At 50.9% G+C, this 261,959-nt stretch overlaps 10 protein-coding genes, 1 long non-coding RNA gene, 1 other non-coding gene and 1 pseudogene across 51 annotated transcripts in view; 4 read left to right on the top strand and 9 right to left on the bottom strand.

The window, feature by feature from the left end:
- Positions 1 to 316, top strand: part of CD300LG (CD300 molecule like family member g) — a 17,029-nt gene extending 16,713 nt beyond the window's left edge. For all 10 annotated transcript variants that reach the window (XM_063629130.1, XM_055256771.2, XM_063629127.1 and 7 more), the window contains one exon: positions 1 to 316. This exon is cut by the window's left edge and continues 1,521 nt beyond it. The gene's annotated coding sequence lies outside the window, so the exon portion shown is untranslated.
- Positions 317 to 12,169: 11,853 nt separating this feature from the next.
- Positions 12,170 to 46,616, bottom strand: MPP2 (MAGUK p55 scaffold protein 2). Of its 6 annotated transcripts, XM_055256761.2 has the most exons (14): positions 44,038 to 44,054; positions 41,314 to 41,377; positions 35,134 to 35,252; positions 20,916 to 20,987; positions 20,033 to 20,185; positions 19,734 to 19,883; positions 19,116 to 19,343; positions 18,287 to 18,418; positions 18,073 to 18,178; positions 17,919 to 17,987; positions 17,520 to 17,681; positions 16,610 to 16,812; positions 16,103 to 16,231; positions 12,170 to 14,803 (listed from the first exon to the last, which is right to left on the bottom strand). In XM_055256761.2, exons 2-14 carry the CDS (start codon positions 41,342 to 41,344, stop codon positions 14,627 to 14,629), a joined length of 1,731 nt encoding a protein of 576 aa, XP_055112736.1. In that variant the 5' UTR covers positions 41,345 to 41,377; positions 44,038 to 44,054; the 3' UTR covers positions 12,170 to 14,626. The 6 variants fall into 6 exon arrangements, with proteins under 6 accessions (XP_055112736.1, XP_055112735.1, XP_055112739.1 ...); XM_055256760.2 differs by lacking the exons at positions 20,916 to 20,987; positions 44,038 to 44,054 and adding an exon at positions 46,447 to 46,616; XM_055256764.2 differs by lacking the exons at positions 20,916 to 20,987; positions 41,314 to 41,377; positions 44,038 to 44,054 and adding an exon at positions 44,377 to 44,555.
- Positions 46,617 to 54,526: 7,910 nt separating this feature from the next.
- On the top strand, positions 54,527 to 55,308 carry LOC129469443 (uncharacterized protein FAM215A-like). The gene has a single exon (XM_055256039.1). It carries the CDS (start codon positions 54,630 to 54,632, stop codon positions 54,981 to 54,983), a length of 354 nt encoding a protein of 117 aa, XP_055112014.1. The 5' UTR covers positions 54,527 to 54,629; the 3' UTR covers positions 54,984 to 55,308.
- Positions 55,309 to 61,161: 5,853 nt separating this feature from the next.
- PPY (pancreatic polypeptide) lies at positions 61,162 to 62,828 on the bottom strand. Of its 2 annotated transcripts, none has more exons than XM_055258214.1 (4): positions 62,773 to 62,828; positions 61,816 to 62,006; positions 61,501 to 61,572; positions 61,162 to 61,310 (listed from the first exon to the last, which is right to left on the bottom strand). In XM_055258214.1, the coding sequence occupies exons 2-4, from the start codon at positions 62,004 to 62,006 to the stop codon at positions 61,286 to 61,288; spliced, it is 288 nt and encodes a 95-aa protein (XP_055114189.1). In that variant the 5' UTR covers positions 62,773 to 62,828; the 3' UTR covers positions 61,162 to 61,285. The 2 variants fall into 2 exon arrangements, with proteins under 2 accessions (XP_055114189.1, XP_055114188.1); XM_055258213.1 differs by lacking the exon at positions 62,773 to 62,828 and adding an exon at positions 62,539 to 62,626.
- An 8,539-nt stretch (positions 62,829 to 71,367) lies between these two features.
- On the bottom strand, positions 71,368 to 122,041 carry PYY (peptide YY). Of its 3 annotated transcripts, none has more exons than XM_063629152.1 (8): positions 121,892 to 122,041; positions 114,644 to 114,748; positions 85,062 to 85,306; positions 76,649 to 76,803; positions 72,525 to 72,650; positions 71,928 to 72,115; positions 71,746 to 71,820; positions 71,368 to 71,609 (listed from the first exon to the last, which is right to left on the bottom strand). In XM_063629152.1, the coding sequence occupies exons 6-8, from the start codon at positions 72,113 to 72,115 to the stop codon at positions 71,585 to 71,587; spliced, it is 288 nt and encodes a 95-aa protein (XP_063485222.1). In that variant the 5' UTR covers positions 72,525 to 72,650; positions 76,649 to 76,803; positions 85,062 to 85,306; positions 114,644 to 114,748; positions 121,892 to 122,041; the 3' UTR covers positions 71,368 to 71,584. The 3 variants fall into 3 exon arrangements, with proteins under 3 accessions (XP_063485222.1, XP_055113821.1, XP_063485221.1); XM_055257846.2 differs by having other exon boundaries at positions 71,740 to 71,820; XM_063629151.1 differs by having other exon boundaries at positions 71,740 to 71,820; positions 72,525 to 76,803.
- Positions 122,042 to 122,095: 54 nt separating this feature from the next.
- NAGS (N-acetylglutamate synthase) lies at positions 122,096 to 127,183 on the top strand. Its single transcript, XM_055258012.2, has 7 exons — positions 122,096 to 122,590; positions 123,138 to 123,412; positions 123,525 to 123,738; positions 124,027 to 124,207; positions 124,811 to 124,982; positions 125,079 to 125,261; positions 125,936 to 127,183. Exons 1-7 carry the CDS (start codon positions 122,165 to 122,167, stop codon positions 126,087 to 126,089), a joined length of 1,605 nt encoding a protein of 534 aa, XP_055113987.1. The 5' UTR covers positions 122,096 to 122,164; the 3' UTR covers positions 126,090 to 127,183.
- A 1,542-nt stretch (positions 127,184 to 128,725) lies between these two features.
- Positions 128,726 to 132,558, bottom strand: TMEM101 (transmembrane protein 101). Its single transcript, XM_055257173.2, has 4 exons — positions 132,339 to 132,558; positions 131,880 to 132,060; positions 130,546 to 130,692; positions 128,726 to 129,772 (listed from the first exon to the last, which is right to left on the bottom strand). Exons 1-4 carry the CDS (start codon positions 132,473 to 132,475, stop codon positions 129,464 to 129,466), a joined length of 774 nt encoding a protein of 257 aa, XP_055113148.2. The 5' UTR covers positions 132,476 to 132,558; the 3' UTR covers positions 128,726 to 129,463.
- A 4,400-nt stretch (positions 132,559 to 136,958) lies between these two features.
- Positions 136,959 to 141,397, bottom strand: LOC129469940 (uncharacterized). 2 transcript variants are annotated; one of them, XR_010118208.1, is made up of 3 exons: positions 141,314 to 141,397; positions 140,820 to 140,996; positions 136,959 to 139,214 (listed from the first exon to the last, which is right to left on the bottom strand). It is a non-coding gene; the product is annotated as an uncharacterized lncRNA (long non-coding RNA). The 2 variants fall into 2 exon arrangements; XR_008653126.2 differs by having other exon boundaries at positions 140,820 to 141,397.
- A 1,688-nt stretch (positions 141,398 to 143,085) lies between these two features.
- On the bottom strand, positions 143,086 to 143,289 carry LOC129470780 (uncharacterized; annotated as a pseudogene).
- A 9,609-nt stretch (positions 143,290 to 152,898) lies between these two features.
- LSM12 (LSM12 homolog) lies at positions 152,899 to 184,819 on the bottom strand. 4 transcript variants are annotated; one of them, XM_055257003.2, is made up of 6 exons: positions 184,549 to 184,751; positions 181,908 to 182,041; positions 158,102 to 158,211; positions 156,367 to 156,459; positions 155,686 to 155,815; positions 152,899 to 154,564 (listed from the first exon to the last, which is right to left on the bottom strand). In XM_055257003.2, exons 1-6 carry the CDS (start codon positions 184,670 to 184,672, stop codon positions 154,472 to 154,474), a joined length of 684 nt encoding a protein of 227 aa, XP_055112978.1. In that variant the 5' UTR covers positions 184,673 to 184,751; the 3' UTR covers positions 152,899 to 154,471. The 4 variants fall into 4 exon arrangements, with proteins under 4 accessions (XP_055112978.1, XP_055112979.1, XP_055112980.1 ...); XM_055257004.2 differs by lacking the exon at positions 156,367 to 156,459 and having other exon boundaries at positions 155,686 to 155,812; positions 184,549 to 184,819; XM_055257002.2 differs by lacking the exons at positions 152,899 to 154,564; positions 156,367 to 156,459 and adding an exon at positions 155,144 to 155,367 and having other exon boundaries at positions 155,686 to 155,812; positions 184,549 to 184,757.
- A 3,964-nt stretch (positions 184,820 to 188,783) lies between these two features.
- On the top strand, positions 188,784 to 194,410 carry G6PC3 (glucose-6-phosphatase catalytic subunit 3). 3 transcript variants are annotated; one of them, XM_055256296.1, is made up of 6 exons: positions 188,784 to 189,253; positions 192,226 to 192,332; positions 192,748 to 192,838; positions 193,037 to 193,155; positions 193,378 to 193,519; positions 193,749 to 194,410. In XM_055256296.1, the coding sequence occupies exons 1-6, from the start codon at positions 189,036 to 189,038 to the stop codon at positions 194,110 to 194,112; spliced, it is 1,041 nt and encodes a 346-aa protein (XP_055112271.1). In that variant the 5' UTR covers positions 188,784 to 189,035; the 3' UTR covers positions 194,113 to 194,410. The 3 variants fall into 3 exon arrangements, with proteins under 3 accessions (XP_055112271.1, XP_055112272.1, XP_063485205.1); XM_063629135.1 differs by having other exon boundaries at positions 188,935 to 189,312; XM_055256297.1 differs by lacking the exon at positions 193,037 to 193,155 and having other exon boundaries at positions 188,924 to 189,253.
- A 1,941-nt stretch (positions 194,411 to 196,351) lies between these two features.
- Positions 196,352 to 241,991, bottom strand: HDAC5 (histone deacetylase 5). 17 transcript variants are annotated; one of them, XM_055256225.2, is made up of 28 exons: positions 241,833 to 241,991; positions 235,851 to 236,057; positions 229,109 to 229,183; positions 221,455 to 221,504; positions 211,698 to 211,957; positions 211,439 to 211,610; positions 211,217 to 211,331; positions 210,802 to 210,932; positions 210,522 to 210,653; positions 210,298 to 210,410; positions 209,826 to 209,957; positions 209,397 to 209,619; positions 206,538 to 206,749; positions 205,548 to 205,832; positions 204,633 to 204,798; positions 203,075 to 203,208; positions 202,604 to 202,724; positions 201,854 to 201,903; positions 201,588 to 201,695; positions 200,807 to 200,862; positions 200,627 to 200,714; positions 198,818 to 198,937; positions 198,456 to 198,553; positions 198,162 to 198,280; positions 197,210 to 197,343; positions 196,856 to 196,940; positions 196,561 to 196,726; positions 196,352 to 196,476 (listed from the first exon to the last, which is right to left on the bottom strand). In XM_055256225.2, exons 2-28 carry the CDS (start codon positions 236,006 to 236,008, stop codon positions 196,437 to 196,439), a joined length of 3,543 nt encoding a protein of 1,180 aa, XP_055112200.1. In that variant the 5' UTR covers positions 236,009 to 236,057; positions 241,833 to 241,991; the 3' UTR covers positions 196,352 to 196,436. The 17 variants fall into 17 exon arrangements, with proteins under 17 accessions (XP_055112200.1, XP_055112199.1, XP_055112203.1 ...); XM_055256224.2 differs by having other exon boundaries at positions 210,507 to 210,653; positions 229,109 to 229,180; positions 241,833 to 241,990; XM_055256228.2 differs by having other exon boundaries at positions 210,507 to 210,653; positions 211,439 to 211,583; positions 241,833 to 241,990.
- Positions 241,992 to 256,199: 14,208 nt separating this feature from the next.
- On the bottom strand, positions 256,200 to 256,306 carry LOC129470803 (U6 spliceosomal RNA). The gene has a single exon (XR_008653331.1). It is a non-coding gene; the product is annotated as a U6 spliceosomal RNA (small nuclear RNA).
- Between the last annotated feature and the right edge of the window lie 5,653 nt (positions 256,307 to 261,959).

Consider the following 261,959-nt stretch of genomic DNA (forward strand, 5'->3'; position numbering starts at 1 on the left):
CCTATTTCCTTTAAAAAGTGAAATTAAGAGTTGTTCAGTATGCAAAACTTGGAAAGATGGAGGGGAAAAAGAAAAGGAGGAAAAAATGTCACCCATAGTCTCACCAGAGACTATCATTATTTCGTTTTGTTGTACTTCCTTCCACTCTTTTCTTCTCCACATAATTTGCCGGTGTTCTTTTTACAGAGCAATTATCTTGTATATACAACTTTGTATCCTGCCTTTTCCACTTTATCGTTCCATCACTTTATTCCAGCACTTCTCTGTGTTTTACAGAACTTTTTATAAATAAAATGTTCATCAGCTGCATATTCCATCCTATCAGTGTGTCTCAATTTATTTAACCAATTGTCTATCACTCGATATTTAATTTGCTTCCATTTTTGCTATTGTAGATAAGTGTGGGTGAATCTTTGCCTGGGGGTTTATCTGCATTGGGAGATTTCTTTTCCTTTCTCTCTTTTTTTTTTTTTTTCTTGGAGACAGAGTCTTGCTCTGTCGCCCAGGTTGGAGTTGAGTGACACAATCTCAACTCACTGCAACCTCCACCTCCCTGACTCAAGCCATTCTCCTGCCTCAACCTCCCAAGTAGCTGAGACCACAGGCATCTGCCGCCAAGCCCCGCTAATTTTCGAATTTTTAGTAGAGCCAGGATTTCACCATGTTGGCCAGGTCTTGAACTCCTGACCTCAAGTGATCCACCTGCCTCAGCCTCCCAAAGTGCTGGGATTACAGGCATGAGCCACTGCACCTGGCCGGGAGATTTCTTAAAGAAGGATTTGCATGCATAGAAGTGCCAGGTCATAGGGAGTGAACATTTTTGAAATTACTGATGCCTCTTGCTAAACAGCTTTCTGGAGTGGCAGCACCAATTTCACTCCCGCCAGACCCTTGCAATCAATGTTTCTTGAAGTCCTCTGCACCTGTCCCTGCTGGAAAGGCAGGAGAAACAGTTCAATAATGGCCCTGTGGTCAGAACCTCGAGGGCCTGGGGGACTGGGTGGAGGCGGAACTGGTCTGATGAAGCTAGAGCAGCTCACCAGAAGGTGCCAGCCTGTGCCCAAGGCCCCTGGGCTGGGGTTGCACCAAGTACCTTCTCCAGGTGGAGCGTGAGCTCCCAGGCCTGAGCTCTGTGTGCTGCATCCAGGCTCCAGGCACTGTGTGTGCCAAGGTGTTTGGGACACAGGGAGCAGCAAGTTTCAGATGGTCCCAAATCTTCTGCTGGGACCTGGGCACACACACTGTCAGAATGCACCCTAGAAGTGCATCAAAAGCAGGCTTCCCCCCTGAAAAATCCCTTGGCTGGGGTTTCCCTGGAAGGAAAGAACCCTCCTGTGCTCTGAATCTCTCCTCACCTACTGGAGCCGGGGCTTCCTGGGAACCAGGAGGCGGTCAGCTCGGCCATCCCACTCCCATCCCTTGCCCATTCACAGACTAGGCTAAATAAGTTGGCATATTTTGAGAGGCAGAGCTCTCTCCCAGGCAACCTAGGATTGGCTTCCATGGAATTCCAAGTTTCAGTGCATTTATGAGACATACAGATATTACGCAGAGACACTCTCTTATTCCCACAATACCACCAAAAGGGCCCAGCTCCCTCCTGACAGGTAGGGGAGAAAGACCACTCCTTTACCAGTTGCCACTTTGCAATCCCCCATTTTGATACACCTTGGTTTTTTGTTTGTACTTGAATACTCAGATCTGTAGTCTTTGGTATTTACGTGAGATTTTATTCAATCCCCTTAAACAAAAAGAAGCAACAAGTCACTGCTCACCTATCCTGAGAATGAGGGACTTTTGCTGGGAGGTAAAACTTCAGAAACAATTGAAGGAACATCGAAGAATTGCAAACATTTAGTTTTGCCAAATTAGGACAGTAAATATAACAAAAATAACAAACTGTCACTTACCAGTCCAGCTATTTCCTTAAAAGAAACTTTTTTTTTTTTTTTTTGAGATGGAGTTTTTGCTCTGTCGCCCAGGCTAGGGTACAATGGCACAATCTCGCTCACTGCAACCTCCGCCTCCCGGGTTCAAGCGATTCTCTTGCCTCCCAAGTAGCTGGGACTACAGGTGCACACCACTACGCCCGGCTAATTTTTGTATTTTTAGTAGAGACGAGGTTTCACCATGTTGACCAGGCTGGTCTCAAACTCTTGACATCAGATGATCCACCCCCTACGGCCTCCCAGAGTGCTGGGATTACAGGTGTGAGCCACCATGCGGGCAGCCAAAAAGAAACATTTTAACCTCAAAATGGATTATTTAAGGCCTCTCTTCCCCACCTTACTCTTGACAAAGAATTGGAGATTATGATTCTAATCCATTGAGGTCTATTGATGAGAAATTTGTAAATTCATCCAGGAAGTGGGTAAGGGAGGGGCATATAGGGGGAAAGAAAACAGAAACAGAGAAGGTGGAAAGTGCCTAAGACATGCAAGAGGCTGTGATGTGCTTTGGGGGAGTCTTCCCAGGAGCAGGGAAGAGCTCTCCACCAGTATCACTTCAAGGTGTGGCAAGCAAGCACCGGGGGCTGACAGCTGGGATGGCACCATGGGGCTGGATGTGAGTGCCGAGGCCCTGAGTCTGATGCAAAGCAGCAGATCTGCCCATCTGCAATCACACATGGGCTGGGACAGAAGGGACAAAACCAGTGGCCCTTTCCTTGTTGTCTTTCTTGCCTTTTTTTGGATTGACTAAGTTCTATTTTTGTTTTCTTATGCCATTCTTTTTCCTTCTACAGTATGGAGGTTATATCCTCCATTTTGAATCTTGAACTTTGTATTACACATAGATTTTCAACAAAGACTACAGTTAATATCCTCACAATCCTTAATTTTTCCTTGAATAACATAGGATCCCCAAACCCTTTAACTCCCATCACTCGCTCCTATCTTGCAGACCATTTTCTTCCAGTTTTTAATTCTGTCCTTTCTCTCTTTTTTTTTTTTTCCAACAAACTGGACATCATTGTTAATTACTATTTTTGTATTTTTAGTAGAGACGGGGTTTCACTGTGGTCTCGATCTCCTGACCTCGTGATCCGCCCGCCTCGGCCTCCCAAAGTGCTGGGATTACAAGCGTGAGCCACCGCGCCCGGCCTTTAATTACTATTTTTAACAGCTTTATTAAGGTATAACTGGGGACGGGCACATTGGGTCATGCCTGTAATCCCAGCACTTTGGGAGGCTGAGGCTGGCGGATCACCTGAGGTCAGGAGTTTGAGACCAGCCTGACCAGTATGGTGAAACCCCGTCTCCACTAAAAATACAAAATTAGCCGGGCATGGTGGCGCGTGCCTGTAATCCCAGTACTCAGGAGGCTGAGGCAGGAGAATTGCTTGAAACCGGGAGGTGGAGGTTGCAGTGAGCCAAGCTCGCACCATTGCACTCCAGCCTGGGCAACAAGAGTGAAACTCTGTCTCAAAAAAAAAAAAAAAAAGTATAGTTGGCATTCAATAAATTGCACGTGTTTAGAGTATACTATTGGATAAGTTTTGTATTATGTATATACCTGTGAAACAGTCACCACAATCAAGATAATGAATATATCCATCACCCCCAAAAGTTTTCTTCTGCCCCTTTGTAATCCTGCCTCACTCCCATCCTCATTCACCAGTCGATGGGTATTTGGGTTCTTTCCAGTCTGGGGCTATTACAGATTGAGCTGCTATGAAGATTCATGTACAAGTCTTTGCGTGCTATCACTTCTCTTGGGTAAATACCTCGGAGTGGAACATCTGGGCCATATGGTAGGTATATGCTCATGTTTTCCAAAGTGGTCATAACATTTTGCATTCCCACCAGCCATGTAGGAGAATTCCAGTTCCTCCACTGACACTTGCTGCTATCAGCCTTTTTCATTTTAACCATTCTAATAATTGTATAAACTGCACCAAAATTGTAGCTTTAATTTGTATCTCCCTGATAACTAATGACTTTGAGCATCTTTTTGTGTGCTAATTTGCCATCCATTTATCTTCTTTGGTGAAATTTCTGTTCAAATATTTCATCTATTTTTATTGAGTTTAGAGAGCTCTTCATATATTCTAGAAATAAATCCTTCATCAAATATGTGATTTACAGTTATCTTCTCCCAGTGTGTGACTTGTCTTTTCATTCTCTTAAAAAGGTCTTCTTAGCTTGCTGCACTGAAAAAGGGAAAAAAAGAAGTCTTTCACAGAGCAGAAGTTTGACATTTTGATGAAGTTCAGTGTGTCAATTTTTTCTTTTATGGACCGTGCTTTTTGGTGTTGTATCTAAAAAATCTTTGCCTAACCCAGGGTCACAAGGATTTTCTCCTATGTTTTCTTCCAGAAGTGTTATGGTTTTAGGGTTTACATTTAGACTTATGATTGAACTTGAGTTAATTTTCATATATGTGTGAGTAAGAGTTAAACAACTTCTTCTTCCTCTTCCTCTTCCTCTTCTTCTTCCTCTTCCTCTTCCTCCTCTTCCTCTTCTTCTTCTTCTTCTTCTTCTCTCCTCCTCCTCCTCCTTTCTTCCTTCATCTTCTTCCTTTTTTTGTGTATGGATATATCCAACTATTCCAGCACCATTTGTTGAAAAGGCTACCTTGTCCTTTCTCTACTGAATTGACATTGCACTATGTTGAAATCAGTTAAATATATTTGTGTGGGTCTGTTTCTGGCCTTTTCTGTTCTATTGACCTATTTATCTATCTTTATGCCAATACCACACTGTCTTGATTGCTGTAGCTTTATAGTATGTCTCAAAATCAAGTAGTATAAATTCTCCAACTTTGTTCTTTATCAAAGTTGTTTTTGCTCTTTTAGATTTCTAGTATTTGCATGTGGATTTTAGCAGCAGCTTATCAATTTATACCAAAAAAAGCTTGCTGGGATTTTGATTGGGATTACATTGATTACATAGATCAGTTTGGGGAGAATTGACCTCTGAACAACATTGATTCCAACCCATGAGTATAGTATAATTCTATTTATTTAGGTCTTTATCTTAATTTGGGCTGCTATAACAAAGTGTCATAGTGTTGGTGGCTTCTCAACAACAGAAATCGATTTCTCACAGTTCTGTAGGTTAGAGGTCCAAGATCAGGGTGCCAGCATGATCAGGTTTTGGTGAAAGCCCTCTTTTGGTGTAGTGAATTCTTATAATTTTATGTTGCCTTGGCATCCATTTTACATATAAGCTGGACTTTCTCATATCAGAAGCAGGGCTTACTCACCCTTCCAGCCACAGTTTCCAGTTCTCTGCCCTCTCGCAGTTCCTCAATATGGTCAATCCCATTTCCTGCTTCATACAACCACTTCTTGGTGACCACCTCTCTATGAGACAGCTAGATACGACCTGACTTCCCCTACTGACCCTCTTACACAGGGACTGCGCAAATATGCCACAGTGACTACCTCACAGTCACAGCATGACTCCATGGAACTCGTGCCTGCTTGCTCTAAACCCATCAATTAGAACTCTCTATGGGAAACTCGCTTGGGTAAACCCTTGGACTCTGATAAAGGCTTTGGCCCAAGGTCCGTCACCCTCTCTCTCCTGCTCCCACCCACTGGTTGAGCTCCTTTCCACCTCCAGACTTCCCATTGGCAACCGGTAGATGCCCCTAATGTCTCTGGGACCTGTAAGTAATACATTTCTTCTGTTTCATGCATTTGGGTTTCACTTTCTCATTGGGTCTCACCTGACCTACACACTGTAACTTAACTTTCCCCTGATTGGGGCTTTCCCAGAAAATTGCTATCTCAGACGGGGCACAGTAGCTCACACCTGTAATGCCAGCACTCTGGGAGGCTGAATCCAGTGGATCACTTGAGGCCAGGAATTTGAGACTAGCCTGGCCAATATGGTGAAACCCCGTCTCTACTAAAAATATAAAATTAGCCGGCCCATGGTGGTACATGCCTGTAATCCCAGCTACTCAGGAGGCTGAGGCAGGAGAATCACTTGAACCCAGGAGGTGGAGGCTGCAGTGAGTCGAAATCACGCCACTGCACTCTAGCCTGGGTGACAGAGCAAGACTCGGTCTCAAAAAAAAAAAAAAAAAAAAAAAGATAAGAAAAGGAAGAAAGAAAATTGCTGTCTCCGCTTATGGCCACTGTCAAGAGAGACCTCAAGACCAAATTAAAAGAAACCATGGGCCAGGCATGATGGCTGATGCCTGTAATCCCAGAGCTTTGGGAGGCCAAGGCGGGAGAACTGTTTGAGCTCAAGGTTCGAAACCAGCCTGGGAAGCAAAGAAGACCCCATCTCTGCAAAAAATAAAAAAATTAGCCAGGCGCGGTGGCATGCACCTGTAGTCCCAACTACTCAAGTGGCTGAGGCAGGAGGTTTGCTTGAGTCAGGGAGGTTGAGGCTGCAGTGAGCCATGATTGCACCACTGCACTCCAGCCTGGGTGACAGAGCAAAGACTCTATCTCAAAAAAAAAACAAAAAACTATCTTCCTCTTCAATGACACCTATGGAGTCCACTCATTAAAGATAAAGTGTTGGCTGGGCGCGGTGGCTCACGCTTGCAATCTCAGCACTTTGAGCACTTTGGGAGGCTGAGGCGGGCAGATCACGAGGTCAGGAGTTCGAGACCAGCCTGGCCGGCATGGTGAAACCCCGTCTCTACTAAAAATACAAAAAATTAGCTGGGCATGGTGGTGCACGCCTATAGTCCCAGCTACTCGGGAGGCTGAGGCAGCAGAATTGCTTGAACCCGGCAGGCGGAGGTTGCAATGAGCTAAGATTGTGCCACTGCACTCCAGCCTGGGCAACAGAGTGAGACTCCATCTCAAAAAAAAAAAAAAAAAAAAAGATGAAGTCACAAGATGGAAAGAGGCTAGATCCCTGAATCAATGCTAGTAGCACCACTCAACATACATGAGATGTCATGTGAGCAAGAAATGAGTAACAAAGTTATTAAGTTGCTGAGATGTGGTGGTTGTTACAAGGGTTGGCCCCTCCTGAACTTCTGATCTAATTGATCTGGAGAAAGGCCTGGACAATTGTTTTTTTAACCCCCCAGGTGATCCTAACGGGCAGCCGGAATTGAGAACCACTGGATTGGGACAGAAATACAAGTGCAGAGTTGCTTAGTAGAGAAATACTGAGTTTCCAGGAATGCCCCAGGAAATGGGAAGAAAGTTCTCCAGAAATGAGAGAAAAAAAAGAGCAGACAGAGAGGACCCAGCAACATGGTGGAGGCAAGGGACCAAAAGAGAAGAAGTTTACCAGAAAGACATTCTTTGTGCTAGGAATGGTCAGAGGCTCTTTGGAATACAGATGTTTAATAATCAATGGCAAATTCCCATCAGAACTATGAGGTGATATGAACCCCCATGGATGCTTTGGGGAAATCAAAGGAAGGGTGGTTGCTCATCTGGCCACTGCAGGGAGAAGGGAACCGCCAAAGCTCCTGAGAATCCTCAATGATCCCGAAGGAGTGGCACGCAGCTCCACTGAATAACTCAGGTAGGAAGAAAGATGATCCCTTAACCCTGAAGGATTTGCCAAACATCGCCCTTGGGTGGTCTTTTGATGTCACATATGGCCCCTGTTTTTGAGCATCTGGAAGCAATCCTAGTGTTACCACTGGGAGGGCCCATGACACTTTTACAGAAGATGAACCTGAAGCCCAAAGAGGTAGAGGGACTTGCTGGGGGCTACACAAGTTCCAGGTGGAGCTAAGTGGATTAGCCACAGCATGTCTGAGTCCTCTAGCCCCATGAATGCTCGCAGACACCTGGGTGCAGGCATTTTTTTTTTTTAATTTTAGATTTTTAGGGGGTACACGTGCAGGTTTGTTACATAGGCATATTGTGTGATGCTGAGGTTTGGGTTTCTATTGAACCTGTCACCCAAATAGTGTACAGAGAACCCAATATGTCGTCAATATGTAGTTTTTCTTTTCTTTTCTTTTCTTTTTGAGATGGAGTCTTGCTGTGTCCCCCAGGCTGGAGTGCAATGGCACGATCTTGGCTCACTACAATCTCCACCTTCCAGGTTCAAGTGATTGTCCTGCCTCAGCCTCCCAAGTAGATGGGATTACAGGTGCGTGCCACCACACCTGGCTAATTTTTGTATTTTTAGTAGAGACAGGGTTTCACCATGTTGGCCAGGCTGGTCTTGAACTCCTGACCTCAGGTGATCCGCCTGCCTCTGCCTCCCAAAGTGCTGGGATTATAGGCGTGAGCCACTGTGCCCGGCCAATATGTCATTTTTCAACCCTTGTCTCCCTCCTTCCCTCCCTCCCTCCCTCCTCTCATCGTCCTCAGTGTCTATTGTTGCCATCTTTATGTCCATGTGTACCCAATGTTTAGCTCCCGCTTATAAGTGAGGACATATGGTATTTGATTTTCTGTTTCTATGTTAATTTGCTTAAGATAATGGCCTCCAACCATATTCGTGTTACTGCAAAGGACATGTTTTTTTGTTTTTTTGTTTTTTTTTTTGAGACAGAGTCTCACTCTGCCACCCAGGCTGGAGTGCAGTGGCATGATCTTGGCTCACTGTAACCTCTGCCTCCCAGGTTGCAATACAAGCAATTCTCCTGCCTCAGCCTCCTGAGTAGCTGGGACTACAGGCGTGCACCACCACGCCTGGCTAATTTTTGTATTTTTGGTAGACGCAGGGTTTCACTATGTTGGCCAGCCTGGTCTCCAACTCCTGACCTCAGGTGATCCACCCGCCTTTGCCTCCCAAAGTGCTGGGAGTACAGAAGTGAGCCACCATGCCCAGCCGATTTCATTATTTTTATGGCTGCATTATATCCCGTGGTGTACATGTACCATGTTTTCTTTATCCAATCCACCGCTGATGGACACCTAAGTTGATTCCATATCTTTGCTATGGTGAATAGTGCTACGATAAGCATACAAGTGTGTTGGCGGCCAAAAGAATGAGGGTCGTGACCAACTCAGTATACCACTGGAGGCTATATGATCAAACAGCAAACTGTTCTCATAAATGCAGAATGTTGGCAAACTGACAAACTGCGTCTGCCACCCAGAAGGAATGCTGAAGGCAGTCACGCCCCAGGCACAGTGTTTGTGATTATCTACAGGCACACCTGAAGCCTGTTAGCAATTATGTGAACCTGTGATAAATCAAGCAGCTGACCAATGGTTACCTGCTCTTCCCTACTCTTTCTACCCAATAAATATGGAGGGCTGTGGAAGCTTAGGGCCCTTGCTTACTAGAAGCAAAGAGCCCCCTGACCCCTTCTTTAAAACAGATTCTTTTGTCTTAAGTTTTCATTTCTGCGTTCGTCCTCTTTTGTTCAGTCCCGTAGTAACTGTCACAAGCGGTGCCCAAACAAGGAAGAACAGGGACAGGGACAGAGATAAGCAGGGACTTGCAGGGACTAGTAGAAACTAGCAGAGACAGACAGGGACATGAACGAGGAGGGTCTGCTGGAGCAGAGAAAGTGAAACTGACCAGACGAACGAGAAACCCCGGAACCAGTCTGCTGGCAGTGGATATAAGGTCAGTGCCCTAAAGAAGTACTGGGATATAATGTCAGCGCCCTAAAGAGGTACTGGGAGCGGGAAGTTTCTGAATCAGGGTAACATGGGGCAGAATTTGTCCATTTTTTCTGTTTGGAGTTTGGTCCGTACTGTCCTTTTGTCATTATTTCAAAATTTGAAAGAATTTTTTGCCCCACCCACAGCACCTATCAAGGGTGGTGAATACGAGAGGGAGGGTGAAGATTGGCCTGTACCGTCTTCTTTTGTGGCTGCAGAAATACTAACTTTGACTTTGGCTTGGATTGCAAACGTGCACTGGCACCTCTGAGATGTACAAGAAGCTTACGAAATTTTCTCAGAGCTTGTCAAGATGTGCGAATTCAGCCTCATCGCTCTGCAATGTTGGCTCAAGCAATAGCTAATTTAGTAGTTGATAAACCTAAAAGGAGCCAAGGGTCAAACTCTAAAGTGGGAAAATGTTATAATTGTGGAAAAATTGGACATTTCAAAAAAGAATGCCGTCAGATCTCTGGAAAGAAGGGATCTTATAATACCGTTCCCTCCCCCACAATGGAAAAAACACCAGGACTTTGTCCTCCTTGCAATAAAGGAAATCATTGGGCTAATCAATGCCATTCAAAATTTCAACAAAACAGCACCCCCCTGTGGGGAAATGAGAAGGGGGCCTGGACCCGGGCACCTCAAACAATGACGGCATTCCCAGTTCAGGCCACAACTCATTTCAGTGGTGGGTTTCCGGAGGCACATTGATTCCCTCTCCCCAGGAACACCTGGAAGCACAGGATTGGGTCTCCCAGTCAGCGAATGGGTTACGTTAGTTGGAGGAGACAAATCCACCAAGATTCCCACTGGTATTTGTGGACCTTTGCCAACAGGATACATAGGATTAATTTTAGGCAAAAGCTGTCTTAACTTACAGGGCATTACTGTAGTCCCAGGAGTTGTTGATTCGGATTATGAAGGAGAAATTCAAGTAGTGGTAATGTTACAAGATCTTTGGGTTTTGAACTGGGAGAATATATTGCTCAACTGTTGCTTATCCCCTGCAAATTACACCCTTCTCCACGAAAGAAGAAACAAGGGAATCAAGGATTTGGAAGTACAACTCGGAGGGATATTTATCTATCACAACCAATAGCATCTAGTAGACCCACTTATGCAGTGCAAATTAAAAGTTTTGTGGGCTTATGGATACGGGAGCAAGAGACTGGCCTCTGGCAGTAATGGATCTTGGAGATTTTTTTTACTATACCCTTACACGAGAAGGATAAGCCTCGATTTGTTTTCTGTGCCTTCTGTTGATTGGAGAAAGCCTGTTTCTCATTATCAACGGAAAGTTTTACCCCAAGGCATGCTAAGCAGTCCTACGTTATGTCAGCATTTTGTAGGAAAAGCATTAAGGAACCTCAGAATATGTTTCCCACTGCCTATAGATTTACTAACGTGGGGACAAGGGTATGCTTATGTTTTTATAGGAGATGGACAAACCGTGTGGGTGCCCTCAAGGTGTGTGCAAACATGGGACAGGAGACTGGAGGGACCCATGGATCCCAACCATGGGCCTGGTTCCCCTGGTATGAGCCATGAGCCAGTTGAACCTGAGTGCAAAGACAGAATGAGGACTGACCAGAGTCACACTGACATCAACCCCCATAACATGACAGATTTTGTTCAATTAATGTAAAAACAAAAAGGGGGAGATATTGGAGGCCAAAAGAATGAGGGTCATGATCAACTCAGTATACCACTGGAGGCTATGAGCAAACAGCAAACTGTTCTCATAAATGCAGAATGTTGGCAAACTGACAAACTGCGTCTGCCACCCAGAAGGAATGCTGAGGGCAGTCACACCCCAGGCGCAGTGTTTGTGATTATCTACAGGCACACCTGAAGCCTGTCAGCAATTATGTGAACCTGTGATAAATCAAGCAGCTGACCAAAGGTTACCTGCTCCTCCCTGCTCTTTCTACCCAATAAATATGGAGGGCTGTGGAAGCTCAAGGCCCTTGCTCACTAGAAGCAAAAGCAAGGACCCCTTCTTTAAAGCAGATTCTTTTGTCTTAAGTTTTCATTTCTGAGTTCGTCCTCTTTTGTTCAGTCCCGCAGTAACTGTCACAAGTGGCGTTCGTCCTCCTTCGTTCAGTCCCGTAGTGACAGTCACACAAGTGCAGGTATCTTTTTGGTGGAATGATTTCTTCTCCTTTGGGTAGATGCCCAGTGATGGGATTGCTGGAATGAATGGTAGTTCTATGAGAACTCCCCAAACAGCTTTCCACTGGGGCCGAACTAATGTACGTTCCCACCAATAGTGTATAAGCACTCCCTCTTGTCTGCAACTTCACCAGCATCTCTTATTTTTTGACTTTTTAATAATAGCCATTCTGACTGGTGTAAGATGGTAACTCATGGTGGTTTTGGTTTGCATTTCTCTGATGATTAGTGACATAAAGCACTTTTTCATACATTGTCACTTGTATGTCTTCTGAGAAATGTCCATGTCCTTGGGTACAAGCACTTAGAAGGAGCATCTTCTGGGGATGGGGGATTGTGCAGGGGGGCAAGACAGAGGAAAGGAAGACATCGCAGAAAACAAGATGTGTCACTCTGACTTCCATTCTAGAGTCATCTGTGCTGTGCTCCCCAGCTCTCACTCTCTCCCAAAGCCATCCACCCAACCCCAACCAAAGATAAGCGGAGCCAGAAGCCTTTGCTTTCACATTTAATCCAAGGAAAAAGAAAGAAAAATCAGTGAGAAAACTCAAGAATTGGATGGCTGAGGCAGGCGACAGAGGAAGGGCACTGGGGCTGGGACTGAATATGGACAGTGGATGGTAGGGTCCTCACTCTCTTGAGGTCCCTCAAATACAAGAGTCCACAATGGCAGGGAGGGGGAACACAGTCATTGAGCTAATGTGGTGGGCACACACACCTGTTCCAACCCAGCCCCAGCCCTGTCCCAGGTGAGCCAGGGACTGACAGCCTCTGCTCCCACCTGATAGGTACCTGGGAGAGCTGTGGAGTGAGGCTCAGGCAGGGGAGGTAGGAGGCTGTTCAGAGAGGAAAGACTGAGAAGAAACAGGAGAGAAGGGCCCAGGCCTGCCCCTGGGGCATCACTAGCAGTGAAGGTGTCATGAAGGCCAAGTACCCAACCCTTCTCCATCAGAGATGATGGTCATACGGACCAAACAGACAGAGGCAGCTATAACAACAGATCTTCCTCCGCCTCTACCCTTAAATCCCCCAGGGAAGGTAGGAAATGGCAAGTAACCCCATAGCCTTAGGGCAGCAAGAAAACACCCCATTTCCTTCCCACTCCCTTAGGCTGAGGGTGATGCAAGGGAGAGCTGAATCAGGATGAAAGGACACTGACTAAGGGAAAAGAGGAGCAGGAGGATGAGTGTGTAGTATACGCAGAGCCACACCAACGAGATGGGGGCAGGCCTGGCCTTCCCACCTCATGTGTATACTCTATGCAAATGCAAATGAGATTCCTAGTATAAGAAATATATTCTAACATTTGTAATAAATATTCTGTTTATTCTCCTTCCCCTTCCCTAGGAAATGGGCACACAGTGGTTCAGGGGCCAGCTTTGGCTGACACTGCAGCGAAGACTAGTTAGACACTCGGAAGAACTGGGAGGCACAGGGGTTTGGACTCGGGGTGTCACAGGTTGTCCCCTCTGAGGACAGGCTCACCCCGGAAGGAATGCAGAGAACAACGAAGGATGAGATGCCCAAGTACATCTAGGACAGCATTCTTTCTTAAAGGGAGTCTCCTATTTTACAAAACTGCCCTCCTCAAGTTACGGCTGGGGGGCATTTAGGGTAGGGGAACAATAGGACAAGGGAGGAGACATCAGGAAAGGACCAGGGCTTCGGAGTCTGGGATCAGGGTATTATACGAAATGAGGGCTGATGGGGAACCCCCAGAAAGGGGCCCCAAAGAGTGACCTCCAAAACAAAACAACCCTTTGCTTCCTCCCCAAACTAAACCTGACACACACACACACACACGCGCGCACACGCACACACACATACACCCCGGTGCCAGAGGCATAGACAGGTGCCGAGCATGCACGTGGAACCACAGGCTGTGCAGACTACTGTGTAAATGGCACCTCTGGAGTTGTGTGTGAGGAACCTCCTGGAGGGCAACCGTCCTTCAAGCCCAGGCTCCCAAGGTCCCCTCTGCACTCCTCCTTAGCCCCTCCAACCCGGCAGCCCTGATGCAAGTGGGCTACCTGGACCTGGCTAGAGAGAAAACCAAAATGGACCAAGGTCAAGGACATAGAGCTCAGACCTGTGCCTGCTGTGGGCCATGGAGAGCTCGGGGCTCTTCAGTTGGTAGCAGCAGGTTCTCACAGGGCTCAGCCCTCCATCCCGCCCTTACCTGGGCTGAGCCCATTGGCCCCTGCTAGCCTGGCCTTGTGGGGAGCAGGGCTGACCTGTCAGGAGGCATTGGAGAAATCTGGAGAAACTTGGGCAGTGAGAAGCTGTGGATGAGGGAGGGACCGAGCTGCATCTGCCCTGCGACCCTGTCCCTTTCCGAGGGAGCTGGGAGCTGCAGTGCTCTGCAGCTGTGGCCACTGGCTCTCACTCTGACTCCTCCAGCCTTCAAGATGGCACCAGGATGGTACCACCACCCAGGCCTGCCTGGCTGCCAGCGGGCCACACATTCCCCTGGCCACACGGAAACAGCCCAAGGCCTGCTCCTGTGACACAGGGGTGAGAGGTGGGAGGAGTCCAGGAATGGGGTGGGTGTGACCAGTCCAGAGGAGAACTGGCAACTGGGGAGGGGTGGCAGGGGGCAGTATGCCTACTGACGATGTGGTCCCAAAGCAGCTTTTATCTTCTCTATACTGACCATTATATGGAGGTGACTCTGACACATTCCTGGGCATAGCTTGGCCCTCAGAGATATCTGGTGGCCAATGGGCATTGGGAGTGGGCAGCACCTGGGCACAGGGTACCCCATGAATGCCCACCTCCCTGGCAGTGCACGCCTCTGTGCTGAAGCCAGACTTAGGGACTGCTGGGAGCTGTTACCCAAGGAGAGCCAGATATGGGGGCTAAGGATTGTGGCAGGGGATCACAGGCCAGGAAGGAGATGGATTCAGGTTGTGGGTTTCAACACAGAGTGGGCCAAGGACCAGGTGAACAGGCTCAGTACACCCAGCTGACAGGCACCCACTGGGGCTCTGTCCGTAGCTTCTCCATGGCTGCCTGGAGCTCGCGGAAGGTCCTCTCCAGGTTGCTATTGACCAGGCAGAGGTCAAAGTAGTGCCCGTAGCCCCTCTGGATGCGGCTGCTCTCCTCCACTGTCCGTCTCAGGTCCGCCTCCTGCCCAGGCACAAGGGGACCTCCCTACAGTCAGTGCCCACAACTCACCCCCACTGTCAGAAGGAGCTACAGCTGCCCCCACTCCCCCTCCCCAAAGCCCAACCCTGGTGTGGACTCCCTGGCTAGGGAGGCAGGGGCCCCTCTCTGCGTGCCTCAAAGTGGCTCACCATCAACCACAAACAGATGGTGAGTGAAAGGGAGGAAATAAGCTTTAACAACTGCCAATCACACCCCTAAATGCTTTGCATGCCACATAATCTTCACTACAGCTCTGCAAGGTAGGATTAATTCTTTCCCATTTATAACAGAGAAAATGAAGATACAAAAAGGTCACACAGCCAGTCAGTGGCTAAACAGGGTCTGCCTGACTCTCAAGCCAGTGCTCCCTCAAGTCTGACTAGGCTGCCTTACCTATGCAGCTAGACAGGCTGGTACCAGGGCAATCCACAAGTATCCAGGACAACCCCACCCTCGACCCAGTGGAAGCTGGATGGGCAGGGGTGGGGAAGGGTACTTGACAACTGACTTAAATAAGCGGAAGCTAGCCGCATCCCAACAGCTCCAGTTGGCCACACCTATTGCCAAGGAGGAGGTGCCCAGAATGGGGATCAGGCAAAGGTCCAGAGCTCCTTAAGGGGGTCATTGGCAGAAGGGTGCCAGCCTAGACAGCCCCTCCTGGGCCCCAGGCACGCTCTGACCTGGGGCCTGAGTGCTGCAGCACCAGGCATGGCCAGCAGAGGGACCCCTGCACTCAGAGCTCCGCAAACTCTCCACCTCCTGGGAAGGCGCAGCAAGACATAGAGAGGAAGGAGGATGGGGCTGGAGTCCTGCAATGCGGCCTTGAAGCCTCTCCTCCAGGCGCTGCCTGCTCCCTGACGCTGACTCAGCCCTCCAGCCAGCCTTCCCGCCTCTGGCTTTCTCCTACCCTTCAGCTTTCCCCCAGCTGTAAGCAACCCAAGCTCACCTGGCCCACCTCCTGCCCACCTCTCCCAGTGGCCCTCTGGAACTCTCTCTGGCCAGCACTCTGTCTCTGCAGAGTGGGCTGAGCCGGGGGCCTGGAGTCAGAAGCACGTGTATCCCAGGCTGGGTGTGTGCCTGGCTCACTCTGAGACTTTGGACTTCCTCTCTCAGACCTCCCCCTCCACATCTATGCAGGGGGGACCACGTCCTGCCTCACTGATAACTGAAGCAGGCCCCTGTCCCTCCCCAACACCACCTTCTTCTCTCTGTCAGCTCAGGCCTGTCCCCCACCACCCTAGGCAGCTATCAGACCCCTCCCCCACACCTCAGAGCCCTCACCGTGAGCTGCTTGGTGGATACTCCACTCTCCAGCGCAGCCCTGTTCATGGCCCGCAGGGTCTCGAAGTCCGGGGCCTCAATGAACACCACGTAAGGGACAAACTCAGCCGTTCGTAGCACCTTCACCGCCTGCAGAAGGAGAAGGCAGGGTAGGGAGCATATCCCCATGTCTGTCCTAGGAACCAGAGAAAGGCTGTGAGGGTGACTGGGGTTGGGGTGGGCACTTGGGAGTGGATGAGAAAAGGGGGCCTGGGGGTCTGGGACATGAGTCCTGGGACAAATGACAAACAGCTGGCAGGTGGCTGGGGTGACTGGAGGAGACTAGAGGAGGAGTGGGGGCTCTGGAAGGCTGAGAAAGGTTCCAGGTGGGCTGGGTTTCTAGCAGTAGTTGAGGGCAAAGGGGGTACATGGGCGTGCTCAGGTGACAAGTGTCTGGAACTATATGGGGGAGCACTGAGGCAGCAGAGAGGACACATGGCAGGCTGGGAAGGAGCAGAGTGGTGGTACCTGGGGGTTGACATCCAGCACGCACACCTTCCCAGCAGCGACCACGCCCCGGATGGAGTCAATACGTGTGCCATACAGGTTGCCCTCGTATTCGCCATGTTCCAGGTAGCGCCCAGCACGGATGTCAGCCTCCATCTCCCCACGGGACACAAAGCTGTAACCCTGACCTTCCCGCTCTGAGTCTTTGGGCCGCCGGGAGGTGTCTAGGGGGATGGGGGTAGGTTGGACCGAATGGGCATGGGCAGGTCACAGTGCCTCAGACACATATATGCACCCCTACCCAGGCCCCCGTTTCTCAGCCTTGGGGGTGCAGTCTGCTCCCCATCATGCCAGCACTGCTGCCTTTGCACACACCTGCCCCCCACTCTCCCCAGTGGCGCACACACAGACATGAGGTGGTAATCATGGTCCAACCCAGAGCCCACAGATGAGAGGCTGAGGTCCAGAAAGGGCAATATACAGCCCAAAGCCACACAGCAAGGGCCAAGCAGACCAGGGCAGTGCTCTTAGTCCTGCCTCTGGCAGCCAGGGGTTCCCACCACCCCCGCTGGTTCTGCCACTAAGAAGCCCTGTCTTCCACAAGGCTACACACACGCAACTCATAGCCTGTTTCACCTGGGTGCACGGCTGGGCACTCACTTTCTTCATGGCTTTTAGCAAGTGAAACAAGAGAAGGAAAGGGGACGCCAGCCCAGCCCACTAGGCCACCTGTTGGCTGGACACCTCCCTCACCCTTCCTAAGCCTGAAGTTCCCCTACTCACCCACAGAGGGCGTGCACCCCAACCCGTGTACCCAAAGGTACCACCTGGCCTGGTGCCCATGAAGATGCCCATTCGGTGGGCCCAGCCCTGGCACCAAGGGGAGCCCTGCTCCCTGTCCCCGACTCAGCAGGGCCCAGCTCCCACTCACAGGGCACCGTGGTGCCATAGCGATCTGGATCCCACATGATGAGCTTGTTCTTCAGGCTGCGCCGTCCCACGCCCTGAGCCCCAATCAGTACCAGGGTTTTCCGGCGGAACGGGGGCATGCGGGCCACCTCCTCATAAATGAGCAGCTCATGACGGTCAAACTCTGGACACAGGGAGATGGCGCTGCTCACCAGGCTGCACGGTGAGGGAGGGGCGGAGCTCTCAGGGAGGCTGAGGGCAAGAGGGCTTGGAACAGGGGAGCAGGAGGGAGTCGGGCAGGGCCTAGGGACACGGCTGGCAGCATCTGAGCCAGGCACGCATCTTCACAGGTGATGGGTGGGGACAGGGAAAGGCATGCCATGTTAAAGGAGGGCAAGGGAGGGGGCGCTCTGATACCCACCTGCATTCTTGGTGGTCAAATACATCATTCGCTTCTTTTTCTTTCCTGAAAGGCTGCCGCACAGGGTCCCTGGCCATAGGGAGATGGGTGAGTGAGGCAGACAGGGCCCTGTCGGATCTCAGATTGGAGGTGTGGGGTAGGGGGGACCTCCTACCTGAGTTTGGTGTCAGCTCCAGGTCCCTCTTGACAAATGCTTTCCGCTTCTCCTCCAGCAGCTGGCTGGGGATGAGCCCAGCACTGCCCCCTTCGACATGGCATGCCTGAAACGGACATGAGACCAAGATCTGCCTGAGCAAGAAGACCCCTCCCTGTGCCCTCGCCCTCCCATGCACCATACCTGGAGAGATGCAGGGGTGCCCGCAGCTCACCTGCCACCAGTTGGCATCATCCTGGTTTACGATCTGGAGCAAGTCCCCTGCGTTGAAGTGCAGGCCTGCTTCCTTGCAGGGGATGAGGCTGTCTCGGGCCGGGTCATAGTCAAAGTGACATTTCACAAATACCTGGGCCCAGGAATCAGCAAAGGGTCGGGGGAAGGGTCAGCAGAAGGCTGCAGGTGGAGGTCTACCCCATGCCCCCCCTTTTCACAAAGACGTAAGAGGCAATGGAACTGTCCCCCTGCAGGAGTGATGCCTCCAGGCCTGCCCGTGCACCTCCCTGGTGCCAACCTCTCTTCGCATCTAGTACTACAGGATTCAGATCTCAGGACCAAGGATGTGGGACCACCAAGTAGGGGACAGGACCCTGGCACCTAATCCTGGATCCCTCCATCCACTCACTCTCTCCCCTTGGAGAAGGGCTCTGGTGGAGGGCAAGAGAGCCAATAGGATAGGTAGACAGAGCAGCTAGACCCCCAGAATTGACCAACCAGGAGACAGCTGTCCAGGACATACGACCACCCCACCCTGTGCACGCGCACAAACGTGAAGAACGCTGACCACGATGCAGGCACTCTCTCATACACTCTGGTACCCCAGGCTGTGGCTGCGTGCATAATGCCGGCCAATGTGGGAGCACGTGCAGGTACAGCAGAGGCAGAGGCCTGTCCACGGCTGCGGTCAGCTGCCCCTGGGCTGCAGGTCCCACCCCCATCTTCCCTGGAGGAAACCAGTAGGAGAAGAGGGCCTCAGTGAGACCTGCAACCCTGACAACCAGGAGGCTCAGCCATCCCTTGGGCCTTGTGCTGGGTGAGGGGCCCACCTGGCGGGGCAGATGGGGCTCCTGGTAGCTGGGCAGGATCTTGAGGATGACACTGCCACTGGCGTTGCGCAGGAGCTCCTGCAGTGCACGGGGGTCACTGCCCACTGGCTGCCCGTTCACCTCCTTGATGATGTCACCCACATGCAGCAGGCCTTGCTGAGCCACCATGCCCCCATGCAGAATGCGCGCGATCACCAGCTCGCCGCCCTCCACGCGGAACGTTACACCCTGGAGGTCAGAGGGAGTGTAAGTTGAGGCCACAATTGCTCCAAGTCAGAATCTTCAAATAGTCTCCTAATAGCTCCTCCATTCCTGTCCCTACCCACCCACCCCCGCCCTCACAAAGTCCTCCTCCATCCTTCTGCCTAAATTCTTCACTTACAGCGGGTACTAAAAGTGGGGGGGAAGCGGGCAGACTGGAGAGGTATGGACACAGGTGCGTGTGCAGTGTCTATGGTCTCCTGGGTCTTCCCCGACCCTTTGCCGCATGGCCCTTCCCTGCACAAAGCTGGCCCCATCTTCATCTTCAGACCACGCTTGGCCTTTTTTGTCTGCTCATTGGTTATTCTCAATCCCCCACCCTCACCAGCCCTGCCTCTGGCCCTGCCCAGTCCTCACCAGATGTTCTCCGGCTGTCTTGCGGATGCCCACCATGCGCACGGCATCGGGAGGTACAGGCTGGTTGCTGAATGTAGGGTCCAGGCCAGGGCTGGGGGGTGGTGTCTCATAGGTCTTTGAGGCCACAGAGTCATGCGTCTCCAGGAGGGACTGGGGGGGTGGGAAGAGAAGGGACAATGGGGCAGTGCCCTGGGTCTCTTCCCATTCCAGCTCCAACTTCCTGTTGGGCCCTCCAACAGCAGTATGCCCCCGTCCACCCGCCTCCTGCTCCCTCAACCCCAGCCCCAGCAGCCAGGAACCTGGAAGTGGGGCTCCTGGAGGATGTGGGCCAGCTCGGCGGCTGTGCTGCTCTGCTCAGCCAGCTGCGCCAGGTCCCGCAGGATCTCCTGCACCAGCTCCAGGTTGTTGTCTCTCACGGCCTCCAGCTTCGTCTCCTCCAGCCTCTCATGGGCCTGGGGGTGGAAGCAGAACAGGTGGGGCTAGGAGCTTCCCCAGGAGCCCTGGGACACCAAGCAGGGTCCTCCCTCAGCCCCCAGGCATTTTCCCCACCCCAACCCAGCCCCCAGCTTCAGCTCCTCACTCACTGACACACAATCACACCCACACGTGCGCATGCATTCCTTGCTGTCTCCTTTCTTCCCCAAAATGACAAGGACCTAGTTTAGGGAAGGAAGAAACCAAAGGACAAACCTTCCTTTCCATCCCCTTGCCACAGAGGGTCATTAGAAGTTACCAAATTGTCTCCAGCTCCCAGGACCCTATACACATTGGCATTCAAAGACAGCTTCTTCCACCGGACATTATGGTTGGGTGGGGCCTTGAAGACCGTGAAGCCCAGGATAAGGAAATTAGGGAGGTAGAATAACTTTCCCAGGGTCAATGGGACTTGAACTTGCATCTCCAGGCCCTCAACTCAGTGTTCCCAGTGAATGAGGGGACAGGAAATCAGCACATGGTGCCAGGAGCAGGCCCTGCACCTATTTGTTGCTCTGCTGGCTCTGGGCTCCATACCAAGGTGAGCTGAAAACGGAAAAGGAATCCTTCGCCAGTGACCAGCCCAGTGGGGAGGGTTAGGTTAGATGGGTCAGGAAGAAAGGAATTCCATTTCAAGAATATGTATGAAGACCTTTTTTCCCCTCTGAATCTTTGAAGGATCATTGCAGACAACACAAGCCACTTTACCCCAAAGTATTTCAACATATATTTCATAGGAACAAAGACATTCTGCTGCATAAACCATAATACCATTATCACCTGCAAGAAATTTACATCGATTCATTAATATATTATGTAAGACAGTCCACATTCAAATGTTCACTCTTGTCCCAAAAGTATCCTTTATAATTTTATATTTTTTCTGATTCAGGATCTAATTGATGATCATATGTTGTATTTGGTTGACACATCTTTTTATTCTCTTCTAATCTAGAACAGATCCCAATAACTTTTAGATTTTCAGAACATTTGTTGTTTTGTTTTTTTTGTTTCTGTTTTTGTTTTGTAGGGACAGGGTCTCCCTACGTTGCCTAGGCTAGTCTCAAACTCTTGGCTTCAAGCGATCCTCCCGCTTCAGGCTCCCAAAGCCTGGGATTACAGGCACGAGCCACTGCACCCAGCCTAGACATTTTTAGACTCCAGGCCAGTAGTTTTTAGGATGCTCTACCACTAGATTTAGTTGACTGTTTCCTCATGATTAGACTTACGTTAATCCTTTTGACAAGAGTTCTACATAGCTGATCTTGTGTCTTTGTGTCTTTCCCATACTTTGAGACTATGTGACTATTCTGTTCCCCCAAAATCCTTCACCAACGGATTTAGTGTCAATTTATGACCCTTGCCTAAATGAATTATTATACTGGAGGTTGCAAAACAGTGATTACCTAATTCCCATCATTCCTTCTACATTTATTGGCATTCTACTATAAGAATGAGCTTTTCAGCCAGGCACAGTGGCTCATGCCTGTAATCCCTGCACTTTGGGAGGCCAAGGCAGGTGGATCACCTGAGGTCAGGAGTTTGCAAAACAGCCTGGCCAACATGGTGAAACCCCGTTTCTACTACAAATATAAAAAATTAGCCTGGCCGTGAACCCGGGAGGCGGAGCTTACAGTGAGCCGAGATCGCGCCACTGCACTCCAGCCTGGGTGACAGAGCGAGACTCCGTCTCAAAAAAAAAAAAAAAAAATTAGCCTGGCATAGTGGTGGGCGCCTGTAATCCCAGCTACTCAGGAGGCTGAGGCAGGAGAATCGCTTGAACCTGGGAGGTGGAGGTTGCAATGAGCTGAGATCATGCCATTGCACTCCAGCCTGGGCAACAGGAGCGAAACTCCATCTCAAAAAAAAAAAGAATGAGCTCTTCTTTTCTCCCTACCACTTTACTCCTCTTTCTCTCCTTCTCTCTCTCATGATATCACTATGAATTTTTTTTTATTCCGCGTGTTCTAATCCATTACGATCACTATCTTCGTTGACCCAGTTTATCCCAAATTTGTCCAGTGGGAGCCCCATTCACACCTCTGTCCTGTTGACATTTTCCCATCAGTCCTTGAGCATCTTCTTCCCTTCTGGCACAGGCTCATCTGATGCGTTCCCCACCCCAGGTCTGGAATCAGCAATTTCTCCAAGGAACCCTGATTCCTTTTAGCAGGAGATAGTATTTAGAAACCAAGATGTGGGCACTCAGTACCCATTGTTTCTGGGCATCATTTCTTTGGCAGTCATTAGTAGATACTAATGGCTCCAAATAAACTCTAAAGGATTTTTCTCATCTTCCCCCATTCCATATTTGTGTCTCCCTTCTTCTTCAGTGAGAACTTATTTCCCAATAACATCAATATATTTACTTATTTGTTCTGTCCTTCAATAGTCAAAGCAGTTTCAGAATTGCTATACAACTGCTACTACCTATCACAAATCTATTCAGTAAAAATCAGCGGGAAAGGGTAGTAGGGGCTTAAGGGATAAAAGACTACACACTGGGTACAGTGTACACTGCTTGGGTGATGGGTGCATCAAAATCTCAGAAATCACCACCAAAGGCCAGGTGAGGTGGTTCACGCCCATAATCCCACACTTTGGGAAGCTGAGGCGGGAGGATCACCTGAGGTCAGGAGTTCGAGACCAGCCTGACCAACATGGTGAAACCCCGTCTCTACTAAAAATACAAAATTAGCTGGGCATGGTGGCACATGCCTGTAATCCCAGCTACTCAGGAGGCTGAGACACGAGAATCACTTGGACCCAGGAGGCAGAGTTTGCAGGGAGCTGAGATCGCACCACTGCACTCCAGCCTGGGCAACAGAGAAAGACTCTGTTTCAAAAAAAATGAATTAAATAAATATATTGCCCTTTCTTACATAAAACATAGAACACTGTATATACCCTTTGATACTCTAGGGCTTTTATTTAACTGGTTTGGTTTGTTTTCTGGCTTTTTATTTAAAAATATGTCATAGAAATCACTCTATGAAACTGCATGGAGATCTTCCTTTATTAATTATTATTATTAGTTTGTTTGAGATGGAGTCTTGCTGTGTCACCCAGGATGGAGTGCAGTGGCGTGATCTCGGCTCACTGCAACCTCTGCCTCCCAGGTTGGGATTACAGGCATGAACCACCATGCCCATCCTATTATTTTAATTACTGCATTTGACTCCATTGCAGGACTGGATTCCTGTAATTTATTCAACCACTCTCCATGGGTATTTAGGTTGTTTCTAATACTTTGCTATTGCAAATAATGTTGCAGTAAATGACTCTGGCATAGTATTCTATATCTGTGGAGAAGATCTTCCATGTAAATTCCTAGAAGTCTTGCTGGGTCAAGCAGCAAATACATACATAATTTTCTTATCTTAGATATTGACAAATTCCCCTCCATGGGACTTTGGCCAGTTTGCCCTCCTGCTAGCACTGTATGAGGGATTTTCTTTAAGCTCACCACCAGAGTGTTGATCAAACATTTGCATGTCTGCCAATCACATGGAGGAGAAATGATCTCTCAGTGGGGCTTACTTTGCATTTTGCTTATTATGAGTAACGTCGAACATCTCTCCATATGTTTAAGGGCCATCTGTATATCTTTTTCTGTGAATTGTCTACTCATGTCTTTCCCAATTTTTCTGTCAGCTCTTGGTTTTTATTCTTTTCCCTATTTTAAAAAATGTTTTCTCGCCATTGGGAAAATTAGCCCTTTGTGATATCTCTTGCAAATAATTTCCCCCAGTTTGCCACTTGTCTTTTGACTCTGCTTGTGGTGTTTTTGCATGCAAAAAAAAAAAAATTAGGTCAGGTGCAGTGTGGTTCACACCTGCAATCCCAACACTTTAGGAGGTCGAGGAGGGAAGACTGCTTGAGCCCAGGAGTTCAAGACCAGCCTGGGTAAGACGGCAAGCCCCTGTTGCTACAAAATATTTTTAAGATGCACCTGAGCATTTTTAATGCTCATTTTAATGCATGGTGACATGCACCTGAGGTCCCTGCTACTCTTACTTGGGAGGCTGAGGTGGAAGGATCGCTTGAACCCAGGAGATTGAGGCTGCAGTGAGCACTGTTTGCACCACTGCACTCCAGCCTCAGTGACAGAGCAAGACCCTGGCTCAAAAAACAATTTTTTTTTAATGTGGGTGAATTTAATAATCTTTCATGCATCTGAATTTCGAGGCATAGTTTTTTGTTTTTTTGTTTTTTTTAAGGGAGGGCTTTTCCCATATACAGAGCCTTGTTTTCTTCTAGGACGTGTATGATTTATATTCTCACATAGAGATCTCTGATCTGCTTGGAGTTCATTCTGATATATGATGTGAGGAATAAATATACTTTGATATATTTCAAAATGACTATCCAGATGTTCCAATACCATTTATTAAAAATTCATGGCAGGGCACAATGGCTCACACCTGTAAACCCAGCACTTTGGGAGGCCAAGGCAGGAGGATCACTCAAGCCCAGGAGTTCAAGACAGCAAGACCCCATCTCTATTTTTTAAAATTTTTTTAATTAAAAAAATTCAAAAGAAAACTATTGTTTGATTTTTTTTTTAGGTGTGAGAATAGTAGTGTAACTTTAAAGAATCCTTTTCAGTTGAGCCCAGGAGTTTATATACACAATGAAACACTTGCAGATACATCTATTATGGCTGAGATGTACTCCAAAACAATGAGGAGAGAGGGAAGCGGGTAAAGGTGTGAATGAAACAAGATTATGCATGACTATTGAATGTTGAAGTGGGGTGCTAGGTGATGGAGGTTCAGGATATATTTTTAAATGTTTTCATAATAGAAAATTTGTTTAGCCATGAGATGGTGAGATTTGAGTAATACCTCATAAGACTGCTGTAAGGATTTGGTGAGATGGACACAGTGCCTGGCAGACAGCAGGTGCTCAATAAAGGCTAGATGCTTTCTGCCTTCTCTTTTCCCAAACAGGCCAGGGAACAGCACCCCACGTGGTCCCACAGCCTCCTAAACCATCCTCTGCCAGGTGGGCAGCATTTTAGACTGACACCCACAACCTACTGGGGAAACAGACAGCTGATGGGGCAAAGGAGTAGCATCTGGGGAAACAAACAAGCCCCAGAGGGTTGGTCTTCCACAGAGCCCTATGTGATTTTCAGTCATTTAGCTCGGCCCAGCCTATGGAGCCCCAGAGTGAGGGAGGCGTCCCAGCTCTGGCTCTATTACCCTATGCTTAGGACAATGTTGGGAATCAAAGCCCTAATAATTGAGTGTCAAGAATAAACAGAGGCACTCAGGCAGCAATAATCTCACCATGGCAACTCTTGCATGGCTCTTTTGGGTTAACAGGAGCCAGCTCTGGCACAGGTGTCCTGATGTGAGCATTAGAGAGGTCACTCATTTTGACTTTAGCACTATCTGGTCCACGCATGGAGGACAAGTTTTCCGAGGAGACGTGTTTGACCAAGAGGGAAGCCAGGGTGCCTCCTAAGCTGCTTACCTCCTATCTTTGACTTAATGACATTCCCACCATGGGCTAATCCATTCCTCCTCCTGTGGCCACCCCTGGACGTTTTATACTCACAGATATGAAAGCACAGCTCTCCAAGCTCAACCTCACAGCCCAAAGGAAACTAAACATTTAATCATTCAAATACGAAACCAACAACTCAGTGGGCTGAACTAAACAAATAATTTTTTTTTTTTAGATGGAGTCTCACTCTGTAGCCCAAATTGGAAGGCAGTGGCACAATCTTGGCTCACTGCAACCTCCACTTCCCGGGCTCAAGCAATTCTTGCGCTTCAGGCTCCCGAGTAGCTGGGACTACAGGCATGCGCCACCACCCCTGGCTAATTTTTTATATTTTAGTAGAGACGAGGTTTCACCATGTTGCCCAGGATAGTCACAAACTCCTGAGCTCAGGTGATCTGCCTGCCTCGGCCTCCCAAAGTGCTGGGATTACAGGCATGAGCCACCACACCTGGCCTAAATTAGATTTTTTAAACGATATAACAAGGATCTAAGAGAACCCACCACCCAAACTAAAAAACAAAGCTCTTGTCAATATCCTACATCTAACCACATGCCCCACTCACCCTTCCCACTTGCAGAAATCACCATCTTTTTTTTTTTTTTTTGAGACAGAGTCTCGCTCTATCGCCCAGGCTGGAGTGCAATGGCACAATCTCGGCTCACTGCAACCTACACCTCCCAGGTTCAAGCGATTCTCCTGCCTCAGCCTCTCGAGTAGCTGGGATTACAGCATGCACCAACACACCCAGCTAATTTTGTATTTTTAGTAGAGATGGGGTTTCTCCATGTTGGTCAGGCTGGCCTTGAACTCCCGACCTCAGGTGATCTGCCCGGCTCAGCCTCCCAAAGTGCTAGGATTACAGGCATGAGCCACCATGCCCAGCTGAAAGCACCATCTTGATTTAGTGTGTTTGTCATTCCCTGGCTTCCCAGTTAAAGAGTTTTAATGTGTCTGTATGTATTCTACATACTTCTGAAATGAATATAGTTAATAAAAAGGGAATCGTGTCTGTCCAAATGCATTTATTTATTTATTTATTTATTTTTGAGATGGCGTCTCGCTCTGTTGCCCAGGCTGGAGTGCAGTGGCGCAATCTCGGCTCACTGCAACCTCCGTCTCCCGGGTTCACGCCATTCTCCTGCCTCAGCCTCCCGAGTAGCTGGGACTACAGGCGTGCACCACCACGCCCGGCTAATTGTTTGTATTTTTAGTAGACACAGGGTTTCACCATGTTAGCCAGGATGCTCTTGATCTCCTGACCTGGTGGTCCACCCACCTCGGCATGCCAAAGTGCTGGGATTACAGGTGTGAGCCACCACGCCCGGCCGTATTTTCTATGACATAAAAAAAGGGGGAAATCATGACTTTATCCATCCCTGGGGTCTGATTTTTTTTCACTTAAGTGTACAATTATTTCCCTTACTTTTTTACTCACTATTATTTTGCTAAGACTTATTCTTCTTTTTCATGTTAAGTGACACATGGCCCAGAACTAGAAGAGTGATTTGAATTTCTGTGGTAGCCATTCATTTCATTCTGCTCTGAAAATCATCCTCAGCAAAGCAGGGGGCTCAAGCTCATGGTAAACCAGAAGCTTGGGTGGGAGACACAGCTAGCTCGTAGTGGGGCCAGCCTGCACTCTGTTCTGTTTGCTCCCAATCCAGAGCTGTAGCAGGCTGCAAATGCAAACACTACACAGTCATTTCACTGAAAAGTTTTCCCTCTGCCCTCCATTCCAACCCCCCGATCATGGCAAAAGACAGGGAATTCCTATTTGAAGCCCTGGTTCATAATTAAATAGTGAAATGAAAAGCTGAAAGACGTCCCAGAGAGTAGTGTGTCAGAAAGTAAAGGAACTCTTTAATCTGGGTTTGACAGATGTGACTTGCTTTAGCCAATGGGCCATTATCAAATGTGAGCAGAGGTTTAGAAAGTGCTCATGACTGGGGGCTTGTCCTTCCTTGCTTGTGAGACCACCATGTGAAGGTGGCTGAGGATGAGAGACCATTCCAGAGGATGACAGACCACATGGGAAGGGGTCTGGCCATCCCAGACATTGCAGTTTTCCCAGCTAAGACACCAGATATGTGAGTGAGGCCATCCCGGACCACCCAGCCCCAGCTAAGCAAGAAGAACAACAAGGCCGGAAGAACAACCCAACCAACCCACAAAATCAGGGGAATTAAATCACAGTTGTTTTAAGCCATGACACAGCAGGATGGTTTGTTACACAGCAAAAGTGAACTGATACACTGGCCTCACCACTATACCCTCTGCTTGTCATGTCCCCTTGTCAGAGCCCCCATCCTAGTGACCTCCCTAGACCTTTATTCTTCTAGGGCTCTGTCTTGCTTTCCCAGGTCTTCCACCTAGCCTCCCCACAGAACAAGAGGCCTCCCTGTGAACTCCAGTCTGAAGCTAAGATTATAACAACTCTTTCTGATTCAAAAAGCACTTCTGGCCGGGCGTGGTGGCTCACGCCTGTAATCCCTGCACTTTGGGAGGCCGAGGCGGGTGGATCACCTGAGGTCAGGAGATCGACACCATCCTGGCCAACATGGTGAAACCCTGTCTCTACTAAAAATACACAAATTAGCTGGGGATGGTGGGCCTGTAATCCCAGCTACCCGGGAGGCTGAGGCAGGAGAATCGCTTGAACCTGGGAGGCGGAGGTTGCAGTGAGCCGAGATTGCACCATTGTACTCCAGCCTGGGAAACAGAGCAAGACTCTGTCTCAAAAAAAAAAAAAAAGCACCTCCACTTCCATAACCTCCACCTAGCCCCACCAGGACTCTGAGGGATAGGTATCATTCTCCCCACTTCTCAAAAGAAATAACTGGGCTGGGCATGGTGGCTCACGCCTATAATCCTAGCACTTTAGGAAGCCAAGGTGGGAAGATCACTTGAGCTCAGGAGTTCAAGACCAGCCTGGGCAACATAGTGAGACCTCACCTTTCTTTTAAAATAAATACATAAATATTAATTTTTTAAAAATTCCTCCATAAGAAATAACTGAAGTTCAGAGAGGTTGACAGATACACCAAACTCACAAAGCCGGTCAGTGGAATCTTCTGACTCCAAGCCCTGTGTTCTTTCTTCTTCATCTCATGTGAATTAGTTCACACCAGCCTTCACATGCATCTCAGGCTGTCCCCATTAATAACAATTTTTCTGAATTTCTGAAAGTCCCCTGCCTTGGATTCCTCACCTTGGCCTTGTCTGCAGCTGGAACACCTGCTGCTGGATCCATGTCAGCCCTCCCAGATGCCAGCCACCTGCCGGGGCCGCCACTTGCTGTGTGCAGCCAACCGCCTGGACTTCTGATCTCTCTGCCAGACTTGACTTCCCTTAGGGCCTTTAACCCTCTGGGTTTGTATCCTCAGGCCCTGCCCCTCCCTGGTCCCAGATCTACCCAGCCTGGCCCCTCCCACACTGTCTGCCACATCCCCAGAGAGTGTCAAGCCCAGCTCCACAGCATAAGGGAGGGAGGCCAACAGCTACCACATGTGGCTCCAATCTGATTTCATTCCTGTGGGTTTCTGGGCCACTTCACCAAGTTTTTGCAGCTGGATCTTTGATCACAGTGCTTTGTCTATTAGGTTAGAAATTTGTCTGTGTATACATAATGATTAAAATTGGTGAGAAGGAGGAAGTAGGTCCCATTGTCCAATGCAGGGAGCTCTGAGAGACATATCTTTGATGAGAGGAGTGGCAAATTTACATTGCAAAGGATCACCCATACAAGGACAGAAGAAATGTATGGCTTTTTTTTTTTTTTTTCAATGAGCTCAGGCTCCTTTATGGAGATTCACTTCCTGTTTGTTTCACAACCACAGGGAGAGAGAAGTCACTGGATTGCCTTAGCCCATTAGCCTCGTACTGGGGGTCTCAGAGGGGAAGAAACATCCATACTCTCTTCTATTGTGCTCTATGAATCTGGAACCACACCAGGAATTTCTTGGAAAAAATCCTGACCAGCTTCTCGCCAAAAACGTTTCTAGAGAAGGGAGTTTACTTACAATGTGACACAGCACATTGGTTCATTCTCAATTAGGCTTTACTGTGAGGTCCCAGGACTGGGGCATTGTGGGGTCCAGTGAAAGGAAGACAGACTTGGGCTTCATCAGGAAAACAAACTATCTGGCAGTTCACTGCCATAACCCCAGCACTGTGCCTGCTATGTGGTGAGTGCAAAATAGATATTTGTTGGATGGATGGATGGATGGATGGACGGACGAATGAGTGAATGACATAGCCAGCCAGCCAGCAAACCCATCATTAGAGAGCTGTCAAACAGACTGTCGAGTGGACTGGACCAGAGAGGAATGCTATCAAGGGGGACCCTGCTTTGAAGGGTATTGGCAAGAGGGCTGTCTCACTCTGAGACTCTGCCATCCCAAAGCAGAGTCTCACTGTCTCACTGTGGAGACAATAGCTAAAGTACCCAGAGGTGATATGGGCTCATAAACCCAACTCTGAAATGAATTTTGGAAAGTTACAGATGTTGAGGTTCAAAACTACACATATTCATCAATTTCACTGCCAAGTGTCCATTCTAGAGAAACCCCCACATGCGTGCAGAAGCAGATGGATATGAGGATGTTCACTGCAGCACTGTTTTTAAGAGAGCAAAATCAGCAGTGACATACACCTCTCTCAGGAGGGGAACCAATAAACAAACAGCTCTATTCATATATTAGAACAGGAGTTCCCAACCCCCAGGCCATGGACCAGTACTGGTCCGTGGCCTGTTAGGAAGTAGGTGAACAGCAGGAGGTGAGCAAGCATTACTGCCTGAGCTCCGCCTCCTGTCAGATCAATGGTGGCATTAGATTCTCATAGGGGTGCCAACCCTACAGTGAACTGCACATGCCAGGGATCTAGTTGTGTTCTCCTTATGAGAAGTCTAACGAATGCCTGATGATCTGAGTGGAACAGTTGCATACCAAAACCACCCCCCTCACCCTGATCCATGGAAAAATTGTCTTCCACAAAACTGGTCCCTGGTGCCAAAAAGGTTGGGAACTGCTGTATCAGAACACCACACCACAGTTTAAATGAATCTCCCTAACTCTATCTATATCTATACTTAGGTCGATAGCTGTACTACTTGTATGAAATAGAAATCTCAAGAACAGAAGCACCTTACACTATCATTTCATTTATATAAAATTTAAAAGCACACGTAATGGCCAGGCATGGTGGCTCACGCCTGTAATCCCAGCACTTTGGGAGGCTTGGAGGCAGGCCAATCATGGGGTCAGGAGTTCGAGACCAGCCTGGCCAATATGGGAAACCCTGTCTCTACTAAAAAAATACAAAAATGGCCGGGTGAGGTGGCTCACGCCTATAATCCCAGCACTTTGGGAGGCCGAGGCAGGCGGATCTCTTGACCATCCTGAGATTGAGACCATCCTGGCCAACATGGTAAAACCCCATCTCTAATAAAAATACAAAAATTAGCTGGGCATGGTAGCGCGTGCCTGTAGTCCTAGCTACTTGGGAGGCTAAGGCAGGAGAATCGCTTGAACCCAGGAGGCGGAGGTTGCAGCGAGCTGAGATTGTGCCACTGCACTCCAGCCTGGCGACAAAGTGAGACTCCGTCTCAAAAAAAAAAAAAAAAAAATTACAAAAATTAGCCAGGCATGGTGGTGCGTGCCTGTAGTCCCAGCTACTCAGGAGGCTGAGACAGAAGAATTGCTTCAACTTGGGAGGCGGAGGTTGCAGTGAGCTGAGATTGTGCCACTGCACTCTAGCCTGGGCAACAGAGTGAGACTCCAGAGGAAAAAAAAAAGCACACATAACAAAGGTAGAGCCAGGCATGGTGGCTCATGCCTATAATCCCAGTGCTTTGGGAGGCTGAGAGGATCACTTGAGGCCAGGAGTTTGAGACTAGCCTGGACAACATAGCAAGACCCTGCCTCCACAAAAAAAATTACAAATTAGCCAGGCATGGTAGTACATATTTGTAGTCCCAGTTACTCAGGAGGCTAAGACAGGAGGATCATTTGAGCCCAGGAGTTCCAGGCTGCAGTGAGCTATAATTGTTCCACTGTACTCCAACCTGGGAGACAGAAAAAAAAAAAAAAAATTCCCATAAAGGTATATTGTTTACAGCTAAACACATATGTAGGCAACATAAGCCAACATTCAATGAAATGACATCAATCTCTAGGCAGTGGTTACCTGTGGGAAGGGAATGCAGTGAAAATGAGGAAGGCGAGAGGCATTAACTGTGTCAAACTTTTTATTTATTTATTATTATTTTTTGAGACAGTGTCTCACTCTCACCCAGGCTGGACTGCAGTGGCGTGATCATGGCTCATTGCAGCCTCGACCTACCCAGCTCAAGCAACTCTCCCGCCTCAGCCTCTTGAGTAGTTGGGACTACAGGTGAATGCCACCATGCTTGGCTAATTCTATTTTTTTATAGAGACAGGATTTCACCATGTTGATCAGGCTGGTCTTGAAATCCTGAGCTCAAGTGATCCACCCACCTTGGTCTCCCAAAGTGCTGGGACTAAAGCTGTAAGCCACACCGTGCTGTGTGCCTCATACTTTTTATTTCTTAAGAAGAAATGGCAAGAGTCAAAACAAACATTATTAACATTTTGGAGATGGGTACTCAGGAGTTTGTTATGTTATTTTTTTATACTGTTTTGTATTTATTCATTCAACAAATATTCAGTGAGCACCTACTATGTGTCAGGCATTTTGTAGGCTCTGGGGATACTGCAGTGAATCAAAAAGACAAACATTCCTGCCTTCATGGAACGTCTCTATGTTTGAAATGTGTATAATTCCTTGTGATTATTTATTTACTTATTTATCGAAGACAAGCTCTCACTATGTTACACGAACTGCACTTGAGCTTCTTGGCCTCAAGCAATGCTCTCACCTCAGCCTCCAGAGTAGCTGGGACTACAGGTGTGTGCCCCTACTCCTGGCTTCTTGTCTTTATTTTTAGTAAATGAGTAGGATCTTCTATTGCTGAATGAAAAGCACCCTGCCTTTCTCCAATCTCCTCCATTCTGCTCAGTTTTCTCTTCCCCAGAACTTCCCACTATTAAACCTCTGCAACTTTTCATCTTTCGCTGTTAACAATCTTCCCAAGTCTTCAACCATTCCACAGATAACGTGAACAGGCTACATCCCAAGGACACGGTGTCCCCTGCAGCAGCAATCCCCACTCCAGTGGGACGTGGTCCTCCACATCCCATGCCAGGGCCGGCTATAGCCAGCCTGTGACAGAGTCCCCACTCTATAGAAAACCCACCACCTGGCTATACCTTCTTTCTCCCCACCCTTGATGTCATTGCCGACTTCCTGGTCACCTCCACCACCATGCACTGAAAACCCTGGGGACTGCCTCAGTCTTCTCCCCGTCTTGACGCCTGCCATAGCCCTACATGCCAATGGGTGTGTGTACAAGCCCATCCCACTCCTGAGCCTTCCATTTCTGAGTGTCTTCAACACTGATGACCTACCTGTTCCACTGCAGCCCCATCCTACATTATCATGGCATCCCTAGAACTGTCCTCCTTGGAAAACTTTCACCTCCTACCTCCCTTCCTCTGACCTTGGTCTTTTTCTCTTCCATCTGTATCCCCACCATCACCCCTCAAATACTCTGTGACCTCAGAGAGCCACCGAGCCTTCACCTCCATTTTCTCCCTGTTCTGCCTCTTTCCAGCCTGGGCCTTTTTTCTCTGAGCCTCTCTCACCAGCTCCCTTCACAATTCCCTGCATCCGACTTCCACAGCCCCAGGCCAGTACATGCCCTGGACCAAAGCCCCCGCTCCTTTCTCTTCCTCTCTGGATAGAGTCACCCCCACCCTGGGAAATCAGGCACCTGACATGGACAGTCGAGGTCCCCATCCATTTAATTCCTTCTCCCCTTCAGTGACCAGTCAAACCTTCCCTTCTGAATCTTCCTGCTCCATCTCTGATCCCTAATTCCCAGGAGAGGACTGCTCCACCTTCACCAAGAAATCTGAGCAATTAGGTCTGATTTCCCACAGCTCCTAGCCTTGCCTCCAACGCAGCCATGGGCACCATCACCACCTCCCCTCCTCAGGAGAGGGGGCATCCTTCCACACTCCCTCAGGCAGGATCCCAGGTGCCTTGCTGTCCCCTAGCCCTCACTGCCAAACACCAAGTTCTACCAGTTTACCCTAAGGTCTGGGACCACAGCTCCAGTTCAGGCTCTTAGCGTCTTATACTCAACCCACTAAAGAGCCGCTAACTGGCCTCTCCAACTTCAGATATAACCCCCCAACAGTCCTCCACATGGCTGCCAAAACACCCACATTTGGCCATCATATCCCTGCTTAGATACTGTAAAGCCTGCCAGGCACGGAGGCTCATGCCTGTAATCCCAGCACTTTGGGAGGCTGAGGCAGGCAGATCACCTGAGGTCGGGAATTCGAGACCAGCCTGACCAACATGGAGAAACCCCATCTCTACTAAAACTACAAAATTAGCTGAGCATGGTGGCACATGCCTGTAATCCCAGGTACTCGGGAGGCTGAGGCAGAAGAATCACTTGAACTCAGGAGGTGGAGGTTGCAGTGAGCCAAGATCACGCCATTGTACACCAGCCTGGGCAACAAGAGCAAAACTCCTTCTCAAAACAAAACAAACAAACAAAAAAAACCATAAAGCCTCCCTGATACTCACAGAAGGACGCCCAAGCACCCACACACAGCCCCCAGTGCCCTCCAGACCTGCCAACCTTTGCACAGCTCGCATTGTCTCACACTTGAGGCTCAGCCTCACACCAGCACTTCCAATCCCCTGCACACTCCTGACTCTTTCTTACCTCTGTGCTTCTGCTCAAGCTCTTCTGTGGCCCAGAATGCCCTCCCCCTCTTCCTCATTCTTCCACTCAGCTCAAGTGGTCCTTCCTCCAGGAAGCCCTCCTCGCCCACCCCAGGCTGGGTTAGGCACCTGTCCTTTATGCTCCCAAAATGCCTAGTGTATCTACCTCTATCACTGTCATTACCAAATTGTCCTATAATTTTCTTTTAGTGAATCTCTCCCCAACCTGATACATGGCAGGTGACCTTAGAGAGACATGCACACAAAATGCCCAAAGGCAGAAGGACAGGCAAGATGAATTCTAGAGATTCTCCAACATGTGCATGCTGGGCCACACCAATCACACACTCCACAAGCTGGCAGTCACTAAACATCCACCCACGCACTCACCAGACAGGTGTGGGGGCAGCCCCCTCTACCTGCAGCCACTCAGGTCATCACCTGGGCATGATTTTCTTCTACAGTCCCCTTCAGGGGGGGCCTCTTTTGCCACATGTCCCATTCCCAGGGCCCTCTGTAGCTAATACCCCATTCCCTACTGTGCCTCCCCAAGCACAGTGCCCTTGTGCCCACCTCCCTGGAGCACTGTACCTTGGCCAGGGATCTTACTATGGGACTTTCCATAATGCCTCGAAGGAAGATCAGGTCCAGCTCTGCAGCCCCCGTGGCATTGGGGAGGGATCCCAAGTTGTCCAGGACTTGCTGCATGGCTGGGGGAAGGTATGGGCAGTGAGATACACAGGTACCAGCTGGGTACAGAAGACCAAAACACACCACAATACTTGCAACTTCCCCACCCCCATGTCCCACAGAAGACAGCCCCTCCCTGGCAACATTCCCCTCCCTGCCCAGCACAGGCACCCCAGGCCCTTGAATGCCTGGGACAGGGATCCTGGAGGAAGGGGACAGTTTCCTTGGCCTGTTCTCTCCACCCTAGGTAATGCCAGCCTGAGCAGGTGGGAGGCTCCAGGCAGCTGGAAGAGACTCTGAGGTGGAGAGAAGGGAGAAAGGGAAGCAGGTGTCAGGTTCCAGGTCCTGCCCTGTACCAGAAAACCACAAGCTGTCGGGTGGATCACTTGAGGCCAGGAGTTCGAGACCAGCCTGGGCAACAAGGCAAAACCCCATCTGTACTAAAAATACCAAAATTAGCCAGGCATAGTGGTGTAGGTCTGTAATTCTAGCTACTCAGGAGGCTGAGGCAGGAGAACTGCTTGAACCTGTGAGGCAGAGATTGCAGTGAGCTGAGATCACACCACTGCACTCCAGCCTGGGTAGCAGAGCAAGACTGTCTCTGGCCGGGCGTGGTGGCTCACGCCTGTAATCCCAGCACTTTGGGAGGCCGAGGCGGGTAGATTGCCTGAGGTCAAGAGTTTGAGACCAGCCTAGCCAACATAGGGAAACCCCGTCTCTACTAAAAATACAAAAAGTTAGCTGGGCATAGTGGCAGGCGCCTGTAATCCCAGCTACTCGGGAGGCTGAGGCAGGAAAATCGCTTGAACCCAGGAGGCGGAGGTCGCAGTAAGCTGAGATCCTGCCATTGCACTCCAGCCTGGGCGACAGAGCAAGACTCCGTCTCAAAAAAAAAAAAAAAAGAAAAGAAAAGAAAGCCACAAGCTCCTCACTCAACCTCTAGATGGGCTGAAGCCCAGGGCTCAGCCACCTGTACCTGGCAGGCTCAAGGATGAGACAGACAGTACTTGGAGCAAGTCCCTGAGTACAGGCCCAGAGTCAAGAAGTAGCCACACGGGTGCCAGGGCCTGCAGAGCCTCCAGTCTAAGCACCACTAATTCAGTGTGACATTGTACAAGTCACTGTCCCTCACTGGCCTCAGTCTTTCCTGCCTGTAAAATGGATGGATTGGGCTAGATGATGTCTACAGGCCTTCAGCTCTGAGTGACAATGATCTGTAATCACTGAGAAATTAACATAGATGATAGGAAGTCAAAGCTGAGGCCTGGAATGCTGGCAGGAGCTAGGGAAACAGGCACTGGAGGCCTTGGTGTGACCCAAAGGCCGAGGTCACACCAAGTCATCACAGGGATAAGCAAACTCTCAGCCCGGAATGGAACATAACGGAGGACACGATGACACCTGCAGCTGGGCCGCAACAACGCCCCTGAGACCTGAGGTGGGGGCTGCCTTCACTCACTGGCAGAGGTGGGAGTTCCAGGCTGTGGCAAGTTCCGGGGAAAGGAAGCGAGAAGCAGAATGTGCCCAGCTGGGGGCAGAGATGGGTGAGGGGTATCATTACTCTGCCACCATGCCGCCCACGCCTACATCTGCATAACAGCACCCAAGCCACGGAGGACAGGGGAGGATGCACCCCTGGCGCCTCTCAATGCTCTTGTCAGTGCCCCCTCCTCCAGGAAGGAACAGGAGTGGGGAGGAGGGGGCACTGGAACTGGAGCTGGCAGAGATGGTTCAGGGACTCCTGGACTCCCATCTCCGTCCTCCTCCTGCTCCCTGCCTTCTCCAGAAAAAAAATCCAAGCTTGCCCTTCAGACCCCTCTTGCTCAGGCCAGGGCTGGGCATTGGTCAGAGACCTGCGAGGCCCTCAGTGGGCTCTGAAAGAGGCCAGGGCAGGGACCCTTCCCTTCCTGCCAGGGTATGCCAGATTCCCTCCGTCAGTTATCTGGGGGAGGACTGAGCCAAGGGAGTTGGTGCCCTCTGCCCAGGACAGCTCTCCTGAAGGTGCCCTCAGATGACCTCTCCCAGGCCACCCTCCCCAGATGCCCCAACTCTGCTGGAGGAAGGTAGGCTAAGGGGCCAGCTGCCCCGCCCCTATCTGGCCCGCCCTTCCCTACCTTCCCTCTGGAGCTCCGCTTCCTCAGAAGACTCCAGGGATATACCCTCCAAAGAGACCCCGCTGCCTGGGCTGCCTGCCATGGCGGCCCCCAGACCCTGGGACTCCCCGAGCGTCCTATACGCCGCCGTCTGCCGCCTCCCCAGCCAGAGCCTGGCGGGGCTGGGGAAGGCGGGAGTCGGGGAGCGCCCTCTGAGGAACCAGCCAATGGCAAGGCTCAGCCGCCGTGACCGCCTTGCTGATTGGCTAAAGCCCCGACTGGCGCTGCGCGGTGCAGAGCAGGCGGTAACCCGGTGGGAGAAGGGTGTTAGGCGGGAGCCTTAGTCCCACAGATTGCCCGATCCCCAGCATGTCAGTGTCGGTGGAGATGGGGAAGAGGGGGCTAACAGGAGGTTTTGGGGAGGGGGTAGGCATGCTGCCCCTTCAAGACTGGCGCGGTACCCCGAGACCCTCCCCTCACAGCCAACTTCAGGAGACCCGAGGGAGAAAAGTCTTGGCCCATCTTGTCCCTGTACCCTCTTTTCTAGAAGCCCCTCCTCTAATACACCCCATGCCACCTCCTCCCTATGCCCTCTGACCTCTGCTCTCAGTCCCCTGTCCAGGCCCTGTTTCCTTACAGTGGTCCCTCAGTCGAAGGAAGTCCCCAAGAACGACTCAGCCCTCCACCGAAGGCAGCCTCACTTGGGCATGGGGCAAATACCTCAAGCCTCAGACGCCTCCCCCTACCCGCCCTTGGTCAGCCACTGGGAGGCAGGGTACGTGGGGGAGGTGGCATCGCTGTGGGTAGGGACAGTGCCCCAGCCCTGCTTACCCCTCGCCTCACAGCAGCTTCTTCCCCTCCCCCATCTCTGATGAGCTCTTCCCCTTGATGAAGGGGGTGATGCCCAGGAAGCAAGTCAGGCATCTTGGAACTCAGTTCCCCAGAAAGGAAAAGTGAGGGCACATTTGCACACAGGGAAAAGTGTGGGCAGAAGGGAGGGATTCAGCTCCGCCCCGGTGACCCCATTCCTCTGAGATCCTGTGCCCAAGAGGCCACCATCAGGGTACTGCAGCCTCCACTCAGCCATTCCCTGAGGAGTGGCACCAGGTCGCATAGCACCCCTGGTTGCCATGGCAGTAGAATTACACACCAGGACAGTAACCCAGGGATGGAGGAGAGATTTAAAGGGACAGCTCCACCTGAAAGCAGCAACATATCCCAGCCTTGATCCAAAAAAGGGAGGGAATCTGGTGACAGGGGAAGAGGGAGCAAGGCTGCAGGTCAGGAGATGCCAGGTTCAGGATCTCTAAGTTCTCAGCCCAGTGCCACTGCCCATTTATCTCCCAGCTCTCAGGAAAAGGGCCCCTGACTTTACCCAAAGTAGATATGGGGTCTCCCTGCAAGAGGAATACACCCATACCCTTTCCCTCCCTTCAACCATACCGACCGTTGGGAAAGGGCGGAAAAAGGACCTTGTTAGCTTTGCACTTTGCAGAGTCCAAGGCAGGGATCTGCCAGGGAAGGAGGAGGGAAGGGGAGCCTGAACTCAGAGGCGGGGACACAGCTGTTTCTCTATCCTGTGGGAAGTATAATGACCACCAGATAATAAGGGGCAGAACCCACTATTAGATTTTTGAAGCTGGGAGCTAATGTAGCTCGGGATAGGACAGAGGCTGCCTGAAGGAAGAGAAACACTTTGTACTTCTTCCTTTGAATATGAGAAGCCAGGAGCAGCCCCTCGAACAACATGAAGGGGAGCAGGAGCCCCAGGAGTCCTTTGAGGAAGCAGAACCCACCGCCACATCCCAAGGCTCTACTCCATGTCCCCCATCCTCCCCCACCATGCCCCCATCAAGTGGTCTGCAACAAGGAAGTCAAATTGCTGGGCTTCCTCCTCCTCCTACGCCCCAGTCAGGTACTATTGATGGGTTTACTGGACAGCCCCGGATGGAGAAGCCATTAAGCACAGGCTCAGGAGTGGATTTAATTAATGCCTAAGCAGCTTACAGTGGGGCCTAGGCAGGCTGAAAGAGGCGGGGAGACCCCAGGGAGCCCAGCAGGCTGGACAGGAGATGGGGGACTGAGCCCTCCAATGCTGCAGAAGCTGGGGACATTAGTGCCATCCCTCTACTGCAAGGAGAAGAGGCCTTTCCTGGACAAGTGTACCACAGTTTAGGCCCTGGCTCACTCCCTTCACTTTCTCAGACAGGAGGGACAGAGGAATCATTCTACCCAAAGTGGCAGCCCTGGAACCTCTGGCAGAGGCAGTAGCGGAGCCTAGAGCAAGGGAAGGAGCTGCATAGGAGGGAGGCATCCAGGCAGGGGGAAGTTCAGACAACTCAGAGCAGAACCATAGCAGTTCCCAGCTGCCCGGGCCTCAGAGGGCCTCTAGCACAGGGAACTTAACCTTCTGGGGTCCTGCGTGCACTACAGGAATCCATGAGCCCCTAGAGTGGAATGTACCTTTTGTGCATGGATATATATGTCTACGATGAGGGCTCACTGCTGTCACCAGATTCTAAGTGACTCAGGACCAGTAAAAGTTAAGAACAGGCCAGGTGTGGTGGCTCATGACTGTAATCCTAGCACTTTGGGAGGCCAAGGCGGGTGGATCACCTGAGGTCAGGACAGCCTGGCCAACATGGTGAAACCCAGTCTCTACGAAAATACAAAAATTAGCCGGGCATGATAGCAGGTGCCTGTAATCCCAGCTACTTGGGAGGCTGAGGCAGGAGAATCACTTGAACCTGGGAGGTGAAGGTTGCAGTGAGCCGAGATCCCACCACTGCCCTCCAGCCTGGGCAACAGAGTGAGACTCCATCTCAAAAAAAAAAAAAAAGAAAAGAAAAAAAGAAAAAGAAAAAAGTTAAGAACACTGATCTTGTCCCATCATCTCATCTTAGGGAAATCTGAGGTCTTCAAAGGGAGGTGACTGTTTCAAGGACACAGGGTTAATGCCAAAATAACAACTCAGGCCAGGCACAGTGGCTCACACCTGTAATCCCAGTACTTTGGGAGGTCGAGGCAGGTGGAGCGCTTGAGCTCAGGAGTTTGAGACCAGCATGGGCAACATTTTTGTCTTTACAAAAAATACAAAAATTAGCTGGCCATGGTGATGCACACCTGTAGTCCCAGCTACTCGGGAGGCTGAGGTGGGAGAATGGCTTGCGGCTGGTAGGCAGAGGTTGCAGTAAGCCAAGCTTGCGCCACTGCACTCCAGCCTAGGCTAAAGAGCCAGAACTTGTCTCAAAAACAACAACAACAACTTGGTGGCAGCGGCAGCAACAGCAGCATAATAATTATGACTATTCCTAAAAGTAATGTGCTCTCCCATTATGGCCTTTGCGTCTCACAGCAGCCTCTTTACAGAAGAAATGCGAGCTCCAAGAGGTTAAGCAGTTTGCCACTGAGGCTTTGCTAGTTTGTCTGAGTGGCCCACTCCCTTGTCCCAATGCCTCCTACAGAGCCACGTCTAGGTATCCTGACCTGGTATTCTCGTTCCTTCACTCACAGCTTCCTGACCCCCAGTACCCCCTGTCCACCTCTGGCATATGCTGGCCTAGTGGGCAGCGATTATGGACTTCTCAGCCCCAGGCTGTGCTGCTGTAATCCCTCCACCCCCAAGCCATTCTCCAAGGCCCAGCTCCGGGGCCACCACCTGAAGGCCTGGTCCTATGCCACTGCCCTCCAGCAACAGTACGGGTCACCTCTGGAGCATGTATCCCCTGCCCTCCACGGAGGTGAGTTGTGCTCCAGCCCTACACTGGAGCAGGTATGGATCTTATTCCTTCTCTTCTCCGTTCCAGCACAGGAACCCACACAGAGGAGATGGTCACAGCAGCTGCCAGAAGGAATGGCTGAGTGGTAGGGTGGACAGCAGCGGAGCCAGTTGGTTCTTATCTGGAGCTGTGCAAGTGCCCACCCCTAAGTCCTCCCCTGGCACCCTCTGAACCACTGAAATAAGCTAACATCCTCACCCACTTCTTACCAGACTCAGAGTTGGTGGCGGCAACCGGCATGGTGAAGGAGGCAAGGGCTCTGAAACGTCTCTCCTGGAGAGGGGAGAGAGGAGGATGAGCGGATACAAGGGCAAAGCAATGGGGAAGGGAATAGGAAGAGCCTCCCCTTCAGGACCAGCCAGAAAGGTAGGGGAGAAGGTGCTGCCCAGACAGTGGGGGTTGGAGAACAACAATGATTCCAACAGTCCTGGGAAGCAGGAAGAGCAGGTATTACTTGCCTATTTCTCTGAGGAGGAGGAGACCAGGGAGGATAAGGGAGGTTAACTGATTTGCCCAAGATCACAAAGCTAATAAGGAGAGCTAAAATGAAAATCCAGGTTTTATGATTCAAAAATAAGTATATAAATAAAGTGTTTCTTCCTGCTGTCTTTTTTTTTTTTGTTTTTTTTTTTTTTTTTTTTTGAAGAGGAAACAGGTAGAATTTATAGAGGGTAAGAACACAATTTGGCTGAGCAAGGTAGCTCACACCTATAATCCCAGCACTTTAGGAGGCTGAGGCAGGAGAGTCACCTGAGCCCAGGAGTTTGCGACCCACCTGGGCAACATGGTGAGACCCCCATCTCTACAAAAAATTAAAAATTATCCGGGTGTGGTGGTGCGTGCCTATGATTCCAGCTACTTGTGGGGCTGAGGCAGGGGGATCTCTTGAGCCCAGGAGGTAGAGGCTATGGTGAGCCATGATTGCACCACTGCACTCCAGCCTGGGCAACAGAGCAAGAACCTGTCTTTAAAAAAAAAAAAAAAAAAGTCATTTTAAAAATAATAAAAGAGTCCATAATTTGAGCCAAAGTAGAAAACATGAGTACTCCCAGACTCCCTGAGAGCCAGAATCACATTGATTTTATTTGCTTCTGGAACCTAGGCCTACCAAAGCGTCGATGTTCCACAGACATTTATCTGGGGGGCTGACAGAAGTGATATCTACCTCTCCATGGCCCGTCTGGCTTGCTCTCTCTCCTCTCTCCCTTTCTTAGCTCAGAGCTGGCACAAGGAGACCAAGTGCTCTGGGCAGAACCAAGCATGGAGTCTACAGCCCCAGTTTCCATTCCAGGGCCTCCCCAGGCTAGGAGTGGCTCCCTCATTCTCCCAGGAGAGGGCAGGGGGTTACCCCCCACCCTTCTTCCCTTTGCCTTCCTGGGCATGTGCTGCTGGATAAAACCCAATTCCCAGTTGCCATGACAACAGGAGGCAGTGGCTCACAGCAGGGGTGGGGAGTTGGGGGAAGCATCTGGCAGTGCCCACTTTAGGACTGAATGCCTGCTGAGTCCTGGGGGTGGGGGAACCACAGCAACTCCACCTCCCTCCAAAGAAGATTCTTCCCAGAGGACTAGTACCTGATTTCAATAAAACCCTCTCTGCTCCCATTCCCTTCTCAGGCCTGAGCCGGTCACCTGAGCTCAGGTGACAGAAATTACAAAAGTGAGGGGGATGGTTCCCTTTCCTCCCAGCTCTGCCCCTAAGGACATGGAAGAAAGGTGCTTTCAGGGAGAGGAAGGACACCCCTATTCAGGCTACACCCAGGCTGGAAGAAATGCCCAGGATCCACTGTGCTGGCCTGTGCCCCTGGTGCCAATCTCTACTCCCAGAGAGCAGGGAGGAGGGATCCCTTCCCTCCCGCTCCCAGGCCTTGATGACCTGGAGCCTTCTCCTGGCTGGCGCTGCTCTCCCTCATAGGGTCAGAGAAGAGACTCCAGAAGTCCTCCTTCCCTAGAGCGTGGAGGGTGGGAAAAGGCAGGGAGATTCCTGTATGAAATCCCTGCGCTCAGAAGTCTTGCCCAGCCTGCCTGGGTTTTCTCCCGGGGAGTCGGTTCCCGCGACATCGGCTGGCTTTGCTCCCCCACGCCCGTCCCAGCCTCTGAGAGGGCGGGGCCTGGCTGTGCCCACAGGAGAACGGCAGTGCCAGGCAAGCTAGCCTGGCTCCGTGCCAAGGTCCTGCACCCAGACATCTGGGAACCTGCACCTTGCCTTCCAAAAGCCTGGGCCCAGATGTCCTCTCAGCTTTGCCTCCGAGATATCCACATCACCCAAAGTGTCCGTAGGCGAGCGAACCAACAGCGAAAGGGAGAGGTTTCTTCCAACCTCCCACCCATCCCTCCATCCATACACATACAAAGAGGTGCGGAGAAGAAAGGTCTGACAAAGGCGCTTTGGAGAGCGAGAGGTCGCGGGGAGGTCTGGACAGAACTGAGGGCCAGAGGATGGGGTCGAAAGGCCAGGAGGACGTGCATGCTTGGACAGTCAGATCACCCCTGCCCTAACGGACCCAGCCCTAACACCCTGGACGCTAGGACCTGGGGGAGAGGGGCGTGTTGTGAGCCATCAAAGAAGGCTCTCTGCTTGCGCGCCCGCCGGAGACCAGGGATGAGGTCACTAAATGACTGCCCCGGCCACCAACCCCCACCCCGTCTTTATCCGCAGCCCCCCTCCCCTTAATTGACCTAACTTTCTAACCCTGGCTCTTCGCTTCTGGCACCGGTCCCCTCCCAAGTCTCCAGACCCTAACCCTGGCTCCCGACCCGACCCGCCCCGCTACAGCCTGGGAAGCGGCAGAAGCAGCGCGCCCCTTTCTGCGGACCCCCTCCCAGGGAAAATTGTGGTGTTGGCTGCCTAGGGGGACCAGGGGGCTACCGGGACCCAGCGCAACCTCTGTCTCGCTCCCCAACCCCCGGAAGCGCTAACAGCACGGTTCTTACGTAATGCCGGGCTTCAAAGTCCCCCCAACCCGCACAGCCCCCGGGGAGGCCGCGCGCATACCCGGGCCCCTCACAGCTCACCACCTTGGTGCCTGAAGCCACTTTGGAGCCCCTACCGCAGGGGCGGGGACCAGTGTCAATGGGCGGCGGGGCTTGGTTCTCCCAACCAGCACCCCAGAAAGAGGGCCCAGGGGCGGGTGGAGAGGGAGGGAACGAGCCTGGGTGAAAGGGGCCTGTGGAGTTTAAACCCAGTGAATAGGGTCCTAAGTGCCGTGCCAGGACGAAAAGGAGGCGGAGGTCTTGGGGTGGGTGCTGGCCCGGGGGCCGGGGGACGCCTACCTGCGCCCCGGGGAGCCCCTAGCTCCGGGCGGCTCCAGCGCAGCCGGGCGCTCAGCGTTTATTGCTTGTCAATCGCTAGCCCGGCTCTTAAAGCGGCGAGGCCTCTCCGCGAGGGGGCGGAGGCCCGGAGGAGAGGGGAGGGGAGGAGAACGCGGAGGCCGGCACAACTCGGAGGAAGTAGTCTTTCCCAGCAGCTGGTGGGGGGGGCAGCCAGGTAGTGGTTTGGGAGACACCGCACAGAACACGACGCCCTGCTGGCGTCCCACTGGGAAGGGTTAGGGAGGCAGGACTGGTACCAGTACCTGCTGGTGTCCCTCGGCTCTCAAGGATCCCTTAAAAGGGCGATGGTAAAAGTGCCTAATGAGACCGGCTTGATTACTCCGCCCACCCCTCTTGGCTTAGACCCGCGTTCTAGTTCCAGGCGTGCCTCACTTTTCCTCGTTATCCTGCTTCCATTTTGAGAAAAGGAATAGGAGGACTTTAGAGAGACTCCCAGGAAGCAGGATACCAGCCCCAGAAGGCCTCGGGATCGGGGCAGCTTTTTAAGGACTCGGAGGGTGGATATCTGGATTCCAGACTTTCCAGAAATTTTGCAAAAAAGAGGAAATGTCTTCCTGAAAGGATTCAAGAGCCTATTTTAGGTCTGGGTGAGGGAGGCCTGGTCCATTTCCCTGTCTATGGAATAAAGAAGTAACTGGCTAGCCTTCCTCAGAGTCCCAGCCAAAAAAGTAAATAAAGGGTTAAACCCACTGGCCCGCCTTCGCCCAGCCTCCGGCTCCACCCCAGATCTGCTAGTAAAAGATACTGGGCCTCCAAATACGGGAGGCTCTGTGCAGTGCGACTAGCATTTGGGGCTAGCTACGCTACTTCTCCGACCTCGGCGTTCCGCCACCCAGTCCAGTTGCTCTTAGCAAAATGTGGGAGTCATCCCTCTTCCTTGCTAACTGGATTCCTAAGATCATAAACAGACTCCATCTTTGGCCGAGCGTGGTGGCTCACTCCTGTAATCCCAACACTTTGGGAGTCAGAGGCGGGAGCATCGGTTGAGCCTAGGAGTTCGAGACTAGCCCAAGCAACATAGTGAAACCCCATCGCTACAAAAAATAAAATAAACAAAATTAGCTGGGCGTGGTAGCGCGCGCCTGTAGTCCCAGCTACTTGGGAAGCTGAGGCTGCAGTGAGCCGAGATTGCAACACCGCACCCCAGCCTGGGCAACAGAATGAGACCCTGTCTCAAAAGAAACAAAGAAAAGAAATGGATTACACCCTGGAAACTTGCTTGGAAATCTCAGAAATTGGCATCTATCCCGAAAGCAGGGGACGACTGGTCCCTGGGTCCCAAGACTCAGCTCTCCCCTGAGTTCCAAGGGTATAAGTTTGGATATAGGCAAAAGCCACAGAGGCGGCCAAACTGCTGAAAACCACATTGTTTAGGTGACCCAGGCTTTTACTGAGAGAAGAAAGTCATCGAACCCAGATAGCTTTGACAGGAATTGCAGGCTTTGTTCTCTAAACAAAGAGGGTTCCTGGAGCGCATTGCTTGCAGCTCTCTCCTCCATCCGCAAGAAGGATTTTCTAATCCTTCTTCTTTTTTTTTATTTTGTTATTTTTTGAGACGGAGTTTCACTCTTGTTGCCCAGGCTGGCGTGCAATGGCACGATCTCGGCTCACCACAACATCTGCCTCTCGGGTTCAAGCGATTCTACTGCCTCAGCTTCCCGAGTAGCTGGGATTACAGGCATGTGCCACCACGCCTGGCTAATTTTGTATTTTTAGTAGAAACAGGGTTTCTCCATGTTGGTCAGGCTGGTCTCGAACTCCTGACCTCAGGTGATCTGCCCACCTCAGCCTCCCAAAGTGCTGGGATTGCAGGCATGAGCCACTGCACCTGGCCTAGAAAATCCTTCTAATTGAATTCAGGAAGAGTTCCCCTTTCCATTATAAAGGCTACCCTCCACTCTCACCTGTCCACCTCTGGGCTGGAAATCACTCAGCTATTTGTATTTTGGAAGAGGAAGGCTCTTGAATCTCTACAAGATATTAATTACTTCTCAATCAAGCAATTATTACCTCCATAGCAACCCACATCAAACCTTCCATTCCATTTAGGAACCTCAGGACAGGCTGGGATCTCAGATTCCGGCCCACCTGGGGAGGTGGAGCCCAACTCATTATTCTTAGCAGCTGCCCTGCTGCATTCTTAGGTCAACAAGTATCTCTCTAATAAAGGCCTTGCAGAATGCCAGTCTCTCACATCTGTTCAGGACCTTACAATTGACAAATTGTTTCATTCTCACAACAGCCTTGTGCAATTACAGAATGAGAAGAAACATTTCTTGATGCAGAATAGGATGCTCCTCTTCTGTGCCAGGCAAGGTACCACTTTCTGTGATACTGAGATAGATAAGGGCCCTGACCTCCTAGAGTTCACAGTCTGGGGTTGAAGTTGGGAAGGAGTGTGTTACGTAGATACAAAAAGCGCTTCTTGGTAGCACAGTTAAATGCCATAATAAAGGTGCAGTGTGTCCTAAGCTGTTCCCCAAAGGAATAGAGGTGCTAATGGTTGGCAATGGAGTAGCTGGGAAGGCAAGCAGGTTTGAGGGTCGGCAATGCATCCCCTAGCTGTTAAGGGCTGCCCCTTACCTCAAGAGGGGAATGAGTCCTCCTTCTCTGAGGTCTGTAATTAGCTCTGCCTTCCTCCCTGCCTCAGCCTCAGAGGTCATAATGGCGCAGGTAGTATCTCTCCTTCCCCCAAAATCAAGGTATTCCTATGGTGGTGTTCAGCCCAGAGTTTTGGGAGTCAAGGCACAGAGAAAAATAAAACTCAAGAGTGTTAACAAATTTCCAGCAGATAAGGCTTAGCACTGAGTGATGTTGCACTTCCTATAATGACCAGCAGGGGCCACCAACAGCTATTCCCAGTATATCTACACCCACCCTCTGCGGTGCTTCGCCTCCACACCTATGACTGGCCAGTGCCTAGTTCTGGAAACCTTATTTATGGACTATACGTAAAAAAAAAAAAAAAAAAAAAAAAAAAAACTTGGTGGAGGTGCCATGGCTCACACCTGTAATCCCAACACTTTGGGAGGCCGAGGTGGGCAGATCATGTGAGGTCGGGAGTTCAAGACCAGCCTGGCCAATATGATGAAACCCTGTCTCTACTAAAAATACAAAAATTAGCCGGGTGTGGCGGCGGGCTCCTGTAATCCCAGCTACTTGGGAGGCTGAGGCAGGAGAATCGCTTGAACCCGGGAGGCAGAGGTTGCAGTGAGCCATGACTGCACCACTGCACTCCAGCCTGGGCGACAGAGCGAGACTCCGTATAAAAAAAAAAAAATTTAGAGCTTTCAATGGACTACATAAAATTATATAAATATTTGCCTATAAACTATATTTGTGTTATTCAACTAATTAGTATGCATATTAGAAATCACACACTTAGGGATGAATTTTTATTTTCATTTATTTATAAATAAATAAACATATTTTGAGACAGGGTCTTACTCTGTTGCCCAGGCTGGAATGCAGTAGCATGATCATAGCTCACTGTAGGCTGGACCTCCCAGGCTCAAGCCATCCTCCTGCCTCAGCCTCCAGAGTAGCTGGGACCATAGCTGCACGCCACCACACCTGGATAATTTTTTAAAAATTTTTTGTAGAGCTAGAGTCTTGCCATGTTGCCCAGGCTGGCCTTAAACTCCTGGGCTCAAGTGATCCACTTGCCTCAGCCTCCCAACATGCTGAGATTACAGGTGTGAGTCACTGCACCAGGCCAGGATTAATTTTTTTAACTATAAATAGAAATTCCAATTTTGTCTTCCCACACCCAAAAGGATCATCTTGCACACCCCTAGGTGCACACCCACTTTGGAAACCACTGTTCTAAAGGAAAAGCTATGCCGTCCTCCCTGCCTCAACAGGGCATCCAGACAGGAATGGATCCAGGCAGCTTTGCCTTCCCACCAGGACTAAACCAAGGCCTCCGTGAAGAACCAAGTTTCCTGGCCTCTTGCTTATCACACAACCTCAAGACAGAAATTGAAGCCCCCTCCGCCACTACCACTACCATTACCACCAGCCTGGCCTGCGTTCATGTCAGATTGCCTTTCTAGAGGGCAGAGCCCCAAAACCTCCCTTGGAAGCAGCATCTGTTTCTCCACCTGGCCCAACAATTGCACTTTCCTTTGCCTCCTGATTTTAGTCTGCCCACCTCCCTATTGGGGTGGGAAGTTCTGGAAACAGACAATTTTGTGTTGAAATCCTGGCTCAGCCACTTCGTGTGTGTGTCTTAAGCCAGTTAAATAACCTTGCCAAGCCTCAATTTCCTCATCTGTACAATGGGGATAACAACTTTGGGAGAGGATGAAGGTAGAGTGGCTGCCACGTGCCAGGCACACAGAAGGTGTTCCATAAACGCAGTTCCCTTCTGGGAGTAGGTCTAGGCAGGTTCTAGCTAGGTGCCAGCGGGCCATGGGTGGTTAGTCCTTATCTCTGGCTGTCTGCTGTGTCCTGGCTGACCTCAGGTTCTCCTGCGGAAGGCAAGATCCACCCCAGGGCTTCTGGAGCCCCAGGTATCTGTTACAGATAGCATGTCCTCTTCTCGCTGCCCACACACTCTTTACTGGCACCTTGCCCACATCCATCTGTGCCATCCACTTCTCTTTTCCTCCTCTCCCTCCAGTGCCTCCACTGAAGTGCCAAGGGCTTTGATATGGGCATCATGTGAGGGGCCAGTAACAGGTGGCCCATCGCCAAAGTGGGGAAGAGTTTGCAAAAGTCGGTGCATCAGGGTGTGGGGTACATGCCTGTAGTCCCAGCTACTCAGGAGGCTGAGGCAGGAGGACCCCTTAAGCTCAGGAGTTCAAGACCAGCCTGGGCAACATAGTGATTCCCCAATCTCTCATAATAGTAATAGTAGTAATAATAATAATTTTTAAAAGTCAGTGCAAACCCTGGGAGTAGGGAGAGTCCTGCTAACCACCCCAATGACCCAATGTCTATTGCTGGAGCCCCCTCTACAAGCCAACCATAATTTGAAGTGTCCCTGTAGACCCTGGACAGGGCAGAGATTGATGAGGGAGTGGGTGAGGGAGTGCAGGAAGCTTCTGGACAGTAGGAGTTGAAGAGGGGATCAAAGCAGAAAGCAGACGCAGTTAGACGCCCTGGGGACCACACGAGGCACTTGAGTTGCTCTTTGGAGACAGATCAGAGGAGTGTCCCCGCTTGAACTAGTGACCTGGAGGAGAGCTGTACATACACATACACCATGCATGCGTGCACACACTCACATATACAGACACACACACTCACATACACTCACTCTCACATATATGCACACACTCACCCTACACACAATCACACACACACTCAGATACACTCAAATACACACACATACACCACCGCACACACTCACATATACACACACATACATATCCCTACACACACTCACATACACACAGAGACACAGGCACTCAGACACACTCAAATACACACATACACACACACTCATATACATACACTACACGCATACTAAGGCACACATACATATACACTCACATACACACTCACATAAACACGTACACACATATGCCTACACACTCACATACACAGACACACTCAGACACACACACTCAAATACACACATATATAACACTCATACACTCACATTTACCCATTCATGTACACACACACACAGATACACACACACACACTTATATGTACACACATACATACACGCATACACTGACATACACATACGCATACACTCACAGACACTCTTGGACACGCAGACACTCTTGGACACACACATACACTCACAAACACAGACACACACTCAAATACACACTCATACACACACACTCATAGACACACACACTCTCACACACACATACTCACACATACATTCATGTACGCACACATCCTATGCTGCTTCCCTCCCTGCTTGTCCTGGGCCACCGCAGTGCTTACCAAGTAGATTGGAACCCAGACAGAAGAGGTGGCCGGGGCTGTGGAGAACACTGGGTGGCCTCAGGCAAGCCATTTGTCCTGGGCTTTCCCTGCTGTTAAGTGGGCAGGATAATATCCACCTCGCAGGCTCTGCGACCACTGCATGGCCTGACAAAAATGCGTTGTGAGCCATGACGGGGGAGCCCTGGGCACCCAGGCCGTGCCCTGGTGCCATATCCCTTCCTAGGAATGCAGGACAGCCCATCCCAGAGCTATTCTCTGCCCCTCCCCTGCCTTGACCACCCAGCGACTCTGTCCCCAGCCCTGCTTGGCACCAACTGCCCAGGTCCAGCCTCCCCCAAGCCCCACAGGGATCTTCTTGTTGCCCTCCTCATTGGGGTTTACCCACCCTGGGCTCACCCTGTGCACCTCTCCTCTCTGAGGTGCCTGGGGACAGAGCATGGGACCTCCTGCCTATTCCCTGCCACCCCATAGGGGCTTCAAGCCCTCTGGCACCTCTACTTCCAGCTCGCTTCCCTGAGGTACTGGTGTGGGGAGATGTGGAGCCCTGGGAAGGGGAGAAGCTGCCATCTACCCCTCCCCCAAAATTGCCTTTTTCCAGGTCAGAGCCATTGTGGGGGACTGTCCCCACCCTCAACAGTACAGACTGTAGGAGCACCCGCCATCACCCAAGGCAGACTGGGAATCTGCAGGTTCTTGGCAGCAGACCTCAGATAAAGAAACAAGCAAAGAGGTCAAATAATTTGTCCAAAGGCATCACACGGGTCAGTGTAGAGCTGGGGTTTGACTCCAGGCAGTTGGCCTCAGGCTCCACTGCAGATGCTGCACCTTGCTTTGCAGGTACTATCATTACCTTCATTTCATAGATGAAGAAGCTGAAGGTCAGAAGAGTTCAATGACTTGCCCAGGATCACACAGAAAGCGAGTGGTGGAGGCACGCTTAGCGGGTAAGCTTAGTAAAAAGCTTAGTAAAGAGATTGACTTAGTTTTCCATCAATTATTTTTCAATTGACAAAACTGTGATAACTCACAAAAACAGCTGAACATAAACAACACTTTAATTGACTTAAGACTATACATATAGGCCAGGCGCAGTGGCTCACGCCTGTAATCCCAGCACTTTGGGAGGCCGAGGCGGGCGGATCACGAGGTCAGGAGATCGAGACCATCCTGGCTAACACGGTGAAACCCCATCTCTACAAAAAATACAAAAAATTAGCTGGGCGTGGTGGCGGGCGCCTGTAGTCCCAGCTACTCGGGAGGCTGAGGCAGGAGAATGGCGTGAACCCCGGGGGGCGGAGCCTGCAGTGAGCCGAGATTGCACCACTGCACTCCAGCCTGGGCGACAGCGAGACTCTGTCTCAAAAAAAAAAAAAAAAAAAAAAAAAAAAAAAAAAAAAAGACTATACATATAATCAGTGTTTAAAGAAATAAATTCCTGGAAACAATTTGTAATCTTTCTTACTAATCCTTAGCTGCTCATCATGGCTGAGTCTAATCTCGAAGGCATCTAGACTTGATTAAGATACCTTTACTAATGCACCCTAAATCTGTTATTAGCTTGACATCAGACACAGGACTTGAGGACAGCTTAGCAGCTCTTGACAGCAGCTGGCAGGAATGCTGTAATGTGAGAGTCTTCTGGCTTTCAGAGACCACTTTCCTCCTCTAGGGCAGAAAACTCAGCTGTTTGGCCTTGGTTTTTGCATCTGTAAAATGGGAGGTTGGGGGATAGGAACTAGATTACTAAATTCCCTTTCAAATCCATCCATCTAAAAGAGACAACTTTGCACTCTGCTCATAAAAAAGATAAAAATCTTCTTTCCAACAGGGATTTCCAAGAAGTGGCCTCTTGGTAGATATTTCTTGAAATATTATTCCATTCAATAAATATCTATTCTCACCTGACTGAAGTTCTTCGAGGACAATTATATCTTAGTGATCACTGTAACTCCAGCACCTAGTTCAGTGCTGGCCATCAAGTAGGTGCTCAGTATTTTTTAATTAATTAATTTTGAGATGGGGTCTCAATAGGTTCCCCAGGCTTAATCTTGAACTCCTGGTCTCAGGGGATCCTCCCACCTCAGCTTCCTGAGTAGCTGGGACTACAGGTGTGCATCACCACACCTGGCTCTAGGTGCTCAGTTAATACAAGGTGCAGAATCTCTGGGGGGCAGGGCAACACAACAGTGGTTTGTAACATTCCCCAGGTGATTCCCATGTACGGCCAGGCGAGGCCTGCTCGGCAACTCCATGCAGAGAGGACCCCCGAGGCCTCTTTCCTCAGAAGGTAGCTGTGGTTGTGGAGGGCACTCAGGGTGGCAAGGCCTGCTCCTGAAAAAGCTGTGAAAACCCAGAGGAGATGGAAGAGAAGAGGCCACCAACAAGGGACGGCCCCAACAATGCTTCCCAGTGCCCACCCTGCAAAAGGGGCTTCTGTTTAGTACTAAGGACCTGGAGTTCAGAGAGGCTGATCACTGGCCCCCGACCACACCCAGCCAGCAGCTCCATGGTCTCTGGTCCTCACAGTCCCTGGCATTGCATCTGAGAGTAGGGGCAGAGCCAATGCCATCAGTAGGAGTCACTTTTGTCCCCTAACTTAGGGGAGACTGTCCTGTCCTTACAAAGGAATGTGTAAGCACAGCTGATCAACATCTGCATAAGGAAAGATGTTTCTTTATGCATTTCTGGCTCCACCGAGACTCATGACTCAACCAGTCCTGTGGCTGCCAACCAGAAGCAGACTCAGCACTCAAGGACCATTTTCCATACCCCTATATCTGCATGCCCAACCAATCAGCAGCACCTCTACCCTACCCTAGGCCCTGCCCACCAAACTATCTTTGAAAAACTAATCTTCAAGTTTTGGGGGAGACCAATTTGAGTAATAACTATTTCCTGTGTGGCCGGTCTTGTGTCAATTACTCTTTCTTTACTGCAATGCCATGGTCTCAGTGGATTGGTTTTGTCTGTGCAGCAGGCAGGAAGAACCACAGGAAGAAATCATCAGCATTATATGGAAAGTGCTCTCATGGAGACAACCCATCAGGTGATTACCCCAACTTGCTTTGGGAAGAATCCAGCCAAAAAACTTGAGGCCTGCAGCCTCAGGGTGAGAACAAGACAAAAGGGGGATGGAGGGAGATTGACTCGCTGTGTCTCAGCTCCAGAGCAGCACCCTCAGCCTCCCAAGGGTTTATGCAAATCATCAAAGGGATTCCTTGAGGCAAAAGGTTTGAGTCTGCAGTTCTGAGACCCCCAAGGATGTGAGGAGAGACCCAGGACTATCTCCTTTGGGAGGGGCCCCAAACTTGGGGGAAGGGGTACTGGATGCCATCTGAAACCCAAACATAAAATTCTAAGCTCACCCAACCATCTGAATGGACTCCTCCTCTCCTCTTAGCAAAGGGCATTCCAAAGTTAACCTGAAAACTAGTTCAGGCCATGATGGGAAGGGGAGCCCAGCCATGCCTGATTATACCATCCCTCATTTTGGACTTACTGATAGAACAGACTCTTTAAGTCTGATACGAAACATTTACAGTCTATTCTCTCTGATGCCTGCCACCTGGAGGCTTCACCTGAATGATAAAACCTTGGTCTCCACAATCCCTTATCTTAACCCAAACATTCCTTTCTGTTGATTTTAAGTCTTTAGACAATAATTTAACTCTTTCCACCAATTGCCAATCAGAAAATCTTTGATCTACTTATGACCTAGAAGTCCTCCACTTCCCCAACCCCATTCCAGTTGTCCAGCCTTTCCAGACCAAACCACTGTACATGTCACATATATTATTGATGTCCTATGTCTCCCTGAAACACATAAAACTAAGTTGTGGCCTGATCACCTTGGGCACATGTTCTCAGGATCTCTTGAAGGCTGTCATAGGCCATTGGTCATGCATAGTAGGCTCAAAATAAATCCCTTCAAATATTTTACAGAGTTTGACTCTTTTGGTTGACACACCAACCTCAAGCAGGAAGAACCCGGCTCAAGAACTGTCTCTCTCCTTTCTCTCTGTTAGGCATGGTGGGGGAAGGGAGTGTTGTGTTAGGCATGAGGGGGAAGGGAACAGGGTTGTGTGCAGAGGAAGATGCAACTATTACCTTATCAGGGTCCCTGACCTGATGGCGACCCGTGGCGGAGTCTTCACAGCGACAGATACCACTGCAAGGGCAGACCCAGACTGTGCAATCCCCAAAGCAGGTCTCCTCACTCACCGGGATAGATAGAACTATCGGCCCCAATTCCTCAGCTCTACCTGCACCCACCGCTTGCCATGGTTTCCTTGTGGGTGGAGGGTACTTCCCCACCCCCGCCCCCCGGCTTCTGGCTTTTCCACGTGGCTTGCCCTGGCCATGGAATGAAGCAGAAACGAAAGGCTGCCAGTTCCAAGCCCACGTCTGAAGTTGCCTTAGGTGGTTTCGCGGGCCCCGTGCGCTTCCACCGTCACCCAGAAGGCCTTCTCTGGTGCAGCCGCTGCTTCTTCAGCCTCGGCCCAGAAGGAGCGGAGCCCCTGGCCGATCCGCAGGCCTGCAGGGAGCCACAGAGCGCAGCGGCCGGCCCAGCGTTCAAGCTCAAGCACAGGCCTGAGAGAACTTTATTCCAGCCGCCCTTTGGGATGGTTGATTAGGACGCGTTGCTGTGGCGGTAGCTCACCAATCCAATGCGTGCACCCGCTCCTTTATTAGGCTACAGGGCCAGTGGCTCCCACAGGGACCTGATACAACCGTGCGTTAAATAAGGAGCTTATTGAGCTCTCATGTCGTAAGCCGGTGGAGAAGTCCAGGGCTAGTGTGGGGGCTCCGGCGGGGGCTGTGGCCCCCATCCACATGGAGCCTCCCCACGGTTCGCACGTCGCGGTCTTCGGAGCCTTCAGCCCTGAGAGCCCCAACAGTCCACAGGGCGACGTCAGACCCTCTTCCCAACGCCACCCTCTAAAGCCTCGGCTCCGACCGGTTCCACTTCTGCTTCAGGCTCAGGATTTTCACTCTTCTCGAATGGGGGTGGCCCTCCCCTGATCTTCTGAATCGCAACAGCATCTCCCTCCCTCCAGGACCTCAGAGCCAGAGCTGGGCGAGAGGCCCTGACCTCCGGGGTAGGGGTGGCAGCGTCCCTGTGAAGGGGCGGTCCTGCCTCCCATCCCCAGGTGCCCGGCCTCTCCCACCCTCAGCACCCTGCTCACCTCCAGCTGAAGATGCCAGGACACCTCTGCTTCCTCCCTGCCCTCTCTGCAGTACCGCAGAGTGAGCATAAAAGGGCTTAATACAGGCTTCGCCGGTCGTGGTGGCTTGCGCCTGTAAACTCAGTAACTTGGGAGGCCAAGGCCAGAGGATCACTTGAGGCCAGGAGTTCAAAACCAGCCTGGGCAACAAGGTGAGGCCTGTCTCTTAAAAAAAAAAAAAAAAAAAAAAAAAAATGAATACAATAGGTTCCTTTTTCTGGGAGATTGATGTAGAGGAGTGAGCATGTGAGTTGGAAGGCAGGCATTGAGGATCAGCCATTTAAAGCAGCATATAAGGATGTTCAAGGCTAGAGATCCACAGAAACTGAATTTCCTGGCCGGGTGTGGTGGCTCATGCCTGTAATCCCAGCACTTTGGGAGGCCAAGGCAGGAGGATCACTTGAGATCAGGACCAGCCTGGCCAACATGGTGAAATCCTGTTTCTACAATAAATAAAAATCAGCCAAATGTGGTGGTGGGTAACTGTAATCCAAGCTACTTGGGAGGCTATGGCAGGAGAATCACTTGAACCTGGAAGGTGGAGGTTGAGATCACACTACTGCACTCCAGCCTGGGTGACAGAGTGAGACTGTCTCCAGAAAAAACCCCAAAACAAACAAACAAAACACCTGAGTTTCCCTGTGGACACCTTGTCTTTGGCAGCCTTTTTGAATGAGGACTATGTTTTCTCCAATACTATATGGCCTACGGACTGCTCAGCTTTCATTCCAGTGAAAACATTACAGAAAAAACTCCAGGTCAATCCCAGATGTTTCTCCAATCAACTCGGGATGATTGTGTGTCACCTGCTGCCCAGCTAGAATGACACCTCTCCAGGCCTCTGACTTAGCTAGGTCTCCACCATGTGACTCCACCATAGACTCCCCGCCTTCTTCTTTTGCAAACCCTCGGACACCCAAACACCTACCAATTTCAGCCCCTTCTGTGCAGGTGCCGGAAGCCCAGGAAGCACACATCAAGGCTCCCTTGCCAGCGGGGTGCTGCCAATAAAATGTAGTCACATGGAATTTGGGACGTGGAAAGGAGGTAGAAGTCATCCTTTCTTTCCCCATAGCAGCAGGCGTGCAGGCTCTGGCGGTCAGCTGGACTCCATACTCCCCCACCAGTCACCAGCCTGGGGACCGTGGGGCTGCAAGGACCTCAGCAGCAGTTTCCCAAGTTTCCTGACTTCTTCCGTCCTCTGGAAATCAGCTGTGGTAAAGTAGCCTGAAAGCCAGTGGTGCAACCCCCTCCCCCCAACCTTCACCACCTCTAGCCCCTCCAATGATAAGCACTAATTGCCTATATACAACCCCTTTTTGTTTGAAATATCTAGAGTAATTTCTGTTTTCCTATCTGGGGTAGTGGAACATAAGAAGAAATATATATTTGGTCTCTGCCCCCAGTTCCTAACACAAAGCTCCTAAAACCCTTGGAAATTCCTGAATGATGGGGGTGCTGGGAGCATTGTCTTCTTTTTTTTTTTTAATTTATCATTTTTCTTTTTTTCCAGATTTTTTTCCTTTTTTTTTTTTTTTTTAACTTAGGGTATACATGGGCACATTTAACTTTTTTTTTTTTTTTTTGAGTTGGAATCTTGCTCTGTTGTCCAGGCTGGAGTGCAGTGGCACAATCTCGGCTCACTGCAAGCTCCGCCTCCCGGGTTCACACCATTCTCCTGCCTCAGCCTCCCGAGTAGTTGGGATTACAGGTGCCTGCCACCACACCTGCCTAATTTTTTTTGTGTTCTTTTAGTAGAGACGGAGTTTCACTGTGTTAGTCAGGATGGTCTCGATCTCCTGACCTCATGATCCACCCACCTCGGCCCCCCAAAGTGCTGGGATTACAGGCGTGAGCCACCGTGCCCGGCGGGGTTGTAATTTTAAATAGGGGTGTCAGGGTAGGACCCATTTAAAAGGTGGATTTTGAGCTAATCCTTACAAGGGGAGACAGAGCTGGCCATGAGGATGCCTGGAGGAAGAGTCTTCCAGGCAGAGAGCAGAGTGACTGTCATTTTGCGGGAACAGCAGGGAGAAAGGAGGGGGATAAGAAAAGAGTTTGCGGGAGAGAGGTCGGTGTGGTTAGGGAGCTGATTTTCAACGGCTTTCTGCCGTTCTCATGCATCCACCTTACGGTGTGTCTCCCTGTTCATTTTTTTTTTCTTTTTCTTTCTTTCTTTTTTTTTTTTTTTTTTTTGAGAGGAAGTCTGGCTCTGTTGGGCAGGGTGGAGTACAGTGGTGCAATTTCGGCTCACTAAAGCCTCCACCTCCCGGGTTCCAGCAATTCTCCTGCCTCGGCCCCCAGAGTAGCTGGGATTACAGGCGCCCACCACCACGCGCGGCTAATTTTTATATTTTTAGTACAGACGGGGTTTCACCATGTTGGCCAGGCTGGTCTTGAACTCCTGACCTCAGGTGATCCGCCCTCCTCGCCTTCCCAAAGTGCTGGGATTACAGGCGTGAGCCACCGCGCCTCGATGCTCTGCCTGAATCACTGGGCATGTCCAGGTGTGCACCATTCCTCTGAGCACCAGGATGTCCCTTACGGCGTCCGTGCACTGTGAGTGTCCCAGAAATAGACACGTCCCTCGGTCTCAGCGCCCCTACACCCCAGCCTGCCCACCGCGCGGAACACCTGCAAGCTCCGGTCCCGGCGCCGCGCTGACCCCAGCCCCGGCATCACGTGACCGCCCGCGGCTGTCTGCCCCGCCCCCTCCAGACGCCTGCTCTGCGCTGCGCATTCGCTCTGGCAATAGCTGGCCTCGTGTCGCTGCTGCTGCAGCCCGAGGGCGCCCTGGGCGAGGAGCTGCAAGTGCAGCAGCCCAGGGCCTCCAGTTGGCTGAACTTAGGCTCCATCAAGAAGTACGTGGGGAAGCTCTTCAACAGCAGGTGGGCCGGCGGAGGGCGTGAGGAAGGGAGGGAGGGAAGGAGGAAAGCGGGGGGTGAGGGGGCCCGGGGGGCGACACGGACGCCCCCCCACGCACCCCCACGCAACTCGCGGCCCGAGCTGGGCTCGGGGAGCGGCCTCATGACTGCAAAGACTTGTTCCCAGCCCCAAGAAATCTAAAAACCGCAAGGAAACTGCGAATGCCACGAACACCTCCCCATCGAAAGCCACGAAACGCCCTCCGTGGACCACCACGAACCCCCAGTGGCTGAACACCTCGGAACCCCGACCACCGACCTCCTCCCGGGGCCCCAGGTAGGACAGCCTGGACGCTGGGCACCGAGCCGAGGGCCTCAGGGCCGGGGGCAGCTTGGGTGGTAGCCAGAGGAAGCTCCTGGGGGCCGGCATGCGGGGAGACACAGCACCCCTGTGGGGGGGCTTCTTTCTCCAGGCTGGGCCTTGGCCTCCAGACGCCTCTCTGCCCACCAACCCCTTTATATTGAGAGGGCCCTGGACCCCTCCTCATCCCCTCAATGAAAACAATAAAGACAAATTTCTGTTGCTTCAGTGACTTCTGTGGGCCTGGGGGCAGGGAGGGACCAGTCCATCGAAGGGGAAGGGGGACCCTGGAGTTTCTGCTGTGGGAGAAAAAGACCTCAGCTGTTGGGGGTCCTCCCCTGCCTCCCCTGGCAACCCATCCACCTTCCCCCACGCCACCCACACATGGCCTTGTGGGTCTGGCCCTCCACCCCGTGGTAGAGACACAGATACAGGTCCTGGAGAAGACACTTATTGCCCCTGTAGTCCTGCACAGACGGAACCAGTGTGGGGGGCTCTAATCCAGAGGGAGAGCAGAGGTGAGAGAAGAAACCTCAAAGGAGGGGCTTCAGCTAGACACACCCCAACTCCCACCTGGCTCAAGTTTCTACCAAACAGCCCAGCTTGGACTGTCAGAGTTGGCACAGGAACAAGAAGAGGTGCCTTTGCCCCTCAGCATGCAGAGTATAGGGGGCCGCCTTTGCCTTCTGGACTTCTAAGCCCTTCTTGGGTGAGCAGAGCAGGAGTAAGGGTGGAGCCTGGCCAGGGCCTGTCCCTGAGAAGCTGGGTGTGAGGGTGGCTCCCTCTTCTGGGGGCTCCTATGGCCGTCAGAGAGACCTGGTTGGTGAAGAGCCCCCTGCCCTGATCCTACCCTCACATCCAGGGTGCGAACTCCTGGCCCTAAGAAGTATCCACTCCTCTCCCCATTCACTGCCCATCCCCTTAAGCTGCCAGAGAAAATGCTGGGACTTCAGGCTCCCTCTCCCAGACTCAAACCGTTCTCTTACGAAACCATCTCTCTATCCAGACATCCCTTGGATTTAAGAATCAACCTGAGGCCGGGCACAGTGGTTCACACCTGTAATCCCAGCATTTTGGAAGGCCGAGGTGAGCAGATCGCTTAAGCCCAGGAGTTTGAGACCACGCTGGGCAACATAGCAAGACCCTGTCTCTAAAAAATAAAAAAATTTGCTGGGTGTGGTGGCATGTGCCTGTGGTTCCAGCTATTTGGGAGGCTGAGGCAGGAGGATCGCTTGAGCCCAGGAGGTCAAAGCTATGGTGAGCTGTGATCATGCCACTGTACTCCAGCCTGGGTGACAGAGCAAGACCTTCTCCAAAAACAAACAAAAAATCAATCTGAGCCAAGCAGCTGCATCCTCTAGAAGCTCTTTGCCTTTTAGGACCTGGTTCTACTTCCAGGTCATTTGCACACACCAGATGGAGTAGGACTTGAGGGGAAACACAATTATGGTGTCATTTCCATTTCCGTGCAAGGTGCTGAGCCCAGGAAAGTGGACCCCTCATCCTCCAAACCCATAACCCCATCCCTTCAGGCCAAGCATGTGCGGGAGGCAGGAGAAGCCTTTCTAGGAACTGGAAACATTCTAGTTCCCTCACTTCTCCCCTTTACCCACGCACATACACACGCATTCACGCGCGCACTGTCCCCACCTATTCAGGGTGCCTGAGAAGGGCCAGGAAAAGATGGGTTCTCTGGGAATCTGGGAAGTCCTCCCTGGGGCAGGATCCAGGTCCTTGTCCTCCCAGGGCTGGAGTATGCAGTCTACAGATTCGACTCATGGTGGCTGGAATTCTCAGCTAATCTAGCCTCCTCCTCCCCTTCCACAGCAGCTTGAATACCTCCTGTGCCCAGGACTTCACTACCTCTCAGGGCAGCCCATTCTCTCCAAATTTCTGGACGGCAGCTCAGGCCCTTGGATGCAGCCATGACTGCTGTAGCACCAGAATCGTTCTTCCAGGCTGGGCTGTGCCCCTGCCCCCATGCCAAGGACGCTTTAGTATAAATTTGGGTGATTCTGCTGCCTAGGCTGCAGTAAGGCACTGGTGAGGGGTGCACTTGGGGAAGGGTTGTCATCGGGCTGTGTTGGGAAGGTCTACTGGCGCTGAACTGGGAAGATTCAAGACTGCTGCTTCACGGATTTGCTGAAGGACCATGAAGGACCATCTGCTCAGAGGAGTCCCTGCCTTCCTCTGGCCACCACTTGTCCCTCTGTGGAGGGGAGAGGATGAGCTGAGTGACCTGATGACCCCTCCAACGTTCTGGATGATCCCTTTTTCCTCTGCCTTGTCCTCCCCTTTCTCTCCCATGCATTTGGTGCTTCCTGCTGCCCCCACCAGGTCCACAGAGACACAGGACAGGCTGTGGCTTTGACTTGCTTTATTGAGCCTGTGTGGGAGCAGGGAGCAAGCTTTGGCCAGAGCCAAGGGTGCGGAGGGGAGAACTGGGCTGGCACTGCTCATGGAGTCGTAGGAGACAGAAGGTGGCATTACAAGTCCAGCGGGCTGAGCTCCCTGTGAGGATAGGGCAGAACATGGCAGTGTAGGGGGTAGGCCTCGTGCCCTCGGGAAGCCTCAGGCTGGCCCTGGGCTCCTGTTCTCCCTCTTCCACCCCCCACTACACCTTTCCAAGCCCTGATTCAGTCCCACCACCCCCATTTCAGCCCCAAGGAGCTTGACAGACAGGGCAGGGAGTCAAACTCACCTGGGGACAGCAGCATGCGGGGACCCCCACTCTGAGAAGGCCAGCGTGTCGTCTTTGTGTCTTTTCCCATACCTGGGAGGGAAGAGGCAGCAGGGGCAAGCACTGTGCCCAGGTGCCAGCCCACCTGTTTCATATCTGCCTGTAGGCACCATCTTGCCCAGGGCACATTGGTCTAGGCCTGTTCAGCACAGATGCCCTGTTTTCCCAAGAGCAGGCCTGGAAGGGGCTGGGGCTGGGCATAGGGTGTGGCCAGGAATGTGGAGTGGGCCCAGGGTCCCAGGGGCTGGGATCTCTCTCCCCAACTGTGGCACACACCTAGGCCTGGTCAGCATGTTGATGTATCTACGGAGATCAGCTGCATACTGGGCCATCTGCTCTGGCGTGGCATTGTCCCCTGGGTACACTGGCTCCAGTGGGGCTCCCTGGGCACCCAGCAGTGGCTGTAGTAACAGAGCCACACAGGTGGACAGGAGCAGCAGGGAGAGGCAGAGGCGTGCGGCAGCCATCTGAGGAGCAAGCAGAGGGGAGGTGGAGAGCCCGGGTTGCAGATTTTCCCGTGCCCAGGAAGCTGGGCCCATCTACCCAGCCCCTTAGCCCATCATCCATTTCTCCAAGCCTGGGGACAAGGGGGCAGAGCAAAGGGCCACTCCAAGCTGACCACTCCATGTCCTAGACACTGCTCTGACGGCACGGACAGCCTGTCCTGTGAGCAGCCCAGCAAGCCAGGGCCTCACAGGTTAGAAAAGTATAGCAGAGAAAATGGGGACATGAGTCCTGGAGACACGGGACTCATGACATCCAGGGCCTCATGGCTCCGAGGAGGCAGCAGCTAGTGGGAATAAGGGCATGCCAGGTCACCCACAGGGTGGGGGGCACAGAATGAACTCGGGAAGCCAAGGACAGAAATCCATGGCCTTGTGGGTCTGGCGCTCCACCCTGCGATAGAGACACAGATACGGGTCCTGGAGAAGACGCTATTGTCCACGTCGTCCTACACAGACCGGCAAAGGCACGCACACAGGGACCCCAGTCACTCACAAGGTCACAGTCACACATTCCAGTTCACAGCCATGCACACAAGTGTGCACACACATGTGCAGTCAGCAGACAGCTCTTCTAGCGTGACAGGTCTGTCCAGATGCAGAAGGCAAGACCCAAGCAGGACCTTAGGCCTCCCAAGGCCCCTGGCCCTGCAAAGCACCAACTCCTCTCCATCCCAGGCCCCAGCCTGGGGGAGGCCCCCAGAGCCCCAGGCAGGCTGAGCCCACTTACCTGGAGTCCAGAGTAAACGGGCACTAGACCAAGCAAGCACCTGCCTCAGGCCGGATGGGCCTCTGCCCTCGGCTGGGCCGCTTTATAGTCCTCAGCCCCCCAGAGTCCCCGCCTCCTGTCAGCCTCTCTCGCTCCGAAGCCCTCGCCCCTCCTCTCACTGTCTCCTGATACTGGCAACGCCAGTACTGAGGCCAGAGACGGGAGGGGGACAGGGCAGTCCTGTGGGTGCCAGACCAGCAGCATAACAGATAAAACTGGACCACAGTAAAAGTCTCCTGTGGGCCCCCATCACTGACATCCCTTCCCTTTGGGCACCAGAGCAGGCTTGGTTCAAGAAAGATGGGGTTCTAGGACTTGAGAGTGACTGAAAGGTTTTGGTCACAGGCCTTGGAACTAGCTCTCCTGCCTCCCAAAGATCAACCCAAATCATCCAATGGATTCTCTTGGGGCAGAAGATTGAGGCTGCAGCTGGAAGATTGAGACTACAGCCAGAGCCTCCAGACTGAAGAATGGAAAGTCAGGCCATCCTCTGCAGCTTGCAACTAGAACAAGGTGGGAAGAGGGAAGGGACCTCAGGTCCTCAGGCAAGGTGGAAAGGAGTGGGGTGCCAGGCTTGGAGAAACCCATTTGGTGGGTGCATAGGATGCAGAATGAGAACTCATGTGCCTGGGTTCAGGGGAAAGGTTGAGGGGGTGCCAGTTTCCAGTAGTCACTTCCCTCCCCATCTCAGAGCCCCCATTCCAGGGAAGTGCCAAAAACCAGCTTCATTTGTAAAGCCTCACATTTTCCAAAGTGCTGCCAGCTCAGTCACCTCACTAAATCCCCACAACAACCCATTTTACAGATTCAGGTTCTGAAATCTGCTCAGATATCAAATCACTGGCCCCAAACCACACAGCCAGTCAGTGGACAATCCAGGGTTTGAAACAAAATCTAACTCCAAAATTTAACTCCAAACCTGGACTATTTTTTTTTTCCCAAGTGGGGCTGTCAAAGTATTGGTATAATTTCCCACTTTTTGGCTGAGAAGCCTGAGGCTCACACAGGTAAAGACGCTGGCTCAAGATCTCATAGCTACCGAGGTTCCGAATTCTAGCTTAGATTCTCAACCCCACTAATCCATCCCCACCAGAATCCGCGGAGTCTCCCCTGCCCAGCATCTCTTCCCAACCCCCAGCCTCCCTCCCCAGCTTAGGCCAAGGAATGGTAACTGGCTGTGTCTGAATGACATGGTGACACCGAGTATGGAGCTAAGGACTTATGACTGCTGACGTTCTGCTGTCCCAGATCAATATACCAAGAAGTTGGGGTTGGGGGGGACTGTTGGGGAAAAGGGGACTGGAGGTGAAACTCCAGGGATCTGGCAGCGTGGACTTAGAGTCAGACAGACCTGGGTCCAAATCCTGGCTCTGCCATTGGCTGGCTGTGTGAGGCTGGGAAAGTAATTTCTTTTTTTTTTTTTTTTTTTTTTTGAGACGGAGTCTCGCTCTGTCGCCCAGGCTGGAGTGCAGTGGCGCAATCTCGGCTCACTGCAAGCTCCGCCTCCTGGGTTCACGCCATTCTCCTGCCTCAGCCTCTCCGAGTAGCTGGGACTACAGGCGCCCGCCACCACGCCCGGCTAATTTTTTGTATTTTTAGTAGAGACGGGGTTTCACCGTGGTCTCGATCTCCTGACCTCGCGATCCGCCCGCCTCGGCCTCCCAAAGTGCTGGGATTACAAGCGTGAGCCACCGCGCCCGGCTGGAAAGTAATTTCTTTAGCCTCTCTGAGCTTCACTTTTCCTCTCTGTAAAATGGGCTCATCACGCGCATCTCAAGATAGGGAGAATAAAGGAAGGCTCAGCAAACATCAGTGTTCTGCCTTGACCCTCTCAATTTTGATTTTTGTTAACAAGAAGAGCAATAATGCTTCGCCAGACAACTTACATTCCACAAGGCAAATATGAAAGTCGTTCTATCTCAGCAAGCCCGGGCCTTTCTCGGAACTGAGGCTTTCCACTTGCAAAACAAGGATGTGAACTGGTGGCTGGTCTCAGCCTGACCTTGGATTTGGCGGGTAGAGGTTGCAGCTCGCCGCCAGAGGGCGCCAGGCTCTAACCCTAGTTAAAAGGATCTGAGCTCCCACAGGACCATGGCCTTGGAGGGACCTGTTCTGGCTGCTACTCATGTGGGGACCCAGCCCCACCCGACAGACAGCGGATCTAGGGATTGACTCAGATGCCAGGGCCACTTATAGTTCTATCCTGTCGCAGAGGTAAACCTACGTGCCTAAGAAATGACAAGTACTCCACAAATGTCAACCAAACTGTAGCTTTCATTTTTCTCCTTTGCAAACAACAGATTCCTCTTCTGGGTCCTTTCAGGGATGTGGTGACAATCTAGGAGGAGTGGTAGTAGATGTGCTTTCTACACTGCATGGCCATGTGTATTAGTTCGTTTTCATACTGCTTTGAAAAGAACTGCCCGAGGCCAGGCGCAGTGGCTCACACCTGTAATCCCAGCACTTTAGGAGGCTGAGGTGGGCAGATCACCTGAGGTCAGGAGTTCAAGACCAGCCTGGCCAACATGGTGAAACCCCATCACTACTAAAAATACAAAAATTAGCCAGGCATGGTGGTGCATGCCTGCAATCCCAGCTACTTGGGAGGCTGAGGCAGGAGAATCACTTGAACAGGAGAGATGGAGGTTGCAGTGAACCGAGATCACGCCACTACACTCCAGCCTGGGCAACAGAGTGAGACTCCGTCTCAAAAAACACACAAAAAACAAAAAGGACTACCTGAGACTGGGTAATTTATAAAGGAAAGAGGTTTAATTGACTCACAGTTCAGCATGGCTGGGGAGGCCTCAGGAAACTTACAATCATGGCAGAAGGCGTAGGGGAAGCAAGGCACCTTTCTCACAAGGCAGCAGGAAGGAGAAGTGTTGATCAAAGGAGAGAAGAGCAACTTACAAAATCATCAGCTCTCGTGACAACTCACTCACTATCACGAGAACAGCATGGGGAAAACTTCCTCCATGATTCAATGACCTCCACCTGGTCTCTCCCTTGACACATGAGGACTATGGGGATTACAATTCAAGATGAGATTTGGTGGGGATGCAAAGCCTAACTACATCACTATGTCTAGAACACAGCAATGGTTCTCACTCATCTTCATGTGTTCCTGTCAGAGGCATTTGAACCAGAGTGACTCCATCTTGAACAGGGGATGGGTAAAATGCGGCTGCGACCTGCTGGGCGCATTCCCAGGAGGTTAGGCATTTTTAGTCACAGGACCATATAGGAGGCCGGCACAAGATACAGGTCACAAGACTCTGCTGATAGAATGAGGTAAAGAAGCTGGTAAGAACACGCAAAAACCAAGAGGGTGATGAAAGTGACCGCTGATTGCCCTCACTGATTTTTCTTTTTTTCTTTTTCAGCAGAGATGGCGTTCCACCATGTTGGTGAGGCTGGTCTCAAACTCCTGACGTCAAATGATCTGCCCCCATCAGCCTCCCAAAGTGCTGGGATTATAGGCGTGAGCCACCGCACCTGGCCTCGCTGATCATTATACACTAATTATAATGCATTAGCATGCTAAGAGATGCTCCCACCAACGTCAGACAGTTTACAAATGCCATGGCAACATCTGGAATTTACCCTCCATGGTCTAAAAGGAGGCGGAACCTTCAGTTCTGGGAAATCCCCATCCCTTTTCTGGAAAACTCATGAATAATCCACCCCTTGTTTATTAGTATATGATCAAGACATAACCATAAAAATAGCCAAACAGCAGCCCTGGGGGCTGCTCTGCCTATGGAGTAGCCATAGGCTTTTATTGATTGATTGATTTTGTAGAGATGGAGGCTCACTTTTTTGCCCAAGCTCAAACGATCCTCCTGACTTGGCCTCCCAAAATGCTGGGATTACAGGCATGAGCCGCCACCCCTGGCCCTTGTTTCCTTACTTATCTAATAAACTTACTTTCACTCTACTCTGTGGAATCACCCTGAATTCTTTCTTGCGTGAGCCCCAAGAACCCTCTTTTGGGGTCTGGGTCAGGACCTCTTTACAGTAATATTCCCATAGTGCTTGCCACAGAGCCCTGCTTAAAGAAAGCACCGATTCCTGGCCTGCAGACCCACTAAATGAAGATGATAGTGGTACCTCTTCCCCTGCCAACACCATGCCCGCTGGCACAAGGCGGATGGCCACTGGCAGTGATGGGGATGGAGTAAGTGCTATGAGACTAGGAGAGGAACACCCCAGAAACATCTGAGGTCACAGAGTGAATGAAGGCAGGTAAAGGAGCAAAGGGAATGGGAGCCCCCACATACATGACCCCAGGGCAGCAGCTTGGCACGCACCGAGTCCTCCATCACACACACTCCCCCGCCCCACCCCCTCATCCTGGCTGTCTAACTGCAATCCCTGCTGCCTTCAGTTAATCAACCAATGAGTGGTCATTCATCGCACATCTGTTCTGGGCCTCATGGGGGCAGTGGGAGGTGATGAAGAAGCAAGGGTTCTACAAAGAGGTCAAAGCTGCATGAGGAGCCAGGGAATGGCTTGCTTTTTTTTTTTTTTTTTTTTTAGACGGGCTCTCACTCTGTCACCCAGGCTGGAGTGCAGAGTCATGATCATTGCTCACTACAGCGATGTCTCCTGGGCTCAAGGGATCCTCCCATCTCAGCTTCCCAAGTAGCTGGGACCACAAGTGCGTGCCACCATGGCCTGCTATTTTTTTTTTTTTTTTTTTTGGAGAGATAGGCTCAAGTATCTACCCACCTTATAGCTGTGAGCCATTGCACCTGGCCAGAATGGCTTTTTTTGAAAGTGAGGACACGAAAGTTCAGAAAGGGGAAGAAACTGGCTGTGGCCCTGCAGCAAGCTGGCAGCCATCCCTCACCTAGCCCTGAGCTTCAGAACCTTACTCACAGATCATCTTACACATGCCTCTTTGTTACCTTGTGAGGGAGGCAGAAATTACTCCTCGCCCTTATCAGATGAGAAAACCGAGGCCCAGTGAGGTAGCTGAGGCCGTCTAAGGTCACATGGGAGTCAGGAAGGGTCAAGACTAAACCCAGGTCCACATGGTTCCAGCCTGGCTTCATCCCTGTTTGCAGACCCCCCCAATCCCAACCCACCACTGGACAGAGCCTGGCCCAGCTCTTAGGCCAATGTCTTATTCCAAAATTAAATGGCAGCAGCAGAGGAAGGGATAGATTGGGGGGTAACTGCCCCCAGATGCCAGGACCTATGCCCTGGAGAAACCCTTGGGCTGGGGATAGCTGTGACATGCACACACATACCTTGAGCCCCTTGTCTCACCCACTCTGAGCCAACTCAGGACCCGGTGGGGGCTCACTCCACTAATTTGGAGGCTGGGCTCTGCCTCCACTTCTCTCTGCCCTGGGAACTCCATCTGCCTCCAGGGCCTCCTGAAAACACGCAGGGAGAGTTCAATATTTCTCTCTTCCTGTCTCCAGTGTCTGCAACAGCAAATCCTATCATTGCTGCTCCAAATTTTTCTCAAAGAGGAAAGCTTCTTTCTTACTGAAATAGAAACTAAACCAAGCTACATAATACAGTTTGAGAACAGCCTGGCCAACATGATGAAACCCCATCTCTACTGAAAATACAAAAAATTAGCCAGGCATTGTAGTAGGTGCCCGTAATCCCAGCTACTCAGGAGACTGAGGCAGGAGAATTGCTTGAACCTGGAAGGCAGATGTTGCAGTGAGCTGAGATGGCACCATTGCACTCCAGCCTGGGTGACAAAGCAAGACTCCGTCTCAAAAAAAAAAACAAAACAAAACAGTGTTGGGGAGGTAAACAGGGAGGGCAGGGCAGGAAGATTCCTGGAGGAAATGAGGCCTAAAGTGGCCTTGAAGGCTGGGGGCAGGGGGAAATGCTATTTCATAGAAGCAGGGCTCTGTGGCAGTGGGGCTGAGCACTTTAGGGGCACACACTGAGAAATTGCAGGAAATGCCACCACAGGAGGAAGGGGTGTTACGAAAAGCCTGAGTTTCTGGCAGAGAGTTTAGATTTCACGTTTAGTAGAAACAGAACTGCTTCAGGGTGAGATATCTTACCTCTGTCCTTCACTCTATGGCCTTCTGAAAGCCTCTCTCCCTGTCCGCCTTGGGATTCCCATTGCTTCAATGAAGAGATAGGCCCAAATGATTTCTAGATGACATTCAAAGGACATCATGTTCCTAGCAGATAATGTCAGGTGCCCAAATATCCACATTCTCCTTTCGTCATCAAAGACCTTGAGATGGTACATATGTAGGTTAGTTATATAACAAAAAGATAATCTGGCTGGGAGCGGTGGCTCACACCTGTAATCCCAGCACTTTGGGCGGCCGAAGCGGGTGGATCACCTGAGGTCAAAAGTTCAAGACCAGCCAGCCCAACATGGTGAAACCCTGTCTCTACTAAAAATACAAAATTAGCTGGGCCATGGTGGTGTGCGCCTGTAATCCAACCTCCTCGGGAGGCCGAGGCAGGAGAATCACTTGAACCTAGGAGGGGGAGGTTGCAGTAAGCCGAGATCATGCCATTACACTCCAGCCTGGGCAACAAGAGCAAAACTCTGTCTCAAAAAAAAAAAAGATAATCCATTTATAAATTTAAAAATATTTTAAAAACAAAGAGCTTGAGATGGGCACACAGCCACTCAGCTAAAGACATCTCATAGGTTGTCTTTGCAGCTAAGTGGGGCCATGAGACTAGGCTTTAGCCAATGGACTGAGAGTTAAAGTGATTTTTGCCATTCCGTTTTTAGGAATGGATGTGCCTGTCTATGGCAGATTATATTTTTCAAAGATGACACAAAAATATCTCCTATCTCATGTGTGATTCTACAGTGGGGTCTGTGTCCCCTCTTCTTGAATGTGAGTGCACTTGTGACTGCTTTGACCAACAGAATATGGGATATGATGCCATATCTTCTGAGGCCGAGTCACAAAAATGATTGTCATGACTTAAATTGTGTCCCCGCTGAAATTCATATGTTGAAGTCCTAACTCCCAGTACTTCAGAATGTGACCTTATTTAGAAATGGGGTCATTGCAGATGTAATTAGTTAAGATGAGGTTGCCAGGCACAGTGGCTCACGCCTGAAATCCCAGCACTTTGGGAGGCCAAGGCAGGTGGATCACAAGGTCAGGAGTTTGAGACCACCCTGGCCAACATAGTGAAACCCCATCTCTACTAAAAATACAAAAATTAGCCGGGTGTGGTGGCGAGCACCTGTAGTCCCAGCTATTCCGGAGGCTGAGGCAGGAGAATCACTTGGACCCAGGAGGTGGAGGTTGCAGTGAATCGAGATCGCACCACTGCACTCCAGCCTGAGCGACAAAAGCAAAAACTCCATCTCTAAAACAAAAAACAAAAACAAAACAAAACAAAAAAAACCCTGATCCGCTGCAAGGATGCCCCCAGCCTTCCTGTCGTTTTTCCTCTCTCTGGGTCACAGGCTTTGACCTCAACCTGATTTCCCCCCTCATCTCCTCGCGCCCTGCTTCAGATTTGGGCAGGTCTTGCTGAACTGGAGTCCCAGAAGAGAGCCCACAGATACAGGAGGCTGTGTCCCAAGAAGGAGACATAGGCCCTTCCTTCTTGAGGCCCCAGGAGGGAGACAGGACACAGAGATGTAGACAGAACTCTCAGTGAACAGAGCAGAGGCCCTGAGAGCTGGGCAGCCAGAGAGGGCAGGAAGAGTGCAATTGGGCAATCAAGGCAAGCTTCTTGGAGGAAAGGGGCAGGGAAGGGTGGATGTCAGGGGAGATCAGTCTGCAGGCAGGCTCTGGAATAGGTGCAGAGTGGTGAGGGATTCGAGTTGGATTCCAATTTAAACATCCACAGAGCCTTTAGGCTTCAGTAGCTAGTCCAAGCGAGGGGGGTACATGGAGGGTGTCCCTGTGGCATTGTCACTAAGAAAGAACAGTTCGTGACTTATCCACTGAGTGTGAATTCAGCAAGATGGGGAAGGGCGGTTTCTTGGGGATAGGGCAGCCTCCACACTCCCATTGCTCCTCTACTCAGGGAAAGGGGGACGGTAGAAATGGCCTGTCTCTCCGGCCAGCACACATACAGTCATCTCACCCCCACATGGCTCTTCCTCCACAGCCCCATTTTGGATTACACTTCACCTCCAGCCACTCCAGCCCTGGGCGCTAGTAATGCAGCTCCTGGGGAAACGCCCCCGGGTGTTGGTGCCCGACTCGTCCCCCAGCCGTCTTTGGCTTCACGGGGTGGGGGAGGGACAGCCCTGACCCCATCTGCTCTCCTAGACTGCCTAGCAGGCTCCTGTCGCCCTCCCCGCCCCATCTCCTAGAGCTCCATCCGCCCCTGCCCCCACTCGACCAGAGTTCCTTCCACAGCAGTTCCTTGTCTGGGCGCTGTCCAGCTCCAGGCTGGGTGGTCGAGTCTTCCCTGGGCTCCGAGCAGAGGGAACCCCGCAGCCCGCCCCAGCCTTGTCCTGAGGCGCCTCTGTCCAAGTCGGTTTTCTCTTCCCTGGCCCCCACGCCTCCACCCTCCACCTCCACGGGACGCCACCTCCACGAAGGAGAAAGAAAAGGAAATACAAAGGGACACATTCCGTTTCTGTGGAATTTGCCTTTATTTTGGGACCAGGGAAGGACCACACACAGCCCTCCAGCCCAGGGGGCGGGGGCACCGAGACGCAAGCGGAGGGCCGCACCCGAGCCCTGCCCAGACGCCGCCGTCGGGAGGCGGAATCTGGGTTTCTGGGGTCTGGAGTGCGTATGCAAATGACGTGGGCGTGGTTGGCAGATGTCCCAGGAGGCCTCAGGGGTCCTCACCACAGGTCTGGGCCCTCCGACCTGCGGAAGCGAAGGGGAAGAAATTGGATCTGGGGAGGCGAGCCTGGGAGACGCCGTTAAGTGATGTTGCCAGGGTGGGGCCAGGCCGCGCTCTCGGAGGCAGCATGTGTGGTGACGGGGGCGCTTTTACCGCGACCTGACGGGGCGGTCCTCGCCGTCGGGGAAGAACGTTTTGGCAAGAAGCGTGTCCGGGCCGTCTCTTTTCCCATACCTGGGGGCGGGGACGGGAAGAGCGTGGTCAGATCTGGCCACGCCCCCAGGTGGAGCGGGGACCGCAGGATGACAGCCCCAAGGGTCCCGCTCCGCTCCTGCGCTCACCGCTGCCGGGTGATCAGGTTGAGGTAGTGGCGCAGGGAGGCGTAGTAGCGGCTCAGCTCCTCCGGGGAGGCGTCTTCGCCGGGAGCCTCGGGTTTGATGGGATAGGCGTCGACCAACGCGCCCAGGCAGACGAGCAGGGCCAGAAGCACTGTGGCCAAGGCGGGCCACGGCCTGCGCACGAACACCATCTGGGAAGGCGACATTGGGACGTGGGTCATTCCAAGCCTCGACCCTCCACGGCGGGAGGCTGCGGCTGCCGTCGGGGCCGCGCTCCGACGCTCTCCCTGGGGCTGGTACTGGACCAAGGCTCAGCCACCGGGCTTGCCGTGTGTTCTCGGGCACTGCACCGACTCCTGACTCAGTTTCCTCATCTGTCAGAGGGGCATAAGCCCTGCCTGCCTCCCCACCCCCACCCCCGCTGCTGCCCAGAGAGTTGCTGGCAACAGGACCCCCGGGCATCCTTCCCACCTCCGATGGCCCCCTCCAATCCAGTTTCCTACCACTCACCCCCAACTTCCACCATCCCAGCCTCAGTTTCCCCACAAAACAGCCTGGGTTTCCCGGTAGCAGACCATGCTTGAGCCCCCAGCCACTCACAGCAATAGCTTGTGAAGCAGATGAGCAGGAGGTGGAAGGCGAGGGAAGTCCCAAGGGCTGCACTGCGGCAGGTCAAGCTGAGGCCTCCTCTGCTCAGCGCTTTCCTTGTGGGGCTTATATCCCCGCCTGGAAAGGGAGGGGGAGTCCCAGGGGGAGGGGGAGCCAGCAGGGGGTGGGCCCTTCTTCCTCCCTCCTTCCACCCTGGCCAGATCGCTGAGCTTATACCCAGCCAGTGCGTGGTGTCTCCACCTCGCAGCAGCTGAGGGGGCAGCTCCCATGCTCAGATTCGGGGTCTCACTGGACGGGGTACCCAGTCTGAACCCCATGTTCACCCCACAGCTGCCCAGTGGCAGGTCTAGCCTCCTGAGGAAGTGAAGCGGTTGGATCTAGACTCCTGGGGCAGCCCCTAGGACCAGGGTTGAGATTCTATCTTCCCTAGCCTGTCCGTGGGTGGGAGTTGGGGGTGGGAGGGTGGACACATTCCCTCCAGTCCGTGGGATCTGTGACCACTCTTTCCAAAAGACAACCCTTTTCAGCCTCTGCTCAGTAATACCTTGGAGAAGGGCTGAGGAATGACAGGACCTCTTGGGGAAAGTCTTTCTCCTGGAGGCAGGGTGGGAGCACCTGACCTTGGCTCCTGACCTGCAGTTTATGGTGTCTTGGGGGAGAGGCCTCTCTGAATGCTCCATTATGTCCTCTCTCTATTAAAGAGTTGGAAAAGAGGCAGGAGGAGGCAGAAACCAATCCCCCCACCAGAAGCAGCTGAGTCGGCCACCTGTGTATCCAGACTGGCACACACAGACCCCACTCCAGCCATGTGTGGCATACAGCCCCCTCCCAAGGCAGAGTGTCTCCACCCCATGCAGGTGTCATTCAGGGCACTGGTGTCTTCTGGGCCTGAGTGATGCCAAGGCTTCCCAGGCACATGCCACTGTCCCCAGCCCACGGCAGTCTCCACTGGGCTCTAAGCCCAGATCCTTTGAAGGAAAGGACTCGTGTTTATTAAGCACCTACTGTGCACCAGGTAGTGCATAATTTCAGGCATCACAAGACGATGAGCTGAGTTTATCTCCATTTTCCAGATGAGCAAACTGAAGCCCTGGGAGGTGATGGAGCAGCCAGGCTACCCACGATTCAAACACGAAAAGCAGGGTGAGGTAGACCCCAGGAAGAGGACCTCTCAATTGTGAGGGGCAGAAAGGCTCAGCACCTGCAGTAGCCATTGGGGCGCCACAGGCAGGCCTAGGAGCAGGGACCCGAAGACTAAGTCTGGGGTCCACACCCACTCTGAGAGGCCGAGTAGGGGAAGGGCCTTCAGACTGCCAACCCCCTCAAACCCACCTGCCCAGGAGGGGAAAGGGCTGTGGGAAGGTCTCCCCATAAAGCCCTTCCAGCTTCCTCTCCCTGGCCTGGCCAGACCTCCAGTACTTCCAGATGTCCCATCAGCCCATAGGGACCGACAGGGCCAACTTGTCCAGGCCCTTGGTTCTGAGCCAGCCCCTCCAGCCCCAGGACAGATGGCTGTGGGTGCTATTTTTAGAGCTCTCCTGAGATGGGGAGTTCAGGGCTCTCTGTCACCATTTTATGGGTTCAATCAGCTGCATTCTCCGGAAATGGCTCCTTATCAGCCAGTCAGGCCCCATGGGACTCCACATCCCAGGAAACACCAGGGTGCCCTGCTGAGCATGGGGGTGGAAGAGGACACCAGGACAAGGGGACATAGATCCTGCCCTTGGAGGGAGGAGAAAAATCATTCTTCTTAGGGAGCCCTCATCCAGGGGGCAAGACACACCCCTGTCCTTCAAGAACCCCAGTCTCAAAGGAGAGACATGGCCATGTCATAGGGGAGCCCCAGTCTGAGCGGTTCCCAGAACAGATACAGAGAGACAGAGACAGGCTTTGTCCTGTTTGGAGGGGAGACAGCGGAAATCAAAGAATTCCATTCCTCGATGGAAAGACAAAAGACAGTTGCTCACCCTAGGATGGAGGGGGCAGTGGGGGCTGGTTAGGACATCTGTGATCCCAGGGATCAGAGCCTAGAGAAGGACCCTGCAGGCTAACGGGGGCAAGGATACCAGAGGGTAGGGGGCTATTTGCTCTTCTGACCCTGCGGCTGCACTAACCATGGTGCTGGTAGGGGGTTTCTAGTGCACCGATTCCGGACAGAGATGAAGGAACCTGTGAGATGGCCACAGGGAATCTGACATCCCTGGAACCCTGTCATGTCTTGGGGAGTGTGGGGTCCAAGGACGGATAGAAGAGAGGAGTGACACTGTAGAAGCTAGAGGGCATGGGTTGGCCTGAATTCGGGCTACAACCTCTGAAGAAGTCACTTCCTCATTTATAGCCAAAGTAAATGGGCCCCTAGGTGGTCTCAGCGTGGACCAGGAGCCAGCCGCACATCCCCACAAACCCTCTCTATCCATCATACCCCTACCCTCCAATTTCACTCCCCAATTGCGGGGCAAGCTGATTGGTTCATTGATCACCACCTCCTCATGGAAAAGCTTATTAACTTGTCGATTAGCGGGGAAGCTGTCTCAGCCCTCGATCAATGGGCTCAGCCACCCCCCCATACACACACCCACACCCATCACTGCTGCATGACTCAGAGGCCATGAGACATGTCTAGGGTGTAAAGGGGGAAACTTCAGAAACAATTGTTTTTGTGGAAGTGAGACCAGGACCTTCCTCCAGTTTGTCCTTGAAGGGTAGGGGACAGAATCAAAGGGGAGGGGACAGAATCAAAGGGCTCCTTTGGTCCCCATTCTGAGAGCACCTGTCAGGGCCACCCCAAGTCAGGGAGACCATGGACCTGGACCCCAGCCAACAATTTTCCTTGTCCAGTGGGCTCAAGGGCCACTCATCAAGATGGTGTGGCCTCTGCCATTCATCTCCAGAGGCTTAGAATTCTGTACCCCATCACCCACCTGCCTATACCCACTCCCCACACACAAGGCCTCTCTTTGATCACCATGCACTGTGCAGCACTGCTCCACTGCTTTCCATCCTCAGGCATTTCCTCATGCCCAGGGTCCTACAGACAGCAGGTTGTCATACAGCAAGTGTAATTCAGGCCAGGCGTGGTGGCTCATGCCTGTAATCCCAGCACTTTGGGAGGCAGAGGTGAGTGGATCACGAGGTCAGGAGTTCAAGACCAGCCTGGCCAACATGGTGAAACCCCATCTGTACTACAAATACAAAAATTAGCCAGGCGTTGTGGCGCGCGCCTGTCATCCCAGCTACTCTGGAGGCTGAAGCAGGAGAATTGCTTGAATCCCGGAAGCAGAGGTTGCAGTGAGCCAAGATTGCGCCACTGCACTCCAGCCTGGGTGACAGAGTGAAACTGTCTCAAAAAAAAAAAAAGAGTAATTCAATCCTCATTCAACAAGCACTTATTAAGTCCCTGCTGTGTGCCAGGCACTGATCTAGGCACTGGGATAGAGCAGTGAACAAATAAGCAAAATCCTTCCCCTTATAGAGCTCACATTCTAGTGACAGGAAATGGAAAATAAATAAATAAGCATGGAGGCTGGGTGTGTTGGCTCACGCCTGTAATCCCAGCACTATGAGAGGCCGAGGCAGGTGGATCATCTGAGGCCAGGAGTTCAAGACCAGCCTGGTCAACATGGTGAAACCCCGTCTCTACTAAAACTACAAAAATTAGCCAAGCGTGGTGGCGGGCGCCTGTAATCCCAGCTACTCAGGAGGCTGAGGCATGAGAATCACTTGAATCCAGGAGGCGGAGGTTGCAGTGAGCCAAGATGGTGCCACTGCACTCCAGCCTTGGTGACAGAGTGAGAATCTGTCTCAAATAAATGAATAAATACATAAATAAATAAATAAGCATGGAATATGCCTGATAAGTGCTATAGAGAAAAATCAGAGCCAGGTGTAGTGGCTCATGTCTGTAATGCCAGTGCGCTGGGAGACCACGCTGGAGGATCACTGGAGCCCAGGAAGGAAGTGAGGAGGCAAACCATGAAGCCACCTTGGGAAGAGCGGGGGGTGGGTTTAGGAAACAGTGATGCCAAGAAGTAAGGGATTTTCACTTTTTATGATTGGAGCGCTCCTAGGGGCCCTCCCTCTTACCCGAAGCTTCTGCAAAACACAGTAACAGATACCTGTGGTATGGTGCACACCCGAGGCTCGGGCTTCGCTCTAGAACAGAGGTAGGCAAACTCCGTAAAGGACCAGATAGTAAATATTTCAGGCTTTGTGGTCCACACAGTTTCTGTTGACACCCTTAGGTTCATCCACTGTAGCTTGAAAGCAGCCACTGAATACACCAAAAAAAAAAGAATGGGCATGGTAGTGCTTCAGTAAATCTTTACTTACAGACATTAAAGTTTGAATTTTATATAATTTTCATGTCATAAAATTTTTTTAGTTTATTTCAACTGCTTACAGATTCAACCACTTTAAAAGCCATTCTTTTTATTATTATTGAGCTCAAGGGATCCTTGGGCCTCAGCCACCCAAAATGCTGAGATTATAGGTGTGAGTCACTGTGCCTGGCCTAAAAGGCATTTTTTTTTTTTTTTTTTGAGACAGAGTCTTGCTGTGTCACCCAGGCTGGAGTGCAGTGGCATGATCTCAGCTCACTGCAACCTCTGCCTCCCGGGTTCAAGAGATTCTCCTGCCTCAACCTCCCAAGTAGCTGGAATTACAGGCACATATCACCACGCCCGGCTAATTTTTGTATTTTTAGTAGAGATGGGGTTTCACCATATTGGCCAGGCTGGTCTCGAACTCCCAACCTCAAGTGATCCACCTGCCTTGGCCTCCCAAAGTGCTGGGATTACGGGTGTGAGCCACCACACCTGGCCCCTAAAAGGCATTTTAACCCGTAGAATGTACAAAAACAGGCCCACAGGGCCATAGTTTGCTGACCCCTGGTCTAGAAAAGCAAGAACTCAGCTACCTCTGGGTCGAGTTGCCTTTTGGTTGGATGTGTCCCTAGCCTGTTTATGCCTGTATTTGTGTCCCTAGCCTGTTTATGCCTGTATTTGTCATTATAATCATATAATTGAATTAAATCTTATATAAACTGATGAAATATGAGTGCATAGACAATTGTTTCCTTGCAAACTATGTTAAATGCTTTGGAAGTAATACACAAAGAGATTTGCTGACATGTTGAATTAGATGTGAAAGACAAACTATTAAGGGAAAATCCTAAAAATCTAGAAGTGTGCTACATCAGATTGCTTCACAAGTGTCTTTAAGTTTAAAGAAATTGGAAATAACAGGTGACAAATTATAGGATTGTGGGTGTGATTTATGCAAGAAAGTCAAAGGGTGATTTGAGTCAAGATACCCAAAGAAAAATTCATGCCTGAATGTGAATTTTGTGTTTGAAATCAAAACAAAGTGACTAAGACCTGTATGTGTCTTTATGATTGCCCACTTAAACTTTTTCAAAACACTGGTCAATTACTCAGACCTGTTTATATCAAAACAAGGGCTTCTCCAGTACTTTATATATTTCCAATATAGTTTGAATGTTTAAAGGGTATTTCTATTTAATGGCTTAAATAACAACCAAAGAATTTTTTAAAAACAATAAAAATAGGCTGGGTGCAGTGGCTCATGCCTGTAATCCCCGCACTTTGGGAGACCAAGGAGGGTGGATCACCTGAAGCCAGGAGTTTGAGACCAGCCTGGCCATGTCGAAACCCTGTCTGTACTAAAAATACAAAAATTAGCCGGGTATGGTGGTGCATGCCTATAATCCCAGCTACTTGGGAGACTGAGGCAGGAGAATCACTTGAACCTGGGAGGTGGAGATTGCAATGAGCCAAGATCTCTCCACAGCACTCCAGCCTGGGTGACAGAGCGAGACTACGTCTCAAAAAAGAAAAAAAAATAAAAATAAAAATAAAAATAAAATGCTGGTGTGTGTTGCGAAGCCTGAAATTAGATACTGTGAGGGTCCCTGGGCTCCAGCCCTTGTGAGTTCTGTGCACGTCCCTTCCACATGAGTGCTCTTGTTCTCAGATGAGCTCCTGTTTGAATCTAAAACTTTCTTAAGGGCCCAACAGTCTCAAGAGGCCTGTGCTGCAGGTGCAGAAACTCAAGTCCTGAAAGAGGTATGGATTCAGGGAGAAAATGTTCTGACCTATGTCAGACACAGTCAGCTCCCTGATTCACCAGGCCCTTGTGGACTTGTGTCTTTGTGGCTCCTGGCATCTGATGTGATACTGGCACGTGTGTGCTCCTAGGTTATTGAATCAGTCAGTCAACATGTGAACATATTAGCTAGGATATTCGTGCACTTGCCTTAATAGATACCAAATAGCGGTAGCTTAAATATCATAGATGTTTATTTCTCTCTCATGTAAGAGACCAAGCTGGTAGCCAGGGGATAGGGTGCCTCTGATCTACAAGGAGCCCAAGCACCATCTGTCTTGTTACTCCAAGATTATGCACCCATCTACATGGTTTAAGAATGTTTGGCTGGGTGCGATAGCTCACACCTGTAATCCCAGCACTTTGGGAGGCCGAGGTGGGTGGGTCACCTGAGGTCAGGAGTTCTAGACCAGCATGGCCAACATGGCGAAACCCCATCTCTACTAAAAATACAAAAATTAGCCAGGCATGATGGCAGACGCCTGTAATCCCAGCTACTCAGGTGGGCTGAGGCAGGAGAATCACTTGAACTGGGAGGCGGAGGTTGCAGTGAGCTGAGGTCACGCCATTGCACTCCAGCCTGGGGGACAAGAGTGAGACTTTGACTAAAAAAAAAAAAAAAAAAGACTGTTCATTAGGCCAGACACGGTGGCTCACACCTGTAATCCCAGCACTTTGGGAGGCCAAGGTGGTGGATCACCTGAGGTCAGGAGCTGGAGACCAGCCTGGCCAACATGGTGAAACCCCGTCTCTACTAAAAATACAAAAAAATTAGTCAGGTGTGGTGGCGGGTGCCTGTAATCCCAGCTACTCAGGAGACTGAGGCAGCAGAATTGCTTGAACCCAGGAGGCGGAGGTTGCAGTGAGCTGACATCATGCCACTGCACTCCAGCCTGGGCGACAGAGCAAGACTCCGTCTCAAAAAAAAAAAAAAAAAAGACGGTGTTCATTACCCCACATTCACATTCCAGGCCACAGGGATGAGAAACAAGGAAGTAGAGGGCAAGCATTTTGCCCTTTAAGAGTTGGGTGTGGTAGAGGTCAGGTTCCTGGCCCACACCTGTAATCTCAGCACGTTGGAAGGCTGAGGCAGGAGGACACTTGAGCCCAGGAATTTGAGATCAGCCTGGGCAACATAACAGGATCCTGTCTCTACCCAAACAATAAAAAATAAATTAGCCTGGTATGGTGGTGCGTGCCTGTAGTCACAGCTACTTGGGAGGCTGAGGTGGGAGGATCACTTGAGCCTGAGGAGGCAGGGCTGCAGTGAGTTGTGATTGCTCCACTGCACTCCAGCCTGGGCAACAGAGCAAAACTCCATCTCAAAAAAAAAAAAAAACAAGCAAACCAAAAAAGCGAAGTTGGGGAGGAGGGAAAGTATCAGGAAGAATAGCTAATGGCTGCTGGGCTTAATACCTAGGTGATGGAATGATTTGTGCAGCAAACCACCATGGCACATATTTACCTATGTAACAAACCTGCACATCCTGTACATGTACCCCTGAACTTAAAAGTTGGAAATAAAGAGTATGATGAGGAAGCTGCATTGCTTCTCGTGCTCCTGTCCCATTGGCCAGAACTTAGTTACGTGGTCATGCCTAGCCAGAAGGCCCTTGGCCTCTGTTTTGCTCCATTTTCTTTTTCTTTTTACTTTTTTTGAGACGGAGTCTCGCTCTGTCACCCAAGCTGGAGTGCAGTGGCACAATCTCAGCTCACTGCAACCTCCGCCTCCTGGGTTCAAGTGATTCTTGTGCCTCAGCCTCCCGAGTAGCTGGGATTACAGGCTCTTGCCACCGCACCCGGCTAAGTTTTGCATTTTTAGTAGAGACAGGGTTTCCCTATATTGGCCAGGCTGGTCTTGAACTCCTGACCTCAGCCTCCCAAAGTGCTGAGATTATAGGCGTGAGCCACCATACCTGGCCTGTTTTGTTCCATTTTCCCCAACCCTCATGTCAGCCCAATTTCTGTCTTCTCTCCCTCCAAACTCAGCTATCTCTTACCACAATGAAAGTGGCCTTCACCTCAGCATGCATCCTCCTCCTCCCTCAACCCCCTGCCTGGAAGTGGGAGCCTGTCATCCTACCTCACCCGTCTTTTCCTTCACTCTTTCCCATCAGTCTTAGTGAAAGAGACCGTGAGTTGTTCCCCAGTACCTATTTTCCCCTTCTTCCCTTACAATAGAGTTTAGCTGAGCATATGGCTTCCCAGCTAATAACTACATTTCCCAGTCTCCCTTGCAGCCAAGTGACTTCTTGTGACTAAGTTCCGGCCAATGGATGTGAGCAAGAGTGATGTGTGCCGCTCTCAAAATGTGCTATTAGAAGGAATGGGGGTACCCTTTCACTCCTCTATTTCCCCTCTTCCATAACCCTTAATGCAATGCCAAATGGAAATGTAAAAATGAGCCATTTTTCAGCTTTATTGAGGTATCATTAACCAATAAAATTGTATATACTTAAAGTGTACAGTGTGATGATTTGATATATGTATACATTGTAAAATGATTACTACAACCAAATTAACACATCCATCACCTCACATTGTTACTTTTTCTTACGTGAGAATGCTTAAGATCTACACTCTATAGTACAGTATTATTAACTATTAACTATAGTCACCATGCTGTACAAAAAATGAGCCATTCTTGACCATGTGAATGAAGGAATCTTTTAGTCACAGGAGTACCCTCAGACTGCTGGGACCAATTTGCCTGCATCACAGTGGAAGTGCCTGAGGCTTCCCCATTCCCCAGGGCCAGGTTTAACCAATGACTGATGAATGTAGGGGCATAAACACTTCAGTTTGCCTCTGATTTGTATGACTTGAGATGTAGTCAACAGGTGTTACCTGGAAAGTGCAATGGGCATTTTTTGGGGGGGCGGCACACAGCTGCTGAAACAGCCATCACAGTAGCAGGCGAGGGCAAGGGCACCAATGCCCTCGTTCAAGTCTAAAGGGCCTGGAGAAGTCCTTGTCCCCTGAGCTCTCAGCACTGACCCGCCAGGGCTCCCTTATGGTACTGAACCCACAGTGGGGATAAGCCACTAAGAGCAGGATCAAAATTAAGCAGCACAGAGACAAGAAAACGGGGGAAGAGAGATCCAGATAAAAAGGGGAGAGAGGAACAGAGCCAGAAAAAGCTCAGACCAAAGCCACCGTCATTTTCACATTACATGAAAACAGTCAAAGGAAGAGATTTGTGAAGTTAGAAGAACTCTCTGGTGAAGCCTCCTTCTGAAAATTCAGGAAAATTAGTTTCACATAAAAATCAGCAATGTAAAAATATTAAGATCAAATCCCATACAAAACTATTATTGGAAAAATAGCCCTGAGCTGGGCACGGTGGCTCATCCCTGTAATCCCAGCAATTTGGGAGGCTGAGGCAGGCGGATCACTTGAATTCAGGAGTTCTAGACTACTCTGGCCAACATGGTGAAACTTCGTCTATACTAAAAATACAAAAATTATCCAGGCGTGGCAGCACACACCTGTAATCCCAGCTACTCGGGAGGCTGAGACAGGAGAATTGCTTGAACCCAGGAGGCGGAGGTTACAGTGAACTGAGATCATGCCATTGCACTCCAGCCTGGGCAGCAGAGTGAGACTCCATCTCAAAAAAAAAAAAAAAGAAAGAAGGAAGGGAAGGAAGGGAAGGAAAGCAAGGAAGGAAGGAAGGAAGAAAGAGAAAGAGAGAGAGAGAGAAAGAAAGAGAGAGAGAGAAAGAAAGAAAGAAAGAAAGAAAGAAAGAAAGAAAGAAAAAGAAAGAAAGAAAGAAAGAAAGAAAGAAAGAAAGAAAGAAAGAAAGAAAGAAAGAAAGAAAGAAAGGAGAGAAAAGAAAGAAAAAGAGAAAAAGAGCCCTGGCCAGGTGCGGTGGCTCATGCCTGTAATCCCAACACTTTGGGAAGCCAAGGTGGGTGGATCGTTTGAGCCCAGGAGTTCGAGACTAGACTGGGTAACATAGAGAGACCCTATTTCTACCAAAAATACAATAAAAAATTCTGACATGGATGGTCAAAATAGGAAAAAAAATATAAAAAATAGCTGAATGTGATGGCATGCGCCTTTAGTCCCACTACTCAGAAGGCTGTGGAGGGAGGATTGCTTGGGCTGAGATCAAGGCTGCAGTGAGCTGTGAACGTGCCACTGCACTCCAGCCTGGTGACAGAGAGAGACCCTGTCTCTACAAAGAAAGTTATGTTATATTACAATCACTTTTCTTTCTTTTTTTGGGTGGGGTGTGAGGGGACAGGGTCTCGCTCTGTCATCCAGGCTGGAGTGCAGTGGTGCAATCAGCGTCCTGAGCAGCTGGGACTACAGGTGCATACCACCACATCTAGCTAATTTTAATAGTGTTTTATTCTTTTATTTTTGTAGAAATAGAGTCTCACTATGTTGCCCAGGCTGGTCTAAAGTTCTTGGGCTCAAGCAATCCTCTCACCCCTACCTCCCAGCTATTCTGACCTTCAAATGCATAATCAAACTATTATCAACATGCAAGACCTCGGGGAATATTATGCCCATGAGCTTTTCCTGAGGAATCTACTAGAGAATAAACTTCAGACAACAAAAATGACTAGAAAGACATTGACATAAGGCCTGGTGATGAGCATTAAGTTCAGTTATGTAGAACTAATGCTGGCTGGACGCGGTGGCTCACGCCTGTAATCCCAGCACTTCGGGAGGCCAAGGCGGGCAGATCACCTGAGGTCGGGAGATCGAGACCAGCCTGACCAACATGGAGAAACCCAGTCTCTACTAAAAATACAAAATTAGCCAGGCGTGGTGGCCCATGCCTGTAATTCCAGCTACTCAGGAGGCTGAGGCAGGAGAATCGCTTGAACCCAGGAGGCAGAAGTTACAGTGGGCCGAGATAGCGCCATTGCACTCCAGCCTGGGCAACAAGAGTGAAATTCCATCTCAAAAGAAAAAAAAAAATCAACTGTTTTCCGTAATAACTGGTGGTGCCAGTCAGTATTTATTCTGAGACTTCTGTGTAATATAGATCAAACAATGCTATTCTAAAATAAATGGGATTTTTAATGCTATCATCTCCTGTGTCCTTGAGAACAAGAATTTACAACGTGGAAGAAAGAGGACACAGATGTCACATAGAAGAGGTTCAATAAACACCCGTCAGTCCTGAATTTGATTTGGAAATCTCTGTTTACAGAAAAGGGCTAGAAACAATGCTGAAACCAACAGCAATGAACATCCCTAGTATCCAGACTAGTCTTTTTTTTCTTTCCTTTCCTTTTCTCTTTTTTTTTTTTCTTCCAGCTTTATTCTGGAATAATGGACAAATAAAAATTGTATATATGGTCGGGCACAGTGGCTTACACCTGTAATCCCAGCACTTTGGGAAGCCGAGGAGGGTGGATCACTTGAGGTCAGGAGTTCAAGACCAGCATGGCCAACATGGTGAAACCCCGTCTCTACTAAAAATACAAAAATTAGCTGAGCGTGGTGACAGGCGCCTGTAATCCCAGCTACTCGGGAGGCTAAGACAGCAGAATCATTTGAACCCAGGAAGCAGAGGTTGCAGTGAGCTGAGATCACGCCATTGCACTCCAGCCTGGGCGACAGAGTGAGACTCTGTATCAAAAAAAAAAAAAAAAAGTATATATTTGGCCACGCATGATGACTCACGCCTGTAATCTCAGCACTTTGGGAGGCTGAGGCAGGCGGATCCCTTGAGGTCAGGAGTTCGAGACCAGCCTGGCCAACATGGTGAAACTCCGTCTGTACCCAAAATACAAAAAGTAGCCAGGCGTGGTGGTGTGCGCCTGTAATCCCAGCTACTTGGAAGGTTGAGACAGGAGAATTCCTTGAACCCGGGAGGCAGAGGTTTCAGTGAGCCGACATCATGCCACCGCACTCCAGCCTGGGTGACACAGTGAGACTCCATCACAAAAAAAAAAAAAAAAAAAAAAAAAAAAAATGAGAAACAAGTAAAATTACATTTTTTTCTAGCCATTGTAACTACAAAACAAAAAATGCTTCTTTCCTGGCATTCCCTGTTTCTGCCCATTGACATTGGTGCTCCCCAAGATGAGATCCTTGGCTCTCTTTTCTTTTTTCTTCTTCACTGTGGGATTGTCATCTACCCCCAAGATTTTAATCACCCCCAAAATCTCTGTCATTTGCTCCTCTGCTGAGTTCCCTATCCACATAATCCACTGTTTCTGGACATATCCCCATGGATATATCTCAGTCAGCTTAAAGTCAACGTAGCCTAAATAGCAAAAATAATAAATCAGTCTTTCTCAAGTGCCTACACTGTGCCAAGTACTATGCCAGGTACGTCTCATATATTATTTTAGTCTTCACAACGCATAATGTACCATCATTAGCCTGGTTTTACAGAATATGAAACCGACGCAGAGAGAGGTCAAGTCAGTAGCTCACCTTTATCTTAGCTTGTTATCTGAATTCCCAAATCTCCAGGAACCTCCAGCTCCATGAATGGTATCTCCATCTCTTCAGGTGACTGAGTTGGAAATCTTGACTTCACTCCACCAATGACCTGAGTCATTCTTAGAAAGTCTGAAGAAGGAGCATGCAGTTCTGAGGGTGGCAGCAGGTCCAGGAATTGGAATGGGACCACAGGGGAATTCCTCATAAAGGGCTGAACTTGCCTGAATGAGTTTCCCCTGGAATACAAAGAAGTCATATGAAATCGCAGTTTAGGCAGTGCATTCAAGAGTACATGGTAGACATCGTTTCGTGTTAATAACTATATCCTGCCCTTTACCCCAACACTCCCAATCCTCCTTATCTGCCCTGTTTATTCCCCGGCACTTACCACTTTCTAGCATTCTATGTAATTGACTTATTTGTATGTTTGTTGTCTGACTATAGAATGGAGGCTCCAGGAGAGCAGAGGTTTTTGTCTGTTTCTTCACTGATGTATCCCCAGTGGCTAGAATAATGTGTGATACATGGTGGTGGCTCAAGTATACTTGCTGAATGAATGGATCCACATCCTCACTGTTCACGGCTGCATGGTTTACACACAGGCACATATATAAGCATGTATACACACATACACACACATGCACATACATGCATATGTCTTGAAGACAGAAGGCTATTCCTATCCCACCACAGTCCAGATCCTCATCAAAGAAGAAAGCAAAAGGCCAGACGCGGTGGCTCACACCTCTAATCCTAGCACTTTGGGAGGCCAAGGTGGTGGATCACCTGAGGTCCAGAGTTCGAGACCAGCCTGGCCAACACGGTGAAAATCTGTCTCTACTGAAAATACAAAAATTAGCTGGGTGTGGTGGCACGTGCCTGTAATCCCAGCTACTCGGGGAGGCTGAGGCAGGAGAATCACTGGAACCTGGGAGGCGGAGGCTGCAATGAGCTGAGATCACGCCACTGCACTCCAGCCTGGACGACAGAGTGAGACACTGTCTAAAAAAAGAAGAAAAGAAGAAGAAGAAAGCAATTCCCTAAACACTCTGCACTCTCCCTTCGCACACCGTGCAGGTTAGAGGGAGTGAGATATCAGGGCCTGTCCACAGCAGGCGAGCCCCATACCTCACCCCACAGAGCTGTCACATTCAGCTCCCTCTGAAGATGTGGAACTTGCAGCTCAGGTCATAAACTCGGGCTAGGATGACTGGGTTGGCCACTGACTAGCTGTGTGATCTTAGGAAAATCACTTAACCTCTAAGGGCCTCAGTTTTGTCATCAGCCACATGTATATAACAATAGCATCTACTTCATATGGTTGTGACGGTTTAAAAAGCTATTAGGTTCCAAATGAGATGGAGTAAGCAGTCTCCACCCTGTCTCTCCTGCTGAATGCTGCCGTGAAACATGGACAGACACGCACGGGACAGCTCTCTGAAGACTGTGAAATTAAACACAGCGGGGAAACGGGGGAAGAAAGCCAGAATTCAACGTTCCACTGAGCTGAAATAAGTTTCTCATTTTTCCTCTGATATTCCCCAGCCTCGATACAAGACAGCGCCAAATCCAGAATGGGCACTGGGGCTACGAGAGGGATCAACAGGAGAAATGCTGGTTCTGCCTCGAGGAGTGGAAAGGGAAGGTCTAGCACTGAGAGAGAGAAGAGGAACTCCATTTTTCTCTTCTTCATTCTCCCGTGCCCCAGCCCCCAGACAATTCCATGGGAGTAGCAGTAGTGACAGTAGTATCAGTGGCTGCAGGGTCCACAGACAACCAAATCTTTCCCTCTCCAGTCAAGAGCTGTGGGCCAGGGGCTGTGGATCATGTCTGTAATCCCCGCACTATGGGAGGCCGAGGTGTGTGTGTGGGCACGTATGTGTGTCTGTTTATTTTTAAAAAGAGTTGTAGTCCCAAGAAGGAGAACCCCAATAGCTTTCTTCTCTCTGTGTCCTCCTGCCACCTGGCCCTGAACACGGACACAATCATAGGAAGTGTGCAGTAGAGCGGGATAACTAAAGAAGAAGAAATAACACTGATTTTACACAATCTCTTCCAGAAAATAGAACAAGAGAAAATACTCCTTCGTTCATTTTATGAGGGCAACATTACCCTGAGACCAAAACGAAAAAAAGATATTGTAAGAAAAAAAAACTACAGATCAATATCTCTCATGAACATATATGTAAAAATCTTCCACAAAATATTAGCTGGCCGGGCTACAATCCCAGCACTTTGGGAGACTGAGGCTGATGGATCACTTGAGGTCAGGAGTTCGAGACCAGCCTGGCCAATGTGGTGAAACTCTGTCTGTACTAAAAATACAAAAATTAGCCAGGCATGGTAGTGTGCACCTGTGGTCCCAGCTACTCAGGAGGCTGAGGCAGGAGAATCACTTGAACCCAGGATGCAGACGTTGCAGTGAGCCAAGATTGTGCCACTGCACTCCAGCCTGGGCAGCAGAGTGTGACTCCATCTCTAAATAAATAAATAAATAAATAAATAAATAAATAAATAAGTAAGCCGAGCTCAGTGGCTCACGCCTGTAATCCCAGCACTTTGGGAGGCTGAGGTGGGTGGATCACCTGAGGTCAGGAGTTTGAGATCAGCTTGACCAATATGGTGAAACCCTGTCTCTACTAAAAATACAAAAATTAGCCAGGCATGGGGGCGTGCACCTGTAGTCCCAGCTACTCGGGAGGCTGAGATAGGAAAATGCCTTGAACCCAGGAGGCAGAGGCTGCATTGAGCCGAGATCGTGCCACTGCACTCCAGTCACAGGGTGTGACTGCATCTCAAAAAGAAAAAAATATTAGCCAACTGAACTCAGGAATATATAACAAAAAAAATGTATATGCTACAATCAGGTGGGATTTATCATGACAATGCAGGTCTGGTTCAATATTCAAAAATCAATCACTTGGCCAGGTGCAGTGGCTCACGCCTGTAATCCCAGCACTTTGGGAGGCCGAGGCGGGTGGATCACTTGAGGTCAGGAGTTCTAGACCAGCCTAGTCAACATGGTGAAACCCTGTCTCTACTAAAAATACAAAAATTAGCTGGGCATGGTGGCGGGCACCTGTAATCCCAGCTACTCCAGAGGCTGAGGCAGAAGAATTGCTTGAACCCAGGAGGCAGAGGTTGCAGTGAGCCAAGATCTCACTACTGCACTCCAGCCTGGGCGATAGAGCAAGACTCTGTCTCAAAAAAAAAAAAAAAAAGCAAACGCTCATGTTGATTGATATAGAAAAACCATTTGACAGGCCAGGCGCGGTGGCTCAAGCCTGTAATCCCAGCACTTTGGGAGGCCGAGGTGGGCGGATCATGAGGTCAGGAGATCGAGACCATCCTGGCTAATACGGTGAAACCCTGTCTCTACTAAAAATACAAAAAAATTAGCCGGGCGTGTTGGCGGGCGCCTGTAGTCCCAGCTACTCGGGAGGCTGAGGCAGGAGAATGGCGTGAACCCAGGAGGCAGAGCTTGCAGTGAGCCGAGATCGCACCACTGCACTCCAGCCTGGGGGACAGAGCAAGACTCCATCTCAAAAAAAAAAAAAAAAAAAGAAAAACCATTTGACAAAAATTCAAAATCCATTCACAATTAAAAAAACAGTACTCTTAGGCCAGGCTGGGTGTCTCACGCCTATAATTCCAATGCTTTGGGAGGCTAAGGCAAGAGGTATTGCTTGAAGCCAGGAGTTCAAGACCAGCCTAGGCAACATAGTAAGACCCTGTCTCTACAAAAAAAACTTTTTTTTTTTTTTTTTTGAGATGGAGTCTCGCTCTATCGCCCAGACTGGAGTGCAGTGGCACGATCTCAGCTCACTGCAACCTCTGCCTCCTGGGTTCAAGCAATTCTCTGCCTCAGCCTCCCGAGTAGCTGGGATTATAGGTGCCCGCCACCACACCCGGCTAATTTTTTGTATTTTTAGTAGAGACGGGGTTTCACCATATTGTCCAGGATGGTCTTGAACCCCTGACCTCATGATACATCTGCCACAGCCTCCCAAAGTGCTGGGAATACAGACATGGGCCACCACGCCCAGCCAAAAGTTTTTTTAATTAGTTGGGCATGGTGGTGCCTGCAGTCTCCGCTACTTGGGAGGCTGAGGCGGGGGACTTGCTTAAACCCAGGAGTGTGAGGTTACTGTGAGCCATGATCACACCACTGTACTCCACCTGGATAAAAAAACGAGACCCTGTCTCTTAAAAAAAAGAAAAAAAAAGGCTGGTGGTACAGGTGAAAGACAGATAGCTAGGTCAATGGAACAGAATCACTTGAACCCGGGAGGCGTAGGTTGCAGTGAGCCAAGATCGTGCCACTGCACTCCAGCCTGGGTGACAGAGCAAGGCTCTGTCTCAAAAAAAAAAATTGCATCTTTCTATTGTCTAATGATGTCGAACATCTATTCATGTGCTTATCTGCCATCTTTATATCCTCCTTGGTGCAGTGTCTGTTCATGTGTGTTTTTTTTTTAAGTGTGTTGTTGGTTTTCTTATTGTTGAGTTTGAAGTGTTCTTTATATATTCTGGATACAAGTCTTTTGTTTGTGATTTGCAACTATTTTCTTTCAGTCCGTAGCTGGTTTTTTCATTTTCTTAACCCTGTCTTTCATAGAACAAAAGTTTTTATTTATGATGAAGTCCAATTTATCAATTGTTTTCTTTTGTGACTCATGCTTTTGGGTGTCCATTCTAAGAACTATTTGCCTAAACTGAGATCATGAAGATTTCCCCCTACTTTTCTCTAAAAGTTTTATTATTTTACATTGCTTTCCCTTTTGAGCTAATTTTTGTATAAGGTATGAGGTTTTGGTTGAAGTTCTCTTTCTGTATATGAATGTTCATTGTTCAGACACCATTGTTGGGTCTAGGAATCTATACATGTGTTAAAGCTCATAAAGCTGTACACCAACAAAATGGTCAATTTTATTTTATGTTACTTTATTTATTTATTTTATTTTATTTTATTTTATTTTATTTTATTTTTGAGAGAGGGAGTCTCATTTTGTCACCCAGGCGGGAGTCCAGTGGTGCGATCTTGGCCTGCTGCAACCTCCACCTCCAAGGTTCAAGTGGTCTCCTGTCTTAGCCTCCTGAATAGCTAGGACTATAGGTGTGTATCACCACGCCTGGCTAATTTTGTATTTTTTTTAGTAAAGATGGGATTTCACCATGTTGGGCCAGGCTGGTCTCAAACTCCTGACCTCAGGTGATCTGCCCGCCTCAGCCTCCCAAAGCACTGGGATTACAGGCGTGAGCCGCCACACCCATCCAACTTTATGTTACTTTAAAAAACATTTTTTTTTTTGAGACAGGATCTCAATCACCAAGGCTGGAATGCAGTGGCACAGTCATAGCTCACTGTAACCTTGAACTCCTGAGCTCAAACGATCATCCCACCTCAGCCTTCCTAGTTGCTAGGAAAACAGGCATGCACCATTATACCCGGCTAATTTGTATTAGTATTTATTTTTGGTTTTGTTTTGTTTTTTTGAGACGGAGTCTCACTCTGTCGCTAGGCTGGAGTGCAGTGGCGTGATCTCGGTTCACTGCAACCTCCGCCTCCTGGGTTCAAGCGATTCTCCTGCCTTAGCCTCCCAAGTAGCTGGGATTACAGGCGTGCCACCAAGCCCACCCAATTTTTGTATTTTTAGTAGAGACGGGGTTTCACCATGTTGGCCAGGATGGTCTTGACCTCTTGACCTCGTGATCCGCCTGCCTCAGCCTCCCAAAGTCCTGGGATTACAGGTGCGAGCCACTGTGCCCAGCCTATTTTTGTTGAGACAGGATCTCACTATTTTGCCCAGGCTGGTCTCAAATTCCTGGCCTCAAGTGATCCTCCTGCTTCAGCCTCCCAAAGTGCTGGATTACAGATGTGGGCCATAGCACTCTGCCAAAAAAGTCATTAAAAAAAAAAAAGTTATTTCTAAAGTGCTTAGAACAGAATCTGAAAAATAGTAAGTTTTTAAAAAGTGTTTGTCACTTAAAGATAAATTCCTGGCTTCCTAGGCAAGCCACCCTCCTACTGTAAGCACCCATGGGTGGCTACTGACAGATCAGGAGAGTCTCTGGGGTTTGTGCCTGGTGTGGGATCACATCCTAGGTCGTTGTGGAGGAAAAGTTAAATATTAAATCTAAGCTCAATTGAACATGGACACAAACAATGGTCACCAAGTACCAGAAGGGGCTGTGTGAGCCCCTTGAGGCATTCATCCAGCGCTGTTTTGGAGAAATCTCTGTTTCAATCTATTCCTATACATTAATGAAAAACAAGGCTGGGCGTGGTTGCTCACGTCTGTAATCCCAGCGCTTTGGGAGGCCAAGGTGGGTGGATCACCTGAAGTCCAGGAGTTCGAGATCAGCCTGGCCAACTTGGTGAAACCCTGTCTCTACTAAAAATGCAAAAATTAGCCAGGCATGGTGGCGGGCACCTGTAATCCCAGCTATTTGGGAGGCTGAGGCAGGAGAATCACTTGAACCAGGAAGGCAGAGATTGCAGTGAGCCGAGATCATGCCACTGCACTCTAGCCTAGGTGACAAAGCAAGACTCTGTCTCAAAAAATAAATAAATATATATATAAGAAAAACAACAGACAATCGCAAAAACAAGTTGACCTTTTTGTGTTCCTTGAGCCTGGTCACGAAGGGCCCTCATGCCTGGACCTCATGCCAAACAACTCGTTACAAAAGAGCTAGGGTCTTAGATTGTGCCGAAGCTTCATGAGACCTCTCCTCATCTGTGCACGGACGAGTGGCCAACTCTGGAGCCCACCCAGGCTGTTGCTTCCCAGTCTAGTGGTGAATCCTCCATAGTCTGGTGAGTGTGAATATCTTTTCCCTTCTCCCCTTCCCATTGCAATTTGCTTATTATTATATCATTTGCTTATTATATCTCCATTGCCATTTACATGGGATAAAGGTTGTTTACCCTTAAAGGTATCGTGTGTGTGTCTTTTCTTCTCCCCTCGTGCATTTCCCGCACATAACATTTGTGTCCCCAGATGCTACTGTGCAAGTAGAAGAGAAGCAACAGGGAGACTCAGACCGTCCTGCACAAACAGCTCCCTTTACTAGTAGAGGGCGGGGTGGAAGGGCAGGCAGCCGGGGATGGGTCCAGGTGAACATGTGGGCATTTTTGGAGCGAGGGGTCCCATGGTCGCTCAAAGCCCCACTGTAGAATCCGACAAAACCTGCTTCTAACCCTGCCTCAGTTGTTCACCCAGTCTCTGTGGCGTGAGCAGATCATTTCATCTCTGAGCTTTGGTTTTGTCATCTGTGAAAAATAGGTCATAAAAGTGCCCGTAAAGGGTTAGGAGGATTGAATGAAATAATGGCTGTCAGAAGCGCAGGACCGTTGCCAGCTCACTGTAAGCACCCCATAACGTGCTACATTTTCTTGCTACTGTTTGCAATAAACAGACTGGCAGGATGCGCCCTCGGTGTGAACAGTGGGTTATCTTTTGTTGTGGGAATTCGGGTCCTAACGTTGTATTCTAAAAATGTTCAGAGTTACAGCAAATTGAAAAAGGCTGTTCAGCAAGTGGTGCTGGTGAGGATTAGGATGCTTTTTCTTTCTTTTGGCTTAGCTATGGTTTATATTTTCCTACAGCAGACATATATTATTTCGATCATTAGAAATAAATACGGGGGGGAGGATAAGGAAAAAAAAGTTCAACGGAGCAGGACCAAGGACAGAGCCTTGTGGTGCAAAGCCGCCACCTCCCACTTTCAGCCATGGATTGCCTTTAGAAGCAGCCTCTCATCTAATTAGAAATTCTTCTAGCCGTTGAGCCATTTCGCCCACACGTCACCTCATGTCTGCAGGATGTCAGGAGAGATTTTGCTGTGTGCCCTGCTGAAGTCCAGACACGAGGAGCTTGCGGCACTCCTATCCCCAATCAAATAATTCCATCAACTGGGAAAATCAGATCAACCCAGAACCATCTGTTCTTAATGGTTTCTGATCATGTCTTTCCTTTCCACATACTTACAAACCTAAGGGTGGTGGAAAGGGTATGGATTCTGGAGTCAGATGTTCTGGGTTTGAATCCCACTCGCATTTCTTAGCTGTGTGACTTTGGGAGAGTTTGCTTGGCCTCTCTGAGCCTCACTGTAAAAAGAGAATAGTAAAGCTCATGTCACAGGCTCCTTTTGACAATTAAACAGTGGGTAGGTGGGGCACAGTGGCTCATGCCTGTAATCCTAGCACTTTGAGAGGCCAAGGTGGGCGGATTGCTTGAGCCCAGGAGTTCAAGACCAGCCTGGGAAACATAGCGAAATCTTGTCCTACTAAAAATAAAAATAAAATAAAATAAAATGGCTGAGTATTGCAGCATGTGCCTGTTGTCCCATCTACTTAGGAGGCTGCGGCAGGAGGATCACCTGAGCCCAGAAAGTCAAGGCTGCAGTGAGCCGAGGTCACACCACTGCACTCCAGCCTGGGTGACAGGAGTAGACCCTGAAAAAAAAAAAAAAAAAAAAAAAAAAAAAAAAAAATATATATATATATATATATATATATATATATATATATATATGCTGGCCAGGCATGGTGGCTCATGTCTGTAATCCCAGCACTTTGGGAGGCTGAGGCGGGTGGATCACCTGAGGTCAGGAGTTCAAGACCAGCCTGGCCAACATGGTGAAACTCTATCTCTACTAAAAATACAAAAATTAGCTGGGCATGGTGGCGCACGCCTGTAGTCCCAGCTACTCAGGAGGCTGAGGCAGGAGAATCGCTTGAACCTGGGAGGTCAAGGTTGCAGTGAGCCAAGATCATGCCACTGCACTCCAGCCTCAGAGACAGAGCAAGGCTCCATCTCAAACCAAAAACATAAACAAAAACAAAAACAAAAACCAACCAGTGACTATCTCTGCATGCTTCTCTATCCCCTACCAAACTGTGGTTTCCTCAAGGACAAGGCAAGGGCTTCTGATCTTTGTGCCCCAGTGCCTGGCACAGAAGGGGACCATCACTCCACTTCACCCCACCCTACCCAATACATATCCCTTCTCCTTCTTGCTCACGTCTTTGCCACCGGCCTCTACCCACATTTCTCCACAATTCTCACCAACTCCCTCTCCATATATGCTTCTCCCCAGTGTTTACCTCCACCCTCTCATGTCCCCCAACCCTGCCTTCCTGGCCTAGAGTGACAGGCCCCATCCTTCATCCCCCATTCTGTGTCTCCAGTGGCCTCGAGCTGCTGTGCAGCCCGTGGCCTTCAGCGGGGCAGGGAGAGGGAGGTAGGGGCAGCAATTCATTTACCCAGGCACTTGTTAGCAGCTTCATTAGTTCCAAGGGCTCCGCAGAAAGCCACTAGCTGCAACTCAGTCTGTGCCATCCATCAGAGAGGAGGGTGGAAGGTGACAGCAGAGAGAGAAGAAAACAAGAATTGACCCACTCCCACCTTTCTGCCCCTCCCAGGGAGAACAAGGCCCAAGTCAGTGACCTGGAAACTAGAGTTCCAGGGGCCGCTCCTGGATGCCCCTTGCACCAGGACTCATGCAAGGAGTCCTGCCCCAGCTGGGAACACGCTACAGGTGTTCCGGCGCCTGCCCGCCCAACACTGGCACTGCTGACCTGCAGTTCCTTGGCAGGTGCGCTCCCGACTCTCCCTACTCCATGCCCCTTTGTCCCTCTGTCCACTTTCTCCTGCTTACATTCACCCTACTCTCTGTCCTCAGCCCAGTTCTGGGGTCCCTTGAAACTGCAGCACCACCTCAGAGCCACCTATGCCACTGCCACAGGGGTCTTCCCACTTAGAGTCCCCACTTTGGAGTTGGGGCCATTCAGGAAAACCTCCTGAAACTTCTGTCCCAGAGCCTGGGGCTCCTAAAACCACTGCTGAGATGGAGATTTCCTCTACAACAAGGATTCTTAAACGGGGTTCCTCAGTGAGCCTCAGGGGCCTGTGAACCCCTTGAGGTTGCATAGTAAAACATGTATCAAAGTGAATCTTGGCCGGGCACAGTGGCTTACACCTGTAATCCTAGCATCTTGGGAGGCTGAGGCAGGCAGATTGCTTGAGCCCAGGAGTTCAAGACCAGCCTGGGCAACAGAGGGAGACCTGTCTCTACAAAAAAATAAATTAGCCAGGCATGGTGGCACACACCTGTAATCTACACTACTTGGGAGGCTGAGGTGGGAGGATCACTTGAGCTCAGGAGATCAAGGCTGCAGTGAGCCATGATTATGCTACCAGACATAAGGGTGACAGAGCAAGACCCTGAATGAAAGAAGAAAGGAAAGAAGGAATGAAAGAAAGAAAGAAAGAAAGAAAGAGAGAGAGAGAGAAAGAAAGAAAGAAAGAAAGAAAGAAAGAAAGAAAGAAGGAAAGAAAGAAAGAAGGAAAGAAAGAAAGAAAGAGAAAGAAAGAAAGAAAGAAAGAAAGAAAGAAAGAAAGAAAGAAAGAAAGAAAGAAAGAAAGGAAAGGAAAGGAAAGGAAGGAAAAGAGAGAGAAGTGAACTGTATTTTGGCTGGGTATGATAGCTCACACCTGTAACCCCAGCACTTTGGGAGGCTAAGACAGGAGGATCGTTTGAGCCCAGGTGTTAAAGACCAGTCTGGACAACATAGTGAGACTCTGTCTCTAAGAAAAGAAAAGAAAGTGCATCTTTCTGGGGAAAAGCATTTTTCGTGGCTTCCATCAATACTTAAAGACCCCCCTTTCCAGCCTCTCTCCCAGATCATATCTCCTGCAGGCAAGGCTCAGTGTAATTCCCAAAACAATCTATTACGCTCCCACCCCAGTTTGGGTCTCTACCTCAGAAAGAAAAACAAGGAACTTCTCTATAGGACTTGCCACTTGTAAATCACAGTCACATCCATTTTTAAAATGTAACCTTTGCAACAACACTAAAGGTAGACAGGAATTGCTATTTGTAGAGGTCACCTCCCACTCCCGCCCCCTGGCTGGGTTGGGGCCCCTCCCTCTGCTCCCAGCAGCATAGCCCTCCATACTCTGCCTTAGAAGGGCTGAGGCATTGGTCCGTCTGACCCTTAAACTGTGGGCACCCCCTGTAAAGTGCCCTTATCCATAAATGTCTGTTTTTCTTCTGCCCCTTCCTCTTTCCTGTCTGCTGGAATAAATCTCTAATGGCTGGAGGTCAAGCAGTCATTTTGGGCCATGCGATGAGTGTCACACCTTAGGGAGCCAAAGCAAAAAGCTTGAAGGATCTCTGAATCACCAAAAGGCCCCCAGGGTTTTTACATGAGGGAAAAAAACTTGATGTGTTTCCAGCAGTTGTTCTCCAAGGGTGGTTTCCAGATTGGCAGCAGCAGCAGCAGCATCACTTGGCAGCTAATTAGAAACATGCATTTTCAGGCCCCATCCCGGACCTACTGAGTCAGACTCCCTGGGCATGGGCCCCAGCAGTTGGAGTCTTACCAAGCCCTCCAAGTGATTCTGCTGCACACTTAAATTTGAGAATCCCTGATTTAAGTCCTTGTTATTTTGAAATTGCTCTTCACTCACAGCTGAGCCTAATCTCAAACCGATAAAACATCAGGGAAGGCAGGGCTTCTAGACAACGGCTGCACCTGCCTATACAGCAGTTTTGTGGGAAAAAAATTTAAAGGACTTCTTTCTCTAACAAAAATGTGCTTATGGATGACATAGTGAGACCTCTTCTCTAACAAAGATGAAAAAAAAAAAGCTGTAGTCCCAGTTACTCAGGAGACTGAGACAGGAGGGTCACTTAATGCTGGGAGATGAAGGCTACGGTGAGCTATGATGGCACCGCTGCACTCCAGCCTGGGTGACAGTGAGGCTCTGTCTCAAAAAACAGAAAAAAAAAATTTATATATATATATATATATATATATATATAGTTGCATATCCTGCGCAATCAGAAGCAGACCAGCGGTGGGGGGAGAAATGGGTGTGTGGGTAGCTAGGTGAGGCCCAGTAATAGAAGAGGGGGAAGAGTAGGGGAGGGAACAACAGGGCCAAGAGAGTTTAATCAGTGACACACAGCTTCAATTTACCCAAACGCTAGCTCCATAAATGTCAAAACACATTTTCAACTTTTTATTGAAGACTAGCACACCTAAAGTGCACAGATTGTAAATGTTCAGCTCAGTGGATTTTCACAAACGAAGCGCATCAGTGCAACCAGCACCCAGCTTAAGAAACAGAACATTACAAGACCCTAGGAAGTCCTCCCAGTGTCCCCTACCTTTCTATCCCTTCCCTGCTGAGGATAACCATTTTTCCTGATTTCTAACACATAAGTTATGTGGAATCACATAGTATTCTTTTATCTTTCTTTTTTTTTTTTTTTTTTTTGAGACAGAGTCTCACTCTGTTGCCCAGGCTGGAGTGCAATGGCATAATCTCGGCTCACTGCAATCTCCACCTCCCGAGTTCAAGCGATTCTCCTGCCTCTGCCTCTCGAGTAGCTGGGATTACAGGCATGCGCCACCACGCCCAGCTAATTTTTGTATTTTTAGTAGAGATGGGGTTTCACCATGTTGGCCAGGCTGGTCTCGAACTCCTGACCTCAGATGATACGCCCACCTCGGCCTCCCAAAGTGCTGGGATTACAGGAGTGGGCCACCATGCCTTGACTTTTTTATTTTTTTATTTTTTTCTGGGGGACAGGGTCTCACTCTGTCACCCAGGCTAGAGCGTAGTAGCGTGATCTCGGCTCACTGCAACCTCTGCCTCCCAGGTTCAAGCAATTCTCTGCCTTAGCCTCCCGAGTAGCTGGGATTACAGGTGCCCACCACCATGCTCAGCTAATTTTTGTATTTTTAATAGAGACAGGATTTCACCATGTTGGCCAGGCTGTTCTTGAACTCCTGACCTCTTGATCCACCCTCCTCTGCCTCCCAAAGTGCTGGGATTACAGGTGCGACCCACCGCGCCTGGCCACATAGTATTCTTTTAGGTTCAGTTTCTTCTGCTCAATATTATGTTTGTGAAATAAATAAATTCATCCATGTTGTTGTGTGTACAGTTTGTTCATTCTTATCTCTATATAATATTCTGTTGTGTGAACATATCATTATTTATTTATTTATTTATTTGTTGTAGTATTTACAGGCATTTGGATAGTTACAGGTTTGGAAATATTATGATTACTGTGGCTATGAACATTTCTTTTTTAAGCGTGCCCATCTGAGACAGCAGAACTTTTTTTTTTTTTTTTTTTTTAGTAGAGATAAGGTCTTGCTATTGCTATGTTGCCCAGGCTGGTCTCAGACTCCTGGCCTCAAGCAATCCTCCTGCCTCAGCCTCCAAAAGTGCTGAGATTACAAGCATGAGACCACGCCTGGCAGAGCAGAACATTCTCGGAAGTGTCTTTTGGAGAACATATATACACACGTCTGTTGAGTATATACACCTAGGAGTTGAATTGCTGGGTTATAGGGTGTGTATGTGTTGCATTTTAGCAGATATGGCCAGTTTCCTGAAGTGGTTGTACCAATGTACACTCCCATCAGCACAGTATGAGACCTGGTTATACCACAACCTCACCAATACTTGGCATCATGTTTGTCTTTTCGTTTTAGTCATTCTGGTGGATGGGTGGTGGTATCTCACTGTGGCTTCAATTTGCATTTTCCTGATGATTGATTAAAAGAGCGTCTTTTCATGGTTTTTTTTTTTTTTTTTTTTTTTGGTTTTTTGACAGAGTCTCACTCTGTCGCCCAGGGTGGAGTGTAATGGCATGATCTCAGCTCACTGCAACCTCTGCCTCCCAGGTTCAAGCAATTCTCCTACCTCAGCCTCCCAAGTAGCTGAGATCACGGGTGCATGCCACCATGCCCAGCTAATTTTTGTATTTTTACTAGAGACAGGGTTTCACCATGTTGGCCAGGTTGGTCTCAAACTCCTGACCTTGTGATCCACCCACCTCGTCCTCCCAAAGTGCTGGCATTATAGGCTTGAGCCCCTGCACGGGGCCCTTTTCATATGTTTATTAACCATTTGGTTATCCTCTGTTGTGAATTGCCTGATCAAGCCTTTTGCCCATTTTTCTTTTGAATTGTCTACCTTTTCTTACTGATTTGTAAACATTCTATTTATTTTTTGGAAATAAGTCCCTTACAAATATCTTCTCCCACCCTGCAGCTTGCCTTTCCATTCTCTTAATGATATGATCAATATAGTCCAATGTATCACTTTCCATAAACATTTTAAATCAGTAGCCAGAACATATGCATCCTCCTAGCAATTAGATCAAATTGCCTCTTCATGGACAACTTCTTAGCTCTGCCCAGGGGAGGCTGGCAGGAGAAGCCACCTCAGAAGTCTGGAGTGAGGCTAGGATGGGGCAAAACCACTTGTATATGTGTGAGTCTGTGAGTGTGTTTCTTCATGCATGGCGCTGAATGCCTGTGTGCATTTTTGTAAGAGGAGTCTCCCCTACTGATTCAGGAAGGACAGTGCACACTCACATACAACACTTAGCTACAGTGTGAACCATGCCCCTAGATGTGATGCTCTTGTGCAGTGCACAAACTGAACACTTGTACTTGGCAGGCTTGCTTACAGGCAGAGTCAGGCAAAAGCCAGAGAAGAGTTTAGTCAAGGTTGTGGTAGAAGCAGGGGGACTAGCAGGGGCGGGGGGAAAGCAGGTTAAGGCACATGGCAGGAACCGGCATGACTGGACAGAACCCAACAGGACTGGACAAAATCTTTCAAGCTCATGAAATGTCATCAAGACTTGTGCCTGAAGATGGGCCAGGCTGGATTCTGTGCTCAACTGGGTGCCTGAGCCTGATGCCTGTGTTCAGTCTGTGTTCAACGGGCTGCTCCAGGCTGGGGGCAGCTGCTCATTTTGTCCTGGCTAAGAGGGTTTCCTCTTCGGATGACCTTTGGTAAGGGGTGTTCTAAGGAGAAGGAGGAAAGTGGTGGCCCCAAGTCTGTAGCCTCCAGCAGCCAATTGGGGTGCTAAAGGCAGCTGGAGGCCAGGCGTGGTGGCTCACGCCTGTAATCCCAACATTTTGGGAGGCCAAGGTGGGCGAATCGCCTGAGGTTGGGAGTTCAAGACCAGCCTGGCCAACATGGTGAAACCCCGTCTCTACTAAAAATATAAAAATGAGCCGGGTGTGGTGGTGCACGCCTGTAATCCCAGCTACTTGGGTGGCTGAGGCACGAGAATCGCTTGAACCCAGGAGGCAGAGGTTGCAGTGGGCCAAGATCATGCCATTGCACTCCAGCCTGGGTGACAGCGAGACGCTGTCTTAAAAACAAACAAACAAACAAAAAACAACAACAACAAAAACGCAGCTGGAGTAGGAGACAGGGACAAGGAGGGTTTTGGGGGTGGGGCTGATGCCCCGAGATAAGGGAAGCAGTAAAGGGGTGCTGGGTGGCCCTCCAGTGGCTCTCCTACCGGGCCCTGCCTGATGGAGCCCCAGCTCTGGGGCCTGCTCAGTGCCCCAAAGACCCAGTCTTGCTGAGAACGGGAAGCTTGAGCCTCTTCTGGGAACTCACGGATCTGGGTGCCTGTTCCCAAGGGGAGGAGAATGAGAACCGTTAGGCAGCAGCCTGCCTACAGGGGGCACTGCAGGGATGAGGACCATGCCCTGGGGGCTCCCTCAAGGCCCCCCAAGCACACATATCATAGGCATAGCCCCTCAGATACCACTAGCTCACCCACTGCCCTCATTCAACAAGCTCAGACACCCAACGCTCCCCGCTGCCGGGCCTTAGGGGCACATCGGCTCGCGGTGCACGTCCACTCTCCTGTAGGCTCGTGCCCTTGACATACCCGGGGCTGTCACAGTCCCATGCCCCCACCCCGACCCCGCGCGAGTCTGGCCGATGACGTCGCTGTCGCACCCCACCGGCCTCCCGGGGTCCTCCCCAGGCACGCGCAGGGGCCGCGTGTCCGGTGCCGGCCCGGCTGAGTGTCCTGAAGCGAGCGGCTGCTGTTTGCGCAGCTAAGTGGCGTCTGTGTACCCAGCGGGGCGCAGCGGCCGCGCGCTTATCTCCCGCAAACACCGCGCCCGGATCCGCCGGAACCACTGCCGCGCCGCCCCATTTGCACGCCCCGGCCGCCGGAGGCCCTTATCGCCGGCGTTTATCGGGCCATCGCTGATAAGGACCCGAGGGAGCGGCGGGGCGGCCCCTCCCCTTGGATCCAAGAAGCGATGGGGTCGCTGTTAGGGGGGCGCCAGCCCCGGGGATGCCGGGAGCCTTCGCAGCCTCCGGGTGAGCCCTGCTCCTTTCCCCTCTGCGCGGCCGGGATGTGGCCTTGGCCTGGGCGACCCCGGTGCCCTGTCGGTCCTGGCCTCCTTTTCCTTGTGGCCCTCTACACAGCCAGGGCCCCACCTCTTGACCTGGATTCACAGCGGGTGGGAGCAGGAGGCTCGTCGGGAAATCCTAAACACAGCTACCATCAACACCACCCATAATAACAAATAATTATAATAATATCTAACTGAACTGGGGCGCGGGCCTGCCTGAGAAGGATGACTGCCATCTGATTTCATTTTCCCAACTATTCCGTGAGGGACACAGTTTCTGCCATTTCGCAGAGGTGGAAAGCGCTTACTTAGAGAGGCTGGAAACCTTAGGGCTTGCAGCTGGCCAGCGGCCGGGTAGGGATTTGAAACTGGGTCTGTCTGAACCCAGAGTCTGCACTTGCCTCCTAAGTCACCAGCGTGTTAGTCCCACCTCCTCCTTTACAGGCAAAGAAAGGGGGGCAGCCTGGAAGGCCTATACCAGGCAGTCCTCTCCACTGCCACATCCATGCCCTGCCCAATGCATCTGGGTGTCAGGCACCAGTCAGCGCTGAGGTTATTGAAATTGATCATCTAAATCTACACCAAGGCTTGAGCGGCTGATTAAATCTCGATTTTGCTCTTAATTAAATCCTGCCTGGTTGCATGAGATAGTGGAACTGGGCATGACTTTGTTTCTCTTCTAAAGTTGTAGAAAAGTTGTTATATGACTTTTATAATGAAAAAGGAAAGGCTCTTCTAAATATACAAACAAACAAAAGAAATATAAAGGACAGGTTTATAAATTTGATGACATTAAAATGTAATACTTCTCTGTATAATAAAAAACTAAATTAAAAGGCAACTCTCAAAATTAAGAAAACATATTCACAATGTATACAACCAAAGAAGCACTAAGATCTGGAATATATGAAGAGTACCTACAAATAATAAGAAAATGACAGACTCCCACTTATTTTTATTTTTTATTTTTTTATTTGTAAATACATGAAACAAGATCTTGCTCTGTCACCCAAGCTGAAGTGCAGTGGCGTGATCATAGCTCATTGCAACCTCAATTTCCTAGGCTCAAGCAATCCTCCCACCTCAGCCTCCTGAGTATCTGGGACTACAGGTGCATACCACACCACCCAGCTATTTTTTAATTTTTGTAGATACGGGGTCTCACTGTACTCATAGACCAGGCTGGTCTGGAACTCCTGTCCTCAAGAGATCCTCGGCCTCAGCCTCCCAAAGTGTAGCCACAAAGATGTTTTTAAATGACAATGCCCAAGGCTGCCTGGGCCATGGCGAGTTCCCTCACAACACAGTAACACCCTCGCTGGTGAGACTGTAACAGGCCTCACAGGAGGCTGGGTTAGGGTAAATGTACCTATCCTTCAATCCAAGGCTTCTATGTTTGTGAATGTAACCAGTGGATATATCCAGAGATAGCACAAGGCTATTCATCAATGTGATTAACAGTAGAACACACACAAAATAGGAAACAGCACAAATTTCCAAATGTCCATGAACAAATTATAGTATAAATGAGGTGTAATATTCCAATGGAATCATTAAAAATCACGTTTTGGAAAAATGTTAAATAACATGGAAATATTTATGAAATATGGTTTTATGGGGGAAAGCAGAATACAAAAAATACCTATATATAATAATTCCAATTTCATAAAATATATGTCTACACACAGGAAGAAAAGTCTGTAGGGGTATTCTACATATGAAAATGTTGGCCGGGCGTGGTGGCTTACACCTGTAATCCCAGCACTTTGGGAGGTGGAGGTGGGTGGATCACCTGAGGGACTAGCCTGACCAACATGGTGAAACCCCGTCTCTACTATAAATACCAAATTAGTCGGATGTAGTGGTGCATGCCTGTAATCTCAGCTACCTGGGAGGCTGAGGCAGGAGAATTGCTTAAACCCGGGAGGCGGAGGTTGCAGTGAGCCGAGATCATGCCATTGCACTCCAGCCTGGGCAACAAGAGCAAAACTCTGTCTCGAAAAAAAAAAAAAAAAGAAAAGAAAAGAGAGAGAGGGTGAGCGTCTAGGTCTTTCTTTCCCGAACACGTCATGCCCATATGTGTGTTCAAGACAGATGGCATGGAGTGTGCCTGAGAGGTCAATGCCCATTGCTCTCCATGGTTCACCCCAAGACTGGGTCACGTGGCTTCCTGTGCACCCCAAGCTTCTGTAGCTTTGCAGCTTAAAGGAAAGGAGTTTGAATATTGTGGCACCAGACAAGCCTGAACTGAAATTCCAGCTCTACAGCCCACTGATTTTCAGCAAGCCACTTTGCCTTCCCAATCCCTGGTTTCCTCATCTGTAAATGGAAAGAACAATAATAGCCTTGCGAGGTCATGTAAGGACCACAGATATCGAGGAAAAACACAGAGCGGGGGTTCATTATACCCTTCCCAGGGCTGCTGTCTGCCTCAGGACTCAGAAACCAGGAGCCACCGTCAGGGCAGCCTGCGTGTTCCTGCCCTCTGCCCACACACCTGCTGACACGTGGATTCTCAGCACCAGCTGTCACAAACTATTTTTGGGATCCCAACTCTATCTATCATCCCAGTTTTGTTGCATGATAAGCACACTGCTAAGCATTTTACATTTAATCCCACAGCAATCCTATGAGGTTCACGTTATTAGCTCCACATTACTTATAGGGAAACTGAGGCTCAGAAAGGTTATGCGACCTGTCCAAGTTCCTACAGCAAGTCAACAGCAACACCAGGGCTCAGCTCAGGCCGGTCTGGCCCTGGCCTCATGCAGCCAGATGCTAACACATTCCTCAGGCCCCTGTGTCCACCTGTCCTCTGGTGGTCAGCACAGACATGGTGACTGTGGCCCTGAAGTCATGTCTCTATTACCAATATCACCAGGCTGGACAGAGCTCTCCCCTCCCTTGCCCTTATTAATTGCACCTGGAGACTCCTGAGAAAATGGGGCTTCCCTCCCTCCCCGCCGCTGCTCTCTGACTTAATTACTTCTCCTCCTAGCTGTAATGAATGTTTCTGAGCCCCTGAGACTGAGCTTCATCAGAAGCAGCCACCTCCAGGACTCCAGCCCTGTCTCCCCAGCCCCATTCCTCTGGGCCCAGCCCATCGCCTCTACCCTGGGACTTCAGCTACAAAAGGCATCTGGGCAGGGGAGACTCCCAGCTTCTCAGCCTCCCTGCTACTGATGGAATTCAGCCCAAAGATCAGACCTTGAGAGGTTGACCCATACTGGGGATTCTGAATCCTCAGTCCCCCATCCAGCAATCTGTCTCCAGGTCTTGGAGCAGGCAGCTCAGAATGACCACTCTTCCCAGCTTCCCCCACCACTCTGTGGGGCTGGCATGAAGAGGCCATTTCTTCCTTTTGTTCATCCAACCAACATTCACTGGGCCCCTCCTCTGTGCCAGTCCTTGCTCCAGGCACTGAGAGGAGGCCAGTGCCCATCGTTCTGAGCAAAACAGACATGGCATGTGCCCTCTAAGAGCTTACAGTCCAGCAGGGAACACAGCCCAAAACAAACAGATGAACAGAGAACTAAAATTAGCAATAGGGAGGGAGGAAAGCGGCAAGGATGGAGAGTGAGCGCTTCGGTAGCAGGGAAGGGCAGAGAGTGGTGGGATATACGCCTCCATCCGTCCTGTCCAGTCCCCACGCCGGAAGTCCTCACAGCCGTCTGCTCTGCATCCCTCCTACTTCAGACCAACATGGTCTACTGGACCATCGCCTCCTATCACCCAGGGCCACAGCCACACACCATCCCACTTATCCATCACTGAAACGACCACAGGGAGGGGAGAAGGTGACCGGTGGGAGCCCCAGAGCCACCAAGTCAGGAAGGGCAGCAGAATGAAGACACTTCCTCCTGTTTCTGCCTCTTCATCCTTCCACCAGGGTCTCATCCCACTACTAATCATCAAAATAATTTCCAGGTAGATTAAAGAGTTAAATGTAAAAATAAATTGAACTATGGAAAAACAGGATGAAATGGAATCATCAGACCTCTTGCGGAAAGGGAGCTTTACGAGCATAAAAGCTCTGGAAGAAATCACAAAAAGAAAGGTCAACAGCCTTGCCTGCACAAGCGTTAAACAGTGTGCATATCATAAAAGCGTAACTGAAATCACAGATCGGACCACCTCGTTTTGCCAGGCTAACTTTAATTTATCCCCAATTCAGCTCCCCGGGGATGCTTCCCTGACCGCTTCACCTGCCCCGGGTTGACTGCCACCCCGAGCACTCCAGGGCACTCAATCCTCTCTCAGAGTGGAGTTGAAACCACGTTGTGATGATTTCTTTATATTTCCATCCCCATGGACCATGGGCACCTTGACATTTTATTGTTTTGATCATCTCCATGGCCAGCACACAGAGATATTTAACACAAAGTAGAACTCAGTAACATCTTTTTCTCTTTTTAGTGGATGTTATAGTTTCTGGTTCTCTAGCTTTTTTTTTCTTTTTCTTTTTTCTTTCTTTCTTTTTTTTTTTTTTTTTTTTTTTTTTTTTTTGAGACGTAGTATCACTCTGTCACCCCAGGCTGGAGTGCAATGGCACAATCTCGGCTCATTGCAACCTCCACCTCCTGGGTTCAAGTGATTCTCCCACCTCAGCCTCTAGAATAGCTGGGATTACAGGCATGCACCAACACACTGGCTAACGTTTGTATTTTTAGTAGAGATGGGGTTTTGCCATGTTGGCAAGGCTGGTTTTGAACTCCTGACCTCAAGTGATCTGCCCGCCTTGGCCTCCCGAAGTGCTGAGATTACAAGTGTGAGCCACCACACCCGGCCCCAGCATTTTCTTAATTGTAAAAAACACATAACGGGCTGGGTGTGGTGGCTCACGCCTGTAATCCCAGCACTTTGGGAGGCAGAGGTGGGCGGATTACGAGGTCAGGAGATCGACACCATCCTGGCTAACACGGTGAAACCCCGTCTCTACTAAAAATACAAAAAATTAGCCAGGCGTGATGGCGGGTGCCTGTAGTCCCAGCTACTTGGGATGCCGAGGCAGGAGAATGGCGTGAACCCGGGAGGCAGAGTTTGCAGTGGGCTGAGATCATGCCACTGCACTCCAGCCTGGGTGACAGCGCAAGACTCCGTCTCAAAAAAAAAAAAAAAAACACATAACATAAAATTTGCCATCTTAATTTTTGGAGGAACTGCCATACTGCTTCCATAGCAGCCACACCATTTCACATTCCCACCCAGAGTACACTAGGATTCCAATTTCTCCACATCCTCATCAACGCTTGTTATTAGCCATCCTGATGTGTGTGAAGCAGTTTTAATTTGCATTTCTCAATAACTGTTTTTTAAATGAAGGAATCAATAGACTAAGAAAAATTCAGATGGCAAATATGACAAAGGGTTAATACAAGGCCAGCACGGTGGCTCCACACCTATAATCCCAGCACTTTGGGAGGCTGAGGTGAGAGGATCCTTTGAGCTCAGAAGTTTGAGGCTGCAGTGAGCTATAATCACACCACCGCACTCCAGCCTGGGACACAGACCAAGAGGCCGTCTCTTAAAAAAAAAAAAAAAAAAAAAAAGAATATACAAATCTATAAGTAAGACATTAGGATCCCCCAAAGGTAAATGGACATGAACAGACAAGTCCACTAGCAAGGAACCATACCATCACTGGCAACCAAAAAAGGCAAAACGGGATGCCATGTTTTACCTGGTAAGATTTCCAAAATAAATAAATCAAGCTCACAGATGGCAAGAATACAGGAAAACAGGCACACTGGCTGGCTCGTGGCTGGTGAGAGTGTACACTGGCACAACTCTTTGAAAAGCAGCTTCTCGACGGGGCGAGGTGGCTCACACCTGTAATCCCAGCACTTTGGGAGGCTGAGGCGGGCAGATCACTTGAAGTCAGGAGTTCGAGACAAGCCTGGCCAACATGGTGAAACCCTGTCCCTACTAAAAATACAAAAAATTAGCCAGGCGCGGTGGCACACACCTGTAATCCAAGCTACTCGGGAGGCTAAGGCATGAGAATTGCTTGAACCCAGGAGGCAGAGGTTATAGTGAGCCGAGATCGCACCATTGCACTCCAACCTGGGTGACAGAGTGAGACTCTGTCTCAAAAAAAAAAAAAAAGAAAGAAAGAAAAGCAACTTCTCAAGACTCAAGAGCATTAAAAATATTCACGCACTCTAACCCAGAAATTCAGCTTCTGGGCACTTGCTGAAATATTACTTCTAATGGCAAAAACCACAATTACTTTTGCACCAACCTAATACATGCAATCCAGAGATACAAGGCACAAAGTGTATACCACAGTTCATTTATAATAGCAAAAACTTGGAAGCATCATAAATCTCTAATAACAGCATATTTGATATAAAATTGTGAAACATTCCTACAATATAACATTATACAGTCACCTAAAAGATGATTACAAAATTTATGATATGAGAAACTAGGATTTAATGTTATGCGGGAAAGACAGGATACAAAATGTCACCTGCAATAAGATCTCAACTGGGGCCAGGCACAGTGGCTCATGCCTGTAATCCCAGCACTTTGGGAGGCTGAAGCAGGTAGATCACCTGAGGTCAGGAGTTCGAGACCACCCTGACCAACATGGTGAAACCCTGTCTCTGCTAATAATACAAAAAATTAGCTGGGCATTGTGGCAGGCACCTGTAATCCCAGCTACTTGGGAAGCTGAGGCAGGAGAAACACTTGAACCCAGGAGGTAGAAGTTGCAGTGAGCTGAGATCTTGTCATTGCACTCCAGCCTGGGCAAAAAGAGTGAAACTCCGTCTCAAATAAATAAATAAATAAGATCTTAACTGGGAAAAAAAATAAGGGTAGTAAGTCTATATAAAACTATATGGTCAGGCTGGTGGATGCTGCCTCTGGCTGATGGACTGTAGCAAATGCTTTTTTTCTTCCTTTTGTTTCTCCATGCTTCCTCTCCCCACAACATACCTCTTCCTGAACCAGTAATGTCATTAAAATATTTTGTGCAGCCTGGACAACATGGTGAAACTCCATCTCTACAAAAAATTGGCTGGGCATGGTGGCCCATGCCCGTAGTCCCAGCTACCTGGGAGGCTGAGGCTGGAGGATCACTAAGCCTGATGGTCGAGGCTGCAGTGAGCTGTGATTGTGCTACTGCACTCTAGCCTGGGCAACACAGTGAGACTTTGTCTCAAAAGAAAAAAAAAAGGCAGGGCACGGTGGCTCACGCCTGTAATCCCAGCACTTTGGGAGGCCGAGGCAGGCGGATCACGAGGTCAGGAGATCGAGACCATCCTGGCTAACATGGTGAAACCCCATCTCTACTAAAAAAGTACAAAAAATTAGCCAGGCGTGGCGGCGGGCGCCTGTAGTCCCAGCTATTCGGCAGGCTGAGGCAGGAGAATGGCGTGAACCCAGGAGGCGGAGCGTGCAGTGAGCCAAGATTGCGCCACTGCACTCCAGCCTGGGCAACAGTGCAAGACTCTGTCTCAAAAAAAAAAAAAAGGTAAACCTTTACCAGATATTCCCTCTTCTGAATATTTATCCTTCAAAAAAATATTTCAACAATATAAGGGAACGCTTTATGCACAAAAGTGCTCATTACAGCATCATTTATAACCATATATAAATTGGATGATTATCAAGTGCTTAATAATAGGAAACTGAGGCCAGGCATGGTGGCTCATGCCTGTAATCTCAGAACTTTGGGAGGCCGAGGCAGATGGATCACTTGAGGTCGGGAGCTCGAGACCAGCTTGGCCAACATGGTGAAACCCCATCTCTACTAAAAATACAAGGCCGGGCACGGTGGCTCATGCCTGTAATTCCAGCACTCTGGGAGGCCGAGGAGGGCGGATCACCTGAGGTCAGAAGCTCGAGACCAGCCTCAACATGGAGACACCCTGTCTCTACTAAAAATATAAAATTAGCCGGGCGTGGTGGTGCATGCCTGTAATCCCAGCTATTCGGGAGGCTGAGGCAGGAGAATTGCTTGAACCTGGGAGGTGGAGGTTGTGGTGAGCCGAGATCGCACCATTGCACTCCAGCCTGGGCAACAAGAATGAAACTCCGTCTCAAAAAAAAAAAAAAAATTAAAAATACAAAATTAGCCGGGCATGGTAGCAGGTGCCTGTAATCCCATCTATTAGGGAGGCTGAGGCAAGAGAATCACTTGATGGCCATGTGACCACAGAAGCAGATTGGAGTGATGTAGCCACAAGCCAAGGGCTGCCCGCAACCACACAGGCTAGAATAGGGGGAGGATTGTCGCCTGCAGGTTTCAGAGGAAGCATGTCTGCCTTCCAGCCTCCAGACAGTGAGAGGACACACTTCTGTTGTTTAAGCCACCCAATTTGTGGTGCTTTGTTATGGTAGCCTTAGGAAATGAATACAGAAAGTAATATGAAAAATGCTGGGCCGGGCGCTGCAACGCATACCTGTAATCCCAGCACTTCAGGAGGCCAAGGAGGGTGGAATGCTTGAGCTCAGAAGTTTGAGACCAACCTGGTCAACATGGCAAAACCCTATCTCTACAAAAAAATACAAAAATTAGCCAGGCATGGGCCGGGTGCGGTGGCTCACGCCTGTAATCCCAGCACTTTGGGAGGCCGAGGCGGGCAGATCACGAGGTCAGGAGATTGAGACCAACCTGGCTAACATAGTGAAACCCCGTCTCTACTACAAATACAAAAAATTAGCCGGGCGTGGTGGCAGTGCCTCTAGTCCCAGCTACTCGGGAGGCTGAGGCAGAAGAATAGCGTGAATCCGGGAGGCAGAGCTTGCAGTGAGCCAAGATTGCACCACTGCACTCCAGCCTGGGGGACAGAGCGAAACTGCATCTCAAAAAAAAAAAAAAAAAAATTAGCCAGGCATAGTGGGGCACACCTGTCATCCCAGCTACTCAGGAGGCTGAGGTGGAAGGATCATTTGAGCCTGGGAGGCAGAGGCTGCAATGAGCTGATATCATGCCACTGCACTCCTGCCTGGGCAACAGAGTGAGACTATGTCTTAAAAAAAAAAAAATGCTGTGACATACTGATAAGTGAAAAATCAGAAAAATTAATTCTATATACACAATAATACAGCCATGTTTTTAAGTGTAAAAAGAGCTTGAAAAAAAATAGACCAAAAGCAAACTGCAGCTGTATTTGTGGGCCAGGCAGATTTTGTTTAACCAATTTTCAACATTTTTGGTAACTTTTCTAAATTATTTTTATTTTTGGAAATTATTTATTAATTATTATTATTACTTTGAGACAGGGTCCTGCTCTGTTGCCCAGGCTGGGGTGCAGTGGCACAATCTCTGGTCACTGCAGCCTCCACCACCTGGATTCAAGTGATCCTCCCACCTCAGCCTGCCGAGTAGCTGGGACTACAGGCATGGGACACCAGGCCTGGCTAATTTTTTAATTACTTGTAGAGATGAGGTCTCGCTACAATACCCGGGCTTGTCTCAGACTCTTGGGCTCAAGTGATCCTCCTGCCTCAGCCTCCCAAAGTGCTGGGATTACAGGCATGAGCCACTACACCCAGCCTGAAAAAAAAAATGTATTTTAAAAAAATAACAAGTATACTCTGCTGTAACCATCAGCCCCCTCTGTCTGTTCCCACTGCCAGGCCCCCCTCTCTCTGCCTGGGAGCTGTTCTTATCTCCCAAGTGCTCAACGGAAATCAAGGCACTCCCTTCCTCAAAACCCTGCAGAGGCTCCCCAGGTCTCCTTAACCTACACCCCGCCCCTGACCTCAAGCTACCGTGGGCTTTACCCTTCCCCTGCCCCACTCACAGTAACAGTCAAGTCAGCGAACATCGCCACTTTCTTGGGTTTCTCTGTTTGAGCCGCAGCCACCGTGTAAGGTAGGGAGAGAAGCTTTCTCCCTACTGAGAAGATGGAAGGATCCCCAGAGTGGGAGTAAAAGTCCTGCACAAAGTCAGCCCGAACCCAGTGATTGAGGATGGGACTCGAACCTCGCGTTTTGATCCAGAGTGCGGCAAGGGCGCCCCATTAACGTGTCCCGCCCGGGGATGCCTGAACCCCCTCCTCCGTGGCTCAGCCTGAGGGGAGAACTCCCTACCTTCGTCCCAAATAAAACCTCCTGCTCCTCTCAACGCCTTTGCCCCTGATTCCCCCGTTAGGCTGCACCCTGACTCCCCCACCCACGAGCTGCGTTTTCCCGGAAGAGGGTTGGGGTCTCAGGATCCGAGACAGAGCCCTGCCTGGGCCCAACGAACGGGAGGGCGCTGGCTGGGGCCGGGGGTGGCCAGGGCCCCCGGGGAAAGGCGGTAAGCATGAGCACGAGGGGACCAGGAGTCGCCCCAGCCTCACCGCCCCGGGGCGGTTCCCACTAGCCCCTCGGGAGGATCCCTTCACTCCGCGGGTCCCCGCAGGGCAGGCGGACCCCACGCGGCCAGTCCAGGACTACCCCGGACTACCCGGGACTTCGCATCGCGTGGCCGGGCCGGCATCGCCCCTTGGTGGCAATTGTTTGTCATTACAACCTGGGGCGCAAAGTGGAATCCGTGTCCTCTATCCACCGAGGACCCCGGGGGTATTTTGGCGGCTGGACCTGCGCCCTAAATTCTGAGTCCAGGAGGCTCAATATTCATCCTTAGGACATTTTCCTGAACCCCGATACCCCACAATCTCCTATCCACACATTAACTTTACCTTGGGACATGCAAATATTAAGTAGAACCCTGTGAAATTTACATTAGTTAACCGTTTTTGTTGTTTTGTTTTGTTTGTTTTATGTTTGAGACAGAGTCTCAGTCTGTCACCCAGGCTGGAGGCGATCTCTGCTCACTGCAACCTCCGCCTCCCGGCTTCAAGCGATTCTCCTGCCTCAGCCTCCCGAGTAGCTGGGACCACAGATGGTTATAACAATACCTGCCATCCCACATGCCCTTCCACAAAGAGGCCCTGACATCTCCCATCAAGAAATGCAGACGGGCCGGGCACGGTGGCTCACGCCTGTAATCCCAGTGCTTTGGGAGGCCGAGGTGGGTGGATCACTTGAGGTCAGGAGTTCAAGACCAGCCTGGCCAACATGGTGAAACCCTGTCTCTACTAAAAATACAAAAATTAGCCGGGTGTGGTGGCAGGCGCCTGTAGTCCCAGCTACTTGGGAGGCTGAGGCAAGAGGATCACTTGAATCCAGGAGGCAGAGATTGCGGTGAGCTGAGATCTGGCCACTGCACTCCAGCCTGGGTGACAGAGCAAGACTCCATCTCAATGGAAAAAAAAAAAAAGAAAAGAAATGCAGGCTGCGACGGTGGCTCACGCCTGTAATCCCAGCACTTGGGGAGGCCAAGGCAGTTGGATTGCTTGAGCTCAGGAGTTTAAGACCAGCTGGGCAACACAGCAAAACTCTGTCTCTACAAAAAAAGAAAGAAAAAAATTATATATATATATATATATATATATATATATATATATATATATATGAAATGCAGCCCATGACCCCTTCCCTTGAGTCTGGTGGGCTTGTGACACACTTATAATCAATAGGATGGGGCAGAAGTAATGCCACAGGACTGCTAAGGTTGAACTAGAAAAGACAATGCAGCAGCCACCTTTTCTGCTGGACCAGGTGGGCTTGAAGGCTCCAGCTGCCCTGTAAGCAGCCCAACTGCCCTGCAGCTGCTCCAAATCAGCCTGCCCAGAGAGACCACTCTGAGGCTACGTGGAGAGAGAGAGAGATGCTTGTCCAGTCCCTAGCTGGACCCAGGCCCCACCCTTGCTGTCCCAGCTCCAGCCATCATCTGACTGCAACCACATGAGAAACTCTGAACTAGAACCACCAGGTAAGCCCTTCCTGAATTCCTCATGGACAGCATCCATGAGCAAATAAAATGGTTCTTTCAAGCCATGGGGTTTTGGGGTAATTTTCTTTTTTTGAGACAGGGTCTCACTCTGTCACACAGGCTGGAGTGCAGTGGTGTAATCTCAGCCCACTGCAACCTCCACCTCCTGGGTTCAGGTGATCCTCCTACCTCAGTCCCCCAAGCAGCTGGGACCACATGTGTCCACCACCAGACCTGGCTAATTTCTTATTTTTTATTTTTACTTTATGCTGGGTTTTTTGTTTTTGTTGGTTTGTTTATTTGTTTGTTTTGAGACAGGGTCTTGCTCTGTTTCCCAAGCTGGAGTGCAGTGGCGCAATCTCAGCTCACCACAACCTCCACCTCCTGGGCTTAGGCCATCCTCCCACCTCAGCCACCTGAGTAGCTGGAACTACAGGCATACACCACCACGCCCAGCTAATTTTTGTATTTTTTTATAGAGACAAGGTTTTGCCATGTTGCCCAGGCTGGTCTCAAATTCCTGAGCTCAAGCAATGTACCTGCCTCAGCCTCCCAAAGTGCTGGGATTACAGGTATGAGCCACTGCACGTGGCCTAATTTTTTATAGTTTCTTTTTTTGGGGTGTTGTTGTTGTTGTTGTTTGGTTGATTTTTTGTTTTTTTTTTTTTTTGAGACGGAGTCTGTCTCTGTTGCCAGGCTGGAGTGCAGTGGCATGATCTCGACTCACTACAACCTCTGCCTCCCAGGTTCAAGCGATTCCCCTGCCTCAGCCTCCTGAGTAGCTGGGATTACAGGCATGCGCCACCACGCCTGGCTAACTTTTTTGTATTTTTATTTTATTTATTTATTTATTTTTATTTTTTTATTTTTTTTGAGACAGAGTCTTGCTCTGTCGCCCAGGCTGGAGTGCAGTGGCGTGATCTCGGCTCACTGCAAGCTCCATCTCCTGGGTTCACGCCATTCTCCTGCCTCAGCCTCCTGAGTAGCTGGGACTACAGGCACCCACCACCACACCCGACTAATTTTTTTGTATTTTTAGTAGAGACAAGGTTTCACCGGATTAGCCAGGACGGTCTCGATCTTCTGACCTCGTGATCCGCCCGCCTCAGCCGCCCAAAGTGCTGGGATTATAGGCTTGAGCCACCACGCCCGGCCAGTATTTTTAGTAGAGACAAGATTTCACCATACTGGCCAGGCTGGTCTAGAACTCCTGACCTTGTGATCCACCCGCCTTGGCCTCCCAAAGTGCTGAGATTACAGGCATGAGCCACTGCGCCTGGCCAGGTGTTCCAATTTTAAACAGGGTGGTATTTGAGCAAACCCTGATGGAGGTTACCATGGGGATACCTGCAGAAAATGTCCCAAGTAGAGGACACAGCCAGCGCCAAGGCAAAAGCAATTGTACCTGACATGCTTAAGCTATGTGAAGAGGTCCTCATGGCTGGTGAGGAGTGAGCTGGCTGGAGGGGCAGGGGCAGTAGGAAATAAGGTCAGACAAGTACCTGGCAACCACAGGGACTTCGACTTTTACTCTCAGTGAGATGGAAGCCATGAGAGTTCAGAATAGAGGAATGACACCATGGGACTCACGTTTCAAAAATCACTGAGGCAGCTGTGTTGAGAATAGACTCTTGCAGGCAAAAATGGAAGAAGAAGGCCATCTAGGAAGCTATTTCTTCAACTCAGGGTGGTATCCTGGAGGAGGTGGGAAAACATTGGATACTGGATATATTTTATGGGTAGAATATATACTGACTAATTGGACATAGGGCATGAAAAAAAAATCAAGAATGACCACAGATTGGTTTTTTTTTTTGTTTTTGTTTCTTGAGACAGAGTCTCACTCTGTCGCCCAGGCTGGAGTACAGTGGCAAGATTCTGTCTCACTGGAGAGGAGCGTCTCTGCCTGGCCGCTCCGTCTGGGAAGTGAGGAGCTCCTCTGCCCGGCCGCCCTGTGTCTGGGTAGAAGTGAGGAGCTCCTCTGCCTGGCCGCTCCGTCTGGGAGGTCTACCACGGAGGCCAGAAGCAATGTGGGGGCTGGACGTGGTGGCTCACGCCTGTGGTCCCGGCACTCTGGGGGGCGAGGCGGGTTGATCACTTCGGGCTAGGAGTTCGAGACCAGTCTGGCCAACTTGGCGAAACATGAAGAATACAACAGACAAACCAACCAACCAACTCAGTGACAACAAAACAGGTCTACCCTGGAGTCATACTCTAATTTTTTTTATTTTCTTCCCTTTCTGATCCTTTATCCCACTTTCTTTTTCTTCCTCTTCCTTCTCCCTCTTCTTTGTCAAATAGAGGATTGAGTTATTATCACTGATCCATATAAAGTCCCTCTCTCATTTATTTTAACTCCCACCCCCCATTTCTATTCCCCGACTTCCCATGTGCAACCTTCCTAATATGTTTGATACGCATCTTTTTGTTTGTATGTATTTTTAGAAAATGTTTATTGTTTTTGTATGCAAAAATTAATAAAAAAAAGAAAAAAAAAAAAAAGATTCTGTCTCACTGGAACCTCCACCTCCCGGGTTCAAGCCATTCTCCTGCCTTAGCCTCCTGAGTAGCTGGGATTACAGGCGCCCACCACCACATCTGGCTAATTTTTGTATTTTTAGTACAGACGGAGTTTCACCATGTTGGCCAGGCTGGTCTCAAACTCCTGACCTCAGGTGATCTGCCCACTTTGGCCTCCCAAATTGTTGGGATTACAGGCATGAGGCACCACGCTTGAACCCATAGTTTTTTTTTTGTTTTTTGTTTTTTTTTTTTTAAGAAACAGCGTTTCGGCCAGGCACAGTGGCTCACACTTGTAATCCTAGCACTTTGGGAGGCCAAGACAGGTGGATTTCATGAGCTCAGGAGTTCGAGACCAGCCTGGGCAACACGGTGAAACCCTGTCTCTACTAAAATGCAAAAAATTAGCCGGGCATGGCAGCATGCACCTGTAGTCCCAGCTACTTGGAAGGTTGAGGCAGGAAAATTGCTTGAACCTGGGAGGTGGAGGTTGCAGTGAGCTGAGATCAAGTCACTGCACTTCAGTCTGGGTGACAGAGTGAGACTCCGTTTCAAAAAAAAAAAGAAAAAATAAAAAAGAAACAGGTTTCACTGTGTTGTCCAGGCTGCAGTACAGTGGTGCATTCATAGCTCACTGCAGCCTCAACCTCCCTGGCTCAAGAGATCCTCCTGCCTCAGCCTCCTGAGTAGCCAGGATTACAGGCATGAGTCACCATGCCCAGCTGATCATAGATTTTTGGCTCTGAGAAAAGAGGAAACTGAGCTGCCATCAACTGAGATGGGAAGATGTGAGTAAAGTAGATTTGGCCACAGCATGGGGGAATGGCGCTCTGATTTAGATGCCTGGAATGTGAGATGCCTACTACCTGTCTATTATATTAGGTCCAAGGGGTCGAGTAGGTAGTTAGAGACACAGATCTGCAGTTCAGAAGAATGGTCTGGGCTGAAATTAAAAACATGACAGTCATCAGCTTAGAGATGGTATTTAAGTCATAAAACTACACAGGATCCCGAGAGAGAGAAAGTAGAGAAAAGGACCAAGGCCTGAGTCATGTGGTTCTCCATCAGGAAGAGAGCAGGAGAAAGAGGAGGACCGGGAAGGGAGTGTGAGGAGGAGCAGCCTGAAGCCAGGTGAAGGGGGTATCGAGGAGGAGGGAGGAAGGCAAAGGTGGCCAATACGCTTAGTGGGAGGAGGGCTGAGAATTGACCCTTAGATTTAGCAATGCAGTGGTCACCGGTGACCTTGACAGTGATTCTGGTAGGGGTGGGGAAGATGGCCTAAGTGGATTGCGCCTAAGGGAGAATGAGAGGGAGGTCCTGGAGATGGCAACTTTGTTCGCTTTTTCCAGGAATTTTGAAGGTAAAAGGAGCAAAGAATTGGGGCAACAGTTAGTTGATCCCAGAGTGGGGTTGAGGGGTGGCGGGGGAGGTGAAGTCAGAAGTTTTGTTAGGGGCCGGGTGCAGTTGCTCACACCTGTAATCCCAGCACTTTGGGAGGCTGAGGTGGGCAGATCACCTAAGGTCAGGAGTTCGAGACCAGCCTGGCTAACATGGTGAAACCCCGTTTCTACTAAAAATACAAAAAATTAGCCAGGCGTGGTGGCGCGCGCCTGTAATCCCAGCTACTCAGGAGGATGAGGCAGAAGAATTGCTTGAACCCAGGAGGCAGAGGTTGCAGTGAGCTGAGATCACGCCATTGCACTCCAGCTTGGGCAACAAGAGTGAAACTCCGTCTCAAAAAAAAAAAAGAAAAGAAGTTTTGTTAAGATGGAAAATAACTGTGTTTATATGCTGGTGGGAATTTTGATGATGGAGCAGCAGAGGGAAGACTTCCTGGAGCAACGCTCAGGAGGAAGGAAGGGATGGGGCCTGTGCATCAGGGCAGGAACTGGCTTTAGATGACAACTGTGCTGTCCATCTACACTAACAGGTGGAGAGCAGAGACATGGGTGCCTATGTTTTCCGAGAGCTTCCCTTTTCTTTTCTTTTTTTATTTTTGAGACAGGGCCTCACTCTGTTGCCCAGGCTGGAGCGCAGTGGCGTGGTCATAGCTTACTGCAGCCTCAACCTCCCAGGCTCAAGCAATCCTCCCCCCTCTGCCTCCTGAGTAGCTGGAACTACACGTGCACACCATTACGCCCAGCTTGTGGTTGTAAATTTAAAGTCAGACCAGGCGTCAAGGTTGTATGTCTTTCTCTAGCCATCACGCATGTTCAGCTATGTAGTGCAGGCACAGGATAGATGGAAGGTGGATTTGATCAGGGTTTCTGTCACATGAGCATGACAAAGCCAGAGGACTGCCCTGCGTCTGCCTTTGGTTGGGCCTGGGTATATCTGTGTGCCTTTGTAGATAAGGGCAGGTGGCACTGTCAGGAGGTCTGTGCTACTCTGGGTGTGTCAAAGTGTCCTGTAGCTGTCAATGGCCACAGCTGGGTGTATTTTTGTGTGTTCTTGGTGTCTTTCCGCGTCTATGTCTGTGTGTTCCTATATGACACAGTCGCTGAGAATGCCTGAGAATGCCTAAGTGTGTACATTTTTTTTTTTTTTTTTTTTCTTTTTTGAGACTGAGTCTTGCTCTGTCACACAGGCTGGAGTGCAGTGGCATGATCTTGGCTCACCACAACCTCCACCTCCCAGGTTCAGCCTCCCGAGTAGCTGGGATTACAGGTGCCAGCCACCACACCTGGCTAATTTTTGTATTTTTTTTTTTAGCAGGGACAGGGCTTTGCTACATTGGCCAGGCTGGTCTCAAACTCCTGACCTCAAGTGATCTGCCCGCCTCGGCCTCCCAAAGTGCTGGGATTATAGGTATGAGCCACCATGCCCGGCCTATGTGAGTGCACAATTCTGTATCCAAACGTGTGTGAGTGGATCTGTGTACCTCTGTACACCTGTATGGTGTACAGGGGCATCCCTCTACGTACAGATGAGTGTCTGTGTGACTGTGGCTGGTGTGGGTCTCCAAGTTTGTCTACTGTGTCTCTTTGTACACCCGTGTGTCTACACATCGTTTATCTATTTGCATCTGAATGCTAGGGGGCTCTATATTTGTGTACTGTGCGTATTTGTGTGTGTGCCTCCCCTCAGGAGCTGTGATGTGGTACTGTCAAATGTCAACCCCAGCCCCTCACCCTGGCCGATTCCTGTCACATTCATGCCCTGCTGGGCTGAGTTGCGGCCAAGAAGGGCTGTATTGGGAGGGAAGGCCTTGGGCTTAAACCTGGCTCCTGTGCTCGGGGCCCAGGACCCTTCTGGGTGGAAGTTGTGTCTCTGCTCCCAGGATCTCCAAGACCCAAGCCTGGTGAGAAGCTGGGCACAATGACAACAGGCTCTGCTCTAACAAAATAACACCCAGCTTTAGAGGAAGAAAAATGTGAGCTGGACCCACACATCAACAATGATCCTGTAGGCCTTCAACTCAGAGGGGTGGGGCTGGGTAGGAGTGCTGACCGCAGACAATCACACTCTTCTCCTCCAGAAAGCAGGGCCAGTTCCCCAACCAGAGGAGAGGTGGAGGGGACACAGTGGCCCCAGGGTCAATGGGCCTGGAGTTAATCATCTACTCTGGTATCTCTGGGCCCCATTGGCTGCCTGGGGACACGGCCCTCTGGGATGAAGCCCAAAGGAGTCAGAAGCTGCTTCCCAGCCCATTTCCACCTCATAGGCTCAGGGGCAGTGGAGCTGATTCAGTCAGCAGGGACTGAATTGGGTGGGCCCCTAGGAAGCCCCCAGTCTGAGGGAGACACCAGTCCTGCCCTCAGGGAGCCCTAGTCTGAGTCAAAGAGGACAGAGACAAGAAGGAGGAATTCTGAGTGGAGAGGGGTCAGCAGGGGTGGCCTGCTGTGATGAAGAGCTGGCCTTGCAGCCTAGGGAAAGGGAAGCACATCTGGGTTGGAAGAGTTTGGAGATGGAAAACTATTATGCCCCTGGAGGCTAAGACCTCCTCCTCCGGTGGATTCTGAGAAGTGTGTGTGTGGCTGGGCCTGAGAGTAAAAAGGGAAGAGAAAGAAGGCCCTGGAGGTGGCCCCACCAGGTAGGGGGTGCAGCCCCTCCATGCCATTGCTTCATGCTTTGCCTTGGAACCCAAGATTTCTAAGTGGGAAAACAAAAAACTCAATGAGGAGGTCCTATGTCAGCCCCTCCTTCCACTACAGAGTCTCCCCCCTGGGACAGTGTGTCCAAGGGCTGGGGGACTGCGGGGAAGATCCCAGAAACGGGTAAGCGCACTCACTCGGCCTCCCCTGGAGAATCCTCAGGAGGGAAGCAGCCCAAGCCCTGCTCCCCAAAAAGGCAGAGCCCAGGTGTCAGGACTCCAGCATGGGGAGACAAAACCACGTGCAAGGAAGCGGGGAGGAGCAGGGCTAGGAACTGAGGGTGCTTAGGGTCTGGCCATGCCACTGATGAGCTGTGTGACCTTGGCCAGGTCACCTCCCCTCTACAACAACAGAGGGTCCTCTTTCCCCCTCTGTAACAACAGAGGGTCTGACTGGATCAGAGTGTATCCAAGGGCAGGATGTGTGCAGCTGACAGTGCCCAGCACATGGACACAGTATGAAGTAACATTGAATCATATCCTGTGAATGTTTTCAAGCCTTTCAAGTCCTTTCCAAAACTTGCTTAAGAGCATAGATCTGGAGCAGAACTGCTTCCACGGCTTGTGAGCTGAGTGATCCTGACCCTCACATATTTCTGTACCTCCATTTTCTCATCTGTAAAATGGGAATAATGATAATAGCTATCCTGGAGTCACTGAGAGGATTAAATGAATGACTATTTGTGAAGTCCTTTGCATAGTGCTTGGCATTTGACATGTGTTAGCTATTCCTCTACCACAAAGAAGGCTTTGCTTGGTGCTAGGGTATCTTTAACACATGGCACCTGCTAACCTTCCATGTTACCAAGAAAGCAGGCAAGCTATGCAGCTGGAATGTAATGGAAGGTAATAACATTGTTTTCCTCTCACTTGATTCTTTTTTAATTTTAATTTTTATTTTTTTTTTGAGACAGGGTCTCATTCTGTTGCCCAGACGGGAGTGCAGTGGCACAATCTCGGTTCGTCGCAATCTCCTTCTCCCAGGCTCAAGTGATTCTCTGGCCTCAGCCTCCTGAGTAGCTGGGATTACAGGAACATGCCACTACTGCCTGGCTAATTTTTATACTTTTAGTAGATACGGGGTTTCACCATGTTGGCCAGGCTGGTCTTGAACTTCTGACCTCAAATGACCCACCCGCCTCCTCACTTGATTCTTAAGGCTTATGGCAAGTGATACTGGCCTAGTTACAGACCTAACATGGATAAACTTTTAGTTTAAAAAGGTTAAAGAGGGCCGGGCGTGGTGGCTCACGCCTGTAATCCCAGCACTTTAGGAGGCCGAGGCAGGTGGATCACGAGGTCAGGAGTTTGAGACCATCCTGGCCAACATGGTGAAACCCTGTCTCTACTAAAAATACAAAGATTAGCCGGGTGTGGTGGTGTCTGCCTGTAATTCCTGCTGCTCAGGAGGCTGAGGCAGGAGAATCGCTTGAACCGGAAGGTGGAGATTACAGTGAGCCAAGATCACGACACTGCACTCCAGCCTGGGCAATAGGGTGGGACTCCGTCTCAAACAAACAAAAAAAAGGTTAAAGAGGTCGAGTGAAGTAGCTCACACCTGTAATCCCAGCACCTTGGGAGGCAGAAGTGGGAGGACTGCTTGAACTCAGGAGTTCAAGAACAGCCTGGGCAACATGGTAAAAACCCATGTCTTAAAAAAAAAATTTTTTTTTTTTTTAATTAGCTGGGCATGGTGGTGTGCATTTGTGGTCCCAGCTACTCAGGAGGCTGAGGCAGGAAGATCATTTGAACCTGGGAGGTGGAGGCTGCAGTGAGCTATGATTGCACCACTGTACTCCAGCCTGGGCAACAGAGTGAGACCCTATCTCAAAAAACAAAATGAAAAACTCTATTTTATTTTACTTTTACCAGATGTGATATTTGATAAGGAAAAGCTTTAACGCTGAAGTATTATAGTTTCAGGGGTGTTTTGAGGATATCACAGAATTCCTCAAGCTGGTACCCAGTGACAGGAGTTTGGCAAACCCTGGTAACCTCATGGTCATTCATTAGGTTCTTCTTTGAGCTCAAGCAACAGGACAGATAAGGCCAGCACCACCCGCCCCCCTCCCTCCACTGCCCCCCTTCTTCTACTCTTTCCAGCTCCCTCCTTCCAGCCCCCTGTCCAGCCCTGTGCTCAAAGCCACCTGCAGTCCCTTCTTCTCTGGTCAGAATGCCAATCATCCAAGACCCTGCAGACTCCCAAAGCCGCCCCTGGAACCTACCTTGGCAGCAGATTAAAGACAACCCGCCACATTTAGTCTCGGCCCCATGACCGATAGTGGGTTCAGTTCCTCCAGGGGCGGGGGAGCCTAGTGGCCCCGCCCCCTGACTCATGGCCTGACTCTCCTCAAACGCACCCAGAGGAGACTCCTGGTCCCCTCTCCGGACCCCGCCCCGACCAGGTTCAGCCCCGCCCAACGGCAAGTTAAGAGCCCCCCAGTGCCGGACGCTCCAGACAGACTGCCACTCCTGGGGGGCAAGAGTTGGTTGTCGTCATGGCGACGGCGCTGATGGCTGCGGTTCTGCGGGCAGCTGCTGTGGCCCCGAGGTTGAGAGGCCGGGGAGGCACTGGGGGCGCCCGAAGGCTGAGCTGTGGCGCGCGGCGGCGGGCGGCGAGGGGCACCAGCCCGGGGCGCCGGCTCAGCACCGCCTGGTCGCAGCCCCAGGCCCCACCGGAGGAGTACGCGGGCGCGGACGACGTCTCCCCGTCACCCGTCGCCGAGAAGCCGTCGTGGGTGCCGAGTCCCACGCCCCCGGTGCCCCACGAGACCCCAGAGCCTCCCTCGGGCCGTTCGCTGGTGCAGCGGGACATCCAGGCCTTCCTGAACCAGTGCGGGGCCAGCCCCGGGGAGGCGCGCCACTGGCTCACGCAGTTCCAGACCTGCCACCACTCCGCGGACAAGCCCTTCGCCGTCATCGAGGTGAGCGGAGCCCGGCGTGGGCCGTGACACAGCGAGGGGATGGGGTTGTGTGGCCACCTGTCCTCAGGCATGGCAGGATACGCTGCGGGCTCTGCGCAGCGGAAGCGGGAAGGAGCCCGGCAGAGCCCAGACCAGCGTCGCCGGGAATGGGAGAGGCCGTAAGCTCCTCCGGAAGCCTCGCGCCCAGCCGGAGTGAGGATCCTGGGGGCTCCCACCCGCCAGGTGTGATGCTCCGAGGAAGGCCCCCAACATGGGCGCACTTAGGGGTTCAGAAGGACCTGGACAGGAGACGCTTGCACTGCCCCTCCCCCAAAGGTGTCCCGGAGTCCAAGGTCGCAGGGAGGAGGGCGGGAGGTACCCCAGCGTGAGACAAGGGAGTGGCAAGACCCAACGGGGCAAAGGGCGGAGCAGGTGGGCACCGGTGGCCAGAAGTGGGTCCTGACAGCTTCTGGAAGGGTAGGGTCACCGAGACGGCCCTGCAGGCCAGGCTGTGGGAGCCAGCGGCTCAGGCCCGTGTCACGCTCCTTGAAAGCCCACTCCTCCGCAGGTGGACGAGGAGGTGCTCAAGTGCCAGCAGGGCGTATCCAGTCTGGCCTTTGCCCTGGCCTTCTTGCAGCGCATGGACATGAAGCCGCTGGTGGTCCTGGGGCTGCCGGCCCCTACGGCGCCCTCGGGCTGTCTTTCCTTCTGGGAGGCCAAGGCGCAGCTGGCCAAGAGCTGCAAGGTGCTGGTGGACGCGCTTCGACACAACGCCGCCACTGCTGTGCCTTTTTTTGGCGGCGGGTCGGTGCTACGCGCTGCCGAGCCCGCTCCCCATGCCAGGTTAGTGCCCGCCCTGCCCGCCCAGGCGTCCTCAGAGCGCGCTACTCCGCCCGCCCTGCCACGTCCAGCAGGCCTGGAGGGGGCCCTCTCGAGCACCACGTCTGGCCCACAGCTACGGCGGCATCGTCTCGGTGGAGACAGACCTGCTGCAGTGGTGCCTGGAGTCGGGCAGCATCCCCATCCTGTGCCCCATCGGGGAGACGGCCGCGCGCCGCTCCGTGCTTCTCGACTCCCTGGAGGTGACCGCGTCGCTGGCCAAGGCGCTGCGGCCCACCAAAATCATCTTCCTCAATAACACAGGCGGCCTGCGCGACAGCAGTCAGAAGGTGCGGCCCTTTCTTTCCCCTCCCCGCACACCGGCGATCCGGGCCTTCTCTTGCGCCCCTCCCACTTCTCCCCGACGGGCCTCAGACTCACTAGCAAGCCGGGTGGGTAGAGAAGCCTAAGGGAGTATAGGGGAGGAGTTCAGCCCTGGGTGCCCAGATCTGCGCCCTCCCCGGCCAAGGACTCCGGGCGTAAAGATAAACGGGTCAGAGAAAAGAGAGGTCCGTGGGGGGCAGGGGCGCAGTCCGTGCCGGCTGTGGGCCAGGCTCACCCGCTGGCTCCGGACACAGGTCCTGAGTAACGTGAACCTGCCCGCCGACCTGGACCTGGTGTGCAACGCCAAGTGGGTGAGCACAAAAGAACGGCAGCAGATGCGGCTCATCGTGGACGTGCTCAGCCGCCTGCCCCACCACTCCTCCGCCGTCATCACCGCCGCTAGCACGCTGCTCACTGAGCTCTTTAGCAACAAGGGTGAGGGCGGTGGGCGGGCCGGGGACTGGGTCCCGGGAGTGAGCACTGGCCGGGGCTGGGTGTCTGCGGTCAGGAGGAGCGGCTTCTCCTCCTGTCCAGGAGCCGTAGCGGGGGCGGGGGGTGTCACAGCAATGGCTCCTGCTGCTGCTGAAACCCGAGGGAGGTGAGATAGGAGGAGACACTGCGTACTAGAAGGGAACTCCGAAGGAATTAAAGGAATGGGCGGGACTAGGGGAGAGAAGGAGGGGCCCCGGTGGGCGAGGCCACGGGCGGGACCACAAGGGAGGGGTTCGACCATGAGAGATGGGCGGGGCTTAGCTGGGTGGGCCGCGTCAGCGGCGGGAGACAGACTTCAAGGAGAGAGGCAGGACTAACGGCAGTGGGTGGGGCTCCAGGAGGAGCTTGGGGCACAATCTCTGCCTGGGAAAAGCATCTCCTTGAATGAAAATCACAGACAAATCTATGCAGACCACTGAAATCATTTCACTGTGGAGGTCTCCCAAAGACGGGAATTGTCCCACCAGCCCCTGTCCTACCTGCAGTCCCCACTAGGCTGCGCAAACGACTCTCCAGCCAGACTATCCTCTCCCCATCCTCCTCCAGGGTCCGGGACCCTGTTCAAGAACGCCGAGCGAATGCTACGGGTCCGCAGCCTGGACAAGCTGGACCAGGGCCGTCTAGTGGACCTGGTCAATGCCAGCTTCGGCAAGAAGCTCAGGGACGACTACCTGGCCTCGCTGCGCCCACGGCTGCACTCCATCTACGTCTCCGAGGGGTGAGCCTGCGGACCCCAGAGGGCAGGGTCTGGGGGGCAGTCGGGCAGCTTCTGACCAAGGAGAGGTCCCAGCCTGCCGCTCTCCCGCTGCGCCAGGTACAACGCCGCCGCCATTCTGACCATGGAGCCCGTCCTGGGGGGCACCCCGTATCTGGACAAATTTGTGGTGAGCTCCAGCCGCCAGGGCCAAGGCTCCGGCCAGATGCTGTGGGAGTGCCTGCGGCGGGACCTTCAGACACTTTTCTGGCGCTCCCGGGTCACCAACCCCATCAATCCCTGGTAGGTCCCGCCACTCCCAGCTCTGGGCTGGGCCCCGACTTTCCTCCCCTCTCCCGCCCTTGCCAACCATGCCAAGAAGGCTGGGCTTCCTCTTCTTCCACTGGTCTCCCTTTCACTACCTCCCAGGGGCAGACCTCACAGAAAGCCTGAGATTTCCCGAGTTAAAGCACGCTTAACACTCCTTTCCTGGAAGCAAGTGACACCTCCTAACCCCCACGCAGCCCGCCTCTCACAGGGGCCTGAGGAATCCTAACCCTTCAGTGTCTATTGGAGGCCTGTGGCGCCTCCAGTGGAACACCCCTCCTCTCTCCTTCAGTAACTATCCCCTCACCCCTACACCCTGCTCTGTGAGCACTAGGAAGTGAGCAAGAACCCTCCTCTTTGCTGCACAGCCAAGGCAGTGTGGAGAGCAAGGCACCCGCTCCCTTCCTGTGTGCGCCTGGCAAGGTACCTAACTTCTCTGAGCCTTAGCTGCTTCTCTGTGAGCTGAGCATCACAATGCCAGGCTCAGGCCTCTGCTGTGAGGATAAAATGAGATAACACACAGCAGGACCAAGCTGGGTGCCCAGCATGCAGTAGGTCCTCAATTAATGTTCTTTGAAGACAGAACCAGTGAGTAATGAACACTGGCCTTGCCCTAAAAACTTTTTCCTACATCACCTCCCCACACCCAGGTACTTCAAACACAGTGATGGCAGCTTCTCCAACAAGCAGTGGATCTTCTTCTGGTTTGGCCTGGCTGATATCCGGGACTCCTATGAGTTGGTCAACCATGCCAAGGGACTGCCAGACTCCTTTCGCAAGCCAGCTTCTGACCCAGGCAGCTGACCCTCACCATGGATGCTACAGGCCCTGGAATGGCCAGGGTGGACCAAAAGCCATGCCAGCTGGGCATGACCCCAGGCAGCCAGCCACAGGCTGGAGGGGGCTTGTTGGCTGAGTGATCTGCAGAGGAGAAAGCAGCCCCAGCTCTGCCCAGAGGAGGCGCTGAAGTGGGACAAGCACAGGAAAGAGGGGGACCAGTCTAGGACCCCAACTCGACTCACTCTAAAGCCACAACCAAATGGCCTTCGATTTTCAACCTGGGGATTAGGGGAGGGGAGGGTGCCTTCCAGGGCTCTACTCAGGACTAACCCTGAGGGTGGGCTAGTTTCTGTGCCTCTGTGCTATGTTTTGAGGCTCCCTTACCCAAAATAACACCCCTGCCCGCACGATATTCTACCATTCATTTTAATTCCTTTAGGCCTTGCAGTTTTTCAGGAGGCCTTGATTAAAATGCAAATACTTGTCTGAGAGTCAGCTTACACTTGAAAGAAAATTAGAAGTGACCCCATGGGAGCAAGATTTTTTTTTTTTTTTAAGACAGGGTCTTGCTCTGTTACCAAGACTAGAGTACAGTGGTGCAATCACAGCTCACTGCAGCCTCGACCTCCCAGGCTCAAGCAATCCTCCCACATCAGCCTCCTAAATAAGCTGGTACCACAGGCATGCACTGCCACACCTGGCTTTTTTTTTTTTTTGGTAGAGACAAGGTCTCACTGTGTTGCCAAGGCTGCTCTCAAACTCCTGGGCTCAAGCAATTCACCCTGCTTGGCCTCCCAAAGTGCTAGGATTACAGGCTGAGAGCAAGATCTTGAGGGTTAGGGAATCAGGGGACTCCTGGAGGGAGTAGAAAACTTCTATGATGAATGCTGCCACCATCTCCCTCCCAGAGGTTAGGAAGCATCCTCCCTTCCACAGACCAGGCCACAGCAGCCCCAGCTCCCCTTCCCTGTGAGTGCCTCCACCCACAGCTCCCTTTCTAGGCTGGGCTCACAGCCAGACCCAGGCATCAGTGGCGGACTATTTACCTGCAAAAGCTCAGAGAAGTTAAAAGATGGCTTTGGCTTAAAAGCTCAAACTTGGACTTTTCCCCTAGGCCCTACTAGTGGTTGTGTCGTCTCTACAGGACTCGATGGGCAGAAATCCAAAGCCCAGGAGTTTCATTTGACATCTTTTTTTTTTTGGGGGGGACGGAGTTTCACTCTCTCGCCCAGGCTGGAGTGCAGTGGCGCAATCTCGGCTCACTGCAAGCTCCGCCTCCCGGGTTCACGCCATTCTCCTGCCTCAGCCTCTCCGAGTAGCTGGGACTACAGGCGCCCGCCACCACGCCCGGCTAATTTTTTTTTTTGTATTTTTAGTAGAGACGGGGTTTCACCGTGGTCTCGATCTCCTGACCTCGTGATCCGCCCGCCTCTGCCTCCCAAAGCGCTGGGATTACAAGTGTGAGCCACCGCGCCCGGCCTCATTTGACATTTTTTGAAGCTCCATGATGTACCAGGCACCATACCGGCTGCTGCTGGGGTGACTTTCTGGCAGACACGCATAGACAAGAAGGGAGAAGGTCACTGGATGCAGTGGCTCACGCCTGTAATCCCAGCACTTTAGGAGGCCGAGGCGGGCGGATCTCGAGGTGAGGAGATCGAGACCATCTTGGCTAACACAGTGAAACCCCGTCTCTACTAAAAATACAAAAAATTAGCTGGGCGTGGTGGCGGGCACCTGTAGTCCCAGCTACTTGGGAGGCTGAGGCAGGAGAATCACTTGAACCCGGGAGGCGGAGGAAAAAAACTGTAGTCCCAGCTACTCGGAAGGCTGAGGCAGGAGAATGGTGTGAACCCGGGAAGTGGAGCTTGCAGTGAGCAGAGATCGCGCCACAGCACTCCAGCCTGGGTGGCAGAGCAAGACTCCGTCTCAAAAAAAAAAAAAAAAAGGGAGAAGGTCAACAAGGAGACCATCGTGGCACAGTAGGGGCTGGAATAGAGCAGCCTCTGTCTCCCCTCAGGAGATGGGTCACAGTGAGTACATATCTGGACTTCGCCATTAGACAGACCTGACCTGGAATCCAGCTCTGTGAGCTGGATTTGCTCTGTGGCTTGACTGAAAGTGCTTATCCTCTCTGAGCCTCCATTTCCTTCCTGTGTAAAGTGTAAAATATTCCACTTCACAGTGGACACTTCACAGTTCTCTCCCTCTAGCTGCTCTCACCAAAGATGTCTTCATAAGAACCAGCTCCAAATGGTAGAAAAAGACAACCTACAACAAGAGGGATTGAGGTGAGGGATAGAAAGCATATAGTACAGTGAGGATTTTGAGATTCTTGAAAAAGCCACTGGGCACAGTGGCTCACACCTGTAGTCCCAGCACTTTGGGAGGCTGAGGCTGAGGCTGGAGAATCACTTGAGCCAAAGAGTCTGAAACCAGCCTGGACAACAAAGTGAAACCTCGTCTCTAAAAAATAAAGAAGTGAAAAATTAAAAAAAAAAAAGAGAGAGAGAGCCAAAGAACTGTGGGAAATCTTGGAACAGGGGAAAGATCGGGGAGGCCCAAGGTGGGGCTTGACCAGATCTAGTGTTTCAAGAAACCCAAGATCAATCCAATGGCAGAGTGCCCTGTTGGGGAGAAGAGAAAAGCAAAACCAAATGTCTATATAAAATGTTTATTTTTGGAGGACTGTGTGGTCTAGTGTTTGGGAGGGAACTCCACCCACACCAGGCCAACCATGGAGCTAGAAACAGAGACAGCAGGAAGGGCAAAGCTGGCCACTGCCTGCTCCACCCCTTCACAGCCCAGAGCAGACCACGGCCTGCTCCACTCTCAAGGTGAGTGACAGAGAGTCGGTACTGTTTCTGCCCCTGGCATACCCTGAGAACCCATGTGACTTCTGTAGTGCTCAGCCCCTGTGCCCCTCCTGGGCCTGATCCACATGTGTCAACACACACACTCACTCTCACAGTCTCCGAACAGCACTGCAGAGCCTAGCTGCATCTGCCAGGTTCAAAGAGGAATTTTTCACATTTGCTCACTTCCAATCTCCATCTTCCTTCCTCTGTCTTCCACTCTCCCACTCTCAGGAGCCGCATCCCAGCCCTGCCATACTCCCTTCTCAGGGACAGGAGACTCAGGGGGCAGCTGGCCTCAGCTCTCCTAACAGGAAAAAAACCTGTACAGCATTAGTGCCAGGGCTCCTGCCCTCCCAAGCGCTGAGCCCAGAAATTTGGACAAATGAGCTGCCTCTTAATTGCAAAAAACAATTTTAAAAAAGCAAAAGATCAAACACACAGACCAAAAAGCATAAATAAACAGCAACTGGGCCAGCAAGGAGGAAGGCAGGGTGACCCTCAGTGGCTCCCTGTGCCCATCTCAGCCTCTTGCCCTAAAACTCAGCCATCAGTGGCCAGGATAACAGCAGTTCCGAAGATGCCCACACTCTCTCCAAGGAGCTTCATCTGGTTCCAGAACTCAACACGCCGCATGTTGTGCCAGTAAGCAACATTGCCATCAATGAGCAGCATGACAGGGGGCAGTAGTACAGCCAGGATCTGGGCAGCGAGGGTCACGTAGTAGCCTGACAGAAAGGCCAGGGCCAGGACGCCATACAGCACGAAGAACAGCTGGATCATCAGCTCCCCTCCTGGGAGATGGTTCAGATACGCCAGCCGGTCCTCCTTGCTGTGCTGCAGTGAGTAGGCCTGGAGACATACCATCCTCTAAGACTCTCCAACAGGCTCAGAAGCCTGTCTGGGGAAAACCACCCCTGAGATGGCACCTGCAAATGAGCCCCTGCAGATGGGCTTCTGACTCCCCTCTTGGATGGGGGAACCTCTGAAAGTAGGGCCTTTGTCTCCCCCTCAGACTATGGAGCCCCAGGAGATTAGGGCCTATGTCTCCCCTCACCCTAGGGGCTATGAAGGAAGTGTATTTCCACAGTCAGACTAGAGCTCCCACCTCTGAATATGGGAGCCCACACAGAGAGCTGTACATGAGATATACTCAGTAATTAAGATGAGACCTAATGGCCTGGGGCCTGTCCATGTCCCCAGTCACCCTGGCCTCCCCTAGCACCAGGGAGACCCGTAAGTAGCTACCCTAGAGCTCTCATCAGCTCCAGGGGGCAGAGTCGCAGCTGGGGCCTGACCCCCACCAAACCTCTCCTTTATCCCCTTCTAGTCCTTTGGGGGCTGGAGCCATGAGAGAATCACCCCATCTTGTTCTCCTGGCTCTCAGGGTTGGAATTTAATGGCCAGTCTACCTCGTGGCAACACTGTTGGAGGAAGGGCCTCTCAACAGGCATTTGGAGGGCCTCTGAGGCCTAGAAGCTAGCCGGGGCAATTCCCAGAGAGCCAGGCCATCAGGAACTGCACTCAAGGCCTCGTTCTGTGTCTACCTTCCTGGGGTTCTGCCATGGCTGGACTCACAGTTCACTCCCAGCCAGGCACCTCCAACCAACAGTCCCCCAACATACCACACAGATGAGGTAGATACCCAGGAACACCTGGCCGGTGGACTGCAGGGAGCGGCTGCGAGGTTTCCGGCGGTACAGCTCCCCAGCACCGCTGGCCAACACAAGAAAGCCGCCGATGATGGCAACTGTGCGAGAGTACATACGGACCTAGGCCGGGGTAAGGGGACCCCAGTCAAGAACTGCAGCTGCCACATCTCTCCCGGCTTCCCAGAGTGTAGAACCACCCCACTCTACACATCCCATTCCATCTGATGAACCCTCTTACATTTCCAAGCTTGGTGGGCAGATGCAACAGACAGATCATTCTTTATATATATATATATAGAAGTAGAAACTGAGGCCCAGAGGGTTAAGAAAACTGTCAGGTCTGGCCAAGCGCAGTGGCTCACGCCTGTAATCCCAGCACTTTGGGAGGCCGAGGCAGGTGAATCACCTTGAAGTCAGGAGTTTGAGACCAGCCTGGCCAAAATGAGGAAACCCTGTCTACTAAAAATACAAAAATTAGTCGGGCATGGTGAAGGGCGCCTGTAATCCCAACTACTTGGGAGACTGAGGCAGGAGAATCGTTTGAACCTGGAAGGCGGAGGTTGCAATGAGCTGAGATAGCGTCACTGCACTCCAGCCTGGGCGACGGAGCGAGACTCTTTCAAAAAACAACAAAAAAGAAAACTGGCAGGTCCTACCTGCCAGTAAGTGGCAGAACCCAGACACAGTGTGTTTCTCCCTTCCCCACTCTCAGATCTGTAGACTCGAATCTTGGTGTTCTTTATTCTACGTGGCATGGGATCTATGCCACAAAAACATTGATCTTGCTGCCCTGTAGCTGTTCACACATCTTCTCCCCCTAAGGGTCTGACAGTCTCTTCCTCAAGGACAGTGCCTTTGTCCAACGTTATCTCCAAGCCTGCAGGGCCTGGCACAGGTTCTGGCTTAAATGCTATACTGATTACATTTTCATAAAATTATTTTATGAAAACTAGATACTCTCCAAGGTCCTTTGTACCCCATGAGTCTGAGATTACTAAACTAACAGTTTAAAAGATTCTGGGAACCAGGTGACTGGGGTTCTGGAGTATCCTAACTGTGTTGTGGCTTTGGGAAAGTCTGTTTCCCATCTCTAGACCTCAGTTTCCACACTTTGAAGAGGAAGTTTGTGTGGTCTCTAAGATCCATTTCTGCGCTCTGTAATCTCCATAAGCCTAGGGGTTCGAACCTCCCAGGCTTCACACTGTGCACCTGGCCAGCACCATTCATCGCCCACCAACAGCCCTGGGCATTGGTCTCTGATTCCCCGTCACCCAGAGGGAAGCCCCTTTTGGGGCCGAGGCGCTCACCTTCAGCCAGTCCCCGTAGTGGACGTAGCCCCCGACGTAGGCGGCGTAGGTGCTAATGGCCAATTGGAGTGCGGCCCCCAGCGCGAACCAGCGCCGCTTCACGCCAAAGGACATGAAACTAGCGCACAGCACGGCCGCCCCCATGTCGAAATACAGGTAAGGCACTGGGATGTCGGGCTTCCTGCGAGCCGGGAGTGGGGAAGCAACGAGGACAGAATGAAGCGGTGGGGGAAGAAGATTGAGACCCCTTGAGTTCCCACAGGCTCCACTGCTCCCCAAAACCAGACTCCCCTCCCATGGGCAGGACCGCCCTACCAGATTTGGTACGACACCCAGACCAGAACCCCTCCCAGGGAGGTCCCAATTCCTCCCAGTCCAAGGGTCCCGACTTCTAACCCCCAATTTCTTGCCCACATCACCGCCCCCTGCCGCGTTTAGCGGCTGCGTAGGCCTGCTCACCGGCGTGCCTCAGCCCTCTCAGCGTACAGCATGAGCTGGCTGAAGCAGCCCCAAAAGGGGCAGCGTGTGAGCAGCACCGAACCCAACTGCATGATCAGCTGCAACATCCACCGTCTGGAACCTATCTTCGACGCCATCTTGGGAAAGGGCAGTCCGCTGCGGCCTCACCCCAGTCAGAGAAGCAGGCGCAGGGATGGGACACGCAGCTTCCGGGTCAAGCGCTTTTTCTTCTTTTTCCTTCCGGAAACAACGTGTCGCTCTCTAGTTCCGGATCTAAGGTGATCCAGTTGCGAAGTCCAGCCTTCTCGTCTGCTCATGGAGCCTTCAGGGCTCATCTTTGTCCCTGCAAATTTGAAAACTAGACTAGAGGAAGAAACAGTGGGTTCAGGATAGCAGAAGTCTTGGACCGTAGTATGATGTATTGAAGCAAACTGGTCTTTGAATGCAGCCCAATCAGGGCCCTAATCCTAATTCCAACCCTGTGTGATTGGGGCACATCACCTAAACTTTATGAGACTCATCATGAAATGGGGATAATGACACCTACCTCAGAGTTGTGAACTTTGTTTTTCTTTTTTTTGTTTTGTGTCGTTTTGTTTTTGAAACGGAGTCTCACTCTGTCGTCTAGGCTAGAGTGCAATGGCACGATCTTGGCTCACTGTAACCTCCGCAACCCGGGTTCAACCGATTCTCCTGCCTCAGCCTCCTGAGTAGCTGAGACTACAGGCGCTCGTCACCATGCCCGGCTAATTTTGTGTATTTTTAGTAGAGACGGAGTTTCACTGTGTTAGCCAGGATGGTCTCAATTTCCTGACTTCATGATCTGCCTGCCTCGGCCTCCCAAAGTGCTGGGATTACAGGCATGAGCCACCGCGCCAGGCCAGAGTTGTGAACTTTAAATGTGACGAGGTCGGTCCTAGTACATAGTAGTGGTTCAATAAATGGTACACATAACGCACCAGAGGAAACCCCCATTTCTGTTAAGTTCAAAGTAAGGGGTCCTCCTGGCTCAAAGTCACCTCTTTGGGTTTTGCCTTTTGCCTGTCCCCTGAGAGAAAAGGGAGATCTGAACATCTGGGACATCTCAAGTCAGTCCATTTCTCCAGCTGCCATGCTCCCGCTGTAGCCCAAATTGTCATATTTTGTCAGTTTAATTGCAGTGGACATCCAGGTGGTCTCTGCATTCCCCTCCAGTGTGTTCTCAGCCCCTTCTCCCACCCGCCTACCCGTTTATATGTTCTCATAACACCAGCTACCTTCCTTTGAATCACTTGGCACGATGGCAATTATATAGATAGATAGATACATAGATAGATAGATAGATGTAGATACACACACACACACACACATATATCTGCTTTATATATATATATGCTTTTTTTTTATTTTTGAGACAGGGTCTCACTGTGTCATCCAAGCTGGAGTGCAGTGGTGCGATCTTGGCTCACTACAGCCTACACCTCCCAGGTTCAAGCGATTCTCCTGCCTCAGCTTCCCAAGTAGCTGGGATTACTGGTGCCTGCCACCACACCTGGCTAATTTTTATTTTTAGTGGAGACAGGGTTTCACCATGTTGGCCAGGCTGCTCTCGAACTCCTAACCTCAAGCGATCCACCTGCCTTGGCCTCCCAAAGCGCTGGGATTACAGGCGTGAGCCACCGCATCCAGCCAATATATTTGTGATTATTTTATTGACAATTTTCCCCCACTAGATTGCGAGCTCCCTAAGCACAAACACGGTGCCTGGGTTTCTGTTTACTGTTTACAGATGCACCTTGACTTGTGATGGAGTTATAGCCTGATAAACCCATCATAGGTTGAAAATACTGTAAGTTGAAAATGTGTGGCTGACTGGAAGCTGTGGCTTGCTGACACTGCCCAGCATTGTAAGAGAAATACAGTTTCCACTGAATGCAGATCTGCTTTCGCACCAATGTAAAGTTGAAAACTCCAATGCTGGGAACCATCTGTAATATACAGGATGCCCTCAGGAAATATGTGCTGTACAGATAAATGAAAAGGTGTTGGGCTGGGTGGGGTGGCTCATGCCTGTGATCCCAGCACTTTAGGAGGCCGAGGCAGGTGGATCACGAGGTCAGAAGTTCAAGACGAGCCTGGCCAAGATGGTGAAACCCCGTCTCTACTAAAAATACAAAAATTAGCCAGATGTGATGGCTGTAATCCCAGCTACTCCGGGCGCCTGTAGTCCCAGCTACTCAGAAGGCTGAGGCAGGAGAATGGCATGAACCTGGGCGGCGGACCTTGCAGTGAGCCAAAGTCACACCACTGCACTCCAGCCTGGGCAACAGATCGAGACTCTGTCTCAAAAAAAAAAAAAAAAAAAATTCCCACCAGGCCAGCTGTGTTGGCTCACGCCTATTATCCCAGCACTTTGGGAGGCCAATTTGGGGGGTGGATCACCTGAGGTCAGGGGTTCGAGACCAGCGTGGCCAACATGGTGAAAACCCATCTCTACTAAAGATACAAAAAATTAGGCTGGGCATGGTGGCTCATGCCTGTAATACTAGCACTTTGGGAGGCCGAGGATCACGAGGTCCGGAGATCGAGACCATCCTGGCTAACACAGTGAAACCCCGTCTCTACTAAAAATACAAAAAAGTTAGCCGGGAGTGGTGGCAGGCGCCTGTAGTCCCAGCTACTCGGGAGGCTGAGGCAGGTGAATAGCGTGAACCCAGGAGGCAGAGCTTGCAGTGAGCCAAGATCGCGCCACTGCGCTCCAGCCTGGGCGACAAGGTGAGACAACATCTCAAAAAAAAAAAAAAAAAAAAAAAAAGCTGGGCATGGTGGGAGGCACCTGTAATTCCAGCTACTTGGGAGGCTGAGGCAGGAGAATTGCTTGAATCTGGGAGACGGAGGTTGGAGTGAGCTAAGTTCGCGCCATTGCACTGCAGCCTGGGCGACAAGAGCAAAATTCTTGTCTCAAAAAAAAAAAAAAAAAAAAAAAAAAATCCCAACCAGCCAGTGAAAGGTGGACAATAAAACCCGTTTTCTGGCCGGGTGCGGTGGCTCAAGCCTGTAATCCCAGCACTTTGGGAGGCTGAGGCAGGCGGATCATGAGGTCAGGAGATCGAGACCATCCTGGCTAACACGGTGAAACCCCGTCTCTACAAAAAATTAGCCAGGCGTGGTGGCGGGTGCCTGTAGTCCCAGCTACTCAGGAGGCTGAGGCAGGAGAATGACATGAACCCAGGAGGCGGAGCTTGCAGTGAGCCGAGATCACGCCACTGCACTCCAGCCTGGGCGACAGAGCAAGACTCCGTCTCAAAAAAAAATAAAAAATAAAAAAAAAACTCTTTTCACATTTCATTTTAAACCAGCCACTAGGGTTGGGCATGGTAGCTCACACCTGTAATCCCAGAACTTTGGGAGGCAGAGGCACGGGTGGATCACTTGAGGCCAGGAGTTCGAGACCAGCCTGGCCAACATGGCAAAACCCCATCTCTACTAAAAATTAGCTGTGCATGGTGGCAGGAGCCTGTGATCCCAACTATTCAGGAGGCTGAGGCAGAAGGATCACTTGAATCCGGAAGGAGGTGGTTGCAGTGAGTCGAGATCGCACCATTGCACTCCAGCCTGGATGACAGAGCAAGACTCTGTCTCATAAATAAACAAACACAGTCACTAGGATAAGGTCTGGGTAAATAGAAAGACCATGAGAAACCAGGCATGGTGGCTCGCATCTGTAATCCAGCTACTCAGGAGGCTGAGGCAAGAGGATTCCTCGAGGAGTTTGAGGCTGCAGTGAGCTATGATTGCACTATTGCACTCCACCCTGGGTGACAAAGCAAGACCCCATCTCTAAAAAGTAAAAAAACACGAGAGAGGAATATATAGATGCAAAGAACTAGGGAATGAGATTGTATACATGTATGTTGGAGGGTGGGGAGGTCTGTAGGCAAGGGGAATGAGAAAAAGTCTGGGTTAAAGGTAATTTTGTCTATCTCTGCCCATCAGTGACAACCACACAAAACAAATTTCCTTTACCACAATACAGACACATAGTACAGAATCAACTTTCCAATTGGTTTTATTTTTCCAGTCTCCTCACCTCTCCCTGTTTCAAATGGCGGAAATGGCCGAGGTGTACAGCCCTAAAGTGTTGATGGGGACCAGAACCAGGATTGTGTACAACATGTCCATAAAATAGTCCTAGGAGTCTGCCTGGGTTGTGCCTACAGGCACAGTGCCCCACCCTCCCACCATAACCTTAGCAAGCAGTTTCCAATCAAGTCTCCAGCAGCAGTGGCCAGGGATTTGTATGAGGGGGAGAGGAAGATAGGATTGAGGAAGCTTGCCTTGGTACTCACTGCGCCCCTTCTCGGGGCTGAAGTCCCTCTCTACCTTTTCCTGCTCTTTCCTCTTTCCCAGAGGGATACTGAGAAGGGAGGGACCTGGGGCCAAATCCTCATTTCTAGGGTTGGGACAGATGCTGGCATCCTATCAGGCCAGAAGAGGGGGATGGGTGGGTGGCCTGGCCCCTGAGAAATGAACACAACCATTTGCCCCTGTGGTCCCCCCACCCCCAGTTCCTCCTACCCCTGCCTGGTGTTCTGTGTGGGAGACGAGTGAGGGGAGAAGAAAAGGCACACATACAATACCTTTAAGGGTAAACAAGCTTTATCCCACATAAATGGCAATGCAGATATAATAAGCAAATGATATAATAAGCAAGTTGCAATGGGAAGGGGAGAAAGGAAAAGAGATATATATTTTTATACTCAGCAGACTATGGAGGATTCACCACCAGACTGGGAAGCAACAGCAACAGCCTGGGCTCGAGAGTCGGCCACTCGTCCGTGCACAGACGAGGAGAGGTCTCATGAAGCTTCGGCACAATCTAAGACCCTAGCTCTTTTGTAACGAGTTGTTTGGCATGAGGTCCAGGCACGAGGGCCCTTCGTGACCAGGCTCAAGGAACACAAAAAGGTCAACTTGTTTTTGCGATTATCTGTTGTTTTTCAATAACTAACATATAGGAATAGATTGAAATAGAGATTTATCTGAAACAGTGCTGGATGAATGCTTCAAGGGGCTCACACAACCCGTTCCAGGACTTGGTGACCATTGTTTGTGTCCATGTTCAATTTAGTTCAAATTTAATATTTAACTTTTCCTCCACATTTGGCCTCAATCTGATACTCAATTGTAGGAAAATACTCTTACAGATACACAGGAAAGGCACAATTGATATAGATTACAGATACAGGGTAAGCACAGGAGAATTAGGAGCATAATTAATAAAAACCACACCCCTCATGGCTTTGCAAGGAGATTCATATTGTGAGAATTGTCAGGGATATACACGTAACATTCAGGATGCAGTAAGGGGCAAACTTTTCCTTGGGCTGCGGTAAGCAAACCTAATGCCATTTGACTTTGCAACACGACAGTACACAGCTGAGCAAATTTATTTGATTACAACATAAGTTCCATGCTACTATCATTAAGAGCTTTTTCTACACGTAAGCTGAATGTTTTAATTTGTTGCTGAAGCAGGATTGTACCGGTGGCAGGGGAGAATACTGCGACAGGGTACCGTCACCAGGGAGTCCGGCGCATTCATAACCAGCAATGTTTGTAAGCATCTAGATTACTGGGGAGAGGAATATTATCCCGGATGGTGAATGGAATTAATGGCCACCCCCAAATGTGTCTCCCTGTCCAGTGTGGGAGCAGGTATTGCCACCCGTAGGATTCACATACCTAGAGGGCCCCCCAGGGAACAGGAAGAGTTCTATTATAATTGTATCGCTGTAATGTGTAATTTAAGTAACAAAGGTGCTGTGTTTTGTTTGGGCTTGGGCAAAAATAGACTGTTTGGTTAAAAGAAGTCCAGGTTGGATTACAACTGTTATCCCGGGCCGGGCGTGGTGGCTCACACCTGCAATCCCAGCACTTTGGGAGGCTGAGGAGGGCGGATCACCCGAGCTCAGGAGTTTGACACCAGCCTGGGCAAAACGGTGAAACCCCGTCTCTACTAAAAATACAAAAAATTAGCCAGGTGTGGCAGCGTGCATCTATAGTCCCAGCTACTTGGGAGGCTGAGGTAGGAGAGTCGCTTGAACCCAGGAGGCAGAGGTTGCACTGAGCCAAGATCGTGCCACTGCACTCCAGCCTGGGCGACAGAGAGAGACTCTGGCTCAAAAAATCAAAACAAAACCAAGTGTTATCCCACTTCCATTGGTATTGGCATATCCATTCAGAAATGTTAGCAGGGACAATTCTCCAAGGTAGCCCATTCCCAGCCGCCTCTGGCAACTTGACACAGAGCCAGCACTGACTGCAGTTGGCCTCTATTGCAGCAGTGGCTACCCAGTTGATGAACTCATTCTCAGCCTCAGACATGGTGATCCAGGTGCTGATTACTAGCAGACAGGTTATTCTCTGTAATAACAAAAATGGAGGGGAACATGATACTGTTTTTCATCTTTAGGAAATTGTACTACTGTGCCTTCATATTCTGCTCCAATAGCTACAAGGTCAGCAGTCTTAGGGGCAGGATCTGATGGACACTGTACCCATATTTTAGCTCCAGGATTTAAGTTGCCCACTCTGGTGGACCTGAATGTTCCGTTCTATATGTTGTTTCTGTTGGGGTAGAAATTTCCTCGGGAGTTGTTGACAAGATACCACTAACAGCTGAGCAACCTGCATCTGCTGTTTTATAGCAAAAGAATCTGAAGTGGTATTGTATAAAATGACCTTTAACTCTCCCCGGTAATCACTATCAATTATAGCACCATACATTATAATGCCTCTCATTGCAAGGCTTGACCGTGTTGTAATCCATTCATCTGCAATCAAGTTTGCACTTATGGTGGAAATTTTGGCCTGTTGATCTGCCTGCTGATTAGTCTGTCAAGAGAAAGCAGAGATGCATGAGCACCAACATGGCAAACAGAGATAATGGTAGTGTGTGCAAGGATTCAGATACCTTCCCAGTATTGTTTTCCCCAAACCTCTTTATTCCCAATTAACCATTTGTTTCATTGCCATTGGGGCATCCTAGTAGTGAGACCGTTTGCTACTGACCAAAAGTTTTTATACAAGTGACAAATCCCTCTGGCCTCCTCCTGAAGAGCTTTGAGGACGGCTACCAATTCAGCCAGCTGGCTGCTCCCACCACTTCCTTCATCAGAACCGGTGAGTTTTGGGAGAACTCATGACCCAAGTCATAATCATAAAGACATCATGGTTGAAGCAGAGGTGCTCTGTTTCCAGCAAAGCCCAACAGCAAGCTAACAATTGCTTCTTGAAAGGGGTATAAGCTTTGCCGGCCTCTGGCAGCTTCCGGGTCCAAAACTCCAAAGATACCCTCTTCCCATCTTGTTTCTGCCTAAGGCTCCAATTAGCATGTTGATTTAGGACAGTTACTTGCAGTTCTACTGGGCCATCCCATATGGACCACAGATTTAGGGCCAGTTGCACTGCTTGCTTAGCTTGTTCAAAAGCCATGGTCTCTTTCTCTCCCCAGTGAAAGTCATAGCCTTTTCTAATGACTGCATGCAGAGGTTGTAAAATGTTACCCAAATGGGGAATATGACGTTTCCAGAATCCAAACAAGCCAATTTCTGGGCTTCCTTTTTAGTGGTAGGGGTTGCAAATTCTAGTATTTTAGCCTTAGCCTTTGGTAAAATGGATTATTTCCCTTATTCCGTAGGATGCCAAGGAATTTTACAGTTTGTGCAGGTCCTTGAATTTTACTAGGGTTAATTTCCCATCTTTGAGATAGGAGCTGGGTTTGTACCTGCTCCAAACCCTGGCTGACTACTTCTTCAGTACTTCTACTTCCAGTACATTGACTGGGCCACTCAAACAGATGCTTTTCTCATCAATAGGCTGATAGCTTTGAGCCTGATCAGTCAAGACATAGGCCTGGCATTGGGCCAGGACCAGTCTGAAAGTCAGATTAGCATTTTCCTTTTCCAGCTTACATTTATCCTGTAGCAACCAGTCCCTATCTTGACACATTAACTTATAAGCAATAAGCAAGCACCATCCATGCAGGGAAATTCCCTCAGCGTCCCCTTTACCAACTGGGATTCCCTGCAGCACTTCACGCACAAAGGTTCAAATTGCACTAATTTAGATTCCCAATTTTCACAAAGGCCAATTCCCTTGGACCACTCAATGGCCACGGGGAAGAACTGGGGGAGTTCCCATCCCTGGATATGGACGTCTCCAAGCTCCCAGCCTAGTCCTTGCGGCCGAAAAATGGCATGCTTTTTCTTTCGGATTCTGTTTGTGACACCAAAAATGTTCTGCGTGAGAGACGCACGAGGGGAGAAGAAAAGGCGCACACACAAAATACCTTTAAGGGTAAACTAGCTTTATCCCATGTAAATGGCAATGCAGATATAATAAGCGAATGATATAAGCAAATTAATAAGCAAATGATACAATAAGCAAATTGCAATAGGAAGGGGAGAAGGGAAAAGAGATATATATATTCACACTCACCAGACTATGGAGGATTCACCACCAGTCTGGGAAGCAACAGCCTGGGCTCCAGAGTCGGCCGCTCTGTGCACAGACGAGGAGAGGTCTCATGAAGCTTCGGCGCAGTCTGGGACCCTAGCTCTTCTGTAACAAGTTGTTTGGCATGAGGTCCAGGCACGAGGGCCCTTTGTGACCAGGCTTAAGGAACACAAAAAGGTCAACTTGTTTTCGCGAGTGTCTATTGTTTTTCAATAACTAACATAATAGGAATAGATTGAAATAGAGATTTCTCCAAAACAGCGCTGGATGAATGCCTCAAGGGCTCACACAACCTGTTCTGGCACTTGGTGACCATTGTTTGTGTCCATGTCCAACTGAGTTCAAATTTAATATTTAACTTTTCCGCAGACAACTGAGCTCCACAGACTTCTGAGGAACTTCCCTTTTCCTCTCTCACACCTTCCTTGGTTCTCCCTCCTCCAGCTGCCTTGACCTTGCTCTGCAGCACCCCTCACCTCTCCAGAAAGCTCCCCAGCTCCCCGGCTTCTTCCAGGCCCTGCCTTCGCTTGTGCTCAGCCATCAGCACAGCCACAGCCACCGTGAGCAGCACGGTGCCTGTGATGCCCAGCACACTGGCAGTCTCAGCCAGGCAGAGCTGGGCCTCCACACCACTCAGCACTGCCCGACAGCCTTTCAGGCCCAGCGCAAGTCAGGTTGCCCAGGTCTACCACACGCAAATGCCGCAGGTGACCCAACTTTCCGACAGCTCGCTGCAGGTCACAGTCATGTGTCCAGGGGTTATCGAAAAACAGCAGCCGCGTGCCTGCTGTCCAGATGCCTGCCACTGCCTTGAACTCCAGGTGCTGCAGTCGGTTGCCCACGAGAGAGAGAAGGCCCAGTGCTCCTAAGGTTGCAAATGCCTCGGCCTCCAGCTCACTGATGTCATTCCCAGCTAGAGAGAGGACTTCCAAGCCCAGCACAGTGGTCAGGGCAGCACCCTCCACCTGCTGCAGCTGGTTCCCAGCCAGCGAGAGCCAGTGTAGGTGGACGAGGCCCCCAAAGACCCCTGCGGCCAGTTCAGCCAGCTGGTTGTGGCTCAGGTTGAGCTACTCCAGGCCCCCCAGGCGCCACAGGCTGGTGGGGTCCAGGGAAGTGAGCAGGTTGTGAGAGAGGTCCAGGCAGAGCAGAGAGCCCAGGGTAGCCAAAAAGTCTGGCGGCAGATGGGCCAGCTGGTTGTGGCTGAGGTCCAGCTGCTCCAGGAAGCTCCGGGAAACTCAGGCCCCTAGGGCCCCATCAGACAGATCCTGCAGGATATTGTGAGAAAGCAGCAACACCCGCAGTCCCCAAAGGCCCTGGAAGGCGCCAGCCGGCAGATGGCTGAGATTATTGTGGCTCAGCTCCAGGAGCCAGACTCCATCAGGCAGCCTGGAAGGGAGACGGAGCAGGTGGAGGCCCCCACAGTCCACCACGCTGCCTGAGGTAGGGCAGGTGCATGGTACTGGGCATGCTGCCACCAGACTCCTAAGACGGATGCCACCACTGTGACTATAGCCATTGTGAGGGAGGTGTGGCCACACCCACCCCATCCTTGCTCCATGAAGGGCTGGGGTGAGGATGGCATCAAGCACTCATGGCTGCTGAGACCTTCAGGCCTCACTTCTCCGCCTGGGCCCCTGGCAAGCACAGTGATGCTAGGGGAGAAAAACACAAGTAGATGCCATTCAGGGGTCTCACCATTTGCTGGGTGCCCAAACATCATCTCAAACACACCCTGTCTCCATCTCCCATGATTTTAAGTGTTACCTAAGCTTCTGGCAAGAACCCTCTTGGCCTGAGACCCCAGCATTCGGATCCCCCTCCCTTAACCATCTCTCATTCCTTCTTCCTGCTGGATGAGGAGCAATCAGGGAAGATGGCCTGTAATCCTCTGCACCTCCTCCCACCCCACACTGCAGCTCACTGACTTTTTTTTTTTTTTTTTTTTTGAGACGGAGTCTTGCTCTGTCCCCCAGGCTGGAGTGCGGTGGCGTGATCTCGGCTCACTGCAAGCTCCGCCTCCCGGGTTCACGCCATTCTCCTGCCTCAGCCTCCCAAGTAGCTGGGACTACAGGCGCCCGACAACACGCCCGGCTAATTTTTTTGTATTTTTAGAAGAGACGGGGTTTCACCGTGTTAGCTAGGATGGTCTCGATCTCCTGACCTCGTGATCCGCCCGCCTCGGCCTCCCAAAGTGCTGGGATTACAGGCTTGAGCCACCGCGCCCAGCCACAGCTCACTGACTTTCACCCCCACTCAGACTGTTCTCTCCCTCTTACTTTCCCGAAGGAAGAGGAGCAGGATCATCAATGGCACATGGCAGCTGCAGCAAAGCCACACCAACAGCCAGAGTCACGCTCAGGAGAGACTGCACCTCCTCATAGTTACCACTGCTCTGCATGTTCAGAGAAGCTTATCTCGTAACTACAGCAATGATCCCTGAGAGTACAGGCTTCTCACTGACTTTCTAGAGGGACCCAGGAGAAACTCTGCCTTCCTCGGCCCCCAAACATGCACTCAATTGCTCTTATGCAGCCAACATTTGTGGAGCTCCTGTTCTGCCAGAGATCAGAGCATCAACTAGATCCTGGCCCTGTCTGGCCACTGAGGATAGGGCCTCAGGCTGTGAAAGTCCAATGCACTCACCTGTGTTCCTGGCAACACCTGCACCTGAGTGCACCTGAGTGCAGCCCCAGCCCAGGAATGGCAGTGGAAAGAATCTGGGCTCTAGTTTCCTGCCTATCTGGCCTCCTGCCAGAGCCCTGCCCTCACGAGCAGGACCAGCTCTCAGGGAAGCCGCAGCCCCAAAGGTGAGCATGTGGGACAGGGTTAGGAAATCCCCAGCCTTGTGGCCTTGCATCCAGAGGAGCAGGGCTCACCCCCAGCCTCTTTCCTCACTTCCTTCTGGAGACCCACAACCTTCTCTGTATCGTCAGAATGGCAGCTTGAGGCCCCTTGGGGCCCTCCCTCAGTTCGGGTAGGAGTCAGGTGTCTCCTCCTCCATTCTATACTGCCTGCCTGAGAAATGTGCCATCATCTATAATTCACCCAGGTCTTGTCTTAGGCACAAAGGAAGGGAATGCTTTTTCTTCTCACTAGGCCAAAGGTCAAAACACTTCATCCTGGCATTTGAGGGTTCCAGCATCTCCTGGAACACAGTATTTGTGCCTAGTACCTCTGCCTTGCTCTAGGAGCCCAAACGTCCTGTCCAGGTTTCCTAGTGTGCTCACTAGCCCTGCCCAGTGAACTCTTAAGAGAATAAAAACGGCCACACAGAAGGGGCAGACATCTCATTAAAGGCTTCATTTAATCCTCAACTGAGGAAAGGAACTCTTCTTTTTTTTTTTTTTTGAGACAAGATCTCACTCTGTCACCTAGGCTGAAGTGCAGTGGTGCGATCACGGGCCACCACAGCCTCAACCTCCCAGGCTCAGGTGATCCTCCTACCTCAGCCTCCTGAGTAGCTGGGACTACAGGTATGTGCCACCAAGCCCAGCTAATTTTTGTATTTTTTGTGGAGATGGGGTTTCGCTGTGTTGCCCAGGCTGGTCTCGAACTCCTGGACTCAAGCGATCCTCCCACCTCAACCTCCCAAAGTGCTGGGATTTACAGGCGTAAGCCACTGTGCCCAGCCAGGGACTCTGATTTTACAGATGAGGAAACCAGTGTTTGACAAAGCTAGTTAAGTTTCCAAGTCATACTACTAGTTAGGGGCAGAAGTAAAATCTGACATAACTCAGGCCTGACAGAATCTAGTCATGCTTGGCAGAGCATGGTGGCTCATGCCTGTAATCTGAGCACCTTGGGAAGCCAAGGTGGGCAGACCACCTGAGGTCAGGAGTTCAAGACTAGCCTGGCTAACATGGTGAAATGCTGTCTCCAAAAATACAAAAAAATTAGCCGGGCGTGGTGGTGTGCACCTGTAGTCCCAACTACTGGGGAGGCTGAGGCAGGAGAATCACTTCAACCCAGGAGGTGGAGGCTGCAGTGAGCTGAGATCACGCCATTGCGCTCTAGCCTGGGCGACAGAGCAAGACTTGGTCTTAAAAAAAAAAAAAAATTAGCTGGCACATGCCTGTAGTCCTGGCTACTTGGGAAGCTGGGGTGGCAAGATTGCTTGAGCCCAGGAGGTTGAGGCTGCAGTAAGCTGATCATGCCACAGCACTCCAGCCTGGGTGACAGAGGGAGACCTTGTCTTAAAAAAAAAAAAAAAAAAAAAAAAGTCAAGGTCTACTAGACAAGAGCAAAGGGGTGAATAACATAGATTATCCCTAGAATGGGAAGAGTAGCAGAACTACTATCAACCTAGGGCATGAGTCTGAGCCTCTGGTTAATCTCAAGCCCCTCGGAATTAGTTCAAGTGATCTGGTACAAGCAGATTATACTGGAAAAAACTTGAGGAATCATTGTCAATAATCTTTAAGAAAACATTACCAACAGAAGTTTGCTAGAGCCTTAAGCTCAGCAAAATTTCCAATTTTCAAGTCACATAAGTATAACACTTCACGAAATTCAAAACGGGCTCATTTAACATATTATGTCTGAGCAATTTTCTAAAACATGAGGACCACTAGGTGCCCACGAGTTCACTAAAAATAAGTTTTACAGCCGGGCGCGGTGGCTCACACCTGTAATCCTAGCACTTTGGGAGATCCAGACGAGCGGATTGCCTGAGCTCAGGAGTTCAAGACCAGCCTGGGCAACATGGTGAAACCCTGTCTCTACTAAAATACAAAAAAAAAAAAATTAGCCAGGCGTGGTGGCGTGCACCTGTAGTCCCAGCTACTTGGGAGGCTGAGGGAGCAGAACTGCTTGAACCCAGGAGGCAGAGGTTGCAGTGAGCGATAATCGTGCCACTGCACTCCAGCCTGGTGACAGAGTGAGACTCCGTCTCAAAATAAATGAATAAATAAATTTTACTCAAACGACTTTATTTCCTTTTTTGATAGGGCTATCAGATGTCTACTGTAAACATCTGGATGTTATTAAAATCTCTCAGGATATCCCTTTGGATAAGATGAAAACACAGCAGACAGTTTATAAAAATTAAAAATAACACAACATTGGGATGGACAACTAGTAGACTGCGATATAGAATCAAGTTTTTTTTTTAAAGCTCTTAATAGGTTAAAATTGTTGGTTAACATGGCAAAGCCTTGTCTTTACTGAAAAATACAAAAATTAGCCAGGTGCGGTGGCGCATGCCTGTAATCCCAGCTACTCGGGAGGCTGAGGTAGGAGAATCACTTGAACCCAGGAGGCGGAGGTTGCAGTGGGCCAAGATTGCACCCGTGCACTCCAGCTTGGGTGACAGAGTGATACTCCATCTCAAAAAAAAATAAAAAATAAAAAATAACAGCGATAAATGTAAAATTCAGTATTTAGGAATCTAAAATCTACTTACACAAGCTGGAGAAGAGTTGGCATAATACCTACTTCTGTGATGAAGTCTGGGCAGATTTTGCTGATCACATCAAACTGAATCAACAGTGTGATGTATCTGCCAAAAGAAGCTAGTTGCTATAGTGTCCAACATTGCAGTAAATGGTTGCAGGAAAGGTCCCAGTGTGCTAACAGACCATATCCAGTGCTGGGACCACACTCAAGAACTAGGAAAGCATCCTTCAAAAGCCATCTGACTGGAGAAGATAGTTCTGAGTCACATTTGCCGATTTAGCAATGCCCGTGCCCCTCACCAAGGGGCTGCCAGTAAAAGAAAAACCCCTGAAAGAGGGACTACCATGCAGGACACCTGAGCATTAGCCTTAGTTCTAATGGTGAGCCGCCACTGGAGGTCAAGAAGGGCACGGACAGCTGCCACATGTTGCCTCCTTGAGTAATGAGCGCCCCATCAATGTAAGTTCAAGTAGAGGCAGTCTGCTGAGGACGCTATAGAGGAGATATGTAAAGTGGGAGGCGGTACTATACTATATAAACTCTAAGAGCCTGGCATCATTAAGTGCTAGGAAATCTGTTCTAAACTTCCGATACAAGCCCCAGCACAGGAAGCATCCTGTTTGCACTGTCAACACTGACTGCTAAGTTACATGGCTACATGTCCTGCCTGGAGCCAGTACGTAAGGGCAACAGCAAGACACTTTCAGAAAAGTCTCATCTGAACAAAACTGAAGTGTACATGATGACAGCACACATTTACAAGAGTGAAGGATCCCATATTATACTCACTCCCTTTCATAAATATCCTCAGCTCAACTCCCCTCTCCCTCCACAGTACAGACTGGACACATCTCTCAACCTGGCTGTACCCAACTATTCACCTTCTGTGTGTCTGCACTAAGGACATTCGACATGATTGGCAGAGGCACACAATGGGTGCCTATTTACCCCCAAAATTCATGAGCACGCATCTCTAAAAGGGCACTCAACAGTCTTACTCTATTCCCCTTTCAGGTTAACTGGGCCACCAGACAGGAAGTCACTTACCCTCACCTCCCTCACAAATCTACAGACTCACCCCCTAGCACTGCCCTCTCAGGGAAGAAGGGCCCCTCCTATCTGAGGCAAATCTACCCATTGTGGCCAGAGATCCCAACCTCTAGTCTTTTCAGAGTTCACAGGTGATGTGACAGTCACTGAATGTCTAACTCCATCCCACACTTCTCTAAGCCCAGGCTTGTTATCCAGCTGCCCATTTGCCATCTGCTCTTCAGTGTTTCCTGGGCAAGACAAAATGGCAATTCAAAAATTCCAGATTCTTCCACAAACTTCCTCTCCTATTGTTTGCCACCTACCTAGAAGGCATCTTTCATTCCTCTCTGTCCCTCACTACTTTGCCCTCACATTCAGTGCCATCAAGTCCTGTCGGCTCTGAAACCAATTCTCTGCCACCACTGTCTTCCACCCAGACTGCTGCACCGACCCCTAACCCAGCAGACTCCTTGCTTCCGCTGCCACCGTCTGATACTGGACCAAGTCCCGTGGCTGCCAATAGCGCCAAAGAACCCAGTCTCTAGGATAACTGTAAGGTTCTGCACCACCTGGCTCCACCTACTTCTCTATCGTGCTGCTCAGCAGGCTTCAGCCGCCTGTCTTCTGTCAGTTCCTGAACATCCCAAGCTCTTGTCAACCTGACTTTAGCACCTGCTGTTTTCTCTATCCAAACACTCTTAGCTAGCACCTTGTTCTTCAGATTTCAGCTGAAATCACATCTCAGTGGCCATATAAATATTCTCTCGAGACATACAGGCCCCTCCCTCCAGTAAGCATAAGCAACAACTTTAAGCTAGGAGACAGACCAGAATAAAAGGGGCCAGATCAGTAAAAGAATCCACCACTTGCTGGTCCCTCCACGAAAGACCTGTAAGAAGTTCTTGTCTAACACTGCAGGAGTCCACACCAGAGGACCAAAGAAAAAGGAGAGGTTAGTTGATCAGTCACTGGAAATATGCCTTAGCCTCACCTTACCCAGCCAATTAAGAAACTTAGCTCCAATTTAGACTTTTCAACAAAACTGGAAATTATAGAAAAATGGGAGAGGCCAGATAGGAAGGGGGACTACAATCTGACCAGACTTGGTCCCAGCTGCCAGAGTCTGCTCTAGAGAAACCTGAGGTAGATTCCTGTTGCTTTCTGGTCTGGAACCAGGTGCATCTCTCTTTCTTCCCGTATCCTTTATTGATCGTTTGTCCTCTTTCCAAACTTGAACTCTAAGCTTTCCTCAAAACCTACTCCTGGATCACTTTTCATGTTGACTCAGGCAACATATCCAGTTATTATGCTGATGACTTTAAAAACTCTATTTTCCGTTCTGTCTCAACAACTGGGTGCTAGCAAATACAAAATGAGTGAATAACTTTCCCTGCCTTGGAGCCTCAAGACACCCCAATAGACCACTAAAGATAAATCTAAACAAATACCCAAAAGGCAACTCATATAGGAATCAGTTTCCATTCCAATTGTCAAGAATGGCTTCACGGGTGGCCCTGAAGCAGGGTATTGTAGAGCAAGATAGAGATCACTGAGGTTGGAAGTAATCTTAGAGATCATCTAGCCCCTTACCTTATATATATGTATCAATTCTAAGATGCTAATAAATTGGAGTATACCATTGACTTAACTTTGTGGACTGGAACCAGTTGGCAAGTTTCTTTTGACATCATGCACTGCACTTTCAGAAACACAAGGGGCAAGGAAAGGTGTCTAAAAATCTAGAAAACAACATTTGTATAGGAAAGAATGTGAAAGGATAAAAAAAGATGTTAACAATGTTTTAGGGGGTGGTAGATGAAAATGTCTGCCTTGTTTTCTAGTTTTTCTGTAATGAGCCACGTAAGGTTGTTTTTTGTTTGTTTTTGAGACAGAGTCTCGCTCTGTCGCCAGGCTGGAGTGCAGTGGTGTGATCTCAGCTCACTGCAACCTCCGCCTCCCAGGTTCAAGCAATTCTCCTGCCTCAGCCTCCGAAGTAGCTGGGACCACAGGTGCACATCACCACGCCCAGCTAATTTTTTGTATTTTTAGTAGAGATGGAGTTTCACCACGTTGGCCAGGCTGGTCTTGAACTCCTGACCTCAAGTGATCCACTCGCCTCGGCCTCCCAAAGTGTTGAGATTACAGGCGTGAGCCACCGCGCCTGGCTGTGTAAAGTTTTTATAACATAACAAATTTGTTTTGAAACTATTACAGTCATACAATGTATCACCAGAGCATCTTTTTCAGATACTTCATACTGTTTATCTGATTATGTTAAACCCCTAAAATTTAGGCAACATATGCAGATGATTCCAAGTTTTTTTTTTTTTTTTTTTTTTGAGGCGGAGTTGCACTCTGTCGCCCAGGCTGGAGTGCAGCGGCGTGATCTCGGCGCACTGCAAGCTCCACCTCCTGGGTTCAAGTGATTTTACTGCCTCAGCCTCCCGAGTAGCTGGGACTACAAGCATGTGCCACCACGCCTGGCTAATATTTTTGTATTTTTAGTAGAGACAGGGTTTCACCATGTTAGCCAGGATGGTCTCGATCTCCTGACCTCGTGATCGCCCGCCTCGGCCTCCCAAAGTGCTGGGATTACAGGTGTGAGCCACCACGCCCGGCGGATTCCAAGTTTCTTAAAGAGGAATTCTCTGGCACTGATGGCCTCCAGCAGTGAGAGGAAAGTAAACCTACCATGTAAATCTAACATCCTCCAACCAGGCAACCAGCTCCCTCCCACACTCTCACTTCTGCCACTGTCCTTCCCACTCATCCTGTACATTTCAGCTTCCAGTACTACACATTCTCACCACAGTACCCTCCATGCTGTAGCCGCCATACCACGCAGGACAGCACACTCAATCTGTGTATGAATGAAATGCCTCTATTTCCTTTACCAGTATGTCTCAACAGGAGAACAGATTTTGAGACACATTCTTAGCTTCAAATATGTCAAGGGGCCTTTACCCTCCTCAATCAGTAGTTCACAGGCTGGAGCCACTGAACTCATATTGAAGTGCTTGAGCAATTTTCAAATTTTCAAAACACCAAACAGAAATCAGCAATGAGCTGCTCAGACTTGAATGGCACAGATTCAGTATCAACTCACTGTGGTAAGGCTGTTTATACAATAATTGGATGCTCTAAATAGCAGTAACTCCAAAGGCGTGTGCACGGTGGTGGCGAGATAATCAGGTGCTGGGTGTAGAGGTGTGTGTGTGTGTATATTTGGGGAGAAAGGAGAACACCCCAAAACAAAGCCAAGGAGACACTGCAAAACTACCGTCCATGCTGCATCATAGATGTAAGCTCTCTGCACCACGCTCTTCCATGGTTCAATATGCTTTCTTTTTTTTTTTTTTTTTTTTTTTTTGAGACGGAGTCTTGCTGTGTCACCCAGGCTGGAGTGCAGTGGCGCGATCTGCAAGCTCCGCCTCCCGGGTTCAGGCCATTCTCCTGCCTCAGCCTCCCGAGGAGCTGGGACTACAGGCGCCCGCCAACATGCCTGGCTAATTTTTTGTATTTTTAGTAGAGACAGGGTTTCACCGTGTTAGCCAGGATGGTCTCGATCTCCTGACCTCGTGATCCGCCCGCCTCGGCCTCCCAAAGTGCTGGGATTACAGGCTTGAGCCACCGCGCCCGGCCTTATGCTTTCAATCTAGGTGGCAATTTCTGCCATTCTCACTAATCTCCCGTGTTCCAGCCTCATTCTGGCAAACAAAAGTGAGCAGTACACATGCCATCACTTTGGAAAGTCCCAGTGCATTAGGAACCCATGAGTGTTAAGCCTCAGGCCTTCTTCTAGCTCTGCTACCACAAGCAGGTGGGGCACATCTAGACAAGTCACTTGGCCTCAGTGGAACTCATTCTCTATTCTGAAAAATACTTTTGAAAATTATAATCAAGGCCAGGTGCGGTGGCTCACGCCTGTAATCCCAGCACTATGGCAGGCCGAGACGGGTGGATCACCTGAGGCTGGGAGTTTGAGACCAGCCTGACCAACATGGAGAAACCCAGTCTCTACTAAAAATACAAAATTAGCCAGGCATGGTGGCACGTGCCTGTAATCCCAGCTACTCGGGGGGCTGAGGCAGGAGAATCGGTTGAACCCAGGAGGCGGAGGTTGCAGTGAGCCGAGATCGCGCCATTGCACTCCAGCCTGGGCGACAAGAGTAAAACTCCATCTCAAAAAAAAATTATAATCAAAAGCATTCCTTAGGCACTCCAAGGAAGGGTTAAGGGGTGAGATCTGTGAGACCGAGGACAGGGCTCCGAGACCCCTACCCCTGCCTGAACCAGATCTGCCCAGGTGCTTTACATATTAGAAAATGCCATCTAAACAAAGCCTTTTTTTTTTTTTTTTTTTTTTAAAAGAGACAGTATCTTGCTGTCACCAGGTTGGAGTGCATCCTAGAGTGCAGTGGTACAATCACAACTCACTGTAGCCTCAACCCCCCTGGCTCAAGTGATCCTCCCACCTCAGTCTCCCAAGTAGTTGGGACTACAGGTATGTACCATCGCATCTGCCTAATTTTTTTTAAACCTGTTTTTTGTAGAGATGGGGGGTCTCACTATGCCATCCAGAATGGTCTTGAGCTCCTGCCTTGGCCTCGCAAAGTGCTGGGACTACAGGCATGAGCTAGTGCACCTGGTCTAAACTAAGGCTTCTAAAGCAAACATGGAACTTCTGGAAATCATCTACTCCAATCTCACCTCCAGATTTAACTATCCAAGGATCAAGCTAACATTTATACTAACATTTACAGAGCACTTTCTAAGTATTAGGCTTTTAAAATATCTTATTAACCCTTCATATCAATCCTAGGAGATGGATATTATTTCCACATTTACAGTTGGGAAATTTAAGGCTAAGAAAGATGAAATGACTCATCCAGGAACAACATGAAGAATGAAGTTATCAAAGCCCTTGTTCTTTCTTCCACACCTCACTGCCTGCCTTTCCAACCACACTAACTCCACCTCCTGAACTGCTTAAAGTTCCACATCATTTTAGCAACTAAAACTAAGGAGTCAAAAGTGCTTCCTGCCAAACCCAGTTGGTACTCACTTCCCCCCCATTTACAGAATTAAGACTAATGGGGGGGGGGGGACAGGAAGATGCGGGACACATGATGAAGAGCTTCCTCCCCAAGACTTGCTGTTTCCCACTAATCACCTCCACTCGTTTCACTGTATCTCTTAGGCTTTCTAGATCTTACAAGGTCTCTTCCCTTCTCCCTCTCTCACCTTCTCTAAGTCTACATTCCCATGTAGGCTAAATCAAAGGCTCAATTCTTTAAATCAAGTTCTGACCAGTGGCAGGTGGATCTGAGAGTTTACTTCTCAGCTCGCCGACCATTTGTGCCTCCAAACAGTCCTGTAACAAATGGTTCTATGTATGTGACTACAGCCTTTTCCCCACACTCCACCTACACACCACTCCAAACCCTGGACCCCCATCTTAAATTACACCCTGCATTATATTTCTTGATGAGTCCATGGGGGTGAAAAGAGAGGGTAAATAGTAGGAAGAAGAGACTCTAAAGGGAAAGGTCAAACCAGACAGACGTACCGTCTTAGGGTACCTTGGATCCTCTCCCCTGGGGCCTCTAAAGGACGCACAAACCTGAGACATGAGTGATGGTTAAAAAAATTTGGGTTTTATTGTTTTTGCTAAATAATACTAAAAAAAAAAATTCATTTTGAAGGCAGGGCTTGAATTATTTAATTTTGATCCATTTATTTAATTAAAAAAAAGGAAGGGGAAAGAGATCATGGCCAAAAAAAATAGTAGTTAACCCCCACCCCACCCCACCCCCAAAGCTCTAGCCAGTCATGTGAGCATCACCCACATCCCACTCAGTGCCTGATATTCGGATGGTGGCATACTCTGCCCCAGGAGACTGCCTGAAGGCACGGGGCAATGGGTACCAATTTTAGCTCTCAGCAGGTTAGTCAACCAGACAAACTGGTGGGCTGAAGTCCAGAAATTCTTTCCAGGTTTTCTGCTCATTGGCTGAGCACATACAAACTGTCATAAGCTTGTAAAATTTAAGGGGAGTTGAGGTGGGGCATAAGAGCAAGAGGGCAGCAGGAGAAGAGAAATTATGGGTCACCCAAGCTTTTTCCTGGGCTAGTGGCTCTGGATATAGATTTAAAGAGAGGTCAGAGTAAATGGACTCTAGGTTTCTTATCAAAGAAAATTATCCCTCAAAGAGGAGCTGAGATGTGCCATGCAAGAGAGTTCTTCCTGCAGAGGCACAGGAGAAAGGGCAGCTGACTCTCTCATGTGGAGAGAGTGGTGAGGAAGTTCTTCCAGTACCATGAAGTAAGACAGGCAGAGGGAGAATCCTGAGGTTTGGGCCAAATGTGAGACTCGTACACACACAGTTAAAGACTAAAAAGCCATCAGGAACCCTCAAAGCCAAATTCTATCTGCACACTGGCTCTACAAAGTTCGCAGCAAGAATCTCTTGCACCAAGTCAAGTTAGTGGCCTAGCTATGATGGATGGTGGGGAGGGCAATACATTTTTATTTTCAGAGGGATGAGGTGGGAAGAACAGCCATGATCTAGTAAAAAGAGACCTGCAAGAAGCAGAAAATATTTAGAGAACATTTTAATATATATTTTCATATATATATTTAAAGTTAAGAAAAATAAAACTAATTCAAGCCATGCCCTGTGCAAAAAAAAAAAAAAGAAAAGAAAAAAAGGAAAAGAAAACAAAAATTTAAAGTGAGACGTTTGCTGCTCTGGTCTCAACTTAAGAATCACAGTCAGCTTGTTACTTTTATTTTGGAAGAAAAGATGTAAAAGTTTCTTTCAATCATTCAGAAGGCAAGTGTAGCCACTTATAAAAACAGAATGGCAGGAACAGACTAGGAAAAGAAAGTCAGAAGTAAAAGGGCAGAGTGGGAAAAGAATTTTCAAAAATAAAATTAACAAGGTGACTGTTCCAGAAGAGGGCTGTGAAAAGGACATGGTGGACCGAAGTCTGTTAGTCAAGTAATGATTCAACTTTTAAATTATTCTCTTGTTCTTTTTTGTTGGGTGTTTTGTTTGTTCAAGTCTAAGATTTGGAAATGCTGACCCTTTGTTAAGAGCCAACAGGACATATAGGATCCCTTCCCTCCCCCGGCCTGCCTCCGCTGAAGCCACCACCAGCGCCTCCTTGGCTGGATGCTGGAAGAGTCCTCCACGTGTACGGACTCAGGATGACAGGGCAGCCTCCTTCTGTGGTTGCTGGGCTTGTGAACGTTGCAGTATCTTTTGGCTTTCCACGTCTCTAAAATGTTTTTCAACCTGAAAAAGACCAGGCAACCCAGGTCACTAAAGGAGATGGGGAAGAAAGGTCTCCCAAACAATCCAACCCAGGTTTCCACAGCCCCATCCTGGCTGTCCAGCCCATGTAATAATATCCAGGCACCTTTGCCCTTGCTGTCTATTGGCCTTCCCAACCACAAGGTAAGCCAGGGCCTCCTGCTTCAGCCACATTTTTTTTTGCATTTTCCACTAAGATTGGCTAGAAGAAGGTGAATCTACAAACTAAACTATAAAATATAATAAGGGGAGATTATCATGACCTAAACTCCTCCTCTCTTCTATACACAAGTAAAAAATGAAAAGCTGGTGGAGGAATTACAGTCTTATCATACCTCCTACATCTACAATGTTGGTCTCCCAATGTTCCTCAGAGGAAAAAAAAAAAGCAGGAGTGTTTTTTAAGTTTAACAAATGCTAAGTCCAGTGACATATGTAGGGTCAGAGACACCGACGGCAACTGATTTATACCAACTAGATCTTCCTAGAAGGGTATCTGCAGCTAAGAAAAACCCAAAATGGGGCCAGGCGTGGTGGCTCATACCTGCAATCCCAGCACTTTGGGAGGCCAAGGTGGGCAGATCACTTCAGGTCAGGAGTTCGAGACCAGCCTGGCCAACATGGTGAAACCCCATCTCTAGCCGGGTGTGGTGGCATACGCCTGTAGTCCCAGGTACTCGGGAGGCTGAGGCAGGAGAATCGCTTGAACCCGGGAGGCGGAGGTTGCAGTGAGCTGAGATCGTGCCACTGCACTCCAGCATGGGCGACAGAGCGAGACTCTGTCTCTAAAAAAGAAAAACTCAATATGGGATGAGAGAAACTGCTCAGGCCCAATACCATGGAACAGTCTTGCTAATTCCAAAAAGCCAGCAAACGACATAGGGTCACCCACTCACTTCATTCCACACCACCCAGTGGTTCCATTCCCACAGGAGTGGCCAAGCAACAGCTGCAGAGCCCCACAGTACGGGGAAGGCAGGGAGCCCAGACAGGGCTGCTAGAGGAGGCAGAGACTGTAGCACAATGTCCTGGTCTGGTGCTAAAGACTGAAGGCCGGAGGAACCATCCTCTCTCCCCTGAAGTCTGAAGGCTCCTTTACTTACTATTTTGCGTACATGGCTCAGTGCACTCCCTTCTTTGCCTTTACAGTTTTCCACTTGATATGGGGGTGTAATAACAACTTCTTCCATGACTACGATGTTTTTTTCTTGCCATTTACAGTCTTTAATGCTGGAAGGAGAAGACAGCAGGCAAAATGTAACCTCTTGGGGGCATCCCACATCTCCTGTCTGATGAATAAATAACTCCAGAAGGCTGATCCCAAGTTCCCAGCTCACCACTCAGCCAACAACTAGATGCCAGCAGCCCATATAGTAGCCAAGAAACATTCCTTGGGTGCCACTGGCTAGAAAAGCAATGAAACTCATGCACATTTATTCTTGGGAGAGCCCAGAAATTGTTACTCTGAAGCATCAGAGACCTGGAGAGTCATAAAAATGTGATGGTGGCCTCAAGAATCCAAACTAAGATAGCAGCCTAGGGCAGAGGCTGGCAAACTTTTTCTCTTAAGGGTCTCTTAACAAACATTTTAGGCTTTGCAGGCCATATCATCTGTTACAACTAGCACTGAGTTCTGCCATAGTTGTACAAAAGTAGCCATGGACAATAGGTAAAACAGATGAGCAGATGTGGCCTGCTGGCACAGTTTGCCAATCATTGGCCTAGGGAGAAATACCACCTTTAGAAAGACAGGAGAACAGGCCAGGCGCGGTGGCTCACATCTGTAATCCCCGTGCTTTGGGAGGCCGAGGCGGGTAGATGGCTTGAGTCCAGGAGTTGGAGACCAGCCTGGGCAATATGGCAAAAACTCGTCTCTACTAAAAATACATACAAAAAATTAGCCGGTAGTGGTGGCATGCGTCTGTAGTCCCAGCTACTCCGGAGGCTGAGGTGGGAGAATCACCTGAGCCGGGGAGATCGAGGCTACAGTAAGCTAAAATTGCACCACTGCACTCTAACCTAGGCAATAAAAGTGAGACCCTGTCTCAAAAAAAAAAAAAGGAAGGCTGGGCGCGGTGGCTCATGCCTGTAATCCCAGTACTTTGGGAGGCCAAAGCGGGCGGATCATGAGGTCAGGAGATCAAGACCATCCTGGCCAACATGATGAAACCCTGTCTCTACTAAAAATACAAAAATTAGCTGGGCGTGGGACTGCGCGCCTGTAGTCCCAGTTACTCGGGAGGGTGAAGCAGGAGAATCACTTGAACCTGGGAGGCAGAGATTGCAGTGAGCCAAGATTGCACCATTGGACTCCAGCCTGGCAACAGAGTGAGACTCTGACTCAAAAAAAGAGAGAGAGAACAAACTCCCCATCTTACTACGATCTATACTCTGACCCTTATCACCCATAATGGGAGCTGCTCTTCAGACTGGCTCTTCTCAATTATCAGACAGTTGGGCACTTGCCAGACTGGGAAAACCCATTCCAGTTCACAACTGGGAAGCCCCAGGGCAGCTGATGCGACTGGGAGTTCCTTCACATACCTGTAAATGTTCAGATACTCACACCATGGCCTCAAACAGCTCTGATGCCAGCTGCCATCTGTGCACCAGATCCAGGGTGGTTAAACAGAGTAACAGATGGCAGTGTGGGGCGCGGGGGAGGGGGGGTGGAGAGGGGTGTCAAATCTTCCAGTTTTTCAGCAGCTAGGGAAGCTAGTGGAGAGTCAAATGACTTCTGCTGTGACAAAATATCTTTTTTTTTTTTTTTTTTGAGACAGAGTTCTGCTCTTGTCACCCAGGCTGGAGTGCAATGCACAGTCTTGGCTCACCGCAACCTCCACCTCCAGGGTTCAAGCAAATCTCCTGCCTCAGCCTCCCAAGTAGCTGGGATTACAGGCATGCACCAACACGCCTGGCTAATTTTGTATTTTTAGTAGAGATGGGGGTTTCACCATGTTGGTCAGGCTGGTCTGGAACTCCCGACCTCAGGTGATCCGCCCACCTCGGCCTCCCAAAGTGCTGGGATTACAGGCTTGAGCCACCGCGCCCGACCAACAAAATGTCTTTTAAGAGGTGGTAAGAAGGTGGCCTGCTCTAACTCCCTGTGTTCATCCCAATCTACACTGGGAAAAGTGATACAGATATAACTTTCCCTTAATAAAAACTGCATCAGCTTTTAAAGGAAGGCACAAAACAACAAAATCAAAGAGAAGAAATCACTAGTTCTAAGTTATGGACTACTAGGTCTAGAAGGGACCGTTAGGGATAATCTAATCCAAAACTAAGTTTTACACACAAGAAACTAAAGACCAGAGAAGACAACTTGTCCATGATTACACTTCTGTGTGGAAGGGGGGCTACAGCACCTGCACCTCTGGATGCCGGTGTATTGCCAATACCCTACCCAGCTTCCCCAGTAGACTTTTAGGAACACAATCACCCAAAAGCCTGCCACCAGACGGCACAACCAGGTAGCATTACCCCAGGACAAAGGACCTCTCTGATCCCCCAACTCACGTCTTGTGAATGGTCTGGAAGAGCTGCTGGCCCTCTAGAGAGACACCAGCACTGATTGCATAGGCCTGGCTCAGCTTCTCCTCCTTCTCTGTCCGTGCTTTGCTGGCAAGCTAGGGTGGAAGAGAGGAAAGAGACTCAGAATAGGATTCATCTTCATTCTTCCCAACAGTCAGGACCTAAGCTGAAAAAAGGAGGCCAGGAAAGACTTGTTTGGACAGATTCTGTTTTCTCAGAAGTGAAAAGTGAAACAAATTTTAAAAATCCACAACATACCTGAAGTTACTGGTATTCCAAGAAAACGTTCCTTCCTTCCTTCTAATATTTACTGCATACCTACCATGTGCCAGACATTCACTATGCTAGGCTAAATACAGCCTGAAGTGGGTGGGGGAGACAGACTATAAACAAGTAACCGAAATCAAGGTAATTTCAGACAGTGATAAGCACTAGGAAGAAAATAAAGCACTTTTAACATTATAGAGTGTGGCTGGGGGACTATGTGATGGCAAATGATGGTCAGAGATTTAAAAATATATACATTTCCCGCCAGAGGTGGCGGCTCATGCCTGTAATCCCAGCACTTTGGGAGGCCGAGGCAGGTGGATCACAAGGTCAGGAGGTCACGACCAGCCTGGCCAAGGTGGTTGAAACCCTGTTTCTACTAAAAACACACACACAAAAAAATTAGCCAGGCGTGGTGGCGGGCTCCTGCAATCCCAGCTACTTGGGAGGCTGAGGCAGAGAACTGCTTGAACCCAGGAGGAGCAGGGTGCAGGGAGCTGAGATCGCGCCACTGCACTCTAGCCTGGGTGACAGGGCAAGACTCCGTCTCAAAAAAACAAACAAAAAATACATATACACATACACATACACACATACCAACACACACACACACACACACACACACACACACACTTCTAACTGGGTGCATCATTGAGGTTGGGAGTTCGAGACCAGCCTGGCCAATATGGTGAAACCCCGTCTCTACTAAAATTACAAAAATTAGCCGGGTGTGGTGGTGCGCGCCTGTAATCCCAGCTACTCAGAAGGCTGAGGCAGCAGAATCACTTGAACCCAGCAGGCAGATGTTGCAGTGTGCCGAGATCATGCTACCGTACTCCAGCCTAGGCAAAGAAGCGAGACTCTGTCTCTTGAAAAAAAAAAAAAAAAAAAATATATATATATATATATATATACACACACACACATACACATACACACACAGAATTTCCATTTCAAAGTGAAAATTAGGATTTACCAGCTGTTGTGCTAGAGCCTCCAGTTTAAAAATTAATACTTACCACACCTTCACAGACCACAATTTGAGACTCTAAAAACTCTTACAGAACCATTATCTGTGCTCACACAGGGAGCCAGGACTCAAGTAAATTTAACCATAAATGCTGTCCACCTTTAACTTCAGCTAAAGGCAACCCTGTCCTGCTTTTGAGAAAAATGAAGAGTCTGAATTCTACGTCATGTCTGTTCCTTCACTGCCCTCTGGTGGAACCATCCACAAACTGATCAAAAGAAAATCTAGTAAAATCTGGTAGTCTACTACAATCTTATAACTTCTACCCTGTCAATCCCTATCACCTCTCCAGCACATTTCTGATCCCCACCCCACACTACTGGTTGCTAGAGATTCCAGAGGTACAAATTTGTTTGAGTGTAAGACAAAACAAATGTGCTAGACAAGGCAGTTAAAACAAATTAAGAGGCCGGGTGCGGTGGCTCATGCCTGTAATCCCAGCACTTTGGGAGGCCGAGGCGGGCAGATCACGAGGTCAAGAGATAGAGACCATGGTGAAACCCCGCCTCTACTAAAAATAAAAAAAAAAAATTAGCCAGGCGCGGCGGCAGGCACCTGTAGTCCCAGCTACTCAGGAGGCTGAGGCAGGAGAATGGCGTGAACCCGGGAGGCGGAGCTTGCAGTGAGCCAAGATCGCACCACTGCACTCCAGCCTGGGCGACACAGCGAGACTCCATCTCAAATAAATAAATAAATAAATAAATAAATAAATAAATAAATAAATAAAACAAATTAAGGGCAAACAATGCATCTTAAAAGTCCAACAAATAATGTGGAGACTCTTCAGACCCATGAACATAAACAGCTGAGTCTAACAATGCTGCAGCCCATGTGCAAACACACGCAAGAACACATAATTTGTCCCCAAACATCAGTTCCTTAAATAAAAAGGGGCACTGGCCGGGCCCAGTGGCTCTCGCCTATAAGCCCAGCACTTTGTGAGGCCGTGGTGGGCGGATCACCTGAGGTCAGGAGTTCGAGACCAACCTGACCAACATGGTGAAACCCCGTCTCTACAAAAAATACAAAAATCAGATGGGTGTGGTGGTGCGCGCCTGTAATCCCAGCTACTCAGGAGGCTGAGACAGGAGAATCGCTTGAACCTAGGAGGCAGGGACTGCAGTGAGCCGAGATTGCGCCACTACACTCCAGCCTGGGCGACAGAGCAAGACTCCATCTCAAAAAAAATGGGGAGACCATACCTATAGCATGTTCCAAAAGTACCTTGATGCTTGGAATCTTCAAACATTTATATTCTGCTTTTACAGTGATCCATCAAACCATAAACCAAGCATAGTTTTTTTTCTTAGGATTGAGTTTCACTCTTGTTGCCCAGGCTGGAGTACAATGGCACGATCTCAGCTCACTGCAACCTCCGCCTCCCAGGTTCAAGCGATTCTCCTGTCTCAGCCTCCAGAGTAGCTGGGATTACAGTTGCCCGCCACCATCCCTAGCTAACTTTTTTTTTTTTCTGAGACACAGTCTCGCTCTGTCACCCAAGCTGGAGTGCAGTGGCGCAAGCTCTGCTCACTGCAAGCTCTGCCTCCCGGGTTCACATCATTCTCCTGCCTCAGCCTCCCAGGTAGCTGGGACTACAGGCGCCTGCCACCACGCCCAGCTAATTTTTTTTGTAGTTTTTTAGTAGAGATGGGGTTTCACCGTGTTAGCCAGGATGGTCTCCATCTCCTGACCTCGTGATCCACCCACCTGGGCCTCTCTAAGTGCTAGGATTACAGGCATGAGCCACCACGCCTGGCCATTTTTTTGTGTTTTTAGTAGAGACAGGATTTCACCATGTTGGTCAGGCCAGTCTCAAACTCCTGACCTCAGGTGATCCACCCGCCTCAGCCTCCCAAAGCGTTGGTATTACAGGCGTGAGCCACCACGCCAGGTTCCAAGCATAGTTTTATAGCAGAGGAAGTAAACCGAGTGACTTAATTCTTTGTTTATAAAATTAAGCACTTTGTCAAGGCTTAGGTTTGACTATGAAAAAGAAGGAGGCCTTCAATTGCCATGGGTATTTTTGTCCTTGCAAGTTTCAAAGACTGTCTTAGGAAGGAGGAGCAGGCGTGAGCACAGAAGGCCAGCTCTTGCTGTCATTTCAGCCTCCCTGGGTAAGAGAGGGAAGAATGGCAAAACTCTGCAGTGATCTGAAGCCAGAGCTCCTTTTTCACAGGATCTCTAGGACATGGAGAGAGACAAATACAGCAGCAATATATATATAATCTTTCAAGACTGGCTACCATTCTGGCCCCACCAGGCTATAACTTTACAGACAAATAAACACACAGGCTGACAGCATTCCAAGCAGTGGCAATCCCAAGTGTAATAAGAAAGCCTTGTAGTTTCTATGGAAAGAGCTGCTGATGATGTATTTTAAGCAGCAACAAGCAACACTTATTCAAGCACCAAAAAAACCCCGGTAACAAGGAGGGGTTTCCTTTTTTTTTTTTTTTTTGAGACGGAGTCTTGCTCTGTGGCCCAGGCTGGTGCAGTGGCGCAATCTCAGCTCACTGCAGCCTAAAGAGGAGTTTCCCTGAATCTTGCTTTCCAAACAATGCCTTAAGAAAATCTGAAGTCGGCCAGCGCTGTGGCTCACGCCTGTAATCCCAGCATTTTGGGAGGCTGAGGCAGGAAGACCACTTGAGCCCAGTAGTTACAGACCAACCTGGGTAACATAGTGGGACCCTGTCTCCATTTAAAAAAAAAAAATCTGAAGTCTTCAAGGAAAGAAGGAAAAACTGGAGGGTGGCAGAGCTCCTGGGAAGCATCTAGTGGTCAGGCTGGCATTTACCTTATAAGCAGGCTGGAAGATCTCACTTTGAAACCTCAATCCCCTTTAAAAACGTTTATTCCTGAAAATCCAAATCATCTCCGAATGCTGGGTCAGAGAAAGCTGCTTCTATAAAGCTTGTGTTGACTAGATAGTCTGAACGCTCAAAGAGTAAAATGTCGTTGTCACCTACATAGCAGCTTAAAAACATAACATCACCCCATTTAGTAAGAGACAAGAGTTGGCTCAGGAAACCAGGCATCTATGCAGAATGTTTAAGAATGGAACTGACAAATTAAGCTAGAGAAGGGGAGAAAAAAAAGCTGGAAGAAGAGCCACTTGAATTTTTGCCAGAGAGAAAATAAAATGGATATAAATCTCAGCCAGAAGTGATTCTTTAGACAGGCTGAGTAACAATGACACACTGGTTATAGAACAATGATTTCAAAATACACCCCCCACCCCCGCCAAAATACCAGTTGTGCAAGTGCAATCTCCCCTAAAGGCTCCAAAAGCAAAGGAGAATGGACAATTCTCTATTTCAATTCTAATGCAAACATCCCAAATGCTAAATGATGTAAGGGATCACTTGGAAAAGTCAGCAGAAATGACTGTAAGCTGACTGTATGTATTTTCAGTTTGCCCCCAATATACTCAACCTACAGTAATGCTTTAGGGATCTGGAATCAGCTACACGGATCTGCTTTTACCAGGAAGCTGTACAAATGGGATAAAATCTCCTAGAGAGAACCCCATCAATTAGGGGTCCCCATCAATGTGGGAGACCGCTCTCAATAAAAGAAACTAGAAGTGTTTCCTTTTCTCAAAATTGGGGGTGGGGAGAGAGAGATTACCTTGCCCTTTTTTGTCATGAAAACTCATGCAGAACATGAATATGCCTTCTTTTGTAAAGCAAACGATTATCACTCTACCCTCAATTTAGCTGCTGTACAAATCTAAATTTTCCCACTTATTTTTGCAAATGACTATACACCTATAAATGGCCCAATTATTCCAAGTTAGTAAGTTTATGGTTTTTGCCAAACCACTGGAGAGAACCAATAAAAGCTGCCCTCAGTAGAGAAAGTGTAGAATGTGCCCTTTAGACTTGGGAGGGCCACCAAGATTACTTTTTAAAATCTATTTCTTTTTTTTTTGAGACGAAGTCTTGCTCTGTCGTCCAGGCTGGAGTGCAGTGGTGCGATCTCGGTTCACTGCAACCTCCGCCTCCCAGGTTCAAGCAATTCTCCTGTCTCAGCCTCCCAAGTAGCTGGGATTACAGGTGCCCACCACCACACCCGGCTAATTTTTGTATTTTTAGTAGAGACAGGTTTCACCATGTTGGCCAGGCTGGTCTCGAACTCCTGCCCACGTGATCTGCCCGCCTCAGCCTCCCAAGGTGCTGGGATTATAAGCATAAGCCATCATGCCTGGCCTTCAATCTATTTCTATAGTTTTTCCTTTACTAGATATTTCATATAAATGGAACCATATAATATGTTGATTTCTTTTTTTTTTGAGACGGAGTCTTGCTCTGTCGCCCAGGCTGGAGTGTAGTGGCGCAATCTCGGCTCACTGAAAGCTCCGCCTCCCGGGTTCACGCCATTCTCCTGCCTCAGCCTCTCTGAGTAGCTGGGACTACAGGCGCCCGCCACCACGCCCGGCTAATTTTTTGTATTTTTAGTAGAGACGGGGTTTCACCGTGGTCTCGATCTCCTGACCTCGTGATCCACCCGCCTCGGCCTCCCAAAGTGCTGAGATTACAAGCGTGAGCCACCGCACCCGGCCTAATATGTTGATTTCTATAGTTTTTCCTTTACTAGATATTTCATATAAATGGAATGATACAATGTGTTGACTTATGTCTCTGGCTTCTTCCACTTAGCATATTTCTGAGGTTCATGTACCAATAGTTTTTTAAATTGCTAGGTAGCATTCCACTATGAGGATATAGTTCTACCTTTATATATTCATTCACTAGTTGATGGACAGTTGATCAAAATCTGAATTGTTTCCAGTTTTGTTGTGTTTTCTGAAACAGAGTCTCACTCTATCACCCAGGCCAGAATGCAATGGCACAATTTCAGCTCACTGCAACCTCCACCCACTGGGCTCATGCAATCCTCCCACCTCAGCTTCCCAAGTAGCTGGGACCACAAACGCACACCACCACACCCGGCTAAGTTTGTGTATTTTTTTGTAGAGATGAGGTTTCACTGTGTTGCCCAGGATGGTCTTAAACTCCTGAGCTCAAACGATCCACCCACCTTGGCCTCCTAAAGTGCTGGGATTACAGGTGTGAGCCACCCTACCCGGCTGTTTCCAGTTTTTGGCAGCAGTCACACACAAGTCTTTGTGTATGTAAAAGTAAAAACATTTTACTTTTTAAAAATAAATTACATTTTACTTTTTAAAAGTAAAAAGTCGCCGGGCGCGGTGGCTCACGCTTGTAATCCCAGCACTTTGGGAGGCCGAGGCGGGTGGATCACGAGGTCAGGAGATCGAGACCACAGTGAAACCCCGTCTCTACTAAAAATACAAAAAATTAGCCGGGCGTGGTGGCGGGTGCCTGTAGTCCCAGCTACTCGGAGAGGCTGAGGCAGGAGAATGGCGTGAACCCGGGAGGCGGAGCTTGCAGTGAGCTGAGACTGCGCCACTGCACTCCAGCCTGGGTGACAGAGCGAGACTCCGTCTCAAAAAAAAAAAAAAAAAGTAAAAAGTCTCTGTGTGTGGACATGTTTTTACTTTTTTGGGTAGATACCTAACAGTAGAATTTCTGGGTCATATGGTAAGTGTATGTTTAATTTTTAAAGTAATTGTTTTCCTGCTAGTGAAGTTTCCTTAAAAACAAAACAAAAGGGCCAGGTGCAGTGGCTCACGCCTGTAATCCTAGCACTTTGGGAGGCCGAGGCGGGTGGATCACAAGGTCAGGAGATCGAGACCATCCTGGCTAACACGGTGAAACCCCGTCTCTACTAAAAATGCAAAAAATCAGCCGGGCGTGGTGTCGGGCGCCTGTAGTCCTAGCTACTCGGGAGGCTGAGGCAGGAGAATGGCGTGAACTCGGGAGGCAGAGCTTGCAGTGAGCTGAGATAGCGCCACTGCACTCCAGCCTGGGTGACAGAGCCAGACTCCGTCTCAAAAAAAAAAAAAAAAAAAGGAACTGTCAAATTGTCTTCTTTTTTTTTTTTTTTTTTTTTTGCTGGAGTGCAATGGGGCGATCTCAGCTCACTGCAACCTCCGCCTCCGGGGTTCAAGTGACTCTCCTACCTCAGTCTCCCGAGTAGCTGGGATTACAGGTGCCCGCCACCACGCCTGGCTAATTTTTTGTATTTTTAGTAGAGATGGGGTTTCACTATGTTGGCCAGGCTAGTCTCGAACTCCTGACCTCGTGATCCACCCGACTCGACCTCCCAAAGTGCTGGGATTACAGGCATAAGCCACAGCGCCCGGCCCTAATGTTTGATAGTTCTAAATCAGCCACCTACTCACCAACACTGGGTACTGTTAGCCTTTCTGATCTCAGCCATTTTAGCAGAAGTATAGCAGTTTCACACTGTGGTTTTCACTTGTACTTCCCTTTATGTCTAATGATATCAAGCATCTTATGAGCTTATTTGTAATTACTGTATCTTCTCTGATACAGTATTCAAAGCTTTTGCCCATTTTTAATTGGACTGTCTTTTTTTTGAGACGGAGTCTTGCTCTGTCACCCAGACTGGAGTGTAGTGGCACCATCTCAGCTCACCACAACCTCTGCCTCCCAGGTTCAAGCAATTCTCCTGCCTCAGCCTCCAGAGTAGCTAGGACTACAGGCCCCCCGCCACCACGCCCAGTTAATTTTTGTATTTTTAGTAGAGACGGGGTTTCACCATGTTGGCCAGGCTGGTCTCGAACTCCTGACCTCAGGTAATTCACCTGCCTCGGCCTCCCAAAGTGCTGGGATTACAGGCATGAGCCACCATGCCCAGCCTGGATTGTCTTATTATCATTATTATTTTCTTTTTTGAGATAGGTCTTGCTCTGTTGCCCAGGCTGGAGTGTACTGGCACAATCATGGCTCACTGCAGCCTTGACCTCCTTGGCTAAAGCAATCCTCCCACCTCAGCCTCCCAAGCATCTGGAACCACAAGCAAGGACCACTAATGCCTGGCAGGTTTTTTTTTTTGTTTTTTTTTTTCTAATTTTATGTAGCGATGGGGTCTCCCTATGTTCCCTAGGCTAGTCTCAAAACTCCTGATCTCAAATCATCCTCCCACCTCAGCCTCCCAAAGTGCTGGAATTATAGGCATAAACCACCATGGCCAGGCTGCCTTATTAAGAGTTCTTGGCTGGGCGTGGTCATTCACACCTGTAATCCCAGCACTTTGAGAGGCTGAGGAAGGCAGATCACTTGAGCCAGGGGTTCAAGACCAGTGTGGACAACATAGTCAGACAGTGTCTGTATTAAATACACACACACACACACACACACACACACACACACACAAATATTCTGGACACAAGTGCTCTACAAGATACATGTTTTGCAAATTATTTCTCCCAGTCTATGGCTTGTCTTTTCATTTTCTTTATGCAGCAAAACATAGAAAAATTTTTTCCAGGCCAAGGGCAGTGGCTCATGCCTGTAATCCCAGCACTTTGGGAGGCCAAGGCAGGCACATCACTTGAGCCCAGGAGTTCGAGACCAGCCTGGTCAACATAGCGAAACCCCATCTCTACAAAAATTACAAACATTAGCCGGGCACAGTAACATGCACCTGTAGTCCCATCTACTTGAGAGGCTGAGGCAGAGGAATTGCTTGAACCCGGGAAGCGGAGGTTTCAGTTAGCCGAGCTTGCACCACTGCACTCTAGCCTGGGTGACAGACAGAGACTCCATCTCAAAAAAAAAAAAGGTAACCATAAAAATTCAATGACTATCACCCATACTACACCCATTTTCAATGCAAACATGCTAGCTGCTGGCCTCACTACGAATCAGTTAGAAGCACTAACTGGTTAGCATCTCAAAGAATAAAAAGCACCAAGTTTAAGAACACACTGGGTTCAGGCAAACCAAGAAGCATAAACTTACAAATATTTGTTGTTAATGTGCATATGGCTTACTTGAAATCACTGCACATGACAATCTGTGCTTACCTGGCTCTCCTTTCTCTTTTTTTTTTTTTTTTGAGACGGAGTCTCGCTCTGTCACCCAGCTGGAGTGCAGTGGCGCGATCTCGGCTCACTGCAAGCTCCGCCTCCCGGGTTCACGCCATTCTCCTGCCTCAGCCTCTCCGAGTAACTGGGACTACAGGCACCCACCACCATGCCCGGCTAATTTTTTGTATTTTTAGTAGAGACGGGGTTTCACCATGGTCTCGATCTCCTGACCTCGTGATCTGCCCGCCTCGGCCTCCCAAAGTGCTGGGATTACAAGCGTGAGCCACTGCGCCCGGCCTGGCTCTCCTTTCATTCTGCATGATTCCCAGTGAAAACACAGTCCTTGTATACTAACCAGTGCTTCCTCCTGTGCCCGTTTTATATATAGCACCTTGATGTGGGCAAAGGAGAAAAGTATATGCATTCAATATCAAAGCACATCAATATTAAAAGGCTTCTAGTCCAGGTGCAGTGGCTCATTCCTATACTCCCAGCACTTTGGGAAGCCAAGGCAGGAAGATCACTTGAGGCCAGGAGTTCAGGCCAGCCTGGCCAACTTTATGAAACCCCGTCTCTACTGGGTTAGAGCCACGCATGGTGGTGTGCACCTGTAGTCCCAGCTACTTGGGAGGCTAAGGCAGGAGAATCGCTTGAACCCGGGAGACGGAGGCTGCAGTGAGCTGAGCTTGTGCCACTGCACTCCAGCCTGTGTGACAGAGACTCTGCCTTAAAAAAAACAAAACAACAACAACAAAAACCAGCTTCTAATCATGACTGATGCTGGGTAACCCTTATTTTTGTTTGTTTGTTTGTTTTTAAGAGACAGGGTATCACTCTTCTGCCCAGGCTGGAGTGCAGGGGCATGATCCTAGCACAATGCAGCCACAAACTCCTGGGCTCAAGTGATCTTCCCACCTCAGCCTACTGAGTAGCTGAGACTACAGGTGTGTGCCACCACACCCAGCTACTTTTTTTTATTTTTGTAGAGACGGGGTCTTGCTATATTGCCCAGGCTGGTCTTGAACTTCTGGCCTCCAGCAATCCTCCCGCCTCAGCCTCCCAAAGTGCTGGGATTAAATGCATGAGCCACCACGTCCCACAAGTGAGTGATTTAATGAACACCAAGGACACACATCTCGTCTGCACGCAGTGACGTGGAAGGAAAAGGGAGGAGCCAAAAGAACAAAATCCAAGCAATATGCACTTCATTTTGTTATTCAGTCACCAGCTGGGCCATCTTATTTCCACATGCCCAGACCAGGAAGGCACAGGTGCCGTGGGGAATCCAAAGGGATTCCTACTACAAGTATTTAACAGGCTGAGACAGCTGATACAACAAGGGAAACAGAGAAGCCAGAGAGGAGCCTGCTGGGTGTGACCTACTGACTCTAATGAGCCACTCTCAGTTTGTCTTCTCTGTGTATTTGGGTCTTCCAACCAGCTGCCCTCACAGAGGGCTTAGGAAACACTGCAACTGCTGCCCGGAACTGCTTGTGACGCCTGCAAGCCTGGTGGGTGTCAAGGGATGGCAGACCAGAGTGGCTAAGAACAACTGTTATCGTAAGGGCCCTTGCATGTTCCCTATGTTTTGAATCTGGGGTAGGCTCTTGGAAAGCCTTCATTCTTTTTCTTTTTATTTTTTTGAGACGGAGTTTCTCTCTTGTTGCCCAGGCTGGAGTGCAATGGCGCGATCTCAGCTCACTGCAACCTCCACCTCCCAGCTTCAAGCGATTCTCCTGCCTCAGCCTCCCAAGTAGCTGGGGTTACAGACATGTGACACCATGCCCAGCTAATTTTTGTATTTTTTTTTTTTTTTAGTAGAGACGGGGTTTTGCCATGTTGACCAGGCTGGTCTCGAACTCCTGACCTCAGGTAATCCACACGCCTCAGCCTCCCAAAGTGTTGGGGTTACAGGCATGAGCCACCGCACCCGGCCAAAGCCTTTATTCTTAGCTAGCAACAAACAGGCTCTCAAAAATATATCTTCCAAATATCAGCATCCCCAGGACAACTGTTCCTAGCTGAAAGCTTGTGCCTGAACATTTCTTTTTTCTTTCTTTTTTTTTTTTTTTTTTTTTGAGATGGAGTCTCGCTTTGTTGCCCAGACTGGATTACATTGGCGTGATCTAGGCTCACTGTAACCGCCACTTCCTGGGTTCAAGTGATTCTCCTGCCTCAGCCTCCAGAGTAGCTGGTATTACAGGCACATGCCACCACAACCAGCTAATTTTTGTAGTTTGAGAAGAGATGGGGGTTTCACCCTGTTGGCCAAGCTAGTCTCGAACTCCTGACCTCAAGTAATCTGCCTGCCTCAGCCTCCCAAAGTGCTGGAATTACAGGTGTGAGCCCCCGTGCCCAGTGTGTCTGAACATTTCTAATAAAATACTGTTCCTGGACAGGCGTGGTAGCTCACACCTATAACTCCAGCACTTTGGGAGACAGGTGGGTGGATACTTTGAGCTCAGGGGTTTGAGACCAGCCTGGGCAACATGGCAAAACCCTGTCTCTACAAAAAAATTTTTAACAAATTAGCTGGGGGGCTGGGCATAGTGGCTCACGCCTGTAATCCCAGCACTTTGGGAGGCTGAGGTGGGCAGATCACGAGGTCAAGAGATCGAGACCATCTTGACCAACATGGTGAAACCCCCTCTCTACTAAAAATACAAAAATTGGCTGGGAGTGATGGCTCACGCCTGTAATCCCAGCACTTTGGGAGGCAGAGGAAGGCAGATCACGAGATCAGGAATTCGAGACCAGCCTGGCCAATATGGTAAAACCCCGTCTCTACTAAAAATACAAAAAGCCAGGCGTGGTGGTGGGCACCTGTAGTCCCAGCTACTGCTGAGGCAGGAGAATCGCTTGAACCTGGGAGGCGGAGGTTGCAGTGAGCCAAGATCGTGCCACTGCTCTTCAGCCTGGCGACACAGCGAGACTCCATCTCACAAAAAAAAAAAAAAAAAAAAAAAAAAACACAAATTAGCTGGGTGTGATGGCACACTCCTATGGTCCCAGCTTCTTGGGAGCCTAGCTTGTGCCTGGGAGGAGGAGGTGGCAGTGAGGTGAGATTGCACCACTGCACTTCAACCTGAGTGACATAGTTAAGACCTTTTCTCGGGGGGAAAAAAAAAAAAAAAAAAAAAAAAAAATATATATATATATATATATATATATATATATATATATATATACTGTTCCCTACAAATTGGACAGTTAGGAACTAAAAAAATACAGTACTCTACTTGAAGTTCTGTCCTAGAATACATAAGAGTAAATAAATAACAATGAATCAAAATATTGAATCAGGCCAGGATTGGTGGCTCATACCTGTAACCCTAACACTTTAGGAAGCCAAGACAGGAGGATGGCTTGAGTCCAGGGGTGCAAGACCAGACTGGGCAACATAGCAAGGCCCCTGACTCTACCAAAAAAAATGTTAGGCCAGGCACAGTGGTTCACACTTATAATCCCAGCACTTTGAGAGGCCGAGGCGGGTGGATCACTTGAGGTCAGGAGTTCAAGACCAGCCTGGCCAACATGGTGAAACCCCATCTCTACTAAAAATACAAAAATCAGCTGGGTGTGGTGGCATGTGCCTGTAATCTCAGCTACTTGGGAGGCTGAGGCAGGAGAATTGTTTGAACCGGGGAGGCGGAGGTAGCAGTGAGCCAAGATCGTGCTACTGCACTCCAGCCTGGGTGACAGCAAGACTCCATCTTACAAAAAATTTAAAAAGTTTAAATTAGCCAGGCACGGTGGTGCACGCTTGAGCCAAGGAGGTCGAGGCTGCAGTGAGCTATGATCATGTCACTGCATCCCAGTCTGGGCAACAGAGCAAGTCCCTATGTCTAAATTAAAAAAACAAAACAAAACAAAACAAACAAACAAAAAAAAACCTGAGCCCAGCCTGGGCTTAACAGTGAGACCCTGTTTCTACAAAAAATAAAATTTAAAAAAATCAGCCAGGTGTATTGGCATGCACCTGTAGTCTCAGCTACCTGAAAGGCTGAAGTGGGAGGATCGCTTGAGCCCAGGATGTCAAGGCTGCTGCAAGCCGTGTTGGAACCACTGCACACTAGGCTGGACAACAGAGCAAGAACTTGTCTTTAAAGAAACAAACAGGCCGGATGCGGTGGCTCACACTTGTAATCCCAGAACTTTGGGAGGCTGAGGCGGCGGATCATGTGAGGTCAGGAGTTCGAAACCAGCCTGCCCAACATGGTGAAACCCCATCTCTACTAAAATTACAAAAATTAGCCGGGCGTGGTGGCGGGTACCTGTAATCCCAGCTACTTGGGAGGCTGAGGCAGGAGAATCGCTTGAACCCGGGAGGTGGAGGTTGTAGTGAGCTGAGACCGTGCCATTGAACTCCAGGCTGGGCAACAAGAGTGAAACTCCGTCTTAAAATATGTATATATATTTATATAAATAAATAATCTATTTATATTTTATATAAATATATTTTTTATATAACTTTATATAATAAATAAATAAATAAATCACCACTCCAGCCTGGACAAGAGCAAAACTCTGTCTTAAAAATATAAATAAATAAATAAATAAAGTGTTACATGCTGTCTGAAAAATAAATACTGTTCTTTAATAGTCTCTTCCCTCCTTTTTGAGAACTAACAACCTCCAGTTCAGCTCAACAGAAAAGCATCAAGTTCTAAATTGCAGAGGTGGACAAACTGAGCACTCCCAATTCAACTTGATCCCTTTTCTCTTCCTTCCCTTTCTCTGAATAATTGCCATTTATTTTTCAAGCCCCTCCTCCACTGTCACATCTCAAGTGTCTTCCCTAAAATGCTCACTACTCTATACCAAGGGTTGGCAAACAGCCTCCTGTGGGCCAAATTCAGCCAACCACTTGTCTTAGATAAGTTTCATTGGAACACAGCTATGCCCATTTGTTTACACGTTGTCTAGGGCTGCTGTGCTACAAGGGCAAGGTCGAGTAGATGTGACCAAGACCATACGGCCAATACAGCCTAAAAGACTTACTATCTGGCCCTTTACATATTGTTATCACTAAGTTAAATGCTGCTGTCCCTCACCACTCCCAACAAATGTGAGACTCTGGAGGGCAAGAGCAGTGTTTTAATCATCCTGGCATTTCCCAGCACCTTGAAGGGAGAGAACGCAAGAGAGAAGACAGAAAAAAGGAGAAGAAACAATGACTATTAGAGATTCAGAGGACCAGTCACAAAACAGTTCCCAGAGGTCACACATTCATTAATAGCACAGTTGGAAAAACACTGCTGTCCTTCAAACTCCCTATATCTTATTCCACAATACTTTTAGCATAATGTGTAGATCCTTTAATTTTCCAGCTCAGGTAGAATTTGCTTCAATCTCCAGGGTAGTTTCTGATATTTACCTGAGCTAGTCTTAAAATTCCATTGCCAGAATTTGACTCTACCACTTGTTTGGTTCCCCTACCCCACCCCAAGCCCGTTCTCTGACAGAAAAAGTTTTAGTTAGAATACCCTTCTCTTAATACTGGAGGAATTACCACCACTGACCCACCCTAATGTCCTTATTTTGAACTGTCTCCACTCAAGGGTAGGGTGCAGAGGTGGCTGCAACAACACACCTATGGCACAACTCTTCCAGACTCACCTGGGCTCAACAATTTATCTTTTCAGGAGGACAACAATTCTATTCCCCACTTCCATGTCCTATGAGGCCAAGAAGGTCCCCTTGGGAACTAAACTCTTGGCTTAACAAGAGCCCCACTGTGTCAGCAGACTGCCATGCGCTATAACCTGAACTGAGTCATGAGTTTCAGTCTGCAGCACTGTACCCCCATCATGATTCTGTCAGGTTGACCCCAAAGATTGAATGCCATTGAATCTGACTTCAAAAAGCCAATGGGTTTTGTTGTTGTTGTTTTTAGACAGGGTCTCACTCTGTCACCCAGGCTGGAGTACAGTGGCATGACTGCAGCTCACTGCAGCCTTGACCTTCCCAGGTTCAAGTGATCCTCCCACCTCAGTCTCCAAAGTAGCTGGGACCACAGGCACACCACCACACCTGGCTAATTTTGTATTTTTTGTACAGACAGGATCTATGTTGCCCAGGCTGGTCTTGACCTCCTGGCCTCAAGCAATCTACCCACCTCAACCTCCCAAAGTGCTGGGACTATAGGTGTGAGTCACCACACCCACCAAGTCGGTGATTTTTAAAATGGCAATAAATTATTCCACCTTTCTGACCCATTTGACACCACTCACTACTTAACATGCCCCTGCCACTCAGCAGTGATGGGATCTTCCTCTCCATCTCCCACCTGTATCTTCATGACGCTTCTATGATGAAACAGCTATCTGCTCAAAGCCAGGTGCAAGTTTTACCCATGGACTCTCACCAGGGACTGTGGCCTTGGCGACATTTTCTTTTTCTTTTTTTTTTTTAATTTTGAGACAGAGTCTCACTCTGTCGCCCAGGCTGGAGTGCAGTGGTGCAATCTCGGCTCACTGCAACCTCTGCCTCCCGGGTTCAAGTGATTCTCCTGTCTCAGCCTCCCAAGCAGCTGGGACTACAGGCGTGTGCCACCATGCCCGGCTAATTTTTCATTTTTAGTAGAGTATTTTTCTATTTTTAGTATTTTCACCATATTGGCCAGAGTTCAAGACCACCTTGGCCAAGATGGTGAAACCCCGTCTCTACTAAAAATACAAAAATTAGCCAGGTATGGTGGCCGATGCCTGGAATCCCAGCTACTCCGGAGGCTGAGGTAGGTTGAACCTGGGAGGCAGAGGTTGCAGTGAGCCGAGATAGCGCTACTGCACTCCAGCCTGGGAGACAGAGGGAGACTCTGTCTCAAAAAAAAAAAAAAAAAAACCAAAATAATAATAATAATAATAATAATACATAAAGTCGAAGTTTCCAAGAACCTATCAACGACGTTAAGTGAGAGCCTAGTGTAATGGCATAAATATTCTATGGGCCCTTTGTCACACTGCCCTCCTTCCCCTGCCTTATCTCATTCTATAATTCAATGAGCATTAGTTAGCTACAATAAAAAAATCTGGGCCGGGCACGGTGGCTCACGCCTGTAATCCCGGCACTTTGGGAGGCCGAGACGGGCGGATCGTGAGGTCAGGAGATCGAGACCATCCTGGCTAACACGGTGAAACCCTGTCCCTACTAAAAATACAAAAAAATTAGCCAGGCGTAGTGGCAGGCGCCTGTAGTCCCAGCTACTCAGGAGGCTGAGGCAGGAGAATGGCGTGAACCCAGGAGGCGGAGCTTGCAGTGAGCCCAGATCACGCCACTGCACTCCGGTCTGGGCGACTGAGCGAGACTCTGTCTTAAAAAAAAAAAAAAAATAGCCGGGCGCGGTGGCTCACGCTTGTAATCCCAGCACTTTGGGAGGCCGAGGCGGGCGGATCACGAGGTCAGGAGATCGAGACCACAGTGAAACCCCGTCTCTACTAAAAATACAAAAAATTAGCCGGGCGTGGTGGCGGGCGCCTGTAGTCCCAGCTACTCGGAGAGGCTGAGGCAGGAGAATGGCGTGAACCCGGGAGGTGGAGCTTGCAGTGAGCCGAGACTGCGCCACTGCACTCCAGCCTGGGCGACAGAGCGAGACTCCGTCTCAAAAAAAAAAAAAAAAAAAAAAAAAAAAAAAAAAAAAAAAATAATAATAATAACAATTTGGAGACATTAACATCTGCCAAGTCTAATGACTTTAAAGACTGATCTACTTGGTTCATTCCTAAGTCCTTTCTACTAGACTGCCCTGCCCCTGACCACAGAACATAGATGTTTTTCTTTACTTAGGAACATTACCTAGGGGCTGGGCCAGTGGCTCATGCCTGTAATTCCAACACTTTGGGAAGCCGAGGAAGGAGGATTGCTTGAGCCCAGGAGTTAGAGACCATCCTGGGCCACATAGTAAGACCCTGTCTCTACAAAAAAACACTAGGCCGGGCGCGGTGGCTCACGCCTGTAAACCCAGCACTTTGGGAGGCCAAGGCGGGCAGATCACGAGGTCAGGAGTTCGAGATCAGCCTCGTCAACATGGTGAAACCCCGTTTCTACTAAAGATACAAAAAATTAGCCAGGCATGGTGGTGCACGCCTGTAATCCCAGCTACTTGGGAGGCTGAGACAGGAGAATTGCTTGAACCTAGGAGGCAGAGGTTGCAGTGAGCCAAGATCACGGCACCATTGCACTCCAGCCTGGGCGACAGGGCGAGACTCCATCTCAAAAAAGAAAGAAAAATTAGCCAGGTGTGGTGGTTTGTGCCGGTAGTCCCAGCTACTTGGGAGGCGAGGTAGAAAGATCATTTGAGCGAACCCTGGAGGTTGAGGCTGCAGTGAGCTGTGACTGCATCATTTGCACTCCAGCCTGGGCACAGTGCGAGACTAACTAAAAAGAAACAAAACAACTACCCAGGTGTGGTGATGGGAGCTTGTAGTCGACTCCAGCTACTCAGGAAGCTAAGGTGGGCAGATCACTTGAGCCTATGAGCCAGAAGTTTGAAGCTGCAGTGAGTTATGATCATGCCACTGCACTCTAGCCTGGTCAACAGAACGAGACTATATCTCTAAAAAACAGAACAAATACACACATACACACACACACGAAACATAACTTAGCATTATACATTATTTAGGGTACTTCATGTCGCCAAACTATGAGTTCCTTGGGCTAAGCACAAAGTAATAGAAAAACAGGGGACTTGGTCAGGTGCAGTGGCTCACGCCTGTAATCCTAACACTTTAGGAGGCCGAGGCAGGTGGATTATCTGAGGTGAGGAGTTCAAGGCCAGCCTGGTCAACACGGCAAAACCCCGTCTCTACTAAAAATACAAAAATTAGCCAGGCGTGGTGGCAGCGGGTGCCTGTAATCCCAGCTACTCAGGAGGCTGAGGCAGGAGGATCGCTTGAACCCAGGGGGCGGAGGTTGCAATGAGCCGAGATCACACCGGGCAATGGACTGAGACCCTGTCTCAAAAAAAAGAATTCCCCCTACTGCAACTCTACTGTCCTCTCCCAAGCTTCCTCTTACATGCTACTGCTGGAGATAGAAATAAAGACTTCTTAGCCTGAAGTGAACTATCAATCGAAAGCAAAACAGGTCAATTTCCAAGAAGTTGCTAGTTTATACCTTCCCTAGTTGGGCTATTATTAAGTATTTCCTGTATAAGCCCTTCTCTTCCATTTCCTCCTAGGTCAGAGTCAATAAATATCCGGTTTTTATCAACAGGTTTAATTAAGCAGATCACTTACTATGTCAGCAAGATGAGCTAATATGTGATGATACCTTTCACTAAAGTTAGAGTAGACAAGTAGTGCTTCTCCAGACTGCAAGCATCTGAAACTTCAACAATTTTCTTCCAGACATCCCAGAGTACGTTAGTTCCCTTCCACATGCTTAAATGATCCTCCATCTTAAGAAAAACTCAAGTCCGTGCTCTTAAAAATGAGACAAACTTTTCACGTCATTCATGCAACATGTTAATAGCTGCCCAAAATAGCTGTTTTCAGCAATAGCCCAACAGGCTCTCTCTAATTCTAAGTCAATCTCCAAAGAGGAATCGCAAAGCATCCTAAAAGGTTGATTTCAAGGGAAAGCCAATATAGCTTACTCATAAACATCTCTGCAAACGGAAGAATGAATAAACGAAATCCAAAGATAACCCTCCAACCTAATTTTAGTTTTTAGTTTCTGACTCCTCTTCCCAGCAAACCTTTTTCAAGATTTGGCAAGCAGGCCACAGAGTAAGAAAAGGAAAGATTTCTGGTGTTCCCCAAGCTATTACTTCCTGCTGCTTTCCTCAAAGAGTGGGTAATCAGCTAGTTTACAACAATGCTAGTAAACAAGGAAAACTGACCAGCAAAAAAGCAAAACCCTAAAGGCAAAGATAATCCACAAACTAACCAAGAGCTATTTCTACCTGAGGTCAAATATAAGAAGAGAACTGCTTCTTAACAGCTCCCACTTAACAGTCCCACCCACACTACCCCACCCCCTCTAAATGGTGGCACTTGATGGTCACAAGAGCCAACTTTCTAACTTCAGAAAATCATCTCTCTTTCAGATCTTTACTACTCACTAAAGATCTAGTGACAGACTTATCATACCCTATAAACACTAATAAATAACTCAGAGCCTATTTGGTTCTTTAACATACTAGGAATAATGCTGGGTACATGTGGGCAGCAAGCCACCCAGGCGCCGAGGCAAGAGACCGAGGACACGAGCTGTTCCAGTATAATAAAACATAAAACAAGAATAGTCATACCAGATATAGATCTTAGATATTATATATATCATTAATCATTAGTTGGTAGTAATTACTCTTTATCCCAATATTATAATAATCCCTGCTCTATAATCATAACCTAGGAAAAACCAGGCCATACAGAGATAGGAGCTGAGGGGACATAGTGAGGTGTGACCAGAAGACAGGAGTGCGAGCCTTCTGTTATGCCTGGACAGGGCTCCTTGGTCTAGCGGTGATGCCAGCATCTGGGAAGATGCCTATTGCCAGGTGGACCCTGGTCTAGCGGTAGCAAAAGGTGTCAAGGAACAACACCTGCTACTTAGTAGACCAGGAAAGGGAGTCACCTTTTCCCCGGGGGATTTTAGAGAAGACTCTGCTCCTCCACCTCTTGTGGAGGGCCTGACACCAGTCAGGCTTTCCCGCAGTTATCCGGAGACCTAACCGTCTCCCTGTGATGCTGTGCTTCAGTGGTCACACTCTTAGTCCACCTTCATGTTCCATCCTGTACACTTGGCTCTGCTTTCTAGACAGCAGTAGTAAATTAGTGAAAGTACTCAAAGTCTCTGATACGTAGAAATAATGGCGTAAGCTGTCTTTCTCTTTGTCTTCTCTCTCTCTGCCTCGGCTGCCAGGCAGGGAAGGGCCCCCTGTCCAGTGGACACGTGACCCACGTGACCTTACCTATCATTGGAGAAGACTCACATTCTTTACCCTGCCCCTTTTGCTTTGTATACAATAAATAACAGCGAAGCCAGACATTCGGGGCCACTACCGGTCTCCGCGCATTGGTGGTAGTGGTCCCCTGGGCCCAGCTGCCTTTTCTTTCTTTTATCTGTCTTGTGTCTTTATTTCTACACTCTCTCATCGCCGCACATGGGGAGAGACCCACCAACCCTGTGGGGCTGGACCCTACAGGCACAGTGGCTCACGCCTGTAATCCCAGCACTTTGGGAGGCTGAGGCGGGCGGATCACCTCAGGTCGGGAGTCTAAGACCAGCCTGACCAACATGGAGAAACCCCGTCTCTACTAAAAATACAAAATTAGCTGGGTGTGGTTGTGCATGCCTGTAATCCCAGCTACTCGGGAGGCTGAGGCAGGAGAATCACTTGAACTCGGGAGGCGGAGGTTGCGGTGAGCCGAGGTTGCGCCATTGCACTCCAGCCTGGGCAACAAGAGTGAAACTCCATCTCAAAAAGAAAAAAAAAAAAAAAACCCAAGGAATAAATTATTTCACAAGTCTATTAAAATTTCATGAGCTTATAGAAGACACCCAAAGAGCTCCCATACTCTGGTAGAAGGTATATTACTAAGCTAGGGTTTCAAAAACCTATAAGCTTCAAAGAATGGGACATCCCATATAAGACAACACCCATATGAACTCAATAGCCTTCCAAATCTGTCCCTGGCCATCACTAAAAAATGTGTGGCATTTCCCTAGAATCTGACAAGATAGGAACTCCAGATCTGAGGTAACGACATTCACTAGCCTCAGCCTCAGTTACTCTCTATTATTTTAGTTGCCTAAGTGTTTCCTTGCTTTGCTGAACTGTACAGAACACACCACATTCCCAAGAGAGGCAAAGTAATACCATTATTGCAAGGCTCCTCTACAGGGAAAAACCTCCACCACATTAATTCAAGAGACTTAATGAAAGGCACCTGCTACTAAAATCAGAGGCATAACTTATTCATCCAACAAATATTTATTAAATACTCTGTGCAAGGCTCTGTATATTCAATAGTAAATAAAATAGGTATGGTTCCCATCCCTGCAGAATAAAGTTTAGTGAGACAGACACTAGACAAGTAAACAAATACATAATTACAAAAAAAGCTATGGCCAGGCGCGGTGGCTCATGCCTGTAATCCCAGCACTTTGGGAGGCCGAGGCGGGCGGATCACAAGGTCAGGAGATTGAGACCATCCTGGCTAACACAGTGAAACCCCATCTCTACTAAAAATACAAAAAAGTTAGCCGGGTGTGGTGTCGGGCGCCTGTAGTCCCAGCTACTAGGGAGGCTGAGGCAGGAGAATGGTGTGAACCCGGGAGGCGGAGCTTGCAGTGAGCCAAGATGGCGCCACTGCACTCCAGCCTGGGCGACAGAGCAAGACTCCCTCTCAAAAAAAAAAAAAGCTATGAATAGGGTAACCTAATCTATACCTGTTGTCCCAGTGTACAATAAAAGCATTCCCCTTTACTCTCAAAAATGTCCCAGGTTTGGCCGGGTACGGTGGCTCACGCCTGTAATCCCAGCACTTTGGGAGGCCGAGGCGGGTGGATCACGAGGTCAGGAGATTGAGACCATCTTGGCTAACATGGTGAAACGCTGTCTCTACTAAAAATACAAAAAAGTAGCTGGGTGTGGTGGTGGGCACCTGTAGTCCCAGCTGCTTGGGAGGCTGAGGCAGGAGAATGGCATGAACCTGGGAGGCGGAGGTCGCAGTGAGCCGAGATCACGCCACTGCACTCCAGCCTGGGCGACAGAGCAAGACTCCATCTCAAAAAAAAAAAAAAAAAAAAAAAAAAAAGTCCCAGGTTGGACTACAAATGATATGGTCACCTTAACTGTGAAGGACAAGGTACTATGAGAATAATGCAGGCAAATTATTTTAGCCTGGGTGATCAGAGAAGACTTCTTGGAAGACGTGCCATTTAACTGAGTCCTGATGGGTGGTAAGGCTCCAGTCATTCTGGAAGGAAAAATGTTCCAAGTACAGGGGACAGCACAGGCTATGACAGAGCTTGGGGCATTATTATCATCAACATCAATTTTGACTAAATAAATGGAACTGTCAAAAAAGTGACTTAGGGCCGAGCATGGTGGCTCACAGGTAATCCCAGCACTCTGGGAGGCCAAGGCAGGCAGATCACTTGAGGTCAGAAGTTCAAGACCAGCCTGGCCAGCATGGTGAAACCCCATCTCTACTAATAATACAATAATTGAGCCAGGAGCGGTGGCTCACACCTATAATCTTACCACTTTGGGAGGCCGAGGCAAGCGGATTGCCTGAGCTCAGGAGTTCAAGACCAGCCTGGGCAACACAGTGAAACCCCGTCTCTACTAAAATAAAACAAATTAGCCAGGTGTGACAGTGTGCGCCTGTCTCCAAAAAAAAAAAAATCTGACCAGGCATGGTGGCACACACCTGTAGTCCCAACTACTCCAGAGGCTGAGGCATGAGAATCACTTAACCCGGGAGGCGGATGCTACAGTGAGCCGAGATCGTGTCACTGCACTCCAGCCTGGGCGACAGAGAGAGACTCTCTCAAAAAAAAAAGGCCGGGCGCAGTGGCTCAAAAAAAAAGAAAGACTTGGGCAGGTGTGGTGACGCATGCATGTAATCCCAGCTACTCATAAGGCTAGGCAGAAGGGTCACTTGAGCCCAGGCGTTCAAGTTCAACCTGGGCAACAAAGCGAGACCCTGTCTCACACATACACACACAAAGGTGACTTGGGGGTTCCCAGAGATCAACTCGTATGTGCAAGATTAAAATACGCTAAGCATGTAATTGTTAGAACTCAAAATTCAAACATAAAGACAAAAAAGAACCTTTAAGACAGTGGCTTTCAAACTTTTATAAGTCATGAAACCCTCCGAGAATCTGAAAAACACTTTAGATCTTCACGCAGAAAATGCATATATTCACGTATGCACACATCCACATATACACAATTTGAAGACGTTCATAGGTAACGCCACCACCCAAACCCCAGCAGCACCATTAGTTCGTCATGAACTCCAAGATTTAAAAAGTCCTCTTTCATAAAGGCAGAAGCAAGCTCTCAACTTATCTGGGAGTTAAGCTATTTCTTTTTTTTTTTTTTTTTTTTTTTTTTTTTTTTTTTTTTTTGAGATGGAGTCTGGCTCTGTCGCCCAGGCTGGAGTGCAGTGGCGCGATCTCGGCTCACTGCAAGCTCCGCCTCCCGGGTTCACGCCATTCTCCTGCCTCAGCCTCCCTAGTAGCTGGGACTACAGGCGCCCGCCACCGCGCCCAGCTAATTTTTTGTATTTTTAGTAGAGACGGGGTTTCACCGTGTTAGCCAGGATGGTCTCGATCTCCTGACCTCGTGATCCGCCCGCCTCGGCCTCCCAAAGTGCTGGGATTACAGGCGTGAGCCACCGCGCCCGGCCGAGTTAAGCTATTTCTTAAGATCTACTGATAACATCCACGAATAAAGAGAAAAACTAAACGTACGTTTTTTAAAAAGGTATCAGAACAAACAATTTTAACCCAATTAAAAAAAATGAAAAATAGACAACAATGTATCACCAAGACTCAATGAGACTCATCTTTCCCATCATTTTAGAGAGCCAGATCTGCCCTTGAGTCCTTACCTTACTAACATTGAGTGAAGCTAGGGGAGGAGGGGTTTCTGTTCGGTCATTAATTATTTCCACTTCTGAAACATACTGTAAGTTTATGAGCAAGATGTCTGCATGGTTGGGCTTTCCACTGGAAGAGGGACATTCTGGTGAGAAAAAAAAAAGTTAAGGAAAAATAGGACAAGCAGAGGTACTGACACATCCCAAAAGGGGCATAGAAAACACAATTCACACAAGGCTTGTAAAAGGCAGGCCAGGAGCATGAGGGCCTTATAAGAATCACACTTCTCAGGAAATCTCTGCCTGTCACCTTCCTCCTGCCCAAATCCTTGGAAGCTTCCAAAGGAGTTCTGTCACCTTCTCTCTACTGGCTTTATGGAGAGGCATAATGCAGATTTAATGCATTTGTCTTGACCTATGAGCCAGACAAAAGAGCTAGACCTTTCTGTTCTTCGTATAATACTCTCTGTGTCTGCACAGTATTCTTTCTACTCTTTCAGATGTGAGCTTTCCCATTTTGCAGAGGAGAAAACTACGCATTGGAAAGGAAATTCACCCAAGGTGACCCAGCTAGTTAATCCATTCATTCATTCACATACTCATTCTCCAACCATTTAAGAGCCTACTGTATGTCAATTAAAAGTTGAGTAATTCAGCCAGGCGCTTACGCCTGTAATTTCAACACTTTGGGAGGCTGAGGCAGGCAGATTACTTGAGGTCAGGAGATCAAGACCAGCCTAGCCAACATGGCAAAACCCAGTCACTACCAAAAAAAACAAAAAAAAATTAGCCGGGTGTGGTGGCACATGCCTGTAATCCCAGCTACTCTGGAGCCTGAGGCAGGAGAAACACTTGAACATGGGAGGCGGAGGTTGCAGTGAGTCGAGATGGTGCCACTGCACTTCAGCCTAGGTGACAGAGCGAGACTCCGTCTCAAAAAAAAAAAAAAAAAGTAATTCCTAGTTCCAAGACCCTTCCAACTAAACCACTCATGTAAAAGGGCTTATTTCTTCCAGGTGTAACCTCTTATTTTTTAAAAAAGCAACTATTCTTAGGCCAGGCGCGGTGGTTCATGCTGGTAATCCCAGCACTTTGGGAGGCTGAGGCGGGTGGATCACCAGGTCAGGAGATCAAGACCATCCTGGCTAACACGGAGAAACCCTGTCTCTACTAAAAATACAAAAAATTAGCCGGGCATGGTGGCGTATGCCTGTAATCCCAGCTACTCGGGAGGCTGAGGCAGAAGAATCGCTTGAACCCAGGAGGCGGAAGTTGCAGTAAGCTGAAATCACGCCATTGCACTCCAGCCTGGACAACAAGAGTGAAACTCCGTCTCAAAAAAAAAAAAAAAAAAAAAAGCCAGGCGGTGGCTCAGGCTTGTGATTCCAGCACTTTGGGAGGCTGAGGCCAGATCACGAGGTCAGAAGTTCGAGACCATCCTGGCCAACATGGTGATACCCCATCTCTGTTTAAAAATATATATATACAAAAATTAGCTGGGCGTGGTGGCGCGTGCCTGTAATCCCAGCTACTCCGGAGGCTGAGACAGGAGAATCGCTTGAACCAGGGAGTCGGAGGTTGCAGTGAGCCGAGACTGCGCCACCGCACTCCAGCCTAGCGACAGAGCGAGATTCCATCTTAAAAAAAAAAAAGATGCCATAAAAAATTACTCCTCCAAAAAAAAATTTCAATAAACCCACCTGTAGCTCACATAAAAAGGGAAGCCGTGGCACATTTATCCCAACAAGGAAGTGTTTCATTTCCAAGACTGAGTTTCCTGGAGTAATTCAGAAGTCATTTCCACCCCAAAGAAGCAGGCCAGCTTTTCCAGTCAGTTTAACATTGCTACTTTCAAAAGGGAGGCTACTACTACGTAAAAGGACTCCATGTGCTGGACTGATCAAGGCAGCATGAGAACTTCACTCTTTCACCTGTAACTCACACATCCCCAACCCACATAAGCCCCTGGCAAGCCCTCTCTGGAACACGTTTCCAATGCAAACATCCCCTAAACAGCAATTTCCAAATGACCGAGAAGCCTAAAAATCAGCACAGCCCCCCCCACCACACATACACACGCATCAGCGAAACAAGCCACTATCCCCAGTTCAGATACAAACTCTGCCCTGAACTTACTCTCCCCCAAAACAGGCAAGGACCAATTTGGTCACCATCCCACCGCCCTTCCTTGGACGAAATCTCATCAGTGCACATGCCCTCCTAAATTCCATACCTTTGCCCTACCAGCAGTTCCTTACCCTAAACACCCCTCTTCATAATATTTCACCCGCCCCTCCTTTCCATCCGGGCTCCAATCCACCAGCCCCCTCCCACCACCACCCCCTCTCCTAATCACTGTGTCCCCTCTCATAACGTTCCCCCCGAAAAGCCATCCCCGTGTCAAGCGCTCCTCCACCCACTGATCCTCGGTAAAGCCCCAGCTCCTTCAAGGGGAGACAGGATCCCCAAAGCTGACCGAAGGGCCCGCGGGAGGGGGAGGGGAGCTCAGGGCCGTGCGCATGCGCCCCGGGTGCCGCGGTAGCCGGTCGCCCCTAGGCCCGGAGAGAGCCCCAGCCGCCGCCGTCGTCCCCCACCCCCCGACCACCGCACCTACACGCCGGCCCGGACTCGGGCTTCACGCAGAGAAGGATACTTAAAGCCAGCATTTTGGATTGGTAGTCAAAGGCTACCACCTCGCCCTGCAGCCGCTGCTCCTGGCACGTCCGGCACGACACCTGGCTCCCAACGCTGAAGTACTCGCCCGGAGGAGCCGCCATCTTGGGAGTGCAGCCGCGGCCGGCGGCGGCGGCGGCAGCAGCGGGCGAAAGCCGGGCCCCCAGTGAGCGCCGCGACGCGACGCCGCGCACGGAGCGTGCTTGCGTCACACGCCGGGGCGTGGCCTGGCGCTGGGTGGGGCGGGAGCCTAGGTGGACTAAGAAAGAAGAGGAAATAAAGGGGAATCTGAAAAATATTTGTATAGCTGCATCCGCTCGGTTAAGTGCTTGTAGAGTCCATTTTAGAAGTTAAGGATAAATGACCTACGTGGAATGAAAAGGGGAAAGAGGAGGGAGGTGCAGTCTCCATTATATGCACACCTTCCACACAAGAGTTTAATGAATGAATTTTATAAAATATGTTAACCCCATTTTGCATATGAGGAATCAGAGCCTCAGAGGACTTAATGATACTTGGACAAGATGATTATAACGGCCGGGAGCGGTGGCTCACGCCTGTAATCCCAGCACTTTGGGAGGCCGAGACGGATGGATCACCTGAGGTCAGGGGTTCGAGACCAGCCTGGCCAACATGGCGAAACCCCATCTCTACTAAAAATACAAAAATTAGCCGGGTATGGTGGCGCGTGCCTGTAATCCCAGCTACTGGGGGACTGAGGCTGGAGGATCTCTTGAACCTGGAAGGTGGAGGTTGCACTGAGCCAAGATTGTGCCACTGCACTCTAGCCTGGGCAACAGTGAGACTCTGTCTCAAAACAAACAAAAAAAGATGATTATAACTACAGAGTGATAGTGGAAAGAACATTGGTTGTGGAGTTAGATAAGCCGGAACCAGAATCTGAGGTCAGCGTCTTACTAAATCACCTGACCTTGAGCAAGCAAATTACCTGATTCTGTTTCTTCATAGGCATTTGTATTGTCACTTCTTGAGCATCTAACAGCCCTTTGAGGTAGGAATCAATGTCCTCCTTTTACATAAACTAAGTTTTAGACTAAATTTGTCCACGGTTCCACAACTAGCAAAAACAGTCTGCCTATTTCCAAGGACAGTGCTATTTACTGCTATACTCTGTTAGATAATAATACCTACCTCATAGTTAGGAGGTTTAAATGCGATAACGTGTATAAGTGCATGGCACGTACTAGGTCTTTAATAAATGGTAGTTCCCCCTTAGTCACCCATCACTCTTAGAAGTCAAGACACTTCCCCTTCTCCCTTTTTGCCCTCTCTCCCAGAAAGTCAGGCAAAAGGCAGGAATGAGGAGCAGAGGATAGTGACAAAAAGGGGCTTGGAGGAGGGGTTTTGCGCCCCTGCCCTTTAGTGTCCATCTGATATACAAAACAGTCGTTTTCTTAATCTTATGCAAAGGACTATGCGCGTGCATTTTCAAGCCCTACTACCACCAATGGCTGTCGCTAACCCACCCACCCCTCACTATAGAAATTTTGGATCCTCGCTTCACGTATAAGAATCAGGTTGACCTTTCTGTAGTCCAGAGAGAGGCAAAGGGCCAGTCTTGGCGCGGCTTAACCTGAACAAAGTTCAAAAGTATTTCCTTGCCCTCCAAGAAACATAAACTTCCTGGTGTTGGAAGTATTGATACACTCATTATAATAGGAATAAAAATTCTGCTCCTTCATAGTGTGCTTTTTCAGAGAACTTTTTTTTTTTTTTTTTTTTTGAGATAGAGCCTTGTTCTGTCACCCAGACTGGAGTGCAATGGTGCCATCTCGGCGCACTGCAACCTGCACCTCCCAGGTTCAAGTGATTCTCCTGCCTCAGCTTCCTGAGTAGCTGGGATTATAGGCGCAAGCCACCATGCCTGGCTAATTTTTGTACTTTTAGTAGAGATGGGGTTTCACCATGTTGGCCAGGCTGGTCTCAAACTCCTGGGCTCAAGCAATCTTCCCGCCTTGGGCGGCCTCTCAAAGTGCTGGGATTCCGGGCGTGAGCCATTGTGGCCGGCCTCAGAGAACTTTCATGCCTCTCATCCTTGTTCTGGCCCCCATAATAAATCATACATAATTGCCATTCCAGTTTTCCACTTTTTATATGGAATCGTGATTATAGGTTTTCATGCAAGCCTTCTAGGAGCCATTAGGAAAGGCCTTCTTAGAGGAAATGAAAAATCCCTACTGAGACCTGAAGGATTGGCAAGGAAAAAGAGTGGCCATGTTCCAGGCAGAGGGAACTGCATGGGCCAGGACCCCTAAGAGGAGAGAACTTGGTGATTTCAAGGAATGTATGGCTCAGAAATATTACAAAGCGGAGTGCGGGAGTAGGCTGCTGAAGGTTGAGGGCAAACTTTCAAAGACTCAGTAAACAATGTAGGCTTTCTCCTTGGGCAATTAAAAAACTGCCTAGTATTTTCCGGGCGCACTGGCTCACGCCTGTAATTCCAGCACTTTGGGAGACCGAGGCAGGTGGATCACGAGGTCATGAGATCGAGACCATCCTGGCTAACATGGTGAAACCCCGTCTCTACTAAAAATACTAAAAATTAGCCAGGTGTGGTGGTGGGTGCCTGTAGTCCCAGCTACTCGGGAGGCTGAGGCAGGAGAATGGCATGAACCCGGGAGGCAGAGGTTGCAGTGAGCTGAGATCGCGCCACTGCACTCCAGCCTGGGGGACAGAGCAAGATTCTATCTCAAAAAAAAAAGGACTTCCTGGTGTTGGAGGTATTGGTATAATCATTGTAATAGGAATAAAAATTCTGTTCACTACAAAGGCAATAAACGAAGATTTATATCCAGCTTCCCTCCCTTACACCTTTTTTTTTTTTTTGAGACAGAATTTCGCTCTTGTTGCCCAAGCTGGAATGCAATGGTACAATCTCGGCTCACTGCAACCTCCACATCCTGGGCTCAAGCGATTCACCTCCCTCAGCCTCCTGAGTAGCTGGGATTACAGGCATGTGCCACCACACCCAGCTAATTTTGTGTTTTTAGTAGAGACACAGTTTCTCCACGTTGGTCAGACTGGTCTCCAACTCCTGACCTCAGGTGATCCACCTGCCCTGGCCTCCCAAAGTGCTGGGATTACAGGGGCGAGCCACTGTGCCCAGCACCTTTTTTTTTATTTGAGATAGAGTCTCGCCCTGTCGCCCAGGCTGGAGTGCAGTGGTGCCATCTCGGCTCACCGCAACCTCCACCTCCCGGGTTCAAGCGATTCTCCTGCTTCATCCTCCCTAGTAGTTGAGACTACAGGCGCATGCCCCCACGCCCAGCTAATTTTTGTATTTTTAGTAGAGATGGGGTTTATCTATGTTGGCCAGGCTGGTCTGGAACTCCTGACCTTGTGATCAGACCGCCTCAGCCTCCCAAAGTTCTGGGATTACAGGTGTGAGTCACCGCGCCTGGCAAAAAATAAAATAAAATAAAATAAACTTTTCAAGAACAAAGTTGATTGAGGTAGGAAGAAACTAAGGAGACACTGTTCAACAGTCTTCTAGGCAGGACCTCGCCTAGAATAGCTGAGATTTCTATTTTCTATGTGAGTTCCCCCAGATGACTGTTTCAAACTCTGTCGCGGGTGTGTGCCAATCCTCTTCCCATACGAACACTGTTACTATCTCTTGGTTTCATCTGCCTCAGCAGGGTTTTGGATGGCAGGAGAATGGGGGTGGGGGAAGCAAGGGAAGAACTGGAAGGAAGTGTGACTTTGTGCTATATGTGAGAATTCGCCTTTTTAGGGAAGACCCCTCAAAATCAAGAGACTTATCTGTCAGCCTCCAAATTAATAGCAGGCGAATTAGAAAGGGGGAGTCTTGAGGTGGGGGAGGAAGGGGTGAACTGATTAGGGGTGTATGCAAATTTAGGATCCCGCTTCGGCTCCCAGGAGGAGGGCTGTCTGCAGCCTTTTCTCCAAAGGATCTCAGATTTTTTCTTTTTTCTTTTTTTTTTTTTTTGGTGGGTATTGGTACTGGAGAAGAGAGGTCCGGTCGGGAAAGAATCCCGGCCCTGGAGATTATATATCCGCCTTCGCATCAGCAGAGCAGGGACGCTAGGAGCGCGGGCGGCCCGCCGGCTAGTCCGTCCCCTGACCCGGAACCGCACTGGTGCCGCCACTAGCCTGCTGCCCACGTGCCGGCAACAACGGCCACGTGGGGCCCCGAGGAAACGCCTTTACAAAGGTTTGTCCCCTACGCTGCCCAGTAGGGAGGAAAACCGGAGGAGAGCGCAGAAGGAAACAGTACCGGCTGGAGGCCGGTCTTGCAGGAGCCAGGGACTGCCGGGGGCGGGGCAGGGGCGGGGCCGGGGCGGGGCTTGGTGGTGACCGCTGGCGGGGCGGGGCCTGGGACTAGAGGGGTGGGCTTTGGAGATCAGCGGGCCGACGCTGCTTCGTTGACTGGACTCTGGTTTCCGCCCTGGAGCAATCCCTGGCCTGGTCGGCAGCTGGGCCGCCATGGAGTCCACGCTGGGCGCGGGCATCGTGATAGCCGAGGCGCTACAGAACCAGCTAGCCTGGCTGGAGAACGTGTGGCTCTGGATCACCTTTCTGGGCGATCCCAAGATCCTCTTTCTGTTCTACTTCCCCGCGGCCTACTACGCCTCCCGCCGTGTGGGCATCGCGGTGCTCTGGATCAGCCTCATCACCGAGTGGCTCAACCTCATCTTCAAGTGGTGAGACAGAGAAGCCCTCCGGCATCATGGTCCCCACCCCCGAGGGCCCTGAGTCATGTGTAAGCCTTGGTCTCTTTCAGCAACTGTCTCAAGGGCCTTGCCACCCCTACTCTGTAGTCCCTGATTTTTTTTTCCCCTTGAGCATCTTTGTGCAGTTTGGACTCAAACCTCAGAGTCCAACCATCCTACTCATTAGACTAGTGTTCTTCAAACTGGTCTGATCGAAAAATCACCTAAGGGGCGTGTCTAAAATGTAAATATCCCATCCTCATCTCACACTAATTTAGAAACTCCAAGGGGTTGGGAATTTATTTTTTATTTTTTATTTTTGGTTTATGGGAATTCATATTTTAACAAATATCTATGGTGATTTAAGTAGTGGAGAGTCCTACCTCTCAACTCACTTTTTCATTCATCTATTCATTCATTTGCTATAATTTTTCAGAAGCATGCTTTGTGCTGGGCATCACAGTAGCTGCTAAGGACAGAGACACCTTGCAGATTAAGGTGTGGTCCCTGGACCATGCCCAACGGCATAGGCAGCACTTGAAAACTAGCTAGAAATGCAGACTCTCAGGCCCTGGGCCAGAGCTACTGAATCAAAATCTGCATTATAACAAGGTTCCCAGGTGATTCCCTGTGCGTATGCAGTAAAGTTTGGGCTAAAGCACTGCTTTCCAGGGAACACTTTCTCTTCTTTCTCTTTCATTCACCAGTAGACTCTTCACACTGAGACTTAGAAGCCAGGAATCCCAGGGACATGGGTGGAGGCCCTGTGGCCCTTGGGGCTGGGCATGCAGCCACACCTCCCCTCACCTCAGCCTCTGTTGCCAGATCCTCAGCCTGGGGGAAGGAAGGGAGGCTTATAGGAGGTATTTCAGTGGGCCGGAATGACTTGCTGAAAAACAACATAGAGTTCCCCTCCCTTCCACTCTTTTCCACGAGGGCCTCATCCTTATGTAAAGGGAACCACAGTGGTCTTTTCACTTCTTTCTTGCCTAATTGCCGTTTGCTTTGTGCTCTCTCCTCCCTCAAAGTCTGTATAAGCCTCCCCCTCTAGTGCTTGTCCCCCAAAGATCACAATCTCCTTCAGACACTATTAATGTCCCCCAAGTGGCAAAGTCCCTATTCATTTTCATTTTCTTTTTCTTTTTTTTTTTTTTTTTGAGACGGAGTCTCACTCAGTCACCCAGGCTGGAGTGCAGTGGCACGATCTCAGCTTATTGCAAGCTCCGCCTCCCGGGTTCACGCCATTCTCCTGCCTCAGCCTCCCAAGTAGCTGGGATTACAGGCGTGTGCCACCACACTCAGCTGATTTTTGTATTTTTAGTAGAGAAGGGGTTTTGCCTTGTTGGCCAGGCTGGTCTCAAACTCCTGACCTCAGGTGATCTGTGTGCTTCAGCCTCCCAAAGTGCTGGGATTATAGGCATGAGCAACCTAGCATTCTTTTTTTTTTTTTTTTTTTCTTTTTGAGATGGAGTCTTGCTCTGTTGCCCAGGCTGGAGTGCAATGGCATGATCTTGGCTCACTGCAACCTCTGTCTCTCAGGTTCAAGAGATTCTTCTGCCTCAGCCTCCCCAGTAGCTGGGATTATAGGCACCCACGACCACACCCGGCTAATTTTTGTATTTTTAGTAGAGACACGGTTTCGCCTTGTTGGCCAGGCTGGTCTCGAACTCCTGGCCTCAAGTGATCCATCCTCCTCTGCCTCCCAAAGTGCTACGATTACAGGCGTGAGCCACCACACCTGGCACCCCCGTTCATTTTCTGTGTGAGCACTTGATGTATAGTAGGCTCGGTTTTCAGAGGGGAGAGGCAAGTGCCTTCTGTATCTCCCTTCCCAGCACGTGGCTTCCTGCCAGCATCTCTTTTGCTATCCCATCTTTTCTCTTTCTGGCCACAGCAGCCTCTTCATTGTGTGGTTCCCAGGGCCCAGCCAAGCACTTGCTAGACCAGAGGATTTTGACATTTTTTTGTCTTCCTTATTCTTTCTCAGCCTTCTCTGTCCATTTCCCACTCCCATTTTCAGACCTGAGAGGCTCACCTAAATAATTTAGGTGTGGATAATTCAGGATGTAACTGGGGACATGGAGGCAGGGATAGCAAGAGGGTTAGTGAGGGCCTGGGGGAGAGAGCCGGGTCCTGGGCTCTCTGTGGATGATAAGAGCTGGCCCTGCAGTGAGAGGGGGTAGAGTGGGACAGCTGAGTATCTCAGAGCACACACACATGCTTACCACAATCTCTTGCCTCTGTATCAGTTTCATTTTTTATTTTATTTACTTTTTCTTTTTTTGAGACAGGATCTCACTCCATCACCAGGCTGGTGTACAATGGCACAATCACAGCTCACTGCAGCCTCAACCTCCTGGGCTCAAGTGATCCTACTTCAGCCTCTGGAGTAGCAGGGACTACAGGCGCACTCCACGATGCCTGGCTAATTTTTGTTATTTTTTGTAGAGATGGAGTTTTGTCATGTTGCCCAGGCTATTCTCGAACTCCTGGGCTCAAGTGATCTGCCCGTCCAACCTCCCAAGTAGCTGAGACTATAGGTGTGCACCACCACTTCCAGCTAATTTTTTTGTTTTTGTTCAATCTGGGTCTTGCTATGTTGCCCAGTCTGGTCATGAACTCCTGGCTTCAAGTGATCCTCCAGCTAAGGCCTCCGAAAGTACTGGGATTACAGTCATGAGCCACTGCACCTGTCCCCAGACTAGTTTTTAAAAACAGTGTTTCCACAGGCTCTGAAGGTTAGGAAAAAAAAAGAAAAGAAACAGTGTGCTTTCTTTCTCCTGTTCTAAGATAGAAAACCATGGCAAGGTATCCATGGATACCTTGAGAGCAGTGGACAGAATCGTAGTCCCTTTTTGACTTCACCCTTCGGGTCCTCCAGAGTACTCCATGTCCTGCCCACCTCGTACCCCCCCTGGCTGTGTGTGCATGTGGAAAGTCATCTTGCATCTGTTCTCTTCCAGGTTTCTTTTTGGAGACAGGCCCTTTTGGTGGGTCCATGAGTCTGGGTACTACAGCCAGGCTCCAGCCCAGGTTCACCAGTTCCCCTCTTCTTGTGAGACTGGTCCAGGTGGGAAGCCTCAAACATTCTCCCTTTCCCAATGTGGTTAGGGTACGGGTGAACATTTCAGAGTACTTTTCAGCCTGGGTGGCCCAACCAAAGGACCAGCCTCTCAATTACTGGCCCAGAGAACAAAGGAACCCCAGGGAGACCAAGCTGAGTTATGGGAGGAGGGCACTCGTGCTATGTACCAGCTGCCCACCTTGTATAGAGTACGGCCAAGAGACACAGATCAGGACAGAAACCTGGGCGCAGTGACCTCAGGTGGCAGTAAAAAGGCCTCAGAGCAGAGCGAGTTATGGATCAGTGCTGGGGAAAAGCTCTCTTCTCAGCCAGGAGAGGCAGCTGTATTACTGAGGCATCACCAGAAGCCCCAGGGTTCTGCCTCCATCTTCTCACCATGAGCTTCTGGATTTGCTGGCAGGCAGCCCTTCTGGACACTGCATGATCACAGGAGCAGCCCTCTGGCCCATAATGACAGCCCTGTCTTCGCAGGTGGCCACTCGGGCCCGCAGGTATACCCTTGGCATTGCCCACCATTGGGAGCAGGGGTGATGGCACCCTGTACCTAAAAGACCCAGCAGCATGGCAGCCTGGGAGCTGGAGTTTTGGGGACGCTAGGTTGTGTGGTTCAACCATGGGGTACCTGGGTGCCGCAGGAGGCCAAGCTGTGTATGGACGCGCTCTGAGCTCCTTGCCTCTCTTCTTTCTAGCCGCTGGGTAAGGGTGATGCCTAGCCTGGCTTATTGCACCTTCCTTTTGGCGGTTGGCTTGTCGCGAATCTTCATCTTAGCACATTTTCCTCACCAGGTGCTGGCTGGCCTAATAACTGGTGAGCAACTGGGACAATGGGGTGGACTGAGAGGATGCCTTTGGCAGTGGGAGGATCAGTCTAGGATCTTCCCATCGCTCCCAGCTTCTGTAGAGCCCACCCCAGAGGCCCCCCGTTATGTCTCTGTTTGTTCTCTTGCCAAGCTGCACTGCAGCTGGGGGTCGGGGTGGGGAGGGTCATATCCCCAAACTCCTTGAAGCTGCCGTCATTCCGCTCTCCTAGGCGCTGTCCTGGGCTGGCTGATGACTCCCCGAGTGCCTATGGAGCGGGAGCTAAGCTTCTATGGGTTGACTGCACTGGCCCTCATGCTAGGCACCAGCCTCATCTATTGGACCCTCTTTACGCTCGGCCTGGATCTTTCTTGGTAAGTCTCGTTTTGAAGCCTGGGCAGGCTGGGCCCTGTCCTATCTCGCCTGCACCTAGCCTGATGTGTCTCTGGTTCATTATGGCTAAAAAAAGGACACATTACCTATTCACATAGACCCTCACAGGCACAAAACAGAACATGGGAGTGGGCCCCAAGGGCAGATGGCCAAGAGCCAGTGGCCTTCTATGTTCCAGCCTCTCCTGGCAAGAACTCTTCTTCCCCACAGGTCCATCAGCCTAGCCTTCAAGTGGTGTGAGCGGCCTGAGTGGATACACATGGATAGCCGGCCCTTTGCTTCCCTGAGCCGTGACTCAGGGGCTGCCCTGGGCCTAGGCATTGCCTTGCACTCTCCCTGCTATGCCCAGGTGCGTCGGGCACAGCTGGGAAATGGCCAGAAGATAGCCTGCCTTGTGCTGGCCATGGGGCTGCTAGGCTCCCTGGACTGGCTGGGCCACCCCCCGCAGATCAGCCTCTTCTACATTTTCAATTTCCTCAAGTACACCCTCTGGCCATGCCTAGTCCTGGCCCTCGTGCCCTGGGCAGTGCACATGTTCAGTGCCCAGGAAGCACCGCCCATCCACTCTTCCTGACTTCGTGTGCCTCCTTTCCTCTCCCTCCCACAAAGCCAACGCTCTGTGACCACCACACTCCAGGAGGCAGCCCCATCCCCTGCCAGCCCCTAAGTAGGCCCTCCCCTCCCTAAATCTGCTTCCCCACAACCTGGTCTTAGCCCCAAAGATGGGCCTTCTCTCTCCCAGATAAGCTGGTCCTCCCTCTGCCTTTCCTCTCAAGCCCCCAAAGAGCAAAGGCAACAGCAAGACCAGCGGGTTCCTGCAACACTGTGAGGGGCGGCCAAGGCGGCCCCAATAAAGCCCTTGAATACTTTGAGATTCCTTTCTTGCCTATGCGCACATCTCCACGGGCCTTGCCTGTGTGTGCACAAGTGGAACCTTTGCCAGGCTGCTCCAGTGGTCCCTGTGCCACATCCAGCCCTGTTTCCAGGGGCAGAGAGGCAGGAAGGGAGAGGGCTGTAAACTCAGGTGAGACCTCTCAGCCCTGGGTCCCCTGCCTCATCACTGCCTAGGCCACATGAGAGGTCCCATGAGATGCTGTGACTATATTCAGTGTAACCCTATCTTTCACTTACAGGACAGATCTTGCGCCCCAACCTCCAGTTTCCTAAATTGGCTTCTAGTCCAGGGGTTGGAGAAAAGAGTAGTGTTCTTGGCTAGGAAGGAGGATGAGAACCTCTACTCCATTTGGGAGCCCAGAGAATAGAGACATTGGCCCCAGAAGGCACTGCCAGAAACAAGTTTATTTACACAAGGACACACAGTGTAACGGGTTACAAAATACTTAACTGAAATCCATATCCAGGGAGACAAAGCAAGGAGTGGGTTTACATGAGAACCAGACCAGCCACAGGGAGAGAGTGGGTAAGGGCCCGGGAGCCTGGGGCTCAGCACAGAGAGGCCTAGTACACTGGGCCTAGCCCCATCCCCATCCCCCAGGAGGATCTAAAACAAACACACAAGCACACAATGAACCGATGATGCTGGGACTCCTGCCCCTCCCCTGGCTCCCTCAATCCTGCTCAGGCCCCCATAGGATAATAAATATGTAAACAGACTAGTGGGGCCCTGGGGATAGAAGGAGAGAAAGTATATGTGGTACTGGGGAGGAGGAAGAAGGAAGAGTCAGCCCCCTAGAAGCCACTTCCCGTCTTTGGTTTCCTACAGGCTGGATGGCATTCCCTGGAAGCCTTGTAGGCCCACAGCCCCTGGCAGGGCTCCTGGGAAAGAGAAGGGACAGCGCCCAGCCCCCTCCTGGTCTTAGCTCCCTTGGGCTGGTGGTCAGCAAAGGGAGCCCAGGAGGTATGGAAGCTCCAGCTGACAGCCAACTCCTGGATCCCTGGGTTCTGGCCTTACCCCTTCTAGAACCTCCATTCTCACCATCCCCAGGCTCCAAAGCAAAAGGCCCCAGGAGGGAGGTGAGCCCCTGCCCCTTCTCCCCGCAGCATGCTGGATCGCTGGGGAAATCTGGTCCTGACAGCAGGGGGGCTCTCACCAGCCTGGAGCCCCCCTGCAGGGACCACCTTCTCCCCCTGCCCAGGCTGTGCCAGCAGAGGGGCAGGGAGGCCATCCAAGTAAGGTGGGGAGCAGACCTGGTTCTGTGGCTCCTCCTGGCCCCTAAGAACCCAGGAAACCAGTCCTCTCCTTCCCCACACATTTTCACCCTCTCAGCCCCAGGGAAGGGGAAGCAGGGTGTGAGGAGTGTGAGGCAAGACAGCCCTCCTCACAGACTGCAGGCCACACCTTGGGCACCAGCCTCCCATCAGTGCTGAGACCAAGATGAAGGAGGAGGAGAGGGGTCTGTGCAGAGATGGTGAAGATGAAAGAAGGGGAAAGGGTGGAGAATCGCAGGGTGGGTGCCCACCTCCCCTCCACTCTGCATCTTAGACAGTAGTGGATCCTCCAGATCCTCCCCTGAGGCTGGAGAAGGGAGGAGGGTGAAATTAAGGCATTTCCCCCCAAGTCAGCTGAAACCAAGGCACCGACTTCGTGTTCCCTCCTCACTCGGGGGGCCCCAGAACTGGAGAGTACTGTCTGGGCCCCCATGCCCACCTTGAGCTGGCCCAGGCTCCAAGGGGGAAAAGGACAGAATGCAGGAAAATGGGTGGAGGGACACATGGGACAGGGCTGGGAAGACACCCCCACCCCCTGCAGAGGGAGCAGGCTTCTAGAGCTGAGGTGGAGGACACAGGGCTGGGGGCCTGAGGCAGCGTAGAGGAGCAGGAGGGGCAAGGCTGAGAGACCCACACGGCACACCTTGTTGAATGTGTGACTTTTTGTTTTTAATAGAAAAAATAAACAAAATCACAATGGTGAAGCCCAGAGGGATGGGGGCCGGGGCGTCACAGGGCAGGCTCCTGCTCCATGGGCTCCTCTGCCGGCCTGTGGGGCAAGCACAGGGGAGGGTATTGAGTGGGGTGCACCAGCAGGGGCGAGGGCAGAGAGGTGGTGCGGGTTGCTGCTTACCTGGGGCTGTGCTCCCGGGCTGCCGCAGCCTGGGCCTGCTCGGCCCCCACCGACAGCAAGGCCATGGCGCTCACAGTCTCGGCCTCCTCGGTCTCACCTGCTTGGGCCTCTCGCAGGGAACGGCCCAGACCAGCAGCAAACTTCTGCACACAGCTCCAGTGTTTGCCTGTGGACGAGAGACAGGCAAGGGGTCAGGGAGGGCAGAGGACGCCCACATGAACAGTCCCAGTCCTGGTGCTCCCACAAGCTCCGTGCCCCCTTGGCAGCCTGAGCCCCTCTACGTGTCCCCACGCACTCTGGATCTCGATGACTTTCTCTAGCGTGGCCACTGCGTTGATGTTGGGCTTTTGCTGCAAGACTGCCTCGTCCAAGGGCTGCAGCTGGCAGGGGAAAGAAGAGAAGGCTTAGGGTGAGGAGTAGGGTTGCCATGCATACCCCTCTAACTGCCCCACTCAGCCCCAGATATCCCTCACAACAGGGGCAAACACGGCCTTTTTGGACAAACCCATACTCAGAAAGCCTTCCCTGGCCATTAACTATTCCTTAGGACCACGGAAATGCTTCCTAAGGGGCTCGCAGTGCTGGCTGACCCCTTGCTGGCCCCTCAGCCCTCTGGCCTGTCACCTCCCAGCTCCTTCCCACCCCTTACCTCTACACTGAGCAGAGCCGAGACACAAGCCTCAGAGGCATCACAGATGGCGGTCAAGTCATGGCCTCCCTCCAGGGCCAGCACCACCCGGCCCCCTGCCAGGGTCATCAGCTGCCTGGTCAAGTGGCCAAAACCTTTGAGGATGGGTGAAAGGAGGAAGAAGAAATGGCGAAAGGTAATCAATTCAAGAGCCAGTAAAAGGAGGAGAGAAAAAAGGCCAGGCGCAGTGGCTCACGCCTGTAATCCCAGCACTTTGGGAGGCCAAGGCGGGCAGATCACAAGGTCAGGAGTTCGAGACCAGCCTGACCAACATGGTGAACAACCCTGTCTCTACTAAAAATACAATAATTAGCTGGGCATGGTGGCACACGCCTGTAATCCCAGCTACTTGGAGGCTGAGGCAGGAGAATGGCATGAACCCGGGAGGCAGAGGTTGCAGTAAGCCGAGATCATGCCATTGCACTCCAGCCTGGGCAACAGAATGAGACTCCACCTCAAAAAAAAAAAAAAAGAAAGAAAAGGAGAGAAAAAAAAACACAAGAGGTGGGACAAATAGCACAAAATATGATGGGAGATATAAACCCAAATACATCCATAATAAAATAGAGCATCAGTGGACTAAATGCCCTATCACAGCCAAAACATTAACAGACTGGCTAAAGACTCCAATGACAAAGAGCATCACTGAAACACCAGGGACCAACAAGCCCATCTCTACAGCTCTGGCAGGATACATCCTCTATCCTCTGCTACCCCACTTCCACCTCCTATCCCCTCAAGGCTGGGGTTGGCAGAGGACAAATTGGGGGAGTTACCAAGATGATTCCAAGTCTAGGCCCTGCCCCCTGCTTTCCCCGTCCCCTGCAATATCAGTCTGTTCCCTGCCCCATGCCCCACTGGACTCAATATCCTTACTGTTTCACTTCCTCCCTCAATCCCCCAGCAGGCTTACATCTGGCGGTGACAGAGTAGCCACCCAGAGGAGACAGATGTCCTTCAACAGCATCAAACCCAGCAGAGACTAGGACCACGTCAGGTGAGAACTCGTGGGCAATGGGCATCACCACTGTCCTGCAAAGGGATGGCCCAAGCTGAGCCCGGCAGATGGCCAGGCCAGGCCTCGCCCCACTGTTACCCTCCCAGAGACAACCCCCTCTACCCACACTGAACTGAGTGGCTTCTGCCCCTCCCACTACAGGGCCCAGAGGGGCTCCCCTTGACTACCATGGCGCTTTTCAGTCCCTACCTGAAGGCTGTAAGGTACTCCACGTCTCCAATGGGGGGGTCCACACCTCCTGTCCATGCCACGTTCACATTGTACCCCACACCTGGCCCTCCACCAACCTGGCACCAGAGTTGGGGAGAGGGCTATTCTCACCACCTGGGAATCCCAAACATTGCCCCTGCCCTCACCCCTGCCTCCAGATCTCACTCCACTGACCTCTGCTCTGCCTGGAGGGGCAGTCAGATCAGTGTGGTCCTCCCACTAGGAGCCCAGACTCCCCAGGTACCAACACCACCATGGGCCTCCGTGGCTCCCCGCCAGGTCCCACTGTGCCACCTCCCAGAGGGGCCAGGAGGGTCTGCATTTACGCCCAGGAGCTGTACCTCTTCAGCAGCCCCAGAGCCTGGAAAGAAGTTCCCGTTGTCATAGCGATGCAGAGAGATGTAGAGCACAGAGGGGTCGTTGTAGAACGCCTGCTGGGTGCCATTGCCATGGTGAATGTCCTATGAGAGGAGGTAGAAGCATCAGGAAAATGGCCCACGCTCTGACCCAATGGTCAAATTCCACCTGTCAGCCGAGCACTCTAGCTCACGCCTGCAATCCTAGCATTTTGGGAGGCTGAGGGCTGGGAGGATCGCTTGAGCCCAGGACTCCACCCTTGGCCACAGGGCATCCATATTCTGTTCACAATGGTACTACACACCCCACACTTCTCTAACTAGGTCTGAGCCTCTGTGGTGTGGCACTGTGTAGGTGATTTTCAAAACCATGGGATAAATGTGGCATTATCTCCCTACAGAACCCATTCCACTTCACAGTTTGGGGGAAAACATTAAGGCTAGTAGGGAATTTAAAACAAGCAGATAAGATTCTTTTTTTTTTTGGAGACCGAGTTTCACTCTTGTTGCCCAGGCTGGAGTGCAGTGGCACGATCTTGGCTCACTGCAACTTCCACCTCCCGGGTTCAAGCGATTCTCCTGCCTCAGCCTCCCAAGTAGCTGGGATTACAGGCGCCCACCACCAATGCCTCGCCAATTTTTTTTGTATTTTTAGTAGAGATGGGGTTTCACCATGCTGGCCAGGCTGGTCTCAAACTCCTGACCTCAGGTGACCCACCCACCTCGGCCTCCCAAAGTGCTGGGATTACAGGCATGAGTCACTGTACCCGGCCTTTTTTGTTTTCCTTTTTCTTTTTTTTTTTTTTGAGACAGAGTCTCACTCTGTCATCGAGGCTGGAGTGCAGTGGCATAATCTTGGCTCACTGCAACCTCCACCTCCCGGGTTCAAGCAATTCTCCTGCCTCAGCCTCCCCAATAGCTGGGATCACAGGCTCCCACCACCACACCTAGCTAATTTTTTTGTATTTTCAGTGGAGACAGGGTTTCACCATGTTGGCCAGGCTGGTCTTGAACTCCTGACCCCAAGTGATTCACCCACCTTGGCCTCCCAAAGTGCTGGGATTACAGGCTTTGAGCCATTGTGCCCAACCACAAGCACATAAGATTCTGAAGGAGGATCCAACATTTACATGAATTTTTAAGCCAGAATTGGGCTTCCAAGAGATTTTGTCCTTCCTGAGGTTTGCTCCTGGCTGCTTCCCCAGCTCACAGAGAGTGGTGTGTGCCTCTGCCTCCACCATTAGGAGCAGGGTTTGGGAAGCACCCATGGTAGCAAGAGCAGAGTGCTGGGGCCAAAAGGCTTGGTCTGAAACCCAGTGCCGACATCCCCAGCTGAGTGGCCTTGGGTAAGTCACGCAACAACACCTTTGTTCACAGAAATGGACATCCTCGTTGTTACTACTCGAGGTGGCCATAAAGTACTCATTGGGTTCCTGGTATACAGTCTGCTCCTAATTGTAGGGGGTGGGAGGAAATACTGGCTACTAGCAATGGCGGCAGCGTCACTACTGTTCAAGGTAGGAAATCCCCTTCGTTGCTTGAAACTGCAACCTGAGGGCCAAGATGGAACAGGAGCTAAATGTCTTTCACAGTTGAGGAGGGAGCCCCGTTGGAATGTGACGTTAGTCATCCGGCAGGAGCCCCAGCACCCTTCCTTCTGCACCCGCACCCAGCACCCGAGGATAAGGACGACTGGGGTGCTTGGAGGTGGGGCTGGGGGAGGAGACTTCCTGAAGGCTGACCCTGGTCCCAGCTCTACCCGCCCGTGCCCAGCCCCACCAGCTCACTGCCTACCCAGTCCACGATGAGGACCTTGCCCATGTTCAACTTCTGCTGTAGGAGTTTTGCGGTGATGGCTACAGAGTTGAAGAAGCAGAATCCCCTGAGGAGGGGAGAAAAGGGCAGGAGGTCAGCCTCAGTATGACATTTGCAAGAGACAGGAAGGGGCGAGGGCAGAGAATCTAGGGCACTCACATGGCTGTGGATTCCTCGGCGTGGTGTCCTGGGGGCCGGATGATGGCAAATCCATTCTGAAGAGGTGCAGGCAGAGGTGAGGGACAAGATCCAGGCAGGAAGGCCATGGAGGGGGTGGCACAGGACAGAAGCACAAGCCAGGCAGGGAAGTGAACACAAACCAGAAAAGCAGATCTATATGTTCAACGAACAGTTTTGTTGGGGTTCCTTTGTTTTTTTTATGGGTTTTTTTGGAGACAGAGTCTTGCTTTGTCACCCAGGCTGGAGTGTAGTGGCGCAATCATGGCTCACTACAACCTTGGCCTCCCAGGCTCAGACAATCCTTCCACCTCAGTCTCCTGAGTAGCTAGGACTACAAGCACATGCCACCACACTTGGTTAATTTTTTGTAGAGACAGCATTTCACTGTGTTGCCCAGGCTTGTCTCGAACTCCTGGGCTCAAGTTCTCTGCCCACCTCGGCCTCCCAAAGTGTTGAGATTACAGGCGTGAGCCACTGTGCCCAGCCTCAACGGACCATTTTGAATGCCAACCATGAGGCTTGAGCAGGCAGACACTATTTCTGCCTCGAGACACTCACGAGAGCACTGGGCATTAGTGTCTTTTTGTTGGTCCCTCATAACCTGAATTCCCAGCTGGTAACTCCTTCCCACCCTGGTGCCTGAGAGTTAAGCTTGCAAAGGACAGTGCCTCACTGAAAGGATCCCAAGTCTGCCCCTGTCCTCTGCCTCTGAGGAGCAGGACCATGCCAAGGGGCACCAAGGTCACAAGCACACGCTCACCTTGAGCTCTCCTGCAGCCACCTTGAAGGCCAGCTCCAGCAGGCAGCCCACTGCCATGCGCACAGCACTGGAGGAGTGCATCTCATTCCACACGGTGTCACTGTCCACCTGCAGGGCAGGAGAGCAGGTTTCAGCGTGCCCCCTGCAGGGGGAGGGCAAGAACAGGGGAGGGCACCTGGACAGTGGGCCAGCGGCTGTGGTAGGCAGGGAAGAGACAGACCTAGGAGAGCCGCCCGCCCACCCCCACTGCCGTACGCCCTACTCACCCCGATGCCCCCACAAGGCAGCACGGCATACATCTTCTGGCTGATGGGGCCTGCAGGGAAGAGGAATAGAGCTACTCTAGAAGTGGCCTCGGGCAGATCACCTGAGGTCAGGAGTCTGAGACCAGCCTGGACAACATGATGAAACCCCATCTCTACTAAAAATATAAAACTTAGCTGGGCATGGTGGCACACGCCTGTAAACCCAGCTACTCAAGAGGCTGAGGCAAGAGAGTCGCTTAAGCCTGGGAGACGGAGGTTGCAGTGAGCCGAGATCGCACCACTGTACTCCAGCCTGGCCAACAGAGCAAGACTGTCTCAAAAAAAAAAAAAAAAAAAGGCGCCACAGGGCTACAGGCTTAGCCACCAAAAATAATGAGGGCTCAGACCCAAGTACAAGACAGGCCTCTGCAGCCCACACCAGTTGGGAGCCGTCAGTCCTCTGTCCTTGGGGACGTCCTACCTCTGGGAGCAGGTGGCAGGGAGAGAGGAGCACGATAAGCCGGGGAGGGGGGGAGCAAAGCAGTCCCCCAAACCAAGCACTTCCATCCTCCTGCACCGCGCCCCACAGCATGCTCTATGTTAGTGGCGCCCTCTGGAGGTGTATGACGTGATAATTGTGCCACCTCTGCCGCAGTAATGCCCTGTGCCCATGGGGACAACCCTCCTAGCCTGGCCAGGCGGTCCTCCTGAGAGCCCCCATCCCACCCTGACACTGGACATGCCCACCTGCCCGCCCATGTGCCAGCTCACCGAGCAACTTCTTGCTGTCTAGCTTCTGCCGGTTGAGGGGGCTGGTCCCATAGAGCAGGGTGTGGTATTCAGAGTGCACTGTCTGGATCTCATCTAGCGTGGCTTTGCGACCCCGGATCCGCTGCCAGGAGGATCAGTAAGAGGGGTCTCACAAAGGTGCAGCTCTCTCAGACCCTCTCTGCCCCATATCCAGGGCACACAGAGCCACTTCCTGGCCTCAGGAGATCCAAATATTTTTTAGAAAGTAGATCCTGGCTCCATCATGACCTTACTCCCGGATCCTCCCCAACTCAGCTGGGGACCATTGGGGAAAACAGGCTGCAAGGGATGGAACAGGAGGTGGTGGGAGAACTGGCCCCGAAGTCTGGGGCTGAAGAGAGGATGAGGAAGAAGCATGAAGAGAGGCTTATCTAATGAGGAAACAAAGGCTGGATTTAAGTTGAGAGCCAGAGCAAGGAGGGGCTCCCTTACCTCGCACTTGCTAAGCAGGCCTGTCTCCTGCAGCCGGGACCAGATGCTCTGGATCCGGCCAGCATGCTCAGGGTGCACGTGTGTGTTCCCGCACATGCACTGGTGCTTTAGCATGAACGTGTCGTAGACCACACCTAGGCCACAGACCTATGTGTCAGCCAGCACTGCTCTGGGCCCAGGGTCCCAGCCTGGCTACCATGATCCTCAGCAGGGCTCATGGAGCTGTCTCCAACCCCCAGGTCCAAACACCTCCCCCTGGCCACCGCAGCCACCCTGCCACACACCTGCCCCCTCTCCTCTCCAGCTTTTTTTTTTTCTTTGAAACAGGGTCTCACTCTGTCACCCAGGCTGGAGTGGAGTGTGCAGTGGTGCTATCATGGCTCACTGCAGCCTCAACCACTGTCCCTACCACCCTGGGCTCAAGTGATCCTCCCACCTCAGCGTTCTGAGTAGCTTGGACTATAGGCGCTACCACACCTAGCTTTTTTTTTTTTTTTTTTTTTTGAGACAGAGTTTTGCTCTGTCGGCCAGGCTAGAGTCCAGTGGCACGATCTCGGCTCACTGCAACCTCTGCCTCCTGGGCTCAAGCAATTCTCCTGCCTCAGCCTCCCGAGTAGCTGGGATTACAGGCATGTGCCACCACGCCCAGCTAATTTTTGTATTTTTAGTAGAGACGGGGTTTTACCATGTTGACCAGGCTGGTCTCGAACTCCTGACCTCAGGTAATCCACCTACCTCGGCCTCCTGAAGTGCTGGGATTACAGGCGTGAGCCACCGCACCCAACCTATTTTTAATTTTTTTTTAAAGAGACGGGGTCTCACTATGTTGCTCACGTTGGTCTCAAACTCTTGGGCTCAAGTGATCCTCCCACCTTGGCCTCCCAAAATGCTGGGATTACAGGTGTGAGCCACTGCACCTGGCCTTTCCTTTCCAGCCTTTGCCCCCTCTTGACTCCTCCTGAAATTCCTTTGCTCCATTATTGCCTGTCAGAAGCTTCCTTGCTCCTCAAGCCCCAGCAAGGCTGTCCTGGACACTCGCATGAGTCTGATCTCTGCCAGCTGTGCCTCCTCGGCTGCACCCTTCTCACGGCACCTCCTGCTTTCCCCCTCCTGCCAAACCCCTGTGTCTTACTCCCCACTGGTGATACAGGGCCATCCTCAGGCATGTCTGTGTCCCCCCAGAGCCCAGCCTGTGGCACCTTCATGGGGAAGAGGACTCTGGTCTCATCCCAGACCTCACAGGGAGAAGGAAGGGAAGGTAGAAGGTCAGGGCCCAACAGGGACAGCAGGCTCTCTCTACCCAGCACTTCAGGCTGTGGGGCAGTCCTTCCTTCAGCGGGGTGAGAAAGATGCTACCCGCTCTCCCAGCTGAGGCAGAAGGCCCTGCCACTACCACGAACAGCTCTGGGGTACAGGGAGAGAACGAAGGCCTGTGTCCCCTCCTTTCAGGGTGCCTAAGGGGCCCCAGCAGCCTCTTCCCTCTCTGCCCATGGGGCAGACACCACACACAAGCCCTCTGGTGCCTGGTAGAAGGACATAACAGGTGGTAGGGGCTCACCTGTGGTGAAGAGGTGCTTGACAGGCTGGTCTGGGGGGCTCTTCATGCCCCCAGGGGCAGCAGGGGAGGACTGGGTGCGGCCCAGGGCCTGGTGGGGCACAGTGGCCAGGCTGAGGGGCGCCTGGTACACCTGCAGAGGCTGCAGCGGCTGGGCATCTGAGAACAGCTGGAGGAGAGGAGAGTGGGAGGGGGCTTGGGTCAGACTCAGCCAGGACAGGGGTGAGGGCAGGCCCTGTCAGGGCCTCCAGTGGGGCCCCAATCCAACCCTTTTCTTCCAAGTCTCCTCCTTCCCCCACCTCCTCCCACTTGCTCCCTCCAGGGACAGGAGACACATCTCCTCTGAGATGGGGAGGGACGGGGGAGATGTGATGAGTCACATCAAAGAGTAGCATTGAGGTAAGAGGCTGGGAGGGGCGGGGGCGGGGGCGGGGTGGGGGCGGGATGAGTCAGGCCTGGAGGGCTCGGCTGTGTCCGCAATGAATGGAGTGCCAGCTAGGCGCGAGGCAGACAGTAGTAACAGCGGGGGCGTGTGTGTACACACACGCACAGGCACGCACAGGGACCAACGCACAGCCGGCCCTACGCAGGCAGAAATGCAGATACACACAGGACACGTGTGCACACGTGCACACCCGCGCATGCACTCACAGACACGCAAGCAGAGAGGCAGGCCAGTATCACAGACATAGGGAGGGAACTGGCAGCCTAGGGCAGACACAGCTCTGAGATCAACACAAAGAGCTCCCCCTTCTCCCCACTGGCCTCCTTCCCACTCCCCTTTTGCTCTCTACAGAAAGCTGCTCCTGCACAGCCTGGAAACTGCAGATGGGGGAGAGGGAAAGACAAGGGCAGAGGCAGGGGTGGGGAAGGACAGACGGGTGGTGACCAAGGACTGGGACCAAGGACGGGGCTCACTTTTTTGTAACCAGCACCAGGCTCCTCCAAGTCAGGCCCCTCCTCAGCACCACTCTCGCCCTCCTCATCCTTGACCTGGATGCAATCCTCCTCCTCCTCCCCATCCTCTTCCTCGTCCTCCTCCTCCAGGTCTTCCTGTGTGCTCTCACTCTCTGTGGAGCCCTCCCGGGGCATGGTCAGGGCTCCCTCCCCCAGCAAGGCCTCCTGCTGCTCCGTCAGCTCCTCCTCTGTCTCCTCAGGGTGGGTGGTGGGCTGCCTGGGCAGCTCCCCCGTCTTGGTGAGGATCTGGTAACAGAATATGGGGGCACATCAGCTGGGAGTTGGGGAGCAGCTATGCAGCCTATAACCCAGAACAGTCTATCCTTCCCTCCCTCCCTTCTTCCAGGCAGAGCTTCTATGTGAGTTAGAAAAAGGCAAGGTAGCTCCTCTTGAGAGGACGACTTTTTCTTTTTCTTTTTTTTTTTTTTTTTTGAGACAGTCTCCCTCTGTCGCCCAGCCTGGCATGCAGTGGCGCGATCTCGGCTCACTGCAACCTCCACCTTCCAAATTCAAGAGATTCTCCTGCCTCAGCCTCCCTAGTGACTGGGATTCCAGGTGCATGCCACCACGCCCAGCTAATTTTTGTTTGTTTGTTTGAGACAGTCTTGCTCTTGTCACCCAGGCTGCAGTGCAATGGTGCGATCTGGGCTCAGTGCAACCTCCATCTCCCAGGTTTAAGTGATTCTCTTGCCTCAGCCTCCCGAGTAGCTGGGATTATAGGTGCCTACCACCACGGCTGGCTAATTTTTGTATTTTTAGTAGAGACGGGGTTTCACCATGTTGGCCAGGCTGGTCTCAAACTCCTGACCTCAGGCGATCTGCCCACCTCGGCCTCCCAATCAGGCGCAAGCCACCGTGTCTGGCCTGAAAGGAGGACTTTTCTGCCAGCCTGGTGCTCTCCTGTGTCCTGCCCCCAGCACAGCCCCGGGTCATTCACCTTTCCAGGCTCACCTTGCCCAGCTGTAGCTGCTGCTGCTTCTGCTTTTCCAGGAACTGCTGGTGCTGTTGTTGCATGACCAGCTGCTGCAGGGCCTGGGGACTCTGCGGCAGCGGTGAGGACTGAGTGCGGCTCAGGGGCCGATGCCGCGGGAGCTTGCCTACTGTCCGCATGCTGGTGGCCACACGTTCACCCGTCACTAGTGGGGACTGCCCGTGGAGTGGCACTATGGAGTTGGGGGTGATGACTAAGCACCATTGTCAGGGCACCTGACTGCCCCCACCACCGACCCTGAATCTTGCCCCCATAACCCCCTCTGGAATATCACCACCTACATACTCAGGAAAAACCCTGGGGGACCTGAAGCACCCTCCACCCAAACCTGAGCTCCATTCTTCCTCTTCCCCATGAATGAAGAGTTTCACGGCTGTAAGGTACTGCCTCCAGCAAGCCTTCCTGGATTCACCATCTTTTCCCTTCGATTTCCTTAACTGAATAAACTGAGTATACATGTAGTCTTGAGCCCTCTGAGCGAACAATGACTTGTTCTCCCCAAGTGCAACAAGGCCTCCCTGATCATGGACCCCGTGGATCCCGCCAGGCTAGGAAGCCCTAGGACCAGGATCATGTATCTTTCAAGCAGAACCTCTTCTGGTGCCAACAGGTACTTAAGGGCTGTCTAAAGCTGTGCTGTCTAGTCCCATAGCTACTAGTTACATGTGACTGCTGAGCCCTTGAACACAGCCTGTCTAAACTGAAATGTGATATAAGTGTGACGTATACACTAGATTTCAAAGACAGTATGAAACAAAAAGCAAAATATCTCATTGGTAACTGCATATTGGCCAGGCACAGTGGCTCACACCTGTAATCCCAGCACTTTGGGAGTCCAAGGCGGGGGGATGGCTTGAGCCCAGGAGTTCAAGACCAACCAAGGCAGCTGGGTACGGTGGCTCACACCCATAATCCCAGCACTTTGGGAGGCTGAGGCAGGTGGATCACTTGAGGTCAGGAGTTCAAGACCAACTTGGCCAACATGGTAAAACCCCGTATCTATTAAAAATACAAAAATTAGGCCAGGCGCAGTGGCTCACGCCTGTAATTCCAACACTTTCGGAGGCCAAGGTGGCTGGACCACCTGAGGTCAGGAGTTTGAGACCAGCCTGGCCAACATGGTGAAACTTCTTCTCTAATAAAAATATAAAAAATTAGCTGGGCATAGTGGCACATGCCCGTAATCTCAGCTACTTGGGAGGCTGAGACAGGAGAATCGCTTGAACTCGAGAGGCAGAGGCTGCAGTGAGCCAAGATCTTGCCACTGCACTCCAGCCTGGGCAACAAGAGTGAAACTTCGTCTCAAAAAAAAAAAAAAAAAAAAAAAAAATTAGCTGGGTGTGGTGGCACATGCCTGTAGTCCCAACTACTCAAGAGGCTGAAGCAAAATAACCGCTTGAACCCAGGAGGTGGAGGGTGCAGTGAGCAGAGATCCTGCCACTGCACTCCAGCCTGGGCGACAAAGTGAGATTCTGTCTCCAAAAAAAAAACAAAAAGATGGGCACGGTGGCTCACACCTGTAATCCCAGCACTTTGGGAGGCTGAGGCGAGCAGATCACCTGAGGTCAGGAGTTCGAGACCAGCCTAGCCAAGATGGTGAAACCCCAGCTCTATTAAAAATACAAAAATTAGCCAGGCGCGGTGACCGGCACCTATAATCCCAGCTACTTGGGAGGCTGAGGCAGGAGAATTGCTTGAACTCGGGAGACAGAGGTTGCAGTGAGACAAGATCACGCCACTGCACTCTAGCTTGGGCGACAGAGCGAGACTCAGTCTCGAAAAAAAGATCAGCCTAGGTAACATAGCAAGATCCTGTCTCTACAAAAATTAAAAAATAGAAAGAATAACTGCATATGTATTACAGAAATTATAATATTCTGGATATAATGAGTTAAATATATGTGGTGAAATTAATTCCACTTGTTTCTTTTTTTTTTGAGACGGAGTCTCACTCTGTTGCCCAGGCTCGAGTGCGATGGAGAGATCTCGGCTCACTGCAACCTCCGCCTCTTGGGTTCAAGCAATTTTCCTGCCTCAGCCTCCCAAGTAGCTGGGATTACAGGCACCCGCCACCACGCCCAGCTAATTTTTGTATTTTTAGTAGAGACGGGATTTCACCATGTTGGCCAGGCTGGTCTCAAGCTCCTGACCTCAAGTGATCCACCTGCCTTGGCCTCCAAAGTGCTGGGCTCACAGGCGTGAGCCACCATCTATGGCTCCACTTGCTTCTTTTAATTTTTTTATTTTTTTGAGACGGAGTCTCACGCTCTGTGCCCCAGGCTGGAGTGCAGTGGCACGATCTTGGCTCACTGCAAGCTCCGCCTCCCGGGTTCACACCGTTCTCCTGCCTCAGCCTCCTGAGTAGCTGGGATGAGACTACAGGTGCCCACCACCACACTCGGCTAATTTTTTGTATTTTTAGTAGAGACGGGGTTTCACTGTGTTAGCCAGAATGGTCTTGATCTCCTGACCTCGTGATCCATCCACCGCGGCCTCCCAAAGTGCTGAGATTTCAGGCGTGATCCACTGCGCCCGGCCTTCTTTTTACATTTTTTAATGTGGATGCTAGAAATTACGTATGTAGATTGTATTATGTTTCTACTGAACAACACTGCTCTGGGATGTGAACTCCAAGATGGCAGCAGATTTTGTCAAGATCAGTGCCTGGCATCCTGTAGGTATCCCATGTTTCCAGAACGTGGAAGAAATCACTGATGCTGTTGATTCTGCTAAGGGGAACTGTGACAGGGCTGGAGAGTATCCCTGACAGTTGGTCCTGACCTTAGCCCCCTCCCTTGCACAGCTACCTGTCCACTCACCAGCAATGAGGGTGCTCTGCTGCCGGGCCTGCTCCAGCAACAGCACATGCTGCAGCAGGGAGGCATGCCCGTGGGGGCTCCCGTCGCCCTCCAGTGCCACGCCCAGCAGGCAGCCAGGGATAGAGGATGTGCTCATGAACTTGCCCGTCAGCGTGCCACCCTGCCGCAGGGACTGGAGGGCCTGCCTCTCGGCCTCCTGCTGTGTCGACAGCTTCGGGGAGGCCTGGGGGGTGAAGGGAGGGGCTTATACAGCCTCAGTCCTGCCAACTTTGGACTAGCATCCCCATCTACCCACTACCTACTCCCCAGCTCTGGGTAGGGCCAACAGATCTCCCTTAGGGCCTTGGAAGGGGAAAACCCCAGCCGGGGGCATGCAGGACCTGTGACCTCAACACCAGAGGGAAGACGGGGTATATGCCCTGTACTTACAGTGAGGTGTGAGTTGGTGACAGTGACCGTGGCCTGCAGCCCTAGGGAGATGTTGGGCAGAGAAGGAGATGTGTAGAGGCTGAACTGGTTGGGGGAGCTGTCCAGAGGGAGGGCTCGGTGCTGAGGGAGCATCTGGGGAGCAGTCAGAAGAGACAGGCATGAGAGTGTGCAAAGGGGAGGCAACAAGGGAGGGCAACCTGGGGCCAAGGCCAGGGTCTCTGAATGGTGCCCAGTTCCCTCTACCCTGAACTCCCACTGAGGGAGACTGAGCCATCAGGGCTCTTCATAATCCTGTGGGACAAATTCCCCTTCAATGCAATTAAGTCCAAGCAAGGACTCTCCAGCCTATTCATGTGGGCAGAGAGGTCTCTGCTGGGCACTCAGGCAGACAGACTGGAAGGAGCTGCACTCTTTCTTCCATGGGAAGGAGTAACTCTGTCCCCGCCCCACCAGCCCCCAGCCAGGCCTGTACCTCGGTGGGGATGTTGGGGACTGAGCCAGTAAAGCCATTCTCAGCGATGGTGCTGTGGGAGCTGTTGGGAGAGCTGGGGCCGGAGCCGGGTGCGCTGTTACACACGGACGATGCTATAGGAGAAGTGGCTGTCACCTGGGCCTGCTCTGAACTACCCCCCACCCCCGATTCCCAGACCCTCAGAACAGGTACATGAGAGCAGCCCTTACCCCCAGGCCCGGCACCTGTGATCTCAACAGCTCTCTTCTTAAAGGTGCTAATAACAGTCCCATCCTTGCGACGCAAGAGGGGACTGCTTCTCCGCTCGGCCACCTTCTGTTTTAGCCTTGAACGCACTTTCAAGTTGGGTTCAGAGGCTGGAGAGAAGGTAACCTAGGTTCAGATATGTGCACAGCAGCACACATCTGCAGTTGAGCCCACTGGGGTCAGGGCTGACACTGCCACAAGCCCACCTCTGCGTCCCAGGAGCCATATTCTGGGAGGCCAGGTGGGGGACTCACTCACCTGTTTTGCGGAGGGGGAAGTCGTCTCGACTGTCGTAGGGCCCAGGCAAAGGCAGTTTGTAGGAGGGAGGCGTCCCAGGGGGGCCGCTCTGGGGAGGGGAACTCTGGTCCAAAGAAGCATGGTGGGCTCCCCTGGGGTGGGGGGGGGTGGGGATGGAAGCAGATCTAGGTTATCACCCAGTCTGCTGGACCTGCCACCTGGCAATCTACATTTATGAAAAATCGTTTGTATGTAGGAAGAGGACATGGATCTTGGGGAAGGAATGAGGAAATAAACCAGGGATGGGGGTCCTGTCTCTAAGGAGAGATTGCAGGGCCCATATATGGGTACGGGGAAGAAGCCCCTTGCCATCCTATAGCCAGGCAGCCCCTGAGTGGCTCACCTATGCCCACCCATGCCTGCCCAGGGCCATTACCAGCATTTGGGGTGCTGTGGGAGGGAATGGTTGAGGCCGCCTGGTGTGGGCTCCTTTGACTTCGACAAGAGGAATTCCTGGAGCCTCAGCTTTACCTCGGTGCTGGCAATGGCACCTGCAGGACAGGGCACAACTGACCTGGCTGCTTGGGGCCAGACCCCCCATGGCAGGGACAGGCGTCACGGGCGGGGGCCTAGGAGGTCCCAGGAGGCCCCGCCTTACTCTCTTTGCTCTTCTCCTTGTTCCGCAGGATGAGCAGCTGCTGCTCCAGCCGCTGCTTCTCCAGCTCTTCCTGCCGCTGCTGCTCCCGCTGCCGCTGCTGCTCCAGCTCCTGCTGCCGCTTGGCTGCCAGCATCTCCTGCTGCTGCTTGGCTGCCAGCATCTCCTGCTGCTGCTGCAGGGGCATGGGGAGGGAGGCAGGAGTGAGCCAGGCCCGGGCGGGGGTCGGAGGTCTGGGTGGCCCCCCGCACCCCCCACTCACCTTGAGGTGCTTCTGCAGCTGGACCTCATGCTGCCTTGTCAGGTGGTCATGCTGTTTCTGGAACTCAGCGAACAGGAGCTGCTTCTGCAGCTGCTGCTGCTGCTTGAGCGCCAGGAGCTCCTGCTGCAGTTGCTGCTCCCGCAGTGTGGGGTCCACAGAGCCCACCAGAGCCCCCCGTAGCTCCACAGGGCTGGGGCTGCCTCCACCCCCACCCCCCATGGAACTGGGCATGGCTCTTGGCAGCACCGGCTTCACCTCCACTGCGGGCAGAAGAGACAGGAAGGAGTTAGTGGGCCCAGCCCCAGACTCCAGTCATGCCTGAGGCCCAAAGGCTACCATGCAGGATTCTAGGAGACCCAAAGAGAACAGAGACAGAGGGGAAGTCAAATCCCTCTCCATGGATGCAACATTTTACCTTAATTAAATGAGGCTGAAGCCATGAACTTCAATAGGAAAATATAGGCCGAGCACGGTAGCTCACACCTGTAATCTCAGGTTACTTTGGGAGGCTGAGGCAGGCAGATCACCTAAGGCCAGGAGTTTGAGACCAGCCTGGCCAACATGGTGAAACCCCCTCTCTACTAAAAATACAAAAACTAGTTGGGTGTGATGGTGCACACCTGTAATCCCAGCCACTCAGGTGGCTGAGGCATGGGAATCTCTTGAACCCCGGGAGGCGGAGGTTGCAGTGAGCCAAGATCATGCAACTGCACTCTAGCCTGGGTGACAGAGCAAGACTCTGTCTCCAGAAAAAAAAAAAAGGTGGGGGGGGGCCCGGGCGCGGTGACTCTTGCCTGTAATCCCAGCACTTTGGGAGGCTGAGGCGGGCAGATCACGAGGTCAGGAGATCAAGACCATCCTGGCTAATACGGTGAAACCCTGTCTCTACTAAAAACAAAAAAAATTAGCTGGGCATGGTGGCACATGCCTGTAGTCCCAGCTACTCGGGAGGCCGAAGCAGGAGAATCACTTGAACCCTGGAGGTGGAGGTTGCAGTGAGCCAAGATTGCGCCACTGCACTCCAGCCTGGGCGACAGAGCAAGACTCCATCTCAAAAAAAAAAAGAAAATGTGCATAAGCATGAAGCTGTACCTGACAGATTGTGAGTACTCGACACATTTTATATATGTGTGTGTGTAGATATGTGTGTGTGTACATGTGTATATCTCTCTCTCTACCTATGTATATATATCAGAGACAAGGTCTTGTTCTGTCGCCCAGGCTGGAATGCAATGGCATGATCATGGCTCATGACAGCCTTGACCTCAAGCAACCCTCCCACCTCAGCTTCCCAAGTAGCTGGGACTACAAGAGCATGCCAATGCACCAGGCTAATTTTTAAATCTTTAGTAGAGACAGGGTCTCATTATGTTGCCCAGGCTGGCCTTAAAACTCCCAGGCTCAAGCGATCCTCCCCGCTCAGCCTCCCAAAGTGCTGGGATTATAAGCGTGAGCCACTGCCCAGCCTTCAACACATAATATTGTCATTGATCTGCCAGAGATGCCCAGTCAACATCTCTGGGCATTTTACAAGAATGACTCATTTAAATGTCACAGTTACCTATGACTTAGATGCTATTATTACCCCATTTTACTGATGAGGAAACTGAGGTTTAGAGAAGTTTAAGTAGCAACCAGACACAGCTAGGTGATCCAATAACTAGAATATGAGTCCAAATCCTAGGCTTTTAACCACTGTGCCCCACGCAAAGCTTCATACTAGAAGAGAAATTGAGGCACAGAGGTTGGTTCTAGGACTGACAGTGCCCTTGGTAACGCCAGGAGAGGCTGGTGGAGACCTTCTGGATATCTCTACCCTCTGTCCCCTTCTTGTGCCTCATCCCTATCTGGGGCAGACTGGGCAGGAGGGAGAGGCTGTGGGAATGGGGGTGGGGTGGGAACAGGAGGCCTCGGGGAAAGGGGGTACAGGGCTGCACCAAGCCAGGGACAGGAGGGGGCTGGGAGTCAGACTCGCTTCCTTTGCTGGATTATCTCCTTTCAACAGTTTTATTGTAATTACCCTGAAAATGCCGCTATATATAGAGTGAGCCAAACAGCAGCTGTGCCTGGGGGGAGGGGGAATAAGAGGATGGGCGGGCAGGCAGCAGGGAGGAGGTGGGAGGAGGAGACAGGAAAGGAAAGGGAATCAGACAGGAAGAAGGGTAACAGCAGGGGGAGGGCGGGAGCTTCGGCAGAGATCTCCGAACTCTGGTTCTAGGGAGAACCGGCTGGGGAGAGGAAGGCTGCTGGGGAGGGCAAGGCAGTGCAGGGCCTGCTGGGTTCCAAGACCTTGGGTGCAGGCCCCACATGGACAATGGGCCGAGTGGCTCAGGGAGTGCACGAGGTTCCAATGGGCTTATGGGAAGGCTAGCTCTCCACTTCTTTGTACCCAAACACGGTTCTCAGGTCACTGCATGTCACTCCCCACCACTGCCCTTTGGTTGCCAGGACAACTGGGCAAACACCACACTAGCAGGGAGCCCCAAGCCCAGCCCACGCCCCACAAAGCCTCCAGCCAGGAAGGGGAAGGCAGGATACCACTGCCTGGGAAGGCGGAAGTGAGAGAGGCAGGGCCAACCCATTCCTGTTTCTCTTCTTTCTCCAAAGAAAGCCCTCACTCTCCTCGCTACAGCCCAGGGAGGTCATGAGGGGCTGGGAAGACTCCTGTGGCAAAGTGGCCCACTCCAGCCCAGGCCTGGGAAGAAAGGACCCCCAAATCCTTCTGGCTACCAGTATCTTCCGCCCTCATGAGCTGGCCTCTCTCCAGACCACCCCCCAGCATTAAGAGGCGAGAGAAGGAAAAAAAAAACACAAAACAAGTTTGTTGTTTTTTTTTTTTTTGAGACGGTGTTTCGCTCTTGTCATCCAGGCTGGACAGTGCAGTAGCACAATCTCGGCTCACTGCAACCTCTGCCTCCTGGGTTCAAGCAATTTTCCTGCCTCAGCCCCGCAAGTAGGTGGGATTACAGGCACCTGCCACCACGCTCAGCTATTTTTTTTGTATTTTTAGTAGACACGGGGTTTCACCATGTTGGCCAGGCTGGTCTCAAACTCTTGACCTCAGGTGATCCACTCGCCTCGGCCTCCCAAAGTGCTGGGATTACAGGCATGAGTCACCGCGCCTGGCTTTTTTTTTTTTTTTTTTTTTAGATGGAGTCTCACTGCAACCTCCGCCTCCTGGGTTCAAGCAATTCTCCTGCCTCAGCCTCCCAAGCAACTGGGATTACAGGCGCCCACCACCAGGCCTAGCTAATTTTTGTATTTTTAGTAGAAACGGGGTTTCACCATGTTGGTCAGGCTGGTCTCGAACTCCTGACCTCGGGTGATCCACCCGCCTCGGCCTCCCAAAGTGCTGGGATTACAGGCATCAGCGACCACACCCAGCCGAAAAACTTTTAAAGAGAGGGAGGTGGGAGGTAGGAGGTGGCAAAGGGTGGGCTAAGAGAGGCCCCCACACGTTTAGATGGGTCTGGATCTCTCCAGAGAACCTAGCACTGAATGGGTGTCACCAAGGCAGGCGCAAGGCCTGCTGGAGGCCAAGGCCATGCCACCCGCATGCCTGGAGTGTGGCCTCTGGAACCTCCTGCAGGCAGGGTGGGGTGGGAGAAGGTAAAGGCTGAGCATGATGTCGCAGTCTCCACCAGCCTCTTCTCCCCCAAGCATGGTTGGGAACATTCCTCTGTGGTTTTCCCGCCAGCCGTACTGACGACTCTGTGGCCACAAGGCCAGAGCCACATGTGCAGAAGTGGCCAGATGTGACCAGAGGGTGGGGTTACACATACTCATCCTCATTCCCAACCCATGTCCTGCCCCAGCACCAGGAGGAAGGGTCCTTGGAAACTGCAGAAGGCCTTCCTGGAGGTAGCCAGCCACAGCCCACGATGGTGGCAAGGAAATGGCAGCCAGCTCAGGTCTCCCCAGCCCGTGAAGTGCTCAGCAAGGCCCTGAGCTGGCCGGAGGGTTATCTGTTCTTAGTCAAGGCTGGCTTGGCCCGTGGCACTCTGATCACTCAGCCAAGCGATGGACAGGCGTCAACCTGCTGCTCCCGGCAATGCTGGGGTTGTAGGAGCCGGATGCCAGCCCGCCTGCCCAGGGAAGGGCAGGAGTCCAAGCACTCCTGGCTCCCAGCAGATAACCCTGCCTAGGGCTGGAACTGTCGCCAGCAGTACTGGCTTCCCTTGCAGGAGCCCTGCAGAGAGCACATGGGCTCAGGCAAGGGGAATCTTCCACCAGACTGTCACTGCCACTGCAGCAGCAGAGATGTTAGGCCCAGAGCTGCAGTGGGAGCCACAGCCCTATTAGTATGCAGGTGGCAGGGCAGGCAGAGGGCTCTGCCATGCAGCCTCGTTCCCATGCAAACAGGAAGCACAGGCGACTCCAGAATATTAATTTGCAGGGCCTGCAGGGACTGGGTGGCATGCAGCACCCCAGGGGTTTGCCAGGTAGCAACCTGCTCCACCCAAAGTGGAAGGGGCCATGGCTGCTGTGCCTGAGTCAGGGAAAGGAGGGGCATGGAGCCCCATGAATAGAGTCTGCCCAGGCACAGACCCTGGAGCCTGGAGGGCCTTGCACTCTCTCAATGATCTGTGCCCTCTGCCAGCCTGGCATGAGCAGAGCAGGTGGCAGCAGCTGCCATCAGCACCAAGCACCTGGAAGGGGAAGTGGTTGTGTCATGATAGGAAGAGGCTCTTGGCCGCCTCCTGGTGGACTAGGAAGGCTGGGGAACCTCTGGGAAAAGAAGAGGATAGACAGACCCGGGGCGTGGTGGCTAGTTACCCAGGGCTGTCTCTTAAAAAAAGGGAACCTGGGCCGGGCGCATTGGCTCGCGCCTGTAATCCCAGCAGTTTGGGAGGCTGAGGCGGGCGGATCACCTGAGGTCAGGAGTTCAAGACCAGCCTGGCCAACGTGGCAAAACCCCATCTCTACTAAAAAATACAAAGATTAGCTGGGTGCGGTAGCGGGCACTTGTAATCCCAGCTACTCAGGAGGCTGAGGCAGGCAGAATTGTTTGAACCCAGGAGGCAGAGGTTGCAATGAGCCTAGATCATGCCACTGCACTCTAGCCTGGGTGATAGAGCAAGATTCTATTTCAAAAAAAAAAAAAAGAGGGTAGACGAAGGGGCACTGTTCCCTAAGAGGACAGGCCAAGAGCTCTGGCTAGCAAAGAGCCCCACTGAAAGGCCAGGGAGAGCCAGGCGCAATGGCTGTAATCCCAGCACTTTGGGAGTCCGAGGCGTGTGGATCACTTGAGGTCAGGAGTTCAAGACCAGCCTGGCCGACATGGAGAAACCCCATTTCTACTCAAATTACAAAATTAGCTGGGCGTGGTGATGCATGCCTGTAATCCCAGCTACTCGGGAGGCTGAGGCAGGAAAATCACTTGAACCCGGGAGGCAGAGGTTGCAATGAGCCAAGATCGTGACATTGCACTCCAGCCTGGGCAACAAGAGTGAAACTCTGTCTCAAAAAGAAAAAAAAAGAAAAGAAAAGAAAGCCAGGGAAAGGGTCACAGGGGAGGACAAGGCCCTGGGTCCTTCCCTCACCTGCCAGGATCTCACTTTGATGGGAATCGAGAGGCCAGTAGAGCCACCTCCTGCGGAGGTCAGAGGCAAGGCTCTGGGGGAAAGCCTTGGGCCCCCCCACCTGGCTCTATACTTTCCTCTTTCCTAGCACTGAGAACCTTCCTTCTCCTGGGAGTGGTGGCCTCGGTAACAAGCAGCAACACCATCTTGACCTCTGGTTTTCTGCAGGGCTGACCACCCTGCCCCCATGGGAAGTCCCAGCCTGGGTTGCTGAGTGGGTGGGGCTGTGTGTTTCTTTTTTTCTTTTTGTTTTTTGAGACGGAGTCTCGCTCTGTTGCCAAGACTGGAGTGCAGTGGCACGATCTCGGCTCACTGCAAGCTCCGCCTTCCGGGTTCACGCCATTCTCCCGCCTCAGCCTCCCGAGTAGCTGGGACTACAGGCGCCCGCCACCACACCCAGCTAATTTTTTGTATTTTTAGTAGAGACGGGGTTTCACCGTGTTAGCCAGGATGGTCTCGATCTCCTGACCTCGTGATCTGCCCACCTCAGCCTCCCAAAGTGCCAGGATTACCGGCGTGAGCCACCGTGCCTGGCCTTGGGGCTGTGTGTTTCTAGCCATGCGAGGGGCTAGGAAAATAGCAAGTTCTGCCTCAGGAGCTGCCCTGCCCAGCTCACGAGCACAAGTGGCCATGGGCAGTGCACCACCTGAGTGACACTTCTTTCCCATCCCGCTGGGTCTGCCTCCTCTTCAGGAACCCCAACCAGCCCAGTGGAGACTTCTGTGGTAGATTATTCAGGCAACATGAGGGAGAGCCTGGTCCTTTGGGGGAGATGATATAGGTACTCATGGGGCAACCCCTGAGACTACTGCCAGCACAGCCTTAGTCTAAAAAAACGGTGTCCAGGCAAAGAGACACAGCCTCCAAACAGACGAATGGCTCTGGGCCATGAGGCACAGGTTTTAGCAGTGCCTTGGGAACAAGAGTTAACAATAAAAAACAGATCTAGCTTCCCAAGAGCAAGGCCAAGCCTTCCGCCTGCTCTGAACACACCATGAGCTGCACCCCAGGTCCAAGCCTCCTCTCAGAGACAACATCTCCAACTCAAGAATCCCTGTGACAAGAACCCTGGTCAGCAAGGAAATGGGACCTTTCGTTCCCCCAGAGAAGCCCTGGGGGGGAGGGAGCTGGCACAGTGTGGACCTGCCTGGCAGACCCAAGAGGCTTAGCACTTGGCTCTAAAAGACCCTGCTCCATAAAATAAATATAAAAATAAGGCCAGGCGCAGTGGTTCATGCCTGTAATCCCAGCACTTTGAGAGGCCAAGGCGGGCAGATCACGAGGTCAGGAGTTTGAGACCAGCCTGGCCAACATGGTGAAACCCCCGTCTCTACTAAAGATACCAAAAAAAAAAAAAATTAGCTGGGCATGGTGGCCCACACCTGTAATCCCAGCTACTCGGGCAGCTGAGGCAGAATCACTTCAACCCAGGAGGTGGAGGTTGCAGTGAGCTGAGATCGCGCCATTGCACTCCAGCCTGGGCAACAACAGGGCGAGACTCCGTCTCGAAATAAATAAATAAATACATACATACATAATTTTTTTTCTTTTTTTTTTTTGAGACGGAGTCTCACTCTGTCGCCAGGCTGGAGTGCCGTGGCGTGATCTCGGCTCACTGCAACCTCCGCCTTCCAGGTTCAAGCGATTCTCCTGTCTCAGCCTCCTGAGTAGCTGGGACTACAGGTGCACGCCACCACATCCACCTAATTTTTTCTATTTTTAGGTAGAGATGGGGTTTTACCACATTGGTCAGGATGACCTCAATCTCTTGACCTCATGATCCACCTGCCTCAGCCTCCCAAAGTGCTGGGATTACAGGCGTGAGCCACTGCGCCCGGCCTAAAATAAAATTAATTTTTAAAAAGACCCTGCTCCAAGGCCGGGCGCGGTGGCTCACGCCTGTAATCCCAGCACTTTGGGAGGCCGAGGCAGGTGGATCACGAGGTCAGGAGATCGAGACCATGGTGAAACCCCGTCTCTACTAAAAATACAAAAAAAATTAGCTGGGCGCGGTGGCCGGCGCCTGTAGTCCCAGCTACTCCGGAGGCTGAGGCAGGAGAATGGCGTGAACCCGGGAGGCGGAGCTTGCAGTGAGCCGAGATCACGCCACTGCACTCCAGCCTGGGCGACAGCGAGATTCCGTCTCAAAATAAATAAATAAATAAATAAATAAATAAATAAATAAATAAATAAATAAAAATAAAAATAAAAAGACCCTGCTCCAGCCGGGCGCAGTGACTCATGCCTGTAATCTCAGCACTTTGGGAGGCCGAGACAGGCAGATCACGAGGTCAGGAAATCGAGACCATCCTGGCTAACACGGTGAAACACCGTCTCTACTAAAAACACAAAAAATTAGCTGGGCGTGGTGGCGGGCACCTGTATTCTCAGCTACCTGGGAGGCTGAGGGGCTGAGGCAGGAGAATGGCATGAACCCAGGAGGTGGAGCTTGCAGTGAGCACCACTGCACTCCAGCCTGGGTGACAGAGCGAGACTCCGTCTCAAAAAAAAAAAAAAAAAAAAGACCCTGCTCCAGAAGCCACCAGTCCCAGAAAGCTAGGAGGAGGGGAGGGGACCCAAGGGGCGTAGAGTACAAGGTATGGGGCATTATTACGCTGTTTGGAATGTCTATGCAGGACATAAATGAGGTCCATGCAGATACTCCCTGGATCTGAGGAGCTGCCTTTACAAGAGGAGAGAGTGAAAAGGACCTTGGAGATCATCTGTTTCAATACCCTCAAGACACAGGTGAGGAAACCAAGCCTTTTAGAGAGGCTGCTCTGCAGATGATCCTACCAGCTAAGTAGCAGCAAAACGGGGATCTGGACCCAGGTGTCCTGACTCCTGGCACAGGCAGGTTCCCTCTGAACATACACGTGTGCAGTCTGGCTCCCATGTGGGGTGTCCTATGTGCTCAGTGTAAGCCAGCCCTGGGACAAGTGAGGGTCTCAATAAAGAGGAGATGAGGCAGGGGGAGGGGGGGCAGGGGAGGATGTACGGGGGCTGGTGTTCAACTTTATTCCTGAGCCCCCTTCTCTCCTTGGGCTAAAATCCCCTCAGGGAGGAAGATCACAGACCAAGTGGTCCTCAGTATTTACAGAAAACAAAGCCTCCTCTCACAACCCCAGGAGGCCCCCGAGGCCAGAATGGTTCCTGTGCTCTAGGAGCACAAACTGTGAACTCGCACTGACAGGCCCAGCACATAAGGCTGTGTAGGATGCATATTGCACATGGGCTCTCATCTAAAGGGGTGAGTTGGGGCTGACATCTAGCCCAAGCTCCAATCGCCAGGCCATGCACACTGGCATGAGGATGTATCTACCCAGAAGAAGGGCCTTTTTAAAATCTGCACAAAGAAGCTTTTATGTGGATTAGCAACGTTCCTACCCAGAGACCTGAGTTCAAATTCCAGCTCTCACTTACTCTGTGACCTTGGGCAGGTTCCCTTTTTCTTTTTTTCTGACAGAGTCTCGCTCTGTTGCTAGGCTGGAGTACTGCAGTGGTGCGATCTTGGCTCACTGCAACCTCCACCTCCCGGGTTCCAGCGATTCTCCTGCCTCAGCCTCCTGAGTAGCTGCGACTACACGCACGTGCCACCACACCCAGCTAATTTTTGTACTTTTAGTAGAGACGGAGTTTCACCATGTTGGCCAGGATGGTCTCCATCTCTTGACCTCGTGATCCGCCTGCCTCGGCCTCCCAAAGTGCTGGGATTACAGGCGTGAGCCACCACGCCCGGCCAGGTTCTCTCTTTTTTTTTTTTTTTTTTTTGGAGACAGTCTCTCTGTTGCCCAGGCTGGAGTGCAGTGGGGTGATCTCGGGTCACTGCAACCTCCGCCTCCCGGGTTGAAGCGATTCTCCTGCTTCAGCCTCCCAAGTAGCTGGGACTACAGGCACATGCCACCACACCTGGCTACTCGTTTGTATTTTTAGTAGAGACGGTTTCACCGTGTTAGCCAGGATGGTCTCTATCTCCCGACCTCAGCTGATCCACCCGCCTCAGCCTCCCAAAGTGCTGGGATTACAGGCTTGAGCTACCGCCCCCGGCCCAGGTTCCCTTTATTTAAGAGATAGCCCTGGGTAACTGGCCTACCCTAGAGGGCAGAATCTCCCACCAGCACCCAGGCCCTCAGGACCTCCCTCACCAGGCTGGGGAGTCAGCAGCTTCTAATTACCTTGTTCTGTCTCTTGGAGATTGGGGAAAGGCTCTTGTTCCTGTCCTGGCCTGAGGGAGTTTGGAAGGAGGCAGAGAACAGCATTTCACACCCTGAGCCCGTGACGCTGTGACACCGATGACCCCTCCCCACCAAGGACAGTTTCCCATGATCTATTTCTGTGCTCTGTGTGACTAGTGAGGCCAATTTAGGCTCAACAGGTTCTACCACAATTCAGATACTATTTCCACATAGGCAAGCTGGGTCTGACTCTCACCTAGCAATTTTCACAATTCCTTAAGTAACACAAGTGAACACACATCACATAGTGGTTGAGAGCAAGGGCTCTGGAGTGAGAGGACGCTGGGGTTCAATTCAGGCACTCCCCTTCCTAGGGCAAGACACGGGGCACCACCCTGCGCTCCATGCAGGCATCTGTAAACTGGGAGGCAGAACAGCACCCAACACCCAGGGTAGTTAGGCTCGGGAGAATGTATGCGGAGGAGCTTGGCACAGGGCCTGGGAAGATCAAGAGGTGCCAGGCAGGGCTATTATTAATGGCTCCTAATATTTTTTGTGTCCTGAACTCTTTTGGCAATCTAGTGAAGCCTGTGGACCACTTCTCAGAATGGTTCTTTTTTTTTTTTTTGAGATGTAGTTTCACTCTTGTTGCCCAGGCTGGAGTGCAATGGCACGATCTCGGCTCACTGCAACCTCTGCCTCCCAAGTTCAAGCAATTCTCCTGCCTCAGCCTCCCAAGTAGCTGGGATTACAAGCATGCGCCACCATGCCCGGCTAATTTTGTATTTTTAGTAGAGATGGGGTTTCACCACGTTGTCCAGGCTGGTTTCGAAACCCTGACCTCAGGTGATCCGCCTGCCTCGGCCTCCCAAAGTGCTGGAATTATAGGTGTGAGCCACCATGCCTGGCCTTCTCAGGATGTTTCTAAAGTGCATAAAATCGGACGGGTGCAGTGGCTCACACCTGTAATCCCAGCACTTTGGGACCCCGAGGTGGGCAGATCACTTGCAGTCAGGAGTTCAAGACCAGCCTGGCCAACATGGTGAAACCCCGTCTCTACTAAAAATACAAAAATTACCCAGGCATAGTCTCACATACTTGGGAGACTGAGGCAAGAGAATCGCTTGAACCCAGAGGCGGAGGTTGCAGTGAGCTGAGATTGCACTACTGCACTCCGGCCTAGGCAACAGAGTGAGACTCTGTCTCAAAAAAAAAATTAAAAAAATAAATAAATAAAGTGCATAAAATGAAATACTTAAGAATTCCCAAATCTTTTAAGTGGGGCCAACTTCACAGACCACCTGGATTCTAAGGGTGCCAGCCTCAGACTCCCACCAGAGGGAAGTCTTAGCACTCATTTCAGACTGTCTGAATATCACTCTGTGGTCCTGTCACAAACAAAGCCCTTTTTGTGGGTCCCACACAACACAAACCAGTGCAGCCAGCAGCTGGGTGTCGATGCCAGAGGAGGAATCTCTGAGAGCAGCTTCCTTCCCACTCCCGCACTTCCAGGCCATCTCACCTGCCTCGCTACCTCCAGGAAGGGCCACTCTGTGCTCTGTGGCTCAGGCCACAGTTGTGGGATCCCTTTTGTCCCTCAAAAACATTACTTAGCACAGATGAGCACAAGTTTCGGCCCTTGCTCTCGGGGTCCCCAGCTGCAAGCAGTCCAAAATTCTTCCCTGGGCTCCAACCTCACTGAGCCCCACTGCAGGTGACAACTCTCTCCCCAGTTCTATTCCACATCCTCCTGGGTTGAGGACATGGGAGGCCCTAAGCCCCTTTTCCCACAAAGCAGACGCAATGTGAAACTGACCTCAGAGACCCTTAGTGTGTCAGGGAAGGAAGGGCCTGAAGATCAGCAACTCAATTCCCCCAGTTTTCAGAGGAGGAAAGTGAGGCCAGAGAAGGAAGAGACTTGTCCAAGGTCACCTGGAAAGGAGATGGAGGACCCAGGGCTTAATCCCAGCTCTTCTGGCTCTCTGTCTGCTCCCCACTAAAAAACAGAAGGGGAAACACTAAGGCCCAGTCTCAAACTGAATGAGAGATGCAACAAGGGGCCAAACTCTGTATTAAGGATCCAGAGGTCTAGACAAGGGCACCTGGTTGGTCCCCAGAACATCAGAGCCCAGGAGTGCAGGGGAGAATGGGATCAAGTGCAGGGAACCCCCAGAAACCTTGAGGCAGACTGTGACTCTGAAGGACCTTAAGCTCAGGATGCAGAGCCCTGATGAAGGCACAACGCATCTCTCACTGGTACAGATAGAGTTAGCAGTTGATCTTGGGATGCTCTCTGGAGGAGAAGTAGACTCACATTTCCCAGACAGCCATTTCCGGCATATACCTGGGTACAAAGCTACAGGCAAGTAAAAGGCACACTAACCATTCAAAGTCTGCAGCTGTTGCTAGGACTGTTTGCTCCACACCTGGGGTGGAATGGCAGGGGCTCCAGAGCAGATCTGCCTCCACTCCCCAAGCACAGCACAGCCCTGGGTGTCCAGCAGGGCGCCCTGTCCACCTGGCTGCTTGCCATAATCCCCCATTCCACTGGGGTTTAGACACCTGCTCCCTGGCGTCTGGAAACATCCTCTCTCCTGACTGACAGGCAGCTGGGAGTTGGATTCACCTCTCTCTGGGGCGACAGCCTCCCTCCTCCTGTATAGACCCTTCTCCCAGGAGTCCCAAGACCCACCAAGGCCTTCCAGGGATGCTGATGACATTCACTGGCTGACTGCTGGGCCCTGTGACCCATGTCCACACAGCTCTTAATCCAAGGATGAGCTGAGTCTACTCTGATCAGAATCACCTGAGACATGAGTTTAAATCACTGGTTCCTGGGCTGCCCTACAGAATCCAAACCTTTGTTGGGGGGCAGGGTGTCAAGGCCTGAGAATCTGCATTTTAATACATTCCCTTGGTAATTCTGATGCGACCAAAAGTTTGAGAACCACGGCCTCACAGTGTCCCTAGGCTGCCTGCTGCCAACCTGACAGCTGTTACAGCTGTGTGTGTGGACACAGTTAATCTGATTTCCTGTCTGGCAGCTGTGTGGCAGGGAAGGGACAGCTGAGGGTCTCAAAAACAAGAAGAGGGGATGAGGCAGGGGGAGGGAGACACAGGAGGTTGTATGGGGGCTGGTGTTCAACTTTATTCCTGAGCCCCCTTCTCTCTCTCCTTGGGCTAAAATCCCCTCAGGGAGGAAGATCACAGACCAAGTGGTCCTCAGTATTTACAGAAAACAAAGCCTCCTCTCACAACCCCAGGAGGCCCCCGAGGCCAGAATGGTTCCTGTGCTCTAGGAGCACAAACTGTGAACTCGCACTGACAGGCCCAGCACATAAGGCTGTGTAGGATGCATATTGCACATGGGCTCTCATCTAAAGGGGTGAGTTGGGGCTGACATCTAGCCCAAGCTCCAATCGCCAGGCCATGCACACTGGCATGAGGATGTATCTACCCAGAAGAAGGGCCTTTTTAAAATCTGCACAAAAGAAGCTTTTTTTTTTTTTTTTTTTGAGGCAGAGTCTCGCTCTTGTTGCCCAGGCTGGAGTGCAATGGCGCAATCTCGGCTCACTGCAACCTCCGCCTCCCGGGTTCAAGCGATTCTCCTGCCTCAGCCTCCAAAGTAGCTAGGATTACAGGCATGCACCACCATTTCCGGCTAATTTTTTTGTAGTTTTAGTAGAGACGGGGTTTCTCCATGTTGGTTAGGCTGGTCTCAAACTCCCTACCTCATGTGATCCGCCCGCCTCGGCCTCCCAAAGTGCTGAGATTCCAGTTGTGAGCCACCGAGCCTGGCCAAAAGCAGCTTTTATGTGGATTAGCAATGGTCCTACCCAGAGACCTGAGTTCAAATTCCAGCTCTCACTCTGTGACCTTGGGCAGGTTCCCTTTTTTTAAGAGATAGGGTCTTGTTATAGCGCCCAGGCTGGAATGCAGTGATCATGGCTCATTGCAGCCTCAAACTCTTGGGCTCAAGCAATCCTCCTGCCTCAGCCTCCTGAGTAGCTAGAACTACAGGTGCATGCTACCATGCCTGGTTAATTTTTTTTTTTTTTTACATTTTTTTTGTAGAGACATGGTCTGGCTATGCTGCGCAGGCTGGTCTCAAACTCCTGGCCTGAAGTGATCTTCCTCCCTCAGGCTTCCAAAGTGCTGGGATTACAGGTATGAGCCACCATGTCCAATAAGTTCCTTAACCTCTCTGAGCCTTCTCAACTGTTCACCACAGCTATCAATACTTTCCCAAAAGAGATATGGCAAGGGCCGGGTGTGGTGGCTCACGCCTGTAATCCCAACACTGTGGGGAGGCTGAGGCAGGTGGATCACGAGGACAGGAGTTCGAGACCAGCCTGGCTAACATAGTGAAAACCCGTCTCTACTACAAATACAAAAATTAGCCGGGCATGGTGGCATGTGCCTGTAGTCCAAGCTACTCGGAAGGCTGAGGCAGGGGAATCGCTTGAACCCAGGAGGTGGAGGCTGTGGTGACCCAAGATTGTGCCACTGTACTCCAGCCTGGACAAAAGAGGGAGACTCCATATCAAAAAAAAAAAAAAAAAAAAAAAAGGACAGAGAAAGTACCTGATAGCCTTGTCACTTAGAGCATTACAATAGTTCCACTCTCACCCCTGAGTCTTGCACTTCTTACCCTCCCGGCACTACATACCTACACACACAGCCAAACCCAGAAAGACTAAAGAGCACGAACAAGAATATCCAGGGAAAGCCCTAAGACCAAACCTGGACCCCATGGCACTTCCCAGTGTCCATAGCATTCCTTCTGGCACAAGCAGGATTCACACCCTCCCTCCATGGGAAAAGCAGACTCCTCCTCCATGCCATCTCATAAAGTCCTGTGTATTGTCTAGGCATCAGCTCCACCCCGTATAGGACAAAGGGGAATCCAGGACCCACATAAGGGAAGCAGAGAATTCCCCACCTCTGTGTCCTTGAGAATCCCATACTAGGGTTCAAACTCCCAGGCTCCCCAAGCCAGAACCAAGCTTGGATGATGGTGGTGCCCACTGTGCACTGGGGGGCTGTGGTAGGGTGGCCAGGCAGAGACCCCATCCATCAAGGGAGACCTCTGATCGCTAAGAGCAGATGCTGAGATCTGCCCCGCTCTTTAAGCAAGAACAGCAGAGTGCCCCTGTCCTTCAGTAGGCTAAGGCTCTGTCTCACCCACTGGGGTGACTCACTAAAGCTGTCTCTATTCACCCAGAGGTCCAAGCCCCAGAATAGAGCCCAGGAATCCTGCCAGCAATTCTGGACTCCAGCCCTCCCCATGCGACATTCATTCATCCATGTGCCAGGCACTGTGTTAGGTGCTGGGCAATGGCAACAACCAAGACAGCCCAGAGAGCAAAGGCTGTCCCTAAAAGAGGGTTCCAAAGATGCTGCTGGAGATGGCAGGCAGGCACCACCCTCGAAAGACCCTTGCCCCAACCCCTTGGGCTTGGGAGACCTGCACAACTCACACTGTCCAAAGAAGCTTCCCTGGATACCTGCTTTTTCAGCCATAGGATGTTGCATCCTGTCTGGAGACCGATCAAGAGATGGGGAGAGGGGGTGGGGAGGGAAACACCAGGCTGCCTGGGACCTCATGGCCGTGTTTATCCGGGGTGGATTTTTTTTAACCCAAAGGTTAAAGTGTTTCTATTTGAAACATCTATTTACATTCCAGAGTCCAAAAAAAAAAAAAAAAAACAACAAGGCTGCCGAGCTCCAGGCCTATATCTGTCCCTAGCCGCGTCACAGACACAGCATCAGAGCTGCGCAGGGGGAACATTCTTAGCCCTCTCCCCGAGCTGCTGAGGTGACTCACGCCTCCCTCCTGCCAGCATGGACCAAGCCACCACTCTGAAGGCCAGCCAGCATTGGGGGTGGAGTGGGGAGACAGGGATCTGGAGAGAGGGGCTGCCTGGGACCCCATGCAGGGGCAGCCAGGCTTAGGGAGGAGATGAGAGCAGGGTCCCAGCCTGCAAGGTTTCTGGGGTACAATCTGAAAGCAGGTGAATGAACAAGCTGAGGAGGAAACTTCCGGCCAACTGCTGGCTGCTGCTGGTAGCAAGGAACAGAGGGGACGGGGCAGGATGGGTGGACCTGATAAGCCAGATAGCGTGGAGCTGTCCCAAGCAGATGCTCTGTGATTATTCTGCCTTCCAAGAGACCACCTTGAGTCCCAGAGGCTAGGGGCTAGGGGCCAGCAGGTAGGGTCTTTAGCTAGACCTGTGGACTCCAGACCAGGGTAAGAACCAGCCCTCTGGGTTTATTCCTCATCCCAGGGACCTGTGTAGGTGGCCCCCAGGCATATGCCCCTACCTCAGGGGACTACATGGGTATCTTGTAGAGCCGGTCCCCAAGGATATGCCCCCATCCCCGCCCCAGGCTACAGGGCTGGCCCCGGGGTAATGCTCCTATCCCCGGGGCCTGCATGGATACCCTGCAGGGCTAGTCTTCAGGGTCATGCCCCTACATGAGAACACTGCATGGGCATCCCTGCCTGGGCAGAAGATAGGTCATGTTCCAAAGATTTTTTTGATTCTTCCCAAAACATTCATGCTCTGACACATCCAAGTCCCACTGCAACCTTATCCCTGGGCAGCTCAGAGCCAAATCACAGGCACCTGCAGAGGCACACAGTTCCCACTTTCCAATTTGAAGCTTGGGATGCACACCCACATATCCAGAGGCAAGGACTCCCCATTCACACGCACACACAGACACCCACACTTGAGTGCCAAGCCACTGCCAGGAGGGGCTGAGCAGGCATGGGTCCAGCAGGCCCCTCCCTGGAGGAAGCATCTTGTGGTGCCGGCCTGGTGGGGAGGCTGTGCCAGGAAGGCTTGATGCTGCCAAAAGGTTCATGGGAGTGAGGGAAGGAGTGGCCCAGCTCTGGGGGACCCCACCCCTAGCCAAGAGCCAAAAAAGTTCCTGCTGAGAAAGTGGCAGGATTAGGGGGTCCCGAAGCCCATCTGAGCCAGAGTAACACCTCCTCATCCTCATGAGATGGGCATCAACCCAGACCTGGGGAGAGGAGCGCCATCGGGAGCCAGCTAGGGGCTAAGGCAGCCAAGCCCCTCAATATCCAAGCTGCCAGCCTCTGCCTAACTCCATCACAACTGCACCAAGCCTCCCCAAGTGTCTGATTCTCAAGAGACTCCTGGCTGGGGACTTGCGGAAGTCACTGTACTCAATCCTGTAGCCCCAAGAACCAAGCCAGAGGAGCTGGGGTAACCTTTATTCTTGTGGACACCCAGCTACGCCTTCTTCCCTTGCCCAAACTTGGGGAGCGGGCAGCATGGAGGCAGGTCACTGACCCACTTCCTCCCCTCTGACCACAGTGCCAACTAGGCCAGGATCCTCCAGTAACCCCCAGCCCCCAGCAGCGGATGCCGACCCTGCCAGAGAATGAAGGGACTGGAAGAGATGCAGCAGAGTACAGCTGAGGGGCACAGGGGAGCAGCAGGATCTGGGCAGGGAGGGCAGGGGCCTCTCTGAGCAGGGATCCCCCAGCCCCGTGTATTCTCAACAAAACTCTCAAGACAGATTTATGCAGGATCCTATCTGTGCAAGGCTCAGGGCCAGATACTCAGCCCAGGGACAAGGATGCCCGATGACAGAGGGCAGGCAGGGACATCAAGGCACTTACCTGTCACCGGGATGCTGTGCAGAGAAGTCTGCGGCAGGATTTCCAAGGATGGTTCCCGGCCTGACATCCCATCTGCTGAGAAACAGGATTCTGTCTCATAGATGGTCTGCAGCATCTCCACGAGCCCCTGAGCCTTGGGCACCAGCAGCATGCCAGGGAGGGGGCCGCCAGAGGCGGGGAGCAGGCCGAAGGGAAGGTGGTCGGGCAGCCCGCACTGCACAGGTTCCCTCAGGCCACTGCCGATGGGACCCACACTGTGGGGAAGTGCCTCATCCGGCCTGGGCACTCCTGGCAGGAGGGGCAGGGAGGCCCTAGAGCTGCAGGCCCAGCTCTGCTCTAGAGGGGCATCCGACCACCAGCCTCTCCCTGGTTCCTGGGAGCTGGGGTATGGCTGAGCACTTGGGACAGGAAGGGGAGCTCAGCGGGCAGGCGGGCTCTGTGTTCCCTCCCAACCCTGGGTGACAGCTCTGGGCCCGGCTCCCTGCTCCTCCTTCCCGAATGAGCCGCCGCCGGCAGCTGGCAGGAGACTGAAATAGCAGTTGGGGGAGGGCCCTGTCTATAAATAGGTGGAGCATGCTCAGGGAGCTGCGGGCCGGCTGCCAGGAGGCCCCATGGTGGGGGAGGCGGTTCTACCCCAGGAGGAAGCGCCAGGCGCGGGGGATGGGAACAGGGGAGGGCCTGCACTCAGGGCCAAGGCCACAGCGCTGGGTGGCCAGAGGCTGGGCTGGGGAAGGGCGCCGGCTGGGGTACCCATGCATCTGGGAGCGGCTCTGGCTGCTACTCTTGGCAAGCAAGCCAGGGGATGGAGACCAAGAAGCCAGACTCAAGCCTCCGTCTTTCTTCTTGCCTTCCAGAACAGGTAAAGGAATCAGAAGGGTCTAGGAGAGGCTGGCACACAGGCACCTTCCCTGGAGTTCTAATAGCCCCATGAAGGTTTGCTTAACTTCTGCCCTCCCACAGAGTTGAGAGGTGCCTCCCCACCCCACCCCTTCAACCAGCAGAGAGACCCCTAAACACCTGCTAAACGGCAGCTCCCTCCCGCTCATTCTGGAGTGTCGCCTCCAGAGGCTGCTCAGCCTCAGCCTCTTTCTAGGGTGTAGGGATACTCCTCCTGGGCAGACAGGTGTCCCCTGGTCCCCTTTCCTCACCCCAATCCAGGAAAGGGGACCACGGAACATCTGCTAATTCTCAGAGCACAGGTAGCTCCTCCATGGCAATGTGCCAGGTGAAGTGCTAAGAACATCATATACATCATCTCATTTATTCTGCGTGGTGACCTTGGGAGAGAGGCACAGATGGGGAAACTGAGGCACGGGGACATGAAGTCACTCACCCTAGGTCATAAAGCTGTTTACATGGCAGGGCTGGGATGTCTGAGGCTCAGGTCTGAGCTCTCACCACCACACTCCACTGCCTCCCATTTCCCAAGGTTTCTATTAACAGGTACAATGACCCCTGTGCTGAAGTAGGAAGAGACTTGAGGTTGGAACCTCGCTAAGGAGAGTCAAGAGTTTTTCAGCATCCAGTCGTGACCCACCAGCCAGCCTCAGGCCTGGCAGCACAGCCCCTGCTCCCTGGGTCCTGGGGCTGGTGCACCATGAGGACCAGTGCCACTCCCCCGCCCTCCCCACCGCTGGCCTGCCCCTGCTCCTCAGATTGTGCCTCCCACTTGGCCCCCTGACCTCACTAGAGCCTTTTAATAGCCTGGTTATTCCTGTGTCTATATCCCCCTCCCCCTTCCTGATGTCACAGTTGCTATTTTGGAGCCCCCTCCTTGACCCCTACTCCAGGCATGGAGCCAGGGACACCTGTCCTCTCTCTGGACTGGATGACCTCACCCTCTTGTTGGGAGCCCAGGAGGAGCTGGCCAACCAAGGACACAGTGGCTGTGGCTCCTGGAGCCCAATTTCCCAGCCAGCTTCTGCCAGTCAGGGATGGCAAAGGGGTCTCCTGCCCTTAGGCTGGGAGTGGGAGGATTAGGGGGACCACACCTATAGGCAGAGGGAGGCTTTCCCAGGCCCTAGACTAGCAAGATGTATATGTTGCCGGGGGGTACCCAGTGGTGGACCAGGAAAGAAACAGGGGTCTGGAGCTGCAGCTTCTAAACCAGGACAGATTCTAGAAAAAGGGCAATGGAACAGTGCTCCCTCAGAAGCCTAGCGCTGGTGGACATTCAGAGTATGGCTGGGGATCTCGTTCACCACCCCTTGCCCCAACCTCATCCTGGCCAACCAGGCCCTCTCAAGAGGAAGGGAAGGGAAGGTCTTCATCAGTGGGGTGATGGGCAGCAGATTCAAGGGAGCCCAGAAAGCCGAGAGCAGCAACCCCTCCCAGCCCAGAACTCCACCCACCCATGCTAGGAGTAACCAGAAGGGCTGGCTAGCCCTGTCCCAGCTCTCTCTGCCTGCCCCAGGCATAGGAGAGTGTGGCAGGAGAGCCTTGTTCTAAAGAGGAAGTTGTCAGTTACCAGGACTCAAAAGCAGGGCCCCCAGAACCTGGAGCACCCAGACATCGAAGGAAAGAGGACTTTCTGCTTAGGGAAGATAGTAGCACCCAGGACAGGGACACCCAGAGGTGGCTGGAGCCGGGAGCTGGCACCATTACAGCCTCCAAGAAGTAGGAAGCAAAGTGTTGGACACAGTCAGAAAATCCTCAGTGCAATTCCCAGAACCCTCCAAGGCAATAAGAGAGTAGGTTTGGGATGGGGACAAATGCCTTTTTTTCTTCTGAGATTCAGGTGATACAAGGTCCTCCTAATGTCTAACTTCAATCCTTCATGCTTTAGCCCCCCTCCTTGCAGTTCACTTCTCTTTTCCATTCTCTCCCATCCAGCACACCCATGTCTCATCCCACAAACCTTATGGAGCACCCACCAAGCATGGGGTACATGAGCTTCACCCAGAGCCAGGACTGTCTTCCCCAGACTCACTCTGCCCCTCCCTCAAAGGCTGTACTCTGACCTCCTAGCCCTCTGAATCTGAAGGAGGAAAGAACCTAACCCTGGCTCCAGGTTCCATTTCCTGAGCCCAAAGGCTGTGGGGATGGGGGGACCTTGACCAAAGGGAAGAAAGCAAGGTCTGCTTAGTGTGCAGTGAAAAAGCCAAGGGCTGGCCCAGGAGCACCCTGGATGAAGTGTGAGATGCCAGCTTCCCTGAGACCCAGACATCAGGCCCGCCCGCCCTCCTGTTCTTTCCTGCCCTTCGAGCCCAGTCCTGCTGGAGCCCATCAGCATGGCCTGGGAACTGCCATGTGCCAGACTCCATGCTAGGTGTTGGCTGAACCCTCTCATTTGAAGCCAAGGCCAGGAAAAATGTGAACACCTACTTTGGCATCTTCTACTTCCCCTCAGGGTTGACCCTGCCTTCCCTGGCCATTCCATTCTAAGCCTTCAATCTCTTTGGAATGATAGAGCAGGGAAGAGGAGGGGAGAAGCAGGTCCCACTCTGCAGTGAGCACAGAAGTGTCCCACGCAGCATCTCAGTAGAGAAGGGAGGCCAGGAGTCTACTTCCCAGACCCCAGCCCCATGCCAGGATTGACCCACTTTCTCACTGCCTGCCTTCCCTGGGGGCTATGAAGGAGGCAGAGCCCAAGGCTGGAAGGCAGGACGCCGAGGTTCCTGACTCCACCCCACACCCATGTCCCAGTTTCTCTGGTCACCCAGAGAGCAAGGGTGGGGGGGCGCTGCTGCCCTCCATCCTGGAAAAGGGAGAGAGAAAGTGTGAGGGTTCTGGGAGGCGCTGGGCAGGCAGGTGTTGTCATGAAGCTTGTCTCCCTCCCACACTGGGGAGAAGGATCCTGGCCGCCTCCTCCATGGCCCCACTGCCACCCAGACTGGCTTGCACAGCGGGCCTCACTCTTGCCTGCTCTTCTGGGCAATGGCACAGAGAAGAGGGTACAACCAGAGCTGGCCTTGGTCCCAGGCCCCTGGGCAGCTCCTCCAACCTAGTTGGGCCGAGTCTGAGCTGAGGGAAAATTCTGTCAGCCTTTCAGCCCCACTGAGGAGAACATGCAGAAGCAAACAGTTCCAGAAAAATAAAGAAAGCCTTAATCCTGAAGCCCCCTTTTGCCTGAAGAAAAGGCAGAGATCGGGGAATGGTCTCAGGGAAGCAGGCAACTCCATCAATAGCCTCCGCCTGTGATTCCAAGACTGCAAAAGAGGTAAATAAAGTCAAAGGCTGGTAGGCAGCCCGAGCCAGAGGGAAGTCATCAGCTCCCACCTCCCTGGGGGTGGGCCCCAGAAGGAAATCACTCACAGTCTCCACCTGCTGCCCCTCACCAAAACAGTCTCTCTTGCTAACATGTTCACTGTGAAGACCAGGGATGGCCCATCTCATATTTTCTTCTGTCTTCCACAGGCTGAGCCTGTTGGTGATACTCAGTGAGGACTTGCCAAACTGAAAAGCTCCTACGCTGAGAGGACTTGAGGGGAACCAGAAGCTCTGCCCCTTACCCAGCCTGCTGTTCTGTACTCTGGGGAAAGAGGAGCAAGTGTTCAGGGAAGTGAGGAGAAGGTGGGAGGCGCTGAGGGGCTGCAGCAGACCCTGGGGACTAACCATTTCCTTCCTTCCCACCTCTTATCTCCTGCCTCGTGGCCCATACCTTTCCTTCTTGGGGCTCTCTGCAGGGTGTCTACGGGGAAGTGGACACCCGCGTGCTCTGGCTACAATCGGTGGTTTCATTTTACTTCCGCCGAGTTCCAAGGCATGTGGTTTCCAGGCTTCTGCCAGGCGCTGGGCACCCCAGCCCTAGCCCAGATGCCAGCCCAAGCTCTGGGAATAGCAGACACTAGGCCCCTCAGAAAGGAAGAGCTGGGGGGAGGCTATCTCCCTGGCCCAGGGCAGCTGGAACCCCACAACTGGGAAAGCCAGTCCAGAACCCCAGGAACACTCTGCAGGAAGGGCCTCAAGCAAACATCCCCAAGCAGTGGCCCCAGTTCCAAAGCCTCTCAACAATCCTAAAATGAGGTTCCCAATCCCTGGCCCCCTCCTTTTTTCCCTCTTTCCCCAACACAGAGAAGACAGCATCTCCCCCTGCTGGGGGGAGCTGGAAAGCCAGCCAGGAGGCGGGGCCCATTCCACAGGCCCACTCAGGATGCCCCTCCTGGCCAGGGCTCAGCAGTGGCTCTCAAGCTGCCGGCCTCCTGCGTTGGTGGACACGTCCAGCTCCTCCAACACTCCTGTCAGCTCCCGCAGAGGTAGCTGCAAGGGAAACTCAGACCACCAGCGTCTGGAAAGGTAACCCAATAACTTCATCTATCCTGGGTTGATTATCACATTTCCCTGCAAGGGAAAGAAACCCCAAAGCTGGGAAAAATCCTTTCCAAGCCACCAACAGATGCCTCTAGGCAGCTTCAATTCCCTTGGCCAAGAGTTAGACCCCAGCCCCATGGGAAGCAGGTACTGCAGATGGCTCCTGGACAGGTCAGCGTCACAACTCAGAGGAAAGAAGCAGCTGGCACTACTGCCCGACATGGCTGAGCTTGCTGGGGTAGTGTCCAGCCAAGATGCACGAAGGACAGATGAGGACCCAGGCCTCTCCTTTCCCTTCGCCATCCAGCCTCAGAGGGGCAAGCAAGAGGGCAGAGCTGGGGAGCCCACCCATCCCAGCCCCTAGGGCCTGAATGAGGGCAAGGGCAGAGGCAGGAATATCTGAAGGAGAACAGCAAACCCTGCAGAAAGGATGATGGGGAAGAAAATGTGGGGTGGTCTGGATTCCTCCCTGATGCTGTTTCTGTACAATCCTGCAAATGGGTATTCATCCTAGGCCCTAACTGCCCTATCTCTAAAAGGAGAAATATCCACCCACCCCTACATAAAAAAGATGAGGAGTATGATGGGCGGTGGAGAGCTAAAGTTGAGCAAGATGGACCTTTAACACTGTACAGAAGGAGACAGCCTAGGAGCAGGAGACGACGGCCACTACTCTGACCACACTGCCCCAGGACCCTCCTGGGAAACTGCTGAGGGTCCAGCTCAGGCCACCAGAACACAGCCTCACAGGCACATATCCAGACCCAGCTGCACATCAAGCTGCCTGGAGTCCCCCCAACAGACTATTTCTGGCAGCACTGGACAGGGTCCTAGGAACAGAGAGGAACAGGAAATCTCAGAGTAAAAGACCCCAGGTTAGCGATCTACCATATGAAGGGCCCAAGAGGAAGAGAGGCAGTCTACCTGGACTCAGAGGAGAGCCGAGACTCCTCTACACACATCACCCCACTCCCACCCAATGCCACGCACCCACACACGGAGGTTAAGGCCCAGTGCCCTTGTAAACCTCCACTAAGAAAAAAATATGGAACACAAACATTCCACTAAGTAAAGAAGCCACCACCACAAAGAGGAAGCTGAGCATTCTGCTACAGTAAAGAAATTCCTCCAACATCATCCCAGACTGCCCAGAGAGATTAAGAGATACACACTCCCCCCTCAGGCCCGCCTGTCTGGGCTAGCAGGGGAAGGCGGAGCTGGAGCTGAACACCCCTAAGTTGAGAGGGCAAGCATGGGGGGCAGAGTAGGACCCATTGCCTTCCCAGGACCAGACCGGACCATTGATCCCTCGATTCCCAGGTCTACCTCATGGGCCCTTTCTTGCAACACTTCTCCACTCCTTACCCCCTCATCCCCTTATAGCTCAGATAGTAAAGCTCAGCTGGCCTGGAAGGGATGGAAGGGAAACCCACACAGCCCACTGCATCCAAAGCTACCCCAGGGTGCTCTTCTCCAACCTCCCAGCTCTTACCCGACTCGTTGGGAGAGTTCATGCCGGCTCTGGGCCTGCAGGAAGCTGGCGTTGGGGGCTGGGACGGGAGGGGGTGGAGCTGCGGTGATGTCAAGAGAGACAGACGATAACAGACAGACGGGACGGGAGCCCGGGGCCGCCGTGCCTCTAATGCCCATCCGAGGCCATCCTTCGGGGCGAGGCAGTCAGGCACTCAGAACGGCATCCCTGGGGAGAGATGGAGCAGGGTTAGAGGCCCCTAACTCAGGAATCTGAGAGTCGAAGGAGACCTTGGAGCTCGTCAGTTTGTACCTGGGGATGAGGGATGAGAGGGAGGGATACCTGCCCACAGCCAGAGTAGAAATCAGCAGAACTGGATAGACCCTGGTTTCTTATCTTACTAACTGATGAGGCTCCCAGAGCCCAAGGGATAGGAAATGGCTATGGTGGCCAAACCCAACAGACCCCTTTTCAGGTGAGTGTCTACTGCCAGGTGGGGAGACCCTATAGACTCCCAACAGTGCCTGCCATGGGACTAGGTGTGCACCAAAGGAGAAAGTGCAGGGGGGGCTTCTGATCTCTATCCATAGCAGTGGGGAGATGCAGGGCTGATCTACAGTCTCTGGCAGAAGTGAAGGCAGAAACTGGTATCCCAGCCTCCACAGCCTAAGCTGGGACTTCTAGGGGTCCTCTCCCGACTTTCTGATCCTTGTGCCACCCAGCTCTGGAAATATGGATGTGCTTCTGTTTTGGTCTCCCCCAATTCAACAACAGACCAGGACAAGAGCTTCTCTTTCCAGGAATTGAGAAAGTCAGAGACCTCTCCATCCCAAATCTAGTACCCTTGGCCTGGCAGGCGCAGGGCCCAAGCCCAGCACTTTGTGTATATTGTACAGGTTGTGCTCTGTGTAAGGAGGTCTGGCCCAGGGAGATATGAAATCCAGCCTGTGCCCTGCCTGCCAAGCCATGGCCTGACATGCTGAGTCCACCCAAAACAAGAGACGATTTTTTCCCAGTTTGTACAAAAGCAACAAAAGGCCCAGCAGTAGCCCTGCTGAGGCCAGTATAGTAAAGGAGGAGGTATTACAGGACCACGGCTTTGCCAATCCATGCCCACTCCTCCAGTTCTCCCCCACAGTTAGTCCTCAAGCCTCAGACACTATGCATACAGCCACCTGGCCCATCCCTAAACAGCCCACGATCCACCCCAGACATGATCTCATTCATTTGCTTCCAAATGAAGGCAGGCCCTCCGATACCCAATGAAAGCGAGGTAGCAGGAAGCCAACAGAGGAGGCTGTGAGCTGCTGCGAGTTTAAGCCCTAACTCTGCTCCCCAAGCCTCGAACCAGCAATCAGCTCTGCCCTGCCTTGACAGCCCCACCTCCTGGCAGGATTAATTCTCAGTAAGCCTTACATTCTCATCAGATTCCCAAGGGTGGGGTCCATTTGGAACCCAGAAGCCCAGAAGCCAGCTATGGCAGAAACACAAGAACGTGAACACACATGCGCACGCATGCACACATGCACACACGAGACCTTGAGGTCCCAGGCTTGCTGCTGGGACCACAGGGCTTGGACTCCATGGCTGGAGAAAGGTGCACTCAGATTGGGTGGCAGAGTTGAAGGGACTAAATTGCTCCTGACAGGCACAGGTATGGGATTAAGACAAAAAAGGCTGCGCAGGCAGGGCTGAGGCCAAGCTCAGGAATGTGGCAGGTAGGGCTGCTGGTGCTCTGGCAGGGCCCACGTGGGCAGGCAGTTCAGCCTGTGCCCACACCAAGGCTGGCACCCAGTCCTGCTCACACCCTTTCCCGTGGGCTGGGGAACACAGGTTCAGAAATTCCCACGATTCCCAGCAGGCCTGAGTAGCCCAGCCCATCTCCACAGTGAGAGGCACCTCCACAGCAAGGTGCTCAGAAGGGGCACAGCCCCAGTGGCACAGAAACCAGGTTAACCCACCCACTCTCTCTCTGGGTCTTAACGGTGCTGATTCTCACCCCTGAGGCAGAAGAGGAAGGGAGCAGCTCCTTGAACTCATGGTGGGCTCGGGACTCAGCTACGTCTGCTCCTCCCCATCCTAAAAAATTCAGCAGGATCCCTGGGCCCCTGGGCCCTGTCCACCTGTAAAGAGTGTCTGCCAACACCCGCATCAAGTCTCCCAAGTGAACCAGAGCCACAGGCTGAGCCTCCCTGAGAAACAAAGCAGTGTTCACGGTCTGATCGGGACAAGCACAGATTCCTGTCTAGGGTGGAGCATGAAGGGGAGAAGGGGAGCCTGATGTTTAAAACCTGAGCTGTTTATTCCCACATCTGCCAGAGAAATCTGTTGGGTCTCAGTGGGCAGTCAGGGACCAGGAGCTGTGTCCCAGATGACCTAACACTTGGATGCCAAACCAGGGAGCGGCCCAACTTCCAGGACATCATAAGCAGGCAGACCCCCTGCCCACCCCACTACCTCACACCAACTCTTTCTTCCAGACAGACCCCTACCCCACTCCAGGATCCAAAACCACCTCCCACATCCAGCCAAGACAGCCGGACAAGGATGAATGAAGGAAATGGGCTGCATCTCATCCTACAAGCTCAGGGCTGAGCCTGGAGAAGTAGGGTGGAAACCCCAAACTCTGGCAAAGGGTGAGAGGAGGAGGGCAGACAAGTGAGGGGCACATGCTACAAAGCAATGCTCCAAAGGCCATAGGTTCACAATGTTACCCTGTAGAGATCTTGTTCTTCAAACAACTCCCTCAAAATTCCTGGGGAGTCAGGTGTCCCTTGAAGACCCACTCTGGAACCTGGAGTCCAGTACCACCACGCAACCCCCTCCCAACACACCTGCTCTGGCCCCAGGCCAGGGTACCCCCTAGGTCATAGGTGACAGGGTCAAGCAGTGTGAACCAAGTCTTGGGAGTCTGAGGTTGTTTCACTCTACCTCAACAGCTTCATCAAAAAGTTACAAACTGGCCAGGCGTGGTGGCTCACGCCTGTAATCCCAGCACTTTGCGAGGCCAAGGCGGGCGGATCACCTGAGGTCAGGAGTTCCAGACCAGCCTGATCAACATGGAGAAACCCTGTCTCTACTAAAAAAATACAAAATTGGCCGGGTGTGGTGGCGCATGCCTGTAATCACAGCTACTCAGGAGGCTGAGGCAGGAGAATCACTCGAACCCTGGAGACAGAGGTTGAGGTGAGCCAAGATTGTGCCATTGCACTCCAGCCTGGGCAATAAGAGTGAATCTCCATCTCAAAAAAAAAAAAAAGTTACAAGCCAAGACATCCCACCCAAAGGTCAAAAGCACTAGGGACTTATCTTGACCCCTCCTGACCATGGCCACAGCCTACCACTTTCCTCAGCCTCTGAGAGTTTCTGTTGCCTAGTGCCTCCCCCAAGCTAGGCCAACAGAAGCCTGGAAGGATCAGAGCCATGAAGGGTGGCTGACTTGGATGTCCAGGCCCCAAACCAGGGAAAGGGGAGGGTGACAGGGAAGGAAAAAAGGCACCAGGCTGACAAATTCATTTTTGCAATCGGCCCATTTCTGTTTGTCTGCTCAGACGCAGCTCCAGGCATCTGCACAAGCCAGATGGAGGAGGCTGCTATTTCTAGAAAAAAAAAAAAAAAAAAGAGGGGGGGTGGTGAGAGGGGAGGAAGGGAGGAGGCGGAGGCAGAGTGCAGAAGACGGGGTCTGTTTGCCCTAAAACCTCAGGCAGAATGATACCCTCTTCCCAGCACTACCAGACAGGGTCCCCATTCAAGAAAGGGCTGGGGCTGGGCATGGGGTGAGGTGGGATGGGGAAGAAGAAAGGCAGAGAAAGTTTAATTAGCTAAAGTCGGCTACAATAGGCCCCCTCACGGGCTACATCAGGTTTTCATTCATGAGCAAGCTACAGTGCTCCAAAAATGCCAAGAACCACCCCCCCTTGCTGTCTCCCCCTTCCCCCCCTACCGCCACCAACAGGAGTGCGTCCTCTAGCAGGCTGGCTGAGCCTAATGCTGTGTTCCAGACATCCCTCCTCAAAGGGATGTGAGTAGGAAGAATTAATTATTAAAGAGCAGCTGGTACTTCAGCACCGACTGCACTACCCCCAGCTCCTATAGCTGATCCCCCCTCCCCCACTATGCGGGAACACAAATGACCCCCGCCCAACATTCCCAGGCCCCATTTCTAAACACACAGTTAAGATGCCACCCCTAGGGAAGGGAAAGCAAACCTTTGTCTCTACAGCTACTTGGGGTGGGTGGGGCATGTGAAACTGCTGCCCCCCTCCAAATTACATGATCTAGCCAAAGTAGGAGAATATATTGGAGAAGAAGGGGAGGCTGGCACAGAACTAACATTTCCTCCATCCTTGCCCCCAAGTAACCCACACCTGAGATCTGTCTCTCTGGTCTCTGGCATGCCCACATTCCCAGGACAGAGTGGAGATACTGGGGGCCCATTTCTCTAACTCAGAGACCCCTACTGCTTTGTCAAGAAAGCCCAGATCCAAGTTCAAGTGAAGAGAGGGCAAAGAGAGAAGTCAAGAAAAGACGAAGGAGACAAACCAAGATCTCCCCAAGCTTTGTGTTTAGGGAGGGAGAGGAAGGAGGGAAGACTAGAATGAAGAAGGAGGCAGCCCCCAACATGGCTCATCCACCATCCAGCCTAGCCAGCCTAGCCCAGCCCAGCCCAGCCCAGCATCTCAACAGCCAGCATAGGCACAGGGTGCCTAGGACTGGGGAGACTGAAGACCATGCCTGCCTGCCTACATCCTCTGAACCTAAGAGGAAGCCGAAGGCAGGACCCAGACCCAGACTGCAATCCTGCAATCCTGCAAGGCATCTGTCTAGGGGTCCCTCTGACCAAGACTCCTGGATCTCACCCTCCCCGCCACCTCCTTTTGTTCCCATAATCTGGCTCCATCCTCCCCTCCCAGTTGGACACTGAACCCAATCATCACCACCTCCCCAAGTTCCAAATCTAATTCCAGATCCCAAAGGCATGGTGGTCACTGACAGAGTGATGGGTCCCTTTTGCACCCTCCTAAAAGCAACTGCAGCTGTTACCTTTCCTCTTTAGAGACACACCTCATCTCAGAAGAGGTATCAGTCAGGGGTATCAAGTGGTCATCTCCTCTCCCAAAGGAAGCACCCAACCTCCCCACTTCAACAGCCCCCACCAGGCTCCCAGATTAATTACTTACACCCAGCCAGTTCTCATCTTCCCCAGGGACCCAGGGAAGGGTGGGGTGGAGAAGCTGACTCCCCCAAGTTAATAAGGCACTGGTAGTGCCCCCGCTTCCATGAGATACAGACCCGGGATGAAAAATGGGGGGCATCCACCCAAGACAAGAAGGAGTTGGGGGGGAGCTCCATTTCATCTCCTAGCTCTCGCATCCTGGCTCCAGGGTGTCAGACAGGAGAAGAGGGTGGGAACAAACGCAGTAACGCCTCACGGGAGACGGGGTGAGAATAATGGAAGCGAGAAGTAAGGTGGACTCCGCAGTCCCCCTCCTCATGCACGGAAGTCAAGGACATAAAATCAAGGATGCGTTCGTAGCTATGGGGAGAAGCGCTCTGGGTGGGCAGCACCCCTCACGTCACAGTACCAAGAAAGGGGTGTCCAGCGAAGAGGGGTCTGCAAAGAATCCGGGTGCAAGGCTCAAATGGCTCTGCAACGCAACATGCGCCGCCAGAGAAGGGGCAAATCAGACAACCCCGGCCGGTCTCCGAGCCATTTGGGGGCGCAGGGCGCGGGAAGGCGGGCCCCTCCCTTACCTGTAGGGAAGGCGCCCCTGTCTGGGAGGAGCAAGGAGGGGCGCGCGCAGCAACCCCGATGCCCCGCTCACGGGCTGGCGATGCTCCCGGGGGGCGCCGGCTGGCTCCCAGGGCCAGGAGGAAGGAAGGGGGGCGCGGAGCGCGGCGCGCGCGCGGGGAGCCCGCGGACAGAGACAGCAGGAGGAGGGGGCGCCGCCTCGCGTCCCGGGGGCCGGGGAAGAGGGATCTGGGCCGGGGCGGCGCGCTCACCCGCTGCGGCTCGAGCTCCGGCTTCGCGGGCGGCGGCGGCAGCAGCGGCGGCGGCAGCGGCGGCAGCACCTCCTCGACGGCTCCTCCATCTTTGCGGCGGCTCCTCCGGCTCCGCTCGCCGCCGCCACCAACAACAACATTCGGAGACGTCACTCCCGTCACGTGACCCGACCCGGAGCTAAAAATAGACCCAGACCCCCAGCCCTCCCGCCTTCCCCATGCCCGCAGCCACCACCAACCCCTCCCCTGCCTCTCGGCCCTCCCCGCCGGGCGGGGCCAGCGACGCCATCGTGACAGCTCCTTAAAGGGCCAGTGCCCAGCATAGGGTTGGGCCGAGACGGGGTGGAAGGGAAGGGATCGGAACCCAGCGAGTAGGAGTGGAAAGATCGTTGCAGGGGCCGAGTATGGATGCTGGGGCTCAACCTTTGGATTGTAAAAGTTTCCTCCTTGCGCTCCCAGGACTTCCTTTTCAAACCGTGGATGGTGCAATCGTCGCTTGCCTAAGCTGCTCCCCTGACGCGCCCTCCCGCGGTCGGGGAGGGGACGTGGGGATAGATTCCCAGGGGCTGGGAGGGCCACCGCAGCCTCTGCAGCGGGGCCTGGCTGGGGGTGGATGGTTCGGACAGGTCTCGAACTCGCCAGCTCTGACCGCACACACTGCATCCGTGCCAGGGAAAGAAAAGCCTGGGAAAGGCCAGGGTATGGCTGTAACAGTCCAAGGCCTTCAAAAGGGCAGACCAGCAGACCAGGAGCCGGAAAGACTTCCCTGACTTTGGTGCCATCCACGCTACATCTCCTCTTGGTACACAGTATGAACATGTTTAATTAGACCTAGACAATTTGTCAATGACCCAGCAATTCCACTAACAAAAATGTATTCCAAATAAATAAACGTTATGTTAAAAAATGAACATGAGATTGTTTGTAATGATGTGAAAAGTTGAAAACAACCTAAATATCCATCGATAGGGAATTGGCAAACAAAGCAGGAGACATTCATTCAGTAAAATATTATCCAGACATTAAAAGTTTTGGCCGGGCGCGGTGGCTCACGCTTGTAATCCCAGCACTTTGGGACGCCGAGGCGGGCGGATCACGAGGTCAGGAGATCGAGACCACGATGAAACCCCGTCTCTACTAAAAATACAAAAAATTAGCCGGGCGTGGTGGCGGGCGCCTGTAGTCCCAGCTACTCGGAGAGGCTGAGACAGGAGAATGGCGCGAACTCGGGAGGCGGAGCTTGCAGTGAGCCGAGATTGCGCCACTGCACTCCAGCCTGGGCGACAGAGCTAGACTCCGTCTCAAAAAAAAAAAAAGTTTTATAGGGGACCGGGCATGGTGGCTGCTCATGCCTGTAATCCCAGCACTTTGGGAGGCTGAGGCAGGCGGATCACCTGAGGTCAGGAGTTTGAGACCAGCCTGGCCAATATGGTAAAACCCCGTCTCTACTAAAAATACAAAAAATTAGCCGGGCGTGGTGGCAGGCGCCTGTATCCCACCTACCCAGGAGGCTAAGGCAGTAGAATCCCTTGAACCTGGAAGGCAGAGGTTGCAGTGAGCCAAGATCGTGCCATTGCACTCCAGCCTGGGCAACAAGAGTGAAACTCTGCCTCAAAAAAAAAAAAAAAGTTTGATAGGGGCCAGGCGCATTGGCTCATGCCTGTCATCAATCCCAGCACTTTGGAGGCCGAGGCAGGAGGATTGCTTGAGCCCAGTTCAAGACCAGCCTGGGTAATATGGCGAGACATTGTCTGTATTTTAAAAGAGAAAAGGCCGGGCGTGGGCCGAGCACGGTGGCTCACGCCTGTAATCCCAGCACTTTGGGAGGTCGAGGCGAGTGGATCACGAGGTCAGGATGTCGAGACCATCCTGGCTAACACAGTGAAACCCGTCTCTACTAAAAATACAAAAAATTAGCCGGGCGTGGTGGCAGGCGCCTGTAGTCCCAGCTACTTGGGTGGCTGAGGCAGGAGAATGGAGTGAACCCGAGAGGCAGAGCTTGCGGTGAGCAGAGATTGCACCACTGCACTCCAGCTTGGGGAACAAAGCGAGACTCCGTCTCAAAAAAACAAAAACAAAAACAAAAGAAGAAGAAGAGGCCAGGCGCGGTGGCTCACGCCTGTAATCCCAGCACTTTGGGAGGCCGAGGCGAGCTGATCACAAGGTTAGGAGATCGAGACCATCCTGGCTAACACGGAGAAACCCTCTCTACTAAAAATACAAAAAAAAAAAAAATTAGCCAGGTGTAGTGGCGGGTGCCTGTAGTCCCAGCTACTCGGGAGGCTGAGGCAGGAGAATGGCGTGAACCCAGGAGGCAGAGGTTGCAGTGAGCCGAGATCGCACCACTGCACTCCAGCCTGGGCAATAGTGTGAGACTCCGGCTCAGGAAAAAAATAGCCGGGCGCGGTGGCTCATGCCTGTAATCCCAGCACTTTGAGAGGCTGAGGCGGGCGGATCACGAGGTCTGGAGTTCGAGATGAGCCTGACCAAAATGGTGAAACCCCGTCTTTACTAAAAATTCAAAAATTAGGCGGGCGTGGTGGTGCACACCTGTAATCCCAGCTTCTCAGGAAGCTGAGGCAGAAGAATCACTTGAAACCGAGAGGCGGAGTTTGCAGTGAGCAGAGATGGGGCTATTGCACTCCAGTCTGGGCGGGTGACAGAGCGACATTTCGTCTCAAAAAAAATAAAAATAGGCCGGGCGCGGTGGCTCACGCCTGTAATCCCAGCAGTTTGGGAGGCTGAGGTGGGCAGATCACGAGGTCAGGAGATCGAGACCATCCTGGCTAACATGGTGAAACCCCGTCTCTACTAAAAATACAAAAAAAATTAGCCGGGCATGGAGGCGGACCCCTGTAGTCCCAGCTACTCGGGAGGCTGAGGCAGGACAATGGCGTGAACCCGGGAGGCAGAGGTTGCAGTGAGTTGCGATAGCGCCACTGCACTCCAGCCTGGGCGACAGAGAGAGACTCCGTCTCAAAAAATAAATAAATAAATAAACAAATAAGTAATAAAAAAGAAGAAAAAAAATTTTATAGGTCTATACTGACCTGAAAAAATGCCCGTGATATATTGTTTTCTTGAAAATCAGGACTCAAACAAGTATTACTGAATTGTTCCATTATTATAAAAACAACAAACTAGATTCATATGCCTGAGTATATGTGTATATTAAAAAGCCTGGCCAAGGGCCAGACTTGTGCTCACGCTGGGGGGCTGAGGTGGGAGGATAGCTTGAGCTGGAGAGGTGAGCTAACTAAGAACACACCACTGCACCCAGCCTGGGTGACGAAGTGAGATCCTGTCTCAAAAAAAAAAGCCTAACCAAGCATGGTGGAATGGTGGCACACACCTGTAGTCCTACCTACTTGGGAGGCTGAAAAGGGAGGATTAATTGATCCCAGGAGTTCAAGCCCAGCTTGGGCAACATAGAGAGACCCCATCTCTAAAAAAAAAAAAAAAAAAAAAAAGGAGGAGGGCTGGGCGCGGTGGCTCACGCCTGTAATCCTAGCACTTTGGGAGGCCGAGGCGGGCGGATCACGAGGTCAGGATATCGAGACCACCCTGGCTAATAGGGTGAAACCCCATCTGTACTAAAAATACAAGAAATTAGCCGCGCGTGGTGGCACATGCCTGTAGTCCCAGCTACTCGGGAGGCTGAGGCAGGAGAATCGCTTGAACCCAGGAGGTGGAGGTTGCAGTGAGCCGAGATCACACCACTGCACTCCAGCCTGGTGACAGAGAGAGACTCTGTCTAAAAAAAAAAAAAAAACTGAAACAAAAAAAGCCTAGAAGAATAAATACCAGAATGTTTGTCTTTACTTTTTTGTCTTACTTATTTATTAATTTTGAGACAGAGCCTCATTGTATCTCCCAGGCTACAGTGCAGTGGCACGGTCATAGCTCACTATAACCCTGAACTCCTGGGCTCAAGTGATCCTCCCAACTCAGCCTCCCAAGTAGCTAGCACTACAGGTATGCGCCACTACATCCAGCTAAATTTTTTTTTTTTTTTTGCAGGGTCTTGCCATGTCACCAAGGCTGGAGTGCAGTGGCGCCATCACAGCTCACTGCAGCCTCAATTTCCCAGGCTCCAGCGATCCTCCTGCCTCAGCCTCCAAGTAGCTGGGACCACAGGTGGTGCACGCCACCACACTCAGCTAATTGTTGTATTTTTTGTAGAGATGAGGTTTCCCTGTGTTGCCCAGGCTAGTCTTTTTTTTTTTTTTTTTGAGACGCAGTCTCACTCTGTCACACAGGCTGGAGTGCAGTGGCATGACCGCGGCTCACTGCAACCTCTGCCTCCACGGTTCAAGCGATTCTCCTGCCTCAGCCTCCAGAGTAGCTGGGATTACAGGTGCAGGCCAACATGCCCGGCTAATTTTTGTATTTTTGGTAGAGACAGGGTTTCACCATGTTGGTCAGGCTGGTCTCAAACTCCTGACCTCGTGACCTACCTGCCTCAGCCTCCCAAAGTGCTGGGATTACAGGCGTGAGCCACTGCACTCGGCCGCTCAGGCTAGTCTTTTTTTTTTTTTTTTTTTTTTTTGAGACAGAGTCTTGCTCTGTTGCTTAGGCTGGAGTGCAGTGGTGCGATCCCAGCTCACTGCAAGCTCCGCCTCCCGGGTTCATGCCATTCTCCTGCCTCAGCCTCCCGAGTAGCTGGGACTACAGGCGCCCGCCCCCACACCTGGCTAATTTTTTTTGTATTTTTAGTAGAGACGGGGTTTCACCGTCTTAGCCAGGATGGTCTTGATCTCCTGACCTCGTGATCTGCCCACCTCGGCCTCCCAAAGTGCTGGGATTACAAGCGTGAGCCACCGTGCCCAGTTTGTTGTTTTTTTTTTTTGTCTCACTCTGTTCCCCAGGCTGGAGTGCAATGGTGCGATCTCAGCTCACTGCAACCTCTGCCTCCCGGGTTCAAGCAATTCTCCTGCCTCAGCCTCCCGAGTAGCTGGGACTACAGGAGCGTGCCACCACACCCAGCTAATTTTTGTATTTTTTTGGTAGAGACGGGGTTTCACCATGTTGGCCAGGATGGTCTCGATCTCTTGACCTCATGATCCACCTGCCTCGACCTCCCAAAGTGCTGGGATTACAGGCATGAGCCACTGCGCCCGGCCTAGGCTAGTCTTATACTCCTGGGCTCAAGTGATCCGCCCATCTCAGCCTCTCAAAATGCTGGGATTACAGGAGTGAGCCAACACTCCCGGCCACTCCAGGGGATTTTACTGCAGCTGGTCCTTTCCTCATGTTTGGGGAAAAAAAAAAAGAAACACCCAAAGTTTCTACGTGATCTGATCCCTGCCCAGTCATCTCTCTTTGCTTAGCTTTCTGTACTCCCGCCATGTGACTTTCTCTCAAACGATGTGCTCTCTGCTCTTCAGGGCCTTTGCACAGGCTGTTTTTATCTTTCTAGAATGCCTCCCTCCCTTCTTCTCTTTGCCTGGCTAACTCTTACTCATTCATCAGAGCTCTTTTTTTTTTTTTTTGAGCCAGGGTTTTGCTCTTGTTGCCCAGGATGGAGTACAATGCCATGATCTCGGCTCACCGCAACCTCCATCTCCTGGGATTAGCAATTCTCCTGCCTCAGTCTCCCAAGTAGCCGGGATTACAGGCACCTGCCACCACGCCCGGCTAATTTTGTGTTTTTAGTAGAGATGAGGTTTTTCCATGTTGGTCAGGCTGGTCTCAAACTCCCAACCTCAGGTTATCCGCCTGCCTCAGCCTCCCAAAGTGCTGGTATTACAGGCGTGAGCCACCGCACCCGGCCATCAGAGCTCATTTAAATATCACTGAAAGAGGTCTTTCTTGGTCCTTTAATTAGAATAGATCCTCTTGTTATATATGCTTTCATCAACCCTGCTAATAATATGTAAATATATATTTATGGCATTATGGTTCATTGTCCGTCTTGTCCTCTAAATTACAAACTTCTTTATTATTATTATTATTATTTTTTGAGACAGTCTTGCTCTGTCACCCAGGCTTGAATGCAGTGGCGCAATCGTGGCTCACTGCAACCTCTACATACCAGGTTTAAGCGATCCTTGTGCCTCCGCCACCAGAATAGCTGGGATTACGGGCATGTACCACCACGCCCAGCTAATTTTTGTATTTTTAGTAAAGACTGGGTTTCACCATGTTGGCCAGGCTGGTCTTGAACTCCTGACTTCAGGTGATCCACCCACCTCAGCCTCCCAAAGTGCTGGGATTACAGGGGTGAGCCATCACACCCCACTTTAAACTATAATGAAATTGGCTGGGCGAGGTGGCTCACGCCTGTAATCCCAGCACTTTGGGAGGCCGAAGCAGGTGGATTACCTGAGGTCAGGAGTTCGAGACCAGCCTGGCCAACATGGTGAAACCCCGTCTGTACTAAAATACAAAAATTAGCTGGGCATGGTGGTGCTCGTCTGTAATCCCAGCTACTCAGGAGGCTGAGGAAGGGGAATTGCTTGAACCAGGGAGGCGGAGGTTGCAGTGAGCCAAGAACATGATATTGCACTCCAGCCTGGGCAATAGAGTGAAACTCAGTCTCAAAAAAAAAAAAAAAAAAAAAAAAAAACATAATGAAGCTTTGCTCTTGTCACCCAGGCTGGAGTGCAATGATGCAATCTCAGCTCACTGCAACCTCCACCTCCCAGGTTCAGGTGATTCTCCTGCCTCAGCCTCCCGAGTAGCTGGGATTACAGGCACCCACCATCATGCCTGGATAATTTTTGTATTTTTTTTTTTTGAGACGGAGTCTCGCTCTGTCACCCAGGCACCCAGGCTGGAGTGCAGTGGCGCGATCTCAGCTCACTGCAAGCTCCGCCTCCCGGGTTCACGCCATTCTCCTGCCTCAGCCTCTCCGAGTAGCTGGGACTACAGGCGCCCGCCACCACGCCCGGCTAATTTTTTGTATTTTTAGTAGAGACGGGGTTTCACCGTGGTCTCGATCTCCTGACCTCGTGATCCGCCCGCCTCGGCGTCCCAAAGTGCTGGGATTACAAGCGTGAGCCACCGCGCCCGGCCAATTTTTGTATTTTTAGTAGAGACGGGGTTTCACCATGTTGGCCAGGCTGATCTCGAACTCCTGACCTCACGTGATCCACCCGCCTCCGCCTCTCAAAGTGCTGGAGTGGTGCTCCAGCGGTGGCATGCGGTGGCATGAGCCACCGTGCCCAGCCAACTATAAGCTTCTTGAACACAGAAACTATACATCTTCGCCCAGCACAGTGCCTGGAACAAAAAAAAGAATTAATGAGCATGTGTGGAATGAAATGAATGAGTGTTAAAAGATTAAATCAAGCTGCTCACCTTCCACCTGGACAATGGACTCTGTGCAGAAATGGCATCCCATGGAGTCACCCCACATCACTCCAAGATAGGGGTCCTCCTGCCTCCTTCCTGTAATGATAGCATTACCTATTTGTTTGTTTTGTTTTGTTTGAGACGGAGTCTTGCTCTGTTGCCCAGGCTGGAGGGCTGTGGTGCAATCTTGGGTCACTGCAATCTCTGCCTCCCAAGTTCAAGCAATTCTCTGGCCTCAGCCTCCTGAGTAGCTGGGATTACAGGTGTGCACCACCATGCCTGGCTAATTTTTTTTTTTTTTTTGAGACGGAGTCTCGCTCTGTCGCCCAGGCTGGAGTGCAGTGGCGCAATCTCGGCTCACTGCAAGCTCCACCTCCCGGGTTCATGCCATTCTCCTTCCTCAGCCTCTCGGAGTAGCTAGGACTACAGGCGCCCACCACTACACTTGGCTAATTTTTTTGTATTTTTAGTAGAGATGGGGTTTCACCGTGGTCTTGATCTCCTGACCTCATGATCCGCCCGCCTCGGCCTCCCAAAGTGCTGGGATTACAAGCGTGAGCCACCGCGCCCGGCCGTATTTTTTTAGTAAAGACAGGCTTTCACCATCTTGGCCAGGCTGGTCTTGAACTCCTGACCTCATGATCTGCCCGCTTCAGCCTCCCGAAGTGCTGAGATTACAGGCGTGAGCCACCGTGCCTGGCTGGCATCACCTATTTGTTATTGCACTTGCACAGTCTTTCACCATCTTCTGGCAGTTAGGATGAGTTGGGTTGGGATTTTGCTTTCATAAGGCTTGTGCTTTGTCTCCCCAAATGGATTATGAGCCACTTGAGAAAAGAGATAAAATCATATGTCTTTTTGCCTTTCTAGCACCTAGCATATCACCTTGCACATAGTAGGTGTTCAGTAAAGGTTTGGGGACACTGGAAGATTCCAGAATTTTCTCTCTTGGGATCTCAGAACATGGGAAAAGAATCTCCCCCTGTAATATGACAAATGATGATCAATAACTGCCTCTTGGAGCACATTGGCTTGGCACTTCCCATTTTACAGATGAGGAAACGGAGACTCAGGGAAGCTTAATAATTGCTTGCCCAAAGTCTGGATCACCTGAGGTCAGGAGTTAGAGACCAGCCTGGCCAACATGGCAAAACCCCATCTCTACTAAAAAAAAAAAAAAAAAGTTAGCCGGGCATGGTGGCACACACCTGTAGTCCCAGCTATTTGGGGAGGCTGAGGCAGGAGAATTGCTTGAACCTGGGAGGCAGAGGTTGCAGTGAGCTGAGATCGCACCACTGCATCCAGCCTGGGCAACAGACTGAGACTCCGTCTAAAAATAATAAATAAATAAATAAATAAATAATTGTCCAAAGTTACAGAGTTTCTACAAGCAAGAACTGGGGATCAAACCCAGGTTTCAGTGGTCGGGCGCGGTGGCTCACGCCTGTAATCCCAGCACTTTGGGAGGCAGAGGCAGGCAGATCACAAGGTCAGGAGATCGAGACCATCCTGGCTAACATGGTGAAACCCTGACTCTACTAAAAATACAAAAAAATTAGCCAGGCGTGGTGGCAGGCACCTGTAGTCCCAGCTACTCGGGAGGCTGAGGCAGGATAATGGCATGAACCCGGGAGGCGGAGCTTGCAGTGAGCGGAGATCGCGCCACTGCACTCCAGCCTGGGTGACAGAGCGAGACTTGTCTCATGAAAAAAAAAAAAAAAAGCCCAGGTTTCTGTGTTCCCTAACACAAGGGACAGGGGCTGATGAAGCTGGACTCCCAACCCCAGAGCTTTAGTCTTCTTCTCCGGAGGTCTCTGAGATTATCATGTCCATATCCCAGTGGCCGAATGTCCCAGAAGTTACAAAAATGTACCATATGGGGCCCTGATAAGTCTTCAGATTTCCTCTTCTCAGGTAAGTGGGGGCTAAATAATTCAGCATGCATTTGTCATGTTTCTTGAGTACCTGTGAGAGATGCTGAGGATACAGAAATGATTCTGCCTTTAGGGAGTCTCAAGTTCCTTACAGAAAACATAACTGTCTTTTGTCGTGAGTCCCTAGGGTGGGCAGATATCCTTGCCAGGACCATTCACCATGGAAACAGGGGTCACGGGACTGTCTCCTTCACCACCACCTCAGTTTCTCAATGTAGAGTGAGCCTGCAGATGGGATCTAGAAGCTGGCTGGAGAGCTTCTGACGCTGGGAACCAGTGGTGAATTTGGCCTCTTGGTAGAAGGAAATAAATCTCAGAGAAGAGCCAGATATTTAACCGATAGCCTGACAGATGGCAGCATGATTGGACTTTGCAAGGGGGTAAGAAGAGGAATGAGTGTGTTCAGCAATGCTGCTAGGCCATCCAGGAGTTGCTACTCCTATCTGGAATCATGAAAAAAGTCGTAGGCCAAGTGCAGTGGCTCACACCTGTAATCCCAGCACTTTGGGAGTCCAAGGAGGGGGTGATTACTAGAGGCCAGGAGTTTGAGACCAACACAGTGAAACCTCGTCTCTACTAAAAAATACAAAAATTGGCTGGGCGTGGTGGCTCATACCTGTAATCCCAGCACTTTGGGAGGCCGAGGCGGGCGGATCACCTGAGGTTGGGAGTTCGAGACCAGCCTGTCCAACGTGGTGAAACCCCGTCTCTAATAAAATTACAAAAATTGGCTGGGTATGGCAGTGCACACCTGTAATCCCAGCTACTCAGGAGGCTGAGGCAGGAGAATCGCTTGAACCCAGGAGGTGGAGGTTGCGGTGAGCCGAGATCATGCCATTCCACTCCAGCCTGGGTGACAAGAGCGAAACTCTGTCAAAAAAAACAAAACAAAACAACAACAACAAACACACACACACACACACACACAAACAAAAGTTATGCCCGGCGCGGTGGCTCACGCCTATAATCCCAGCACTTTGGGAGGCCGAGGCGGGTGGATTACTTGAGGTCAGGAGTTCAAGACGAGCCTGGCCAACTGGGTGAAACCCCATCTCTACTAAAAATATAAAAATTAGCTGGGTGTGGGGCCGGGCGCGGTGGCTCACGCCTGTGGTCCCAGCACTTTGGGAGGCCAAGGTGGGCTGATCACGAGGTCAGGAGATCGAGACCATCCTGGCTAATACGGTGAAACATCATCTCTAAAAATAATAATAATAATAATCAGCTGGGTGTGGTGATGGGCGCCTGTAATTCCAGCTGCTTGGGAGGCTGAGGCAGGAGAATCACTTGAACCCGGGAGGCAGAGGTTGCAGTGAGCCAAGATCACACCACTGCACTCCGGCCTGGGCAACAGAGCGAGACTCAGTCTCAAAAAAATAGATAAATAAATAAATAAAATACAAAAATTAGCTGGGAGTGATGGTTCAGGCCTGCGGTCTCAGCTACTCGGGAAACTGAGGTGGGAGGATTGCTTGAGCCCGAGAGGTGGAGGTTGCAGTGGGCCAAGATCAGGACACTGCACTCCAACTTTGGCAACAGAGTGAGACCTTGTCTCAACAAAAAAAGAAAGAAAGAAAAGTTATGAGGCCAACACAATGCTAGGTACTGTGGGGAAGGCAAAAAATAAAAACAAACAAAAACAACAGGACAGGAGGTAAGAAAATCTGGGTCTTAGGGATAGAGACAACTCTGTGCTGGAGTGCTGTTGGATGAGTCATTTGCCCATAGGGCCTTGGTCTTATCTGGAAAATAGGACTTGAACTTCTGTTCTCTGAGGTCCCTTTCAGTTCTGACACTTCATGAGTCCTAAATTAGATATGATGGCAGATATGACAATGTCCAGCATGGAGCTGGGTGGCAAAGTTTAAGCTGGACCTTCATTCCTCCAGGATATTCAAGGTCCAGTCCTGCCCTTGGGCTGTTTACAATAAACTCTGGAGACAGAAGAGAGTTAATTTCCTGGCAAACAATCCATGTGCCCTAGGCACAAAGTAAAGGCAATATCATTGAGGATGACTTATGCAGAGTGCAATGAAAACTGAAAATTGCCCCTAGGATGCCTGGGTTTGGCCCAGGTCTCCGTGTGTGACCCTGGGCAAGTCCCTTCTCTCTGGGCCTCTGTTTCTTTTTCTTTTTCTTTTCTTTTCTTTTCTTTTTTTTTTTTTTTTTGAGATGGAGTCTCGCTCTTGTTGCCCAGGCTGGAGTGCAATGGTGAGACCTCAGCTATCTGCAACCTCTGCCTCCTGGGTTCAAGCAATTCTCCTGCCTCAGCCTCCCGAGTAGCTGGGATTACAGGCACCTGCCACCACACCTGGCTAAGTTTTTATATTTTTAGTAGAGATGGGGTTTCACCATGTCGGCCAGGTTGATCTTGAACTCCTGACATCAGGTGATTCACCCACCTCAACCTCCCAAAGTGCTGGGATTACAGGCATGAGCCACCACATCCGGCTTCTGGGCCCCTGTTTCTTTATGATTAGAGGGTTGGACTGAATTTCCTTCCTTCCAGCTGGAGACTTTTCTAGGTGGTTCAACAAGGTGAAGTTGAGAAGGAAGGATGGAACAACAACTTTTTCCTCCTTTCCCTCCTTCCTCTGACTCCTCTGGGCTTGAGGGACAAGAAACCAGTTTCAGGCCAGCATCCACTGTGCAGTCTTGCCTGTTTGAGATGTTTAGGGGGACAGCAACAGGCAGGGGCCTTGGCTAAGTCACCACTCATCTGAGCCTCAGTTTCCCTGTCTGTAAAAGGGCATGGTTGGATAGATGACATCTGAGGATTTTTCCAGCTCTGCCAGCTAACTCTAGAATTGGATCTCAAAACAAACAAACAAACAAACAAACAAAGGAGGACCTGGCTAGAGGTGAGAGCCTCAGTCATTCCTCACCTGAGAGCCCTACCTAACCCTTGACACCTTCTGTCCCTTTTCAGGCCTCCCACCTCCTGCCTTCCTGGCCCAGAGATCAGGAGCAGGCCACTGTCTCTACACTCAGCCATGGCCAACCCTGAGGAAAGCCAGCAGAAACATGGCTCCTAGAACAAGCTGTGAGTTTGTTTAAAAATAAAGACTATTATGGGTGCAGCTGCCACCGTTTGTCATGGCGCCTAAAAAAAATAAATGATTTTTTATATATGTAGAGAGAGCAGAGTAAAGCTGTCAGTCTGCTGGTCTGTAGATCCCATATCCACCAAGAGCTGCCATCAGTAGCCAGCCACCTGCTAGAGGACAGCAGATGACCAGGAGGCCTGGCACACAGTTGGGACTCCAGGACAGGCTTCTCAGCCCAGCTCCCTCCAGGTTCCTAGAGTGCCCCACAAGCCTTCTTACCCCTCCCAGCAGCAAAAAAAGCAGAAGTCCAAGGAGATGGCTGAGAAGGAAGCCTACCCTCTCTCCTACCTCCCTGCTGGGACGTGGAGCTGAGGCCCAGGATTTTCTGGACTCGACAGAGTTCCTGCCTGCCTGCTCAAGAGTCAAGGCCACATGGCCGCAACAGTGCAAGTGGCAGTGGTGGTCGATCATGTCCCACATGTCTGCAGGTCATTCCAGAGTGCCCAGAGAATGTTGGGAGGGGACAGTGGGAGCCCATGTACCTGCCCTCAAGGAGCTTTCCATCCTGTGGAAGCAACATGGCCACATGAAGCAGGGTGGAGCAGAGTAGGAGAGAGGTGGCCGGGAAGTTTAGGCAAATCACTTGCCCTCTCTGAGCCTCAGTTTCCCTTCTGTGATTAGAGAGGTGGACCCTGTGATTCTGGAAGACCTTCTGAGCCATAAGGTCATGAAATGATAGTGAACAATACACAGTGAACTTACAGGCTATGTGGAGAGGTATGGACTACTGGCACCCCAAAACTCACCCAAATGCCTTCCCTCCAGCCTGCAGTTTTGGGTTAACGTACATTTTGCACATCTTTTATTGTAATCATTTATTGAATGACTTCCTTTCAAAAGACTGTCACATATATTATCATTGTCATAACAACTCTGCAAGGTAGATATTATGTACTCCATTGTATGGATAAGGAGACGGAGGCTCAGGGAGCTTAAGCAGTCAATAAGTGACAGGACCCAGACTCTCTGGGTGTGTAGCCACATGGGGTCTCCCCCAAACAGGCAGAGACAGCCTGAGGACCCAGAACACCCTGGCAGGAAGTCCTGCATTGATGGTGTGTGGAAGGCACTTTCCATCATCCTCCAACAGCAGGATTTCTGGCCCATCCATGATGACATACTTCTGCCCAGCAGACACAGAAGCAGATATAATCCTCCCCAAAACTCCTCAGTGTGGCCATTATTATTATTATTATTGGTTTTGTTGTTAAGACAGGGTTTTCTGTTGCCCAGGCTGGAGTGCAGAGGCATGATCACGGCTCACTGTAGCCTTGACCTCCTGGGCTCAAGTGATCTCCCTGCCTCAGCCTCCTGAATAGCTGGAACTACAGGCACATGCTTCCCCACCTGGCTAATTTTTATACTTTTTTTTTTTTTTTTCCGACAGAGTCTTACTCTGTTGCCCAGGCTGGAGTGCAATGGCGCGATCTCGGCTCACTGCAACCTCCGCCTCCCGGGTTCAAGCGATTCTCCTGCCTCAGCCTCCCAAGTAGCTGGAATTACAGGCATGCGCCGCCACGCACAGCTAATTTTTATATTTTCAATAGAGACCAGGTTTCACCATGGTGGCCAGGCTGGTCTCAAACCTCTGACCTCATGTGATCTGCCCGCCTCGGCCTCCCAAAGTCCTGGGTTTACAGGCGTGAGCCATTGTGCCCGATGTTACACCTGATTTTTACAATTTCCTTATTTTTTGTTTTACAAACTTTTTTTTTTTTTTTTTGAGCTGGAGTCTCGCTCTATCAGCCCAGGCTGGAGTGCAGTGGTGCAATCTCGGCTCACTGCAACCTCCGTCTCCCGGGTTTAAGTGATTCTCCTGCCTCAGCCTCCTGAATAGCTGGGATTACAGGCGTGCACCACCATGCCCGGCTAATTTTTGTATTTTTAGTGGAGATGGGGTTTCACCATGTTGGCCAGGCTGGTCTCGAACTCCTAACTTCAAGTGATCCACCTGCCTTGGCCTCCCAGAGTGCTGGGATTACAGGCGTCAGCCACCGTACCCGGCTGTTTTTACAAACTTTTTAAAATGGAAAAATACAGAACACATCACAAATTTTTGTGTCATCCTTGTGCAGGGGCTATGGCATTCTTCTGTATATGGGTCCTATTTTAGTATACGTGCTGCCAAAGCAAGCACACAGTCTGATTTTTGATGTAATATATCATGAAAATACTCCCATGGCATTAAATCTTCCACATCATTTTGTGTGGCTGCATAGTATTCCATTGTATTGTTTTATCGTAGTTTCTTTGCTTTTTTTTTTTTTTGAGACAGAGTCTTGCTTTGTCACCCAGGCTGGAGTGCAGTGACGTGATCTCGGCTCACTGCAAGCTCCGCCTCCCGGGTTCACGCCATTCTCCTGTCCCAGCCTCCCAAGTAGCTGGGACTACAGGCACCTGCCGCCACGCCCGGCTAATTTTTTGTATTTTTAGTAGAGACGGGGTTTCACTGTGTTAGCCAGGATGGTCTCGATCTCCTGACCTCATGATCCACCTGCCTCGGCCTCCCAAAGTGCTGTGATTACAGGCGTGAGCCACCACGCCCAGCTGTAGTTTCTTTACTTGATGCTGTTTTGACGGATGCGTCAGTTGTTTCCAATTTTTCCATTTTAAATAATGCTGTGGGCTAGACGCAGTGGCTCACACCTGTAATCCCAGCACTTCGGGAGGCCGAGGCAGGCAGATCTCCTGAGGTCAGGAGTTTGAGACCAGCCTGACCAACGTGGAGAAACCCCGTCTCTCCAAAAAAAAAAAAAAATACAAAATTATCCGGGCGTAGTGGCACACACCTGTAATCTCAGTTACTCGGGAGGCTGAGGCAGGAGAATTGCTTGAACCCAGGAGGCGGAGGTTGTGGTGAGCCGAGATCATGCCCATTGCACTCCAGCCTGGGCAACAAGAGTGAAACTCTGGAAAGAAAGAAAGAAAAAAAAGGAAGGGAGGAAGGAAGGAAGGAAGGAAGGGACAAGCAAGTTGTGATGCACATTCTCTTTTTTTTTTTGAGACGGAGTCTTGCTCTGTTGCCCAGGCTGGAGTGCAGTGACTCCATCTTGGCTCACTGCAACCTCTGCCTCCTGGGTTCAAGCAATTCTCCTGCCTCAGCCTCCCAAGTAGCTGGGATTACAGGTGTGCGCCCACCACGCCTGGCTAATTTTTGTATTTTTAGTAGAGATGGAGTTTTACCATGTTGGCCAGGCTGGTCTTGAACTCCCAAAGTGCTGAGATTACAGGCGTGAGCCACTGCGCCCGGCCCATGTGAGGCACATTCTTATAGGTAAATCTTGGCACACATCAATGACTGTATTATTTTCTCAGGATGAATTCTCAGAAGTGGAGCTGCTTTGTCAAAGGGTCTACGTAACTTCAAGGCTTTTGAGGGTATTTTCTGATCCAGTGAAGGACACCACTATGGGACCCAGTTGTCCAAGTCAGAAGCATCAGGTAATGTTAAGTCCCAGAGAATAAGGCTAATTGATGAAAGAATGGGCCACACAACCCATTCTCTACCAGGGGGTATGCAGAGGAGAGAAGTTACCAGGCCCTGAAGATTGTCAGCCACTGGGGAGATACTATGAGGGTCTTTCCTGGAAACCAGAGGAATACATTTGCCCCCTGCCTACCTGGTCCTCCCCAGAAGCCACAAGTGCTCCACGTAGCATCCCTGGGCAACTCCTTTCCTGCTGCCCAAGCAAGCAAGGTGCCAATTCCCCAGGATCCAGCCAGCTGCAACTGACCCTGAGCCAACTCCCATAGCCCTGAGTGGGTCAGCTTTGCTTCTGAAGCAGGACCCTGGCACCTCACCAGGGGGTCCAGCTTCCCTTCCCCCAGCCCCCAGCCTTGAGAGAGAAGCAACTGGGATAGGCTTAGGGAGGTGGGTGTCGGATCGGGGGTGTAGAGGATAGAGGAGCTGAATGTCTCTGTCCTCAGGGAGATCTTGAGATGACTCACATGCCACTGGAGGGGAGAGAGAAGCTGAGGGATGAATGGATTGCAAACCAGAGGGAGGGGCCGAGCTTCCGTGCCTTGATTCGCCCACGTCAGTTGCTTCAACAACATCTGCAGTGCGTGGGGTTGAGCGATCCCACTCGGGGGGGCTGGGGTGGGTAGGGCTTCCAGGCTGGCTGACGTTTGCTTCCCGCCCGCTGGGCCAGCCTGGAGCAGTTCATGAATGACTCACCTCATTGTCAGGCTGATTCACTGCTCCGCTAGGGACTTGGGTAGGGGGGCGGCCCCCTAGGTACGGCTCACACCCGCACACACGCGCACATACACATGCACGCACACACCCAGGCGGGGCTCCACTGGGGTCGGACACGAGGGATGGGATTTCTGTGGTTAAGAGGCAGGGGCACGCACACTATCTAGTGTGTGAATAACCTTGAAGTTTCAGTCTGTGGTGTACCAGTGTTTATTCACATTTAAATTAATTAAAATTAAACACAATTAAAACTTCAGTTTCTTAGCTGCACTAGCGACATTTCAAGTGCTTAATAGCCACACATGGTTAGTGGCTACTCTGGTGGGCAGTGTGAATAGAAAACATTTCCATCAACACAGAAAGTTCTATTGGACAGCTCTGGTTTACATAGCTGCCTACACACCAACTCAGAATCCACAACCTTCGCACACAAAGCCACACAAACAGATCAGTCCTCCCCGCCCCCATAGGCAGCAAACAACACACATTTAATTCCATACACATATTCAGCAGGCAATACCCAATCACCTACACAAGATTCTCAGTATGTACACACACTTCCTATCCAAATATGCCACCGTCCATACCAAGGCAAATGTAAAGATAAACACATAAAAAAAAGTATGTCATCACACTGACTTGAATACAACTGTTTGTTCGATAAAAATACAAATTCGGGGCCAGCCGCAGTGGTTCACGCCTGTAATCCCAACATTTTGGGAGACCAAGGCAGGCAGATCACCTGAGGTTGGGAGGTTGAGATCAGCCTTGCTAACATGGTGAAACCCCGTTTCTACTAAATATACAAAATTAGCTGGGTGTGGTGGCCCACACCTGTAATCTCAGCTACTTGGGAGACTGAGGCAGGAGAATCACTTGAATCCGGGAGGTGGAGGTTGCAGTGAGCCGGGATCACACCACTGCACTCCAGCCTGGGCGACAGAGTGAGACTCCGTCTCCAAAACAACAACAACAACAACAAAAAAATTAGGGTGAAGTGCATTTGCAAGTATACTGAAATAGACACAAACCCAAGCCATGTGGTTCCCATAACAATTCGCAGCACATGTTTGCAAACTCAAGTAAGGGGGAAGGGAACCCACATTTGTTGAGGTCCTGTTAATAGGCCAGGCATGGCGTTAGCCATTTCAATGCATTAATTCATTTACTCTCACAACAACCTTGTGAGGAAGATGTATTTTTTTTGAGACGGAGTCTTGCTCTGTCTCCCAGGCTGGAGTGCAGTGGCGAGATCTCGGCTCACTGCAAGCTCCGCCTCCAGGGTTCAAGCGATTCTCCTGCCTCAGCCTCCCGAGTAGCTGGGACTACAGGCACCCGCCACCACGCCTGGCTAATTTTTTGTATTTTTAGTAGAGACAGGGTTTCACCGTGTTAGCCAGGATGGTCTCAATCTCCTGACCTCATGATCCACCTGCCTCGGCCCCGCAAAGTGCTGGGATTACAGGTGTGAGCCACCGCGCCCGGCCGGAAGATGTATTATTCTTTATTTTTTTATTTTTTATTTTGAGACAGAATCTCACTTTGTTGCCCAGGCTGGAATGCAGTGGCATGATCCCAGCTCACTGCAACCTCTGCCTCCCAGGTTCAAGTGATTCTCCTGCCTCAGCCCCCAGAATAGCTGGGATTACAGGCGCCCGCCACCATGGCCGGCTAATTTCTTTTTTTTTTTTTTTAGACGGAGTCTCACTCTGTTGCCCAGGCTGGAGTGCAGTGGCGCGATCTCGGCTCACTGCAAGCTCCACCTCCCGGGTTCACGCCATTCTCCTGCCTCAGCCTCCCAAGTAGCTGGGACTATAGGCGCCCGCCACCACACCCGGCTAATTTTTTTGTATTTTTAGTAGAGATGGGGTTTCACCATGTTAGCCAGGGTGGTCTCGATCTCCTGCCCTTGTGATCCGCCTGCCTCGGCCTCCCAAAGTGCTGGGATTACAGGCATGAGCCACCGTGCCCAGCTAATTTTTGTATTTTTAGTAGAGACAGGGTTTTACCATGTTGGCCAGGCTGGTCTCGAACTCCTGACCTCAGGTGATCTGCCCACCTCAGCTTCCCAAAGTGCTGAGATTACACGTGTGAGCCACCGTGCCCAGCTGTATTATTCTTTTTTCACGGATGAGGCAGCTAAGATTCAGAGAGGTAAAGTAACTCACTCAAGGTCACACAGCCAGTTAGCAACAGAGTCAAATATGAACCAAGATTTGTCTGACTCCGTAGTCACTGCAGCATGCTATCTCCAAACTTAAACACAGACACACACACACACACACAGACACTCGCCAGATCTGTCCTCCTTTGTACCTAAGAAGATGGGGCTCCTCACCTAGCAGCTGTAGGTATTTGTGGAAGTGAGCATTGAGTTGCCCAGCCATTCTCACTCCCTCCTGACAAATGGCATCAAGTTGTTCAGCAAACACTTGTTCAGCCTGGGCAACATAGGGAGCCTTCATCTCTACAAAAACTAAACATAAAAAAATTAGCTGGGCTTAGGCCAGGCGCAGTGGCTCACACCTATAATCCCAGCACTTCGGGAGGCCAAGGCAGGTGGATCACGAGGTCAGGCATTCGAGACCAGCCTGGGCAACATAGTGAAACCCTGTCTCTACTAAAAATACAAAAAATTAGCTGGGCGTGGCTGGGCGCAGGGGCTCACGTGTGTAATCCCAGCACTTTGGGAGGCAGAGGCAGGCAGATTACCTGAGGTCAGGAGTTCGAGACCAGCCTGGCCAACATGGTGAAACCCTGTCTCTACTAAAAATACAAAAATTAGCCAGGCATGATGGCACACGCCTGTTATCCCAGCTACTCGGGAGGCTGAGGCGGGAGAATTGCTTGAGCCTAGAAGGCAGAGGTTGCAGTGAGCCAAGATCGTGCCACTGCACTCCAGCCTGGCCTGCAGAGCGAGATTGTCTCAAAAAAAAAAAAAAAAAAATAGCCAGGCGTGGTGGCGGGCACCTGTAATCCCAGCTACTTGGTAGGCTGAAGCAGGAGAATTGCTTGAACCTGAGAGGCAGAGGTTGCAGTGAGCCAAGATCGTGCCACTGCACTCCAGCCCGGGCGACAGTGTGAGACTCCGTCTCAAAAAAAAAAAAAAAAAGTTAGCTGGGCTTGGTGGTGTGTGCCTGTGGTCCCAGCTACTCAGGAGGCTGAGGTGGGAGGACTGCTTGGGCCCAAGAGGTGGAGTCTGCAGTGAGCCATGACTGTGCCACTGCACTCCAGCCTGGGTAAGGGAGTAAAGTAAGTCTCAAAACAAAAACAAAAACAAACTCATTTTCTGAGTGTCTTCAATGTGCCACATGCTGGTTCACAAAGGTGAAAAGCCACAGTCTTCCTCTGAAGGAGTATTAAGTCAAGCAGGGAGGCCGGGCGCCGTGGCTTACGCCTGTAATCCCAGCTACTTGGAAGGCTGAGGCAGGAGAATCGCTTGAATCCGGGAGGCGGAGGTTGCAGTGAGCCAGAGATCAAGCCATTGCGCTCCAGCCTGGGCAACAGGGAGACTCCGTCTCAAAACAACAACAAAAAAAGAGTGGGGTGGAAAAGGATTGGTGGAAAGAGATTGCTGCTGACTGGGAGGCTG

The sequence above is a fragment of the Symphalangus syndactylus genome, chromosome 20, assembly GCF_028878055.3.
Source record: "Symphalangus syndactylus isolate Jambi chromosome 20, NHGRI_mSymSyn1-v2.1_pri, whole genome shotgun sequence".
Lineage (NCBI taxonomy): Eukaryota > Metazoa > Chordata > Mammalia > Primates > Hylobatidae > Symphalangus > Symphalangus syndactylus.

What these genes read in the sequence shown, in the direction of transcription:
- LSM12 (XM_055257002.2), bottom strand. Translation starts at nt 184,672, where the DNA reads ATGGCGGCTCCTCCGGGCGAGTACTTCAGCGTTGGGAGCCAGGTGTCG. An exon ending in ATCCAAAATGCTGGCTTTAA is followed by an intron (nt 182,042 to 184,548) that starts GTATCCTTCTCT and finishes TTTTCTCACCAG; the next exon opens with AATGTCCCTCTTCCAGTGGA. An exon ending in TTCCAGACCATTCACAAGAC is followed by an intron (nt 155,813 to 158,101) that starts GTGAGTTGGGGG and finishes TTCTCCTTCCAG; the next exon opens with CATTAAAGACTGTAAATGGC.
- G6PC3 (XM_055256296.1), top strand. Translation starts at nt 189,036, where the DNA reads ATGGAGTCCACGCTGGGCGCGGGCATCGTGATAGCCGAGGCGCTACAG. An exon ending in CTCAACCTCATCTTCAAGTG is followed by an intron (nt 189,254 to 192,225) that starts GTGAGACAGAGA and finishes GTTCTCTTCCAG; the next exon opens with GTTTCTTTTTGGAGACAGGC. An exon ending in TTCTTGTGAGACTGGTCCAG is followed by an intron (nt 192,333 to 192,747) that starts GTGGGAAGCCTC and finishes ATTTGCTGGCAG; the next exon opens with GCAGCCCTTCTGGACACTGC.
- MPP2 (XM_055256760.2), bottom strand. Translation starts at nt 46,548, where the DNA reads ATGAGTTGGGCTCCACCTCCCCAGGTGGGCCGGAATCTGAGATCCCAG. An exon ending in AGCCCCATCTGCCCCGCCAG is followed by an intron (nt 18,419 to 19,115) that starts GTGGGCCCCTCA and finishes TCCTGGGCCCAG; the next exon opens with GTATTTGTGAAATGTCACTT. An exon ending in GGAGCTGACACCAAACTCAG is followed by an intron (nt 17,988 to 18,072) that starts GTAGGAGGTCCC and finishes CCCTATGGCCAG; the next exon opens with GGACCCTGTGCGGCAGCCTT.
- NAGS (XM_055258012.2), top strand. Translation starts at nt 122,165, where the DNA reads ATGGCGACGGCGCTGATGGCTGCGGTTCTGCGGGCAGCTGCTGTGGCC. An exon ending in AGCCCTTCGCCGTCATCGAG is followed by an intron (nt 122,591 to 123,137) that starts GTGAGCGGAGCC and finishes ACTCCTCCGCAG; the next exon opens with GTGGACGAGGAGGTGCTCAA. An exon ending in TGCGCGACAGCAGTCAGAAG is followed by an intron (nt 123,739 to 124,026) that starts GTGCGGCCCTTT and finishes CTCCGGACACAG; the next exon opens with GTCCTGAGTAACGTGAACCT.
- LOC129469443 (XM_055256039.1), top strand. Translation starts at nt 54,630, where the DNA reads ATGGTTTCCTTGTGGGTGGAGGGTACTTCCCCACCCCCGCCCCCCGGC.
- HDAC5 (XM_055256223.2), bottom strand. Translation starts at nt 236,008, where the DNA reads ATGGGCATTAGAGGCACGGCGGCCCCGGGCTCCCGTCCCGTCTGTCTG. An exon ending in TCACCAACTCACACCTCACT is followed by an intron (nt 209,620 to 209,825) that starts GTAAGTACAGGG and finishes TTCACCCCCCAG; the next exon opens with GCCTCCCCGAAGCTGTCGAC. An exon ending in AGGTCCTCATCGTGGACTGG is followed by an intron (nt 198,938 to 200,626) that starts GTAGGCAGTGAG and finishes CTCCTCTCATAG; the next exon opens with GACATTCACCATGGCAATGG.
- PPY (XM_055258213.1), bottom strand. An exon ending in AACATGCTGACCAGGCCTAG is followed by an intron (nt 61,573 to 61,815) that starts GTGTGTGCCACA and finishes CTTCCCTCCCAG; the next exon opens with GTATGGGAAAAGACACAAAG. An exon ending in CCGCATGCTGCTGTCCCCAG is followed by an intron (nt 61,311 to 61,500) that starts GTGAGTTTGACT and finishes CTATCCTCACAG; the next exon opens with GGAGCTCAGCCCGCTGGACT.
- TMEM101 (XM_055257173.2), bottom strand. Translation starts at nt 132,475, where the DNA reads ATGGCGTCGAAGATAGGTTCCAGACGGTGGATGTTGCAGCTGATCATG. An exon ending in ACTACGGGGACTGGCTGAAG is followed by an intron (nt 130,693 to 131,879) that starts GTGAGCGCCTCG and finishes ACCCCGGCCTAG; the next exon opens with GTCCGTATGTACTCTCGCAC. An exon ending in GTATCTACCTCATCTGTGTG is followed by an intron (nt 129,773 to 130,545) that starts GTATGTTGGGGG and finishes GTATGTCTCCAG; the next exon opens with GCCTACTCACTGCAGCACAG.
- PYY (XM_055257846.2), bottom strand. Translation starts at nt 72,115, where the DNA reads ATGGTGTTCGTGCGCAGGCCGTGGCCCGCCTTGGCCACAGTGCTTCTG. An exon ending in AACCTGATCACCCGGCAGCG is followed by an intron (nt 71,821 to 71,927) that starts GTGAGCGCAGGA and finishes CCCCGCCCCCAG; the next exon opens with GTATGGGAAAAGAGACGGCC. An exon ending in GACCGCCCCGTCAGGTCGCG is followed by an intron (nt 71,610 to 71,739) that starts GTAAAAGCGCCC and finishes TCGCTTCCGCAG; the next exon opens with GTCGGAGGGCCCAGACCTGT.